Source organism: Stenella coeruleoalba (genome assembly GCF_951394435.1).
Source record: "Stenella coeruleoalba genome assembly, chromosome: 3".
NCBI lineage: Eukaryota > Metazoa > Chordata > Mammalia > Artiodactyla > Delphinidae > Stenella > Stenella coeruleoalba.
In genome coordinates this window covers 34,100,453-34,388,810 of record NC_137148.1, presented here as the reverse complement: position 1 = coordinate 34,388,810, position 288,358 = coordinate 34,100,453, and the positions used below count along the sequence as shown (strand labels likewise).

Genomic DNA, 288,358 nt, shown 5'->3' with positions numbered 1-288,358 from the left:
GAAGGAGCATGTCCCTTACCCCTCCGCCTGTCATCAGCATCCCTTTAGTTAGGGGAGCCCCTTTTGCCAGAACCAAACTGGGAGCCATCTAGCAAAGGTGAGATGTGTTCAGAGTCCCAGTGGCAGCAACTCAAAGTGGAGTGCAGAAAGGTGGGTTTGGAGCTGGGAGAAGTAGCTTAATAACAGGGAAATGCAACTTGCAGAACCAGTTTTCAGCTTTGAAAGACTAGTTAACACTGTACATTTGTTTATATACTGTGGTCCTTTTGAGACACATAAACCATTGTAATGTCTGAGAGTTCCCCTTCCCACACCCTGTAAGAACTAATATCACCCCCTTGAGGGAACATTGCCCCATTGAGAATTCAAGTTATAGTGGAGACTGTTGGTCTGCCACCAGATCTCCTTCACTGGTGGTGTACCTACCCCCCAGCTGCTGCGAGGATTGCCATAGGAGAATTCTCTAGAGGATTGCTCTATGTCAAAAGAAACTACCCCAGTGGAGGTTGTACTCTCCCTAACCACTTCTCCTCCACCAGAGCCAGTGGTCAATGACTGACAATGAGGTACCAAAGGCAGACCCTCTGTTCCTGAGAGCACCTCGGTAGACCTGCAGTTGTGTGTCAAACCAGAAGTCTACCCCTTGGGCTGAAGCTCCAAGGCAAGCAAATAGGCCTCTTTCACAGACAGACCAGAGGTACGTTTGTCTGCTATCTGTGCAGCGCCATGGGGTGGTGACCTGCCAAGAACTGACTCTCCAATGTTTACAGTCCCATGGGACCCAGGATCACAAGCTCCCCTGGCTTCCAGAGCCAGGAGATCAAGAGGTGACCCCTGGGCACAAGACATGCATAAAAGCTTCCCTCTAGGAGACAATGGTACTTCAGAATGGGCAGAGAGAGGGTGCAAAGTTGGCATCCACCAGCTGGAATGAGGCAGAAGGAGAGCATGTAGATGCCACCTGCAGAAAAAATGAAAAAAAAAAAAGCCAGTGTTAAAAAAAAATATGACCCCTGCTAGCTAGAACAAGGCAGAGGAAGCATCTACCTGCCAGCCAGCAGGACCCTAGATGTGTGCTGAGTTAGATGCCCACCCCTCAGACTGACACTTTAAGATTGCAAATGAGCCCCTTTCACTCAAAGTCTGGGTGCCTCTGCACTGGGCCCTGGGGGGGTGTGAATGCAAGTGTGTAGGCCTCTAAGAGCTGTTTCTCAGATCACTACAGTCTTGGGTCTCACGAACATGAGCCTCATTGATTCTCAAAGCTAGATGTTTTGGGGGCTCATCTCTTAGGTGCAGGTCTTAAAAGTTGCAATGCCTGATGTGGGGTTCAAACCCTTTGCTCCTCAGGGAGAAGCTCTGGGTTTTGAGTTCCCTCCCGATTGTGGGTCGCAGTACTGGGATGGGGTTTATGGCGATATTGTGTCCCAGCTTCTCCTACCCACTTCGATATGGACCTTCTGTCATTTGCCTGATATGTAGATGAGACAGTTTTTTAGGGTTTTTCGGTGGAAGTTGTTGCATATTTAGCCATAGATTCTGTGTGTCCATGTGAAGAGGTGAGCCCAGGATCCTCCTACATTGCCATCTTGAATGGAAACCCCAAGAAGCTCCATCTTAAAGTAAGAGTACAAGGTGGGTGAATAAGGAGGAGTGAATGAAGTATGTTTGTGGGTATCAAAATGAGCAAAATGTGAAGGGTTTTTGCAGATGGTGAAGAGGCTGGATATTCAAGTTAAAGAGTAAATCTAAGTGGGCTCATAGGATAGCTATTTCAGGGAATAGCTATCCTATCTATGCAGGGAGCTTAGGTAATTAGCAAGTGTTCTGAAGAAAACAAAGCAAGTCAATGTGTTAATGTCAGGGACTGACCTACTGAGCCTGCTTGCTTACGTAAGCACTTGGAGTGAGGGCAGGGAGACAGCAGAGGCAAGTACTTCTAGCACTTGATTAGATGGTAAGTTCAGACAGAAGCACACAGGGAGTAGTGCAAGGGTAATAGAGGGTAGTTTAGCAAAATGTGAGATTGTATGGTTCATCTATGGTGACCATCGAATTGTAGAGAGAGGAGTGATTGATGTGGTTGGTTGATTATGCAGATCCTGAGTAATAAAGCAGGGTAAAATAAAGAGAAAGCATATAATATAAAAGACATTATAAAAACATACAGTTATAAATGACATTACCTCATTTCAGGCTGTTGTGTTGTAGTGGAATTAGGAGTAAGTGAAAAGGAGATAAGTATTTGGAACAACCTTTTAAAGTGTTCTCTATCTTCAGAGATCTGACATTTCCAGAAAAAGCAAGGCCAGAGTTTGTCAGATGCTCTGCTTTTGGACAAATGAGCTTCCTGTTGAGTTTCATTCTTCTTCTTCTTGGCAGAAAAACCAAACTGTAGCTTATAGATTAAGAAAGAGCCAGTGAGGAAATTTCACTGAAGATCCCTATGGTGAATGGCCCTGAGCATCTGAGAAAATGCATCCATTAAAAAAAAATAGGAGAGGCTGAAAACAGGCTGTTAGGAATAGGAGTAATCAAAGCATAAAGATCGAAGAGAAGGGACTATAGGCATCTAGGAGGGATGGAGTGAAGGAAGTACAGGATTCAAAAGATAGACGAATACAGCTAGTGCAAATTCTGCAGTTTTTGCTGATTCTATCTTTTTACTGTTTCTTAGATGTGTCCCCATCTCTCCATACTCTCTTCCACTGCCCCTGTTCAGATCAAAATCATCATTCACCGGGCCTATTACAACACTCTCCCAGCTTGGCTCTGTGTTTCATGCCTTGCCACCCCCAAACCTACCCCTAAACATTTTCTACTTTGCTGTCAATGATCTTTCTAAAATATTCATCCATTCACTCCACAAATATTTGTGAAATACCTACTATGTGTGAGGTACTCTACTGGGTGCTGGTCAGACAATGATCAGCTAAGCATACATGGCCTCTGTCTTCAGCGAGCTTGGAGTCCTTAATAGACAGCGGCAAACAATGATTAGAATTTTGAAGGCCAAGTATATTCCACTCTCACCCACTTTGGTGAGAGCTTTTACAGTGAATGGATGTTGAATTTTATCAAATGCTTTTTCTGCAACTATTGAGATGATCACATGGGTTTTGTCTTTTCTTTTGCTGATGTGTTGTATCACATTAATTGATTCACATATGTTGGACCATCCTTGTGACCTTGGGATGAATCCAACTTGATCATGGTGTATGATCCTTTTTATGTGCTGTTGGATTTGGTTTGCTAATATGTTGCTGAGGATTTTTGCAACTGTATTCTGTACACATGAAACTAACATAACATTGTAAATCAACTATACTTCAATTAAAAAAAAAAAAGAGTCCAGTGTAGTGTTTCTCAAGGAATGCTCTTTGGAAATTTGAAACAGAATTACCTGAGTTGTTTGTTAATAGATGTGGATTCTCAGACTCCTCCCCAGACCTTTTGAACCAGGACATCTGAATGGATTGCTATTTTTATCAAGATCCTAAAGTGATTCTTATGCAAATTTAGTTTGAGAACTACTGGCTTAGCTGACATCAGCAACTTAAAATACATTATGTTTTCTTCACAACAACCTTTGAAATAGATATTATTAATTCCATTTTACAGATAGAGATACTGGAGCTTAGAGAGGCAAAGAGAATTGCCCAAAGGCACATAGATCATAAATGAAAGTATGAAGTTTCACACCTCCACTTGTCTGCGTTAAAGCCCACACTTCCACACTATGCTCTTCTGCCTCAAGCATCAATAGCAAAACAAGAATATGGATTAAATTCTTCTAGTGCTTTATCTAATTGGCACCATCTGTGAAAATATCTAAAATACTACTGAGGTTCAATTGGAAAACGAAATATCTTAGAATTGAATGGTTTTGCACTGAAACTTAAGAACTACGTGTTAAGGAGAAGCAGTCATATGATACTGCTGTAGTCACGGGGATCTATGATGAATTTGGAATAAGAAGGAGCTTTTCTGAAATGTAGCATATTTTTCTTTTCAACGACCTAGCACAAAAGAGATATACTAGAGATACTTTCTGTGGTTCTTGCTAGGATCAATCTGAAGCAAGCTCCTTTTACTTTGTAAATTGATAAACTAAAATGCACTCAAGATGTGAATGAGATCCAGATTGACTCCTTCTATGGTCATGTTGCATCTTATTGGAATGTGACATATGTAGTGCAACTATGTACGCCATTCCATTATTTCACAAAATTATGTGTATTATGTAGACAATGTTTCAGTTCAAATGAGGTTCACTTAACTGCCAATTGTTTCCAGCTATGTACTACCTGCACTTTGAACTAGGACTTCTGTGCTAACTTCTTGATACAGGCCATTCCTTGACCAGCAAGTCAAATGGAAGCAGCATAGGCATAACTATGATTATTCCTCCATCCAGTGAGAAACTCTAAGCCAGGACTTGGTGACATCCTTGAGCTGTATTCTCAGGGTAGAAGAAACTCCTGTGTATGTCTCCTGGAAAGGAGGCATATTTGGGGTCCTCATGCTCTCCCACTGATTGCTAGCTTATGTGTATCTGAAGTTGTACAATTTGTTGCTGGCTAATTTTATTCTAAGATTTATTCTAAGATTTAAATCTTAAGAAAAGTTTCTGTTTTTGTTCAACACCTGGAAATTCAAGCCAACTCTGAGAATTCAAGTGTTGGAATATAGTTTAGATTACCAGAAGAGTAGTAATCTATATTAAGTCTGCAAAAAAAAGTGCCTGTTCTGAACTTACTAAAAGTACATTCAAATCAAAAGTGTGAAACGTTGCCAAGATTTAAGAAATTTTAAGAATAGTTCTGACTATATGCAAATTTGGGTTTATAGGATGTTCTTTTGAAGGTAACTTTCCTGTATGATGTGACTACTCTTCTGAAACATTTGATGTACGCTAAATCACACTTTAATTCCCTTGTGTATTGTTGGTTTAAAAGCACTTTATAAACTATATGTGAATTTTTCACCACAAATTTAAAAATTGTAGCCTGACTTTTACTCAACGTCCTTTCCTCTCCCCATAAAACTGCTAGCAGTGGCTGTGTGCCCATTTAATACCAGTCTAGGCAAAGCATAGATAGAAAAAATTACATCTATTACAAAAAAGTCATCCATTATAATATGCTTGCCGATTATTATCCAAGTAGTATATTGTGCATTATCTATGCCAAGGCTCAGCTCCTTTTAGCATGGAAAATTGAGAAAGGACTAGACAGCCAAAATGATAGTGTTTACAAAGGACAACTTTATGAGCCAGAAAGAAGCTGCCCTAAATTCCTGCAAATAGCAGGAAAGAATGCCTTCCTCCAAAGCTCAGCCATAAAGTTCCATCTGCCAGGTGATATTGCAGTACCAAGGAACAGATGATTCCATGGTCTGCCCTGATTTCCCCACCCCACAGGGAGTCTAACATATAGGATATAACAGGAGGAAATGATGAGGACTCCTGTACTGAATAAAACCTGCATGTTCACAAAGATACCGCAGGGTCAATACCCTGCTGATAAATGTCCTCTGAAAGAAGTAAAAAATTTCACAGTACCTCTCTTAAGGGAAAACACAAAAGAACTGCCAGCGTTATAGGGAAGTGAAAACTCTGCTGAAAACAAGTCTTGAAACGCCTCTTGGACTCTTGTCTTTAAGAATACAGATCATCTCTGTCTTATGAACATCCAGTTTAGTGTCATTCCATGTATGTATTAGAACAGGTAGCTCATGTTGGGTAGGGACAGTGGGAAGGAGAATTGGTCTTGGCACTCAATTAGAAACAAAATGAACCAGATCATAACAGGGGCATAGACACAACAGACCCCAATCAAGTAGAGAAAGGAATATAGACAATTTTTAGCAGTGGGAAGTCAAGTACCACATCAATGATATTTTGTAAGAAGTAATGAGTTAGCATGACTAGGTACCATGCAGTATAAACTGGCATTTGGGCCAGAACTCCAGATTCCAGGAAAATTGTGGAGAGGAAGATAAAAATCTCAGTACCAAGAGAGTCGAGTTAGGGATTAGACACAGTGAAATAACACAATAATGTTTCCAAGGGCAGGAAGAATGTCTTTTGGGTTCCTTTTTCTAGCTCAGTGCCTGGTGCATGGGGATTGCATTTGAAACTACTGGTCACTCCACTCACTCTTTCTTGAACATTGACTCTTGTTGGTTTCTGTGTCATTACCCTTTTCTTTAACTCTGGCCATGCCCTTTTAGTCTCCTTTGAAGTGTTTCTTCTCACCACATACGGGACATCTCTATGTGGATGTCTCATTGGTACCTCAAATCAATGCAACCAAAATATACTCACTCCCATTTCTAAACCTGAGCCTTCTCCTGTGTCCTCTGCCTTGGTGAATTGGCACCATCAGTCTACCCCTTAATCACTAGTTGGATAGCAGCCTTTCCTCTTTCATCTCCTTCATCGTCTACAACCAATCACAAAGTCCAGTTGATATGACTTTCTGAATAGCTTTTAAAATTACTGTCCACTTTTTTCTATATGACTGCTATTTCTCTATTCAGGCCACATGAACTTTTACCAATATTTACCAATATTTACCAACTATTTACCAATATTTACCAATATTATTGCACAATCTGCTAAATAATCTCCTTGCCTCCAGCTTTGCTATCATCCAATGACTTCCTCTTACTGCAGCCAGGCAGTCTACTGGAAACAGAAATCTAGTTATGCCTTTTCTCTGCTTAAATCCTTCAGTTCTCCATCAGACTTGGGTTCCCACATTAAGAATAAAGTCCTGATTTCTTGAAGTGATTATAAGGTTCTCCTTGATTTGGCTCCTGATTGGTTCTCCAGACTTCTCTTTCCGCTACTTCTTTCTTTATATACTTTCTCTCCCTTTACCCCTTTTCAACTTTATTGGAGAAGCAGACTGACACCAGGCTGTCTATAAAAACTTCAGTCCTGGGCTTCCCTGGTGGCACAGTGGTTGGGAGTCCGTCTGCTGATACAGGGGACACGGGTTCGTGCTCCGGTCCGGGAGGATCCCACATGCCGCGGAGCGGCTGGCCCTGTGCATCCGGAGCCTGTGCTCCGCAACGGGAGAGGCCACAGAAGTGAGAGGCCTGCGTACTGAAAAAAACCCTACAAAAACCCAAAAACTTCAGTCCTTTGCAAATTTTTCTCTCTGCCTTGAATACTCTTCCCTTCTTGGTCTGGCTAGCTCTTACTCATCTTTTAGGTCACCCTTTAATATCACCTCTTCTAGAACAGGTTCCATGCTCAAGTACCCTATCGTAGAACTTGTCAAAGGATATGGTGATTGCCTTTTACTTTCTTATATTATCTATCAGAATGTAATATGCATAAGGGCAGAAATGATCTGTCTGCCTTGCTTATCATTATATTCCCAGGGCATGACACTGTTCCTGGCACATTATTCTCTCCCAGTGAGTAATGCATAAATAAAGGCTTATTGAACTCACATGAAGAAATCTGTAGCAGTGGATTTTAAAAGTAGTTTGAAGATGAAAACAACAAAAGGCCACAAAAGTTGAGGGTGTAGCCCTTTTAAGAGTCCTAGAAGAACACTGTGGTGGATTAAGAATGGCTGAAAATTCTTTGACATTCTTCCCATGAAAAGATGAAGGTCTGTCTCCTCTCCCTTTGAATCTGGGCTGGCCTGCGTCAATTTGGCAAATAGAATATGATAGAAGAGATGCTTTGCCAGTTTGGACTTAACATTTGAAATGATAGGCAGCTCCTACTTTATTCTCTTGGAGTCCTGAGATGCCATGTGAGAAGTCCAACTACGCTACTGGAAGGACTATAACGAGGGGCTCAGAGACTCCATGGAGAGGGAGAGGGGCCCAGCTGAGTCCAGTCTAGCAGCTATTCTTGCTGAGGTTTCAGACATGTGAGTGAAGCCCTTGGGGATCTTCCAGAATGTAAGGAACCAGACTACCAGCCACAAGTCATCCCAGTAGACTTCAAGTGAACAGAAGAATTGCACAGTAGAACCTTACCCTCATTCTGACCTCCAGAATCATGAGGTACAGTAGAGTGGTCTTTATTCCTATTCAACTTATGGTCACTAATTTTGGGAGTGGCTTGTTATATAGCAGTAGATAACCAGAACATTCAATGCTTTTCATTATTTTCATACTACTAGATGCCAAGTAGGGAAGGGATTATTCTGGATCTTGCCATGTTCTCTCTGCAATAGCTGTGGCTTTAGGCTTGAAGCTGGGGTGGGGAGATGTATGCTTGGAGTCTAGAGTCTCAGCTCAAAGTCCTTTTCCCATAACATCAATTTCCTTTGTGGTTGGGTTTCAGCCCTCAAAAGCCTACTAAAGCTCATATACATTCTGAAGAATTACTTTTCCAGCTCACACAAACAAATATTTGGAATCTGACCTATTTGGAATCTGGAAAGTGACTGGAGAGAAAGAGTCTCATATCTGTGAAGAAGTGGCAAAAATTACACTCAGGGGGTATAACTTAAAATTAAGCCTGCAAAAAGATATTGACAATTGAAGTGGTTCTGTGGAGGAGAGTGGTGGAGGCTATATGATACCTGTCCTTGCAACTTATTTCGTTCCAGCCCAGATTCTGGGGGCAATCAAACCCCTAGGTAGGGTGGATATAATGACTAAAGGAATCTGTATTAGTTGTTCTTTTGCTTGAGCCTACTAGGATTCTTGTGTACCAACTCCTAATTACTCATGGCTCATTTTCCTGTGCCAAATCATAACCTGGTGGCCCAGTTCCCAGTGATCAAATCCGAGATAACTGCTGCCACATGTCTCTTACCTGCCTGGGGCCTCTGCAGTTCCTCTGATTTGGAGACTGCTTGACCTACTTTTACTTACAACAACAACATCCGAGTTTTGGACTGGCCCCCTCTCATCCTTGCACTCTCTGTCCCTCTCCAGTTATTACCACTGCCTCACCAACCCTCCAAAAGGGTAAATCTCTGGTTGGTCCCACTTGACGGTGTGCCTAAGGCTTATGTTCAACTTTGTTCCCAGAATCTCACCCTTTTTATATTAGTCAAGATTATTTCAGTTGTAAGAGATAAACATACAACTAAATCCCATTTAGTCTAAAAGGGGAAATTTATTATTAGTTTTTTACTCAACAGAAGGAAGGGGACCATCCTCTAGGGGAACTGGATCATGGGAGTGATCCACAAGATTATCTTCTGATCCTGACTCAGTTTTTCCCATTTCCTTTTGCTATAAATGTGTGTCAGGAAACAAAGCTACAGAGTTCAGGGCTTATATTCTTTTAGCAGGAAACCAGAGAAGGAAAAAGAGTTTCCTTGCTAGTATCGTTGCATGTGCCCAGTTGAAGCAATCATTGCAGGGTAAAGGGCTATGGCTGCCTCAGCTTGGGCTCACTGCCCAGCCCTGTGATGAGAGAGGGGCCTGTTACCAAGCATAGTCTAGACATGTGCAACGTCTCCGAGGCAATGGGTTTGAACTAAGGAGACACCACAAGTTGCATCTGCAACCCTTGCCTGATTCTCTGAGTCAACTGAGATTGCCCGTTTACAAGTGACCTTGAGGAGGTACAGGTGAGAGAGATTGTGAAGTGCTGAGGAATGCACATGGGAGATCGGGAATAGAGCAAGGCAGGAGTTTGCCCATCTGGACACATGGCCAAGTTCAGAGAAAATGGGGCAAATGAGAAGAGCAATATGGACTCTTCTCAGATAGGCCCATATCTTGACCATATGGCCATTTATAGAGATCTGTTAAGAAAAAAATATTAAAAAATAAGCATTTGAAGACTGTATCAACTTGAAATTGAGTTGTTTGTTGCTGATATTAGAACAGTTATTTCCTGCAGGTAATTCTGTTTTATTTTTATTGTGTTTGTTTACTTATACTGTACCCCAAGTATAGTAGCGGGACTTGATTCAAGTTGTTAGCAGACTCAGGAAGGAGAGCTCTGACTGGAAATAGAGTATAAATGAAGGCGAATATGTTTTCTGTTTTTTAGACCAAAAGTAGTTAAAGAGATGAGAAGTGGTTTTAAAATAACTGTGAAGAAAACTATAAGACACTGCTGAAAGAAATTAAAGATGATACAAATAGATGGAGAGATATACCATGTTCTTGGCTTGAAAGAATCAACATTGTGAAAATGACTCTACTACCCAAAGCAATCTACAAATTCAATGCAATCCCTGTCAAACTACCACTGGCATTTTTCACAGAACTAGAACAAAAAATTTCACAATTTGTATGGAAACACAAAAGATCCTGAATAGCCAAAACAATCTTGAGAATGAAAAACGGAGGTGGAGGATTCAGGCTCCTGGATTTCAGACTATACTATAAAGCTACAGTAATCAAGAGAGTATGGTACTGGCACAAAAACTGAAATATAGATCAATGGAACAGGATAGAAAGCCCAGAGATAAACCCACACACATATGGTCACCTTATTTTTGATAAAGGAGGCAAGAATATACAATGGAGAAAAGACAGCCTCTTCAATAAGTGGTGCTGGGAAAACTGGACAGCTACATGTAAAAGAATGAAGTTAGAACACTCCTTAACAGCATCCACAAAAATAACTCAAAATGAATTAAAGACCTAAATGAAAGGCCAGACACTATAAAACTCTTAGAGGAAAATATAGGCAGAACACTCTATGACATAAATCACAGCAAGATCCTTTATGATCCACCTCCTAGAAAAATGGAAATAAAAACAAAAATAAACAAATGGGACCTAATGAAACTTCAAATCTTTTGCACAGCAAAGGAAACCATAAACAAGACCAAAAGACAACCCTCAGAATGGGAGAAAATATTTGCAAATGAAACAACGGACAAAGGATTAATCTCCAAAATATACAAGCAGCTCATGCAGCTCAATATCAAAAAACCAAACAACCCAATTCAAAAATGGTCAGAAGACCTAAATAGACATTTCTCCAAAGAAGATATACAGATTGCCCACAAACACATGAAAGGATGCTCAACATCACTAATCATTAGAGAAATGCAAATCAAAACTACAATGAGGTATCACCTCACACCAGTCAGAATGGCCATCATCAAAAAATCTAGAAACAATAAATGCTGGAGAGGGTGTGGAGAAAAGGGAACGCTCTTGCACTGTTGGTGGGAATGTAAATTGATACAGCCACTATGGAAAACAGTATGGAGGTTCCTTGAAAAACTAAAAATAGAACTACCATACGACCCAGCAATCCCACTACTGGGCATATACCTTGAGAAAACCATAATTCAAAAAGAATCATGTACCACAATGTTCATTGCAGCTCTATTTACAATAACCAGGAAATGGAAGCAACCTAAGTATCCATCGATAGATTAATGGATAAAGAAGATGTGGCACATATATACAATGGAATATTACCCAGCCATAAAAGGAGACGAAATTGAGTTATTTGTAGTGAGGTGGATCGACTTAGAGTCTGTCATACAGAGTGAAGTAAATCTGAAAGAGAAAAACAAATACCGTATGCTAACACATATATATGCAATCTAAAAAAAAAAAAAGGTCTGAAGAACCTAGGGGCAGGACAGGAATAAAGACGCAGATGTAGAGAATGGACTTGAGGATACGGGGATGGGGAAGGGTAAGCTGGGATGAAGTGAGAAAGTGACATGGACTTATACATATCACCAAATGTAAAATAGATAGCTAGTGGGGAGGCAGCCGCATAGCAGAAGGAGATTAGCTTGGTGCTTTGTGACCACCTAGAGGGGTGGTATCGGGAAGGTGGGAGGGAGACCCAAGAGGGAGGAGTTATGGGAATATATGTATATGTATAGCTGATTCACTTTGTTATAAAGCAGAAATTAACACACCATTGTAAAGCAATTATACTCCAATAAAGATTTTTTAAAAATGTGTATATATTTATAACTGTATCATCTTGCTGTACAGCAGAAATTAACACAACATTGTAAATCAGCTATACTTCAATAAAAAAATTGATTAAAAAAAAGAATAAAATAACTGTGAAATAAGGCAAACATTTTAAAAATTTCTTTTTACAAGAAATAGATTAAATATTGTGAATTGATAGCCTAATTACCTTATTCAAAAATATCATTTTTACTAAGACAATAAAATGAACATGTTTAAATGAATTAGGAGTTGAGAAGTTGCAAAATGGTTTTAAAAAACCAAAAATACTTAATTTTGCAATGAATTAGAATACTTCTATCTGCTTTGTTGGAGAATTTGCATAATGCATTACTAAACTGATTGTCTAGATTATCCTTACCACTGAAGCTTAAGAATCATATAGGCCTTCATTGGTAAGATGATTAAGTTTGGAACTCATCTATAGAGTCTTGGAATAGTGCTATGTTTGCACGTATTAAGACAAATACTTAGTTTGCACATATTCAGACAAATCTTGCTTTGTTGACAGATTATTCTAAAACTTAAGTGCCTTTTCTATTTCCTATCTTAATTTTGATTCTAAATCATGTAAACAAAGTTTGAGATTTGACATGAGAAAATATTCTTTTGTGGAAGTATTTTTGTCTTCACAGAAGGCAAGGGCATTATTGTTGTATGTTTTTCACAAAACCTGGCTTAGTATTCATTGAGGTCTTCTCTATTTATGACAAGCTGACTTTCCAGAGAAGTTTGGATTTCAAATCTGTAGTTGCAGTGAGTGCACTCATCCAGGTTAGACCACGTGTCTGGGCTTAGTGTTCCGAAAACATGGACATTACATGCAGACAGCAAGAGCGGTGTAGATTTTACCAATTTTCCAATTTTCACTTGGAAAGCTTAGTTCAAATTGGCTGGAATGGGAAAACTGTCACACAGTGAAAAATGACTTAAAGAACACCAGGAACATGTTTAAAATGGATACAACAGCTAGTACTGGAGCCACATCTAGAATTCAACTGATTAAAATGCAGATTGGACTAGGGAGAAATAATTGTAAACAGCAATTCTCAATGGGTGAGAAACTCACACATCAGTCATCCTGAAAGGGGCACAAGTCGAAAGATAATTTAAATTATCCATGAGTATGCTGGCCATCTCAAAAATAGACTCATGGAAACAGGTGATGAAAGGCAATAAGATGGTTGCATGTAAGGAGGCAGCCTCTTCTCAAGCTGTCAAGGGATAACAACCAGGGGAGAGGTAACTGCTGTGATGCAAAGCCACCTCCTGAGATAGGTAGATGAAAAAATAAGAAGCATTTCCCTGGAGGGTCAGGGAAGAATTTGCTTTCCTTTGCACTTCCTTCTCCCTTGCTTTGACCATGTAAAAGAATGTAGTGGGTTGAATAATGTCCCCACTTCACTCCCAATTCATGTCCAACCAGAACCTCAGAATGTGAACTTATTTAGAAATATGGTCTTTGCTGATGTAATTAGTTAAGGGTGTCGAGATAAAATCAGCCTGGATTTGGGGATTCAATGACTAGTGTCCTTATAAGAAGAAGAGAGGATGCACATAGACACAGGGAAGAAAGCCATGTGAAGACAAGGACAGAGATTGGAGTCATGCTGCCACACACCAAGGGATGTGTGGGAGCACCAAAGTCAGAAGCGGCAAGGAAGAATCTTCCCCAAGAGCTTTCAGCAAGTGTGACCCTCCTGACACCTTGATATCAGACTTCTGTCTTCCAGAACTGGGAGAAAAATAAATTTTTGTTGTTTTAAGCCACCAAGTTTGTACTAATTTGTATGACAGCTCTAGGAAACAAATACAAAGAGCAAACAACTGTATAAAACTGTCTGAGACAGAGGCAAATCCCCATGAGGCCACTGCATCTGACTACATACAGACGGACTTTCTCAGTCATTGAAAACACCGTATTTGTTAGTAGAGAGGGATCAAGAGCAGATAACTACAGCATGGGCGGGGCAAACCTAGCCAAGTGAATATCTCATTATATGCAGCCACGTTAAGAAAAATTGCATGTGTGTGAGGAGTGGTATATGGGAAAACATTAATACATGAACTGCGTATCCATTCTGTAGCTGGGATCTGGCACACAGGTAAATTTTGATGGAGATTAAAAGAATGTGCAATATGTCTGATGGCCTGAGTGTTGCGTGGAGGGTAGAGCTGGCATTGGGAGTCTCCCTCTACACACCTGGTGCAGCACGTACAGCTAATTGCAGCTGGAGGCTCCCAAGAGTGGGCAGTTTCAAAAGAAAGGTGAAGAAACCCAATATGAGTATTGAGAAACACATGTAAAATATCCAATAAAATGCCTGAAACAAGATAAATGTGATACGTATTTAATAAACATAAATTCTCATCCCGGTCCCCCTCTCATATTGCTAAGCATAGATCAACCCTGAAGAATTATATATGTTATAAATGAAATAATTTTGGAGCTATGCCCCATCTGACTCAAGGTCAAAGGAGGGTCATATGTAAACAAGTCAAGCCCAAACAGCTACTTTAAATTGTCCTATCTGCTTCTATGCCCCTCTACCTTAAAACTAGGAATCTCTTATTCTTTGACCTAAAAGAACATTGCCATCCACGTTATCCAATCCCTATCATCTTAGTTCTAAGACCAACTCTTTTGTGGATGCCATTTGTGACCCCAGGACATGTTCCTGATACTTCAGTTCCCCCAGATGTAGTCAGATTTCTGGGACTGTAGAAATCTCCCAGTATAGAATGTATACTGGGAGTATAGAAATCTTCCTTCTGCACTGGGTTCTCAAGGAACGATCCATGGGCAAAATTTCATCCTTTCTCTCCTTGAAGAAGAGGAAAAGAGGAAGTAAATAATCAGGCAAAAGAAGTCAGGAAACGACTGAGAAGCTCATAACAGTGAATTATTTTGTTCAGTTATATGCCATCTAGTAAAACTATCTGTATTTTACTTTCCTAAGTAACACCCTTCTGTCTCCGTTTCATGTCATTTAAATGAGTATGAAAACTTCATTCTCAATCTAGTAGCCAAAATTACCTGATGGTGTGTGGGAGGTGACATATGCTGTGGTTAGGGAAACAAGATTGAATGAAATGAAAAATTTTCCCAGAGAAGTATCACCAAGAGAAAATTGGATGTGTTGCTACATTTCCCTCTGCCCTGAAATACCATTGTTCTTGCTATACGTAATCACCTCATAGTGATTCTTTAAGGTCACGTTTGATATTGTACTTCTGCTTGGACTATTTTCTGGCTCCCAGAGAGATAACTACCTTATCATTTTGACCCTGTATCAGTTATTACACAGTTATTTCTGTGTTAATACTTGGTAAATTGTTGATGTATCTGAGTCCCCACAAGACTGTTGGTCCTTTATGAATGAGGATCGTTATCCTTAGAGTCAAGCGCACACCTAGTAGGTATTCTCTAAATAATGAATATAGTTAGAGTATTTCTATACTCAGTTCATCTATACTTCCCCATATACTTTCAACCTTTGATAACGAAGGCAACTGGGCCTACCTGATTCCCATAAGGGTAATATCTTAACTCACTGATTATAGATTTTGTCTTCAGTGGGTTCTGACATGTGACTTTTGATTAAATAGTATGATGGAGGAAGTATCCTTTGTGTGACTGTTTAATATCATGGTCCAAATGACTGGAGCTTTATTATTTTAGTAGGGATACCCTAGTACCTGCCAGCTGTGAATAAGTGACTTCTCCTAGGAGAAAAGAGGAGCTCAGAGGACATGAGGAGACTGCAGAGAGCATGAGCTCAATAAGAGGCCATGACAATAAACCCGAAATGTGGCCACTAGAAAAAGCCAACAACCTCTGGCCCCTTTACCCTCAGGCCTCCACCTTTTGCTTCTCAAGGATCATGCTCATCTAGACTGAGACCAGTTGTTTTGGACCAAGAGCTTATTTTGGTTGGCCTTCCAAAGTTCTTTTTTACCCCACAGGCTGGCTTTGTATAAAGTACACGATTAAAATTGGCTGAGATTTTTGCCCTAGAAGACCATGAGGCAGAGAAAGACAATACTGAAGTAGGAGTGACAGGAACTGAGAAAGTCTTCTTTGTGAACCTGATGAAGTGGGAGGATAAGCAAACTTTGAAACTGGAACACCATCCTCAAGACTCATAGGAACCTGGGAAAAGTGAGAACTCTGTAGAAGAACGTCCTGATTATTCCTGACCAAAATTGTCATTTGTTGTTAATGTACACAGTATAGACGTGGTCTCCTATTAGAAAAGTTGTAAGTTTGCTTCAGACTGTGCTCTCTTCTTTAACAAACACTTCCTAGGTTGCATGCCACTCTGTTATTAACATGGATGAGGGCTACCCATTGGCATGCAGGATTGAGTGGTCCAAAGTACTGACCTCTGAGGGACACACCCTGACTGTTGGCCAGAACAGTTAGTCTACAGATGTGTTCTCTTACCTAAAAAGATGATAGTGGGTTATTCAAGTTTTGATGTCCTCCACATGGCAGAATAAAAGTACAGATGCTATATTACTGTCATAATAATAATAGCAATTATTGTTTCTGTTAACAGCAATAACTCCAGAAAGCTAAAGAACTTGAAAAGTGAAATTTAGTGGAAGTTAAAACTGCTGGAAGAAAAATTAAGCACGTTATCATTTGTCTCCCCTTTAATCCTTCTCTGGAGGAAACAGAGGGGCAGAAATTTCAGGCCGAACTTCTTGTCAACAGTAGTTACACAGAAAGTGCATCAGATGACTTTTCCTTTCCCTTAAGCGAAAATCAGGGTGAAACTGTTTGAGACATTTTATCCCTTCCAAGAAGCAGACCCTCTACTGCCTGCTAAGAGCCTTTGGAATCCATAGCTTTGCAAAAGAGATTAGCTTAAAAGAAAACATTATTATCTGGCTTCACAGAGACTTTCAGCTTTGCTTCAAGTCATATGTTTTTTTCCCCCGAAAAAAATAAACACAAAAGGCAGAAAAGCAGATTTTTAGAAGGTCAAATGCATCGCTAAAGGCAGAATATGTGAACTTTCAATCTAACTTGAATATTTCCAATAGAAAACCAATTTGGATAGAACGTGTAGAGTGAAGATGAGAGCAACTAGATAACAGGGGTAAACAGACCTTGAAGGGACTTGGAAGGCATTCTAAGTGTTTTGGACTTTATTCTGTAGTAATAGAAAATGACTGATGAGAAATGATGATCAGATTTACAGTTTGAAAAGATTACCCCAACTTAGTAATTGATGCAGCCAATGATCATCAATGGGTGCTAAAACATTGAGTGAAACCTTGTTAGGGAACAAGATATTAGCATGGTGCCAGAGGGTCACCTGATAAATCGCTTTCTAATTGAAAAGGGAAAAATATATGGTTGTGATGAAGAGAGCAGAGAGCTGTTAGCACCTTCACCAAATGTTAAGACGTAACATCTCTATATAAGGAGGAAATAGACCAGCATACTCGGAATATGGGACACTCTACAATGCAACTATCTTGAACTTAACAAAAAGTTCATGTCATTAAAAAAAATGATTGGGGGTAATTCTAAACTAAAATGTAAAAGAGATATATAACAATGGAATGAATCCTGATTGAGGGTGGAGGGAGGAACAAGAGAAGAGATTCTTCGGGCAATTGGGAAATTGGGAATACGGACTGGATATTATGGGATATCATTGTTAATTCTCTTAGATATGGTATTGTGGTTATATAGGACATTCTCCATATTCTTAAGATATGTACACTGAAGTCATGGGGTGAAGTGTCATGTTATTTACAACTTACTTTCAAATAATACAGATAAAAATATGAATATTTTTATGTTCACAAAAGCATGATATAGAAAGAGTAAAATAAAGCAAATATAGTACAGTGTTAACAATTGTGGAATATAAGTGGAGAGCACATATATGCATGCTTGTTGTTCATTGTAAAACTTCTTTGAAGGTTTTGATGATTAAAAGTGGTAATAAAGAGGATTAAATATTATAACATAAGGATAAATGAAGAAAGAAAGAGTGAATGTGGGGCAGTTAAGAGGTTATTGCAGTAGTTCAGGGAAGACATGGAGCATAAACTAAGCATGTGGTGGAGAAGATAATTTGGCAAACTAGATCACTATTTAGATAACAGAATGAATTAAACAGAATAGATTAGAGGTGGCTGAAATCGAGCCTGGTACCTAGTAGGAACTCAACTGTCTCAATGAATAAAAGAATGAATGTATAAAGTGGGATTAAAGAAGAGGAAGGAACAAGGGTGCCTTCTAGATTTTTTTTCCTTAGCCACTGGGTGCATAATAAGACCATTAATTAAAATAAAAAATAAGAGAAAGAGCACATTTTGGAAGGAAAATGATATGAGCAGGTTGAATTTGAGGTTTCTTAAAGATCATAAAAATGAAGCCATCGGGTTGGTACTCATATGGAGCTCAGAAGCAAATGATTTCAGAACTATTGGCCACTAAAGTTACCGAAGCAGAAAACATTGCCCAGGAAGAGTTTATAGAGAAAAAGCTAAAGAAAAAGGTCCAGGATAAAGCCCCGAGGCACTCTAACATTGAATGTATGGGCAGAGATGGGCAGCTAGCCAAAAATACTGAGATGGAGTGACCAGAGAATTTGCAGCAAAACCAAGACAGAGTGACAGCAAGGAAGTCATGGAAGAGTATTTTAAGAGGGAAGTATTTGAACAGTATCAAATACTATTGAAAGATCAGACAAGATGTTTGAAAGGTGAATATAAAGACCTAGAAGACTTCAGTTGTTGGCCTGAGAGAGCACTTTTGGAAGCGTGGTAAGGATAGACACCAGACCACCAGAAGTCGAGTGAGAGGTGAGGAAGTGAGAAGAGTGAGTGCAGCTTGTGCCTTTGAGACCCTGGACTGTGAGAGAAGAGACATAGACTAGGAATTGGAGGGAGGTAGAGATGGAGAAAGGGATTTTTTTAAAAGGTGGGAAACATCTGTGCATATATAAATGCCAATTGGAAAGAACAAATTGTGAAGCAAAATGGCAGTTACAGAAGAGAGGGAATCCTTGATAGTGCAAGGTCTGTAAGAAGACTGAAGATGGTGGGATCCAGAGCAGATATGTAAGGTAGTTCTCATTATCTGACCATGTTGAGCTTCAAGTTTTTATTGGTAAGATGAAGGGCATTGACTGAAGATTCCCAAGGTTCTTTCTAACTCTAACCATTTATGTTTTGGGGTGTCTGGAGGAAGGGACAGGGTTTGGAGGATAGATCCTATTAGGCATCATGGGTGTATAAAGGCTGCAGGACACCATCAAACTGTAGGGTCAAGAATGATAGTTTTGGGGTAACTGTGTTCCTGGGATGTCACCTGTAGGGGGATGAAATGAATGAATGGAAACCTGTGAAAATTACTCTGAATCTTGAAGTGCTGACCATTGGTTCTATTCCCATCTAAGAAAGAATAGGAGGAAATGGAAATCAAAATTTATTGTGTAATTTTACCCAGGGTTAGTCTTTCAAATGTCAAAGCTTTAGAGTCACTTTAAAGATCTTTTGATCAACTGGAAGCTGAATTTAAAATAGTTTCTTTTTAAAATTGTTTTTATATGCAACTTTAGCAAAAGAGCTTGACCCTCCCAAACATTTTTTGGGCTTTTGTGATGACTAGCTCTGATGATATAAGGATGTTGGAGAGAATGCAGATCTGGAAAAGGGAAATAGTGAAGAATGGGACTGGACACCAAAGTGTGAAGGTGGGCCAGTGCAGTGGGGAGGAGAAAGGTAATGAGACAGGGAATGATAACCACAGATACTGGTTGTGACTCCTACAGGAGTTCGAGTCAATTTTTATTAATGTTACTGTGAATCACAACACTAATAAGGAACATTTATTGAGCACCTACTGTGTGCCAGGCACCATGTAGACTGTTTATTATCTAATGGAATTCTCAAAACAATCCTATGGGGTACTCATTATTCCTGTTATTGTTTTTTATTGTGGTAAATTATACATCACATAAAATTTACTATTTTAAGCATTTAAAAAAATTTTTTTAACATCTTTATTGGAGTATAATAGCTTTACAATGGTGTGTTAGTTTCTGCTTTAGAACAAAGTGAATCAGTTATACATATACATATGTCCCCATATCTCTTCCCTCTTGCGTCTCTCTCCCTCCCACCCTCCCTATCCCACCCCTCTAGGTGGTCACAAAGCACCAAGCTGATCTCCCTGTGCTATGCGGCTGCTTCCCACTAGCTATCTATTTTATGTTTGGTAGTGTATATATGTCCATGCCACTCTCTAACTTTATCCCAGCTTACCCTTCCCCCTCCCTGTATCCTCAAGTCCATTCTCTAGTAGGTCTGCATCTTTATTCCCGTCTTGCCCCTACGTTCTTCTGACCATTTTTTTTCTTATTTTCTTAAGATTCCATAGATATGTGTTAGCATACAGTATTTGTTTCTCTCTTTCTGACTTACTTCATTCTGTAGGACAGTCTCTAGGTCCATCCACCTCACTGCAAATAGCTCAATTTCATTTCTTTTTATGACTGAGTAATATTCCATTGTATATATTTGCCACATATTCTTTATCCATTCATTTGTTGATGGACACTTAGGTTGCTTCCATGTCCTGGCTATTGTAAATTGAGCTGCAATGAACATTGTGGTACATGACTCTTTTTGAATTATGGTTTTCTCAGGGTATATGCCCAGTAGTGGGATTGCTGGGTCATATGATAGTTCTATTTGTAGTTTTTTAAAGAACATCCAAACTGTTCTCCATAGTGGCTGTATCAATTTGCATTCCTACCAACAGTGAAAGAGGGTTCCCTTTTCTCCACACCCTCTCCAACATTTATTGTTTGTAGATTTTTTAATGATGACCATTGTGACCGGTGTGAGATGATATCTTATTGTAGTTTTGATTTGCATTTCTCTAATGATTAATGATGTTGAGCATTCTTTCATGTGTTTGTTGGCAATCTGTATATCTTCTTTGGAGAAATGTCCATTTAGGTCTTCTGCACATTTTTGGATTGGATTGTTTGTTTTTTTGATATTGAGCTGCATGAGTTGCTTGTATGTTTTGGAGATTAATCATTTGTCAGTTTCTTCATTTGCAAATATTTTCTCCCATTCTGAGGGTTGTCTTTTCATCTTATTTAAGGTTTCCTTTGCTCTGCAAAAGATTTTAAGTTTCATTAGGTCCCATTTGTTTATTTTTGTTTTTATTTCCATATCTCTAGGAGATGGATCAAAAAGGATCTTGCTGTGATTTATGTCATACAGTGTTCTGCCTAGGTTTTCCTCTAAGAATTTGATGGTGTCTGGCCTTACATTTAGGTCTTTAATCAATTTTGAGCTTATTTTTGTGTATGGTGTTAGGGAGTGTTCTAATTTCATTCTTCTACATGTGGCTGTACAGTTTTCCCAGCACCACTTATTGAAGAGACTGTCTTCTCTCCATTGTATATCCTTGCCTCCTTTCTCATAGATTAGTTGACCATAGGTGCGTGGGTTTATTTCTGGGCTTTCTATCCTGTTCCATTGATCTATATTTCTGTTTCTGTGAGTACTATACTGTCTTGATTACTGTAGCTTTGTAGTATAGTCTGAATTCAGGGAGTCTGATGCCTCCAGCTACATTTTTTCCCATCAAGACTGCTTTGGCTACTCAGGGTCTTTTGTGTCTCCATACAAATTCTAAGACTTTTTGTTCTAGTTCTGTAAAAAATGCCACTGGTAATTTGATATGGATTGCATTGAATCTGTAGATTGCTTTGGGTTGTATAGTCATTTTCACAATATTGATTCTTCCTATCCAAGAACATGGTATATCTCTGTATTTATTTGTATCATCTTCAATTTCTTTCATCAGTGTCTTTTTTTTTTTTTTCCCAGTACGCAGGCCTCTCACTGCTGCGGCCCCTCCTGTTGTGGATCAAAGGTTTTGGATGCATAGGCCCAGTGGCCATGGCTCATGGGCCCAGCCGCTCCACGGCAAGTGGGGTCCTCCCAGACCGGGACACGAACCCGTGTCCCCTGCATCGGCAGGCAGACTCTCAACCACTGTGCCACCAGGAAAGCCCCATCAGTGTCTTATAATTTTCTGCATACAGGTCTTTTGTCTCCTTACATAGGTTTATTCCTAGATATTTTATTCTTTTTGTTGTAGTGGTAAATGGGAGTGTTTTCTTAATTTGACTTTCAGATTTTTCATCATTAGTGTATAGGAATGCAAGAGATTTCTATGCATTAATTTTGTATCCTGCTACTTTACCAAATTCATTGCTTAGTTCTAGTAGTTTTCTGGTAGCATCTTTAGGATTCTCTATGTATAGTATCATGTCATCTGCAAACAGTGACAGCTTTGTTTCTTCTTTTCCAATTTGGATTCCTTTTATTTCTTTTTCTTCCCTGATTGCTGTGGCTAAAAATTCCAAAACTATGTTGAATAATAGTGGTGAGAGTGGGCAACCTTGTCTTGTTCCTGATCTTAGTGGAAATGCTTTCAGTTTTTCACCATTGATGACGATGCTGGCTGTGGGTTTGTCATATATGGCCTTTATTATGTTGAGGAAAGTTCCTTCTATGCCTACTTTCTGGAGCGTTTTTATCATAAATGGGTGTTGAATTTTGTTGAAAGTTTTCTCTACATCTATTTAGATGATCATATAGTTTTGCTCCTTCAATTTGTTAATATGGTGTATCACGTTGATTGATTTGTGTATATTGAAGAATCCTTGCATTCCTGGGATACACCCCACTTGTTCATAGTGGATGATCCTTTTAATGTGCTGTTGGATTCTGTTTGCTAGTATTTTCTTGAGGATTTTTGCATCTATGCTCAACAGTGATATTGGCGTGTAGTTTTCTTTCTTTGTGACATCTTTTTCTGGTTTTGGTATCAGGGTGATGGTGGCCTTGTAGAATGAGTTTGGGAGTGTTCCTCTCTCTGCTATATTTTGGAAGCGTTTGAGAAGGATAGGTGTTAGCTCTTCTCTAAGTGTTTGATAGAATTCGCCTGTGAAGCCATCTGGTCCTGGGCTTTGGTTTATTGGAAGATTTTAAATCACAGTTTCAATTTCAGTGCTTCTGATTGGTCTGTTCATATTTTCTATTTCTTTCTGGTTCAGTCTCAGAATGTTGTGCATTTCTAAGAATTTGTCCATTTCTTCCATGTTGTCCATTTTATTGGCATAGAGTTGCCTGTAGTAATCTCTCATGATCCTTTGTATTTCTGCAGTGTCAGTTGTTACTTCTCCTTTTTCATTTCTAATTCTATTGATTTGAGTCTTGTCCATTTTTTTCTTGATGAGTCTGGCTAATGGTTTATCAGGTCTGTTTATCTTCTTAAAGATCCAGCTTTTAGTTTTACTGATCTTTGGTATCATTTCCTTCATTTCTTTTTCATTTGTTTCTGATCTGATCTTTATGACTTCTTTCCTTCTGCTGACTCTGGGGTTTTTTGTTCTTGTTTCTCTAATTCCTTTAGGTGTAAGGTTAGATTGTTTACTTGAGATATTTCCTGTTTCTTAAGGTAGGCTTGTGTAGCTGTAAACTTCCCTCTTAGAACTGCTTTTGTTGCATCCCATAGGTTTAGGGTCATTGTGTTTTCATTGTCATTTGTTTCTAGGTATTTTTTTATTTTCTCTTTGAATTATCCAGTGATCTCTTGGTTATTAAGTAGTGTGTTGTTTAGCCTCCATGTGTTTTTATTTCTTACAGATATTTTCCTGTAATTGATATCTAGTCTCATAGTGTTGTGGTCGGAAAAGATACTTGATATGATTTCAATTTTCTTAAATTTACCAAGGCTTGATTTGTGACCCAGGATATGATCTATCCTGGAGAATGTTCCATGAGCACTTGAGAGGAATGTGTATTCTGTTGTTTTTGGATGGAATGTCCTATAAGTATCTATTAAGTCCATCTTGTTTAATGTATCATTTAAAGCTTGTGTTTCCTTATTGATTTTCATTTTGGATGATCTGTCCATTGGTGAAAGTGGGGTGTTAAAGTCGTCTACTATGATTGTGTTCCTGTCAGTTTCCCCTTTTATGGCTGTTAGTATTTTCCTTATGTATTGAGGTGCTCCTATGTTGGGTGCATAAATATTTACAATGATATATCTTCTTGGATCGATCCCTTCATCATTATGTAGTGTCCTTCTTTGTCTCTTGTAATAGTCTTTGTTTTAAAGTCTATTTTGTGTGATATGAGAATTGCTACTCCAGCTTTCTTTTGATTTCCATTTGCATGGAATATCTTTTTCTATCCCCTCACTTTCATTCTGTATGTGTCCCTAGGTCTGAAGTGAGTCTCTTGTAGACAGCATATATACGGGTCTTGTTTTTGTATCCATTCAGCCAGTCTATGTCTTTTGGTTGGAGCATTTAATCCCTTTACAGTTAAGGTAATTATCGATATGTATGTTCCTATTACCATTTTCTTAATTGTTTTGGGTTTATTATTGTAGATCTTTTCCTTCTGTTGTATTTTCCCTAGAGAAGTTCCTTTAACATTTCTTGTAAAGCTGGATTGGTGTTGCTGAATTCTCTTAGCTTTTGCTTGTCTGTTAAGCTTTTAATTTCTCTGTCAAATCTGCATGAGATCCTTGCTGGGTAGAGTAACCTTGGTTGTAGATTTTTCTCCTTCATCACTTTAAAATGTCTTGCCACTCCTTTCTGGCTTGCAGAGTTTCTGCTGAAAGTTCTGCTGTTAACCCTATGGGGGTTCCCTTATGTTTTATTTGTTATTTTTCCCTTGCTGCTTTTAATATTTGTTCTTTGTATTTAATTTTTGATAGTTTGATTAATATGTGTCTTGGAGTGTTTCTCCTTGGATTTATCATGTCTGGGACTCTCTGTGCTTCCTGGACTTGATTAACTATTTCCTTTCCCATATTAGGGAAGTTTTTAACTATAATCTCTTCAAATATTTTCTCAGTTCCTTTCTTTTTCTCTTCTTGTTCTGGGACCCCTATAATTCGAATGTTGGTGTGTTTAATGTTGTCCCAGAGGTCTCTGAGAGTGTCCTCAATTCTTTCCATTCTTTTTTCTTTATTCTGCTCTGCAGTAGTTATTTCCATTCTTTTATCTTCCTGGTCCATTTTAAGCATTTTAAGTTGTATTAGGTGCATTAACATTGTTGTAGAACCGTCACCCCAACCATCTCTAGATATTTTTCATTTTCCCAAACTGAAACTGTACCCAATAAAGAATAACTCCCTATTCCCCTCCCCTTTTTATTCATGCTTTGGAGATGAGTCAACATAGGCTTAAAGAAGGTGATAAATATTTCCCAAGTGCATAGAGTTGGTACGTGTCTTTAAGTTTAGAGTCTGGCATTTATGTGTCTAGAAGAGTTTAATCTGGAGTGAATATGGATTTCCAGGCAGAAATGCCAGTCCGTGCCTTAAGTTTCTGGATTCATTGAGGTAAGAAGGATTGTGCTAGGAATATAAGTAAGTCTGAGTTCTGGAATACAAGACACCAGTAAACTGTTAACATATTATCCTTAGAGTCCTGGCTGATGAGTTTCCTACTCCATAGTCTCTTTTAGTCACGATAAATGCTTTGGGCCTTTATGAGTCTTCTACTTGCCACGTAAGAAGGCCTTTTGATGACCACCGGGAAACTTTCTTGAATTATTTTTCAGGCTAGAATGTCTAGCTATAGAAGAATCCAGTAAGGTACATCATTTAATCCAAAACTATGAATTCCCCCAGAAATTAGTAACTTATTAAACAATAATAGCCCATCTTTTTTTTCAGATATAACAGAGAAATTTAAAAAAAAAAAGAAAACCAGTATTACTTTTCCTTGTGATTTTATTTTGCTTTTGTTTTTTATTCGTTTCTTTTCTCTCAACTTTTTTCTGTAAAGTCAAGCTTACCTACTGACTATACATACATCATCTGGCAGCACACTTTCATATGTTGCTTGGATACAGGTGTTTGGAAATATAGGAGCACAATTTATACCTGATTGTATTACTAGGGTAACCAGAGCAACTTTGGAATTTTCCTTTGGGAATCATGACCACAAACTGGAAAGAAAGCTATTAAGAGTTTTAGAAGAAGGAAAATATGTAAGACATGGTTTAATTGTATTTCTACACTGACAAGTAATATGTATAAGTTTCCATAGCCTTTTTCTGCCTCTGGTATAAATATTGCTACATAAGTCTTTTTCAGTAAGTTTGATCACATTATATGGAATGTGGGGGTGGCCAGGGTATTTAAATAAAAACACAAACCACACTTGTAAAACATTCCATAGAACAGCCTAAAAATAAAATCTTTGGTGCTTTAAAGAACAACACTGACAGGATTTTAGTTCTACAAATGCTCTTTCACAATCAGAGCACAGGATTTGCAGGAGCAAGTCTTTGTTTATGTCAACCCTCCTGGAAAATTACCTCCAAGAAAAACAAACAAGAAGTTAATTTGAGGAATCTATTTTGATCCTCTAGCTACAAGAAAACTTTATGCCTGTCTGAGATTTCCTTCCATTCCAACCCTGACAGACATCCTTAATATTATTGAGCCTGACAGTGTGAAAGGTAAGTTTAGAATAGCAGGAAAAATCCTGCCTGCCCAGACTAGCTGATAGAGCCTTTAATATGTATATGTAATCGTGTGCTGAAATACAGCTACTCACGAAAGAGAGAATGGTCTCTTCCAGATGAGTCTTCAACAAAGCACAGCGTTTTGTTATAGCTCAAATCATCTTCTAAAAACTGCTGTAACCCGACTGTAGGAAGTACCTCGTCTTTGAACACAGAGCCCAAACTGCTAAAAAGGGAAATGGAACATATGGTAATAAACTCTCGGAAGCTTTGATGCCAGGTTGTAATCAGCAGCCAGGGTGAGGGAGGCACTGGCAACCGTGAACTCTCCCACAAGGGCCTCATTAGCAGGGCCAACTGGGCCACCACGGAGGAAAACTTGAGGGAGATGGAAACCTTTCAGAGAGAACCGTAGATTTTCTTTGGCTGGAAGGAGCATTAATTGGAAGGAAAGAAAGCTTCAACAAGAGTCTAGAAGAAAACCACTGCCTGAGTGGCCCCTTTACCATAAGTGTCTTCATGTATTTGGAAATAATATTGGTGAGCTTTCTGACTACAAAGGATCAAAAAGTTTGCTACTTGGCTGCTCCTAGCACTGACCATAATGGTGGTGGGAAGTCATACTTTGCTTCAGTTTCTCCACAGGTGGCATGGGGCTGGGTGTGTGGGACATGCGGAGGGGATGTGTCTGGCCTGAGTGTTCTCCAGGCTCTTCTTACCATCCCCCTAAGATCCTCCTCTATGCAAAAGCACTGATGTTCAGATATTTTTTTCTGCAGGGATGAGAAGACCAATGGGTGATTTTACAGACACCAACAAGGTAGTGTGTCTGTATTTCCTTTTCAATTACAAAAGACTCCCTTATGTACTGTACAAGTAGTTCTGAGGGGCACATATGTCTCTATATACTGCGTATCTTCCATCACCTCCTATCCCTCCTTTCTCTTCCTCCTCCTCAGCTTCTTCTTCTAACTTATTCTTGTTAATGATAGATTTTCAAAATTCTTGGTACTATGTGCTAAAGATACTCATGAAAATAAGATATGAAAAGGTTCCAGGCTTGTAATATCACTGGTTCTGCCTACTGTTTTAATCACAGAAGCCTCTAGTTATTTATTCACTATCATATTTACTTACATAGTTGTGTATATTGTCTGCTCATTTGTTTTTTGTTTTTACCTAGCAGTTCATAACTCCATCCTACCTGTTTGTCAACTTGAGTGCACTTTACTTTGCAGCTTTCCTTTAATAACAGTAATTATTATTATTCAGCAGTTATTACTATTCTGTGCCTTGTTACAACCTTTAAATACCGTATTACAATTAATCATTAAGACAAGTCTTTGGCATAAATGTTATTGTCTTCATTGTGTAGTGAAGAAACTGAAGCTCCTAGAAGCTCTAAGTCACAGAGTTAGTGAATGACAGCCTGGGTTCATAGACAGCTGCCTGATTTCAAAATTGGCGGCCATTCCATTATATCAGGCAACCTTTTCCCTCAGAGTGTCTGGAAAGATTTTTAAGATCTTAAGAAGATTTGACTGTAATTTGCTTGGAGTGAGAGGACCATTGGAGATCCTTGCAGAGATGTAAGTTGATGCTGTATGTCTGCCAAATATTACAGATCCTGGCAGCCATACTATTTATGGTTAAATACTGAGTAGTGTATGAAAAAGTGGTCAAGAAATCAAGAGAGACTAGTATTCTACCCTTATTTCCATGGGTAACAAAGTGTAAGGCTTTGAGCAAGCCACGAGCCAGTTTGTCCTCCTATTCCTCCTCTGTAAAATTAGTAAATTTTTATAGACAGATTACATGACTTCTTCTAAAGAAGTAAAAGCCTTCCATTAATCTGCAGCATTAATTAAGAAGTTAACTAAGATTTGTGTAAAAATTTACATTTTCCTGCATCACTTAGAGCTTCACAGTGTCTCTTAACAACTCAGAATGTGTTCTGGAGGAGCTGTGTGTCCACACCATATGACTTCGCTGTGTCTGTGATGTAGAACCAGAGGTTGAATAGAGAGAAAAGGAACATAGCCATGGTTGAAAATACCTCTGGATCCCAGCTTTGGACCTCAAGGTCACGATACATTTCTATAGTGGCATCTTAGCCTGGAAGAGAAAAAATGAAAATATGGGAAGAAATCTGCAAATTGAAGCTTTTTCCTTGGGCTAAGTACTTGAATTTCAGCTCCACCTTACAAACCTACAAAAACACACTTTTTTGCCTCATTTCCTGGCAGAATGAGTCATGTGATCATCAGTCCTGCCTGGAGAACTTCCTGGAGTTCCTGGAATGCACTTCCTGGAGAGCATGAATTGGTAGGTGCATCTCCTCTTGTCAAAAGAGCTGCTCCCCAGGCAAAGTTGGAGAGAACACTTTCACTCTGTCCCAAACTGAGGATGGGTCCCACATGGGGCCTGGGTTGTGTGCTTTGTGGATCCTTCCCTCCCAGAGCCTATGGTAGCCCTCTTCTTTGGAAGGGTTAAAGATGAGCCTCCTGACACCACATAATGAAGGAGCATACATCCTCCCTCCTCCATGAATGTTTGGGCTTGTCTGTTTCTGTCTTCTGGCTAGATCATTTCTCTTATCTGTGGGGTATTTTACTAATAAGAGAGCAACCTATTTTATGTTAGATCTGCAAATTTGGTCTCTCACCTTTTGGAAGTCCTTGTAATATATAGTTCTAAAAACTGCCAAGCTATATAATGAATATATTTTTATTACATAAATGAATAAACTCTGAAGTTGTATCATGAGAAAACACTATAATTCCTCCACTTTTCCTCTGGGATATTTTTCCAAACAAACCACGGAGCTTTCTGTTCAGGCTCCTGCTCACACTATAGCATTGGCCAGTTTTGCCACAGCACCTGCCAAGGTGAGATGTGGAACAGGGAGGTTTTTTCTCACACATACAGACTCATAGTCAACTCTCCACTGGACATTTACATTTGGGTACCGACCCCCCCACCCAAATTTGAAACTTGGTATGTTCAATGATTTCTTGATTTTCCCTCTCATACAGCTCTTTTTTTAATTTTGGACATCTAAGTTATTTGCAACTGTCTTCTTTCAGTTACTCTAGCCAAAAATCTTGTGTTATCCTTGACCCTTCTCTTTCTTTCACACCCCACAACAAATCTGTCAGCAAATTTTGTTAGCTCCACCTTCAAAAAATATTCAGAAACTGACCATCTCCACTGTCAAACCACCATCATCTCTCAATAGCATTTTAAACTGGATCCCTGCTTCCACCTGCTCCCCTAGAGTCTACTTTTAACCATGGTCAGAAAAGTCCTGTTAAGATACAAATGAAATTATGTTATCTTTTGATCAAAATTTTTCAAGAGCTTCCATCTCACTTGGAATAAAAGCCAAAGTCTTTACAATCTGGCTCCCCTGTTACTTTTCAAAACTCCTCTCATTACTTTACCCCTTGTTCACTCTGCTTCAGCCACTCTGGCCTCCTTGCTGCTCTTTGAACATGTCTGCTACATTCCACAGAGCCTTTGCATGTGTTCTTGTTCAATCATCCATTAGCTGGTTCCCTCATCTTCGGATCTTTATGGAAAAATCTCCTTTTCAGTGAGACTTCTTTTGGCTACTCTATTTAATAATCATCTATTCCCTATTCCTTATTCCCCACCTACACACATGTCATAATGAGTTTCTCTGCTTAATTTTTCTCCTAGCATCTGTTATGCGTTGAATTGTGTCCCTAAAAGGATATATTGAAAGTCCACTGTACCTATGAATGTGATTTTATTTGGAAATAGTGTCTTTGTAGATTTCATCAAATTAAGATGAGGTCATTAGAATGGGCCCTAACCCAATATGACTTGTGTCTTTGTGAGAAGTGGAGAGCACCATAGGAAGACAGAGACACACAGGAAGAATGTTTTGTGATGACAGAAACAGAGATTGGAGTGATGCAGCTGCAAGCCAAGGAACACCTTGATTCTAGACTTGCAACCTCTAGACTATAAGAGAACACATTTCTGGTGGTTCTTAAAAGCCACACAGTTTCTGGTATGTTATTATGGCAGCCCCAGAAAATGAATACAGAATATTTCATGCCATCTGATATACTACATATTCTACATAGTTTTTTTGTTTATTGTTTGTCTCCCCAATGCTGTAATGCAAGCTCCAGGGAGGATATAGCAGTTCTGACTCTGTTCCACACTGCTCTGATCTCTGCTGGGTTCTACCCAATCTGACTTTGGTCTAAAGATTGATTGTTCCTTCATGTGTGAACCTGCAAAGGAATCTCATGAAAATAAGAACTAAAAACAAAAAGTGACACTCTAGTTCCAGCTAAAGATAGTAAAAGAGTAATTTGGCACTAGATAGAACTTGGAGACTCTATGAACTGTGGTGCTACCACATAGGAAATCATCCATTTGGACTCACATCTAATACTGATCACGTGCCCAGACTGAGTGGTGAACGGGGTTATGTAAGTGCTTGCATACTAGGTGAAGAAAATGCTGATCAGTTTGTTGAACATAGAAGGGCACATATCACAGAGAATTCCTGACAGTTATGAAAATATCTTGCCAAAAATTTACTTGCCTCTATTTTCTCCTCATTTTGTTAGTTTTAATAGCTTTTAATTTTTTTCACAAAAAAGTGTCTCAATAACACTATGCCCTAAAGGAAAATGTATTATCTTTGTAACATCATATTATATGCATTATTGAATTCTGAAACTAGCATGTTAGAAAAGCAATGTACAAAGCATTCTCTAGAATGTTTTAGAGCATTTAGAATGACACCAAAGAGAAATGTTGTCCATCACCCAGGATATGCCCTATATTTTGTCCCTGGTCTGATAAAAAATTTTATGGGGACAAAAAGTAAGGAATTGAAAAAGAAAAGGAGGACTCTTAGGGCAATATAGTACAGTGTTTGGGGGAATAGACTGTGGAGTTAGAGCTGGATTTATATTCTGTTTCCAAGACTCAATAGCTGTGGATGGTCACTACTAGTCCTAAATTTCCCAGGATACTACCTGCCTTAGAGTGTTGTTGTGGGTTATAAATGAAATACACATGGAAAATATTTAGTTCAGTCCTCAGAAAATGGTACCCATTGTTGTTATGTCTCCCAATGCAATTACTACCTGTAGGTGAGATTTATTTTAACACATTAAAAAACATCTATTGAGAAAGAGACTCAGCTCACTGCTGTAGAGCTGCTCAGAATCTCCTTTCAGGAAATAATCTGAATGTGCTTGTTGACAGTAACTGTTACTCTGGAAAAGGAATCATTCACAGTCTTCCTGATTAATTACTGTATCACTTCCCATCATTATCGTTTTCATCTTACTTGACTGTAAATATATAATCTAATGATCCTTTCACTTAAATCACTCCTTTGATGATGGGATTTTCAAAGTACTTTTTAGGCTCTCATTAATTAGACAAATCCACCCATTTTTGTAGAGCCTATCACTGAGACACTTGAAGAACTTTGGGGAATAGGAAATTCCCCCTGATTTTTCGAGAGAAGACAGAGAGACAGCCTCACAAATTTTAAAACATCACAATAGAGGAGGAGAAAAATTCTTCCACAATGATTTAACTTTATTACTATTGCCTTACTAATGTTTCTTTGCAAGTTCCCATGAAAAGCTTTTCTCAAATGCATGAATTGACCACAGTACATAGCATGACAATTCGACCCTCTTGGAAACTTTACCTCCGTATTTCAATTATCTTCCTCTTTAAGGCCTGGTATCATGGGGATTCTGGTTCCCCAGCATTACCTTCACTTTTCTTATTTCATACCATGAAAATAATGATCTAGCTGAGTGTTTCATTTTCCTCTTAACTAGGTGGAACTGGTTATTGGATAACTGTGAATTTAAAACTACCAGGCTAAAGGAAAACATCAATTTGAAAATGAACCAGGAATTGATTGGAGCTGAGCTTTGGCTGGCAATCTGAGCAGGGAACTTGGCTGTCAACAAATGAGGCATGTTTTAATTAAGAGTTTTTGTTACATCATCACAGAGAGTAAAGACATTGTGGTTCTGTAGATTTTATTTTCGACGCTTAAGGAGGCTCTCCTGCTATGAGACTTTCATCAGAATTTGACTTTTGCCATTCTGGAAGATGATGAGAAAGAAAATGTGCTATCTTCCTTGGCTTGTACAGTGGTTAAGAAAATAACCAGATTCTTTGAAATTATAGAAAAATTACCCCTCTTCAGAAATATTTTAGAAATGGAGTGTGAGATCATTGCTGTGCCCTCAGCAGGGAATTCACACGTCAATGTGTGGTATTATCCTCACTTTGCTTAGGTCTCTCTTCAAATGCCCCCTCATTTATCTTTCTTTATAGCACATATTCCAAACTTCTCATTGCATTTTATATTTGGGTAGGGTTATTTATAGTCTGTTTCCTCAACTGGAACATGAATTCTACAAGAGCAGGTACTTGAGATGATCACTGCTTCACCTCTAGTCAATAATGGCTGAATGAAAGTTGAATGAGTTGAAACACATGGTGGGAAAATGGAGTTAAAGACTCGTGGTGTAAAATGGTGAAATGAGCACAACTCCCAGCTGGGAGCTATTGGTCCTAATTGCAAAGAATTTTTATAAAAACCTAATTCTACTTGTAAGAGCTTCGAGCATCATTTTCCCTGACCCCAGGCAGAAGAGAGAAGAGTTGAGCTAGGTGAGCATCAGAGAGTGAGGGAAGGCTGTGTTGGGGCTGGCAAAGGCTAGGTGTGAGTGGCAGTGTCGAGGCTTTCTCTCAGGTGGCTGGTGACAATAGCCTGATGCATTGGCAACTGACTTGCTCCCCTGTTCTCCATGACTCCTACTTTCCTTTCTCACTCCTAAACCTCATTCAAGCCTTCCTTTGTTGCTTTTCTTCCATATTAGTATCTCTCTTTCCCTCTGCCTTTCTTAGTGGGATAGCAGATGACTCCCTCTGGTAGAAGTGAAATATAAGATTTGGAGCTAAGGGACAGGGACATTAAAATATAGTTTGTTCTTTTATTTACTGGATGAGCTGCCCATTATCTGTGGTTGAGAGTTTGGTTACAAATTTTTTTCCAGTTTGATTTTTTTCCAGACAGTATTAAGGATGGAAGAAATTTCAAATGCTGTAATGAACATGAAGAAAGCAAATTTATCAAACACAGGTCTAGGAAAAGTTCCCTGATGCCAAAGTTCTGAGCATACCTTGTCTTATTCTGTAACTGTAGAGATCCAGGGGATGGAGCCATATTTTGGAATGGCATATAATTTAAAACAAGCAAAGGTCTCAATAAAGCATGTCATCATTATCATGCAATCAGATTCTTGGAAGGGAACATAGATATTTTGAGGTTAGCAACACTTTGTTAACTGTACGACTTTGGACTATTCATTAACGTCACTGAAATTGGTTTGCTTGTCTGTTAAGTGGGTGTCAGAGAGGAGACTGGAGATTGAGGTCCCACCAGACTAGGTTGCAGTCATGGGTATAGTCCCTCCAGGACAGGAAGCTGTACCATCTGGTATTTTCATGGGGTAAGAAGATTGAAAATCTTTATTTATACCCATTCTAGACAGTGCTAAGACTCAGGAAAATAACTGAGTACTAAATATTAGGTAAAATAGAGCTTCAAGATGGTGGAAGAGTAAGACGCGGAGATCACCTTCCTCCCCACAAATACATCATAAATACATCTACATGTGGAACAATTCCTACAGAACACCTACTGAATGCTGGCAGAAGACCTCAGACCTCCCAAAAGGCAAGAAACTCCCCACGTACCTGGGTAGGGCAAAAGAAAAAAGAATAAACAGAGACAAAAGAATAGGAACGAGACCGGCACCAGTGGGAGGGAGCTGTGAAGGAGGAAAGGTTTCCACACACTAGGAAGCCCCTTCGCGGGCGGAGACTGCGGGTGGCGGAGGGGGGAAGCTTCACAGCCGCGGAGGAGAGCGCAGCAACAGGGCTGCGGAGGGCAAAGCAGAGAGATTCCTGCACAGAGGATCGGTGCCAACCGGCACTCACCAGTCCGAGAGGCTTGTCTGCTCACCCGCCGGGGTGGGCGGGGCTGGGAGCAGAGGCTTGGGCTTCTGGCGGATCCCAGGGAGAGGACTGGGGTTGGCTGCATGAACACAGCCTGAAGGGGGGTTAGTGCACCACGGCTAGCCGGGAGGGAGTCCGGGAAAAAGCCTGGAACTCCCTAAGAGGCAAGAGACTTTTTCTTCCCTGTTTTTTTCCTGGTGCGCGAGGAGAGGGGATTAAGAGCACTGCTTAAAGGAGCTCCAGAGACGGGCGCGAGCCGCGGCTATTAGCGCGGACCCCAGAGACGGGCATGAGACGCTAAGGCTGCTGCTGCCGCCACCAAGAAGCCTGTGTGCAAGCACAGGTCACTATCCACACCTCCCCTCCCGGGAGCCTGTGCAGCCTGCCACTGTCAGGGTCCCGTGATCCAGGGACAACTTCCCAGGGAGAACTCATGGTGGCCTCGGGCTAGTGCAATGTCATGCCAGCCTCTGCTGCCGCAGGCCCGCCCCGCACTCCATGCCCCTCCCTTCCCCCGGCCTGAGTGAGCCAGAGCCCCCGAATCAGCGGCTCCTTTAACCCCGTCCTCTCTGAGTGAAGAACAGACGTCCTCAGGCAACCTACACACAGAGGCGGGTCCAAATCCAAAAATGAACCCCGGGAGCTGTGCGAACAAAGAAGAGAAAGGGAAATGTCTCCCAGCAGCCTCAGGAGCAGCGGATTAAATCTCCACAGTCGACTTGATGTACCCTGCATCTGTGGAATGCCTGAATAGACAACGAATCATCACAAATTGAGGAGGTGGACTTTGGGAGCAACGATATATACATTTATTTTTCCCTTTTTCTCTTTTTGAGAGTTTGTAAGTGTATGCTCCTCTGTGTGGTTTTGTCTGTATAACTTTGCTTTTACCATTTGTCCTAGGGTTCTGTCTGTCCTTTTTTTTTTTCTTTTCTCACTTAAAATTTTTTTCTTAATATTTATTTTATATTTTAATAACTTTATTTTACTTTACTTTATTTTATTGTATTTCATTTTATCTTCTTCTTTTTTATTTCTTTTTTCCTCCCTTTTATTCTGAGCCGTGTGGAGAAAAGGCTCTTGGTGCTCAAGCCAGGCATCAGGGCTGTGCCACTGAGGTGGGAGAGCTAAGTTCAGCACACTGGTCCACAAGAGACCTCCCAGCTCCACGTAATATTAAATGGCAAAAATCTCCCAGAGATCTCCATCTCAACGCCAAAACCAAGCTCCACTCAACAACCAGCAAGCTACAGTGCAGCACACCCTATGCCAAACAACTAGCAAGACAGGAACACAACCCCACTCATTAGCAGAGAGGCTGCCTAAAATCATAATAAGGCCACAGACACCCCAAAACACACCACCAGACGTGGACGTGCCCACCAGAAAGTCAAGATATGGCCTCATCCACCAGAACACAGACACTAGTCCCCTCCACCAGTAAGCCTACACAACCCACTGAACCAACCTTAGCCACTAGGGGCAGACACCAACAACAACAGAAACTATGAACCTGCAGCCTGTGAAAAAGAGATCCCAAACACACTAAGTTAAACAAAATGAGAAGACAGAGAAACACAGCAGATGAAGGAGCAAGGCAGTAACCCACCAAGCATAACAAATGAAGAAGAAATAGGCAATCTACCTGAAAAAGAATTCAGAATAATGATAGTAAAGATGATCCAAAATCTTGGAAATAGAATGGAGAAAATACAAGAAACGTGTAACAAGGACCTAGAAGAACTAAAGAGAAAACAAACAGTGATGAACAGCACATTAAATGAACTTAAAAATTCTCTAGGAGGGATCAATAGCAGAATAACTGAGGCAGAAAAACGGATAAGTGACCTGGAAGATAAAATAGTGGAAATAACTACTGCAGAGCAGAATAAAGAAAAAAGAATGGAAAGAATTGAGGACACTCTCAGAGACCTCTGGGACAACATTAAATGCACCAATATTCGAATTACAGGGGTCCCAGAAGAAGATGAGAAAAAGAAAGGGACAGAGAAAATATTTGAAGATATTAGAGTTGAAAACTTCCCTAATATGGGAAAGGAAATATTTAATCAAGTCCAGGAAGCACAGAGAGTCCCATACAGGCTAAATCCAAGGAGAAACACGCCAAGACACATATTAATCAAACTATCAAAAATTAAATACAAAAAAAACAGATATTAAAAGCAGCAAGAGAAAAACAACAAATAACACATCAGGGAATCCCCATAGGGCTAACAGCTGATCTTTCAGCAGAAACTCTGCAAGCGCGAAGGGAGTGGCACGACATATTTAAAGTGATGAAGGAGAAAAATCTACAACCAAGATTACGCTATCCAGCAAGGATCTCATTCAGATTTGATGGAGAAATTAAAACCTTTATAGACAAGCAAAAGCTAAGAGAATTCAACAACACCAATCCAGCTTTACAACAAATGCTAAAGGAACTTCCCTAGGCAGGAAACACAAGAGAAGGAAAAGACCTACAATAACAAACACCAAACAATTAAGAAAATGGGAATAGGAACATACATATCAATAATTACCTTAAATGTAAATGGATTAAATGTTCCAACCAAAAGACATAGACTGGCTGAATGAAAACAAAAACAAGACCCATATATATGTTGTCTGCAAGAGACCTACTTCAGACCTAGGGACACATACAGAGTAAAAGTGAGGGGATGGAAAAAAATATTCCATGCAAATGGAAATCAAAAGAAAGCTGGAGTAGCAACTCTCATTTCAGACAAACAGACTTTAAAACAAAGACTATTACAGGAGACAAGGAAGGACACTACATAAGGATCAAGGGATCATTCCAAGAAGAAAATATAAAAATAGTAAATATTTATGCACCCAACATAGGAGCACCTCAATAAATAAGGCAAATACTAACAGCCATAAAAGGGGAAATTGACAGGGACACAATCATAGTAGGGGACTTTAACATCCCACTTTCACCAATGGACAGATCATCCAAAATGAAAATCAATAAGGAAACACAAGCTTTAAATGATACATTAAACAAGATGGACTTGATATTTATAGGACTTTCCATCCAAAAACAGCAGAACACATTTTTTTCTCCAGTGCTCATGGAACATTCTCCAGGATAGATCATATCTTGGGTCACAAAACAAGCCTTGGTAAGTTTAAGGAAATTGAAATTGTATCAAAAATCTTTTCTGACCACAATGCTATGAGAATAGATATCAGTTACAGGGGAAAATCTGTAAGAAATACAAACACATGGAGGTTATACAACACACTACTTAATAACCAAGAGATCACAGAATAGGAAATCAAAAAATACCTAGAAACAAATGACAATGAAAACACGACGATCCAAAACCTATGGGATGCATCAAAAGCAGTTCTAAGAGGGAAGTTTATAGCAATACAATACTACCTTAAGAAACTAGAAATATCTCAAATAAACAACCTAACCTTACACCTAAAGCAATTAGAGAAAGAAGAACAAAAAAACTCCAAAGTTAGCAAAAGGAAAGAAATCATAAAGATCAGATCAGAAATAAATGAAAAAGAAATGAAGGAAATGATAGCAAAGATCAATAAAAAAAATGCTCGTTCTTTGAGAAGATAAACAAAATTGATAAACCATAGGCAGACCTATCAGGAAAAAAAAGGGAGAGGACTCAAATCAATAGAATTAGAAATAAAAATGGAGAGTAACAACTGACACTGCAGAAATACAAAGGATCATGAGCGATTGCTACAAGCAACTCTATGCCAATAAAATGGACAACCTGGAAGAAATGGACAAATTCTTAGAAATGCACAACCTTCCAAGACTGAACCAGGAAGAAATAGAAAGTATAAACAGACCAATCAGAAGCACTGAAATTGAGACTGTGATTAAAAATCTTCCAAGAAACAAAAGCCCAGGACCAGATGGCTTCACAGATGAATTCTATCAAACATTTAGAGAAGAGTTAACACTTATCCTTCTTAAACTCTTCCAAAATATAGCAGAGGGAGGAACACTCCCAAACTCATTCTACGAGGCCACCATCACCCTGATACCAAAACCAGACAAGTATGTCACAAAGAAACAAAACTACAGGCCAATATCACTGATGAACATAGGTGCAAAAATCCTCAACAAAATACTAGCAAACAGAATCCAACAGCACATTAAAAGGATCATCCACTATGATCAAGTGGGGTTTATTCCAGGAATGCAAGGATTCTTCAATATACGTAAATCAATCAATGTGATACACCATATAAACAAATTGAAGGAGAAAAACCATATGGTCATCTCAATAGATGCAGAGAAAGCTTTCAACAAAATTCAACACCCATTTATGATAAAATCCCTGCAGAAAGTAGGCATAGAGGGAACTTTCCTCAACATAATAAAAGCCATATATGACAAACCCACAGCCAACATAGTCCTCAATGGTGAAAAACTGAAAGCATTTCCACTAAGATCAGGAACAAGACAAGGTTGCCCACTCTCACCACTCTTACGCAACATAGTTTTGGAAGTTTTAGCCACAGCAATCAGAGAAGAAAAGGAAATAAAAGCAATCCAAATCTGAAAAGAAGAAGTAAAGCTGTCACTGTTTGCAGATGACATGATACTATACATAGAGAATCCTAAAGATGCTACCAGAAAACTACTAGAGCTAATCAATGAATTTGGTAAAGTAGCAGGATACAAAATTAATGCACAGAAATCTCTGGCATTCCTATACACTAATGATGAAAAATCTGGAAATGAAGTCAAGAAAACACTCCCAGTTACCATTGCAACAAAAAGAATAAAATATCTAGGAATAAACCCACTGAAGGAGACAAAAGAACTGTATGCAGAAAATTATAAGACACTGATGAAAGAAATTAAAAATGATACAAATAGATGGAGAGATATACTTTTTTTTGAATTGCAAGAATCAACATTGTGAAAATGACTCTACTACCCAAAGCAACCTACAGATTTAATGCAATCCCTATCAAACTACCACTGGCATTTTTCAGAGAACTAGGACAAAAAATTTCACACTTTGTATGGAAACACAGAAGACCCTGAATACCCAAAGCTATCTTGAGAAAGAAAAATGGAGCTGGAGGAATCAGACTCCCAGACTTCAGACTATACTACAAAGCTACAGTAGTCAAGACAGTATGGTACTGGCACAAAAACAGAAATATAGATCAATGGAACAGGATAGAAAGCCCAGAGATAAACCCATGCACATATGGTCACCTTATCTTTGATAAAGGAGGCAAGAATGTACAATGGAGAAATGACAGCCTCTTCAATAAGTGGTACTGAGATAACTGGTCAGCTATATGTAAAAGAATGAAATTAGAACACTCCCTGACACCATACACAAAAATAAGCTCAAAATGGATTAAAGACCTAAATGTAAGGCCAGACACCATCAAACTGTTAGAGGAAAACATAGGCAGAACACTCTATGACATAAATCACAGCAAGATCCTTTTTGACCCACCTCCTAGAGAAAAGGAAATAAAACCAAAAATAAACAAATGGCACCTAATGAAACTTAAAAGCTTTTGTGCAGCAAAGGCAACCATCAACAAGACGAAAAGACAACCCTCAGAATGGGAGAAAATATTTGCAAATGAAGCAACTGACAAAGGATTAATATCCAATATTTACAAGCAGCTCATGCTCTCAATATTACAAAACAAACAACCGAATCCAAAAATGGGCAGACGACCTAAGTAGACATTTCTCCAAAGAAGATATACAGATTGCAGACAAACACATGAAAGAATGCTCAACATCATTAATCATTAGAGAAATGCAAATCAAAACTACAATGAGGTATCATCTCACAGCAGTCAGAATGGTCATCATCTAAAAATCTACAAACAATAAATGCTGGAAAGGGTGTGGCGAAAACGGAACCCTCCTGCACTGTTGTTGGCAATGTAAATTGATACAGCCACTATGGAGAACAGTATGGACGTTCCTTAGAAAACTACAAATAGAACTACCATATGACCCAGCAATCCCACTACTGGGCATATACCCTGAGAAAACCATAATTCAAATAGATTCATGTACCAAAATGTTCATTGCAGCTCTATTTACAATAGCCAAGACATGGATTCAAGCTATGTGTCCATCAACAGATAAATGGGTAAAGAAGATGTGGCCCATATATACAATGGAATATTACTCAGCCATAAAAAGAAACGAGATTGAGTTATTTGTAGTGAGGTGGATGGACCTAGAGTCTGTCATACAGAATGAAGTAAGCATGAGAAAAACAAATACTGTATGCTAACACATATATATGGAATCTAAAAAAATAAAGAAGAGAAGGTGTTCAGAAGAACCTAGGGGAAGACCTGAATAAAGACACAGACCTACTAGAGAATGGACTTGAGGATACGGGGAGGGGGAAGGGTAAGCTGTGACAAAGTGAGAGAGTGGCATTGGCATATATACACTACCGAACGTAAAATAGATAGCTAGTGGGAAGCAGTTGCATAGCACAGGGAGATCAGTTTTTGCTTTGTGACCACCTAGATGGGTGGGATAGAGAAGGTGGGAGGGAGGGAGATGCAAGAGGGAAGAGATATGGGAACATATGTATATGTATAACTGATTCAGTTTGTTATAAAGCAGAAACTAACACACCATTGTAAAGCAATTATACTCCAATAAAGATGTTAAAAAATAAATATATATATATATCAGTATAGTGTGAAAACGTTTGTAAAGCTGGCAATAAAATTAAAAAATGTGTATGTATTAGGTAAGTTATGCCTGCTAAGTCAAAGTTTGTTTCATTTAAATATAACCTCAGGTATATTTAGCCTAAAAATTCAGCACCATTCATAATTTTTAAAAATATGAATAAATTGCAAAAATAGAGAACTTAATGTGATAAAAGGCATCTACAAAAATCTAGAGCTGACATATTTAGTGGTGTAATATTGAACTCTTTCCCCCTAAGTCTGGGAATGTCCATTGCTACGTGTCTACTCAATGTAGTTTTGAAGGTTCAGTCAATAGGGAAAAAAGGAGTGAAAATTATAAACATATTTATAGCCTTAGGTATAGCCCCCCATAAACTTGTTTCTATGGTTTTGTGCTATGTTTTTTGTTAGTTTTCTTTCCCTTTATCTTTTCCTCTCTTCTTTCCTCCTTCTCTTTTTCCCCATTCTTCCAGTCTAAGATGTTGCACTTGCTGTACATGGTAGCTCTGGTCTTAGGGGACTCAACTCTGATATCTGCTTCCAAGATGAGGAAATCCACATCCCTAATAAGCCCTAAAGGTTTTCCCTACAGACAGTAAAATGATAATATGAATATTGTAAATAAATTTATGTGAAGAAGCTGACAATTTAGATGAAATAGAAAAATTCTTTAAAAGCACAACTTATCAAAGCTGACACAAAATAGAAGGTCTGAATAGGTCTATATCTGCCAAAGAAATCGCATCCATGATGAAAATCCTATGAAGAAAACTTCAAGCCAAAATGGCTTCACTGGCTAATCTCTCCAAAATTTAAGGAGGAAATAATGCTGTGTTTACACACAGTCTTTCAGAGAATAAAGAAAGGGAACACTTCCAATTCACGTTGTGAGGTCAGTATAACCCTGACACTGAAACATGATAAGGACATTATAGGTAAAAATTATATTCCTTTATCTTCTATGAACATAGGCTCACAATTCCGAAACATAATATTAATAAATAGAATACAACAATATAGAAATAGCATAATACGTCATGACCAAGTAAGGTTTATTTAATGAATACAATGACGTTTTAATCTTTAAAAATCAATTAGTCGGGGCTTCCCTGGTTGCGCAGTGGTTGGGAGTCCGCCTGCCGATGCAGGAGACGCGGGTTCGTGCCCCGGTTCGGGAGGATCCCACATGCCGCGGAGCGGCTGGGCCTGTGAGCCATGGCCGCTGAGCCTGCGTGTCCGGAGCCTGTGCTCCGCAGCGGGAGGGGCCGCAACGGTGAGAGGCCCGCGTACCGAAAAAAAAAAAAATCAATTAGTCGATACAATTTCAAAAATAACTGTAAAACAGAGAAAATCATATCTCAATGGATACAAAAATGGTCTTGGACAAAATTCAGCACCATTCATGATTTTTAAAAATATGAATAAATTGGGAAAATAGAGAACTTAATGTGATAAAAGGCATCTACAAAAATCTAGAGCTGACATATTTAGTGGTGTAATATTGAACTCTTTCCCCCTAAGTCTGGGAATGTCCATTGCTACCATGTCTACTCAATGTAGTTTTGAAGGTTCAGTCAATAGGGAAGAAAGGAGTGAAAATTATAAACATATTTAAGAATAAAAGAAATAAAATTGCCTGTATATACAAATGACATAATTAGCCACTTGAGAATTCCAAAAGAAGTTATGCACTATAGAATTAGTGAGTAATTTAGCAAATTTGCTGGATGGGAAATCAGTAGAGAAAAAGTACTTTTTTCTATACATCAGCTGAAAAAGAAAAGAAAAAAATTTAGAAAAACAATGCCCTTTAAAATCGCACCTTAAAACTGTATTTATGGGTTAAATTTAATGAAAGATGTATAAGACATCTATAATTAAAACTACAAAGTGTTGCTAAAAAAAATTAAAGAAGACAAGGAAATAAAGAGACACATCAATTTTGTGGACTGGAAGAGTTAGTAATTTTAAGGTATCATTTGTCCTAAATTGATCTATAAATTCAATGTGACCCCAATCAAAATTCTAGCACGTTTTTGTGTAGAAATTGACAAGCTGATTCTAAAATCTATATGGAAATGAAAGGACCTTAAAAAACTTAGATAATATTGAAGATGAACAAAGCTGGAGGGCTGACACTCTCAGATTTCAAGACTTACTATAAAGCTCCAGTAATTAAGGCAGTATGGGATTATGCAAGGAGAGACCAATAGACTAATTGGACAGAATTAAGAGTCCAGAAATAGACTTACATGTATACAGTCTCTTGATTTATCACAAAGGTGCCACTGCAGGTCAGTGGGAGAAGGGTTGTCTTTGCGTTAAATGGTGCTATAGTTTTAAATATCCATATGGAAAATGAACCTTGCCTCCTATATTACAGCATACAATAAAAGTAACTTAAGATGGAGTATAGGTCTATATGTGAAAGATAGAAAAATGAAGCTTCATGAAGAAAATAGAAGATATGTTTTTGACCTTAGGGTAGGCATAGATTTCTTAAACAAGATACATAAAACACTCACCAAAAACCCCAAACCAAAATCAAACCAAATTGTACCCCAAAACAAACAACCTGATTTAAAAATGGGCAGAGGAACTGAATAGACATTTTTCCTAAGAAGAAGGGCAGATGACCAACAGGTACATGAAAAGAGGCTCAATATCACTAATCATCAGGGAAATGCAAATCAAAACTACAATCAGATCTCACCTCACACCTGTTAGAATGGCTATCATCAAAAAGAACACAACAAATGTTGGCAAGGATGTGGAGAAAAGGGAACCCTTGTACACTGCTGGTGGGAACATAAATTGGTGCAGTGACTATGGAAAACAGTATGGAGTTTTTTCAAAAAAACAAAAATAGAATTGCCACATGACCCAGCAGTTCCACTCTTGAGTATATATCTGAAAAAACCAAAAACACTAATTCGAAAAGATACCTGCACCCCAATGTTCATAGCAACATTATTTACAATTGCCAACATATAGAAGCAACCTAAGTGTCCATCAAGAGATGAATGGATAAAGAAGATGTGGTACTAGCCACATGTGGCTATTGATCACTTGAACTGTGGCCAGAATTAACTGAGAGATGCTGAAAGTGTAAGATACACACCAGATTTTGAAGACTTCAAATGAGAAAAAGGAACATAAAATATACTGTTAATAATTTTTTATGTTGAAATACCATGTTTTATATGTACATTAAATAAAATGTATTATTAAAATTAAAAAAGGAAGATGTGGTATGTGTGCGTGTATATATATATATATATATATATATATACACACACACACACACATGCACACACACAATAGAATACTACTTAGTCATAAGCAAGAATGAAATTTTGCCATTTGCTGCAACATGGATGGACTTGGAGGGCATTATGCTAAGTGAAATAGGTCAGACAGAGAAAGACAAATACTGTATGATATCACTTATATGTGGAATCTAAAAAATACAACAAACTAATGAATATTACAAAAAAGAAGCAGACTCACAGAGATAGAGAACAAGCTAGTGGCTACCAGTGGGGAGAGGGGAGCAGGGAGGGGCAATATGGGGGTAGGAGAGTAAAGGGTACAAACTATTAGGTATAAAATAAGCTACAAGGGGCTTCCCTGGTGGAGCAGTGGTTGAGAGTCCACCTGCCAATGTAGGGGACACGGGTTCGTGCCCCGGTCCGGGAGGATCCCACATGCCGTGGAGCGACTGGGCTTGTGAGGCATGGCCGCTGAGCCTGCACGTCCGGAGCGTGCTCCACAATGGGAGAGGCCACAGCAGTGAGAGGCCCGCGTATCGCAAAAAAAAAAAAAAAAGAAAAAAACTACAAGGATATATTGTACAACATGGGGAATATAGCCAATGTTTTATAATAACTATAAATGGACTATAACCTTTCAAAATTGTGAATCATTATATTGTACACCTGTAACTTATATAGTATTGTACAGCAACTATACTTCAATAAAAATCCCTCAAACCCTCATACTCTGGACTTTAATAAAATCACAACAGCAGATTCATTGAAAGATATCAGTCGTTATAAGAATAAAATGACAAGTCACGTACTGGAAGAAGATATTTGTAATTTATATATCTGACAAAGGACTGGTATCCTGAATATATTGAGAGTTCATGTAAATTAATATGACACAAACAAACTATACAAATTTTTTAAAATTTCAGGCATTTCATGAAATAGTATATCCAAATAACCAATAAGCATATCAAAATCTAATCTATATTATTATTCACCAGAAAAATGTGAATTCAAACCACAATAAAATACCACTTTACATCCACTAAAATGGCAAAACGTTAAAGGATTTACAGTATGAAGTCTTATTGTCAAATACTGCTGGTGGGAGGGTAAACAAACATTTTGGAAAACTTACAGTTTCTATGAAATCTACATTCTTATAATTCAGGAATTTTTCTCTTAGTTACATAAGAAATAGAAATGTATACATATGTTCACCAAAACCTCTACAAGAATGTTAACAGAATTACTATTCATAATAGCTAAAAACAAGAAACCACAAAATGTCAGGAGAATGGATAGAAAACCATTGTGCATTCATACAATGGAATTAATACAGACAATAAAAAGCAATCAACTACTGTTGAATAACAGGGCTGAAAATCAAAATAATTATGCTCTAAGAAACCAGACAAAAAAAGTACATAGTTTTGATTTTATTTACATTTGGTTCAAAACAGGTAAAACCAATGTATTTGTGACAGAGGTCAGAATAGTGTTTATCTTGGGGGAGCGCCATTATTGGGAGACCATGAGAGAAATTCCTCCAATGCTGGTACTGCTCTTTGCCTTGATTCAGTAGTGGTTACCCAGGTGGATACATACGTAAAAACACATCCGGCTGTACTGTTAAGATGGATGCACTCTATGTATGTTATAGTACAAATTCAAAAGTAAGCAAAATTAAAAATTAGATTTTGGTGAAAGTAAAAGGCATCAGTTAAAAGAACATAATCAAATAGGATAAAATAATAAGAGATAAGGCAACCCCTAGAAGAACACAGGTCCCAAATTCTCACATCTCTGGAGCAGACCACCAGGTTACAGCTCCCTGCAGTGAAACAGCAGGCAGTGTATACTGAGGTCTGTGCAGAATTTAGGTTCACTAGAGGTCAGCTAATTCTCTGAGCATCAGGCTTCAGAGATACCGGCCCTTTGGCTCCTGTGGATGGGTCAACTGGTACCAAACAGGCATTAACACCTCAAAGAGAGCAGGGCTCTAGGCAGCCTCAGGCAGCCAGCTGAACTGTCTGCAGTCCAGTAGCCTGTGGCAACCAGAAGAGAATTGTTGGCATTTAGACCTTCTTTTTCTCACCAGCAGACCCCTGGAGTACAGCCACCATCCTTTGCCTTTTGTCCATTATCCACAAAAAAAGTAGTTCCATCCTTGTTTCTCATGATGGGCTTTTAGGCACTGTCAGTAGACTACCACTAGGTAATCTATTTTAGGACATTGGAAAACGACTTGTAATCCATTCTGATGGAAAAATGTGTTCAATAACTGAAAGACTATTTCAATCCTGATGTTTGGAATTCTTATCACATTCTCAAACTTTTCTGTGTAAATAGTTGAGATTAACAAAGAGCTCTGTCAATATCATTGTTTTCTGTTGCCCTAAGCTTGCTCTGTGTAGATGCTGGCCCAGATGCTGAGCTGAACCAAAAACTTCTAGTCTTTGGTTTCATAAAGTATAATGACTAAAGTAAGAGCTCTGTTTGATAGTGACCATCTCAGCCTTTTATTCATCACAAGCTGTAAAGGGAGGCACAGTTAGTATTTGTGGCCATATGTTGACCAACTGAAATCTCATAGATTGTTTTCAAAAGTAAGTAAAAAATGATTTTTAGAGATGAGGTACTGGAAAGAGTAATATAGCATTGTAATAGGTAGCTCTTTTGCCCAGCATACATTCGTACTTACTAATATTATCTTTATTTATGTAAGACATTAAAATTTCAACATGCTTCTGTACAGATTGTCTCATTTGATCTTCATAAATTTCTATAAAGTAGGTACCATATCCACTGGGGATCCACTCAAGGTCACCAAGTGAGTGGAGGAGATGAAATTAGAATGCATATATTTTAGTTGCTCTACTGCAATTTCTGTGATTGGTAAGGCTGGACTTTCACAAGTGAGGTCTTTTGCTCTTGAGCTCTCAAACTTGAGAGGTTGATCTAGCAAGTGTTCTTTTCCCTTTTTTTTTTTCTCATATTAGCACAAAAGTTTTCAATTCTTGACATTTATGCAGGAGATGTTCAACACACCATTCTCTGAAGTAGGTCATGCAAGGGGCATGGACCACACGGAGGTCTTGTTATATTTTCCCGAACAAATAGACACCTGTGATGAAAGTAGGGAGCTTGTAAAAAAAAGATGAACAAAGCTTCACATTTTGCTTTAGGTTTAGAGAGTGTCAGACAAACTTTTATTAAATCATTAGAGCAGGGAGACAAATGCAGAGCTGCCATCTCAAACACCTAAGTGTCCCTAATTTCTTTTACAAAGTGTAACATATAGGACTTAACTCTAAGAAGAAGGCTAATTAGAAAAATTAAGCTCTCTGTAAGTTCATTCAGCATGTGAAATGACTAAAAATACAATTCATGAACTGTCACTATTTCCTACACTATCCACGTTACTTTTCTCCATTGTTTTAGTGAGGTATAATTTTATATTTAGCAAAATTCCTCCTTTTTTTAGTGTTCAGTTCTGCAAATTTTGGCTAACGCATGCAATTTATAACAACCACCCGATCAAGATATAGAATAATGCTATCACCCCCTAAAGTCCTATATCATGTATGTTTTATGACTTTCTACAATTACCTAAAATGTGTTGACAAACCATGAAATCCAGTAACAGAAGTTAAGCTCTGTGTGCATATGCTAAATATGTAAATAATTTCCCTAAGTGGTGTGGAGCTATGTCTCTCAGACTCTGTAACTCTTACCATTATTCCAGGGTACACATGGTTGAGGTCTGGAGCTATAAAGCTAAGGAATACCCTAACCTATATAGAGAGAACTAAGAAAGACCCTTTGTCAGGAAAGTGGAACCTGCTGGAGGTGGACTCCAGGTCCCTGGCTGTAAAGAAATAATATATTGCTCTTCTTTTCTTTGACAACAACACAAACCCTTCATCAATAATTTTTGACTTAGCCCAGTGTGAGATTTTTCTCCCCTGTATGAATACTGCTCTGATTTTACAGGAGAAATCTGTTAGAGAACAGAATTTACAGAACTGTGCTGTACTTGTAGAAATGCTTAATTCCACAATTCTATGATTCTAGCTGCAACTTGGCCATAAAGTAAGGGATGTGAATTTTATCAATGAGCAAGCTATCCTGGACTGAAACCCCATGAAGAAGAAGGGATGATTAATCGGACAAGTAAGAATCTGCTGCTTCTGGCATCCTCCAACTGTGTGTAGAGCAAGCATCATTATATTTTAACATGCTGGGAACACTCGTCTTGATTGAACGTTAGTCAATAAAAATTCCCCTTTAAAGGGATGATGCTGTGGGGTCCGCTCTTGTTTCCTGAATCTGCAGTGACACACTGAGAATTCAAAGAAAAGCATACCGCACAATACTTAATAAAGTGTTAATAAAGTAGCCAAGAGGCACCGTCCCTTGTCCATAAAAAATACAGTAAATTTTTCTGAAAGTTAGATTTAATGTCATTTTTTCCTCCTTGGAACCATAGATTACATAAATATTTCCATTAGATCCAAGACAGAGTTACATGATAACAATGATGAAATGAAAATTATAGTTATCCATTGGTTAGCAGAAGAAAAAGGAGATAGAAATTTATAGTGAAAGTAAAACTCAAAGGAATTCAATTCCATTTGCAATTAAAGCACACACTTAAGTATGAGGTTATGCAGACTTAGCTGATGAGCTGAGCTAATTTATAGGTATTTAATTAACTCCACAGGGTAGAGTCCCCTGTTGTTGCTTTGTGAATGTAATATTTATATTGATAATTATAAAACTAATTTAAAATATTAAAGGAGACCACCTACGTGAATGCAGTAAAGCCCAATCTCTCTCAGACTCCAGATGGTCCATATCAGATTGTGAAAATTGACCCAATATTCATTGGGAGCTTTACTTGGGACTTCAGTGGTAGGGGAACAGGACGAAAAGAGAGAAAAGGAATATAGAGCAAGATTCCTTCCTTTTGTTTTCTTTGGGTGGAGGAATCTAGAGTATCCTGTTTTCTTTTTGCCATCTTGGCTGAAAGTAACATAGTGCCAACAACATGAAATAACATCTCCTGTAAAAGACATAGACTGCGGACAAACCAGTCAACTCCTCAATTAGAATTAATTCAATGTAACTTTTTTTTTTTTTTTTTTTTACTTCTCTTGCATTTCTCCTACTTCCTATACAGGCACATTTTTTCAAAGTTAAAAGCCATCACATGACTGTTTACTCCTTTCTCTTTAAGAACTGACTCTAGAGTTGGTTCAAGGATCAGCCCACACACAAGCGACAGAACTGAAGGATTATGATGGATATGTTTCTGTTCTCCCAGCAGCAGGGAACAATGTTACTGAGTTTAGTGAGCAGAACTCTCCTGAAAAAAAAAAATCCATTAAACTCAACCTTCTTAGAGGAAGTAATGGCAATGTAAAAAGTGGTATTATTTAGTTGACAATATTTACTGAGCACTTGATGCACAGTGTCTGTACAATTTTCTCTAAGCTTCATACTGCCTGTCTTTGAAGAGGAGAATGGAAAGTATTATTTTCTAAATTGTCTTGGGTTAAAACTCTGATTGATTACAAAATATTAGAGAAATTGTTAGTAGAGCAAATATGCTTTTAAAAGAATGAAAACTTTATTCACTACTCATAAGTGTATACTTAAAATCCAACACTAGGGACTTCCTTGGTGGTCCAGTGGTTAAGACTTCGCCTTCCAATGCAGGAGGTGCGGGTTCGATCCCTGGTTGGGGAGGTAGGATCCCACATGCCTTGCGGCCAAAAAACCAAAACATAAAACAGAAGTAATATTGTAACAAATGCAATAAAGACCTTAAAAATGGTCCACATCAGAAAAAAAAAAACTTAAAAAAAATCCAACACTATATCTATTACTGTACATCATATTTAAGTAGCTCTCTCTGTCCTCTGCTTCTGTCTTCCTATCTCCTTCCCTGACTCTGATGCTCCTGTACTCCTGCCTCCCTCTTGTAAGGACCCTCATAATTCCATTGAGCCTGCTCAGATAAATCAAGGTAATCTCCTCATCTCAAGGTCCTTAACATATTTACATCTGCAAAGTCCCTTTTGCCATATAAGGTAGTACACACACAGGTTTCAGGGATTAGGGTGTGGATAACCTCGCGGGAGCCATTAGTCTGTCTACCCGATATGCCAGGTGCTAAGCTTTTTCCTTGGTGACAAACCCACTTTTCTATATCGCCGATTTGAGATAATGGACTTTACACACGATATTTCTGCTTTAGTAGCTGGTTCTCTGTTAGGTTATGCCAATAGGGGGCATTAAAAGATATCGGAAGGCAAGAAGAAGAAGGGACTGAATTCTTTCTGTATAGCTTGATGCTCTTACTGGCATTGCTCCAGCAATGGTCCTTACAGGGAGCAGCAGATGGTGAGGATCACAGCCTTTTTCCACATTCCCAGAATGGCCACACTTTCAGAATCAGTCTCATTACCCTCAGACTACCCACAGAAGCTGGGCAATGGACCTCTTCATAGATTCAAATCTCAACTCATCAGAGCCACTGCTCCAAGCATCTGGGCTCCCTGATAACCTCAAATTATTTTCTTTGTTTCTCCAACCCTAGAGATGACAGTACTTCTTGCAATAATTACTACAGTGTTCATTTTTAGACTTTTTAGTTCTCCAACATCTGTTTAACCATTTCCCTACATTAAAATCTCTTGGTTGGAATACCCAGTACACTTTTGGTTCCCTGACATATTTGCACTGTGATCAGTTTTTCAAATCTCCTAACAAATGGGTGTGAAATTAAAGAGTGATAATAGCCTTTGAAGAAATGAATAGGAATAGCTGTGAGGGAAGACAAATGATATCAAGCCTGTCTGATGCTGGCTGTTTTGTAGGAAATATTATGGTATGGAAAGAAAAATCTATTTTCCCAACAAAATCATTTCACAGGATTATAAGGTTAAATTTTTCTTCTTAATGTGAAGCAACCAAAACCCAAAAGACATTCACACCGGTTTTGATTTTTTTTTTTGAAACAGAAAAATCATTTAAAGGAATAAGATACTGGATTACTAGAAAATCTTAATCCATCTTAAAGTTAAAAATATGCAAAAAATGGTTTAGTTTGGCCAGATTTAATTCAATATTTATGTTTTTTTTTTTTTTTCAGTACCCGGGCCTCTCACCACTGTGGCCTCTCCTGTTGCGGAGCACAGGCACCGGACGCACAGGCTCAGCGGCCACGGCTCATGGGCCCAGCCGCTCCACAGCATGTGGGATCTTCCCGGACCGGGGCACGAACCCGCGTCCCCTGCATCGGCAGGCGGACTCTCAACTATGTAATTTTTAATACCAGTAGTTTAATAGTCCATCTCAGTGAAGATCTTAATAAAATTTCATAGGCACATGTGTGCGCATGCACACGTGTATGAGAGAGAGAGGGGAAGATTTATGTCATAAAACCTTACAGTCTTCAAATAAGCCGCCCAGAGAAGCAATCCATCTGAATTTCTAGATGTGTGTGCTGTAGTAAAACCACACTCACAATTTGTGACCTCATTTGTTACGTGTTTGAACATCCTCTCGATTACACTCTTGCCAGAGTGTAAATGCACTCGACCTAAAATAGTAATGTTTCAATCATGGAAATGTGATCTTAATCCTGTTTAAGTCTGCTTTTTATACTCTGACATTAATTAGCAACCCAGAGCCCCTTCTAAACCTCCACACCCAGTCTTTGAAGAGGTTTTTCATCAGATAGGAATGATGTTTGTTTAGGAGTGCACTTCTCTTAATGGACTTAATATAATTATTTTACAAATGTCCAGATCCTGACCACAACCCCCTTCTTCCCCACACCCCTGCTCACCCTCAATGGCCTGTAGAGCTCTTTAAGCTCATCAAGACACTGGGAGGAGGTGATGTGATATCAGTCTACCAGAAGTCAAAACAATCAAGTGTACATGCAGTAAAAAAACAACACCTTGGGGGTTGGGTAGAAGGAGTTTGCAACCTAGAGCAAGTCACACTGAAAGTTACCATATATCTAAAGATGGGTTACATGAACAATGGAGTTTAAAGGGAAAAATATTTCCCGGAAGGAAAAACTGAAGTGATGTGTGTGTGTGTGTGTGTGTGTGTGTGTGTGTGTGTGTGTATGTGGTGTAGAAGGTGGATAATATTCTTGCATTCCAATCTGATGTCTAGTGCTAGTAGTAAGAAGCCCAGGGACTGTAATAGAGGTTCAGATGTATAGATTCTTTCCCACTGGCTGCTGAGTGAGTCATTGCCCATCCTTCTGCTGTACCCTCCTTCTTAAAGCACAGAGCCTCAGGGTTAACAGAGAGCTCTCCTTACCCTGAGAAAGGCTTGTTTACTGAGAACTTAATGGGCTCTTATGATAAAATTAATTATGCCATTGTCCAATACATTGACCCACCATAGAAATTATTTTAACAGTCTGAATTATCGTGCAATATAAGAGATTCAAATATATGCTAGTTAGAAAAGAGAAATTCTATGAAAAAATAGTAATTTTAACTTGAAAATCTAGAAGTAAGAACAAGAATTGTCCTTGGAGTTTAAATTCTGGAGGAATAATATCAAACTTAAAGATATCTGGATTAAAAGGAGGAATCAAATGACAGAAGAGCAAAACCCATTAGAAATTAATTTTAAGTTTATAAACCAGATTCACGATTCAAATTTATGGACAAAGGTCTAACTGGCAACCTTTGTGCTGGGCCCAGACTCCAATAAGTCCTTCACCTTAATGTCACAGGACAGTGAGCATGGGAAAAGTGGAATTATTGGAATAACATATATTAAGGGATATAAAAAGGCTATGGTTGTGGAGAGAAGATCTGAGGATACTTAGTACATCAGCAGAAGAAAGACATAGAATATGGCTACAGTGAGCCAAATGACAAATCAATTTGAATGGATATATATTTATTCATTGGAACCTTTGCATTTCTCTGATGACTCAACTGAAAGTTCAGACCTAAAGAGGGGTCCTTGGGCATTAATGCGTTAATGCATCTTAATCCTCATGTGAGGATCTAATAGAATCATATACATAATGTGTTGCTTATCCCAGTGCCTACAGTATGTACTTACGACTCAGCAACTGTACCTAATATTATTACTGTGCCTGCTCTCTTCTTTGGGAGTGATTTTCAGGGAATAGATGGTAGGGAGTCTGAGTCACTGAGAGAAATGTGGCTGATTAATTTCTCTTTTTTTTTTTTTTTTTTTTGGTACGCGGGCCTCGTTGCGGAACACAGGCTCCGGACGCGCAGGCTCAGCGGCCATGGCTCACGGGCCCAGCCGCTCTGCGGCATGTGGGATCCTCCCGTACCGGGGCACGAACCCGTGTCCCCTGCATCAGCAGGCAGACTCTCAACTACTGCACCACCAGGGAAGCCCGAATTTCTCTTTTAATTTTTGTCAGATGAAGATGTGTTTTCCAACACTATTTTAAAAAATTTTTAAATTATTTTTTAAATGTTATTTTTCATTATCTTTTGGCCTGGCTTATGTCCCTGGGGATTAAACAAAAATTTACCACTTGGGTGTAATTTCTATTGAAATGATGTACACTGCAAAAATAGTTAAATGAAAAAAGAAAAAAATCAAACCTTGCTAATATAGACAAAACATCTGAATAATTGAATAAATCACCTCGTATTCATCTGGTGTTGTATTAGAGGGTAGCTTTAGGCACAACTACGCAATAGAAAGTGAAGTGAAGAGGAACAAGCTAATTAGTATTGTCAAATAAACAAGAGTCTAGATGTGCCAATTTTGGTATCTTCATCCAAATTAATCAGTCAAATTTTCTACAGTAATTGTATTAACTGGATAATTTCCAAATTTCATCTAACTTTTGTTTTTGTTTCTCTTCTTAGCTTTCCCTACTTTCAGCCCATGATGGTTTCTGCTTTTCTTCTCCTTCTTTGTTCATTGCTTGCAGAATAGATTATACAGACTTGTCTATAGCCTAATCTTCAAATGGTTAATACTTATCAGTGACGGATACTTAAAATTATCCTTTGTTAGTCTGAAACCATTTTTCCATGTGACCAATTAGCTGACCTGCCAATATTTGCCTCACATGGAATCTGTCTGCATAATTTTTAAATTGTTTATATTTCAATTACTCCTATAACTATTAACTTCAGCAAATGTCCTACCATCAAATCAAACCACTAAATACATTACAGGTGAAAATGTGTTTATTTCATATTACCTTACTATCGTTTCCAACAGCTATTTTGTATAGTTTATTTTAAAATCATTTTTAACTAGGTGAAGGCCTCCTAATCTCCTTTACAGCCATTGTAATAAACTTCAGTCAATTCAAACCCATTCTTTTCAAATGCTGAATTTTCCAAATCCTGGGTTTCTTAGGCATAAGCCAGGAGCCACATCTCAGCTTTTTAAAATATTGGTGAAACAAAATAAGAAAGGCATGAATAATCGTAATGGATGTATTCTTTTTAATCTCACTAATCAAATTTAATAATGAGGAATAATGAATAATATCTTATGGAAAATTATACAAACAATTGTCATGTATGAAGAATTTAAGTTTTATAACTACAAAGAGTATAAGATTATGCTGGGTAATAATTTCCGTGCTATAAATAATTTTAAATAGAAAGTAACTTACTTCCCTGTTATTAGCCAGCGCATACTGGGACATTCTTCCTTAACAGCCTGCAGGTGGCCACATTACTTAGCCATAACTTTATTTATTTATTTTTATTGAAGTATAGTTGATTTACAACGTTGTGTTAGTTTCTGGTATACAGCAAAGTGATTCAGTTGTATATATACTCTTTTTCATACTTTTTTCCATTATAGTTTATTACAAGATACTGAATATACTTCCCTGTGCTATACAGTAAAACCTTGTTGTTTATTTTATATATAGTAGTTTACATCTGATAATCCCAAACTCCTAATTTATCCTTCCCCCATTTTTCTTTCCTCTTAGGTAACCATACATTTGTTTTCTATGTCTATGAGTCTGTTTCTGTTTTGTAAATAAGTTCATTTGTATCATTTTTTAGATTCCACATATAAGTGATATCATATGATATTTGTGTTTCTCTGTCTGACTTACTTCACTTGTATGATAATCTCTAGGTCCACCCACGTCGCTGCAAATGGCATTCTTTCTTTTTTATGAATGAGTGATATTCCATTGTATATGAATACAACATCTTCTTTATCCATTCATCTGTTGATGGACATTTAGGTTGCTTCCATGTCTTGGCTATTGTAAATAGTGCTGCTATGAACACTGAGGTGCATGTAGCTTTTTGAATTAGAGTTTTTTCCAGATATATGCCCAGGAGTGTGGTAACTCTATTTTTAGTTTTTTAAGGAACATCCATACTGTTTTCCATGGTAGCTGTGCCAATTTACATTCCCACCAACAATACAGGAGGGTTCCCTTTTCTCTACACCCTCTTCAACATTTATTATTTGTAGACTTTTTGATGATGGCCATTCTGACTGGTGTGAGGTGATACCTCATTGTAGTCTTTATTTATATTTCTCTAATAATTAACGATGTTGAGCATATTTTCATGTGCCTTCTGGCCATCTGTATGTCTTCTTTGTAGAAATGTCTATTTAGGTCTTCTGCACATTTTTTATTGGGTTATTTATTTAGTTAGTTGTTTTGTTATTGAGTTGTATAGCTGTTTTTTTTTTTTTTTTTTTTTTTTTTTTTGCGGTATGCGGGCCTCTCACTGTTGTGGCCTCTCCCATTGCAGAGCACAGGCTACGGACGCGCAGGCTCAGCGGCCATGGCTCACGGGCCCAGCCGCTCCGCGGCATGTGGGATCTTCCCGGACCGGGGCACAAACCCGCGTCCCCTGCATCGGCAGACGGACTCTCAACCACTGCACCACCAGGGAAGCCCTATAGCTGTTTTTATATTTTGAAAATTAATTCCTTGTCAGTCACATTGTTTGCAAATATTTTCTTCCAGTCCCTAGGTTGTCTGTTCGTTTCATTTATGATTTCCTTTGCTGTGCAAAAGCTTATAAGCTTGATTAGGTCCCATTTGTTTATTTTTGTTTTTATTTCAATTGTCTTCGGAGACTGACCTAAGAAAACATTGCTATGATTTCAGAGAATGTTTCACCTATATTCTCTTCTAGGAGTTTTATGGTGCCATGTCTTATATTTAAGTCTTTAAGCCATTTTGAGTTTATTTTTTGTATATGGTGTGAGGGAGTGTTCTAACTTCATTGATTTACATATGGCTGTCCTGTTTTCCCAGTACAACTTGCTGAAGAGACTGTCTTTTCTCTATAGTATATTCATTATATATTCAATCAAATGTGTGTTCCCTCTGGTAGCTCAGCTGGTAAAGCGAAGGACTGTAGATGCCTGTCTGTGGCCATCCTTGGGTCGCTGGTTTGATTCTGGCTCAAAGGAGAGAGGTTTTAAATTTATCGGTGGAACAGAATAGAGAACCCACACAGCACCGGTCAATTAATCTTTGACAAAGGAGGCAAGAGTATACAATGGAGGACTTCCCTGGTGGCGCAGTGGTTGAGAATCTACCTGCTAATGCAGGGGACACGGGTTTGAGCCCTGGTCTGGGAGGATCCCACATGCCGCAGAGCAACTAGGCCCGTGAGCCACAACTACTGAGCCTGCACGTCTGGAGCCTGTGCTCCGCAACAAGAGAGGCCGCGATAGTGAGAGGCCCGCGCACCACGATGAAGAGTGGCCCCCACTTGCCACAACTAGAGAAAGCCCTTGCACAGAAATGAAGACCCAACAGAGCAAAAATAAATAAATAAATTACTAAACTCCTACCCCCAACATCTTAAAAAAAAAAAAGAATATACAATGGAGCCATAACTTTTAATATTGCATTTTTGAATTTCCACACAAAATCAAAATTAGTCTTGTGACTCTTTGTGTCTGCAAACCAGTATTATTTACTTTGAGAACTGGACCATTTTTCAGTGTCCTGACCACATAGGTTTTCTGCCAAGTCCATTAATTTGGAGATTGCATGCTTACTAATTTTTCTATTTTAGGAAGGTAGCACTATAATTTCTCATTCCCCAGTGATATTTACGTGTGGGTGTCCTCTTGGATTATATTTCCTTAGCTCTTATTCTCTTCCATGTGTTTTACAAATTAGAATCACTCAGCCTGGGAAATAAGGCATTTAGGCATTTGCAGTCTCCTTCCAGAAATTTTTATCAGTTGTTATGTGACTTATTATAGATTTTGGCATTCATCTCTTCCAGGTCCACAATTGTCTTTGCTGGGCCAGGAAAGCTGCTCCTTAGCCATTTTGTATTAATGATAATTTGTCCTTATTTTATGTAGCGTAAATTTTGTAACACTTTCTCCAGCGCTTGTAAAGGCAAGTTTATTTACAAGCTCTCTATACAAGCTTTCAAAGATACTCTGACTCATGCATAGCCATTTAGCACTCAGTGCAAATATTAGATAATTATTAAATAGAATGAATTCTTATATCTTAGAATTATGTTATTTCTCAATAGTTGCTGTAAAAGTCTTTATATGTATTTGCAGGGACATCTGAAAGTGTTCTTAGTATTTTTGTCAAATGGTATTTTCAAACTATATGTAATAATTAAATGAAATTATATTATTGTATTGCCTCTATGGGAAGGTAAAAAAATATGTCTTATATAAATGTGGTACATAATAAAATAATTTAGTAGTCATTTGGGTTACTTTGTGTGTAGTGGACAAAATGAGGCCTAGGTCTTAGGCTTGACTTTTTTATTAGAGATGTATGCATTTTCTTTAGCTTTTTCAAAATAAAAGAGTAACATTTTGATAAAAAAATACACAAACTTCAATCATTAAAAAAGATAAAGTCTTTAGACTATAAAGAATAAATGCAGTGATTACAGCACATATAGTTTCAAGGAAATTAATTCTCTCTTCAACAGTATATTCACATAGTAATTATACAACCAGAGGGTGTGGTTACCTTTAACTTAAGGTAGTCTATGTTTGTAAAGTTTTAATTTTACTTTTTACAATTTCCCTACAAGTTGTATAAACATCCCTACATACAACTTGAGTTAAATAACACAATTTAAAGCATCCAATTTATATTGTATCTAGGCTACTAATCAGTGAGTTGAGAAAAATCTCAGTTAATTCGTTCATTAATTGGTGACTTTTAAAATCCGAATTGAGTGGTTGATTGACTATATTAGATAATAACATATCAAAATATTATGGATTAAATATTATCACATATGGAATTTACTTAAAATCATTCAATTTGAAGGAGCAGTGTGTAAAACATAAAAGTTCCCCATTAGCAGATAATTATTGAGTCTGAGGAATGAGTATGTGAAGGTTTATTAATTGTTCTCTCCAATTTTGCAAGTGTGTGAAATTTTTTATGATGAAATGTTTTAAAAGAAACCAAGTGAGAAGATAGCTGTGGCTGTAAACTACCAAAAAATATTTGTTATTTACCACCAGAACAGTATAGTCACAGGTTTACAAGAGCTAGCCATCATAAACATACACTCAGAGCAAATGATGAATCTGTTCATGTTCAGCACTAAAGTTATGGACAGCTACTCTGAGCGAACGCAGTTTATGGCTTAGATGCAGGATCCCCTAAGTTTATTATTCATTGACTAAGACAAATGCAGGATTTGGACAAAGGTGTAGTCTTAAATGATGCTAGAATGGTAGTCAGAAAGATGAATAAGCACAAATAGTCATTGTATCTAATTCTTTGTTTTTCTGTGCTGAGCATTGCTCAAAGCTCCCTGAACAGTCAGATACTTGTCCTGCCTCACACACTGTGTCCAGATTTCTGACACTATCTTCCACAGCTGATCTGCAGTTCTAGGGCTAGAGCTAGACTGAGAGCTCATTATTTGACTTTTCTTCTCAGAATCTCTTTCTCTAAGGTGTTAGTGGTGTACCACAGCATTATCTTTGCCTGTCAGACAGCCCTAGTTACAGATGATTGCCTTTGGGGTTTGCAAGAAGAGACTGAAAAGAAATGCAGATTGAGTGAGTTATTCTGCAACAAGGATTATCATTGTTTCTGTGTACCTTGGGAACTATTCGAGAATGGCAGGAGGACACAAATGGTTTTTCAGGGCATAACTGTGCATGAACACTCATGAGGTGGCACATGCAGGTGTATCATTTGCTTTATTGCATCAATCTGTTCATGCCATAAAATGTAAGTGAAAATCTTATTGATGGGGAGTACATATCAAAGTTGCCAATGACATTTATCATTTGCAAAGGTCTACAAGGCTAGGACCCTTGGAGCTCCAGAAAACTTAGGTTGGGCTGTGTCCTTCTACTTATTGGTGGGAAAGTGAAAAATAGCCCCTGACATCTAGAATTTCTGGTATTATCAGCCAGGACTTGGTGTTCATCTGTTGAACATAAACACATCCATGGAACATCAACATTATACAAGGCCACCCCAAGACGTTGAGCAACAACAACAAAAAAGAACATGAGCCCTCTGTAATCATGGCTGAAAATGGACAAAACATCAGTATTGTCCATGCCACAAAAATGATCTTATATACCCCACTCTAATGAGTGACTCCTGCTTCTTTACTTCTTATAGCTCTAGCATTAGTATAGTCTCTCCTCATTCTAGATAAGATTTATGAAGATACTCATTGAATTACCCCCTACACCACTTCCTAACAGCATCCAAATCAGAGCAAAGCCCCACTTCCTTAAATCCTCCCCAAATCACAAAACATAGGGGAAAATCCTATAATAATTTCTTGCTAACATCTTCTTACTGATATGGCCCAGGGTTCCCATGATTTGTATTCTCTCTTGCTACAAAAAGTGATAAATCCAATTTGTATAATTTCAGGTGTGTTCCTGGCAATCACTGGTTGGAGGATAAACTAGTACTAAAGGGTTACAATGGGAGCCTTATAATTGATAAAACAAGTATGATTCTTCTGTCCAATCGAGTCATTAGTTTTTAAAATTGTGACGAAATACACATAACATAAAACTTACCATCTTATTTTTAAGTGTACAGTTCAGTGACACTGAATAATGTTTACATTATTGTACAACTACTACCACTATCTATCCATCTCCAGAATTTTTATGATCCTAAACTGAAACTCTGCATCAATTAAAATGTCATTCTTCACTCTCCCAACCCTTCATAATGCTGTTCTATTTTCTGTCCTTATGAATTTGATTATTTTAGGTACTTTACATAAGTGGAATCATAGAATATTTGTCCTTTTATGTCTGGCTCATTTCATTTAGCACAATGTTTTCAGAGTTTATCCATGTTGTAGCAGGTATCGGAATTTCCTTCCTTTTTAAGGCTGAATAATATTCCATTGTATGATTATACCACATTATATTTATCCATTTTTCTGTCAATGGATATTTGGGTTGTTTCCACCTTTTTGCCATTGTGAATAATGCTCCTATGAGCACTGGTATAATTATGGTCATAGTTTTTTTTTTTTTTGCTGTACGTGGGCCTCTCACTGCTGTGGCCTCTCCCGCTGCGGAGCATAGGCTCCAGACGCGCAGCCCCAGCGGCCATGCCCACGGGCCCAGCTGCTCAGCGGCACGTGGGATCCTCCCAGACCGGGACATGAACCTGTGTCCCCTGCATTGGCAGGCGGACTCTCAACCACTGCGCCACCAGGGAAGCCCTTGTCATAATTTTTTTAGCAATGAGAAGTAGAATAGTTCCAGGATTTTTCTGATTCTACAAGTAAACCTAAAACATTCTCCTTCTTCCTTCCCTGGCTAACCTCCACCCACAGGAATCCCCATGCTCTGAGAAATCAAACAGTTTGCTAGTGATGACCTCTGGAAATCTGGAAGAGTACACCATGTTATTTCCAAGTGTGATCACTGACTTTACCAAGATAGCAATAGGATGGAAAGAATTAGAAAAGCCAGTATAGATAGGCAAAACAATTCTGAAACAATTTTTCTTTCAAAATATATTTTCAAAATTAAGTTATAAGTTGTTTGCTACATAGTGAAGTACGAAAAATCAAGCATGCTAAAGGAGGGCTTTTGACATTGAGGTGAGAGATACAGCCAAGTCATTTATTTATTCAGACATTAAGCTATCATTTGCCACTTTCTGCCTGAAACATAAACTCAGTGAGTTCAGGGACTTGTGCTCTATCTTCCCTCTCTAGGACAGAGCACATAATAGACACTCAATAAATACTTATGAAATAAGTAAATGAATGATTATAATGAGTCCTTATTATGTCTTAGGCACTGTGAGAGGCATGACTGGGTATCAAATATCACCATCACTGTCCACATAATGCTTTAAGGCTAACTAGGGAATTAGAAACACACTACAAGACAGCTATAAACAAACTGTAATGAGTGTTCAGAAAAAGGAAAAATTACTTCTGCTTATGAATAATGACAGAAGTTGCAAAGATGAATTAGAATGGAAAGTGTTTTTACAGGTGAAAGCATGAAAGTGTATTCCATGTGGAGTTAATAGCATGAGCAAAGGCGTGGTGGTTGCAAGAGCATAAGGATGAACTATAGTTTATAGTTTATAAAGCTTCCATTCTGTTCAATAAACTTTAAATTCTCACTTGACTTAAGCTTCATAGCACCTTCCGTTTTCCTACCCCTCAGGAGGGAATAATCATTCTTCATGCTTCAGTTAAGGAAATCAAAAAACACATAGTTAACTGGGGAAACCTGAATTTGAATCCAGGCCTTCAGATTCCATAGCTTATGATTCCGACCACTAGATTGTATTTAGTGAGTATTAATTAGCTTATTTTGGACTTGTATATAAGATGTAGACGTAGAGGAAGAGAGAGGGGTACAACCAAAATCTCTGCAGGGTTAAAATGGTGGAGGGAAGTGGAAGTTGTCACTTTTTTCTACTTTGAATTTAAGTGTAAAAAGCATTTTTATATGCTTAAAATACAATAATTCCATCTTATGATGGAATATCTGGGTAGAGGTTGCAGAGAATGATCAGAAAGCATTGATTATTAGTAGTTAGTTTTTACAAAGATTCTTTATTCCCCTTTTGTATGTGTTTTCTTTAAGTTTGACTCTATAAATACATATTTATGAACACCATGTTTTTTAATGATTTGGCCGAGTTGTTTTAAACAGAGCTCCTCTTTAAAAATATTATTCAGCTGAAATGTGTTCTAAAGTTTTCTGAGCTGTAAGAATCCTTGTTTTTCGGAACATAATTCAACATCAATTTAATATAAAAAATAAAAAGTATATAAAAAATAAAAGTATATATCTCCAACAATTGAGAAATATTATGAACTAATGAAAGAAAACACGTAGTAAAGAGCCATGTATTTCTGAGTGGAGGAGGATATGAAGTAAGGAAATGTTCCAAATAAATAGCATGTTTATAAACTGTGTATAGTTTCGTTTTGATAAACAGCTGAGGATTACATGAGTAAGTTTTAATAGGAGCAGGAAACCACTGCAATAAGTCATTCTCCTCTTTCCATTTATGCTTAAAAATTTTTTAAGGATAAGTTTTTTTAAGTTTTTCTCAACAGCACAATTAAAAATCATTAGTATTTTTTCATCTCTGTTGTAATGATAAAAATGTTGACCCATACCTTGAATTCTCTGAATAGAGTAAAACAACTAAATATTTTCATTCCTCCTCCTGCTATTGCCAGCAGCTATATGTTAAGAAATAATCATAAAGGAAACAGAAAGGTAGAATAATAGTGTGATGGTTAATTTTATGTGTCAACTTGGCTAGGCTATGATACCCAGTAGTTTTGTCAAACACTAGTCTAGATGTTGCTGTGAGGGTATTTGTGGATGTGATTAGCATATGTAATTATGTGACTTTGAATAAAGCAGATATTACTTTCTATAATGTGGGTGGGTCTCATCCAATCAGTTGAAGGTCTTAAGAGCAGAGGCTGAGGTTTCCCGAAGAAGAATTTTGTTTCAAGGCTGCAACACAGAAATCCTACCTGAGTTCCCAGCCTGCTGGCCTGCCTTTCAGATTTGCCTGCTCTCATGATTATATGAGCCAATTCCTTAAAATAAATCTCTCTATATGTCTATATTTATATCCATATTACTGTGTCTCTGGGAAACCCTGACTAATACAGTGGGCAAACTAAAGCCCATAGAAATTATATGATTTTTCTAATATCATTTAGTAAATGGTGACCAAGCTATAATAGAAAGACGGGGAAACTGGGTCATAAATTGCCTTAAAATATTGATTATAATTCTGGGAAAGAAATTCATAAACTATCCACTTTCAGCACCGTCCTTTTTAGTGGCTCGCATGCAGAGAAATGTAAAGTTTCATGAAAAACCACTACAGTAAAAAATCTGAAGTTCAAAGCAGATAAAACAGGGGAGGGATTGTTTGTTTGCTTCACCAAAAGATAAAGGGTACTATTCTTTAGAGAGGCATATTTCCTCAACATTTAAGGTGGTTTCATTTTTTAAAAATGCTTTGTAAACTTTCAGGGACACATAGGTTCAATACAATTGAATAGGGCATGTTTTTAAAGTGCATCTTACTAAAAAACAAAATCCCAAGATTCAATAATTATTTCATTCTCTTGAAAATGAATATTTTATAAAGATAGAAGTGACAAAGAGAGGGAAATACACATTTTTATCTTAATAAACATAGGTCTCACATTTTGTCTGACGCTTTGCTGATAACAAAGCTCTTTCATTACACTCTTTTCTGGAAGCTTCACCACAAATCTCTGAGTTACTCTCACCATTTTATGATGGAGACAACCAGGGCTGACAGAGACTAGAAGACTTGCCTAAATGACTCAGAGACAGAGCAGCCAGTTCCCAGATCTGAGCTCTCCTCATTGCCCTGCAATGATGCCCACAGAGCACCAGCATTAGCCAGAGGGTGGTGTTTGTAGGTCTCTTGACCAGCAATCCTATAGTGAGCTGAATTCTCACCCTAATCAAAAGGATATGTGGGGCTTCCCTGGTGGCGCGGTGGTCGGGAGTCCGCCTGCCGATGTAGTGGACACGGGTTCGTGCCCCGGTCCGGGAGGATCCCGCATGCCGCGGAGCGGCTGGGCCCGTGAGCCATGGCCGCTGAGCCTGTGCGTCCGGAGCCTGTGCTCCGCAATGGGAGAGGCCACGGCAGTTAGAGGCCCGCGTACTACAAAAAAAAAAAAAAAAAAAAAAAAAAAAAAAAAAGCATATGTGAGTTCTACTGTGCTAACAGAAATATTAAGATTTACCTTGGGAAAAAAATCCCGGTACATCCTTTCTCATTCTTAAAGATAACCCTACCATGTTCTTTTGCAATTATGAATTGATTCTATGGGAGAACAGAAAATTTGATCACATGGATAAGGTATTCTCTCTCCTCTCTCCACCTTTCCCACAGTGCTCCCTATTTGGAGTGAATATTCTTTGAGTTCTGCATCCTTGTACAATAAGCAGGCTTTAGCTGTGGTTGTTTTTAAAAAATGCTATATGGTTTACTGAATTGAAAAAAAATATCCCCACATTTTACAGCTCTCTCTCCTACCTTGGTTTTCATTTTCCCAACTTAACAGCATTTACTTTAGGAAAAGGATTTTACATCACTGGCGCAAAGAACAGAGGCACCTTTATTGCATCTACATTCACTGGGCTGCAAGGACCCCGCACATTTTCAGTCCGTTGCTTATCATTCCTATTCAGGCCATCCCTGGACTCATCACATTTGTGAGATTTGATTTTTCTCCTCTTTCTCATCTGAGAGCAGGTGGACCAAGACAGTTCTTTGGAGGCTCGACAAGTGATTTCTCTTGAGAGAGGCACACCTCTCTAGTCTGCCAAGGAATGAAAATTCAGACAATCACATAGATCATTTTGAATGCTGCCAAATAAATTCCACCAAATGCTACTGGCAATAATTACAACATGTCACTGGGAAATGTGGTGATTTTCTTCTAGCGTCAGGCTTCAGCCTTGTCCTGAGTGCCACGAAAATGACACAGAGAGGACATAAACAGCTTTCTCCATAGATATAGCATACATTTCTCATAATCAGGGAAATGAAGGGGTTGATGTGCTTCTTTACCTTGAAATGTCTAGAACAGGGTGCCAGGGATTAAGTAGGAACCACCTGGAACTTACTGTTCTTTGCTGACAGCACACTTGTCAACTACTCCAAAAATTAGGCAAAGTGGTGAAGAAAGACCACCATTTTGTTATAAGCAGGGCTCTGGGCCCCGACTGAGGAAAGAAAATAACCTGTTGTAGCTTACAAAAAGAAAAGCTCTTCTGTAAGAATGGAAAGTCCTGAAAGCCAGTAGGAGAGTCAGCTCCCCAGGAGGTGATAGCATCCCAAAGTCTACTAGGATTTTAGGGTCAGCCACAAGATTGTCTTTTATACAAGCAGGGCTAGGAAGTCTCATCAGAGGACCGAGCAAGGTCATGGGCAAAGCAGCTGTGTGACCCAAGTTAAAAAAAGAAAAAGGAAAAAAAAAATAGTAAGAAGCCAAGGAACGCTGCAGAAATGGCGAGAAAAGACAGAGACGCATAGGAGGGATAAGACAGGAGGAGGGAGTCGGGGAGGGCGGGGAGAGAGGAGAAAGCTGAGCGCGGACGTCAGGAACAAAAGCTCCAGCGGAGTCTGGCGGAGGCACTAAGGGAGCATGGGGTGTTTTGAATAATTATTAAAATTAGCATGTGTCTGCGCCATCCTGTGGGTGTGGCGCGCAGCGGAGTGTAAACTCTAGCGGGGCTGGAGCAAACATTCGATTAGCGGCAGCAGCCTGCCAGCCTGCCCGAGGAGCGTGAGGACCAGCGCGCGGCACAGCGACCGCACGATGGCCTCGTCTCAAGGGAAGAACGAGCTGAAATTCGCCGACTGGATGGCCACTCTGCCCGAGAGCATCCACAGCATCCCCCTCACCAATTTAGCCATCCCAGGTAGGCGCGCTGAGGCTGCCGACGGGGCGCTCGGCGTCCGCTCCACCTGCCCCGCCCTGCTTTATCTGCCACGAAGTGGTAACTTGCCACGATGCCCGCGGGAGGGAAACTCGTCTCCAGGGGTGGGTCTCGGCCAGGAGAGTGCGTGCCTGGGAGCCTCCGGGCTCCTGGCGTTTTCCAAACGTCTGGGGACCGCGGCGCGGGGAGTCAAGGTGACTGATTTCCCATGGGTTTTTGAAGCAGGTTGTGTGAGAAGGCTGGGGCAAGGGAAAGGCTTGGCTCCAGGACGGCCCCTCGTGGCCCCCTGCCACGTTTTCCCCGAAGACTTGGGGCTGGGGGCGATTTCTGGGGCTGTGGGGTGATAGTGACCGGCGAGAGCGAGCTGCTGTCCTAAGGGCTCGGCTCCGGCCCGTGGACCTCCCACTCCATCCCTGTCACGGAATCAAGCGGATCTGGTGGATTTCTCTGTTAGAACCTTACCCGAGTCATTAATATTCGTCCCTAGTCTCCTTTAAAGAGACAAAGCGCTTCCCGAAGAGTGATGAAAGTTCAGGGACCCGCGGCGGCGGCGTGATCGCTGCCCTTGACCGGGAGCTGAAGGGGGAGAGGAGAGGAGGCAGCAGTTTCCTGATCTGCGTGGACCTAGAGGGCCTGGCCGGGTGGCCGCCGTCTGGATTTTGGTCCAAGGGCTGTTAGCAGCCTACAGCGCGCGGGTCAGGAAAGCAAACCCTCGTGGACCGTGCATTTGTTGTTCGGGACAGAAGCTGGGCAGGGGAACCTGCGTGAGCTGCGGTGGAGGGGTGGGGTTAATAGGCAAATCTTAGGGAAAAGATGATTGCGGTGGTGTCCGGACAGGCTAGCAGGACAGAAGCCTGGGCAAAGCGAGGAAGAGACTGGAGGCATCCAGAGGCTTCAGCATAGCGCGCACGACTGGGACCAGAGGACGAGGCAGGTTATTGGGACGGGAGCGCAGCAGACCCTAGTTCGGATGTGCAGGAGGGAGGGTCGTTTCAGGACGGTGTACCACGGTGACAGCTGGGGACACAGCCATACTTCGTTGACTTTTCGCTTGGGCTGAGGGTGCAGATGCCTGACCCTTCCAGGACTCAGCTTAGAGGGCAAAATACCCTGCCCCAGGCTGTGCCGTGTTATCAAGTTCAACCTTCTGGTCTGCCTTCTCTAGATCTGCCCTATCCGGCGCCCCCTCTCAGCCAGTGGGGGAAATCATACTTAAAAAAAAAAAAAAAAGAGGAAAAGATGGGTTTTCTTGAAAATCCCAAGAGTCTTTAACCAGTAGCCCTGGAATTCATCAGTAACTCAAATCAATGGTCGTTCATCAAGTGGATGTTTGGCAGTTATGATAGGCACAGGCTACACTCTGAGAGCCAACCCTGGAAGGGAAGGGTTCTTCTACTTTTGTCCTTCTTCAAGAGGTAGCTTCCCAAGAGCCCAGGTGTCTCCAAGGAAAAGAACAAGACAGCTTCTCCACTCTGCACTTACCCTGCTCCCTGCGTGAGCCTGGGGATCGCTCTTTTGAAGGAGACCATAGAAAGCACAGAACTTTGTTGGCAAAATTCCACTCTCACTTCCACAGGCATTCCTATCCTCTTTTCTTCCTTCCTTTTTATTTTTTGGTTTTTAGAAGGTTACTTTTACATGGTCTCACCTGAGAATTTATGTTCACATAAAAGGTAAGAAGGGCAAGGACCCTGTTGCCAGCCTCCTGATAGGTGACTCTCCAGAGACACAGGGAGGTTAAAAGCGCAAGTTCACATTGCAAGTTCTGAGGGACGGTGTGATACCATGTCTGAATCTAAGTTACTTTTTTATAATACTTCACTTTTCAAAGCCCTAGCATGTAACCCAGATCACATAATCCTTCCCCACACCTTGTGAAGCAGTCGATGCTGATAAGTATTAACTCCATTTCACAGATGTGAAAATTGCACCTCAGTGAAGGGAAATGACCTACAATCAGTTCAGTGATATAACCCTTAAAATGGTCCTTAGGAAAAAATCTCCTAGGAATTTTGGAGGGAAATCTTTGGGGTTTGTATCTGGATGATTCAGCAACAACAAGTACTGATCAGGGTGAGAGGACAAGGGAATAGGCATTAGCAGGAACAGGATGAATTTTCTTTCCACAGGACAAAGTGAAAACCTGAGGTCAGAGGCTTTGATATTCTGATAGTCCTACAGCAGAGACATACTGATGATGGCATTGGACGCAGTGGGAATTTCCACTACTTTCCCGACTCCTCTTAGCTGTATACTCAAAGTGGATCCCCTGCAAAGCCTTCCATTCTCACCCTCAATACTTCTGAGAAAAAATAAACCCCTATTTCACCAATCTACACGCCTGAATTTCTCCATGATTCTGTAATGTACATTTGGCAGATCCGCACATATAAATCCAGGTTTAAAAATGGGCTTGATACCTTTCCGCATCACTCAACTTGTGAGAATTTTTGGAGGAAAAAAGACGTTCAAACTTCGATAGTCAGGGAAGACTAATTGGAGACTATTAAACACTAATGGAATAATTGCCTTAAAATCATGCTAATAGCTTCCTGGCTGCTGCTTGTTTACTTGGCCAGTTGCTACAGCTTGAATTAAGTAATTATCTCCACCATTTAAAACCACTCCTGATGTACCACACAAGTGTTTTTCTGTAGAAGGGAACGGCTGCTCGGTCATCCTCAAAGCTTCAGGTTTTCCTAGGTGGAGCAACTGGAGAGTGAAGAGCTGTCTAATTATGAAGCCATCCACCTGGGGCAGCTGATCTGGATCACCCAGAGCTAGTGCAAAGAACAATCTGCAGGTGTGTGATATTCCCCACCAGGTGTGCAGTTCTGGCATCTTTAAATGTTTCTCAAGTGTCTGCATCTTGATTGCTTTCATAACCAAATTTCTCAGCGGCTGTTTTGCATTGAAATGGCCTCACGATTCGGTATTGACTGGCCTAAGGAATTAAATTAGTAATCGGTGTTAGTAGTTTTACTTTCACTTTATTTTTCAAAGGAATGGTAGTGTCGTAACACACTGACAGTTACTCGGATTTCGGTCTCATTTGTCTTTTCTTCCTATCTCTGATGACACCAAGCTAAGTTTTCATTCATACATGTTTGCTTAACAATATCCTGGCATTTTGGTTTATGAATAATGTGTCCTGTCACCACAAACAGTTGAGAGAGGATAAACAGGGATGGAAGCAGGGAGACAAAGTATCAAATTCAGGTGAGGTCTGATGAATTTCTGGCATCTTTGAAGCCGAGTTCTAACTCTATAATCGTAGTGCTGCCAGAACCATTGTAAAAAGATCCGTCATGGGAGCAAGCAAGCTATTGCTTGTAATTTGTTGGTGATCTGGATCTATGACAGGGAGTCATTCTGTCCAAAATCTAAAAGATCAGGAAGGGTTTTTACTCCATAAGAGGGGTCCGTTATGCATTTTCTGATATGTGATGAAAGTCTTCTTCACATAGTACAGTAAATTGACCATGTAATAATGAAAGATTGGCTAAAATGTTGTGGGACTAGAATCTCAGAAAGAGTGTATGTTTCCTTGGTGTCAGAGTTGATTACTGAGTTGACCACCAGTTGGCCTTCGAGCTGGACCCGGGCAGAGTTTGCTTCCCCCATCCCCTGTCTTTGGAATGTACTTTCTGCCCACTGTTCACACAGTGGGAACCATTTTCAAGGATGCAGCCTTGAGAGAGCAATGTGTTACTGAGACCATCTGGACAGTGTAAGTGGCTGAACCTCTTTAAGGCCTCTATATAAACTTTTAAGATTCTGGCGGGTAGGTGCGGAGATCCAGTCATCTTGCAGCTGCCTTAAAACAAGCTTCTTAGGTAAGTTCCCTGCTTATTAAACTTGCCACCTATCAATCTGGAAGTGATATGCCTTTCTTTGGTCTCTCCCTTGCCAGTTTTCAAATCAAAACTTGAACAGGAATTGTTAATTGTACTTTAGATAAGGAACACAGAAATGCCTTAGAAATCGATCACTGTTCTTGTAGATTCTGTACACTCTTCCAGAAAATGCTAACACCAATGAAAAAGAACCGTCTTACTTAGGGAAACTAGATGTTTATATAGCTCCAGTTTCTGTGTTCTTGTGTTGGCTTTTATTAGTTTTAAATGTCTTCCCTCACAGTGATCTCTTCTTGTTGTTCCTGGAGCCAACTGTCTTCCTTTTCCTTATAATTTACTATTTCTATTTTGATTGGGATGAGACAATCTACAGAGCAAATCTGGGACTGGGTCTAATTGTACAAGTTTCTTTTAAAACACAGGGCATTTTTTTTCATCATTTTAGTTCTGATAGTGATATGGAAGTTCATTTTTCAAAGCAATCAAAAAACAACAAAATTGTTTAGAATGACTATCTTTCTTGTGTTGCCTTTCCAATTCCCAGTTTTGGTTTTGGTTTTGCTAAAAAGAAAAAAATTGAATATCTGGAACATAATTTATCGTACTGGGGCTCGCTCTTGATGAACTGAACTGAATCACCAACTATTACTAATCAATATAAAATGATACTTCCGTCATTTTACAATTTACAAAGTGTTTTCTCATGAACACACATGCTTTTCACATGTTCTATCAATAGTCTCCTAAGGCCTTGCTACTCAACGTTGATCCAGGGACCAGCGGCATCAGCATACATGGGTGCTTGATAGAAATGCAGCGTCTTGGACCCCAGCCCTCAGGCCGATTTAATCACAATCTGCATTTTAACAAGGTCCCCAGGTGATTTATATACCCATTTAGTTTGAGAAACACTGCTTAGGGTATCTCTAAGAGGAACCTTTCTGTAAGTGGCAGAACCAAATTTAAATATACATCTTTGACTAAGTTCTTTCTAATGGACCATGCAGTCTATCTGTGAGTGTTAAAATTTACAATCAGGCTTAGAGCCAGAGCCCCCATATCTGACTCAAGGCTAATGGCCCAGGTTGGAAACATTTCTGATAACTGACATTACAGTTCAATAAAATCACAATAAAAGTGATTTAATTGCTACCTAAGTGTGCAAATTAGGTCACTGTGATAAATGTAAAATCTTCCCCCTCATTTCCTTAAAGTCCTGATGCTCATTGATACCAGCCGTCAATAGCACTTAAAATCAGACCATCTGGTGATGCTACTGGTCACTAATGACAATTTAGGAGACACTCCATATTGGTTCTTGTCCATTTAATCCCACTTTTTTGTGCGTGTTACAGGACCAGCTACTTTTGTTATATTTATAGGTCACAGATTTGTTCACCTTATCTATAAACTAAAACTTTTCAATATTGCTCTGAAGTAATAGTGGCATCATAAATGCAAACTGTAGTAATAATCAGCATCAGAAAGATCTCAGACACAAAAGTCAACAGTAACTTGAGTTTTGATGGAAAGAAGATCAATCTTCGTATTTGCAAACCATACCTCATTTATTTTAATCATGGTTTATATGGAATAGAAACATGCATAAATGTGGTTATAACTCACTTGCTTGAATTTTAGTTATTTTAGCATAATCAGTGTGCTAAAAGAGTTAAAATTTTATTCTTATTTATTTATTTTTGGCTCAGTAGTTGTGGCATGTGGGCTTAGTCGCTCCACAGCATGTGGGATCTTCCTGGACCAGGGCTCAAACCCATGTCCCCTGCGTTGGCAGGTGGAGTCTTAACCACTGCGCCATCAGGGAAGCCCCTAAAAGAGTTAAAATTTTAAAAAGAACCTTCAAGTTGTTAAAATAGATACGTTTATATGTTAAGGCTCACACACTTTACTCATATGAAGATTTCTCATATCATTACTTAGTTTCTTGTATCCTATTTAATTCCAACCCTACCTAATGAAAATAGAAAGAATAAGTTACAAAGAAGAGGAGTAAAACTGTTGAGTGACATACATCAGCAATAAAAATAGGAAATATTTATGAGGAAAGACTAATAAATGAGGACACAGGGACACAAAATGTAATGTTCCCTAAACTCTATCAGCCCCAAAGTAAAATCGGAGTCATGTTCATTGTCAGTTTTGACCGCTCTCAAGTACCTCCTTCATGGACTTCCAAATAGTTCTAGAGGGCTTCCCTGATGGCGCAGTGGTTAAGAATCAGCCTGCCAATGCAGGGGATACGGATTTGAACCCTGGTCCGGGAAGATCCCACATGCCGCGGAGCAACTAAGCCCGTGGGCCACAAATACTGAGCCTGCTCTTTAGAACGACTAATAAGCCCGCACACCACAACGACTGAAGCCCTTGTGCCTAGAGCCTGTGCTCCACAGCAAGAAAAGCCACTGCAATGAGAAACCCACGCACCGCAATAAAGAGTAGACCCGCTCACCGCAACTAGAGAAAGCCAGTGAGCAGCAATGAAGACGCAACGCGGCCATAAATAAATATATAAATAAAATAATTTAAAAAACCCAAATAGTTCTAGAAATCTCTGGAAAAATTCTTAAATATGTTTTATAAACCGATTTTGTGGGCTAACACACGTAGTATCAGCGATTTTCCTTCTTTCCTGTTTTGGGGAAACCTATGGGGAGTTGTCATGTTTGCTGCTTTGACATGTAGAGGAACTGTACTTCCATAGTTTTATACCCAAAACACCACTGCTGCTGGCAGACCCACCAGGGCTTGTGCTAAGTCTGCAGAGGCCCAACACTGAGGATGTTAATGAGTAACAAGGACCTTGGATTCCGCTATGGTCAAAGGCTCTCAGAACTGGGTTTCCCCCATTGTGGAAGGTGCTGATGCCAATTCTACTGCTTACGCTGTCACTGCTGAAGCCATAAGTGCCAACACTGCCAGATCCTTTCAATCCTTTTGCTTTTTGTGTGGATGCCAACAAAAGAGCTCTTTGAATTTATGTTGATTCTTTTGGTGTTGCCACCTTGCCCTAGGACTCAGGTATGAGTTTATGAGGGCCGGGCAGAGGACAATAGGCTTTATTCTGTACTCTGCATTATTTTCAATGTTCATTCATTCTCTGCATGCACATGTGCATGTGCATGTGTATGTGTGCATGCCCATAGGTGTATCAACTTTCTCTTAAGATAACTTCTTTTCCAAGAAGCTTCTTGATATTTCCTATAAGTAGACCTCTGGTGCTACCTAATTAATCATTCCTCCAGACAGGTCCAAAGTAGGAACAGAAGCTGGGGTCCATACTGTTCCCAGTGAACAGCCTGGGACAATGTAAATAGAGCCAAATAATCTGATAGACCTAAGGTAGTTATTAACACCTTCATTGTTTTAAAGCACATTAATAGAGTAATTGATGTGTCCTGAGCCTTCAAGAGAAGGTTAAATCTCATACACACATATGCACACATTTTAACTATCGTTGGTTAAAGGGGTCAGCTCTGTTAATCTGGAAATTTTACCTATTACCACCAATGAGGTTTATCCATAACCATTACCCATGGGCACTCAAGGAACTTCTAGGTACAATCATGGAGTTTGTTATCCTCAAGAAGCTTATAGATTCTCTTAGTTCTCTTTCTCTGTGTAGGGTTAGGATCAGTCTCAGAAGATTGGGGACCAGAAAATTATAAAAATCATATATTCTAGAAGGCAGGGGAAAGTGAGAGAGAAAATTACCATGGTTCAAATGAAATTCGGCAACCAGAAGGTTTCTATAGCACCATATGCTTTTATTATGCTCTATTAAGAGAGGAAGATGGGTCAGAAGGAGACGGTTAAACATGCTTGAGAAGCTGCCAGGATTAGTCACCTCCGGAGATCAGTACTGAAATGGATGGTCCATTGATTTGTTAGATGTGCTCTTGTTATGTTCCTATATTTCATTATAGATCCTGGGAGTGGACAACTCTTACACCACTCTATCTTAAATGTCAGCTAATATTACGTTTCACATAGAAGAATTCTTCTTGTGAATTAATTTTTATGAAGCAGCCATGTTTATCCTTGGTCAACGTTATAAATGATGGTTGTGTTCCTTGATTCACTTGGAGAATTTTTCTTCATGAAGGTAAGTGGACTCTGATGAATGAATGACAATCTTAGTTGCCTTGTAGGCGTCCCTGGAGGTCCCCTCTGTCTTGTTGGCTGGTGAAGAGGAAGATGTACTTGAAGGGGTCTTCATGGGCAAATGGGAACCTATTTCAATACAGAACTCTGACTATACTCCTCTGTTGCCATGTGGAGGAGGAGGAAGATGAGAAGAAGGAGGAACAGGGCTGTCTCAGCACAGAATTAGCTCTAAACACACTCCTGCCATGACCTGCTCTGGGCTTTTCTCAGGAAAAATAAATTGGTCAAGGGGATATAAAGGTGTCACCTTGAAAGTTGCTAGAAAGGAAGGCTGCAGAACTGTCACCCCTCATGTCCTCATTTCTCTTTGCATCAGTTCAAATTCCTTGGGTCTAGCATTAGAGTTTCACTCTTGAAAATGTCCTTAATTCTCATCTTACTCTTTCTTGTTCTGCTTACTTGGAAGAAACTCCAACTCAGTTAAACTCGTTTTTCTACATTTTCCAATCCCAGAAAACTTCAGTGGCTAAATATTTTTGAAGAAAGAGTACACAGCCTGGATGGCTCCACTAACTAGACATTTTTGACCATGAATCTTACTGCACATCCTTAGTAATCTTACTGCATATCCCTAGTAATCTGACTGCATATCCCTAGTAAATTCATTTTCCTATTCTCTGAGACAATAACTTCATACTCTTCTTGCTTCTCAAATCAATATATCCCTCCCACCTCACTCTAAACTTACGACCTCACCTCTTATTTTACAGGAAAAAAATAGATGCAAACAGATAAGAACTTTCTCAGTTTCCCACAATTAACCCATCACCCCCCTGCATCTATTTCTGCATATTCTGTATTTTCTTTAGGTAAGAAGAAGTCATGACCTGATCCTACCTAAGTCTAGCTCTCTACTCATGGGCTGGATCTCATTCACTCAAATCTCCTACGTTTGATCTCAAATTTATCCCCTCTCTTTCCTGCCACTACCGGATCATTTCAGTCGCTACACAAACATATATTACTATCAATATTACCTCTCTTAAAGAAATAAAAATCCCCCTTGACTCCACACCTGTGTCTCTATCCACTGCACTATTTCTCTGATATTTGTAAAAATATCCCCTCTGTCTTCAGGTTATTTCCTTTCCTCTGCCTACTGCATACTAATCTCATTATTTCCCCACCACTGCACTAAAATTGTTCTTATCTAGGTTGCCAATGATTTTTTTTTTTTTTGCTAAAGTTAATGGATAATTCTCTATCATCTTATTTGACTTTTCAGCATCATTTGATGTGACTGACCACACTCCTCTTCTTGAAACATATTCTTCCTTTGGTTTCTTAAGACACTTTTTGTGTGTGTGTGTGTGGTTAAAAAACACATGACATAAGATTTACTCTGTTAATTGTTTTTTAAGTGTTCAGTATTCTTAATTATAAGCACAAAAGTGTATAGAAGATCCCTATAACTTTTTCATCTTGCATGACTGAAACTTTATCCCCATTAAATAGCAACTCATTATTTTCCCTTCCCACTAGGCCCTGCAACCACCATTCTACTTTCTACTTTGATGAAGTAGATACCTACTTCATGTAAGTAGAATAATGTAGTATTTGTTCTTCTGTGACTGGATTATTTCACTTAGCATAACATACTCAAGGTTCATTCATGTTGTAGCATATGTCAAGATTTCCTTCCTTCTTCACAGCTGAGTAATATTCCATTGCATGTATATACCAATTTCGTTTATATATTCATCTGTCAGTGGACATTTAGGTTGTTTCTGTATCTTGACTATTGGGAATAATGGTGCAATGAACATGGGAGGGCTAATATCTCTTTAATAGCCTTTTTCAATTATTTTGATTAAATACCTAGAAGTGGGATTGCTGGGTCATATAGTAGTTATATTTTTAACTTTTTGAGGAAATGCCATATTGTTTTCTGTAGCAGCTGCGTCATTTTACATTCCTACCAACAGTGAACAAGGGTTCCAATTTCTCCATCTCTTCACCAACATTTGTTATTTCTGGGGTTTTTTTTTTGATAATTACTATCCTAACAGGTGTGGGTTGATATCTCATTGTGGTTTTGATTTTAATTTCCCTGATGATTAGTGATGCTGAACTTCCATTCATGTACCTGTTAGCCATTTGTATGTCTTTTTAGGAGAAATGCCTATTTAAGTCTTTTGACATTTTTTAGTCAGGTTATTTGGTATTTGGTTGTAGGAGTTGATATATTTTGGAAATTAATTCCTTACAGATATATGATTTGTAAATGTTTTCTCCCATTTCATAGGTTGCATTTTCACTCTGTTGATTGCTTCCCTTGCTAACCAGAAGTTCTTTAGTTTCATATAGCTCCACTTGTCTATTTTTTCTTTTGTTGTCTGTGCTTTTCATGTCGTAACCAAGAAATCATTGCCAAGGTCAATGTCCAGAAGATTTCCCCTCATGTTTTCTTCTAGAACTTTTACAATTTTAGGTCTTACATTTAGATCTTTAGTTCATTCTGAGCTTATTTGTGTATGATGTATGGTCCAGTTTCATTCTTCTGCATGTAGATATCCATTTTCCCAACACATTTGTTGAAGAGACTAAACATTCATCGTTGTGTATTATTGACACCCTTGTCGAAGATCAGGTGACTGTATATGTGTGGGTTTATTTCTGTGTTCTACATTTTGTTCTGTTGGTCTATACGTTTGTCTTTGTGCTAGTACCGTACTGCTTTGATTGCTTTAGCTTTGTAATATGTTTTGAAACACAAAGGTTTATGCCTCCAGCTTTGTTCTTCTGTCTTAAGATTGTTTTGTTTATTTGGAGTCCTTAGTGGTTCCATATGAATTTTAGCATTGTTTTTTCTATTTCTGTAAAAAAAAATGCCATTGAGATTTTGACAGGGATTGCTTTGAATCTGATTACTTTAGGTAGTTTGGGTGTTTTAACAACACTAAGTCTTCCATCCACAAACAGGGGATGTGTTCCCTTTTATTTGAGTCTTCTTTAATTTTTCACAAATGTTTTTCAGTTTTCTGAGTACAAGTCTTTTACATCCTTGGTTAAGTTTTGTTTGTTTGTTTGTTTTTGGCCATGCCATGCGGCATGTGGGATCTTAGTTTCCCAACCAGGGATCAAACCCGTGTCCCCTGCTGTGGAAGTGTGGAATCTTAACCATTGGACCACCAGGGAAGTCCCCTTTGGTCAAGTTTATTCTTAAATATTTTTTTCTTTTTGATGCTGTTATATATAAGATTGTTTTCTTAAATTCGCTTTTGGATTGTTGATTTTTAGTATATAGAAATAAAACTGATTTTTGTATGTTGATTTTGATCCTGCAACTTTACTAAAAGCATTTATTCTAACAGGTTTTTGTTGATTTTGTTGTTGTTGTTGTGTGTATGTGTGTAATCTTTAGGGTTTTCTACATATAGAATCATGTCATCTATAAATGGAGAAAATATTAGTTTTTTCTTTCCTATTTGGATGTCCTTCATATCTTTTTCTTGCTTAATTGCTCTGGCTAGATTTCCAGTACTATGCTGAATAGAAGTGGTAACAGTGGGTATACTTGCTTTGTCCTGATCTTAGCAGAATCATTTTCAGCTTTAACTATGATGTTAGCTGTGGGCATTTCATTTTTTATGTTAAGGTAAATATCCTTCTGGTCCCAGTTTGTTGAGTATTTTTATCATAAAAGAGTGTTGAATTTTGTCAAATGCTTTTTCTGCATCTATAAAGATGATCATGTGATTTTCACCCTTTATTCTGTTAATGATGTGTCACATTGATTGATTTTCATATGTTGAATGTTCCTTGCACTCTTGGATTAAATCCCACTTCGTCATAGTGTGCGATTCTTTTAATGTGCTATTGAATTTGGTTTGCTAGTATTTTGTAGAGGAATTTTGCCTTTATATTCATCAGGGAGATTGGACTATAGTTTTCTTGTAGTGTCTTTGGCTAGCTTTGGTATCAGCGTAATGCTGGCCTCAAAAATGAGTTTGGAAGTGTTCCCTCCTCTTTAACATTTTAGAAGAGTTTAAGAAAGATTGTCATTAACCCTTTAAATATTTGTTAGAATTTAGCACTAAAGCTGCCTGGTCCTGGGCTTTGCTTAGAGATTTTTAATTACTGATTCAATTGCCTTATTAGTTATGGGTCTGTTCAGATTTTCTATTTCTTCATGATTCAGTCTTGGTAGAGTGTATGTTTCAAGAAATTTATCCATTTATTCCAGGCTATACAGTTCATTGGCATAAAATTGTTCTTAGTAGTCTCTATTAATCCTTTTTGTTTATGTGGCCTCAGTTGTAATGTCTCTTTTTCATTTCTGATTTCATTTATTTGAGTCTTCTCTTTTTTTCTTAGTCTTACTATAGGTTTGTCAACTGTGTCTATCTTTTCAAAATACCAACTCTTAGTTTTGATGATTTGTTAAAGCTATTTTTCTATTCTCAGTTTTATGTATTTCCTCTCTAATCTTTATTATTTCCTTTCTTCTATTAACATTCGTCTTAATCTGTTCTTTTATTTTCTAACTTCTTGAGGTATAGAATTAGGTTGTTTATTTAAGATTTTTTTTAATGTTTTAAATCAGAAAAGACATACTGTACTTGTTTGAAATTTTTTGCCTTAAAAGAGATCTTTCTTCTTTTTTTAATGAAGGTGTTTATTGCTATACACTTTGTTCTTACTAATGCATTTGATGCATCTCATAAGTTTTGGTATGGCATGTTTTCATTTCCTTTGTCTCAAGATATTATCTAATTTCCATTTTGATTTCTTACTTGACCTATTTGTTATTAAAGAGTATATTGTTTAATATCCATATATTAAAGAAATTTTCAGCTTTATTCTTCTATTGATTTCTAGTTCAATTTTATTGTGGTCAGAAAAGACACTTGGGGCTTCCCTGGTGGCGCAGTGGTTGAGAGTCTGCCTGCCGATGCAGGGGACACGGGTTCGTGCCCCGATCCGGGAAGATCCCATATGCCACAGAGCGGCTGGGCCTGTGAGTGATGGCCGCTGAGCCTGCATGTCCGGAGCCTGTTCTCCGCAACGGGAGAGGCCACAACAGTGAGAGGCCCACGTAACACACACACAAAAAAAAAGAAAGAAAGAAAGAAAAAAAGATAAAGAGAAGACACTTGGTATGATTTCAATCTTTTAAATTTATTTAATCCTTTTGTTTTGTGACCTAACATGTGATTTATCCAGGAGAATGTTCTGTGTGTGCTGGATAAGAATGTGTATTCTGCTGCTGTTGGATGGAATGTTCTGTGTAATTTGGTCTATAATGTTGTGTTCAAGTTCTCTGTTTCCTTGATCTTCTGTTTGAACCTTCTATCCATTATGAAAGGTGGAGTATTGAAATCTCCTATTATTATAGAGTTACTGTCTATTTATCCCTTCAGTTTTGTCAATGTATGCTTTATATATTTATATACTCTGATGTTGGGTGTCTATATTTATTTATAATTTATATATCTCCATTGTTATGTGACCCTTATATGACAGTTTTGTGACAGTTTTTGACTCTTGGACAGTTTTTTGACTTAAAGTCTATTGTGTCTGATATAAACATAACTGCTCCTACTCGCTTTTAGTTTCCATTTGCATGAAATATATTTTTCTATCCTTTCATTTTCAGTCTATGTGTGTCCTTAAATCTAAAGTGAGTATCCTATTTCAACAGCACATTAAAAAGATCATGAACAATGATCAAGTGGGTTTTATCCTTAGGATGCAAAGATTGTTCAACATACACAAATTAATAAATGTTATACATAGCATTAATATAGTAAAAAATAAAAATCACATGATTTCTCAATAGATGCAGTGAAAACATTTGACAAAATTCAATGCCATTTCATAATTAAATCTTTCAACAAATTAGGTATAGAGGGAATATATCTCAATGTAATAAAAGCCATATAGGACACATTCACAGCTAACATCATACTCATATGTAAAAAGCTGAAAAGAGTTTCCTCTAAAAACAGGAACAAGATAAGGATGCCCACTCTCACGACTCCTATTCAATCTAGTACTGGAAGACCTAGCCATAACAATTCGATAAGGAAAGAAATAACAGTCATCCAAATAAGAAAGGAAGAAGTAAATTTTCTCAGTTTACAGAAGACATGATCTTATATATAGAAAACCCTAAAGGCTCCACCAAAAAACCTGCTAGAACTAATAAACAAATTCAATAAAGTTGCTAGGTACAAAATCAATATACAAAAATTAGTTGCCTTTCTATACACTAAAAACAAAATATCTGAAAGAGAAAAAAGGAAAACAATCCAATTTACAATAGTAAATTGAAACAATAAAATAATTAGGACTATAGGTACCCTTCACTTTTTGAAAGTTCACTTTATGCCATTTTGCTTTTATGGAAGACCTACATTAGTACTTATTTTTCTAACCAAAAAAAAATCTGAAGATTTTCACTTTTACGAAAAAAAGCAAAAGGCAAAAAGTGTTCAAATTTGTTTTGCAGTGAGTCATTACAAAGGCAGCACTCACCCTGAGCTGCCAGAGTGGCACTTCTAAGCTCCATCCCTGGGAGCTATGCTCAGTGTCTCAGCATCAAGCCACCATACATTGAACTGTGTCTGTGAGCATCTTTGCATTATCTTGATTTATTTTATACATCAATTAACAACATCTGTCCTAATTACTTCTTTGATTTATGCCATTTACATTTACAAAAGGTTTCATAGGAACACTCTACTTTCAGAGAGTGAGGGAAACCTGTAAACTTAACCAAGGAGGTGAAATATCTGTACACTGAAAATTATGAGATGTTGATGAAAGAAATTGAAGAAGACAGAAATTAATGAAAGATATTCTATGTTGTGGGATCAGAATAATTAATATTGTTAAAATGCCCATACTACCCAAAGCCATCTATAAATTCAATGCAATCCCTATAAAAATTCCAATGGCATTTTTCACAGAAATAGAAAAAAAAATCCTAAAAGTCATATGGAACTACAAAAGACTTGAATAGCCAGAGCAATCTTGAGAAAGAAGAACAAAGCTGAAGCATCACAGTTCCTGATTTCAAACTATACTACAAAGCTATAGTAATCAAAACAGTTTTCTACTGGCATAAAAACAGACATGTTGACGAATGGAATAGAATCAAGAGTCCAGAAATAAACCCATGAATATGTGGTCAACTATTATTTGACAAGGGAGTCAATAATACTCAATGGGAAAAAGATAATCTTTTCAATAAATGGTGTTGGGAAAACTGGCAAGAGAATGAAATTGGACCCCTTTCTTATACCATACACAGAAATTATCTCAAAATGGATTAAAAACTTAAACATAAGGGCTGAAACTATAAAACTTCTCAAAGAAAACATAGGGAAAAGCTCCTTGACTTTGGTCTTGGCAATGATTTTTTGGATATGACACAAAAAACACAAGCAGCAAAACTGAGAATGAATAGGTAGGACTACAACAAACTACAAAGCTTCTGCACGGCAGAAGAAACAATCAACAAAATGAAGAGGCATCCTAAAGAATGGTAGGAAATATTTGGAAACCATATATTTAATAATGGGTTAATTTTCAAAATATGTAAGGAATTCCTACAACTCAATAGCAAAAAACAAATAATCTGATAAAAACTGGCAGAGGACCTGAATAGACATTTTCCAAAGAAGACATACAAATGACCAACAGGTACATTAAAAGATGCACAAAATCACTAATCATTATTAGTTACTAGTCATCTAGTTACTGTCATCTCCCACATGAATTACTCCAAAGGCCTCCTAACCAGGTTCCCTGACCTCTTTTTGCCTTTCTACACAGAGTATCTTTTAAAAGTATAAATCAGGTACATCATTAACTTGTTTAAGACCCTCTGCATTTATACTAAAATTACTGTCCCTATCTCTCTGACCTCGACTCTTTCTACCCTTTGCTTACTCACTAATCCCAGCTATTCTTTCTGGCCCTCATACCTCCAGATTCCTCCCTGTCTTAGAGCTTTGCTTGGAATCTTCCTCCAGATTATCAACAGCCTGCCTTCTTCTCCTTATGGCCTCAAGTATGATGCCTTCTGCTCAGGAGATATTCCCTGACTGTGTTAACCAATGCAGTTCACCTCCACCCTCATCATTTTTTCTAACAATTGATTGGCTTATCTTCTTCATAGTGCTTGGGTAACAATAATTAATTTATTTATATCTTATTGTCTGTCAACTGGGTAGAATATAAGCACCTTGAAGGCAAGACCTTATTTGAATCTTTTCTAGTGCCCCAAATATGCCTGGCCTATAGTTGTGTGGTATATATATGTTGACAAATGAAAAAGCCAGTATAGAGGGACTCTGATCTTGCACAAAAGATTCTGCTCTGTTGATCTGAGAACAAGCCAACCTAAAGAAATTATTCAAGTCAGCTCCATTATTCAAAATTTTTAACAAGTCTGGATCCAAAATGGGTTAATTTCAGTAAAGGGATGATCTCACTGAACTTTAATAAAGACTATATATTAAATAGACTATTTATTAAATGGGCTCAATGTTTTTTGAATGAGACATGATAATTGAACAAAATGAAATAGAAATTTGTTTTATACAGCAGTTTTTAGCCATTATGGCACTGAGTGTTCAACCAATTTCTTATAATTTATATGTTTATATACTTAATAATTGTTATAATAAAGACTTTGAAGAAATATTAGATTGGCCTATGCCTTCAAGGAAAAAAAACTTTGCTATCTTTAATACTGCTTTGATTTTAAAGTTTTGTATTTCAGTTATCTATAAGTTGGTAATTCAAGTATGATCTGTATAGTGACTTATTGAACCAAAATATAGTAATAATATTCAACTCCACAATTATTTTGAATAATGTTTTTATTAGCCTCTGTAAAGGAATATGAGGAATTCTATTAAAATACAACAAAAGTATACATGATAGCCACAAGGCAAAAAAGAGGATCCATCTACAAAACCAATATAATGGATTTAAAATGTCACATACAAAAGATGTAAGAGCTGGCACTAAATTGCAGAAATGTGTTAATATGGGTGAAGTCAAGAAAGGGTTGAGATTAAAACAATGAAGACAATACCAAGATCTCTCTTTGCTATACTTGGAACTAGAAGTAGTATAAGGAAAGGTTAGAACATTGTTTAGGGCAGATGGTGTGAAATGAACAAATGATAAAAAGAAATAAGGACTATGTAATTCAGGCAGAGGAGATATAGTTTAAAAATGCTGGCTCTGGTTTCAAACACCTGGGGTTTGTAGCGTGGCTTTGCCATTTATTAGCGCTGTGCTTCAGTTTTCTCAACTAAAATGTGGGGATAATAATAATACTTCATAGACTGTTATGAGTACTTCATAGGTATAATACTTCTTAGGTTGTTGTAAGGATTAAATGAGGATGCGTGTAAAGTGTCTAAGAAGGCCTGGTGTACACGATATTACCTACTCATGTTTGACTTGTGATTTTCAATCAGGATGAATAATCTTCAGAAGAAAAGTGAGAGGATTGTAAGAAAAAATGTTTTCAAATGTGTTCAAGCTTTTGTGCCAAGGCAATGTATATCTCTGGGTACTAAGGGGGAAAAATGATAAAATACTATAGAATCAAGGAATCATTTCTAGAGATTGTGAAAACTGAGGTATAAAGGTATGCAAATGTCACAATGTCCAAAAGAGGAAAAATAAATCCCAGCGACTTCATATGGTAATACCTGAATGATTTGTAAGTGATTAAAAAAGGAAGTGATGGTAAAGGATCACTTTGTACTGTGAAAAGTGAATCAGTTGGTTGACATGGGGCCCTGATGGCAGTCCTGGATCTGCAGCCAAGTGTTGGGCAAGTCACTTAACTCAACTAGGTCTGTGGTGTTACATCTGTAAAACTGCTTGGCAGTTAATGTTGTGGACAAACTTTGTTCAAACCATGACTCTGCTATTTACCAGCTGACTCAGGGGAGTCACTAAAAACCCTCTGAGTTACAATTTCCTCAGCTCCCAAATGGAGATAATGACAGTACCAAACTCACATCCTTTATGGTGAGGATTCAATAAAATAAAGTATCTAGCATACCTGTCACAGAATAAATGGTCAATAAATGTAACTGTTTTTCTCATTCCATCATGTCTAATTAAGCTCATTTACTTTGCTAACAGGGTCCCTTGTGGGACCTACCTGGCTCTTTGCTTTTGTAGCTCCTTTTCCCTTGTCTCCCCTCAGTCAAAGCCTGTTGACTTTTCTCTTTTCCCTTTGCAGGCTCAGCCCTGCCATAGGCTCCAGAACCCGTCCCACCATAAACAAGGGAATGTAAAGAGGGCCATTTCACCAGTTTCCTTACTGCATCTAGTACTCAGCTTCTAATGCAGCTGCATAGAGAACAATGAACTGTTGTAGGAGGGGCACACATGAGTAGCTCAGAGAGGGGAACGGAGCTTCCCATTGGTGATAAAGGTATTGGCCAGGTAGACCCAGTTGCAAGTGATTAGAAGAATATCCATATCCAGAGAGGACAGGGTCCAGCAATAGTTCTGGTCCAGCACAGAGAACAGAGTCCAATACATGGACAGAGATAATAAGAAACCTACAAGCAGATTTCCCAGAAACACAGGGAAACTTCAGCCAGGTTGAACTTGCTCACATGAAGTTTACTTGTCCAAGTCTGAGCTTTGGACACCACCTTAGATGGTTAAACTTTTCTCTTTAAGTTCTTCAGCCCCAGGCTGTACCCATATCCTAGGATGATAAAAGTTCTGTATGATTCTTCCCAGTCCCACCCAGTCCCAGAATACCTTGTGCCAGCCGGAGGTCTCTTTCACTGTGATTTATGAGAAAACTCCTGATTGTTACATGTTGATACATTAGGTAACAGAGGCTAAATTTTAAAATGATTTATAAACTTGAAGATTAATTGGAGCTATTTTGACAAGCTTTAACAATAGTCAAACAAATAAATCAAAATATAAAATATGTAAAATCAGGTCGACAGAAACTTGATTTAACTGTGGTTTGTGAGAAAAGGATCTAGGGCACATAGCCAACTGGGAGCTGGCTGTAAGTCAGTAGGGTGACATGGCAGCAATAATGTGTATGCACACGTGGGCTGCAGCACCAGATATAGTTAGCAGAGCAACGGGTATAATAGCCTGGCTGACCCTGTGCTGGGCAGAGCCATCTGCAACATGGTGCTCTGTTCTGGGCTTCAAACTTTCACGGAGATTTTGGAAAGCTGCAGGGTGTAGGGGGAACAAGGGATTGTGGATTGTGGGGAAGGCTTTACCGAGTCATTGACTCTGATGTTTCTGGAAGCCAACTTTCATGGGAATATAGCCACCTCTCTTCAGACACATGAAGGAGAAGTCTATGAAGTTCTAAATTAAAGCAATAAAAAAAAAAGAATTTAAAAGGATGAAGATTTTGGCAAGCTGAAAACAAGGAAGAACCTTTTATCAATGTGATTTTTACCCTCTCTAGTAGAAATGTGTAAAGAGAGCTGAATGGTTATCTTCAAAACATCTGCATTTACACAGAATTTGATCCAGATGACCTCTAAGGTCTTTTCTGCTTCTAAGACACTGTGATTTTGGATATATTACTTATTGTCTCATAACATCAGTTTCTTATATTAAAATGGGGGTAGAAATAGTACCCATCTTCATATGATTGTTGTATAAATCAACTCACTGATCACTCTTTCTGCCTTAACCTGTCCTCCATCTGTAGCATGGTTTTGTTCTTTTCCCTTCGTTTTTATAGTTTTACTTATTGTTTAATTGCCTGGAAGAATTTAGCAATCTCTTCTAGCAGGAAGGATATGAACGGAAAATTGAGTACCCCAGGAACAAAGCCCATTTTAATTTAAGTCCTGAATATTATTTCCAGGGCTATTAGATTAAGAATAATATTTTGGTGTATCAGTAGGCAGAATTTATTTTTCTCTGTCAATGTAATTATTGAAACTGACCACCTGTGATAGAAGATATGCAGCTTCCCAGCTGCAATCATTCCATTACCCACACACAAATTGGGATTCCCTGGGCCTTTCCTGAAGTCAAGATGCCAGAATGACCCTAAGGACCTGACTTCAAGCAAAGTTCTTGAAAGAGAAAACAACAACTATGAGTTCAAAATGTTTTTCTCCTTAAAGCCAGCTTACTCTCCAGACATCTCATTATGTTAATGTGCAGTTCATCCAAGGATCATTTCAACAATTTAATGGGGGTACACTATAGAATTTGGCAACAATAAATATCAAAGAGTAGAATGATGGTTACCAGGAGGTGGTGGAGAGGAGGGGGAACTGGAGAATTGTTTAGTGTGATTAGAATTTCAGTTTTGCTGAAGATCGCCTCGGTTTTACTGGAGATCTCTTGTACAACAATGTGAATATGCTTAACACTACTGAAATGTACACTTAAAAGTGGTTAAGATGGTAAGTTTTATGTTATAGTTTTTATTTTTTACATCTTTATTGGAGTATAATTGCTTTACAATGGTGTGTTAGTTTCTGCTTTATAACAAAGTGAATCAGTTATACATATACATATGTTCCCATATCTCTTCCCTCTTACATCTCCCTCCCTCCAACCCTCCCTATCCCAACCCTCCAGGCAGTCACAAAGCACCGAGCTGATATCCCTGTGCTATGCGGCTGCTTCCCACTAGCTATCTACCTTACGTTTCGTAGTGTATATATGTCCATGCCTCTCTTTCGCTTTGTCACAGTTTACCCTTCCCGCTCCCCATATCCTCAAGTCCATTCTCTAGTAGGTGTGTATCTTTATTCCTCTCTTACCCCCAGGTTCTTCATGACATTTTTTTTCTTAAATTCCATATATATGTGTTAGCATATGGTATTTGCCTTGCTCTTTCTGACTTACTTCACTCTGTATGACAGACTCTAGGTCTATCCACCTCATTACAAACAGCTCAATTTCGTTTCTTTTTATGGCTGAGTAATATTCCATTGTGTATATGTGCTACATCTTCTTTATCCATCATCCGATGATGGACACTTAGGTTGCTTCCATCTCCTGGCTATGGTAAATAGAGCTGCAATGAACATTTTGGTACATGACTCTTCTTGAATTATGGTTTTCTCAGGGTATATGCCCAGTAGTGGGATTGCTGGGTCATATGGTAGGTCTATTTGTAGTTTTTTAAGGAACCTCCATACTGTTCTCCATAGTGGCTGTACCAATTCACATTCCCACCAGCAGTGCAAGAGTGTTCCCTTTTCACCACACCCTCTCTAGCATTTATTGTTTCTAGATTTTTTGATGATGGCCATTCTGACTGGTGTGAGATGATATCTCATTGTAGTTTTGATTTGCATTTCTCTAATGATTATTGATGTTGAGCATTCTTTCATGTGTTTGTTGGCAGTCTGTATATCTTCTTTGGAGAAACGTCTATTTAGCTCTTCTGCCCATTTTTGGATTGGGTTGTTTGTTTTTCTGTTATTGAGCTGCATGAGCTGCTTATAAACTTTGGAGATTAATCCTTTGTCAGTTGCTTCATTTGCATATATTTTCTCCCATTCTGAGAGTTGTCTTTTGGTCTTGTTTATGGTTTCCTTTGCTGTGCAAAAGCTTTGAAGTTTCATTAGGTCCCATTTGTTTATTTTTGTTTTTATTTCCATTTCTCTAGGAAGTGGGTCAAAAAGGATCTTGCTGTGACTTATGTCATAGAGTGTTCTGCCTATGTTTTCCTCTAAGAGTTTGATAGTTTCTGGCCTTATGTTTAGGTCTTTAATCCATTTTGAGCTTATTTTTGTGTATGGTGTTAGGGAGTGATATAATATACTTTTACATGTACCTGTCCAGTTTTCCCAGCAACATCTATTGAAGAGGCTGTCCTTTCTCCACTGTACATTCCTGCCTCCTTTGTCAAAGATAAGGTGACTATATGTGCATGGGTTTATCTCTGGGCTTTCTATCCTGTTGGATTGATATAAATTTCTGTTTTTGTGCCAGTACCATACTGTCTTGTTTACTGTTGCTTTGTAGTATAGTCTGAAGCCAGGGAGCCTGATACCTCCAGCTCCGTTTTTCTTTCTCAAGATTTCTTTGGCTATATGGGGTCTTTTTTGTTTCCATACAAATTGTGAAATTTTTTGTTCTAGTTCTGTGAAAATTGCCAGTGGTAGTTTGATAGGGATTGCATTGAATCTGTAGTTTGCTTTGGGTAGTAGAGTCTTTTTCACAATGTTGATTCTTCCAATCCAAGAACATGGTATATCTCTCCATCTATTTGTATCATCTTTAATTTCTTTCAGCAGTGTCTTCTTATTTTCTGCATACAGGTCTTTTGTCTCCTTAGGTAGGTTTATTCCTAGATAGTCTATTCTTTTTGTTGCAATGGTAAATGGGAGTGTTTTCTTCATTTCACTTTCAGATTTTTCATCATTAGTGTATAGGAATGCCAGAGATTTCTGTGCATTAATTTTTTATCCTGATACTTTACCAAATTCATTGATTAGCTCTAGTAGTTTTCTGGTAGCATCTTTAGGATCCTCTACGTATAGTATCATGTCATCTGCAAAGAGTGACAGCTTTCCTTCTTCTTTTCCGATATGGATTCCTTTTATTTCCCTTTCTTCTCTCATTGCTATTGCTAAAACTTCCAAAACTATGTTGAATAATAGTGGTGAGAGTGGGCAACCTTGTCTTGTTCCTCATCTTAGTGGAAATGCTTTCAGTTTTTCACCATTGAAGATGATGTTGGCTATGGATTTGTCATACATGGCCTTTATTATGTTGAGGAAAGTTCCCTCTATGCCTACTTTCTGCAGGGTTTTTATCATAAGTGGGTGTTGAATTTTGTCGAAAGCTTTCTCTGCATCCATTGAGATGATCATATGATTTTTCTCCTTCAATTTGTTAATTTGGTGTATCACGTTGATTGATTTGCATATACTGAAGAATCCTTGCATTCTTGGAATAAACCCCACTTGATCATGGTGTATGATCCTTTTAATATGCTGTTGGATTCTGTTTGCTTGTATTTTCTTGAGGATTTTTGCATCTATGTTCATCAGTGATATTGGCGTGTAGTTTTCTTTCTTTGTGACATCTTTGTCTGGTTTTGGTATCAGGGTGATGGTGGCCTTGTAGAATGAGTTTGGGAGTGTTCCTCTCTCTGCTATATTTTGGAAGAGTTTGAGAAGGATAGGTGTTAGCTCTTCTCTAAATGTTTGATAGAATTCACCTGTGAAGCCATCTGGTCCTGGGCTTTTGTTTGTTGGAAGATTTTTAATCACAGTTTCAATTTCAGTGCTTGTGATTGGTCTGTTCATATTTTCTATTTCTTCGTGATTCAGTCTTGGCAGGTTGTAGATTACTAAGAATTTGTCCATTTCTTCCAAGTTATCCATTGTATTGGCATAGAGTTGCTTGTAGTAATCTCTCATGACCTTTTGTATTTCTGCAGTGTCAGTTGTTACTTCTCCTTTTTCATTTCTAATTCTATTGATTTGAGTCTTCTCCCTTTTTTTCTTGATGAGTCTGGCTAATGGTTTATCAATTTTGTTTATCTTCTCAAAGAACCACCTTTTAGTTTTATTGATCTTTGCTATCGTTTCCTTCATTTCTTTTTCACTTATTTCTGATCTGATTTTTATGATTTCTTTCCTTCGGCTAACTTTGGGTTTTTTTTGTTCTTCTTTCTCTAATTGCTTTAGGTGCAATGTTAGGTTGTTTATTCAAGATGTTTCCTGTTTCTTAAGGTAGGATTGTATCGCTATAAACTTCCCTCTTAGAACTGCTTTTGCTGCACCCTATGGGGTTTGGGCCATCGTGTTCTCATTGTCATTTGTTTCTTGGTATTTTTTGATTTTCTCTTTTATTTCATCAGTCATCTCTTGGTTATTAAGTAGTGTATTGTTTAGCCTCCATGTGTTTGTATTTTTTACAGATATTTTCCTGTAATTGATATCTAGTCTCCTAGCATTGTGATCGGAAAAATACTTGATACAATTTCAATTTCCTTAAATTTACCAAGGCTTGATATGTGACACAAGATATGATCTATCCTGGAGAATGTTCCATGAGCACTTGAGAAATATGTGTATTCTATTGTTTCTGGATGGAATGTCCTATAAATATCAATTAAGTCTATCTTGTTTAATGTATCATTTAAAGCTTGTGTTTCCTTATTTAGTTTCATTTTGGATGATGTGTCCATTGATGAAAGTGGGGTGTTAAAGTCCCCTACTATGAATGTGTTACTGTCGATTTCCCCTTTTATGGCTGTTAGTATTTGCCTTATGTATTGAGGTGCTCCTATGTTGGGTGCATAAATATTTACAATTGTTAAATCTTCTTCTTGGATCAATCCCTTGATCATTATGTAGTGTCCTTCTTTGTCTCTTGTAATAGTCTTTATTTTAAAGTCTATTTTTGTCAGATATGAGAATTGCTACTCCAGCTTTCTTTTGGTTTCCATTTGCATGGAATATCTTTTTCCATCCCCTTACTTTCAGTCTGTATGTGTCTCTAGGTCTGAAGTGGGTCTCTTGTAGACAGCATATATATGGGTCTTGTTTCTCTATCCATTCAGCCAATGTGTCTTTTGGTGGGAGCATTTAGTCCATTTACATTTAAGGTAATTGTCGATATGTATGCTCCTATTCCCATTTTCTTAATTGTTTTGGGTTTGTTATTGTAGGTCTTTTCCTTCTCTTGTGTTTCTTGCCTAGAGAAGTTCCATTAGCATTTGTTGTAAGGCTGGTTTGGTGGTGCTGAACTCTCTCAGCTTTTGCTTGTCTGTAAAGGTTTTAATTTCTCCATCAAATCTGAATGAGATCCTTGCTGGGTAGAGTAATCTTGGTTGCAGGTTTTTCTTCTTCCTCACTTTAAATATGTCCTGCCAGTCCCTTTTGGCTTGCAGTGTTTCTGCTGAAAGATCAGCTGTTAACCTTATGGGGATTCCTTTGTGTGTTATTTTCCATTGTTGCTTTTAATATGTTTTCTTTGCATTTAATTTTTGACAGTTTGATTAATATGTGTCTTGGCATTTTTCTCCTTGGATTTATCCTGTAAAGGACTCTCTGTGCTTCCTGGACTTGATTAACTATTTCTTGTCCCATATTAGGGATGTTTTCAACTATAATCTCTTCAAATATTTTCTCAGTCCCTTTCTTTTTCTCTTCTTCTTCTGGAACCCCTATAATTTGAATGTTGGTGTGTTTAATGTTGTCCCAGAGGTCTCTGAGACTGTCCTCAGTTCTTTTCATTCTTTTTTCTTTATTCTGCTCTGCCGTAGTTATTTCCACTATTTTATATTCCAGGTCACTTATCCGTTCTTCTGCCTCTGTTATTCTGCTGTTCATCCCATCTAGAGTATTTTTAATTTCATTTATTGTGTTGTTCATCATTGCTTGTTTCATTTTTAGTTCTTCTAGGTCCTTGTTAAATGTTTCTTGCATTTTGTCTATTCTATTTCCAAGATTTTGGATCATCTTTACTATCATTATTCTGAATTCTTTTTCAGGTACACTGCCTATTTCTTCTTCATTTGTTAGGTCTGGTGGGTTTTTATCTTGCTCCTTCAACTGCTGTGTGTTTTTCTGTCTTCTCATTTTGCTTATCTTACTGTGTTTGGGGTCTCCTTTTTGCAGGCTGCAGGTTCGTAGTTCCCGTTGTTTTTGGTGTCTGTCCCCAGTGGCTAAAGTTGGTTCAGTGGGTTGTGTAGGCTTCCTGGTGGGGGGGACTAGTGCCTGTGTTCTGGTGGATGAGGCTGGATCTTGTCTTTCTGGTGGGCAGGTCCACGTCTGGTGGCGTGTTTTGTGGTGTCTGTGGCCTTATTATGATTTTAGGCAGCCTCTCTGCTAATGGGTGGGGTTGTGCTTCTGTCTTGCTCGTTGTTTGGCCTAGGGTGTCCAGCACTGTAGCTTGCTGGTCATTGAGTGAAGCTGAGTGCTTGTGTTGAGATGGAGATCTCTGGGAGTTTTTCGCCGTTTGATATTATGTGGAGCTGGGAGGTCTCTTGTGGACCAATGTCCTGAAGTTGGCTCTCCCACCTCAGAGGCGCAGCACTGACTCCTGGCTGTAGCACCAAGAGCCTTTCATCCACATGGCTCAGAATAAAAGGGAGAAAAAGTAGAAAGAAAGAATTAGTAGACGTAGAAAGAAAGAAAAAAAGAAAGAAAGAACTAAAGAAAGAAAGAAAGGGGCAAGGGAGGGAGGAAGGAAGGAAGGAGGGAAGGAAGGAAGGAAAAAAGAAAGAAAGAAAGAAGATAAAGTAAAATAAAGTAAGATAAAATAAAATAGTTATTAAAATAAAAATAATTATTAAGAAAAAATTTTTTTTAAAAAATGGACACATAGAACCTTAGGACAAATGGTGGAAGCAAAGCTATACAGACAAAATCTCACACAGAAGCAACACATACACACTCTCAAAAAGAGGAAAAGGGGAAAAAAATCATAAATCTTGCTCTCAAAGTCCCCTTCCTCAACTTGGGATGATTAGTTGTCTAAAGGAGGGAAGGAAAGAAGGAAGGAAGGAAGGAAAGAAAGAAAGAAGGAAGGAAGGAAGGAAGGAAAGAAAGAAAGAAAGAAAGATGAAGTAAAATAAACTTATTACAATAAAAAATAATTATTAAGAAAAAAATTTAAAAAACAAACAAACAAAAAAAACGGACAGATAGAACGCTAGGACAAATGGTGGAAGCAAAGCTATACAGACAAAATCTCACCCAGAAGCATACGCATACACACTCACAAAAAGAGGAAAAGGGAAAAAATCATAAATCTTGCTCTCCAAGTCCACCTCCTCAATTTGGGATGATTGTCTATTCATGTATTCCACAGATGCAGGGTACATCAAGTGGATTGTGGAGCTTTAATCCGCTGCTTCTGAGGCTGCTGGGCGAGATTTCCCTTTCTCTTCTTTGTTCTCTCACCTCCTGGGGCTCAGCTTTGGATCTGGCCCCGTCTCTGCGTGTAGGTCGCCGGAAGGCGTCTGTTCTTCGCTCAGAGAGGACGGGGTTAAAGGAGCCGCTGATTCGGGGGCTCTGGCTCACTCAGGCCGGTGGGAGGGAGGGGCACGGAGTGCGGGGCGAGCCTGTGGCAGCAGACGCCGGCGTGACTTTGCACCAGCCTGAGGCGCGCCGTGCGTTCTCCCGGGGAAGTTGTCCCTGGATCACTGGACCCTGGCAGTGGCAGGCTGCACAGGCTCCCGGGAGGGGAGGTGTGGATAGTGACCTGTGCTTGCACACAGGCTTCTTGGTGGCGGCAGCAGCAGCCTTAGCGTCTCATGCCCGTCTCTGGGGTCCGCGCTTTTAGCCGCGGCTCGCGCCCGTCTCTGGAACTCCTTTAAGCAGCGCTCTTAATCCCCTCTCCTCGAGCACCAGGAAACAAAGAGGGAAGAAAAAGTCTCTTGCCTCTTCGGCAGCTCCTGACTTTTCCCCGGACTCCTTCCCGGCTAGCCATGGTGCACTAACGCCCTGCAGGCTGCGTTCACGCCGCCAACCCCAGTCCTCTCCCTGCGCTCCGCTCCGACCGAAGCCCGAGCCGCAGCTCGCAGCCCCGCCCGCCCCAGCGGGTGAGCAGACAAGCTTCTCGGGCTGGTGAGTGCCGGTCGGCACCGATCCTCTGTGCGGGAATCTCACCGCTTTGCCTTCCGCACCCCTGTTGCTGTGTTCTCCTCCGCGTATCGAAGCACCCCCCCTCCGCCACCCGCAGTCTCCACCCGCGAAGGGGCTTCTAGTGTGTGGAAACCTTTCCTCCTTCACAGCTCCCTCCCACTGGTGCAGGTCCCGTCCCTATTCTTTTGTCTCTGTTTATTCTTTTTCTTTTGCCCTACCCAGGTACGTGGGGAGTTTCTTGCCTTTTGGGAGGTCTGAGGTCTTCTGCCAGCGTTCAGTGGGTGTTCTGTAGGAGTTGTTCCACATGTAGATGTATTTCTGGTCTATCTGTGGGGAGGAAGATGATCTCTGCGTCTTACTCTTCCGCCATCTTCCCCTCGTCCTCCCAGAATCTTAACACCAGGTACAAGGTGGCCATCCCTGGTTTCACATCAATATGATCTCAGGCACAAACCTCCTTGTTTTTCCATTTTGTCTTTAAGTTGCTTGTGGAAACAACCGGCCCACCGTCCCCACGACTGTCGCGGCTTCGGCCGCCGTGGCCCCTCGAGAGCCGGGAGCCTCAGTGAGTCCGACCTCCCCTCGGGCTCCGGGGCAGTTCCGTGACGGCGGAGGGAACTATAGTTTTTTTTTTTTAACCACAAGTGGGAAGAAAAAATTTTCCCAGTCAGATCAAATTTTATGAGTTTTGAAATAAGCTCCTGGAGGCTTGCTATACAGTTTTCTGCAGTGTTTGTAATTCTTTGAGGCTCTAACACCAAGCAAAGGCATCTTCTTCAGCATTGCTTCTGGCTATGAGGCTAATAATCTTGCTTTTCCCTCTTCTTATTTCATTCATGATTTCACTGATTGTAGATGGCCAAATTACATTACCTTCTTAGGTCTCTGTTTCTTTAGTGTGCTATCAGACTAATGTAGTTTGTCCTCTTAAGTACCGTGCTGGTAAGGGTTAATGAAATAATATAGGGACGCTTTCAAATTCCTTGTATTGGAAACATATTCCTGGGTTTGTGAACATTTAGGATTCACATCACCCAGAGTTACCTCCCAAGGACAATTTCTCTTCTTGGGTGAAGTTGGTGACACCATATTATAACTTGGACAAGATCAGTATTCATTCATTCAGAAATTACATACTAAACATGTTCCAGGCTGTTCTAGGGACTGGAAATGGAGGTAGACAAGCTAGATTAAGTAATTCCATTTTAGTAGTAGCAAGGAGACCATAAACAACTACAGAGAAAAAGACTCTTTGGAAGAATTCACCTAAACCAGAGGAATCACGTTGATTTTTGTTAAAATATCTGAGCTCCAGGTCCTAACAATTTCTTCTGGAGGACTTCACTTTTTGTTTTCACTTTAAAATGAAGAAAATGAGCACAATGGCTGGGACCCGTCACATGCTCCCATGAGTACTCTTAGATTATTGTTCACATGGCTTGGCCCTGCATAGCCAATTAAATAGTGAAAATTTCAGGCTTTATTTTAGATAGTTGCAATATCTAGGTGAAGGCTTGACCTTTCCATCTTTCACAGGGATGTTTTTGTGAGCTCATTCCTTTCTCTTTATGCCAAAACTCAGGAGAAGGGCAGGCTGTGACTGAGGCGCTCATCCTAGAAGCTGTTCTCTCTTTCTTTAACCTTGTCCCACATGCACAATCTCAGTTTCTTTTACAGCCTCCTTCCAGCCACATTTGCTTGCAATCATCATATTACACTATTTGCCTGCATCCTCAATTTCAGGCACTGACCAGGGTAGTAATAAAGTACTATCTCTCCTTTTGCCTGGCCCTTTTGGAAGCTGTTGTTCTAGTTGGAGAGCATTTGCTGAGTTTTAGGGGCACCCTGCATCCCAAGAGTCTGAAGGAAGTTGTTTTAGAGGTTAAAGACAGTTGTTGGTTTTTCTTCTTATATGTGATTCCAAAAGTATAAACTGATTCATTTTCAGTAGGCTGGAAAGCTCTCCCACAGGCAGAAGTACAGTTTCAGGAGATCCAGCTAAAAGTACTATTGCAGCAATATCATAGGAAAAGATCATAGTAATAACTGCCATTTATCAAGGGCCTGCCTTCTGACAATCACTCACACATATTAACTCTAACCCTTGTAATAACCCTGTGCAGTCAATACTATTCCCATTTCACAGATGTGCAAACAGAGAGATTGAATACTTGTACTCAAAGAGGTATCAGGTGATGAAGACAGAGAGCTGTCAGGTTTCAAAGTCTAAGTTTTGTTTTTTTTTTAAAATTAGGTCTTATATCCAGAATAAAGCTCCTAGGTCTTGAGTAGCAGTCTTCACCATTTTTCCAGGATTCTCTTCATTGACAATTATAAATGATCTTTTTCTGTGTTGTTTTAAGTGCATATTTATTTAAGCCCTTTCAAAAACAATCAGTATTTATGTATTTTAATGTTTTAACCTACTTTTCCATTATGCTATCACTTTAAAAATGTACTCAGATATTTTCTTAAATACTTAAACTAGTAAAACACCAAAGCTAATGGAATTAAATTCAGCAAGAGTGAGATTAAAAGTTTGCTTTATGCCTTAAACCCCAAGTTGTGTTTTCCCTTCACACCCTACCCCCTGCAAAATGCCATCATACCATCTTCTATGATGAGAAAAAAGCAAATGTTATAAATGAAAAAAATGATGAGAGCAGCTACATTAGCCTCACAAAGCCCTAATGGAACTTTGAATCCCAATGTTATATTCAGAAGGACACTACTGAGAGTCTCCCAATGGTTGACACATTGGTCTTTGACCCTAGGAGATGGCATTTTGATTTTGATTGCTTTTCTATTGAGAATTTAGAGCCATTCCCAGAATATTGTTTTCAAGGGATTTTTCTTGGCTAATGTCTTGGCAAAAACCATTTTTATTCCTGCTGAAAACCTCTTTTCTACCAAAGTTCAGGATAGAATATGACAAAGCTTTGGCTCCAGTCTCTCTAAAATGATTTGATTGCACTGTGACATTTGCTGACAGTCATAACACATGCACTTTCCTAAACTTTGACAATATTTTAATAGGAAATTAAATGAAACAAATACATTTTACTAGATTTTTTTTTTCTTCACTAAAAAGAAGTAGCATGTGGAAACAACTTTAACAATTGCTTTCTATAATTCTAGGGAGTTTGTTAGATATTTTGGTAAATATTAGCTAGCATTTATATGTAATGCACTCATAGGGTCACTTTTTTAAGTTATAGAATTTGCCCTTTTCAAGATAATACCATGCTTGGCTCTGCACGCCACTGAAGAAGTTCTGTCTCAGGCACTGCCAGAGCTTGGGCTGGGATGCCAGGGTCACTGTCTCTGCTGACAGGAGCGGAGTTTTCTTTGGACTCACTGGGGTTTGGGCTTCAGGACAACACGGGGCTGTGTCCATGCTGACAGGAGCTGGGGTCCTGATGACCCAGGATACGCCAGGAGGAAAAGCCGTGTGGCTGACAGGGTCTTGGTGCTCCGGCCAGGTGTCAGGCCTGTTCTTCTGAGGTGGGAGAGCCAAGTTTAGGACGTTGGTCCCCCAGAGACCTCCCGGATCCACGTATTATCAAATGGTGAAAGCTCTCTGAGATATCTCCATCTCAACTCTAAGACCCAGCTCCACTCAATGACCAGCAAGCTACAGTGCTGGACACGCTATGCTAAAAAACTAGCAAGAGAGGAACGCCTCCCCATGCATTAGCAGAGAGGCTGCCTAAAATCATAAGAAGGTCACAGACACCCCAAAACACACCACTGGACGTGGTCCTTCCCACCAGAAAGACAAGATGCAGGCTCATACCCCAGAACACAGGCACCAGTCTGCTCCATGAGGAAGCCTACACAAACCACTGAACCAACCTTCGCCACTGCGGGCACACACCAAAAACAGCGGGAACTATGGACTGCGCAGCCTGTGAAAAGGAGACCCCAAACACGGTCAGTTAAGCAAAAGGAGAAGACAGAGAAAGACACAACAGATGAAGGAGCAAGGTAAAAACCCACAAGCCCAAACAAATGAAGAAAGAGGCAGTCTACCTGAAAAAGAATTCAGAGTAATGATAGTAAAGGTATCCAAAATCTTGGAAATAGAATGGAGAAAATACAAGAAACGTGTAACAAGGACCTAAAAGAACTAAAGAGCAAACAAACAATGATGGATAACACAATAAATGAAATTTAAAGTTTTCTAGAAGGAATCAATGGCAGAATAACTGAGGCAGAAGAACGGGTAAGTGACCTGGAAGATAAAATAGTGGAAATAACTACCACAGAGCAGAATAAAGAAAAAATAATGAAAAGAATTTAGGACAGTCTCAGAGACCTTTGGGACAAAACTAAATGCACCAATATTCTAATTATAGGGGTCCCAGAACAAGAAGAGAAAAACAAAGGGACTGAGAAAATATTTGAAGAGATTATAGTTGAAAACTTCCATAATATGGGAAAGGAAATAGTTAATCAAGTCCAGGAAGTACAGAGAGTCCCATACAGGATAAATCCAAGGAGAAACACACCAAGACATGTATTAATCAAACTATCAAAAATTTAATACAAAGAAAAAATATTTTTAAAAAGCAAGGGAAAAACAACAAATAACATACAAGGGTATCCCCATAAGGTTAACAACTGATGTTTCAGCAGAAACTCTGCAAGCCAGAAGGGAGTGGCAGGACATATTTAAAGTGATGAAAGGGAAAAACCTACAAGCAAGATTACTCTACCCAGCAAGGATCTCACTCAGATTCGATGGAGAAATTAAAAACTTTACAGACAAGCAAAAGCTAAGAGATTTCAGCATCACAAGACCAGCTTTACAACAAATGTGAAAGGAACTTTTCTAGGCAGGAAACACAAGAGAAGGAAAAGACCTACAATAACAAACCCAAAACAATTAAGAAAATGGTAATAGGAACATACATATCGATAATTACCTTAAATGTAAATGGATTAAATGCTCCCAGCAAAAGACATAGACTGGCTGAATGGATACAAAAATAAGACCCATATATATGCTGCCTACAAGAGACTACTTCAGACCTAGGGACACATACAGACTGAAATTGAGGGAATGGAAAAAGATATTCCATGCAAATGGAAACCAAAAGAAAGCTGGACTAGCAATTCTCATATCAGACAAAAGAGACTTTAAAATAAAGACTATTACAAGAGACAATGAAGGACACTACATAATGATCAAGAGATCAATCCCAGAAGAAGATAAAACAATTGTAAATATATATGCAGCCAACCTAGAAGCACCTCAGTACATAAGGCAAATGCTAACAGCCATAAAATTGGAAATCAACAGTAACACAATCAGAGTAGGGGACATTAACACCCCACTTTCACCAATGGACAGATCATCCAAAATGAAAATAAATAAGGAAACACAAGCTTTAAATGACACATTAAAAAAGATGGATTTAATTGATATTTATAGCACATTCCATCCAAAAACAATGGAATACACTTTCTTCTCAAGTGCTCATGGAACATTCTCCAGGATAGATCTTATCTTGGGTCACAAATCAAGCCTTGGTAAACTTAAGAAAATTGATACCATATCAAGTAGCTTTTCCAACCACAACGCTATGAGACTAGATATCAATTACAGGGAAAATATCTATAAAAAATACAAACACATGGAGGCTAAACAATACACTACTTAATAACCAAGAGATGACTGATGAAATAAAAGAGGAAATCAAAAAATACCAAGAAACAAATGACAATGAGAACACGATGGCCCAAACCCCATAGGGTGCAGCAAAAGCAGTTCTAAGAGGGAAGTTTAGAGCAATACAATCCTACCTCAAGAAACAAGAAACATACCAAATAAACAACCTAACCTTACACCTAAAGCAATTAGAGAGAGAAGAACAAAAAACAGTTGACAGAAGGAAAGAAATCATAAAGATCAGATCAGAAATAAATGAAAAAGAAATGAAGGAAATGATAGCAAAGATCAATAAAACTAAAAGGTGGTTCTTTGAGAAGATAAACAAAATTGATAAACCATTAGCCAGACTCATCAAGAAAAAAAGGGAGAAAACTCAAATCAATAAAATTAGAAATAAAAAAGGAGAAGTAACAACTGACACTACAGAAATACAAAGGATCATGAGAGATTACTACAAGCAACTCTATTCCAATAAAATGGACAACCTGAAAGAAATAGTCAAACTCTTAGAAAAGCACAACCTTCCAAGACAGAACCAGGAGGAAACAGAAAACATAAACAGACCAATCACAAGCACTGAAATTGAAACTGTGATTAAAAATCTTCCAACAAACAAAAGCTCAGAACAAGATGCCTTCACAGGCGAATTCTATCAGACATTTAGAGCAGAGCTAACATGTATCCTTTTCAAACTCTTGCAAAATATAGCAGAGGGAGGAACACTCCCAAACTCATTCTACGAGACCATCATCACCCTGATACCAAAAGCAGACAAAGATGTCACAAAGAAAGGAAACTACAGGCCAATGACACTGATGAACATAGGTGCAAAAATCCTCAACAAAATGCTAGCAAACAGAATCCAACAGCACATTAAAAGGATCATACACCATGATCAAGTGAGATTTATTCCAGGAATGCAAGGATTCTTCAATATATGCAAGTTAATCAATGTGATACACCATATTAACAAATTGAAGGATAAAAACCATATGATCATCTCAATAGATGCAGAAAAAGCTTTTGACAAAATTCTACACGGATTTATGACAAAAACCCTGCAGAAAGTAGGCATAGAGGTAACTTACCTCAACAAAATAAAGGCCAGATATGACAAACCCACAGCCAACATCGTCCTCAGTGGTGAAAAATTGAAAGCATTTCCAGTAAGATCAGGAACAAGACAAGGTTGCCCACTCTCACCACTCTTATTCAACATAGTTTTGGAAATTTTAGCCACAGCAATCAGAGAACAAAAAGAAACAAAGGGAATCCAAATCAGAAAAGAAGAAGTAAAGCTGTCACTGTTTGCTGATGACATGATACTATACATAGAGAAACCTAGAGATGCTACCAGAAAACTACTACAGCTAATCAATGAATTTGGTAAAGTAGCACAATAAAAAAATAATGCACAGAAATCTCTGGCATTCCTATACACTAATGATGAAAAATCTGAAGGACAAATTAAAGAAACACTCCCAATTACCATTGTAAAGAAAAGAATAAAATACCTAGGAATCAACCTACCTAAGGAGACAAAAGGCCTGTATGCAGAAAACTATAAGACATCAATGAAAGAAATTAAAGACGATACAAACAGATGGAGAGATATACCATGTTCTTAGATTGGAAGAATCAACATTGTGAAAATGACTATACTACCCAAAGCAATCTACAGGTTCAATGCAATCCCTATCAAACTACCATTGGAATTTTTCACACAACTAGAACAAAAAATTTCACAATTTGTATGGAAACACAAAAGACTCTGAATAGCCAAAGCAATCTTGAGAAAGTAAAACAGAGCTGCAAGAATCAAGCTCCCTGGCTTCAGACTATACTACAAAGCTATAGTAATCAAGACAGTATGGTACTGGCACAAAAACAGAAATATAAATCAATTTAACAGTATAGAAAGCCCAGAGATAAACCCACGCACATATGGTGACCTTATTTTTGATAAATGAGGCAAGAATATACAATGGAGAAAAGACTGCCTCTTCAAAAATTGGTTCTGGGAAAACTGCACAGCTGCATGTAAAAGAATGAAATTAGAACACTCCCTAACAGCATACACAAAAATAAACTCTAAGTCGATTAAAGGCCTAAATGCAAGGCCAGAAACTATAAAACTCTTAGAGGAAATTATAGGGAGAATACTTTATGACATAAATTACAGCAAGATCCTTTTTGACCCATCTCCTACCGAAATGGAAACAAAAACAAAAATAAACAAATGGGACCTAATGAAACTTCAAAGCTTTTGTACAGCAAAGGAAACCATAAACAAGAGCAAAAGACAACTCTCAGAATGGGAGAAAATATTTGCAAATGAAGCAACTGACAAAGGATTAATCTCCAAAATACACAAGCAGCTCATGTAGCTCAGTATAAAAAAAACAGACAACCCAATCCAAAAATGAGCAGAAAACCTAAATAGACATTTCTCCAAAGAAGGTATACAGATTGCCAACAAACACATGAAAGAATGCTCAACATCATTAATCATTAGTGAAATGCAAATCAAAACTACAATGATGTATCACCTCACACCAGTCTGAATGTCCATCATCAAAATATCTACAAACAATAGATACTGGAGAGGGTGTGGAGAAAAGGGAGCCCTCTTACACTGTTGGTGGGAATGTAAATTGGTACAGCCACTATGGAGAACAGTATGGAGGTTCCTTAAAAAACTACAAATAGAACTACCATATGACCCAGCAATCCCACTACTGGGCATATACCCTGAGAAACCATAATTCAAAAAGAGTCATGTACCACAATGTTCATTGCAGCTCTATTTACAATAGCCAGGTCATGGAAGCAACCTAAGTATCCATCGACAGATGAATGGATAAAGGTGATGTGACACATATATACAATGGAATTTTATTCAGCCATAAAAAGAAACAAAATTGAGTTATTTGTAGTGAGGTGGATGGACCTAGAGTTTGTCATACAGAGTGAAGTAAGTCAGAAAGAGGAAAACAAATACTGTATGCTAACACATACATATGGAATCTATAAAAAACAAAAAATGGTTATGAAGAACCTAGGGGCAGAACAGGAATAAAGACACGACGTAGAGTATGGACTTAAGGACACGGGAAGGGGGAAGGGTAAGGTGGGACGAAGTGAGAGAGTGGCACAGTCTTATATATACCACCAAATGTAAAATAGAGAGCTAGTGGGAAGCAGCCATATAGCACAGGGAGATCACGTCTGTGCTTTGTGACCACCTAGAGGGGTGGGATACAGAGGGGGGGAGGGAGATGCAAGAGGGAGGAGATATGTGTATATGTATAGATGATTCACTTTGTTATAAAGCAGAAACTAACACACAATTGTAAAGCAATTATACTCCAATAAAGATGTTACAAAAAATAAAAAATAAGGATAATACCATGATTAATTTCAAGTATTTTGCATAATTTTTTAAGGACCATATTTTCTCTCTCGCTCCCTCCCTCTCTCTCTCTCTCTCTCTCCTTTTTCAGAGTACTAAGGACCAATATAATTTAACCATTTTATTATACAGGATTATAATTATTAGTATCATGAATTATTAAACTATATATCATGAAGAGATATTTGGAAAAGCATTGATATGTTCACAGCTGTTTGTACGTATACTTGCTGGACCAGATATCTATGTTTCTAAGTTCTTGTGTTTTATTGCTAGTGTTTTTTAATGTGGTAAAATACACACAACATAAAATTTACCATTTTAACCATTTTTAAGTATATAGTCTGTTGCATTAAGTATATTCACATTGTTTTGAAAACTATCACCACCATTCATCTCCAGAACTTTTCTATCTTCCTCTAATGAAACCCATTAAACACTAACTCTCCCTTCCTCCCTCCTCCCATTCCCTGGAAACCACCATTCATCTTACTGTCTCTATGAATTTGACCACTCTAGGTATTTCATATAGGTGGACTCATATAATATTTTTCCTCTTTTGAATAGCTTATTTCAGTTAGCATGATGTTTTTAAGGTTCATCCGTGTTGTAGTACATGTCAGAATTTCTTTCCTTTTAAAGGCTGAATCATATTGCTTTGGATGTATATATCACATTTTTTTATCCATTCATTTGTTGATGGATACCTGTGTTGCTTCCACCTTTAGCTATTGTAAATAATTTGCTATGAATATTGTTCCACAAATATCTGTTCATGTCCCTGCTTTTACTTCTTTTGAGTCTATTCACAGAGTGGAATTGCTAATTTATATGGTTAGTTCTATGTTTAATTTTTTGAGGAATCTTATTCTTGTAGTTTGATCTCTCTTGCTGTCTTTTCATTACGCCTATTTTCAAGAAACTTTCCCTACCTAGTTATACCTCTTTCTACTTTGCTGTTTATTTTCTCTTAGCTGAAGAGGGATTTAGCTAATTTGATTACAGTTGTGTTTAGAATAGAAGTAGGGAGGGACATTTAATTAAATAAAGTAGGGAGGGACATTTAAATAAATAAAGTTCATCAGCTTTAGTATATAAATTTTATATTTATTTTATCACTGAAATGTTCTTTTATTTTATGTACTTTCAGAGTATATAATTGAAAGTGTTATTGATGGTATTTTAGATAATTAAGTTCATAGGAGTAGTGACTTCTAGATAAGTAAAATATTATAGTTATTTGAACTCAGATTTCTTAATCTAGATATTAACTGTGTGTGATTATGTTCTGGTAATGGACCAAACATTGGATGATATTCAGAGCAGAACTATTTTTTGGAAATTCATGAATTATTATTAGTTATAGATGCTTATTATCTATCTGTGTCAGTCCCTAAGCACAAGTCTGGATTAGCGTGAGGAAATACTTAGTCCAGATGTTGAGTATAAAATGCAAATATAAGGCTTTGTGCACCTGCCAAAAACCAGAACAAAACATCATTGACTGGTGGTACAAATGGCCTTAATAATAGCCAGTGATCTCACTCAAAATAAATAACTACCAATAAATGACATGGCCACATGGAAAGGGGATATAATAATAATCAGTTTGTCATGATTATTAAATATTGTCTTTAGCCATGATATATGCAAGTCATCCTAAGATAATTTCTCAATGGTGTGGTCTTTTGTTTTTGTTTTTGTTTTTTTTTAGTAATAAAAACTAACATGTATTGAGCCCCTATTATGTACTAGACGCTGTGCTAAGTAGTTGATAGACTTTACTGTTAGGGCCCAGGGCAGGTGCCCCCAAAATATGCCTCAGTGGCATATATTTCTCCCATGTGAAAGCTGCCCTCCCTGTACTAGGAGGTAGAAAGACATCCTTGTTACAAGCAAACCTTGTTGATTCTTCACTAATTTATTACCCAAGCCCAAACTTTGCTTAAATTCTTTACTAATAAATCACCTAATTAAGCACCAAAACCTCAATTTCTTTGTCCTGTCAGTTCCTCTCAAATTTATTGTTTCTTTGTCTAAAAAGTATAAAAGCTGCCTGCTTTGGCCACTTCTTTTTTTTTTTAATTTTTTAATTGTGGTAAAAGTCACATAACATAAAACATACTATTTAACCATATTTAACTGTACAGTTCAGTGGCACTAGGTACATTCACATTGTTGTGCAACTCTCACCATCATCCATCACCTGAATTTTTCACCTTCTCAAACTGAAACTCTGTCCCTTTTAAACACTAACTCCCCATTCCTCTTCCCTACCCCACCGCCTCCCCGCCCCTTGGCATCTACCACTGTACTTTTTGACTCTATAAATTTGACTATTCTAGGTACCTCATATAAGTGGAATCAACCAGTATTTGTCTGCACCTGATGCATATTGGAATGAAGTTTTTTTACTTTTTTTAAAAAATTCAAACAGAAAGTCACAAAAATTATAATCATCCTCATCAGTTCACTCAGTCCCATGTAATTAATTTTGTTTTCATCTTGATCTTTTGTTAGGACTTTTATGAATTCATCAGTTTTCCATTAGAGTTCTGAAAATGCTCATTCATTCAGTTCAGCAGTATAGTCAGTTACCAGAAACCTGTACTTGTCAGAGTCTTTTCCATGAATTCCTTGAAGATGAAACCCTCTTATAGGAACATTTTTGCAAAACATCAGAGTACACCCAGAACTGTCTGTAAATGACAAAAGACTTAAAAATGACCACGGTTAAAGATTTGATGGAAGTTCATAATAATGCAATTGACAAGGAAATTTAGTTATTTCTGAGATATACATTTTAAAGTAATAACTAGAATTATGACATAACATTACCCTCAGACTTTTGAGGGATTACCATTTCTAACTACTGCAGCATTTCAGCAAATTATCTTCCCTGAATCCTTGCCTTTTCTAGGCCAGCCAAACCACCCAGCCACTACTAGGTCCCTCATATTCCAATTCAGGTGAGGACATTTATCTTGGCTCCTGGTTATTTTCCTACACTCCCACTTGTGCTCTGGGTCCATGTTTCTATCCAAAGTCTACTTGGATTTTGACCCATTTGGCTTTATCTCCCATTTCCACTTGCCTTTCATACTGGATGACAGAGAGAAAAATAGACCTCTGCAAACTAAAATAGGAAATATCTTCATTAGAAACTTCAAAGAAAGCAAAACCAAAATGGAAAAGACTTCCTTCTCCTGAAATGGAGAAGCTACTGGTTTTGAGGATTAGTCATAAGAAATCAGTATGTCCTCCCTCCTTATACTCATTCAATGACTATTTACCTTATAGAATTTACTAGACACTGCTAGGTTCTGTGCCCACAAAAAATAAGATAGTCTCTATCCTTAAGTAGTTCATAGTTTCCTGGAGAAAGCACAAATATTTAAAACAATAATAATACAGTATGAACAAAACCAAAGTAGAGATATGCTTACCTTCTGTGGAATGTATAAGTAGTGAGGGGAGTAGACAGGGAAGATTTACCATAGAGGTAATGCTGAAATTGAGTCTCAAAGGATTAGTTTTCTTATCAGGAAAGGAAGTTCAAGGCAATTCCAGGCAGAAGGGTTAATACATGCAAAAAGCATCACATTGTCAAGTAATATGGCACAATCAAGGAATCATTAGTTGTTTGACACAAAGCAACATATTTGGAGATGAGATAGAGCAGTGAATAAGAGCTCTAGGAGAATGAGAGTTTCAGCTGGAGCCATCTTTTCACCTATGCCTAGTGAACAATGATAAGGTGAATGTAAAATATCACATGGTGAGAAGAACTGCCAAGTAAGACTTCATACTGGAGTAGCAATAAGTCTGGGGAATCCCATATCACTGCATTCCTTGATCTTCAGAACTGGGACCTCTCAGGTTTCCCTTTATAGGGTCCCCAGCTCCAGGCACTTCATAAAAGGCTGACTCTGAGCAATGGCTTAGTTACTTAGTATTAATTTAGCTTCATTTTCTTGTGTACTAAATTTTTAATGTAAGAGTGGCTTTGGATTAGCTTCTCAATCCAATTGGTGGTCTTACTCCAACTTTTTATATGAGGTACAAATGAGCTTCTTAATACAAAATCCCAGAATTAAACTGGCTTAACCTCAGGGACTCTAACTGCCACCACCTGGCAGAGAGGGAAACATAACACATTCTCTGGTAGGGCAGGGTGTCTACTGAGAGATGGGCAAGCTAAATGTGATAGTCCTTCCTGCACCCTTCATGGGGAGGACTGCAGAAGTATGTGGAGATAGACCAGAAACATCAGAAGTGAGGGAGGAAGTTCTCTCCCCTCAAATACTCTCTGCTCAAGTGTCTATAGGACTTGAGCTTTTATCTTTCCCCATAATCCTCCAAAGGACTTAAGTTATGCCTTGAATCATAGTTCCTATGATCCATCCTGCTATCCAGTTGGACACCAGGATACTGCCTCTGTCTCAGCTTTCTTTCCTTGTTTTCTATTTAAACTTCCCCCAGTTGCCTTCTGGGTTTGTCTCAGCTACCTAACCTGCCAACAAGGCCTAAGAGCCAAGTATTGTTTATGATGGGTGATTTCAATCAATCGTTCTAAGCTCTTATTCCTTTAGAGGGCAGATCGTGGTATGTATGATTCACCATGGTACAAAAAAATTGTTTCCTTGGGCTAGCTGTAATTGAACTTTTCTTATGTTCAGAGTTCTTGTCTTTGAAATTTCAGGGTTGGACTAGATGCTTCCCAGGATCCTGGAGACTGTTTTATCTTATGACTCTGTAGCAGCTTGAAATGTTGAAATACCTTCATCCCTCCTGTATCTACTTGGCATAGCCTCATTATGAGCAGAGGATATTTCTCTACCTCTTGATTTCAGAATTGGCCATATGACTTGCCGAGAATAGGGGCAGAAGTTACAGTATGCCAGTTCTGAGTCTTAAAGAGGTCTCCCTCTTTCATTTCTGCCATTGTTGTGGTAGTAGCTTTCTCTGGGTAGCCTGCCAGCCCCAAGAGGAAGCCAAGAGATATGTGGAGTAGAACAACACAAGCCATTGCTGTCTGAAGTCAAGCCTTCTCAGCCACTTGAAATTTGTGAAGAAGTAAAGGCTTATTGTTGTGTGCCACTGAGATTTTGAAGTCATTTGTTATGCAGTATTATTATGGGAGTACCTAACTGATTCAGCCTCCATGGTTGCAATGTTTTGCACATAGCAGACTTGATAAATATTGATTGAATGATGCTGTAATTGAGAATTGTTTTATTGTACCTGTTTTGCATGAAGCACAAGGGTCAAAATAAAATGTCTCTGAATCACAGCTATCATCAATCCAAAGTGCAGTGGCCAGGGATTCTTAAAACTTTTCTGTAAGGGAAAGTGGAGTAGTAGTGACCCAGTGCTATATTTTGCCAGACATTTCTTAAAGTGCTGTTAATCCTGCAACTACACCCAACCCCACTTCTAGCCAGTGCATGTCTGTCACCAGTCCTTAGAGACCCCACTCCTTGCAAGCTCCCTTCAGAAGGTTCTCAAGTGACTTTGTAATTTTCCCAGCTGGTTGTATTGGGCCATTTTGTCCTAGATCATTTGGGGGAGAAAAGAGAGACTGCTAAAGAGATGAAGGCTTTTAATGAGACTCTTTTCACTGGAGTCTTTATAAATTAGGTCAGTTACAATCTGATAAAAGCAAGGGATAGTCTGTAGTGGATAATTAGGAAACTGCACTGAGATATAGGACAGCCTCTTCAAAATGACTTCTAATACCTACATGAGTTTTTTTTGAGCAAGCGGCAATGCTGAGAAATCCAGAATTTGGAAGTTGCTGTGGTACAAGGAGGCTGGATCTTAGGGATCATGGAAGAGACATCTTGATCCTGAGTACTATTTCAGGCCAAAGATCTGAGAAAAGATGTACCTGATTCTTTGAAGTGTGCTTCAGAAAGAATCGGGTAATGCCACAGGTGTATTTAGCAACAAGGATGCCGAAACTCAGAGTAGATAACTGGCCCAAATTCTCTCTACTACCCAGTGCATCCTTGTTACTTTCTATAATGTCATGCTAATGAAGTATGTTGTTGATTTTTTATTAATCAGCTATAACAAGCACTGTACTGTACTAAGAGATAAAAGGATTATTGCCTATTATAGAAACTCCAACTAATACCAGTAACAAGTACCATTTCTTGAGTTCTTACTTTGAACTAAATGATTTTTTAATCTATACTATTTCATTTAATTTTCATAATTTTACTGTAAGGATAATAACATTATTCCCATTTTTCAGATGAGGAAATTGAATCCCAGAGAAAAAAAGTGATTTTTCTCCAAGTTCACGGGACCAGAAATATAAAACATGGGCTCTGGCTTTTAGAAAAGGGAGTTTTCTCAGGATGACAGGTATAGAAAAGTGATATGTGGGAGATGAGAACAGTACAAGCGGCATAAGTTTGGTTAGGAGAGGGAGGCCTTGAACATGATGGGTCTAGAGGAGGGATCTCAAACTTCTTCTGTAAAGGGCTTTGAGGGCCATATGATCTCCGATGCAACTACTCAACTCTGCCATGTAGCACAAAAGCAGCCACAAAAAATATGTAATCAAATGGGCATGGATGTGTTGTATTAAAACATCATATATGGACACCCAAATTTGAATTTCTCAAAATTTTAATATCACAAAATATTATTATTTTGTCTTTTTAAACTATTTAAAAATACAAAGCCATTCTTAGGATGCAGGATGCACAAAAACAGGTAGCAGGATAAATTTGTCTTGTGGTTTGTAGTTTGCTGATTCCTGGTCTAGTGTCTAGTAGTACATTTGTATACATATGCATATGTTTAATGAATTAATTAAATTTTTGTAGCAGGAAATGAAAAGAACATTGTCACTGAATACTGGTTAAATAGGAAAATCTATAGAAATTATATTTTGTATCCATGTCAGAATCAGTGGAAGATTGAGGTATTATGCATTGTTACGTCCTGCAGAATAATTTTTGACCTTTACTAAAAGCCTTGATGAGAACTTTGAGATTTCCTTAATCTTTCTGTACTTTAGTTTTCTCCTCTGTATAATGTGGATAATAATAATACTTATTCTCTGTGTCAGGTTCCCTGAGACTAACCCCAGGTTCAATGCCTCACTAGGAAGAATCACAGGACACAGGATATGGTGATACTCACAGCTACGATTTACTACAGTGAAAGGATACAAACTAAAAATCATAACAGGAAAAGGCACATAGAGCAAAGTCTAGGAAAACCAGGCACAAGCTTCCAATAGTCCTCTTCTACTGGAGTCACACAGGACACGCTCAATTCTCTCAGCAAGTCATGACAGCACGTGTGAGATGTTGCCAATCGGGGCAGTATATAAGAGACTCAGTACCTAGGGTTTTGATTAGAGGCTGATCATGTAAGTGTCCTCTGCCTGGCATGTATCAAGCTCTAGACACCCAGAAGGAAAGCAGGTGTTCAACATAAACCGTATTGTTTATACAAACAATTTAGGCACAGGGAGCTACTCTTATCAATTCTGGAAATGGTGGGAACCCTCCTGAAATCCAAGTTCCTAGATACCAGACAAGTGTGAAATTTGTAGGTAGGCCTTTCAAAGAATAAAACTCAAGATGCCTGGTTAACTCTTTTCTGCATGCTCTCCCAAAGTGGGGAGGATTAAAATGAGATAATGTATTAGGCTTACATAATTCTTGGCAGAGAATGAGCCCACAAAACAGTATATTTTACTCTCAGCAGATTAACCAGGAGGCAAAGAGGGATAAAGAGAAAGTTTCAGAGGGTTGCAGAAATGGCATGATCTTTTGTGGATATATTTGTGTGTTATGAATCATTACACACCCATATAACCACATGGGAAAATGTCATTAATTCCATCTGTCAAGCTGTAGCAATTAAGAATATGATCTTCCCAGAAATCTCTTGAGTGTTATGCCTTATTGGCCAAAGAGATACTTAGGGAGGTCCACACACAAGAGACAATGTCATCCTGATGTACAGAATTCCCATGATAGTGGAGGATACTCATACTCATGTACTTGTAAAACTTTGCAGATTTGTTTGAAATTAACAAAGAAGAAGGGACCTTTTGCTCCAAGTTTCCACTGAAGGTGACATCCAAATTATTGTACAGTAGTAGTTGACAAGTTTACTTCTGTGGACTCTTTCATTATGTGCCTTTCTCCCTACTAAGGAAAGCTGGATATGGAATGGATCTACTACCAGTTCCGTCATTGTATTGCTCACAACTGACACCAAGAAAGGATGATAAATTTACTATCACACATTTATTGTGCTTTGTATGAGGGAGTAAGTCATTACTTTGTTTTGTGCTGTAGAAACCCCAGTGTCTCTAAATTGATTCATTAAAGACCCAAGATGTCAAAATTCCTCTTTTATTCTGTTGCAATATTGTTAATCTTCAATTACCCGCCAATGCATTTTCCACTTTATGGCTACTTTAGATGCTAATTTTTAATACCAGGCAGATTTTCTCCAGCCATCCGGAATATTTTCCTTCATGTGCAGATTTTTTTAGACAATAGAAAATGCTTTAGAAAGTAAAACATTTAAAAATAAATTTTTGGCATAAAATATCGTACAAATCGTTAAGGAGATAGAAGAGGCTTATAGTTTCATTTATTTTTTTGGATTTTCCACAATCTTGATGCTGATATTTGGGTCAATCATGAGCTTTTTCTAAACACATGTGTTCTTAAAGGAAAACAAAAAAATTATTCTGTTCTTTACACTTAATAAACCAATTATCTCTTAATAATAGAGATGTAACTTATGAATACATTAGTATCTGCAATGAACAGTTTTTCCTTCTTTGGTCAGCTAATGAATCTCCTGAGTATTGAGAAATTGGTACCAAGCTAAAGATCATCAACTCTCTAATAATGCGGTGATTTTCTGACAAAATTATAACCTCCAAACCTTCACTGCTTCTTAAAAGGCAGAGCTTTAGGCCATTGCAATGTCATCTCTCAGAAAGAGAGTGACACGGCCTGCCTATCTTGGAATGAGATTCATGTTATTTTACTATATAGCAATTATGGTCTAGATTGTTTAATTATTTTCTTTTTAAGAATCTGCTTTAATTATTTGAGGACTTTAAAGAAATCCACTTGGGTGAAAACTCAATAATATAGCCATTTCCAATTCTATCATGTACAATTTAACATAGTTTATACGCTTCTTCATGATCTTAAATCTCTTACTCAGTTTTGTAGGCAAGGAAATCTTAGGTCATAAGAAAAATGGTATTTAATTAGACAATGAAGAGAATAAATGCTTTATTCAATTCTTAGACCGCACTCTACTTACCAAATGGTTCAGAAACCAGTCAGGGCAGCTTGGATGCAGTCAGTGGTGCTTACAGAATTAACTGCCTGTTCCTAAACTGTACAGAATGGCAGAAGCATTGAGTTTGAAAAAGTAAGAAACAAACTGCTTCAACAGTAAATCTTTTGTAACCAGATGAGGCATCCTTTATGCAGGGGCCTGCTTAAGTATATCATTTGATTTGAAACTTTCAGTTGTGAGCTCATTATATTTAGCAACTTACATTTTAAGTGAGAAGTAGATCCAGGCTTTAATTTTGTGACATTGTTCTGAGATTAGCCCGGGGGCTTGGAGTCTTGGTTGTCACGTGAATAGTGAAGGAGATGGGATAATCATTCAAACACAGCTATATAGAGAGGGCAACAAGAAGTAAAGCAATGTGAAAGGGAAGTGCCCTACCTCATTTTGGTTTTGCTGACAAATATTTCTATATGTAGTAATAGGAAAGACCATGTTTAGGTCTGACACATAATCATATTGGTATTTAACCTGGGTTATAACTGAGAGATTAAATCCCGTGGGCAAGTTGAAGGTCAATCTCAATATCAAAACCTTGGTTAGTGCAATAGAGATGGGTTTCATTTATCTTCAAAGATGTGCTTTACGAAATGTTCCTACCTTATTGATTCAACTAGATTCAAGATCAAACTCATTTTATTGAAGTCCATGTAGGTTTGTTGCAGGTGTTCACTTAAGTTATCCAATTAAAATCTGACATTAGGTTAACTGTCACTCTCAGTATGAACTCACTTTGAGATTTGCTTTTACCTAGGAAGTCCACTTCTAGGAATGTATCCTACTGATATGCTTGTACATTTGCAAAGTGATATATGTATTGATACTAAGATGTTTCAGCATTGTTTGCAGTAGTAAAACATTGGAAATGACTTAAATATCTATCAGGAGGGGTCTGTTTAAATAGTTTATGTTACAATGAAATACTCTGCAAGCATTAAAAAAATACTAAGACAGCTCTATATGTCCAATGTGGAATGATCTTCACAGTATTTTAAATGAAAACTACCGTGAAGAAATCTATATTATGTGCAGCCATTTGTGTTCAAGAATATTTTTAATGCTTATGTATGAATATATATTTATATATATGCTCAGAATGCATAGTTATCTTTGGAAAAATACACAGTAATTGGTAACAATCATTAGCCCTTGGGAGGTGAAAATTTGTTGGAGACCAGGGATGAGAGGGAGATTTAAATTTTACCATTTATGTCATTTTAGATATTTCAACTTTTGTAAGGTGTGTGTATTATCTATTCAAAACATGGTTTTAAAAAATTCACCTGCCTGGGAAGAGCAAATGGACTTGTCACCTATCCTCTGGAATACTTTATTCATTTCCTATCATCACATTTATCAAATGGTCTCCTGTTAAGGATTTTCTGTTGAATCTCCTTGCTAGTGTGTGAGCTTCTTAAGCCTAGGATCATTTTATGCATTTTAACACACTCAGGATCTAAAGTGTCTGGCCTGTGGTAGGGGTTCAATAATGTTTGAATGAATGTATGCATTTTTATATGCCATTATTCCCTTCATTTATTGTTTTCAATTTTTACTTTATCGTTTTATGATAATTTTGTAAACAAAGTAATAGCTAAAAATTATATAGTACAAAAGCTTATACTGAAAAGTGGAAGTCTCCTGTCCCCACCCTGTCACTTTTTTTAGAGAAAAACCACTCTTAACTTCTTTTAAGCTACACTTTATGATATTTACCTTCTTATCTCTAAATAATAACCTTATATTGATACTTACTGATTTGTCAGTTTTAGTCACCATCTTTTGACTTTTTTGGTATAGTATACTTGAGGACTACTTACTCACTGACTCCTACTGACTCCCATCTCCACCCCTTTTTCTCTCATTATAACTACATTACCATTTTTGGTTAAATCGATTAGCTGCTATTTACATTCCTATGACTAGGTAACTATTTTTTACTACTAAGCCAAGTAATGATATGATTATATTTCATAAAGATTTTTTTTGTTTTACTAAAGTTAAAGGTTGCATTTTTTAAAGTTTTTGTTTTCTTTATGCTTATGGTTATTGTGTTCCAAATACAAAGATTTGTCACTTGCTTATAATATTTTTTCTAAATGCTCACAGTTCCAAACAGTGCATCAGGTCCAGTTTTACCTGGACACCTCATTCCTGAGCCCTCCAACCTCATGCCCTAGTATGGATTACTCTGTAGATTTGATGTGCAGCTGTTATCTGGACTTACCATTTCTGAACCTGTGTAAAAAATATATATATATATAAAAATATATATAATATATATATAAATATATATTATATATATAGATGATAGATATATAGATAGATAAACTTCCTATATTCTGTGTACTAAGTCCATATCTTCCATGATATTATAAAGATAATAATGTTACTATGTAGCATTTATTTTTTGCCAGGCACTGTTTACATGCAAGGACTCACTGAATGCTCATGAGTTAGGTATTATTATTATCTCCATTTTACAGATGAGGAAATTGAGGTAAGTAGCAGTTAGTTTTCTTAATGGCACACAGCTAGAAAGTGGAAGAGTCAATATTCAAACCCAGGATTCTGATTCCAGGATCTGTGCCTTAATCATTTTAATATACTGCCTCTTTTTCTCAAGATATGTCTTCATTACATATTAAAGAGTTATTTAGAGGGTAAAGCTTTGAATCCTTGCATGTCAGAAAATGTCGTTATATTATGTTCATGATTGATTGATATATTAGCTAGGTATGGAATTTTGTTTTAACTCAGAATTTTGGAAGCATTATCTTTTAGCATCAATGTTACTTTTAAGAAATAAAATGTCATTTGACTTCCTGTCAAATGACCTGTTTGTAAATAACCTCTGTAACCTCTTAGGAACTCCTCTTTATCTCTAGAGTTTTGAGCTCTGATGATGATTTCCTTTTATTCATTCATTTTGTTGGGTAATTGGTGGTCCTTTCAATCTATAAACTTTATGTTTTTAGGACTCCAAAATTTTCCTTTTTGCTTTTTTACTAGTTTCCTTCCTGTTTTTTTGTTTGTTTGTTTATCTGTTTCTTTACAATATAAAGTCTTATTAGTCTGTGTCCTTAGAGATTCCTTTTCTCATTTGTTTTGAGTTCCTCTCTTTCATGCTGGAGGCTTCATTCAAATATCTGGTGATCTTGGATGTCCACTCATATTTACAAATGAAAGAGCAAAGAGATTTATTATAAGTTCGATGATGATAATGATGATGATATATGTTGGAGGCTTAGGGATGAAGTTCATTTATCAACTCTTAGGATTCACTCCAAGGTGATCAGATGGTAGCACGTCTGTTCACCGAGGTAGACATCTTCCCTGCTCATTTTGTGGAAGAATTTATTGTTTTTTTTTCTCAGAAGCTCTGCAGGTTATCCAGAAAAGAATATTCTAGTCTTTTGTCTGTTTAGGCTTCTAACATTAGGGGAACTAGACCAGTAAGGGAGCTGGGATTCCCACTGTTGAGTGACATTTTCCCACCTTCAGTTTCCACCATACGCATGCCCCTCCTAGATCCATTCCTCCTGAGCAGTCTTTGTTCTTCCTCCACTGTGGGGTGGAAACCTTGCCCAGCTGTATCGGAGGAAGGAAGAGACCTAACTACTCTGATTCATAGAGTTTTGACTAATGTTACCTTCATTTCCAGCTTGTCTCCTCATTGCATCTTCCATGATACTTGTGCTTCTGAACCTTATGCTTTTTCAGGGTTCTGTGGAATGACTGTCTTTCTTTTTTTGTTTGTTTGTTTTTTACATCTTTACTGGAGTATAATTGCTTTACAATGGTGTGTTAGTTTCTGCTTTATAAAAAAGTGAATCAGTTATACTAATACATACGTTCCCATATCTCCTCCCTCTTGCGTCTCCCTCCCTCCCACCCTCCCTATCCCACCCATCCAGGTGGTCACAAAGCACCAAGCTGATCTCCCTGTGCTGTGCGGCTGCTTCCCACTAGCTATCTATTTTACGTAGTGTATATATGTCCCTGCCACTCTCTCACTTTGTCACAGCTTACCCTTCCCCCTCCCCATATCCTCAAGTCCATTCTCTAGTAGGTCTGTGTCTTTATTCCCATCTTACCCCTAGGTACTTCATGACATTTTTCTTTTCTTAGATTTCATATATATGTGTTAGCATACGGTATTTGTCTTTCTCTTTCTGACTTACTTCACTCTGTATGACAGACTCTAGGTCCATCCACCTCACTACAAATAACTCGATTTCATTTCTTTTTATGGCTGAGTAATATTCCATTGTATATATGTGCCACATCTTCTTTATCCATTCATCCAATGATGGACACTTAGGTTGTTTCCATCTCCTGGCTATGGTAAATAGAGCTGCAATGAACATTTTGGTACATGACTCTTTTTGAATTATGGTTTTCTCAGGGTATATGCCCAGTAGTGGGATTGCTGGGTCATATGGTAGGTCTATTTGTAGTTTTTAAAGGAACCTCCATACTGTTCTCCATAGTGGCTGTCCAATTCACATTCCCACCAGCAGTGCAAGAGTGTTCCCTTTTCTCCACACCCTCTCCAGCATTTATTGTTTCTAGATTTTTTAATGATGACCATTCTGACTGGTGTGAGATGATATCTCATTGTAGTTTTGATTTGCATTTCTCTAATGATTAATGATGTTGAGCATTCTTTCATGTGTTTGTTGGCAATCTGTATATCTTCTCTGGAGAAATGTCTATGTCGGTCTTCTGCCCATTTTTGGATTGGGTTGTTTGTTTTTTTGTTATTGAGCTTCATGAGCTGCTTATAAATTTGGGAGATTAATCTTTTGTCAGTTGTTTCATTTGCAAATATTTTCTCCCATTCTGAGAGTTGTCTTTTGGTCTTGTTTATGGTTTCCTTTGCTGTGCAAAAGCTTTGAAGTTTCATTAGGTCCCATTTGTTTATTTTTGTTTTTATTTCCATTTCTCTGGGAAGTGTGTCAAAAAGGATCTTGCTGTGATTTATGTCACAGAGTGTTCTGCCTATGTTTTCCTCTAAGAGTTTGATAGTTTCTGGCCTTACATTTAGGTCTTTAATCCATTTTGATCTTATTTTTGTGTATGGTGTTAGGGAGTGATCTAATCTCATACTTTTACATGTACCTGTCTAGTTTTCCCAGGACCATTTATGGAAGAAGCTGTCCTTCCTCCACTGTACATTCCTGCCTCCTTTATCAAAGATAAGGTGACCATATGTGCATGGGATTATCTCTGGGCTTTCTATCCTGTTCCATTGATCTATCTTTCTGTTTTTGTGCCAGTACCATACTGTCTTGATTACTGTAGCTTTGTAGTATAGTCTGAAGTCAGGGAGACTGACTCCTCCAGCTCCGTTTTTCACTCTCAAGATTGATTTGGTTATATGGGATCTTTTGTGTTTCCATACAAATTGTGAAATTTTTTGTCCTAGTTCTGTGAAAAATGCCAGTGGTAATTTGATAGGGATTGCATTGAATCTGTAGATTGCTTTGGGTAATAGAGTCATTTTCACAATGTTGATTCTTCCAATCCAAGAACATGGTATAGCTCTCCATCTATTTGTATCATCTTTAATTTCTTTCAGCAGTGTCTTCTTATTTTCTGCATACAGGTCTTTTGTCTCCTTAGGTAGGTTTATTCCTAGATATTTTATTCTTTTTATTGCAATGGTAAATGGGAGTGTTTTCTTCATTTCACTTTCAGATTTTTCATCATTAGTGTATAGGAATGCCAGAGATTTCTGTGCATTAATTTTGTGTCCTGCTACTTTACCAAATTCATTGATTAGCTCTAGTAGTTTTCTGGTAGCATCTTTAGGATTCTCTGTGTATAGTATCATATCATCTGCAAACAGTGACATCTTTACTTCTTCTTTTCTGATTTGGATTCCTTTTATTTCCTTTTCTTCTCTGATTGCTGTGGCTAAAACTTCCAAAACTATGTTGAATAATAGTGGTGAGAGTGGGCAACCTTGTCTTTTTCCTGATCTTAGTGGAAATGCTTTCAGTTTTTCACCATTGAGGATGATGTTGGCTATGGGTTTGTCATATATGGCCTTTATTATGTTGAAGAAAGTTCCCTCTGTGCCTACTTTCTGCACAGTTTTAATCATAAATGGGTGTTGAATTTTGTCAAAAGCTTTCTCTGCATCTATTGAGATGATCATGTGGTTTCTGTCCTTCAGTTTGTTAATATGGTGTATCACGTTGTTTGATTTGCATATATTGAAGAATCCTTGCATTCCTGGAAAAACCCCACTTGATCATGGTGTATAATCCTTTTAATGTGCTGTTGGATTCTGTTTGCTAGCATTTTGTTGAGGATTTTTGCATCTATGTTCATCAGTGATATTGGCCTGTAGCTTTCTTTCTTTGTGGCATCCTTGTCTGGTTTTGGTATCAGGGTGATGGTGGCCTCATAGAATAAGTTTGGGAGTGTTCCTCTCTCTGCTATATTTTCGAAGAATTTGAGAAGGATAGGTGTTAGCTCTTCTCTAAATGTTTGATAGAATTCGCCTGAGAAGCCATCTGGTCCTGGGCTTTTGTTTGTTGGAAGAATTTTAATCACAGTTTCAATTTCAGTGCTTGTGATTGGTCTGTTCATATTTTCTATTTCTTCCTGGTTCAGTCTCGGAAGGTTATGCATTTCTAAGAATTTGTCCATTTCTTCCAGGTTGTCCATTTTATTGGCATAGAGTTACTTGTAGTAATCTCTCATGATCTTTTGTATTTCTGCATTGTCAGTTGTTACTTCTCCTTTTTCATTTCTAATTATATTGATTTGAGTCTTCTCCCTATATTTCGTGATGAGTCTGGCTAATGGTTTATCAATTTTGTTTATCTTCTCAAAGAACCAGATTTTAGTTTTATTGATCTTTGCTATCATTTCCTTCATTTCTTTTTCATTTATTTCTGATCTGATCTTTATGATTTCTTTCGTTCTGCTGACTTTGGGGTTTTTTTGTTCTTGTTTCTCTAATTCCTTTAGGTGCAAGGTTTGGTTGTTTATTCGAGATGTTTCCTTTTTCTTAAGGTAGGATTGCATTGTTATAAACTTCCCTCTTAGAACTGCTTTTGCTTCATCCCATAGGTTTTGGGTCATCTTGTCTCCATTGTCATTTGTTTCTAGGTAATTTTTGATTTCCTCTTTGATTTCTTCAGCCATCACTTGGTTATTAAGTAGTGTATTGTTTAGCTTCCATGTGTTTGTATTTTTTAAAGATCTTCTCCTGTAATTGATATCTAGTCTCATAGCGTTGTGGTTGGAAAAGATACTTGATACAATTTCAATTTTCTTAAACTTACCAAGGCTTCATTTGTGACCCAAGATATGATCTATCCTAGAGAATGTTCCATGTGCACTTGAGAAAAATGTGTATTCTGTTGTTTTGGGGTGGAATGTCCTATAAATATCAATTAAGTCCATCTTGTTTAATGTATCATTTAAAGCTTGTGTTTCCTTATTTAGTTTCATTTTGGATGATCTGTCCATTGGTGAAAGTGGGATGTTAAAGTCCCCTACTATGAATGTGTTACTGTCGATTTTCCCTTTTATGGCTGTTAGCATTTGCCTTATGTACTGAGGTGCTTCTAGGTTGGCTGCATATATATTTACAATTGTTTTATCTTCTTCTTGGATTGATCCCTTGATCATTATGTAGTGTTCTTCTTTGTCTCTTCTAAGTCTTTATTTTAAAGTCTATTTTGTCTGATATAAGAATTGCTACTCCAGCTTTCTTTTGGTTTCCATTTGCATGGAATATCATTTTCCGTCCCCTTACTTTCAGTCTGTATGTGTCTCTAGGTCTGAAGTTCGTCTCTTGTAGACAGCATATATATGGGTCTTGTTTTTGTATCCATTCAGCCAGTCTGTGTCTTTTGGTGGGAGCATTTAATCCATTTACATTTAAGGTATTTATCAATATGTATGTTCCTATTCCCATTTTCTTAATTGTTTTGGGTTTGTTATTGTAGGTCTTTTCCTCCTCTTGTGTTTCTTGACTAGAGAAGGTCCTTTAGCATTTGTTGTAAAGCTGGTTTGGTGGTGCTGAACTCTCTCAGCTTTTGCTTGTCTGTAAAGATTTTAATTTCTCCATGAAATCTGAATGAGGGCTTCCCTGGTGGCGCAGTGGTTGAGAGTCCACATGCCGATGCAGGGGATACGGGTTCGTGCCCTGGTCCGGGAAGATCCCACATGCCGTGGCGCAGCTGGGCCCGTGAGCCATGGCCACTGAGCCTGTGCATCCGGAGCCTATGCCCCGTAGCAGGAGAGGCCACAGCAGTGAGAGGCCGGCGTACGGAAAAAAAAAAAAAAATCTGAATGAGATCCTTTCTGGGTAGAGTAATCTTGGTTGTAGGTTTTTCTCCTTCATCACTTTAAATATGTCCTGCCAGTCCCTTCTGGCTTGCAGAGTTTCTGCTGAAAGATCAGCTGTTAACCTTATGCGGATTCCCTTGTGTGTTATTTGTTGTTTTTCCTTGCTGCTTTTAATATGGTTTCTTTGTATTTGCGTTTTGAGGGTTTTTTTTTTTTTGGATTAAGGTTTTATTTATTTTTTTAATAAGTCTCAATTAGATGGAGAACAGAAATGAAATTCTTCTCAAACATAAAAATGTGAATTGAGTTGCTTCTTTTTGGATGGATCTTTAACATTGACTTGACCATATGGACAGTGTCTGCAGGTAGACCTGCAGCATCTGCCTCTCTGCAAGTGGGCCAGCCGGGTGAGCACCATGTAGCCGGTAGCTGGGTCCACGAAGTTCAGCCGGCCAGCCGCGGAGGCGGCTGCGTGAAGCTCCGAGACCCTCCGCTCTGCCGCTGTTAACTCTTTGCTCGCCGGACGCCTTGCTGCTCCCTCTGGTCCGCCCTGTGAGTCGGGCCCAGAGCCGCCGCAGTCTCCCTGCGAAGAGGAGCAGAAGGTGAAGCTGAGGCGCTGTCGGAACACTTCTCTGACCCGGGGCAGTTCTGGCGGTGGGGCAGGAGACGGCTGCCTCCCGAGCGTAGCGCCCGCGGACCCCGGGACCTGCCAGGCCGCCATGGCTGCCACCTGTGGGAGGCGGGGCCAGTTTTGACAGTTTGATTAATATGTGTCTTGGCATGTTTCTCCTAGGATTTATCCTGTATGGGACTCTCTGTGCTTCCTGGACTTGATTAACTATTTCCTTTCCCATATTAAGGAAGTTTTCAACTATAATCTTCAAATATTTTCTCAGTTCCTTTCTTTTTCTCTTCTTCTGGAACCCCTATAATTCGAATGTTGGTGTGTTTAATGTTGTCCCAGAGGTCTCTCAGACTGCCCTCAGTTCTTTTCATTCTTTTTTCTTTATTCTGCTCTGCAGTAGTTATTTCCACTATTTTATCTCCCAGTTCACTTATCCGTTCTTCTGCCTCAGTTACTCTGCTATTGATCTCATCTAGAGTATTTTTAATTTCATTTATTATGTTGTTCATCGTTGCTTGTTTCATCTTTAGTTCTTCTAGGTCCTTGTTAAATGTTTCTTGTATTTTCTATATTCTATTTCCAAGATTTTGGATCATCCTTACTATCATTATTCTGAATTCCTTTTCTGGTAGACTGCCTATTTCCTCTTCATTTGTTAAGTCTGGTGGGTTTTTGTCTTGCTCTTTCATCTGCTGTGTGTTTTTGTCTTCTCATTTTGCTTATCTTACTGTGTTTGGGGTCTCCGTTTTGCAGGTGCAGGTTCGTAGTTCCCATTGTTTTTCCTGTCTGTCCCCAGTGGCTTAAGTTTGTTCAGTGGGTTGTGTAGGCTTCCTGGTGGGGGGGACTAGTGCCTGTGTTCTTGTGGATGAGGCTGGATCTTGTCTTTCTGGTGGGCAGGTCCACATCTGGTGGTGTGTTTTGGGGTGTCTGTGGCCTTATTATGATTTTAGGCAGCCTCTCTGCTAATGGGTGTGGCTGTGTTCCTGTCTTGCTAGTTGTTTGGCATAGGGTGTCCAGCACTATAGCTTGCTGATCGTTGAGTGAAGCTCAGTGCTGGTGTTGAGATGGAGATCTCTGGGAGACTTTTGCCATTTTGATATTATGTGGAGCTGGGAGGTCTCTTGTGGACCAGTGTCCTGAAGTTGGCTCTCCCACCTCAGAGGCACAGCACTGACTCCTGGCTGTAGCACCAAGAGCCTTTCATCCACACAGCTCAGAATAAAAGGGAGAAAAATTAGAAAGAAAGGGAGAAAGAAAGAAAGAGGATAAAATGAAATAAAATAAAGAAAAAATAAAGTTATTAAAATAATTATTAAGAAAAAAACATTTTTTTAAAGAAAAAAAAAAAACACGGACTGATAGAACCCTAGGACAAATGGTGAAAGCAAGCTATACAGACAAATCTCACACAGAAGCATACACATACACACTCACAAAAAGAGGAAAAGGGGAAAAAAATCACAAATTTTGCTCTCAAAGTCCACCTCCTTAATTTGGGATGTTTTGTTGTCTATTCAGGTATTCCACAGATGCAGGGTACATCAAGTTGACTGCGGAGCTTTAATCCACTGCTTCTGAGGCTTCTGGGAGAGATTTCCCTTTCTCTTCTTTGTTCGCACAGCTCGAGGGGCTCAGCTTTGGATTTGGCCCCGCCTCTGCGTTTAGGTCGCCTGAGGGCGTCTGTTTTTCCGCTCAGACAGGACGGGGTTAAAGGAGCAGCTGACTCTGGGGCTCTGGCTCACTCAGGCCTGGGGGGGAGGGAGGGATGCGGAGTGCCGGGCGAGCCTGCAGTGGCAGAGGCCGCTGTGACGTTGCACCAGCCTGAGTGGTGCCATGCGTTCTTACTGGGAAGTTGTCCCTGGACCACGAGACCCTGGCAGTGGCAGGCTGCACAGGCTCCCCGGAAAGGAGGTGTGGATAGTGACCTGTGCTCTCACACAGGCTTCTTGGTGGCGGCAGCAGCAGCCTTAGCATCTCATGCCCGTCTCTGGGGTCCGCGCTGTTAGCCGCGGCTCACACCCATCTCTGGAGCTCCTTTAAGCAGCGCTCTTAATCCCCTCTCCTCGCGCACCAGGAAACAAAGAGGGAAGAAAAAGTCTCTTGCCTCTTTGGCAGGTCCAGACCTTTCCCCAGACTCCCTCCCGGCTAGCCATGGTGCACTAACCCCCTGCAGGCTGTGTTCACGCCGCCAACCCCAGTCCTCTCCCTGCGCTCCGACCGAAGCCCGAGCCTCAGTTCCCAGCCCCGCCCGCCCTGGCAGGTGAGCAGACAAGCCCCTCAGGCACGGATCCTCTGTGAGGAAATCTCCCCGCTTTGCCCTCCGCACCCCTGTGGCTGCGCTCTCCTCCGCGGCTCCGAAGCTTTCCCCCTCCGCCACCCGCAGTCTCAGCCCGCGAAGGGGCTTCCTAGTGTGTGGAAAACTTTCCTCCTTCACAGCTCCCTCCCACTGGTGCAGGTCCCGTCCCTATTCTTTTGTCTCTGTTTTTTCTTTTTTCTTTTGCCCTACCCAGGTACGTGGAGAGTTTCTTGCCTTTTGGGAGGTCTGAGGTCTTCTGCCAGCGTTCAGTAGGTGTTCTGTAGGAGTTGTTCCACGTGTAGATGTATTTCTGGTGTATCTGTGGGGAGGAAGGTGATCTCTGCGTCTTACTCTTTCGCCATCTTCCCCCTCTGTCATCTTTCTTTTTATCAGTATATTCTCTTCAGGCCCTTGGGTTTCAGCTCCCTCTGCTCTTCTAAATTATTTATAATTAATTCATCTACTTTTCATTTTCCAGATATTTGTTGATATCTCCGTTTCCTTTCATATTCTCATTATTCTTATAATTTTTACATATCTTTTTTTTTTTAGTTTGGATTGGGAATAGAGATAAACACACATATTTAATCTAAATTCATTCCTCATCATGTATCTTTAAGTGCCTTGGCTAGTGATATCATTGGACAGAGCTGCCTGTCTTGATCACACCAAAGAGGCCATTGTTGAGATCTTTCCAAACTAGCTCTTATCAGCCCATTATCACTTTTTGTCCTACCATTCTCATTCTTCATCTCACCCAAGAGAAGCAAGGCATTTAAAAAAATAGAAACTCTGGATAAACTGTTGGCACCTAAGACCTTTCAATTGAGTAAAAGAATATGGTAAGTGAATTTATGACTCACATCACCAAGAAAAGTAATGAAAACAACATATGATACAGAAAGAACATTTTCCTACCAAAATGATATATTAATATGGCACAGATGAAAATATACCCTAATTTCTTCTCACTTGTTATTTAATCGATAGTAAGTTTTTTAAAAAAAAATTATTATTGCAGTTTTATAAAAATGAAACTATAATAATTTTTTTCTAGTACGTGTAATTTTTTTCCCATATTGCTAGATTTAATTATGAACTTTATAAGCATTTTTTAGATGTGCTTTTTCTGTCCAGTGCTCAACTTTCTTACACATTTGAAAATACTTTTCTGTGAAATTTTTAAAAACAATTTTCTGACCCTTAAATTCTATACATAGTATTTTAAGATCATATTCTTTTTAAAATTTTCATTCTATTTGGAGACTACAACACTTGAGAAGATTAGAAAAAGAGGGCATGAAAGAGAGCAATATTGTTTTAAGTGTCAGTTAATGAGATCGAAGGAGAAACATGAAAATAATGGGTTTCCTTTTGTGTCTGTAGAAGGATAAGGGGAGAAAAGGAAGGAAAAACTTAATTGGGTAGTTTGTTTTTTTTTAATTCAAGATCTTGTTTTTGTTGGATAGGAAAATTTGGGGCTTAAAAACTCTTAGCCAATTTCATAGCAGAGATATATTTTCAAATTGAATTGAGGGGAATGTTCTTTTGAGGTTAGTAAGAAACATCAATAAGGGAGCTGAGACAGCAGCTTTTACCCCAAACTATTCCAAACGTCAAGAGCAGAGCTAAGAATAGAGGTTTGTAATGGCCAGTCCAGTTTTCAGACCACAGACAAATGCTCCCTTGTCCCCACGCCTGCTTAGAGCATCATTTTAGAATATGCAGTGATTGAATATCTCTAAAGAGACTGTGAGTCACTTTCCTACTCAACCTCAATTTTCTTTTTTATTTCCCTGGTTGATTATTGGGTTGAAAGCAAAGCTGAGGCAAAGACCAAGCACAAGGTTTCTGATTCAAAGGGTGAACTGAGAATTGAGCACATGTCAAATCCTCTCCTATCTGGTCCAAACTCATAAAAAAATACTGGATAAAGACTTATAAAAATTTAGAAAACACATAAATATTTCAAACTCTGGGAAAGGGAAGTCTCTGGAGACCACAAGTAGAAATACTTTTTTGAAAAAAGAGAGAAACCCATGGACATAAGTAGGAACTGAAGTTTAGGAACATTACATCGTCTGAGTTTCCCTAACAGGGCCTGAATGCTGAGCACTACACCACCAATGCTGGGGCCTCCATGAAATTACTTTGGATTTGCATAAAAGATGACCTCCCTGGGTCCTGAGAATGTGAATATGATGAAAAACATGCAATAAGTTTAGCAGGCTTAGGAATCTATTTACATCCCCCAACTTAGGAAACATTGAAGAATCTGAAAAAAAAATAAAATAAATACTTTTAATATCTTTTAAAACATAAAGAATTGAATGGGAACACCAGAAAATTACAGGGGATAATAAAACAAGAATAAGAGATAATGAAACAAAAAAGCAGATGTATTGAAAATTACAGTTAGAATTCTTAGAACTTAGTAGTTATTGAAATAAAGAGAAACACAATTACATGCATTGAGTAGAAGACTGGAAATAGTTGAGGGGAGACTAATGAACTAGAAGAACGTAGCCCAAAGATATAGAAAAGAAAAATGTGAAAAAAGAACTAGGAGACATAGAAGATTCAGAAAGTCCAACATACATGTACTACAAATTCAGAAAGGAGGAAATACAGAGAATGGAAGAGGAATAGAGTTTAAAAAGATTATGGTTGAGAATTCTCCCAAACATAAGACATAAATCTAAGACTGGGAACACCTTCTGGGTACTGAGCTAGAAAAATGATGACCAGTGGAAGCTAAAGAGAAACTTTTGAAAGTGGAGACTGGAAGTAAATATAATTTTTACCCAAACATTTTATTTCGTCATCTCACAGCTATTTTTAGTATGTCTAGAGCAAGGCCTGTAGCAAAATTGCTAATAAAAATTTTACATTAAAAAGTGTTGTCGCTGATTTTGTTGCATTTCCAAGGATTTAGAAAGCTTAATTCTCTTTGACAGGACAAGTATCCAAAGAGGAAGGTAGCTCTGAAAGTGAATGCTATGATGGGTGGAAAAGAAGGAAGCCCAAGGAAAACCAAGCCTAATAGTGGTTAATGCCAATGCACAATTCAGAGAAGCTTACAGCTAATAGTGCTACAGCAGTACAGGGACACCTGCCATGGTCAGGAATATAAGCCTTGTGTTATGGTTATTTAAATTCTGGGGAAAACATGGAGCCTTGACATCCAGAAAGCAAGCCCTGGAAAGATTCCTAAAAAGTTGCAAACACGTATTAGAGATAGAAAGGTAACACTAAGACAAATATCAGAAATGTGACTCTCATAGCAGCAGAAGCAAGTACAATATGACAAGTTCTTTTTTAGGTGGGACTGGTGTTTAGATGAGACCACAACTGTTTTATACAATTGGTTATAAGATACACAATATATAAACCTTCCTCAAAGCCAAGTTTGCTCAGAGTTCTATGCATGTTGTTTCCAGTTTCTCACTTTCCATTCTTTTTCCTACTCTAATCAGTTGGCTGCTGCCCTCACTGTTCTGCTAAAAATGCTCATTCTAGTTCACCATAAATTTTAAAATCAGCATCTCAGCATTATTTCACAAAGTTGAGCACATCACCTTTCTTTAAGAAGACAGTTTATTCTGCAGCCTTCTGCTACATGATACTGTCGTGGATTTTTCTCCTACCTCTTGAGCAATTCTTCCTCAGCCCTCCTCTACTCTGATTTCTAAATATTAGATTTAGGCTTTGTCTTGTACCCTCTTCTCCTTTCACTCTATATGCTCACTCTAGACGAGACACTACCTATATACAAATAACTCCCAAATTTATATTTCCAGTCAAGATCTTTCATCTGCGTTCCAGGACTATCCAACTGCCAATATGCCATTAGATTGTCTCACAGGTGTTGCAAATATGTTCAAAACCGCACTTCTGCTCATACCCCATTTCCTTTGCCATGTCAGATCTGCCCTTTGGTTAACTTGACTGCTTTTTTCCCCGCAAACCTGAGCAGGGTAAAATGTCAACCATGTTTTTAAGCAGAATTGCTTACGATAAAATGACCCTGGATTTCTAAACTGGATCTTGCTAGTGGAAACTCTACATACCTGATGTGGACATCAAATCTTCGGGCTTTCCTGAATATGGTGATTCTTGTAACTGGATGTGTCTCCTGCAGGGTGTGACACCTACTGCCTGGAGTCACCATATGTGACCCTGAGGCTCTCTTAGGCTCCTGGGAGTTTCTCAGGGCTGTGGATGGAACAAAGTTATCAAATATGAGGTACCTACTTCTTCAGTGGATTTGATACCTAAATTAAAATTGATTCTGTTAATGGAAAACAGAAATATGGGAGACTAAATTATCACGACTCAACTTCTAAAGAATTGTCCCTGTGATGGGAGAGGGATGCTGATGTGTTGGTGTGAACCTAATTGGGTGTTGGTGTGAAGCCAGTTGGGTTCTGACCATGACACTGAATTGGTCGCTATGATTTGGGAGCAGAAGCTGCTTCGTTCTCCCACATTCAAGGAACCGCTGTGACTGGTGTCAATGTCCCTTTCTCTCTCTCTCGATTGTCTTATCACTTAATCATTTGAAAGATGATCAGACACCCCTGAAATACTATAAAAATAATCATGAAAGTAGAAATATCAGTGTAGTTTAACAAGTGAGGCAGTGATGAAAAATGCTCCTGTAACCCAGTGTCTTAGAAAGAAACTTCCATGGTTTTGCTGCACATTTTATGGAGGAGAGAAAATTAATCCTCAAATGTATGTGAAACAGATTGCAGTGATTTAATGGAGAGTTATTACTTTTAAAAAATCACATTATTCCTCCTCCTCTTTTACAGGTTTTTGAGGTAGGAGTGATAATTTCCTGATCTTTTGTAGGATACAGAAAAAAAAGGAAATTATTTCAGTCGTGTGTTACACAGTTCCTCCAGGCTTCTCTAACAGAATCCTAATCTCTTCATTCTCAATGCATAACACACTAATGTATTCTTTCTGGTTTTGTCTGTTGAGTCAATTTATGGATTATATAGCAAAGTCTGTTCCAATATCTGGAAGGAATATTTTGCTTAGTTTATTTACCAATAAACGAATATAATACCAAACTGTATTATACAATTTGACTTTCCATTTCAAATGGATAATGTAGGTGTAGTTCAGACAACTTTTGGTCCTTTCAGAAAATAACAAACCAATTGTTAGGGGACACAGATTTGATACCACTGAGAATATTTTAAGTGCATTTGCTGATAAAATATTAAAAAATTAATCATATACTGAAAATGGAACCCAGAACTTGTTATAATCCCTTTGATCAAAGACAAAATATTTAGGCAGTGACAATAGCAACAAGGAAAAAACTTGACAATTCCTAAACAATCAAAGAATAGTTTCAATAATTTTACACAGGGCTTCCCTGGTGACGCAGTGGTTGAGAATCCGCCTGCCAATGCAGGGGACACGGGTTTGAGCCCTGGTCCGGGAAGGGTTGCCTCCCCCCATCCCACACCCCTTTGACCTCATCTCCTATTCTTCCATTCTGTATCGTTCTCCCCCTTGCTCACTCCACTAGACCACCCTGGCCTGCTTGCCACTCCTTGAATATGACAAGCATGCTCCTGCTGTAACTGAAAGTGAGGTCTGGCTGCTCGCCGCTCAAAAGCCAATAAAGAGGCAAGTTGGTGGAAAGGAAAATTTGCTTTATTTTGGATGCCAGCACTGTAAGCCACTTGTTAATGATAATACATAAAATCTAATTATCAAAGATTTCAAATGAAACTTTATAAATACATAAAATTTTATAAATACATTATATAATTTTATCTTATAAGTCTGTCATAAATATAGCAGTGAATCTTTCAATTGTTGCAGAGTAATGAGGACTCACTAGGTAGAATTATTTGTGTGGAAACATTCAATTTCTTGGTTACCCAGAGTACAATGGCATTAAAGTAGAAGCATACATAAACTGCTTGGTTTTTTTCAATGTGTGGGAGGCATTTTGTTCTAAATGTTGATGAGTTGGAATAAACCCTGGAATTTCCATGCTGGGATTTCATAGCCATCACTCCAAAGTTTCTTTAAGTTAAAAAAAAAGTAAGTCTAATGATCTATGTGTCTTAATCCATTAGGGGCACTATAACAAAATATTGTTTATAGGCTGGGTGGCTTAGAACAATAGAAATTTATTTCTCACAGTTCTGGAGGCTGAGAAGTCCAAGATCAAGGTGTTGATCTGATGTCTGGTGAGAAGCCACTTCCTGGTTCTTACATGATGGTTGTTTTTTCACTGTGTCCTCACGGTGGAACTCTCTGGGGCCTCTTTATAAGAGCACTAATTCCACTCATGAGGGCTCTGTCGTCATGATCTAATCACCCCCTAAAACTCCACCTCCAATCACATTGGGGATTAGTTTTCAACATACAAATTTTGTGGGGGCACAAACATTCAGTCTATAGCATATATACTAACAGAAGATGAAAGACACATGTGACACATTTGTCCACATTTTCAATGTTTCAAGTACAGTTCATCAGGAGCAAATGTGTAGTATATTAAAATTCAGCCAACAGTATTGAGGACTAACAACGTGGTCATCACTGTGGTAGGCATTGGAGTGCTAAAAATGAGAATTTTATCTCTGAAAAATTTACAACACAAATGGGAAGATAAAGCACCCATAAAAGCACCGTTTAGAGGAGACTGGGGACCATTATATTTTATATAGACATATCTTGTTGGAAAATATAAGCTAATTAAGTCTTCAAAATTGTAGTTCCTTTTCTTTTTGCATTGCATAATTAAGCTCTTTCTTACATATGACCTTGACCTGGGATTGTTGCGGTACGTGGACTTCTCACTGTTGTGGCCTCTCCCGTTGCGGAGCACAGGCTCCGGACGCGCAGGCTCAGCGGCCATGGCTCACGGGCCCAGCCACTCCGTGGCATGTGGGATCTTCCCGGACCGGGGCACGAACCCGTGTCCCTTGCTTCGGCAGGCTGACTCTCAACCACTGGGCCACCAGGGAAGCCCTGGGAGTATCTGATTGAATGCAGTGGAATGTGTTAGGAAGCAGTAAGAGACAAGGCCATCTAATCAGTTGGCAGTCTTGAAGACAGGGCTATGAGATTTTGTTATTGACCTTACAAATGTGGTATTTTAGGAATATTAACTTGACATTGGTGTGCTAAAAGGGCTTGAGTTGTAATGCTAATTGGACATGCTCCATTCATTTAAATGAATTTACCATTCTTTCAAAATTATTGATATCAAGCTAGACTTATAGTATTTATTCATTGTGACATTATTTCTGGTCCCAGGTTGTGGTGATTGATTTCTCACCTCCATTTATAGCAATGGAATCTAATTGAAGGGCTTTTAAGCAAGCTACTCTGCCACATTGATGTGGGTGATTTTTTACAGCATTTCTGAAATCCTGGAGACTATTTTTTTCTTCCTTTTGTCTAGTCTGAATGCCATTTACATTTGGAAGAATCAAGACACAAAATCCTCCTAACCTGTTCAAACATGAAAGTGGCTGCAAATGTATTTTTGTCATTTGTCTTCTTAAGCCATATTTTCTTTATGGTCTTGAACCTAAGTGAAGAGACTCAGAAAGAGAAGAGAACATTTAATCAATAACTTTACTGTTCTTCTATTTAACCATTTGAAAAAGTACTTGGCATTTAAGGGAAATATTTTTCTTAGGAAAAAATAATATAAAAGAAAAAAAATCAAGCAATACTCCATGGAAACGTCTAAGCAAAAGATGCTTTTCATAAGGAAATAAGTTGTAGGACAGACACTGAAAAAATATAAATATACCTTTTTTTGTGAACAGCTAAAATGTGGTATATGTTGCATATGTGTGCATAATACCACCCAATGTTTCTGTGTAAATTATCTTACAGGGTCTGATAGGGTACTTTCCCTGTGAAATGTTTGTGTAGCTCCTGAAATAAATGCAATTTATGTAGATGCCTTTGCATGTTCTTCCTCGGAACCCTGGTTTTTTGCTTGAGCCCATTCTTCCAACTTTAGCTTTTTCTGGCCTCACAGTACAAAGAAAAGCATTCTGATTTTGGGGGGAGTTCAGCATTACTCTGAAATGACCTGACCCTCGGCCCTGACGATTTGCTTTATATCCACTGTTTTGTCCACCACTTATTTCCAGAAATTAGCTCAGTGCCTGGCACAGGATTGGCATTCAGTTAATATTTACTAAGTGAAAATTATTAGACCTCATAATATTTGCTCCAACTTTCCTTGCCACTGAAAAATTTTTACTCTTCCAGGTAAATAACTGTTTATATTTCTTATTCATCCTGGTCACATTGCTTCTTCTCTCTTACTACCCAGAATTACATTTTCATTACTTCCGGTTTTATTTTCAACTTTAGTTTCAGTTTCTAACCTGTAATTTCCACTGGAGATTCTCAGGCTGTTCACTATGGTTTTTATCCTTCTATATTCAGTTCTTTAAAGACTAAATCCCTAAAGCTTCATCTACTTGGGTCGTATCTGAATCTGTTTTCTAAAATATGACACTGACCACCCTCTACCCTGTCACCTCTGACAAAGCTTATCTTTACCACCATGGATGTTATGTAGAATGGGGAGAGGCAGGAGGAAAAACAATTTAAGCATGCTGGTTAAACATCATTCCAGTGACAATTCACACTTGTTCTCTCCCTTTTAAAATCATTGTTGTGTCTCAAACACATTGTATATAATGATGGTTGATTCTTTCCTAAGTTAAATTTGCTGCTTCTGTTGGTTCTTTCCACTCATATAGATACACAGTTTTCCTTAGCATCCATATACAAGGAGCCTTATATTTCTGTGGTTTTTGAACTGTTTTCTTTCTTAGAACTACAGAACATCATGGCAGGCGGGGAGAGGGAGCTGAAACACAATGGTCCACGGAGGATGGGGGTGACCCAGTCTTCTTGCATTTCCTTTCCCTCCATTGCCCTGTCCCAAGGTGTAACCTGTTATATTATGAGCTTTCATGTGCCTCCTAAGAGACCTTGTCCCATGAGAGTGTTCTGAAACAAAAATAAGCAAAAGGAATTTATGTGACTTACTTGAAAGGGCACCATTTTGAATATAGTCATACTTTTCTGGGATCAAAGTTTATTTGAACACAGTCAGCTTGGGTATCAGTGTCCTGCCTGTACTATACCCAGGAACAAATACAAGTTCCCCAGGAATAGGCTGTACCAGAGAAGGTACCCTCCTGGTTTCCAGTCATCTGAGAGGAGACTGGGCACTCCCTTGACCAAGACTAAACCCTCATGTCTGTTTATCTGAGTGACTTGCCAACTCCCAGGAGCATGAGCTTCACATAGATAGCTGACTACATCCACCATAGTCACTTAAATATATAAATATCTCCCTCTATTATTAGTAGGCTATTGTCATAGTTACATTTAATTTCCTTATCATTAAAAAAAAGCCTGGTGTTCTCAGACAGAGTTTCATGCCATTCACTTTCTAATGGCTGTCTGATGGGGCAGACAAGGGTGGTTACCAGGATATACAAGTGTCAGTAGGCCCTTAAGTTGGTAATCCAATGAAATTGAATTATATATTTCAAGTATTTATATTGGCTTGACTTACTTTCATGCTTCTCAAATGGCAAAAGCATTCCCCAAATGTATTTTTGCAGAAAGTTCTTCTGTCCTATTGATTTGTATGTGCTGGGTATGTGCATTTTCTCATTAGTGCTGATGTGCTCTCATAATACACCATCCAGTCTAAAAAGTGTAAGAAGACAACAAAAAAGTGATCTTCCTTAATAAAATGGATAACTGCAGAGTTTGAGAACTTCTTTTTTCAACATGAATGGCCATTTTATTTTTCAATTTTCCTTATGAGGGTCTTTCCATCCTGAACTTATCTCTTTTAGAAAACAATCAGCAATTGCATACTGTATTTCATACTTAGAAGCACATAGAATGTTTCGGAACAATGGGTTTTAATGGATAGCTATGTTTTTGTTTGCTATGTAGCTATGTACAAATATCATACACAGAATTCAGACAGCTTCCACAAAACTAGACAGAACCTAGGATGCCAGGAGAATTCTAGAATTATTGAGAATAATAAACAACTGGCTGTTATCTAGCTACAGGGATAAATCCCATAGTTCCTTCAGATCTCTGCTCAAATATTACTTTCCTTATGAGACTTACCCTGACCATCCCATATAAAATTGAACCACTCTCCCTCAGCACTTACCAATTCCATTTATGCCACTCTACATAGCTTAATAAGTGTACAGTAGGATTTGAATCTCTATTTCCCTGACTCTAGACTCCATGTACCATGTACCATGATGCCTAGTTACCTAGGAATAAAGGACTGGGCAGTAGCAGTAGTAATATCTTATATTTTAAATGTTTTTATAGTTTGCAACAAATTTTCACATGTATTATTTTTAAAATGATGATATGGAACAGTAACCGTATGTGTTTCTCTTTCTCTCAGGACCTGCATTGCCATACTTGAAAATGTGGTAGAGACAATATAGTTCCTGAAATTCCCCTTGTGAGCTTATTACAGGATTGATAATGATTCAAAAGGTTTTTGAGAATCTGCTAAAAACAAATATTCTAAAAATATTAGCAGATAGTTTAAGATAGGCATTGTATCTTTTTAGAATGCATGAACTCTCATATGGCAGGATTATGTCCTTTTGTACTTTGTTTGATTTTCTGGAGTCTGTGTTCCTGTACTTCAATCCACATGGCTCTACATCTAACTTTTCTCCTTCCCATTTCCTCTTTCCATCAGAGTTCTATTTCTTTTCTCTTCTGTTTTCAGCTTCTCCAGTGCTGTTCAGCCATTGCGTTTGTGGTTAAGGCTTGTCCCCTTACTCCTGCCTGACATCTGATCTCATTGTCCTTCTGGAAGAGCCCAACTGGGCATCCTTATTTGATGTCCCTTGCAGTTTTCAGTCATATTCAAACTGAGAAACTGATGGTTTAGGCTGTGGATATTGGGAAAGAGAGAGTCAAGTCAATGGAAAAATGAAGAAAGGTGAAAGACTTCATGTATTAGATTCCTAGGGCTGCTGTAAAAAATTACCACAAACTGAGTGGCTTAAAACAACAGAAATTTGTTCTTTCCCAGTTATGGAGGCTAGAAACCTGAAACCAAGGTGTGGGTAGGTTTGGTTCCTTCTGGAGGTTCTGAGGGAGAATCTTTTCCATATCTTTCTCCTATATTCTGGTGGTTGTTGAAGATCCTTGGTGTTCCTTGACTTGTAGACACATCACTCGAATCTCTGAGTCCATCATCGCATAAACTTCTTCCCTTTGTGTGTGTCTCTGTGTCTTCATATAAGGACACCAGTCATGGATTTAAGTTCACTCTAATCCAGTGTGATGTCACCTTAATTTAATGATTTACATCTGCAAACACCCTACTTTCAAATAAGGTCATATTCTGAGGTTCAGAGTAAACATGAATTTGGGAGAGTACATTACCTAACCCAGTATACCTTGTGATCTGTTTCTAGTTTTCAAAGGAGTGCTGGTATTATGAGGTGTTCTTGTATGTGATTGAGCAGATGCCTGGAAAGTCTAAACCCATTCCAATAAAGATATTTTTCTCTTGTCAATGGAAATAACTTGTGCAGAGTTAGTTATTTGGAATATGGAACATAGAAGCCTAAAAGTCATTGATCATTGTTTTGGATAAAATCTAAAAGGCCACATAATCAAATCAAGCCCTGCGTGTTATAATTGAATTTTCCCATTGCCAACATCAGCACATAGAGTGAGTCAGGAAATGTGATGCTAGCCTCTAGAAACCAGAGACCAGCTGAATGACTCTGGGCAATTCAGTGGATGTGCCTCTCTGAGGAAAAGTGACTGAGACAAAAATTTCCTACACGTGAACATATTTTCCTGTCCTTAGAACCTGGGGTTATACAATTCTGTGCAGAAAAGCATCTGTGTTCCATTGAAGAAATATATTTAGCACCTACCACATGCTGGGTGCTATGATGGATTCTCTGTTAAACATAAGTAACTCATTTATTTCTCAACACTGCAGTGTAAGATACTTATTAGCCCCATTTTACACACGAGGCAAAGATATTAAGAAAGTTAAAAAATCTGCCCAAGATACATAGTTCTAATGAGTCATTGAGCCAGAATTTGCATTGTCTATGCTTATGTCATACAACAGAAGCAAAACCAAATGGACACACCCCAGGTGAGTGGCTGGATGAGGGGACATGCTTATGAAAGAATAAGGATATCTAGTAGACTAGTTCCCATGTGGCGGAGAAAAGAAAATAGAAAATAGTGAGCATAGTAGCAAAGTATCCAGCCAAGAATCTGTGACACTTGTATCGGTTCTTTGGCATAAGAATATTGATAGACTCTCTGGCAAAAAAGAATGGAATGGCCCAGGGTTTTTGAGACTGGAGTTAGCTATGGGAGCCTGAGAAGTGTGTTCCTTTAACAGCAAATGCTTTTAAATTTCTGTTACTAGCTGGGCTTGCCAGCATTGTTCAAGAAAATCATTAACCATTGTTTAAATAAATATGTCTCTGCCCACACTGACCTTGAAGTAGACTACACAGAGATGCTCTGTGTGGGGCGCAGCTTGAGTGTGTATCACTGCCTTGTATGTCTGCTCTTGAGGGTTTTCATTTGGAGGTCATATTTGACACTATTTTTGTTGTTGTTTGTTCTGTTTGCTCTGTAATTTATGGCATGTCTCCTTATCAGCAGTTACCCAGGACTCTTGGACTTGGTTTCACCTGGTCTGGGAGATCATTGCCTATTTATTTTAGGTGCTGCCCTGCATGAAAACCTTATAGCCTCCATTTATAAAGTTTAGACCATTGCAAGCATGCCTTCTAAATATGGTGAAAATCTAATCAGCTACATTTTATGTAGATAGACTTTTTTCTTAAATCATTTCCCATTTTCTCTTCCTTAGTATTTAGTAAAATTCTGCACTTTTGAAATCTTGGTGGTATAGTGCTAAAGAGAACCAAAGGAAGGTGGTCGTGTCCAAACTCGGACAAACGATTTAGCAGGAGACAACAGCTGCAAAATTAGAAAGAAGAGAACACCAAGGGAAGGACAAACTTGGGAGATAAACTTGGCAGCTCAGTTTGATCTTCCCATCAAAATCCTCCTTCAGGCACCAGTACCTGGGGTATTGGTTATATTTCAATAAGGAACATAATCCCCGTGAGAGGTAAGCAAGATTTGGCTGACAGTGTGGCAATCAAGATATCACTGTTGCTCAGCATAGCCACAAAATTGTCTTCATTGGAAAACTGGGTAAATATTATACTCCAAGTGTCCAAGTGTCAGGCAGGTGTTGGGAAGCCTCCAAACCAACAAGATGATATTTTATCTCACTGTTCAGTGAATCAGTTGATTACATTGTTTAAAGAAATTTGCTATCTGAAGGCTCTAGAATAAAGTGACAAATGTGAATAAAGGAAGAAACCCCATGGAGAGCCAGTTCCTAGGGCACAGACTCCCTCCAATGTCTTTTGTTAGGTGAGTTCATCTGGTCCTTTGTTGAAAACAAGGATTTGGGGTTGACACCCAGTGGAAAGTAAGCAGAGCCCAGGTCTACCTGACAAAATAATCACTCTATTCCTCTTCTGAGGTGTTTCTCTCAAATGTCTTTGGCAAAGCAGTGCTTTTTCCTCCCTGCATAAGTATTTGGGGCATGCCACCTTTATTATCTCAGCAGTCTATACTCATCTTTTCTGCTAGACTCTGATCTTGCTGGCATCAGTGATGGTTTTGTGCTCACTTTTGCAATAATAGGTACATGGAGGTCTATCAAATTGAGTTGTAAATACAATCCCACCATCTTCCCCCTCAAGCAGAGATCTTTATAACATTCTCCAAAGATCATCATAGGGCAAATATTCTATACATACCTTTCTTCTATCAAGCAATTCACTAGCTTTCAAAATATTCTACATGGGTATCTCAGGAGCCAAAAAATAATAAAACAAATTTAGATTTACATTTCTGCTTTTAACTGAGATGTCTCAGGATACCTTAAGGTGTTTGGAATCCTTGAGCCTTCAGTATCTTATGAAGTCCCCCCAGAGGAAGACTCTTTGTTCAAAATGTACCAAAAGAATGGTGTTTTTCCAGATTCCGTTTATCTCATCAGAAGTGTGCACACAGAGAATCTTCTCCTGATGTGGAGGCCTCCTCTAGACCAGAGATGAGGACACAGAGTTGACTGCAGGGTCTCATTAATTTGGCATAGAGGCAGCAGGAGACTCCAGCTCCAGCTTTGCTAGTTGACCTTATTCCTCTTCCTCCATTTTTCTGCTTGCATCCTCCCCACAGTCTGTGCTGCAACCCATCTCCTTTCCTCTCTTCCTACTGCCCCTCTTCTCTCTGTCCTTCTCCATCTGGTGAATCCCATGAACAAAGAGGAGGGAATCAATTGTGGCCACCCCCCTCTACTTTTCTCATAGAGGCGGATCTGTGTGTAGGCATTAGAGGCAGCCCAAAGTTTCAAGAGACCTGCATATAGGAAATGTGTCACTGATAAGGAACTTCTATAGAAAATCTTAGCAAGTAAAGCATTCTTAGGAAGACGAGAGTTAAATGGGAAAACGGTAAATTAGCCTCTCTCTTTACTGCTGGAGAGACCCGAAGTTTCTTTCTTTGCAAGAAACTTGCATCCTGCTTCGACAGTGTTGTCGGTGAGGTATGTGTAAACTACCAGCCCCTCTCCTGACAGCCACCTTTCCTAAGCACTGCCCAAAGGAACTTCATCTTTAAATTATTGATGAATAGGTTAAATTTTAATTCTCTGTCAATTGAAACTTGCTAATTAAAATTCCACATTCTTCTATCTTAGAGACCTTTGAAAAATGGAGTGTAGAAGCTTGTCTAGAGATAACATAACCACCACCTGGCTTGAAGCTTTTGTGCCTAAGATGCTATAAATGTTAATTTCCTATCAATTGCAACTTGCAAAGAAAATCAGCAGGTTTTCTGCTCTCCTTGCATCAGTTTTTTTATATGGAGTCTTTCCAGGCTGTCCTTTGTCCCTGCTTTCACCAGGCTCCTCAACATCTTGATCCTGGGGCAATCAAGCTAAGACCAAGGGCAGATTTGAAGTTGGAAGAAAGGATGGGGTGCCATAGGGCAGAATCATTTTCTTTTCTTTCAGTTTGTTTTCAGGGTACCATTTCCGTATGTAGACATACTTACTACATTGTTGCTCTCTTGCGTAGTTCTCCAAAGAATGCCAATGACATCTCTTTTAGGATTAAAATTATAAAAGTATTTGGTGTCAATACCATTTCTCTGGTTAGGCTTATAATTATGCTTTGAGATATATGGTATAGCAGACACCGTTGGTGTCCTTGGCACTCCCCATTCCTGTGCTTACCAATGGCTTCTAAATGCAAGGCTTTTTAATAAAAGGTTGATTGAGGGGTGAAGTGCAGGCAGAGGCTTAACCAGTAACAAAAAGAAGTTGATAAATAAATATCCCAGCCTCCTAAACCCCTGGTGAAACAACTCTGAGACATATTCAATATTATATCCCAGATGTTCTCAGTGGGATAGAGCCCCAAGTCTCACAATGATATCCTGCTCATCAAGCCTTGCATAGGTTTCTTTCCCTTCCCTGTGTCACTTGCCCAATATCCTACTGGTGCTTCAAGGATCACCTCTCAAATAAACTACTTGCATTAAAATCTTAGGTTCAGCATCTGCTTTTGGGCAAGCCAAACTAAGCCACAAACAGAAATAATATATTTTATTCTTTGAACATGAAAATCTATGGTGTCACTGATAATAATAGAAAAATCTGCATGTAGTTTAGAAAATTAGAAAGTTATCTTGAAATTAGACCAGGGCCTATGCTCTAAGATTTCTGCTTTATAATCTCAGCACAATCTTGTTTAGTCACTCATTTAAAAAAATTTTTCTGAGCTCTGATATGTAAGGCATTAATGCAAATTGCTATGAGGATATCAGTAAATGTAATATCTTTTTCTATTTATAAGAATATTAGCACATTTGAGGAGAATAGGGGAAAACATAAAAAGTTAAAAGATAATAGATAAAATAATATGCAGGATGCCAAGGAGTCAATGTCAAAATATAACATGAAAATGGAGACGATACATATTGGAGGCGTTCAGAGAGGAAGACATGTGTATGGAAAGTGTCCTGGAAAATCTCATGAAATAGGATCCCTGATGTGCTAGAGGAGTTTTACAGGAACAGAGAGGATAAAGTGTGTATGTGTGGCATTCTGGATCTGGCTGAAATGGAAGATTCTTTTAGGGAAGCATTAAAGTTAAAAATATGAGGTTAAAACGAATCTGAATGTCAGGCTAAGGAGTTTGGAAGGTAAATATAATTTTTCTTTTTCTGTGTTTGAACAAAGTACTAGCATTCATTCATTCTTTCATTCATCTGTTTCATTAAACACATACTGAGATTCTGCTCTATTTAAAGGTATACACTGGGTTTTGTTACCTGGTGAAAAGAAGACAAAGAAAAGGAGATGAGGATGACTCAGACCTTGGATGATTGAAAGGTTAGGAAAATTAAGGGAGAATGAGTTTGGTTTTAGACAAATTATGTATTTAGTTATTCACTAACTTCTCTAGAAAGATTTAAGGCAGGCCACACACAGAACCCATATACCAGCCCTGAATAGTTTTACAATGTGAGACGTTACAGATTTTATCTTGCTCTCTGATTCTAACCATTTTCTCAGTTACTTTTGGAAAACCTAATTGGTACCAATTCTCAAGGCATTTTTCAAAGGATTAATGTACTGACTAGTGGCCAGTTTGGGATGTGGGAAGTAAGAAGACTCCAGCCCAGTTGGTAAATGTGCCCCAAGCTTGGCCCCAGACCTCCTCTATTCAAGGGCAGGTGGTCTTTTCATCCTTCTTGGCTCATAGAAGTCAAAAGTGTTCCTGGCTTGGACCAGCTCTGCAGGCTCCAGGAGTGATGGGAGAAATGGGCTCCAGGTGCCAGCCAAGAGCACCTTGTCAGATGCATTGATTTCATGAAGCCTTTTATGTCTGTTTTGGTCCTGGAGATCCAGAGAAATATGATCTATAGAGTTGATGTTCCAACTCTGTATGGCATTTTAAGAACTGTTTATGAGGCTTTCAGTTACAGTTGTACCAGTGTCTGAGTGTCTGAGGCCAGTTTTTCTCTTTCCTCCTCCTTTCTGCACCATCATTTCTGTATGTGAATGATCGGTTGTGTCCGTGCTATTATATTGCATGTCAACCAGAAACAGCCAGAATGTTTCTGAATCCATGTTTAATTTATTCACAGCACAGTGTTCATCCGGATGATGATAGCAAGTTAATGGGCTTTGCCTTAATTAGATAACTGTTTGCCACCCAGTTTTGAAGGTTTATGCTAGTTTTATTTGTCAGTCTTACCTAAGTGGGTAGAAGAAAAAATTGTAGCTTTATGCTGACGTATTGTCAGGTCCATTTGCAGAGAAAGACAGATGTTATGACCTCCTCCTGCTGCTATGTTCGTTGGGCCATTTCGACTTTTCTTCTTCTCTATTCTTGGCAATTAAATACAACATTCCCTCATGCTCACCCATGTGTTAGATGAAGAGGCAACTCAAGTCACATAATTCATGGAGTTGCATCTTCATTCTGATATGTTGTTATCAAACAGGGTCTGCAAGTGTACTGGCTCTGTCTCTCTCTTTCCTCCTTGTCCTCTTTGTTCCCTCCTTTCCTCTCTCTTTTAATGCAGCAGGATTTAGGATCCTGGAAATAATATGACATGAAAACCTAAACCTCCCAAAGAAAGAGAAATTAACACGATGCTTCAGCTTTTCAAATACTTTGGGCTTGTCCTTTTTTTTTTTTTTTTTTTTTGCGATACGCGGGCCTCTCACTGTTGTGGCCTCTCCCGTTGCGGAGCACAGGCTCCGGACGCGCAGGCTCAGCAGCCATGGCTCACGGGTCCAGCCGCTCCGCGGCACGTGGGATCTTCCCAGACCGGGGCATGAACCCGTGTCCCCTGCATCGGCAGGCGGACTCTCAACCACTGCGCCACCAGGGAAGCCCTGGGCTTGTCCTTTTTCTCTCAAATTCTTTTTCTCCATTCACTTCAATTACCACTGAATCTTTAACCCTGGCTAACAACCACCTCTTTCCCAGTCTTCCTTTCTGGTAACTTACTAATGCTTAGCAATGAGAAGAAAAGGGCAACAGGTCTATTAACACAATCAAATTGATTCATAATTAGTCATGAACCAGGAACTGGGTAAGAGTTTTACAAGCACTAAAGGTTAATAGAATCATTCTCCAGCCCATTTTCCAAACCAAACTTCATGAGGTTTTCTGACCTCCACCCCACACACACAACCATTGTATAAGAGCTTTTGGCATGGGTGGCATGTAGGTGGAAGTTATTTATGAACATTAATAGCTTTTTCAACTATTGAGCAATTATTAGAGTACCCCTACATGTAGCTCCAGCTAAGTTCAGAATAAAGTAATTTTACAGTTAATTTAGCATTTATTTGGAAGACTGGCTTTCAAATTAAAAAGCTTGTTCAGTTGAAACTAGCATTTATTCATCCCATGGGGATTTTTACACAGGCTCCATTTGCCAGTATGAAACACCCATGTGAAGTTCTTTTTCAGAATTGACTAGTTGAGTCAGATCACAGTCCAATAAATTTTAGAATGAACAGCCAGCTGGATAGAAGCCATACTTTACATTACTGGTTAATTGCTTTGGTATGAATGTGATTGGCTAATCCAGCCTCTAAAGCCAAGGAGACCTTAAAATAGCTTGTAGGTGCTAATTCACTGGTAGGAAGGAACCAAACAATAGTACTGTCCCCCCTGCCATACACCATTCTCTGACTGTTCTGAAAAATAGTTTCACCTTCCTCCCTCTCCCCCAAAATATACTTTTTCTTGCATTTAACTTTTTGGAGAAATTATTTCATTGATCTTTTCCCCAGAGAAGACTCTGCTAATCAGTTTCAGAGAGGGATTCAAGGAAGTCTTACCTCATTGAACTGAAGCCTCATTTCCTAGTGAGAATTCATGACATCATTGCCATATTCCCATAGAAGGAGACTTGAAGACTTTAATAATTCTTCCCATCTGAATGACTTGCTTGTTGAAATTCTGTCATGCATTTGAGGTGTGATATTAGTTTTCCTTTGACTCACTGGGTAAAAGGTGGCATAATAAGGATGTCCCAATCAGCATAATTCCTAGGTTGGGAGCCACGATATGCCCTTCCTTAATGAGAGACCCTGAACGCTGGATATAAATGAATTGGTACTTGAAAATAGTCTGTCACCAGGAATTACTCCCCACGATGCAATAAACCAGCCTTGTTATGAATTCAGTTGGCAGGAGCCTCAAAGTCACAAATCGAAATTGACCTTCCCCCTTGTCGACTATGCTCAGCACATTAAAGAAACAGGTTTCTCTTCAGGGACATGGGAGTCTCATCAGTGGAGAATTATTTCTGGAGCTACATCCAGGGAGAGCATATTACATATTTACACGTTGTTACAAGCTGTCTATGTGACAAAAGCTTGTTGAACAAGCTCTTTCTTTTCTGTTCACTTCAAGAATATGAACCAATTTTTACTTCCCTCTCTCCCTTTTTTAAAAAATATAATATCCCAAAGTACTCTACTAATTTTATTCATTAATTAATGCCAAAATTAATATCCATATTAATAGCAAACCCTTATATATGCTACCATAATCAGAACGTCTACCAGGTGTTAATAAAATAACTTTGGCACACCTTTGCTATGAGTAATTTGCTTCTGTCTGTTTGCTTTGATGCACACTTAGTGGTCTTCAGCCTATGATACCTACTTAAAATGGAACTGGACATTTGATTATTCATTTTTATTAATATCATTATCTGCAGCTATGAAATCGCTGCTTAAAATGTGTCCTCTTTTATTAATTCATGTATTGTTAACCTATCAGCATGTATTGCAGCTTAACTGATATTATAGGACCTGAGTTATTTGTTTAAGTGATTAAGACAGAACAAGAATTGGGCTTACATTTCAGCAGCAGGAACTTAGTTCAATTATAGACAAACAGGCTATTCTTGGCAAAGTTGACACTACTGCTCAGGTGGAAGATATTGGCTGATGCTCTCTGAGAAGCATTGAATGAGCTCCTCTAACCCAACCAAAATTGTGACTCTATCTGTTACTCCTGGCACCTGAAGTGCTATCCTTAGGATTTCTTCTCTTTGACTCTAACTTTGCTATCCTCAGAGAGAATGGGTACAATATTGATATTCCTAAAAAACCTTGAGGAATCTTGGGGATTTGTAGGAAGAAACTCTAACCTGAGGGTGATACCCATGGGTAGACTTGAGGATATAACATTAAAATACCAAATCACCAAATAACTGTTATGTGAGAAATTCGGTCATCATCACTGTTCACTTCAAATTAAGGCCACTGATTATAGGGCAAAACTTAATTAAAGATACTGGCCTAGAGATGAGTAACAAAACCTGAGAAGAAAATATATCTACAGACTGATTTGTACTTCATTAATCTTCTCATCTAAAAGAATGACCACAGGCACAAGCCTCTTAGATAGCCTCATCCACCAGAGGGCAGACAGCAGAAGAAAGAAGAACTACAATCCTGCAGCCTGTGGAACACAAATCACATTCACAGAAAGATAGACAAGATGAGAAGGCAGAGGGTGATGTACCAGATGAAGGAACAAGATAAAACCCCAGAAAAACAGCTAAATGAAGTGAAGATAGGAAACCTTCCAGAAAAAGAATTCAGAATAATGATAGTGAAGGTGATCCAGGAATTCGGAAAAAGAATGGAGACAGGGCTTCCCTGGTGGTGCAGTGGTTGAGAGTCCACCTGCCAATGCAGGGGACACGGGTTCGTGCCCCGGTCCGGGAGGATCCCACATGCCGCAGAGCAGCTAGGCCCGTGAGCCATGACCGCTGAGCCTGCGCGTCTGGGGCCTGTGCTCCACAACGGGAGAGGCCACAACAGTGAGAGGCCCGTGTACCATAAAAAAAAAAAAAAAAAAAAAAAGGAATGGAGGCAAAGATGGAGAAGATGCAAGAAATGTTTAACAAAGACCTAGAAAAATTAAAGAACAAACAGAGATGAACAATACAATAACTGAAATGAAAAACACACTAGAAGGAATCAATATCAGAATAACTGAGTCAGAAGAACGGATAAGTGAACTGGAAGACAGAATGGTGGAATTCACTACCACAGAACAAAATAAAGATAAAAGAATGAAAAGAAATGAAGACAGCCTAGGGGACATCTGGGACAACATTAAATGCAAAACCATTCGCATTATAGAGGTCCCAGAAGGAGAAGAGAGAGAGATAGGACCCGAGAAAATTTTGAAGAGATTAGAGTCAAAAACTTCCCTAACATGGGAAAGGAAATAACCACCCAAGTCCAGGAAGGGCAGAGAGTCCCAGGCAGGATAAACCCATGGAGAAACATGCCAAGACACATAGTAATCAAATTGGCAAAACTTAAAGACAAAGAAAAATTATTGAAAGCAAAAAGGGAGAAATGACAAATAACATACAAGGGAACTTCTATAAGGTTAACAGCTGATTTCTCAGCAGAAACTCTACATGCCAGAAGGGAGTGACATGAGATATTTAAAGTGATGAAAGGGAAAAACCTACAATCAAGATTACTCCAGCCAGCAAGGATCTCATTCAGATTCGACAGAGAAATCAAAAACTTTACAGACAAGCAAAAGCTAACAGAACTCAGCACCACAAAACCAGCTTGAGAACAAATGCTAAAGGAACTTCTCTAAGTGGGAAACACAAGAGAAGAAAAGGACCTACAAAAACAAACCCATAACAATTAAGAAAATGGTAATAGGAACATACATATTGATAATTACCTTAAATGTGAATGGATTAAATGCTCCAACCAAAAGACACAGGCTGCCTAAATGGATACAAAAACAAGACCCATATATATGCTAAAATCTGGAGTAGCAATACTCATATCAGATAAAATAGACTTTAAAATAAAGAATGTTACAAGAGACAAGGAAGGACACTACATAATGATCAAGGGACCAATCCAAGAAGAAGATATAACAATTATGAATATATATGCACCCAACATAGGAGCACCTCAATACATAAGGAAACAGCTAACAGCTATAAAAGAGGAAATCGACAGTAACACAGTAGTAGTGGGGGATTTTAACAGCTCACTGACACCAATGGACAGATCATCCAAACAGAAAATTAATAAGGAAAGACAAACTTTAAATGACACAGTAGACCAGCTAGATTTAACTGATATTTATAGTACATTCCATCCAAAAACAGCAGATTACACTTTCTTCTCAAGTGCACACAGAACATTTTCCAGGATAGATCACATTGTGGGTCACAAATCAAGCCTCAGTAAATTTAAGAAAATTGAAATCATATCAGGCATCTTTTCTGAGCACAATGCTATGAGACTAAAAACCAATTACAGGGAAAAATAAGTAAAAAACACAAATACATAGAGGCTAAACAATACATTACTAAATAACAAAGAGATCACTGAAGAAATCAAAGAGGAAATCAAAAAATACCTAGAGACAAATTACAATGAAAACACGACAATCCAAAACCTATGGGATGCAGCAAAAGCAGTTCTAAGACAGAACTTTATAGCAATACAAGCCTACCTCAAGAAACAAGAAAAATCTCAAATAAACAATCTAACCTTACACCTAAAGGAACTAGAGAAAGAAGAACAAACAAAACCCAAAGTTAGTAGAAGGAAAGAAATCATAAAGATCAGAGCAGAAATAAATGAAATAGAAACAAAGAAAAAATAGCAAAGATCAATAAAATTAAAAGCTGGTTCTTTGAGAAGATAAACAAAATTGAGAAACAATTAGCCAGGCTCATCAAGAAAAAGAGGGAGAGGACTCAAGTCAATAAAATTAGAAATGAAAAGTAAAAGTTTCAACAGACACCGCAGAAATACAAAGCATCCTAAGAGACTACTACAAGCAACTCTATGCTAATAAAGTGGACAACCTGGAAGAAATGGACAAATTCTTAGAAAGGTATAACCTTCCAAAACTTGAACTGGAAGAAATAGAAAATATGAACAGACCAGTCACAAACACTGAAATTGAGACTGTGATTAAAAATCTTCCAACAAACCAAAGGCCAGGACTGGATGGCTTCACAGGTGAATTCTATCAAACATTTAGAGACGAGCTAACACCCATCCTTCTCAAATTCTTCCAAAAAATTGCAGAGGAAGGAACACTCCCAAACTCCTTCTATGAGGCCACCAGCACCCTGATACCAAAACCAGACAAAGATACTACAAGAAAAGAAAATTACAGACCAATATCACTGATGAATATAGATGCAAAAACCCTCAACAAAATACTAGCAAACAGAATCCAACAACACATTAAAAGGATCATACACCATGATCAAGTGGGATTTATCCCAGGGATGCAAAGATTTTTCAATATATGCAAATCAATCAAAGTGATACACCATATTAACAAATTGAACAAGAAAAACCATATGATCATCTCAATAGATGCAGAAAAATTTTTGACAAAATTCAACACCAATTTATGATAAAAACTCTCCAGAAAGTGGGCATAAAGGGAACCTACCTCAACATAATAAAGGCCATTTATGACAAACCCACAGCAAACATCATTCTCAATGGTGAAAAACTGAAAGCATTTCCTCTAAGATCAGGAACAAAGCAAGGATGTCCACTCTTGCCACTATTATTCAACATAGTTTTGGAAGCCCTAGGCACAGCAATCAGAAAAGAAAAAGAAATTAAAGGAATACAAATTGGAAAAGAAGAAGTAAAACTGTTACTGTTTGCAGATGACATGATATTATACATAGAGAATCCTAAAGATGCCACCAGGTAACTACTAGAGCTAATCAATGAATTTGGTAAAGTTGCAGGATACAAAATTAATGCACAGAAATCTCTGTCATTCCTATGCACTAATGAAAAATCAGAAAGAGAAATTAAAGAAACATTCCCATTTACCATTACAACCAAAAGAATAAAATACCTAGGAATAAATCTACCTAGGGAGACAAAAAACCTGTATTCAGAAAACTATAAGTCACTGATGAAAGAAATTAAAGATGATACAAACAGATGGAGAGATATAGCGTATTCTTGGATTTGAAGAATCAATATTGTGAAAATGACTATACTACCCAAAGCAATCTACAGATTCAATGCAATCCCTGTCAAATTACCAATGGCATTTTTTACAGAACTAGAAAAAAAAATCTTAAAATTTGTATGGAGACATAAAAGACCCTGAATAGCCAAAGCAATCTTGAGGGAAGAAAACGGACCTGGAGGAATTGGCATCCGTGACTTCAGACTATACTACAAAGCTACAGTATCAAGACAATATGGTACTGACACAAAAACAGAAACATAGATCAATGGAACAGGATAGAAAAACCAGAGATAAACCCACACACCTCTGGTCAACTAATCTATGACAAGGAGGCAAGGATATACAATGGAGAAAAGACAGCCTCTTCAATAAGTGGTACTGGGAAAACTGGACAGCTACATGTAAAAGAATGAAATTAGAACACTCCCTAACACCATACACAAAAATAAACTCAAAATGGATTAAAGACCTAAATGTAAGACCGGACACTATAAAACTCTTCGAGGAAAACATAGGAAGAACACTCTTTGACATAAATCACAGCAAGATCTTTTTTGATCCACCTCCTAGAGTAATGGAAGAAAACCAAAAATAAACAAATGGGACCTAATGAAACTTCAAAGCTTTTGCACAGCAAAGTAAACTACAAACAAAACAAAAAGACAACCCTCAGAATGGGAGAAAATATTTGCAAATGAATCAACGGACAAAGGATTAATCTCCAAATATATATAAACAGCTCATGCAGCTCAATATTTAAAAAACAAACAACCCAATCAAAAAATGGAAAGAAGACCTAAATAGACATGTCTCCAAAGAAGACATACAGATGGCCAAGAAGCATATGAAAAGCTGCTCAACATCGCTAATTATTAGAGAAATGCAAATTATAACTACAATGAGGTATCACCTCATACCAGTTAGAATGGGCATCATTAGAAAATCTACAAACAACAAATGCTGGAGAGGGTGTGGAGCAAAGGGAACCCTCTTGCACTGTTGGTGGGAATACAAATTGATAAAGCCACTATGGAGAACAGCATGGAGGTTCCTTAAAAATCTAAAAGCAGAATTACCATATGACCCAGCAATAACCATAATTCAAGAAGACACATGCACCCCAATGTTCATTGCAGCAGTATTTACAATAGCCAGGTCATGGAAGCAACCTAAATGTCCATCAACAGATGAATGAATAGAGAAGATGTGGTACATATATAGAATGGAATATTACTCAGCCAAAAAAAATGACTGAAATTGGGTCATTTGTAGAGACATGGATGGATCTAGAGACTGTCATACAGAGTAAAGTAAGTCAGAATGAGAAAACATATATTAACGCATATATGTGGAACCTAGAAAAATCGTACAGATGAACCGGTTTACAGGGCAGAAATAGAGACACAGATAGAGAACAAACGTATGGACACCAAGGGGGGTAAGTGGTGGGGGGTGGTGATGGTGAGATGAATTGGGAGATTGGGATTGACATGTATACACTGATGTGTATAAAATTTATGACTAATAAGAACCTGCAGTATAAAAAAAAAGAGTGACCACAATAATTTAACTAGAAAAAAAGCAGACTCCAGCTTCTTACCAAAAAATAACTCTGTATCAAGACAGAACAGGGTTAAAAAAACCCAATAGCTGAGGAATAGTATACATGGATTCTCAGATGAATTTCTTATTTTTTAGCAACTCACAGGTTGTCCTTATACTTATAGCTAAGTCTGGTCTGTCTGTACTTCACCCAGCTTGCCCTGAAATGTTTCTCAAAAATGGCAATCATTTTGTTTTAACAATGCATCCCAAGTTTCTTAAAGGGGAGACTCAGTTCAGATTTCTTCCCTTAGACTGCTACGCTTCTCGGCATTCTTGCCAACAACTGGCCCATTTCTTCCATGCTCTAGGCTGTGCCTCCCATCATCATCATCATCATCATCATCATCGTAATGACAATATATTGAATGTTTACTAAATCCTAGGTCCTGTAATGACTGATTTTATCTATCTACTTACTTATGTATCATCTCTCTACTGGGCAAATATTAATGTGTGGGGATCCCTGGATCTACTCCTTCTCTTCCTCCTCACAATAAGGAGAATTCTGAATTTGCTGTCTTCATTTTTTGTGACTTGTGTGGGTTGGAGTGAAGGGTGAAGGGAAGGACTAAAACAAACCATGACAAGTTGACTGAGTCACATTAGAAGATACAGATAGAGAAGGTGAGAGGAAGGATAAGGAAGACAAGTGTCATCCAATCAGATTTGATTTGAGGTGTTTGTGTAAGGGAAGGTGGATTAGGAGCAGCTCATGAGGTGGGGAAAGCAGACTGTGAAATTTCTCCTGTGTAGTGAGTGGCACTCTCCTTTGGCATTGTTTTGCCACTGCAACACACTTTATTTGAGCTTGCTTAGTTTAATTATTTTTGGATGTTGGAAAAGTGTCACTGCTCAGTGTGACTCTGCTCAGGCAAACCATAAAATACTTCCATGATATATTATGTGTGGTGTAACACATTCGTGATCTCATTTAATCCTCACAGTGGTGACTTTTATTTTTCTTCCACTCATAAATAAGAAAACGGTGGTTTAGAAACAAGGTGATTTGGGCAAGGTGGCAGTAGCCTAGTCCTCATATATATTTAGCATTATTTTAAGGTGTGCCATGACATGTAAAGGGTTGGGATGCACCAATATACCAGAACACATTAAAGAAGCTCTTTGGCACTGGAAACTTTCCAGTGAACTTGGAAGAGTGTAGAATATTGTCAGCTAAGTCATACAGCATGCCTACTTTGTGCACTCACCTGTCAGTTAACACCTGTCTTGAGTTTTTTATTCATTATTACATATGGATTTAGAAAAGAAGTTCATTATTATCCTGGAATATGAAAAGTTTGCTCTTTTTAATAGTAATTATTTTCTTTCCATAGGATGGAATGATTTCTTTCCATGGGATGATTAAAATTTCAATATGATCATATAATAAGACTCTGGAATCCTTTGCTGATCTACATACTGTTCTTTAATGGACAGCAACACTTGAGTCGACTTAGGGGAGAATCTAAAATGGTCTGTTACTCAAAATCTAAATTTTGCTTTCCAAACATAGTAATACTTTTAAAAAGAATGATTTAAATCCAGACACAAAGACTTCCACAAAAATTAGCCCTCATATAGATTTAAACTTTTTTTCTGAGTGTTTAGAGGTGATCAAAGCAAGCATCTGTGACCTATGTGTGGAGACACTCTAGATATTTGCATTTATAGCATGGACCATGTTATTATTTTCATCTACAGGCAGGGAACTTGAAATATAAGGAGGTGAGATGATCCCTTCATGTTCATTTGGCAAATTGAGATTATCCTTAAGACTTGGCCTGGACTTCTCCTGCAGGTGATATGAAAGACACCCAGGGAAACAAAAGAATCAAGAAACTACCTTAAAAGTGCATGATGAGGTCCAGAATATGTAAATCTACCTAAAGAAGTGGTGGTGCATGTGGACAAATGAGAGGCTCTGGAGAAATCTCTTGGGTCCACCTTGAACTCCTCCCTGGAGAGAGGTTTCTCCATGAGGATGCTTAGAGGAGCTATCGCAGGTGAGGAACTTCTATTGGCCATAAAAAGAGAAACTGACTTCTCATGAGATTGAGGAGAAGGGTGAAAATCAGAGCAATACTTATGGGTTTGGATGTATTTGTACTCTTCCCTGTGAGAAGTAATGATCTTGCAAATGGTGGCAGAAGGGATGCCTTGTTTCTGCTAGAGTTGCAGCACATTTAGTGAGTAATGACACTGACATGGCATAAGTGAGTTTTCTAATCCAGTTCTCTTCTGTGTCTTGGCTAGTGCTGTTCCTTTTTGCCAGGTATCCACTCCCCTTTCACTGTACTTCTCTTTAAGACTGTATTTTTGGGGTCTGTCATCTTTTCAGGTACCCAAATCCCAGCTTGAACTATTTTAAGCAAAAATTAAATAAATAAATGAATGAATGAGTAGACAAATGGACAGAAATTAGTGGCATGATATTTGGGTAGTTCACAAAATTAAAGGAAGGGCTGCAGTAATCAGACAGCTCTGATTCTCTGGACCTGGAATACCATCAGAACTGTCTCCGTTTTTTTTTTCTGCATCTCTCTATACACTGGCTTTCAGGGTCACTCCTAGGCATCCTGTTCTGACAGCCCAATCCCTCAATCTCCTCAGTCAATATCCTGTGAAAGAAATACCACACTGGGCAGAAGGAATATAAAATCAGGGTTTGGGCATGGGGTCTTGCGATGACCATATAGGCAAAAACCCCAGAGTTCCTCAGAGCATCTGGTCAACGCTATGTGCAGGAATAGTGGGCCTGAGAGCATGCCAAAGAGAAGAAACAGGGACTAGGGACACAGAGGCCCTCATCTAGGCTCAGAGGCCACACAGATGTCACTGCCAAACCCAGCTTGTCCCAGATACCAGAGGGGGCTTTAACATATTCAAGGAAGGCCCTTCAAAGTGTAGAGCCCTGCTCACTCAGGACTAGTGATTTCTTCTTAAACCAGTTTCTTCTGTGAGTTTGGACCCATAGTTTGTAGGTCTATCTCTTTCCAGTCTCCCTAAAAGGGGAGAATCCCTCTTCCTCAGCTTCGGTTCTAAAGATTCTAGGGAACATTCTGCCTGTCTTATATTAGGGCACATGTCAACTTCCTGGAATAATCAAAGTGGCCCGTGGGTGAGTTACTCTTTGGCCTAATTTGGGCCCTTTTGTTCACCTGTGAGATGGTGGGGGAGAGGAGTGCCATGATTATAATGAAGTATGAGCAAGAGTTCCCAAAGTGAAGAGAGTGTGTTACCAGAAAGAGTCTGAATCGGAATCATAATCATAACAGCTAAATTCTAGAGAGCACTTATTATATGTCACACACTCCTCTGTGTACTTACATATATATCAACAAATAGACTCGTTGCAATAACTCTATAAAGTAGATATTATTTCCTATACTTTATGGATTATAAAACTGAGGCATGAGAGATTATATAATATGCTCAAGGACAGCAGTGGAAAGAGGATCTGAACCCAGATGGTCTGGTCCTGAATCCATAGACTTAATCACTATCCTCTACTACTCTATAAATGGCCATCATATAAACCAAGCCCACATCCCACCTGTCTATGAATCCTCCCCCTTCTACACATGCTGTAGACTTCTTTCCACTTTTTAAAATTCACAGTCACTTCTATCCAATTTAGCACAGTTGTTATTGTTTTCACTTTTTATTCTGCCTGCCCAACTAGCGTAAGGAAATGTTTAAAGAGAGACAATGTTTTATGGTTCTTTTGTGTCTCTGGAGAATCTAGTACTTGATAAGGGACCAATATACAAGTCAATGGAAACTTGAGATACTGAAGGTTTTAGATATTAGGTTTAAATATATGAGATACTGTCAATTTAGAAATGAGTTTCTACAGTGTGGTATCACCTCACACCGGTCAGAATGGCCATCATCAAAAAATCTACAAACAGTAAATGCTGGAGAGGGTATGGAGAAAAGGAAACTCTCTTGCACTGTTGGTGGGAATGTAAATTGATACAGCCACTATGGAGAACAGCATGGAGGTTCCTTAAAAAACTAAAAATAGAACTACCATACGACCCAGCAATCCCACTACTGGGCATATACCCTGAGAAAACCATAATTCAAAAAGAGTCATGTACCAAAATGTTCATTGCAATACTATTTACAATAGCCAGGAGATGGAAGCAACCTAAGTGTCCATTGACAGATGAATGGATAAAGAAGATGTGGCACATATATACAATGGAATATTACTCAGCCATAAAATTGAGTTATTTGTAGTGAGGTAGATGGACCTAGAGTCTGTCATACAGAGTGAAGTAAGTCAGAAAGAGAAAAACAAATACTGTATGCTATCACATATATGTGGAACCTAAAAAAGAAAAAGAAAAGAAAGAAAAAAATGGTCAGAAGAACCTAGGGGCAAGATGGGAATAAAGATGCAGACCTACTAGAGAATGGACTTGAGGATATGGGGAGGGGGAAGGGTAAGCTGGGACAAAGTTAGAGAGTGGCATAGACATATATACACCACCAAGCGTAAAATAGATAGCTAGTGGGAAGCAGCCACATAGCACAGGGAGATCAGCTCGGTGCTTTGTGACCACCTAGAGGGGTGGGATAGGGAGGGTGGGAGGGAGGGAGATGCAAGAGGGAAGAGATATGGGAACATATGAGTATGTATAACTGATTCAGTTTGTTCTAAAGCAGAAACTAACACACCATTGTAAAGCAATTATACTCCAATAAAGATGTTAAAAAAAAGTGAGCTTCATTGTATATAACAGAATACAAATAATAGTAGCTTAAATAAGATGATTTTTTTTTCCTCTCACCTGAAGGAAGTTTGGAAGATGTTAGTCTAGGGTTGAAATGGTAGTTTTATGATATCTTCATCATAAAGATGAAGGCGCTTATCTTTGTGCTCTGACATCCTTAGTTCTCAGCATCCACCCTTAAGGTCATCTCAGTCAGATACTATATCTGCATTACAGTCAGCAGAGAAGAGGAAGTGCACTCCTCAATGGGAAACCTTCTTTTAAGGAGAATTCCTGGAGTTCTCAAATAATACGTTAGCTTACATTTCATTGGATGGAACTTTTCATACAACTACTCCTGGCTGCAAGGGTGGCTGGGAAATGTAGTCCTTTATTTAGCACATCAATGTACCCACCTAAAAATCAAGGTTTTAGTAGTAAGTTGGAAGGGAAGATGACATGTTAGATAAGCAGATAGTAAGTTTTGCCACATAAAGAATGGAAATAATCTATTAGTTTCTTCTCACAACCTTTAATTTTTCATGGACAAATTTTCCATTCATTATCCATGCAAGAAATTAAAATGTGCTCTGGGTGGCTCCTGGGAGGTTCAGGACACCTGGAGAACAGCCTGGTCTCCTTTTTATGAAAATAGTATATCAGGACACATCCTTGAGCACCATTGTAAATCACCAATGATGCTGTTATCCTTTGCTTAGATTGTTAAAAATGGGGGCTCTCCTGCATCAAAACAAACAAAAAGCCTTGAAATTTACCTGGATAAATGTAATTTTATGGTTAAAGAAATAAACACATATAAAGCTTTGCTTTCCTTGGCTCTTTTTCAAGGAGAAAAACATTTGACTGATCACTTAGATTTTTTTTATGCTCTGATTTTAGTTGATATAAATAATTTGTAAAGTTGCTTTTCTAACCATAGTCTCAATACTAAATAAGTTCCGAAGGACACTGCCCAGATTGAAACCTTGGACGTTTCTAATGGAGAGACTTTCACATGTGTTAGCATGCTGCTCTTATTGCCTTGTGCATTAATTAAGGTAAAATGATTAAGTCACTGAAATAAAAGACCCAGGGTTAGGGGTTTCTTTCCAAACAAATGAGAATGAAATTTCACACATTATTTTCCTCACATTCCAATGATAAGCCTTACACATGGCTACAAGAGAAACTGGGGAATAGCCTTGTGTCCAGGAAGAAGGAAAAATTGGATTTGGATGACCAGCTAGCAGCATTTATCACCCATTAATGGACAATAGTTAGTCTCCCTTCTATCACGCTCTGTACCTCATAATCTAGTCTCCACCAATGCCAAAGAGGTCTTTTTAAAAAGTAAATTATATCATACTACTCTTCTGATCCAATCTCCCCAATGGCTGCCCCTAATACTTGAATAAGTCCCAAGTTTTTACCAGTATCTACCAGACATGACATTATCTGGCCAGTGACTCTTGTTGACACCACCCCCTCCATTCTTGCATCAGTTGGGTTCAGCCACAGTGGCTTCTTTCTATTTATTGACCTCACCGAGCTCGTTGCTACTCTCAAGTGTGTGAATGTGCTATGTCCTGGGTCTGGAAGGAGCACCCTGAGATGTTCACATTTCTGCTTCCTTTTCATCAGCCCACTTTCTCCTCAAACGTCACCTCTGAAAGCAGGCTTTCCCCAAACACTTCCCATTGCCACCAGTTACTATCACAAGGCTGTCATTATGGTCTTCTTTAATAAGTAGTTTCTGGAATATCCTTACTTTATGCATTTACTTATTTACAGTGGTTGTTTATTCGCTAAGTGTTTATCACCACTTAATAGAATGAAGGTTTATTGTGGCCAGAGCCTCTATCAGACTGGCTCATAATTCTTTCCAGTGGTCCCAATGTCTCAATATTTCATATTTCCATTAATTTTATGTAAGTTGTCACCATGTTTAGATTATAAGCTCCACAAAGACAGGGGTGATGTCTTCTAATTTAATTGTATCTTTACATTCCCACTAGGGTGAGTCTATTAAATGAAAGATAAAAGGGAAAAAATACAGAAGGTTTCTAAGGGCAAAATCAGAAGGTCAGATTTTTACACCACTCCCCTTTCTAACCTCATGAGATTCTATGACAAGACTTGTCCATATGCTGCTTAAGTAAAAGAGCTTCCAGGAAGAATTAAGGTGACACTTGAAGCTCATACTTTTTCCTTGACTATACTAAATACCCCAAAGTACAGAATCAGTGAAATCAAATAGCAGAACTTTAGTTGAATTCTATAAATAAATTATTTTGGATTTTAATACACTAAGTTTGGTTTTTAAAAATCTATTCTCAGGTAGGTTTCTATCTTTTGTCCAACACAGCCCACAGAAATGTGTAGTAGCTGTCTGTTTTCTGCAAGCTCTGATTTGGCCCTCTGTACCCGTACCCTCTTATTGTGCACCTGCTAAGCAAGTGCCTAGTAAGGGGCTGTAGTATTGAATTGAAAGATTTCATGGCTGTGTGTTATGCTAGGTAGTATTGGACGGTCACAACCTTCTACTTTTGGGATTTCTTAGTAGAATGCTTGCTGATGCTATTACAAGGAGATGCCAATAACTTTTCAAATAATTCAGCAAGAATAATAGTTAACATTTATTGAACATGTTAAGTAGAAAACTCTGTACTTGTGGGTGTAATTTAACTATTTAACCAAGCCTCTGGTTGGAGCTGAGTCAACCAAGGCTTAGAGACATTAAGTAACTTACAAATGGTATACAGCTGGTAAGAGACAAAACCAGGATTTGAACCCAATTTAGTAACATAACAGGTCCCATTCTCTGAAACAACACATTATCCAGTGTTTTGAAATGTATTCTGCAGCAGAACCATTATGTTTACCAAAGAACAGCTATTAATTTTGCTCAGAATTAGAGTTTTGCGAAGTGTTTTGTGATCTAACATGCCCTTGTCTCCCCCAACCCCTCACCCCCACCCCAATCAATCCCCCACTCTCGTCTACATATGAGGAAATTCAGATTCAGAGAGGCCAGGTGACTGTTCTAAGATTTCTCAGGCAAGAGCTGAGATGGTAGGTTTTCAACATCTTTACCATCTCGCCCAGCGCACTTTCCACAACATTCCTCTCTGTCAGATGATAAAGCTAGACAGTAATCTTGGGTTTCAAAGGCAGGCTGGCATTTTTTTTGGCATACTCTGGCTTCTCAAAGGATGTTTATCAGAAGGTGACTTACGATAGTCCAAACTTGGAAAATAATATCCATCACCATGGGGCTAATTATATAAGTTGTGGTGCAGCCATATAGTGGCATCTACCATTTTTATAGAAATGATGAAAAAGTCGTACACTTGTTGAATTGGAGAAATGCCCAGGGAATATCAAAAAGTGATAAAGGCAGCTTACAAAGTAATATTCTCAGTACGGCATCATTTAAAACCATATGTGCCCTTGTGCGTGTGGATGTATGTCTGTATGTAAAGAAAAATATCTAAAATCCTATATGCCAAAATACTAATAGACAGTTCTTTGAATAGAGGCATTATATATAAATTCTGTTGTCTTCATATACAGTACTTTTTATACTGCTGAAAATGTTTTGCAAGGTGTGTGTACTACAGTTAAAATAAGAGGAAAAAGCTATGAAGCTGTTTTCATTTAGAAAAACAAAACATTAGACCCCCTTTTCCCCGGTTTACCAATTCTAATCCTACCTACTTTCTCCAAGTCCTCCAAAATACCTGTAACACCAGCTATAGGCACAACCCTAAGGGCTCTCTAGGGACAGCCCCTCTTGCCCACACTCTTACCAGCCTCACTTTCACCCAGGTCCTTGATAATCACTTTCCTACTTTTGAACACGATGCCACCTCTTCTCTTTTCACCATATTACTTCCATCCACCAAAATTCTATCCAACTTTCAAGGCCCATTCCAAGATTCATCCTGGATAACTCAGACTCTTGATGCCTCTGAAATCATCCTATCGGTTGTGTTCCTATTCTGCTTTTACAAGACTGCTCCCTGACCTCCTTAACTAGGTCACGTCCTTCTGTTATTAGTCATTGTCCCAGTTGCATATGGATAATGTACCACTGGATAATCATACATTATCCATACCCATCTCTTCATAACCCAATGAGGAGAGGGTCCAGATCTGCTTTTGCTTACCATTGTATCCCCAGCCCCTATACAGTGTCTGGCACACAGAAGGTACTCAATAAATATTCATCGGATGAATTAATAAATGAATGAAAGGTCAAGTGACTTGGCCAAGATCACACACAGAAATCAAACCGGGGGTGCTTTGTACTATAGCAATGTGGGTAGCAGCCACCGGGGCAAATGGAGGTAAGCAAAGTCATGTGGAAGAACCATAGGGTTCACTGTTTTGGGCAAGCAGCCCTGTGATTTTTCTGCAGTGGCTGTGAGAGCATCTCCTGCTGTTTTCCTGTGCAGTAGGAGAGGAGTGAATGGCTCAGGCGCTGCTGCTGAATGTGTTTGCCATGCATGCATACATCACCCGTGCTGAAATGCTGCATCCCATTGGCTCCAATCAGATCATATCACATCGCAGCTACTCAAGTGATCCATTCATTTCCCCTTTCCACCTCCAGGCTTTTGATGGAAGGAGATTAGAGGAGAGGGAAAAATCATATCACCTCAATGGAGAGGGGTCATTTTATATTTTTGTTTCTGTGCATTAAGAATTGATTCACGAAGTTTTAACTTAATATTGCAACAACTTTCTCTCCCTACTGTGACGGTGCTGATTAGAATGCAGGGCTGTGTTCACACCACTTTAATCATTCCTAGGATGAGCATTTTATTTGCTAATTTTTACTGTCATCTTTTCGTGTCAGTAATAGAAAAACCACTTTGGCACCAAGAGCTCAGGTCTTGTTTCTTCTGTGCCTGAGCAAACATGGAAAAATCTATAAAACTGCTCTCAGAGGTCACTGAGCAATTAATCTAGCCACCTCGAACTTGAGACTGAGGAAAGGTGTTTTGGCAATGATTGAGTGGGATTTTTTACAATAGGGAGGTTTGGGGGAGCCAACCTCAGGCCATTTTTCTGACTTTCTCTTTAGCATCATTTAGGTACATAATAGGTGGGAAAGGGGGCAAAAGGGAAAGAGATAAGTATCACTTAACAAAAACTGGGCATATTCCAGGTTATGAGCATTAGGGATTTACTATCATATAATCTTCAAACAGGGCAATGAGATTGGTTTGATTATTTTCACTTAGGGTGTGGATTCTGAGGCTCAGAGAAGCAAAGATTTACCCAAGGTTACCTGGTTGGTAAGTAGCAGAGTCCAAATTCTCATCCCAATCTGACTCCAGCAGAGGAGAGCGGCCACAAAGGCAGAGAGCAGGCTGGTGTTGTGCAGGTTACCTCCGAGTTCCTCTTTCATAAAATAGTGAGAGCACTGCTCTCAGGCTGATTGAATAGAGCAGGCTGCGCTCTGCAAGGATGATTGCACAGAGCTTCAGGAGTGCAATATTCTGACCTCAACGTCAGCACTAGCTTGCTGCTCCAGGACCTTGAAAATAAGGTCAAGTTCCTTGTGACATAAGAAAATGGTTCTGGCCCAAAAGAAAACTACAGAGTGAGATGTGGACAGAGTAGACAGCCCTTTTGGTCCTTTTACGGGAAAAGATACAGCAGTCAATTCAACCTATAAACAGGTCACTTCAACAAAAATGTCGAGAGAGCCACTGGAGCACGGCTATTTATTTAAGACACAACAACTGATTGATTACATGTTTCTCTTTTCATCGGTGAGTTGAGTTATTATATGAAAATAAGCAGCATCTTCTTGCTCCCATTTATTTGCTCAACCAATGCCCTTCATGCACTGACTGTGGCAGATTGCGCTGGGTGCTCAGACACCACTGACAGCATCTCTTTCCTCTTGGAACTTGGTTCTCTCACTTGTTTTTCTCTGGCAAGGTGTGCTTTGGAAAGGACAGTTTTAAAGTAATTACTGGGGGAGTAGACATTGAAAAAATGGCATGCCGTTTACCCCTGAAAATTTTAAGACCTTATAAGATAAATAAAGAATTAATTATTATAATAAGGAATTAATGACCTTATTTCAGTACAACTTCTCCCTCTTCTTTCCTTCATTCCTTCCCCTTTCCTTCTCTTCCCTTCTTACTTTCCTTTACCTTTTGAATTAACTGATACTGGCCACAAGAAAAGCAGTGGTAGCCAAAGAAATTAGAGTTTTTCAGCTTTGATAAACTTACCCAAATTTCACAATTGGAACACTTAGAAAGAAACTCCTCTACTTTTATTACCAGTATGAGAATTGCACTTTCTGCATTCAATTGTTAAAGTTGTTTTTATTTTAAATTACAAAGTAAGGGAACGGGGCCTTGTAATATTCAGTCTGGATTATATTCAACAGGTATTCATATCCTCTCTGGATTCTAAAGTCAATTTAAACAATTTCACAGCATCCGAGGGCAGGAAACCAGGGAAAGCTGTGTCTTTTTTGGGTGGACACTGGGTAGTTGGAAGTCCCTCTCATGTTGCAGACAGAGGGATCTCTCACCTCTGCTTCATCTTACTTGCTCCAACTTTCTGGCTTCTCTCTTGCTCATCTTGTTTGAGGTCCCATGTGGCTGCCCTGGGCTCTTGGCATAAAACAAGCCTCATGGGCCTGGCACCCATCATGGACCATTTGTAAGAGAGTTACTTGAAATTGGAGGTAATCACATTACTATTCCCCTCCTAAATTTCTAAAAGCAAAGTGTCATCTGAAATCTGAAATTATCTGCTTCTTACCTTCAAAAATCTTGTTTCTACTGGAGATCTGTTAATAATGGGTCAGCAAGACAGCCAGGTCAATGAGACCTCCCTCTGTGGGCTTTAATGTGAAATACTCCCATTTAGTCAGAAAACAAACAAAAAGGATGATTGGATTTTGTTCTGCTAGTTTTATTTTTAAGTGAAGAACAGAAAAGTGAAATACACAGACAGGCAACCAGCCCTTTAATGTAAAATCTAGTGAGTATTTCCCTCCCAATTCATGTTGTATAATTTCTAGAACATCTCTACGAAATTATCTACCTTGGCAAGAAAATTTGGATACATTTATTACTAAAGTGATTATATTACATGAATAAATCTATAACCTAATACAAATGTCACCACCAAGTAATGTGCAAAAATTTATAAGTCTAAATATCAAGAATTTTATGGATACATTTATGACATAGATTGTGGTGATGGTTTCACAGATGTATACTAATCTCTAAACTCATCAACATGTAGACGTTAAATATGTATAGCTTTTTGTATGTCAATCATACCTCAATAGAGTGGTTTAAAAAAGAAAGATCATAGAAAAGAAGTATATTTTATATACTTGGTGTACTTTTTACCTTTACAAACTCTTAGCACAGTCTGTCATATACTGAGAAGAATATACTTAAATAAGTATTTTTCTCATTCCTATTCAGACCAGAGAATAGGCCAGGAGTTGTATCTATGACTCTTCTTTAATTAAATAAAATTTTAGGTAGTAATCCCAAATCTCGTGCTTGGAATTCAGGACATTATCAATGAGAGATTAAATCCCTACATGGAAATAGATGATTTCCAGTCCAGGGTGTTGGCATGAATCTCCTCTAATTCTGATGTTTCGTGCATCTGTTCCGTGACTCTTGCCCGTGGTACAATTAGCTCCTCAGTAGAGAATTCCTTTCTGGCATATTTCCAAGTGAAGGCAATTTGGTCAAATATCCATTAGAGGACAACCAGTTGGCCAGCCAAAGCTGGGGGAAAATAGTTGTTCTTAGAGCCAGCTTGGATAAGCAGAAGATGGAAGCATTGTGATAGGCTGAGGGGACAGATATCTGATGTGCCAAAATTTTCCCCTCTCTTTCATGGAAACATTTCTATTTTCTTTACACTTGATAGTACATTTTTAAGGATGATTTTATAATTTAAGTATTTCATTCTCCCTCACAAAGACTTTGGGTAATTAATATCTTCAAATTATGTTAGCCCCAGGGACAACTCTGGCCCCCTTGAAGGTGTCCTGGAGAGAAACCAGCGAAGGTCACTGAACAGATAAGTGAGTACTGTCCCTCAGCATACGGCACACACCATCCAGGTCAGAGAATTCTCTTGCAGGCTTGCTGAGTTAATTTTGGACAGGTAAAGGCTGAGAAGAGAAGGCAAGTGAAAACCCAACCATGCTTGTGGAGCATTTTATGTCTTTCCTATATTTTCTTGCCTCATGAAGCCCCATTACTGATGGAAGATGTAGAAAATTTTGCTGCTTCAAGATACAGCATTTTCAACAAACTGAATTCATGCTTTTTCCATATTTAACTTTGGAAAACTATAGACAGGCCAATTCTTTATGAGTTCACTATTTTGGTTCTGTAATCTAAAACTATCAGAGTTCTAAGCAACTATTCATTTCAATTCAGCAAACCTTTTTTGGGTTCGTTGCTCTCTCATGGAAAACAAATTAATTAAATATGTGTATTTACTTTATTGACAAACATTTCTATAGCATTCATTATATTCCAGGAACTGTTAAAGGTGCTTTACAACGATTAACTGATTTAATTTATAACAACCTCATGAGGTAAATACTATTATTAGTCATATGATATAAGTGAGGCAACTAAGGCACAGAGAAGTTAAGTAACTTGCTCAAGGCTGCACAGTGGCAAACTAGGATTCAAACTCTGACAGTCTTGCTCTAGAGTCTTCTCTCTTGATTTAGATCACTGGGAGATGCCTTACCAACTTGGCATTGGGCCCCATCTTTGACATTTGCCTTCCTCTGATATTGGCATCAAGGTTGATGAGACACTGCATATTTTTCTACCTTTATGACACTTGTAATTAATTGGTCCTAAATAAGAATATTAAACATAAGTTAAAACTTTAACTTATCTGACTCCTCAAATGAATTTTGGATCAATTTGGATGTGAATAGATGTTAACTCTTACAGAAAAGTCTCAGATCTGACTTCCTTCTCATTCCTTTTTCTCTTTTTTTCTCATCTTCCTTCCTTATCATATTTCCTTGTTTCTCTTTTTCATGGGCATTTATTTCCCAAAGCACCCACATATTCACAGCATCCATTCCCAATAAATTTGACTGTGACTTTTTTATTATTTGAAATCATATGAACATATTCATGTTCAAGAAGATTGGGGGTCCAAATTCAGTGATATTAGAAATCCCAGTCCTATAAGACAAAAATCCACAGAATTTTCCTTAAATCATCTGGTATATACTCTTGTTTAATCAATCCTTGCAATTCAGTTTGACCAGGTAGTTGCTAAGGTAACAAGAGATAACATCATTAGTGTTCTCTCTTTTTCTCCCTTCCTCCTTTCCTCCCTCCATCCCTCCATGCTTCCGCGCAAACCCCTGCAGTGGATTATCTCCAGATATTCAATGTGTCCATTCCCCCCACCCACAGTAGTGGTGTTTTCTTTGTCCTGTTTCATTTATTTACTTTTCAGTCTTATCCATTCCTAACTTCACTCAAGGATCACTTGGTCTTTCCTAAGCAAGCCCTAGTAGAAAACTGATCATGAGTCCAATGGCTTCTTTGAGTGGTGAAAGTTTTCATTAGGTAATATTGCATATGTGTTTTGGTGTTTGACAGTATGCCTAGCATGACAGATAGAATGAGTCATTTTCCTTTTGAATGAAATCCCAAAGTTTGGACTGCTTGGGTAGCCTGAGTAATATGGATATAGAGAGACTTTCTAGGAAGCTGGAATAATTCTGTACTTCCCCAGAGAAGAAACACTGTCTTCCAGCTCTCCCAAGTCTGTCCATAGTCTGTCTATTCCAAGTTTCTGGAAATAGCCTGAACTCAGGGAGTCTTTGAAATATTGTATCAATAAAACCAGCATTTGTTTTACCGCATCTTATTTATCTTACTGTGGCACCAATTTTTAAAAACTACCTTTCCTCATCAACTGTTTGTTTTTAAATAATGTAAGAAACCTCTATAAAGCATTTTCCTTGTGTAGAAAAGTGCACTAACTTTTATGAGGTGGAAGTAGGGAAGGTGATGGTAATAATTTTAAAAATTAAACAATTTCTGAAAAAAATATCAGAGTAGACAAGGATGAAGACTCTTGTGCTAAGACACTATATTAGTTTGTTAGCTGCCATAACAAACTACCTCAGACTGATGGCTTAAAGAACAGAAATTTATTTTCTCCCAGTTCTGAAGGCTGGGAGTGTAAGATCGAGGTTTCATCAGATTTGGTTCCTTCAGAGGTCTCTCTCCTTGGCTTACAGATGGCCACCTTCTCGCTGTGTCCTCACTTGACCTTTTCTCTGTGTGTTCACACCCCTGGTGTCTCTTTTTGTTAATCCAAATTTCTTCTTCTTATAAGGACACCAATCAGATTGAATTAATGGCCCTAATAGCCTCATTTTAACTTAATCACCTCTTTAAAGGCTCTGTGTCCAAACAGTCACATTCTAAGGTTAGAGTTTAGGGGGTTCAAGCTTCAACACATGTATTCTGTGGGGGACAAAATTCAGTCCATAACAAACATCTAGGAATGCTGGTTGAAATATAATTTTTTAAATATATGTCTAAGCTTAGAAGAAAGATACAGAAATTCCTGTGAGCCAGAGATGGAGAGGGAGATAAAGGCTAGAGGAACTATCTTCCATTTAAACCATGACAGATTGGGGTACAAGGTGTGGGGGGGAGGGATAAATCTTAAGTTTGAACATCTTCCCAGAGATAGAAGACTAAATATATGATCCAAAGAGATCCCATAGAAGGGGAAAATAGATACTGAGGCTTCTGATGAGAGATGAAAATATCGAAGGACTACTATTCCAAGGAAACCCGATTAAGTGGACTCACTTAGTTTGGGAAAAGTGCAAGATGTTTGTTTCTTTTCTGGTTTTGAGTGGATCAGAAAATGTTTCCCATATTCCCTTAATGGGATTGGAGCCCAAATTTATCCTACCTAAGTGCTACTTCAAACCCTAGGCTGAGGAAATTGGCATAAAAGTTGTTCCCATGTGAATTATACTTGTGGGGTGAATGGAGGAAGAAAACGCCAAACTGTTTGAGAGCAACACTTCAACAAGCCAGACTCCCCGAAGAAAGAGAGTCAAGATCCCCTTAGGAAAAACAATACTTGCTTAAAATGATCTACCAAAAAAGTTCCTAAACACACCTGTAAATTATCTACCATAAACATGAGACAGCAAATAATTAATTTGTAAGGCTGGCTGGAGGACTGACATCCAGAAAACTTGAGATAATAGACAAATCACCTGAAAGAAAAATTCATGTAAGTATAGCTAAAATTATTAAAGATAAGATTTGGAATAATTATTTGGATTATTAAAATAAGATTTGGAAGCCAAAAGGAAAGTGGAAGGTGTCATTTATAAGAATAAGAGAAATACGAAAAATATAACAAAACTTCTGTGTATATAAGATTCTTCACTTAATTTAAAGCACAGGATATTGGGTAATAGCAGATTATGAACAGCTGAAGAAATTTGATGAACTAGAAAACAGAGCTGAGAAAATTAACAAGATTGCAACACCACAGGAAAGAAATGGAAATATGAATGATAGGGTAAGAGTCATGGAGGATAGAACAAGAAAATCCAAAGATGGAAAACAACAAGGGTTGGTAAGGAGAAAGGTGCAGCTGCCTTGGAAAATAGTTTGGTAGTTCCTTAGATAGCTAAACATAAAGTTCCATATAAACCAAAATTTCACTCCTAGGTATATTCAAAAGAAATGAAACATATGTCCACACAAGAATTTGTATGTGATTGTTCACAGCAGCATTATTCATAACAGCCAAAATGTGGAAATAGCCCAAATGTTCATCAACTGGTGAGTGAGTAAACAAAATTGGTATATCTATCCACGTAATAAAATATTATCTGACAGTAATGAAGTACTGATACAAGCTACAACAAGGATAAACCTTGAAAACATTATGCTAGCTGAAATAAGCCAGTTACAAAAGACAACATGTTGCAAGACTGCATTTTTATGAAATATCCAGAAGAGGAAAATCCGTAGAGACAGAAAAGAGATCAGTAGCTGCTTAGAGCTGAAGATAGGGGAATAAGAATTGTGGGAGAAAATGGCGGATGACAGCTAATGGCTATGGTGTTTCTTTTATGAGGGATGCAATTGCTTTAATATTGTGATGGCTGCACAATTTTGGGGATATACTAAACACCATTGAATCATACACTTTAAACTGGGTGAATTGTATGGTATTAAGTGTATCTCACTAAAGCTGTTTAAAGAGTAAAAAGTAAAACTAATAGAATTTCTGACAGAAGTAAAGAGAGTAGAGAATGGGCAATATTCAAAGAAATCAGGGCTAAAAATTTTCCAGATTTGATTAGCAACATGAATCCCCATATTTAAAAAAACCCATGCATCCTGAATAGGAAAACAAACAAAAAAAGAAATCTACATGCAAGCATATGTAGTATAGTTGCAAAACAACAAAGACAAAGTTCTTAATAGCAACAAGACAGGAAAGATTAATATGTTACAAAGAATAAAATCTATTAGGAGAATTCTCAATAATATCATTAGTGATCAGAAAAGAGTGAAGTAATACCTTCAAAATACTGGTACCAAAATAGTCATTCTAGAATTCTCTTTTAAGATAAATTATTTAAATGAGAACGAAATTAAAGACATTCTCAGAAAAGCAAAAACTGAGAGTTCTCTCAGTTCTCTCACAAAACACATCCCGCCAAAATCTACAGGTAGCCTGCTGTCAAGACGAGAACCAGTTCGGGGACTTCTGACTGTGAGGGGCCCTAGAGCACCGGGACACCTGGCTCTGGCATCCTGCCTTCTCCTTGCAGCTGGAGTTGCAGAGATGCCCACCTAAAAGTGGCTGCAGCACCAAGCTGCCCAGCTCATTGTACCCCTGCGGCTCACTCGCTCCCTCCCACCCACAACTGATTACTCAAAGACCCTCATCAGTGAACTACCTTAAAAAGAAAGAAACTTTAAGGACAACGATGCCAGAAGTAAATCTAAATGAACATTAAATGCAAAACAATAATAACAATGATTATTAATTTGGGCAGAGGATTAAAATCAAGGTAGAAATAAGATTTTTGACAATAATGACATATAACGTGGGAAGGAATACTCAGTTTTCTAATATTATGTTTTTCAAGAGAAGGATAGAAACATCAATGCTAGGCTGTAGAGTAAGTATGTTTGTTAAAATTTTAAGGATGAAGAATAAAATAGAAATCAAATGCATAACTCCCAAACCAGTAGAGGAAAAAGAGGGAAATAAAGCAAATTTGATTAATACAAAAGAAGACAGAAAACAATAAAATAAGACAGAAAGAAAAAGTTTAGCAAATAGAAGGCACAAATAAGATGGCAAGAACAAACCCAGATCCATTGAAACAACAGATAGAAACAAAAGATAATTAAGAAACAACTTTATTAGAAAGTACATCAAAGACCCTAACAGATACCTTACCAAAGAAGATATACACATAACAAATAAGCATATGAAAAGATGCTCCACATCATATGTCACTAGGGAAATGCAATTAAAACAACGAGATATCTATTAGGATGGCCAAAATCCTGAATGTTGGTGAGGATGTGGAGCAACAGGAACTCTCATTCATTGGTAGTGGAAATGCAAAATGGCACATCCACTTTGGAAAAGAGTTTGGCAGTTTCTTATAAAACTAAATATACTCTTACCATGTGACCCAGTAATTGTGCTCCTTGGTATTTACCCAGAGGAATTTAAAACTTATGTCCATACAAAAAAAACTGCACATGGATATTTATAGCAGCTTCATTTATAATTTCCCAAACTTGGAGGCAACCAAAATGTTACTTTCAGGTGAATAGATAAATATACTGTGATGTATCCAGACAGTGGAATATTATTCAGTACTAGAAAGAAATGAGCTATCAAGCCATAAAGAGACATGAAAGAAGTTAAGATGCATATTAATGAAAGAAGTCAATCTGAAAAGGTTTTAATCCATTTTGAGTTTATTTTTGTGTATGGTGTTAGAGAATGTTCTTATTTCAATCTTTTACATGTAGCTGTCCAGTTTTCCAGCACCACTTATTGAAGAGACTGTCTTTTCTCTATTGTATATTCTTGCCTAGTTTGTCATAGATTAATTAACTATAGGTGTGTGAGTTTATTTCTGGGCTTTCTATCCTGTTCTATTGATCTATATTTCTGTCTTTGTGCCAATACCATACTGTTTTGGTTACTGTAGCTGTGTTGTAGTATAGTCTGAAGTCAGGGAGCCTGATTCCTCCAGCTCCGCTTTTGTTTCTCAAGATTGCTTTGGCTATTCAGGGTCTTTTGTGTTTCCATAAACATTTAAAATTTTTTTGTTCTTGTTCTGTGAAAAATGCCATTGGTAATTTGATGGGGATTGCATTGAATCTGTAGATTGCCTTGGGTAGTATAGTCATTCTGACAATATTGATTCTTCCAATCCAAGAACATGGTATATCTTTCCATTTGTTTGTGTCATCTTCAATTTCTTTCATCAGGGTCTTATAGTTTCCAGAGTATAAGTCTTTTGCCTCCTTAGACAGAATTACTCCTAAGTATTTTATTCTTTTTGATGTGATGGTAAATGGGATTATTTCCTTAATTTCTCTTTCTGATATTTCATTGTTAGTGCAAAGAAATTCCACAAATTTCTGTGTATTAAGTTTGTATCCTGCAACTTTACTGAATCCATTGCTGAGCTCTAGTAGTTTTCTGGTAGCGTCTTTAGGATTTTCTACATATAGTATCATGTCATCTGCAAACAGTGACAGTTTACTTCTTCTTTTCCAATTTGGATTCCTTTTATTTTTTTTTCTTCTCTCATTGCTGTGGCTAGGACTTCCAAAACTATGTTGAATAAAACTGGCGAGAGTAGGGCTTCCCTGGTGACGCAGTTGTTGAGAGTCTGCCTGCCGATGCAGGGGACACAAGTTCATGCCCCGGTCTGGGAATATCCCACATGCCGTGGAGCGGCTAGGCCCGTGATCCATGGCCACTGAGCCTGCACGTCCGGAGCCTGTGCTCCGCAACGGGAGAGGCCACAACAGTGAGAGGCCCGCATACCGCAAAAAAAAAAAAAAAAAAAAAAAACTGGCGAGAGTGGATATCCGTGTCTTGTTCCTGAAGTAATGCTTTCAGCTTTTCACCACTGAGTATGATGTTAGTTGTGGGTCTGTCATATATGGCCTTTATTATGTTGAGGTGGGTTCCCCCTATGCCCACTTTCTGGAGAGTTGTGTTTGGTTGTTTTTTTTTACCATAAATGATGTTGGATTTTATCAAAAGCTTTTTCTGCATCTATTGAGATGATCATATGATTTTTATTCTTCAGTTTTGTAATGTGGTGTATCACATTGATTTGTAGTTATTGAAAAATCCTTACCTCCCTAGCATAAATTCCACTTGACCGTGGTGTATGGTCCTTTTAAAGTGTTGTTGGATTTGGTTTGCTAGTAATTTGTTGAGGATTTTTGCGTCTATGTTCATCAGTGATATTGGCCTATAATTTTCTTTTTTTGTGGTATCTTTGTCTGGCATGGTCTTAATTTTTTATTTGTAATTTATACCCCACATACTTTTTGAAAATATTCGAGTGTATTATGGCAATAACACATCTGACACAGAGGAATTAAAATAAAAATAAAGGGAGTTAGCAATTTAGATAAAGAGAAAAAAGGAAGTACCATGTACCTCTAACATGGAATTATCTGGCTACTAAAGGAGCTTGTGAAGGAAGCTCAGAGAAATAATTTTCTGACAGTAATCATAATTATAACAGTTAATTCTTTGCCATGTAAGTACTGTGCTAAGTGCTTTACATGCATTACCTCACTTAATTCTCATAACAGCCCACTGAGTGAAGTTAGTCTGGTATTTTCCCCATTTCACAGCTAAGGAAACTGAAGCACAATGAGATTACCTCATCTAACCTGTAACCAAGTAGCTAAGAAGAAGAGTTACTTCATGGTGAATGTAGAGCAAAATGCTACCTCCTATTTTCCTGAAACTCCAACTATGTCTTGGCATCATGGAAATTTGCCTGACTTGCCATATATGTTGTCTATTGGAAAGAAAATATCATATCCTAAGAAATCTCTTAAATCTTCCTCTAGCTCTGATTCTAATATTCTGGGAAATTATTCTAGATAATGAATGCATTGTACAGGACATAGGTCCTCTTTTTTTTGTGATGTTATCTTTATTATCATGAAACCTGAGGGTAGGGAGTATTATCTGATTTGGGGGAGACTTGTGGCTGTAAAATCTTGAGCCACAATATTGAACTGGGAAGGGAGGGACTCTTGCTACTAGTTGCATTTTCCAATTTCCTTCTCACTGGAAACCCCATTAGAGGGCATTTTCTTTCAAAATGCTTACTCCCCAATGCCTATCCTTCCAAACTTCCAACTTTCATGTTTCTAATTACAAAGAAGGAGAAGAGGGAACTAATATTGATGTAAAGCAAGACCCACTTCCATCAGTCAAGGGCTGTGGCCTCAGTCACTCCTCCAAGATGACAGAACCCAGAACTCTGTTGCCTGCAGCTCAGTCTTGGCCCTCTCTGACTCTACTGCTTTCCACTGACAAGGTGACTTTATGGTGAACAATGTAACCTTTTGGAGTGTAATGGTTCATCATTTCATTGTGAATATAAGAAATGAAAAAATATTTGAGGGTCATAGTCTTCCAAAAAATTATGAGTGATTCAGTGTCACTGTTGGAATAACAAATGATTCAGATAGTTTATGAGTGAATGTGTTTTCAGCTGGAAACTGGGGTGAAAGATGTGCGGAGGGGGTGTGGCAGGAAGAAGAGAGGGAACAAGAAGATATTACGTCCACTTTAGGAGCCCCTGATCTAGTTTAAGTCATAACCTGGAGGACTTCAGTATATTGCCTAGGATATCACCAGGCACATGTTAAATATTGTTTACCAAAAATTTAATATAACTCATTTTTTGTCTTCAACTTCTAGGTTTATAAAAGATTTTAAGGGCTTTTTCCACTGCCTGTCCCTCTGCTACCATGTAGGGCTTTACATCCGTAGAATTCCTTGGAATTTTCCATCCAAATACTTCTAATGGCTGTATATGAACAGCAGCCCTCAGACAGGGGTGTGTGGGGCTGTGCGTTGTTCAGAGTAGCTTGCCACAAAGAAGAAAGTCCTCTTCTCCTTCATGTTTATGTATGTGTGTATGTGTTTGATGAAAATAATCTATTCCTTCTTCAAATATCAGGAAAAAATGATGTTTTAGAAATAGATACCATGCTTATGCATTGGCTTCTAGAACACTATGTTGCTATGTGTCTATATTCATTTGAATTCTGAAAAACAATACATAGATAATTCCAAACTGTTAGTAAGTAGTGAGATGAAACAACATATAAGGCTATTTTCTTTTCTCTATCCCATATATCCTAATCTCCGAAAACCTGCCCAGTCTGTTCAGCCAGTCTGAGGTGCGCCAGATCAGCCTCCACTGTAGGCAAATTTCCTTGGCCACCCTCCCCTAGTAACCAGAGTCACCTTGCCCGAGTATCTGTGGTTTCCTCACAGAAGTCCAGTCATCAAAGGTTTGTACAATACAGATCTGTGCCATAGCTTGACAGCTTTGTGGTGGTCACACTTTCCTAATAGTCAGGGAAAAGATTGGTAAACTCATTTGCAACAATTAACTACTAATCAGGGAGTAGTTAATATGAATGTGTTATTCCATTCCAGGATTTTTTTTTCTTCCCTTGGGATTTCTCCAAGGATTTCTCAGAGACCTGATTGCCCCTCCTCTATTGAGTCTTCAGTCACCAGGTGTGTTTTTGCCTTGCTAGTTAGAACAAGAAGCAAGGGAATACTTTTTCATGGTCTCATCAAACAGCACCCTGAGCCCCTGTCTTGGTATTGAGCTAAGAGTTATCATCTGCTTCTAGCTACTAGTTCCTGGGGTGAGAAGGAGGAAGCTGACCCAGGAATTCAGCTGGGGCCCCTGAGAAGGCAGATTTCATCACCTTATCCACCTAGCTACAATGGGAAAACTCTCTTTGTAATGCAGGTATCAGCAATGGAACCATCTTTCAGGATAATAGCCATCATAAGGAGTAGAAATAGGTATTCCTTCCTGGGATGCTTAGACAGCCCACAATGGGTAATAATAACAATTGTGTTATGTATAAAGTTCTATAATTTACAAAGTGCTATTTCAATCTTTCCCTTGATTATCATAATACCCCAATGAGATATGTGTACAAAGGAATAATGGACACCATTATTATTAAATACAGATTCAAGAAGGAAAGAGAGAGGTCTAGTAAGATATCTAGTATATCATCCTAAAATGGCCCCACCATTGTTCTTGTCATGCCCACACATGTCAGTGCTCCCAGTCTCATGACTGGTCCTGGGAAGTGTCTTTTATTCATATAAGATTAATTGTTATTTCTGGGATTCTGCTGTAGTGGAGGTTTAGGAGAGCTGCCTTTATTATTTTTTTTTTAAATTGAAGTATAGTTGAATTACAATGTTGTGTTAATTACTGCTGTACAGTGACTCAGTCACTTTGATATATTCTTTTTCATTATGGTTTATCACAGGATGTTGAATATAGCTCCCTGTGCTGTACAGTAAGACCTTGTCCTTTATCTATTCTATATATACCAGTTTGCATCTACTAATTCCAAACTCCCAATCCAACCCTCTTCCACATCCTTCCCCCTTGGCAACCAGCAGTCTATTCTCTATGTCCCTGACTCTGTTTCTGTTTCATAGATAGGTTCATTTGTGTCATAGTTTAGATTCCACATATAAGTGATATCATATGGTATTTGTTTTTCTCTTTCTGACTTACTTAACTTAGTATGATAATCTCTAATTGCATCCATGTTACTGCAAATGACATTATTTCATTCTTTTTTATGGTTGAGTAGTATTCCATTGTATATATGTACCACATCTTCTTTATCCATTTACCTGTCAATGGACATTTAGATTCTTTCCATGTCTTGGCCATTGTGAATAGTGCTGCTATGAACATAGACGTGCATGCATCTTTTTGAATTATAGTTTTGTCTGGATATATTCCTAGGAGTGGAATTGCTGGGTCATATGATATTTCTATTTTTAGTTTCTCTGAAGAACCTCCATACTGTTTTCCACAGTGGCTGCACCAATTTACATTCCCACCAACAGTGTAGGAGGATTCTTTTTTCTAAGAGAGCTGCCTTTAAACCCACAAAGAGATGTGCATCTACTCCTGTCTTCTGGAGTTCACTTCCACCTCTGACTAGAGCAGGGGTCTTAGATGTGTGCAAAGGACCAATGGTTCTTAAACTTTTTCATCCTGCCAGATCTCTTCTCACATGGAAAGACACTTCACAGAGTTAACTCGCAAATTCTGAAAACTACCATGTCTCTTTTAAGCCAAACCAGATCTGTCTTTGGCAATGGTCCCACACTTCACACAGTGTCTGGCCTGTCACATGCTGAGTTGTGTCACTGTTTAGCAAAAGAGGATACTGAATGGATCTGGTCGTTTGGAACATTCTACTCACTTGGCCCTGGGCACTACACTGGCTTCCCATCTGCTTCCGAGTACAGCTCTTTGATCTGATTCCAATTCTAAAAGTAGGAGATGGTCTGAGACCCACCCTCATTGGGTCCTGACTCAACATTACATGCCCAGTGCTTCCTTCCTGTTGGGAAGTTATGGTTCAATTCAGTAACTCAACTCAATTCATTAAGCATCTTGAGTAATATGAGAAGAATTATGTTCTAGTTGACAGTGGACTTAGAGTTAGGAGAACTCTACTACAACCAAAGCTATATGCCCAGATACTGTTTCTTTTCCCCTCCAGATCTCTCCACTGTTCTTCACCTTGCCCTTGGTTTCAGAAGGCTCACTACTATGGAATTAATTAATGGGTTTCTGTGTTCTCAGGTTTACAATTCAGTTTAACCAGTGGAGGTACCTCAAGTGGCTATAGGAAAGTGATGTTGGGGCATTTATTGCTCTGCATCCCTCTCTGAGCTTGCTTTGAGACAGGTGAGTCCCTTCACTGAAGTTCCTTGTCCCTCTCAAGGCAGCCTTCATTACAGCCCTCTTCTACCAGTTTCTGGTAACACTCCTTATCCTTATTCTTTGCAGCCTAGAAGTGGCAACAGTTCTTCAGCTGTTACTAGCCTTGAGATTATACATTACCCCGTCCACATGTTCCCTTTGTAAATAAACTCTCCTTGAATTATCCTAATTGGATTTTTCCATATGTTTTCTGTTGATACTCTGACAGATACACTGTGTGATTTGGGGCAAGTCACTCCATAGGACTAGTAACCTCAAATGTATTGAGAAAAATTTTCATGACCAAGAAGCTAATTCAGCGAATTCAAATATGCTGCAATTCAAGTACACTGATAGTGAGAAATGAATAGTGGAAAGTAAAATAATAGCCTTCTTGGCAGTATTCTATAGAATTTTTAATTTAAAATTCCTTAAAGGTAAGGACCATTCTTTTTTTTTTTTTTTTTTTTTGCGGTATGCGGGCCTCTAACTGTTGTGGCCTCTCCCATTGCGGAGCACAGGCTCCGGATGCGCAGGCTCAGCGGCCATGGCTCACGGGCCCAGCCGCTCTGCGGCATGTGGGATCTTCCTGGACCGGGACACGAACCCGCGTCCCCTGCATCAGCAGGCAGACTCTCAACCACTGCGCCACCAGGGAAGCCCAGGACCATTCTTTTAAAGACATTCATTTGAGTTTATTGGAGCTAGAACTTGTCCATATCCCTCATGGTGTTTAGCATGTTTCCTTTTACATTGCAGGTGTTCAAAATATATTTGCTGATTTGAATTGACTCTTCCAAGTCCAATGCAAAACAAACTGGCCGTAATAGTTCCTCTTGTTCTGCCTGTTCTGACACAGAAATAGAGCCAGCTCACAGCAATCCCTTCCTTATGTTTGCACAGAGTTTCTGACTTTCATGATCTAATCTTGGGCTTATTCACTTACAAAGTATTTGCTTGGCTTGTATAAAATAAGTAACTTCTAATTAGGGAGTTGTTTTTTTAATTATTTGCAATCTTGTGTGATCGAGTGTTAACTCCCTAAGTAAATTTAAGCTCTAACAAGTGTAATACAGTAAATAACAGGGTTTATTGTTGTTACTTTTTGTTTTGTTTTGTTTTGTTTTTATATCAACCTGGGATCACTAGAAAATGACTGGTTACCACGGGAGATCCTTCTAACTTTCGTTCACCAAAAGTGAATAAGAACATGGAGTACATACTTGACCACAATTTAAATCCAATCCGAACAGTTCCTATCAGAAGACAATACAAATAGTCTGGCTCAATAAAAAAGATTTTTCAAATAAAAGAATTTCCTTAAGAAGTAAAACAGCTGTTTGGGATGTATTTGTTTCTGTGTGTGCTCTAAATAGTGTGCCTCCAGGTCCAGATAATATCTAGGCTTTTGGGCATGGGGAATTCTTTGAGGTACGGTCTTGGGTGGCTAGACACTTTAAGGACTGGCAAAAAAGAATATACTTGAGGAAATAGAGGTGTGAGGTGTGAGGCATCAAAACTGAAACAAGAAACGCCTGTGTCTTGTGGGGAGCTGACTGAGAAAAGTATGGGATTAGAAGAGGGTCATTATCAGAAGTGAGTGGAAAAGGAGTTCATTGTCACTGTAATTTTCCCCACTCATAACTGCCATGACTTCCACAGCCAGCTTTTAGTGTCCTTTACTTCTCTTAAGGTAGTTACACAACTCTGAGAGGATGCAGGAAGAAGTGATAGAGGAAGAAAGATTGTTAAATCATTCCAAAAATGTGTCTACTGAATTTCTGACAATTTTTTGTAAAAAAAAAGAAAGGAAGAACTTTTCTTTATATAATTTATATGAGAGGAAATTCAAAAATGCATACTAATAGAGGAATTGTTAAAGTATGTATTAGCATGTGCAATATGATGCAATCATTTAAACAATATTTGAAGACTATGTAATACTATCGAAAAACATTGATGATACAATCCAATGTGCTTGGTACACACCAATCAAACTATGTAAAATATGAATGCATGTGAACACAGACTAAAAGGATATATGGGTAAATGGATAGTTTTCTCTAGGGAAGCTCTCTTAAAGGTAGGAAAATTGCATATCTTCTTTATTTTTTAATCTATCCCTTAATGTTACCACATTTGCTTTGCAGCCAATAAAATCAACATATGTATGTTGGGATGTGGAAGAGGCAGGAGGGTGAAGCTGGTGGATCACCAGGCCCTAGATGAGACTGTTGGTGTCATTTTTCCCAAGTTTCCATTGTTGGCTTATTTTTTTACCATGAGAGATTAAGAAAGAGCTTGATGGCAGAGAACGGCTGTCTATTTTTCTATTGACTGCTAGCCTGGTACAGGGTACATACTAGGTGTTTGTGAAATACTAAGTTAGTTTTCAGCTAATACATTTTGAGTGTCATTGCAATATTTTCATTTCACAAATAGCAACATCCATTACCCATTTTAGATACAATGTAGAGTCATGGGCTTTTCATTTGAAAGTAAGACAATACTGTATATCCCTGATCAATACTCTATATAACCAATACTATTGCAAGAAATAATGCTTTATAACAAATATGTACTTTGAGTTAAGTGGTTTGGGAATGTTTATATAGCATGTAATACGTATGTGTGTTCTTGGATTTATGGAACAAAATATCATGTAACATTAAGGTGATGCTATTCAGAATCTTCTTAGGTCTAATAATGGTACCTATGTTCTAGTTTTTATAAACCAGTGTGTATGTGTGCACCAGATCTACAGACATTGCTTATTATTTTAGTTTTGCCATGAGTTTGGAAAGTAAGATGAGGTATGCTTTTCTCTACACATACAGATCTCAGATCTCAAGTCTGGATGAAGAGGAAGGGAGATTGGAAGGAAGACAGGAGGAATAAATAATCCCCATGCCTCAAACACTTCTTTGATAAAAGAAAAAAAGATCCAGCTCTTGGCAAGTGGTGTTTTGTGAGGGCATCGTAGAATCAAAGGCTTGTATTTCAAGGAGATGTTATTTCTGTGGCACAAACATGATTAAGGGTAATGTTGTGTTATTTCAGATTTTCGTTATTCATAAAAGGAAAACCAATAGTGTCAGACGTGCAAGAACAAAGCTAAATAGGCTTCAGAGACCTTCTGGCTCTCAAATCTAAGAGAATATAATAATTGGACTGTTTATTTGCCATGGTTCATATTTGATTTCTTAGAGGGAAAAACACAGTAGATATTCTTCATTCAGAATAGTTGCTTTTAGTGATGGGGATTTGGTTTTATCTACTCTGGCCCCTCCCTTTCCCCAGTACATTTCTTCTGTCTGTCCAGGTAACCAGAGCTGCTCCTGTGCTTACAAATATTCAAAGCTGCCCCAAATTCTGGAGTCTGACACTACAGGGAGGTTTTAGTGGAGAATCCAGGGAAGGAGGTAGAATCCAGGGAAGGAAGTGACATTAAAAAGACATCAGCATCTTAAACAATCAGTTCCTAAAGAGGAGTGGGAAGACAGGGCTGATTGTGTGACAACCACATCTGCCTTCGCAACTTTTTTCTTTTCACTTATGATGCATACTCCCTGAATATGACTGAATCTTCTTTGCGTCTCTTTCAATGCCTGCCGTGCACGGTTAGATTTAGGTACCTGTCCCAAGGATAAAACTACGGGGTGAAGAGATGGTCATGGAGTAAGTTACCCTGCAGTTGAGCCCCCTACAGGTGGGTTCTGGCTCTGGATTTCAGGAGAACCTATACTTGTGGTAAGAATCTGGAATGGCATGTCGGTAAGGAACAGAGCCTTCTAGAGATGGTGGCTCTTGCCATTGCTGCATCTGGTACAGGAAAGGGAACTCATGGTCCAGGGAATCAATAAGGGAGAGGACTTTAAAACACATTTATCTATCTTAGGCACTCCTGGATGCTGTGACAATATTTCCATTGAGTAGTACTAAGAATTTTTGGCAGCCATAGTATTTATAACTTTTCGGTGCAGTTCTCATTCGTTTGCTAAGCCAGTATTTGGTGAGAACCTACTATGTGCCAGGCACTTAGTGCTCAGAGTTAATAATGCAGAAATAATAATTAATAGTGATGATAAAAGCTAATATTTGTGGAGTATTTTATGTGATCCATGTCTAGTGCTTATCATTTATTTTACTTTATACTTTTATATGTAGATCGCATCATCTGTCCATTTATAGATTAAGATATTGAGGTGTACAGAGATGGAAAGATATTATTTCATACAACAAATATTTGAGTGTCTTTTATGTGTCAATTGCTGTGCCTTTTGCTAGAGATACAATAGTGAGTAAGACAGATTAGATACTTACTCTCATTGAATTTAGATTCTAGTGGGTGGGAAGCAGACAATAAGCAAATAAGCAATTAAATAGTATGAAGCTTGAAGTTGGTGATAAATATAATACTATGAAGAAAATCAAACTTGATCATGGGCTGAAGACTAACAGGGAGGGTGGGTTGAGTTAGATACTTTAGATACAGGAAGGTCAACTTAAGAAGATGACATTTAAGCTAAGACTTGAATGAAAAGGGTGTCAGCCATGCAAACAACAAGGGGCAGAGCAGAAGGATGCACACAAGGGCTAAATTGGAATGAGCTTAGGTATTTGGTTAGCAGAAAGAAGGCTGGTGTAGCTGGGGTGCAGCAAGCAAAGGGAGTCCCATCTTGAGGGGCCTTAGGACCCTGAGCTACATGTTACTAAAGGCTCCTGGGAGTCTGATTTCTTTCGACTTCATGGAGCATCTTTGGGGGCAGTGAATGGAGGAAGAACCAGACAGTGCTGTGCAAAACAGATTTTCTTGTTTCCTCTTAGGTAAAGTATATCTCTCTCTTAGGTACAGACTGTCTTGTCTTTCTTGGGCTGTCCAGGACCTTTGGGCGTTGAAGCAGAGCAGAATACCAGAGAAAGTGTGGTTTTCTTCTGGTTCTTTCCCACATTGTTTAGGAACAAAGATCCCTTTGGAGTTCTTCTCTAGGTTCTGCTAAAGTAGCCAAGGCCAACATTGTCAACAAAATATGCCGTTTTCTCCCTGATCTTTGCCACATTTCTTTCATAACCCACAACACAGTGTTTATGACATCTCTCCAAACTTGGAAATCACACAAGCAGAAATATGTGAATCAATGTGTATGTATGTATTCATGTGTGTGTCTATGTGTGTGTGTGTGTGTGTGTGTGTGAGAAGAGGGGAACTGGGAGTGGAGAAGCATAGGAAACTGAGGAGAGAAGATGGTGTAATGGGTATGTAGTTTATGAGCAAGAGATGCCAATATTACCTTAATTCCTCGTTATTCAAAGTGTGGTCCTTCAAACAACAGCATTGATAATACCTGAGAGCTTACTGGAAATGCAGAATCTCATGCCCCATCCCGGATTTTAACAAGGTCCTCAAGTGATCCATATGCACATTAACATTGAAAAAGTATAGCCTTAATGATTGCATATGCTTGGGTATTATTCTCACACTTTATCTTTTGTCATCAAGGATCTCTAGAAGATCATGGACTGAACAACTATTTTATCAAAGAGTATCACATACAGTTTATTACAGCATTTATCATACTTTATAATAATGGTGAATTTTTTTCTTGCCTAATTCACCCCACTATGATATGAATTCCACAAGGATGAACAACATGGGTTTGAACTACTTGGGTCCACTTATATGTAAATTTTTTCAATAGTAAACACTACAGCATAGCGTGATTCATGGTTGATTGAGTAGGCAGATGCAGAACCGCGAATATAGAGGAACCAAGTATACAGGGAGCCACCTATAAATTATACGCAGATTTTTGGCTGCACAGAGTGTGGGCACCCCTAGACCATGTGCATTGTTCAAGGATCAACCGTGTACTCTTTGATTTCCATATCCCTGACCCAATGCATGGCATGTAATAGATACTCAATAAATGTCTACCAAATGCTCGATAGTCCAGAGCAGGACATGAGGCATAAGGGATGCTTAATAGAAGGAACCACCTTCCCTTCCTTTACTTGATAAGTGCTGTTATTTTAATCTCCCAACTGCCCACCTCTTCTCAGCCACACACAGAACTCCTATCACAGTGTCTTGCACACAACAGGCACTTTATTTATTAAATAAGTTAAATAAGAACTAGACAAATCTAGTCCCTGCAAAACTCGTGCCACACAGAAGTTCCTGGAGTGGAGATGGAGATCAATGAATAAAAGGTACTTATCTGCATGGTTTAATTTTAGCCTGAAAAATTTACTGATTATCTTGAGAATTGTCAGAACAATTGAAAGAAATTTTGAGGTAAAAATCAAGAGATTGGTAGAAATACGTGTCTAAGCCACATATTCTGTTGGGTTTCAAACAAACCCAAAAACAATGCCTTGGCTGGACCTTCAAGATGGCAGAGGAGTAAGACACGGAGATCGCCTTCCTCCCCACAGATAAATCAAAAATACATCTACAAGTGGAACAACTCCTACAGAACACCTGCTGAACGCTGGCAGAAAACTTCAGACTTCCCAAAAGTCAAGAAACTCCCCACGTACCTGGGTAACTCAAAAGAAAAAAGAAAAAACAGAGAAAAAAGAATAGGGACGGGACCCACACCAGTGGGAGGGAGCCATGAAGGAGGAAAGGTTTCCACACACTAGGAAGACCCTTCACAGGTGGAGACTGCGGGTGGTGGAGGGCGGAAGCTTCGGAGCTGCGGAGGACAGCACAGCAACAGGGGTGCGGAGGGCAAAGTGGAGAGATTCCCACACAGAGGATCAGTGCCGACCAACACTCACCAGCCCGAGAGGCTTGTCTGCTCACCCGCCAGGGCGGGCGGGGGCTGAGAGCTGAGGCTCTGGCTTCGGAGGTCGGAGCGCAGGGAGAGGACTGGGGTTGGTGGCGTGAACACAGCCTGAAGGGGGCTAGTGCACCACGGCTAGCCGGGAGGGAGTCCGGGAAAAGTCTGGAGCTGCCGAAGAGACAAGAGACCATTGTTTCGGGGTGCACAAGGAGAGGGGATTCCTTCCCCGTCTGCCCACAGAAGGCAGAGCACCACCTAAACAAGCTCCAGAGACAGGCGCAAGCTGCGGCTATCATCACGGACCCCAGAGACGGGCATGAAATGCTAAGGCTGCTGCTGCAACCACCAAGAATCCTGTGTGCAAGCACAGGTCATTATCCACACCTCCCCTCCCAGGAGCCTGTGCAGCCCGCCACTGCCAGGGTCCCGGGATCCAGGGACAACTTCCCTGGGAGAATGCACGGCGCCACAGACAGTTGCAACGTCATGCCAGCCTCTGCAACCTCAGGCTCAGCCTGCATCCATACCCCTCCCCCCCCCCTGGCCTGAGTGAGCCAGAAACCCCTAATCAGCCGTTCCTTTAATCCCCTCCTGTCTGGGTGAAGAACAGATGCCAGAGGGTGACCTACATGCAGAGATGGGACCAAATCCAAAGCTGAACCCCAGGAGCTGTGCAAACAAAGAAGAGAAAGGGAAATTTCTCTGTGCAGCTTCAGGAGCAGCGGATTAAATCTCCACAGTCAACTTGATGTATCCTGCATCTGTGGAATACCTGAATAGACAAAGAATCATCCCAAAATTGAGGCAGTAGACTTTGGGAGCAACTGTAGACTTGGGGTTTGCTGTATGCGACAGACTAGTTACTGATTTTTATGTGTATATTAGTATAGCTTTTAGCACTTGTTATCATTGGTGGATTTATTTACTGGTTTGGCTGCTTCTTCTTTATTTTTTATTACTTAATTTTTTTAATTTTAATAATTTTTAAACATTTTTTATTTGAATAACATTTTATTTTATTTTATTTTATTTTATTTTTCTTTCTTTCTTTTCTCCCTTCTCTTCTGAGCTGTGTGGCTGACAGGGTCTTGGAACTCCAGCCAGGTGTCAGGCCTGAGCCTCTGAGGTGCGAGAGCCAAATTCAGGACACTGGACCGCCACAGATCTCCTGGCCCCACGTGATATCACTCAGCAAGAGCTCTCCGAGAGATCTCCATCTCAACGTTAAGACCCAACTCCACTCAACGACGAGCAAGGTCCAGGGCGGAAACCCACGCCAAACAAATAGCAAGACAGGAACACAACCCCACCCATTAGCAGAGAGGCTGCCTAAAATCTTAATAAGTTCATAGATGCCCCAAAACACACCACCAGACATGGTCCTGCCCACCAGAAAGATAAAATCCAGCCTCATACACTAGAACACAGGCACCAGTCCTCTCCACCAGGAAGCCTACACAAGCCACTGAACCAACTTTACCCACAGAGGGCAGACACCAAAACCAACAGGAACTACGAAACTGGAGCCTGCAAAAAGGAGACCACAAACAGAGCCAATCAAGCCAATCACAAGTCAATCAATAGTCAATCAAGTCCAGGAAGCACAGAGAGTCCCATAGAGGGTAAATCCAAGGAGAAACCAGCCAAGACACATATTAATTAAACTATCAAAAATTAAATACAATGAAAAAATATTAAAGCAGCAAGGGAAAAGCAACATACAAGAGAATCTCCATAAGGTTAACAGCTGACCTTTCAGCAGAAACACTGCAAGCCAGAAGGAAGTGGCAGGAGGTATTTAAAGTGATGAAAGGGAAAAACCTACCAACCAACATTACTCTACCCAGCAAGGATTGCAGTCAGATTCGATGGAGTAAATAAAAACTTTACAGACAAGCAAAATCTAAGAGAATGCAGCACCACCACAGCAGCTTTACAACAAATGCTAAAGGAATTTCTCTAGGCAGGAAACACAAGAGAAGGAAAAGACCTACAATAACAAACCCAAAACAATTAAGAAAATGGGAATAGGAACATACATATCGATAATTACCTTAAATGTAAATGGATAAAATGTTTCAACCAAAAGACATAGACTGGCTGAATGGATACAAAACAAGACCCATATATATGCTGTCTACAAGAGACCCACTTCAGACCTAGGGACACATACAGACTGAAAGTGAGGGGATGGAAAAAAATATTCCATACAAATGGAAATCAAAAGAAAGCTGGAGTAGCAATTCTCATATCAGACAAAATAGACTTTAAAATAAAGATTATTACAAGAGACAAAGAAGGACACTATATAACGATCAAGGGATCAATCCAAGAAAAAGATATAACAATTGTAATATTTATGCACCTCAATACATAAGGCAAATGTTAACAGCCATAAAGGGAGAAACTGAGAGTAACACAATAAGAATAGGGGACTTTAACACCCCAATTTCACCAATGGACAGATCATCCAAAATGAAAATAAATAAGGAAACACAAGCTTTAAACGACACATTAAACAAGATGGACTTAATTGATATTTATAGGACATTCCATCTAACAACAACAGAATACACTTTCTTCTCTAGTGCTCATGGAACATTCTCCAGGATAGATCTTACCTTGGGTCACAAATCAAGCCTTGGTAAACTTAAGAAACTTGAAATCATATCAAGTATCTTTTCTGACCATAACACTATAAGACTAGATATCAATTACTATATATCAATTACAGGGGAAAAAATGTAAAATATACAAACACATGGAGGCTAAACAATACACTACTAAATAACCAAGATATCACTGAAGAAATCAAAAAAGAAATTAAAAAATACCTGGAAACAAATGACAATGAAAACACAACGACCCAAATCCTATGGGATAGAGCAAAAACAGTTCTAAGAGGGAAGTTTATAGCAATACAATCCTACCTCAAGAAACAATAAACATCTCAAATAAACAACCTAACCTTACAGCAAAAGCAATTACAGAAAGAAGAACATAAAAAACCCAAAGTTACCAGAAGGAAGGAAATCATAAAAATCAGATTTGAAATAAATGAAAAAGATATGAAGGAAACAATACCAAAGATCAATAAAACCAAAAACAGGTTCTTCAAGAAGATAAAAAAATTGATAAACCATTAACCAGACTCATCAAGAAAAAAAGGGAAAAGACTGTAATCAACAGAATTAGAAATGAAAAAGGAGAAGTAACAACAGATACTGCAGAAATACAAAGGATCATGAGAGATTACTACAAGCAACACTATGCCAATAAAATGGACAACCTGGAAGAAATGGACAAATTCTTAGAAATGCACAACCTTCCGAGACTGAACCAGGAAGAAAAAAAATATGAACAGACCAATCACAAGCCCTGAAATTGAGACTGTGATTAAATATCTTCCAACAAACAAAAGCCCAGGAGAAGATGGCTTCACAGGTGAATTCTATCAAACATTTAGAGAAGAGCTAACACCTATCCTTCTCAAACTTTTCCAAAATATAGCAGAGAGAGGAACACTCCCAAATTCATTCTAGGAGGCCACCATCACCCTGATACCAAAACCAGACAAAGATGTCACAAAGAAAGAAAACTACAGGCCAATATCACTGATGAAACTAGATGCAAAAATCCTCAACAAAATACTATCAAACAGAAACCAACAACACATTAAAAGGATCATACACCATGATCAAGTGGGGTTTATCCCAGGAATGCAAGGATTCTTCAATGTATGCAAATCAAACAGTGTGATACACCATATTAACAAATTGAAGGAGAAAAACCATATGATCATTTCAATTGATGCAGAAAAAACTTTTGACAAAATTCAACACCCATTTATGATAAAAACCCTCCAGAAAGTAGGCATTGAGGGAACCTACATCAACAAAATAAAGGCCATATATGACAAACCCACAGTCAACATTATCATCAATGGTGAAAAACTGAAACCATTTCCACTAAGATCAGGAACAAGACAAGGTTGCCCACTCTCACCACTATTATTCAACATAGTTTGGAAGTTTTAGCCACAGCAGTCAGAGAAGAAAAAGAAAGAAAAGTAATCCAAATTGGAAAAGAAGAAGTAAAGCTGTCACTGTTTGCAGCTGACATGATACTATACATAGAGAATCCTAGAGATGCTACCAGAAATCTACTAGAGCTAATGAATTAATTTGGTAAAGTAGCAGGATACAAAATTAATGCACAGCAATGTCTTGCATCCTGTACACTAATGATGAAAAATCTGAGAGAGAAATTAAGGAAACACTCCCAATTACCATTGCAACAAAAAGAATAAAATACCTAAGAATAAACCTACCTAAGGAGATAAAAGGCCTGTATGCAGAAAACTATAAGACATTGATGAAAGAAATTAAAGATCATACAAATAGATGGAGAGATCTACCATTATCTTGGATTGGAAGAATCAACATTGTGAAAATGACTCTACCACCCAAAGCAATCTACAGGTTCAATGCAATCCCTATCAAACTACCACTGGCATTTTTCACAGAACTAGAACAAAAAAATTCACAATTTGTATGGAAACACAGAAGACCCCGAATAGCCAAAGCAATCTTGAGAAAGAAAAATGGAGGTGGAGGAATCAGGCTCTCTGACTTCAGGCTATATGACAAAGCTACAGTAATCAAGACAGTATGGTACTGGCACAAACAGAAAGATAGATCAATGTAACAGGATAGAAAGCCCAGAGATACACCCACGCACATATGGTCACCTTATCTTTGATAAAGGAGGCAAGAATATACAATGGATAATAGACAGCCTCTTCAATAAGTGGTGCTGGGAAAACTGGATAGCTACATGTTAAAGAATGAAATTAGAGCCCTCCCTAATACCATATACAAAAATAAACTTAAAATGGATTAGATACCTAAATGTGAGGACAGACACTATAAAACTCTTAGAGGAAAACATGGGCAGAACACTCTTTGACATAAATCACAGCAAGATTCTTTTTGAGCCACCTCCTAGAGAAATGGAAATAAAAACAAAAATAAACAAATGGGACTTAATGAAACTTAAAAGCTTTTGCATAGCAACAGAAACCATAAACAAGATGAAAAGACAACCATCAGAATGGGAGAAAATATTTGCCAATGAAGCAACCGACAAAGGATTAATGTCCAAAATATACAAGCAGCTCATGCAGCCCAATATCAAAAAAACAGACAAGCCAATCCCAAAATGGGTAGAAGACCTAAGGAGACATTTCTCTAAAGAAGATATACAGATTGCCAACAAACACATGAAAGGATGCTCAACATCACTAATCATTAGAGAAATGCAAATCAAAACTTCAATGAGGTATCACCTCACACCAGTCAGAATGGCCATCATCAAAGAATCCACAAACAATAAATGCTGGAGAGGATGGAACCCTCTTGCACTGTTGGTGGGAATGTAAATTGATACAGCCACTATGGAGAACAGTATGGAAGTTCCTTAAAAAACTAAAAATAGAACTACCGTACAACCCGGCAATCCCACTACTGGGCATATACCCTGAGAAAACCATAATTCAAAAAGTGTCATATACCACAATGTTCATTGCAGCTCTATTTATAATAGCCAGGACATGGAAGCAACCTAAGTGTACATCGACAGATGAATGGATAAAGGAGTTGTGGCACATATATACAATGGAATATTACTCAGCCATAAAAACAAATGAAAATGAGTTATTTGTAGTGAGGTGGATGGACCTAGAGTCTGTCATACAGAGTAAAGTAAGTCAGAAAGAGAAAAACATATACCGTATACTGACACATATATATGGAATCTTAAAAAAAAAATGGTTCTGAAGAACCTTGTGACAGGACAGGAATAAAGACCAAATGTAGAGAGTGAACTTGAGGACATGGGGAGGGGGATGGGCAAGCTGGGAAGAAGTGAGAGAGTGGCATGTACACTACCAAATGTAAAATAGGTAGCTAGTGGGAAGCAGCTGCATAGCACAGGGAGATCAGCTCCGTGCTTTGTGATCACCTAGAGGGGTGGATAGGGAGACACAAACAGGAGGGCATATAGGGATATACGTATGCATATAGCTGATTCACTCTATCATACAGCAGAAACTAACACAATTGTACTTATACTCCAATAAAGATGTTAAAAAAAAAAAAAAAAGCAGGGCTTCCCTGGTGGCGCAGTGGTTGAGAGTCCACCTGTCGATGCAGGGGACACGGGTTCGTTCCCTGGTCCGGGAGGATCCCACGGAGCGGCTGGGCCCGTGAACCATGGCCTCTGAGCCTGCGCGTCTGGAGCCTGTGCTCCACAACGGGAGAGGCCGCAACAGTGAGAGGCCCACATACCGAAAAAAAAAAAAAAATGCAGTGTTTCATATGTGATAGTTTTAGTTGCTGTAAGTATTCAGAATATCTTAAAAGTAAAATGACACCATGAGAAGCATGTGAGAGATGAGTTTTACTGTGGGAAAATGTGTGTGTGGGTGGAGGGAGACAATTCCATGTTTGGTTTATACTTCTGGAAATTACTTTATCTGCCTGTACAGTTTCAACTAGAGCAAGCTTTCTCAACCTTGTTAGTACAGTCGTCCCCCCTTATTCGATGTTCTGCTTTTTGAGGTTTCAGTTATCCGGGTCATCTCTGGCCCAAAAATATTACATGGAAAATTCCAGAAATGAACAATTCATAAGTTTTAAGTTGCTCACTGTTTAAGTAGTGTGATGAAACCTCATGCTGACCACTCTGTCCCACCTTGGCAGTGAATCATCCCTTTGAGCAGGGTATCCCGCCCATTGGTCACTTAGCCATCTTGGTTATCACATAGACTGCCATGGTATCTCAGTGCTTGTGTTCCAAGTAACACTTATTTTACTTAATAATGGCCCGAAAGTGCAAGAGTAGTGATGCTGGCAATTCAGATAGTTTCTTACTGTGCCTAATTTATAAGTTAAACTTTATCATATGTATGTCCGTATAGGAAAAAACATAGTATATATAGGATTTGGTACTATTCATGGTTTCAGGCATCCACTGGGTGTCTTGGAACATATCCCCTGCAGATGAGGGGAACTACTGTACAGACATTTTGGGCTGGTTCATTCTTTGTTGTGGAAGCTGTCCAGTGCATTGCAGGCTGGTCAGCTGCATCTCTGGCCCTCTACCCACTCAATGCCAGTAGCACTGCCCCCTTCACTTATAACAACACAAAACATCTCCAGGTGTTGTCAAATATTTCCTGGATCAAAATCAACCCTGGTTAAATACCACTTCTCTAGGGAAACAGATGGGTCTATTGGTCTTTCTGATTACCTAACAGTATTGCTGCTCTATTGATTTTCCTCTTAAATCTTTGTATTTCATATATAGATTCTTCCTGGTCTCAGGACCTTCCCATTTAGGAAGCTGCCCTCACCAATGCTATGCTGGCAGATTTAGAAGTTTGGGGTACTGTTATCCCTGGCTTAGCAGCTCCTGAGAATGGTCCAGGCAGATGCTGCAGTGGGGAGGGGGAATGTATAGCTGAGCTGGTTTATGGGAAGTTAGCGGTAATTTAGGGATTCTTTATTTCTTGGGGTGTCTTTTAATTATTTTTCAGACAACCCTATTGATAGTCCTTAAAAGGACATCTATATGAAAAAGAGGTTTAATAAGTTTCACCAAGGGTGGCAGTTGGAGCAGGCTTTCTTTTCTGCCCCTTGACTGAAACGCTGCTGCTCTAAACTATTCACTGTCAGCTCCTCTACTGGTTTAAAGAAACGACCCAACAAGTTTAAAGAAATTGTGATGAATATTGAGCTTCTCTACTGGGAGGCATTAATGTAATAAGGCTTCTCAAATTTAGCATCTGGGATCCTGGATCAAAAGACTTAAAAGTAAAGAAACCAACCTCCTTTACTTCAGCTTACTGTCTCTGAGACGTGCTGAGTGTGGCTTTACACAATACGAAAGATACAGATTTATCCAAGGAGAAAACACAGCATGGTCATTTTGATTTTTCCTTTACAAAAGGATTAATCTCAGTGTTCTACAAGATGTGTCAGGTTTAATTTAATATTAAAAATTGTATTTCCTATACATTTATGTCAAGTGAAGTACAAATATTAAATTACAAGCATGTAGTTTTTAATTATCTGTTCAGTTTTAGAAGTGTCTTAGTTTGTATTACATATTGTGCATTATCTCTGATGACACAAAATCACTTGTATTGTCCACAAAGCCCTATCGTGTGCTAGAGGACTGAAGCAAGATTACATGACAGGAATAAGGAGTGATCCTTATTCCTCAAGGTTTGGCCTTTGTCTCTGAAAAATCCAAATAACCGATCACTTTAATCAACAGGGGAAAAAATTAATGAGATTAATTGTAGGTTGTCAAATAATAACCAAATAATTGATTTTGACATTTTTTTCTGTCAGATTGAGCATTGTATAGTTACAATTGGAGATAATTGACTGACTTCCAAATCAAGTAAAAATGATTTGAGAATTAATATTTTTTCATAATCTGTGTATGTTCCCTACTCTATTGCAATCAGAAACCAATAGGAGGTTTTGTTTATTAAGTACTACCGGGAATGGGGCAGTACAGATCTACCTGCAGAGATGATCACGTGCTGAGGTCAGAGTCCTATATGCCATCAATCTGGTTTGTACCCTCTCAAGGCCAGAGTCCACACAGAGTTGTGTTTAGGGATTTTAGTACAACGTAACAGGGAATGGAGCTGACTAATTAGTACTCTGGAGTCGACAATATTGAAGGAACACCAACAGGCAGAGAGACTCAACACATAACTAAGTTCTACTTACCAGCCTAACATTTAGTGGTGAAATTTCAGTATCCTAAGGGTGGGATGGAGTCATAAGAGAAAATAATTTCCTTAGAAGACTTAAATACTGGATAAGTTACCAAGGCCAGATTCCTGTTAATGAAAGTGAGACAGAGAGCAAGAGGAATTTGATGAGACGTGCCACTCTATTGTCTGAAATCAATTCTATAGCTTTTTTTCTAAGATTAAGTCCATTCTAGAGGCTGAGGCAGGATAATGCCTGAAGAGGAAGGTTACATGGTAGTAGCTAGTATAAAGGGAACATTACCTAAAAGCTATGTCAGTGGTCCCAACCGGAAACCAGGCCATTGGCAATGGAATGGAAAAGAAGAGGCCATATCTGACAGAGGATTTGGAGGTCAGTACAACGGGACTTTAAGGCTGACTGAATGTGAGGTTTGAGGGGCAGGTAAGAATTCAAGATGAATCCAAGGATGAGATGGAAGGAATATGAGATAAGTATGATAGGGACACATATAAAGGAGCAGGTTTGAAGGGGAAGATACTATGCTTCATCTAAAACATTTTAAGTTTAAGTTTCCCATGGAGCAATGAAATTTAGTTACCTGATAGGCAGACAGGGAATCTGTAACGGAGGTCAGATTAGATGGGATCAATTTATTATGCATCTATTATAAGGCATGAGGCCAAAGAAATGAATGAGATCACCCTAGGAAGAAGCATGGAGCAAGTTGAAGTCTTGAATAGAACTTTGGATAACACTCTCATTTAGGAATTGGAAGAGCAGCAAGAGGTGGCAAAAGGAGACTGAGAAAGGACAGTTACAAGAAAGTAGAAAAACTAGGAAAGAGTCATGGCTAAAAAGCCAAAGGAGGAAAATATTTCAAGAAGGAAGTATAGCAGTATCAAATGTTCCAGCAAGGCTGAGCAGGATTCACTCATTCCTTTACTCAACAATGTTAACGTAAATGCCTGCTAAGCTCTGTGCTAGGATTTAGGAATGAGATCACAGAAGGCTGGTGAGTTTCTTTAGTAGTCACTGAGGATATTTCACAGAGGTTTTATATGAGTTACAATCATGATAGTGTGATTACAGCAGTTAAAGATGGAACCAAAGTTAGGGAGAGAGAGCCAGGCTGTGTAGACTAATTTTCTGAGAAATCTAAAAGGAAATAGTAAAGAAAAAGGGGGTCAACAATGGCCTAATCTGTAAAAATGGTTATTAGTAGAAGTAGTGATTTTGCTTTTATAGCATATCCCATGTGAACAATTTTGACCCACTGACTTGAACCAAATGTTTTTATATTTATAAAGCTGGATACAGTAGTGGGCACAGGAGATTATAAGGCATAGTTTTTTCTTTTGGGGAAGCTTACAATCTAGATTAAAATCAATATGTATGTTGGGGGATTGCAGGTGGAAAGCAAGATATAAAGACTGAATAAAAATTCAATGAACATAATGAGCATTAGTTACAACATCTAATAACTGGTACTGGTTGATGAGAAGGAGCTGCAGACTAGACGAACTGTGAATTCAGGGGAAAGGAAGACCACCATGAGTGAACAAAGGCTTTGCCACAGAGAAGGGAATACATGTAAGTTGCAGAAGAAGACTAGGACTGAGACTTTCATGAAGGGAAGGCCAGTGCGTAAACTTCACTCCAGAACTCTGTCTCTTCCCATGGAAAGTAGAGATACTACCACCTGCTTATCTTCTACCCTAGAAAAGGGCGTCAAAAGCTAAATATACTCTTTCACCCCTTCATCCAGCAGTCTTCTTTCGGTTCACAGATTGCAGGTACGTATGCTTCCCTACTCCTGTGGTGTTGGCCTTATAATCACAAAAGGTACCAAGATATCAAATACACAGGAAACCTGTTCCCAGAAAGCAGGAATCTTAAAAACCTTGGCGCTGTGCTAAATGAAACAGGAATAAAACAGGCAAGGAAAGGGAAATACAGAGTGCCATGCATAAACTTTTGCAAGCAAGCTTAGTGCCCTGCAGAGACCAGGAGAGGAGCAGTTCTTACATTGATGGAGTCAGAGCCTGAATTCTAAGATCAGGATATAGATATCAGAATTGCACACTCATGAGCATGTCAAACCTTAGCCTCCTGGGCCTTCTTGCTCTGAAGGTTCACAGATGAAATGAACTTGATGCATTTTCTTTGATGTTTATTAAACCCATAATTTTGCAGAATTTGAAATGGAACTGTGACCAAACTGAGAGACCAACCAGAACTCCATCTCAAAGAGCTTTTATAAATAATGCTGGAAAGATATTGAATGGAAGAGAGGTAGTACTTAGTATACATAACAGATCAATTTTCTTAACATGGCAGAATGTAAATATTTAGCTGCTGTTCAAAGCAACAAGAAATGTGGTAATGTTGATTGTCCTACATTTGCTAAATCTTAGACAAGTGATGGGTAAGAATCTGATTTTCAAAAACTATTTACAAAAATCTAAATCCTGCAACTTAAATCATTTCCGTTCCTGCTTGCACAGATGTCCCAATGTGTGTTGTCTAGGTAATGTTTTTCTTAGCCACAAGTGAATAGATGTTTTGTGACTAGGTATATCACCATATGAAAATAATTGTAATTTAAGTTTTATAGTTCTTTTATGGAACCTTCATGAACATGGGTTCATTTCTTCCTTGTAAGAATCATATGAAGTAGGTGTGGAGAGTATCTTAATTGAACAAATTGGAAAATCCAAAACCAGAAGAGTTAACAATCCGATGACGCTCCAGTGTTAAACTTTGAGTTAGTAACTGAGCTCGAATTCGAGCCTAGTCTTCCAACACATTCAATGCTGTTTTCAAAGTACTGTATTGCCTAATTTAATATGAAGACCAGGCTGCATCAGTCTGAAATCAAAGTATTGGCCAAGGCTGTAATTTCATTTGCGGCTAAGGATCCTTTTGAAAGCTTGCTGATTGTTGGCAGAATGTAGTTCTTTGAGTTGTAGCACTGTGGCCCTCAGCTCCTAGACGCTGCCAACTCTTCACTTCATAAGAAGGAAATCTTTTCCTCTTCCAACTTGGGTCCAGTGATTGGTGGTCTAAAAATTAATCAACAATAGATAGATTAACAGGAGAAAAGACAATGTTTATTTATGCATGCACAGTGTACATGCAGAAGCACTCAGAGACTAGTCACTTACTGGAATAACCAGAAAGAAAAGGCTTATATACTAAACTTAACAAAAGAGGGGTAGATAGAGCTTCAATGGGAGAGTATGGAAGGTTCTTTTTTTTTTTTAATTCTAACAAGCAGCTGAATTCACACTTCTGGTGCTAAGTGTCGTTTTTTGTTTTTGTTTTTGTTTTTGTTTTTGTTTTTCCCCAATCAAGTAACTCCCTGGGAGGGAAGTCAATGGTAACTATATTTTCAGAGGTTCTATTTAAATTTAGATAATGTTTCTGTATGTGGCTGCTGATTGTTCAGATATATTCAGCTCAAAGTAATTTTCATATCATTTTGGTAGGCTATTAATCACTTCAACTGCCACACGATCCTCTCTACCACATTGCATTTTGTTTCTTAAGGACAACAGAACATCTGCTGCTGCTTGTTGTCTCTGTTTGATGGGCTTACCTGCTTAGGTTAGGTCCACTCAGGATAATCTCTCTTTAGTTAACACAAAGCCAACTGATTAGGGACCTTAATTACATCTGAAAAAAAAAAAACTCTTCCATATACTGGAACATAATCATGAGAATGATATCCCTCATATTTACCATGTTCAAGTGGAGGGGATTATATAGGACAACTATAACAGGGGATGGAAGTTTGGGGGGCCATCCTAGAAGTCTTCCTACCACAGCAAATTATAGGATGAGATGTTAAGTTCAGTACTACAAGAGACCATAAAAATGAGATGATCACGCAGATCCCTTACACTGTTGAGTTAATAAAATGGATGCTGCATTTTAGCTGATTAGACTATATGACATCTAAGGTCATCCATACCAGAATGCAGAATGGAGTAACTCCTCCATTCAAGAAAACTTTTTAAACCAACTTGATTTCTTTCACTCTTTCTCTTAGCTGATACATAGTTTACAAGCATAAAGAGGTGCGTATGAACATTTTAAATTTAATTTCCCTTCATTAACATTTCAAGTTCTTATATTAGGCGCTTGGGTTTGTAGACCTCAAATGCCCTCGTTAACCCCAAAGGGTTGTTATAGCTTTCATTAGTTAACTATTGCTATGTAACAAATTATCCCCAAACTTAGTCACTTAAAACAAGACACAGTTTCTGTGGGTCAGGAGTCTAGGCAAATATTAACTGAATCCTCTGCTTCAAGATCTCTCACAAGGCTGCAGTCAAGATCCCACTGGGGCAGGATGTACTTCCAAGGTTACTCAGTGGCTATTGAAGGATTCGGATCTTTGAGGGCTGTTAGACTGAGGGGCTCTGTTCCTAACTTGCTGCTGGCTGGAGGCCATTCCCAGGTCTTTGTTACATGGACCTCTGCAACACAGCAGTTTGCTTCATCAAAACCAGCATGAGAAAGAGTAGCATGATGGAAGTCACAGTCTTTTGCAGCATAATCTCAGAAGTGGTATCCCATCATGTTTGTGTTATTTAATTTATTAGAAAAAAGTCACTAGATTGGGCCTACACTCAACAGAGAGATGTAAATGTCAGGATGACAGGGAATGTTAAGGTCTGTCTTAGAAGTATGCCTACTGTCTGAATGAGGGAATGATGTAGCCGACTGAGGAGAAACTAATAAAAGTGGCTGTTTCTAAGAAATGAAAGACAATAACCTCTTCCATTCCATTCACTTATTCAGAGCCAGAGCAAAGGAACTTGACTGGCCTGGGTTCATAATGGGAGTGGCCAGCTCTTGTCTAAGTAGAGAGGACAAATCAAAGCCAAAATTGAAAAGCTAAGTTCAGAATCAAAGGAGCAACTTTAAGTATCATGTCCAAGGTACGAGTTTGGGCAGTAGATAAAATAAGAATAAGAGGACAAGAGGACAGGAACACTGAACCAGTGTAGAAGCAAAATATTAGACCAGATAAGGCACACAGGTTGTGGATTTAGAACAAAGAAATAGTGTTTAGCACTGTTTTGCTCATGGGCAGGCTCCCTGATTTTAAAGACACAGGGCTGGGCCAGAGGCTTTCTCTGTTATTGAAAGTCATAAAGTAGTAGTGCTGTATTTTTGTTTTAAGTTCAAACAAATAGAAAGCTTCATGGTTTAGAGGAAATTTTGAAATTTGGGAGGAACTACTATTCCAAATGAAATTAAAAGTCTTGAAAATATTCTTTCTTGGCCAATGTTAGATTATGTATTTTCTCCCAAAATGCATAGTGTTTTATGTTGATTGATAATTTAATTCTCTTCAAATAAAATTTGCATCTGGTGAATAATTCTGTTCATCAAGCTTAGAACAAATACTGGTGGGGGTATCAGTGGTTTCTCCTTCTGTGTGTTATCTGTTTTTAATTTTTATTTTTAATATTACCTTATTTTGGCCTTAATAACAAATTAATATTTCTAGTAACGTGTCAAAAACAAGGAGCAACTCATTTCTGAAAGAAGTCTAGTCATATTTAATTCCCTTTCTGTGTGCTTCCAATTATGTCTTCTATTAGATTACAGAAGTAACTAATTACTTTCATCCACCTTTTCTTCACGTGCCTGTAAATTAATTTAAAATTTTATAAATTAACCCTTATTTTGAGGGTTTATTTACTTATTTATACTTATTTTAATCCAATCCTAGATCATTTCATTATAACTGTTTTTTTTTTTTTTTTTTTTTTTTTTTTTGGTACGCGGGCCTCTCACTGTTGTGGCCTCTCCCGTTGCGGAGCACAGGCTCCGGACGCGCAGGCTCAGCGGCCATGGCTCACGGGCCCAGCCGCTCCGCGGCATGTGGGATCCTCCCGGACCGGGGCACGAACCTGTGTCCCCTGCATCGGCAGGCGGACTCTCAACCCCTGCGCCACCAGGGAAGCCCATTATAACTCTTCTTAAGCTCACTTTTTTATTTCTTTCTTTAAACATAATCTTGCTGTATATTAAACCATAGTACAGTTTAGTTTCTTCATTTATATTAGCCATTCACTGAACAGCAACTAATAAATCAACATGCAGCAATTTAAATCCCTATTAAAATTTGCCAATGTCAGATCCAAACTGACAGTTTTCCTTATCCAGAAAGTGCTGACATTTTCTTCCCATACCATCTACTAAAGATAAATAGATCAGATAGTTCCGGATGAAAGTAAATGTGGTATTTCTATATTTTGGGGTTACCTTTCATTGTTTGAAAAATTCCAATAATTCTGAGGAATTATCTGTTCCAAGTCTTGAAAGGTTATGATTTACAAGGTATCAAAGTATGTTTCAAACTATTTTTTCTAACAACCCACCATGGTGTCTAATATCCATACTCTTGTAATTACTGTAGTCTGTTTACTGCTAGACATAGATAAATAGATATATCTCTATAGGCATAGAGATATAGATTGACATAGATATGGAATATAGACAAAGATAAATATTGCATCACTAAAAAATTTTGCTTCAAATAGCTTAACAGTTAAAGGCCCTGAGGTGATAATAAACTTACAAGGGTGTGTGTGTGTGTGTGTGTGCATGCACGTGCACAAGTACACATCTTGGGTTGGAAGACTGAAAAATCTAGAAAAAACTGTACTTCAATGGATGTAAATCAGGAGTGAGCAACAAGGTGTAAGGAAGCCTGAGTAACAGATGGGGAATAATGACATCTGCCTTTTCTAATGTGTGAAAAATCCAGAATATGTTAATTTAATTTTACCAAGAAGTAAAGGAGGCTTTTTTTTTTCCAAAGTCAAAAGAACTTTATTTTGATCTGGTAATCTTACATTTACCTTTAAAAATTATTTAAAAGAACTTTTAAGTGAAGATTCTCTGTAATGTTTCTGAATATTTTTTTAATTTTTTAATGTAATTTAATTTATTTTTTATACAGCAGGTTCTTATTAGTTATCCATTTTATACATATTAGTGTATATATGTCAATCCCAATCTCCCAATTCATCCCACCACCACCACACCCCACCACTTTCCCCCCTTGGTGTCCATACATTTGTTCTCTACATCTGTGTCTCTAAAATTAAAATGAAATAATTTTCCTTTATTGTGTCCAATGATATTTTAAATGGCACTCTGTACTTACAGGCAAATCATACACATGTTCATTGCTACATTTCTGGAGGTTTGATATTTGTAACTGCCAAAAATAAATAATTAAACAGGTTCTCCCTAGGAAGAAATTCTTCTAAATTTGGAAGCAACTCCAAAGAGAGCATTCACTGTAGAGAGGAAATATCTGTGAAGAAAATAGTCTACTAGTTAATTTTTAAATACCGTCAGTTGTGTTAATTTGCAAGAAAAAAATAATTGTTTATTCAATATGTAAAAAGTACCTGACTTCATCTACATTCACAATTGCCCAAATGCAGGACAAGAATGATGTTAAAATATCAGAAATTGTACCGTCCTCTTGCCTTATCTCTCCCCTCCTTTATTCCCGTGACCTCTTGTGCTTTCCAAAGTGCAGGAAGTAACACTGATCATCTACCTGTGAAAAGGTCTTCTTTATTCATTGAAACAAGCCCTCTAGGCTTACAATCAACCCAAAATAGAGGGAAAGGGCAAGATTGTAGACAAAGTATTTGAGAACTGGTGAGTTCCTATAAATTCTACTTTATGAATGGTCACTTACGCCACCTATATGGAAAACCAACCCTAATGAATATGTTAAATTCTTGGTTTACAGAAGTAGAAGATGATCTTTTGAATTTTAAAAAATTGATTAGTTGGGATTTTTTTCTTATCATTTTACAAACCATTTGGTCAGTTGAAGTCCTCCATGTACTATACTAGGTTATAAAATAAGACCCTTCTAAGACATTCGAATGTACTAGGTAAATATTCCTTAGTATTTCCTTTGGCTCATTTGAGGGAGAGATATGGACATGGCAAGACGGAAAGAAGTTGGGAAGGACAAAGGACTGAAATGTAATCACATTGTGCCTTGTTATTCTTCTAGGATCTCATGATTCCTTCAGCTTCTACATTGATGAAGCCTCTCCAGTGGGGCCTGAACAGCCAGAAACTGTCCAGAATTTTGTCTCTGTGTTTGGAACTGTGGCGAAAAAGCTGATGCGGAAATGGCTAGCCACTCAAACCATGAACTTTACTGGTCAGCTAGGAGCTGGGATCCGTTATTTTGATCTTCGAATTTCCACCAAGCCTAGAGACCCCGACAATGAACTCTACTTTGCTCATGGTTTGTTCAGTGCCAAAGTCAATGAAGGCCTTGAGGAGATCAATGCATTCCTCACAGATCACCATAAGGAGGTAGTATTCTTGGACTTCAACCACTTTTATGGGATGCAGAAGTATCACCATGAAAAACTCGTCCAAATGCTGAAAGACATCTATGGAAATAAAATGTGCCCAGCGATTTTTGCCCAGGAAGTGAGTCTAAAGTACCTGTGGGAGAAGGACTACCAAGTGCTGGTCTTCTACCACAGTCCAGTGGCTCTGGAAGTACCCTTTCTCTGGCCTGGGCAGATGATGCCAGCACCTTGGGCCAACACCACAGACCCGGAAAAACTGATCCAGTTTCTTCAGGCATCCATCACTGAGAGAAGGAAGAAGGGATCATTTTTTATATCTCAGGTGGTGCTGACCCCCAAAGCTAGCACCGTGGTCAAAGGGGTGGCCAGTGGTCTCAGAGAAACAATCACAGAAAGGTAAGTGTCCTTAAGTTATCAGGGGAAATTTTTAAATAATTAAACCCAAATTCAAATAGTTAATTAGTGATGGAGTTAATTCACACCCATGTGAGTTAGTTTCCTAGGGCTGCCACAACAAAGTATCACAGGCTGCTGGGTAGCTTAAAAACAAAAGAAATTTACCATCCTTCAGTTCCAGAGGCTAGAAGTCTGAAATCAAGGTGTCAGCAGGACTCGCTCCTTCTGAGAGCTTTGAGGGAGAATCTTTTCCATGCCTCTGCATTAACTTCTGGCAATGGTTGGCATCCATTGTGGTTCTTAGCTTACAGATGCATCACTCCAGTCTCTGCACCCACCTTTACATGGCATTCTTCCCTGCTTCTCTGTCTTCTCTTCTTATAATGACACTAGTCATATTGGATTAGGGCCCACCCTAGTGATCTCATCTTAATTTAATTACATCTGCAAATGCCCTATTTCTAAATAAGGTCACACTTACAGGTACTGGGGATTAGGACTTGAATATGTCATTTTGTAAGACACAGGTCAACCCACAGCACCATGATTTTTGTTTGTTTGTGTTTGTTTTTGTTTTGTTTTTACCACACCATGCAGCTTGCAGGATCTTAGTTCCCCAACCAGGGGTCGAACCTGGGCCCCCTGCAGTGGAAGCACAGATGGAGTCCTAACCACTGGACTGCCAGGGAATCCCTGCACCATGCATTTTGACGCCATGTCCGGTTATCTTTTCATAGCACTCCTTTTCACATTTGCATAGCATTTTATAGATTACAAAGCCCTTTCTCTACTTTTTTCAGAGTATTTTCACATACTTGATTCCATTTGATCTGCATAACAATCCTGGGAAGTAGATACTGTATAACAGATAAAAATTAAAGTTCAGAGAAGTGAAATGTTTTGCCTAAAGCCACTTGGACAATGAATAATGAAACAAAAACTCAAGCACCATTTTTCTCAAGCTGTATTCTATGCCTTTACACTACATTTTTAGCAAGAATCAATCGTTAGCAAGAATCAGTCTCCAGAGAGCAGGCATTCCATTGGTCAAGCCCAGACATACATGTAGGGTAGTGGTCACCTCTGAGGTGTAATTAGCAATCACCAAAGATCTTTGTAACTCATTCCCCTGATACAACATGTAGCATTGTACATATTATTTATTCTTTTGAGTTAAAGTATTAAACAAGGCAAACATTGAAGAACAAACACAATTCCTATCACACCTTTTATTTTTAACTTTAACTGATATTTTGAATTATGGTAAAGAGGCAGAGAATGAATGTTTTGCACAAGGTCTTGTAGGGAAAGACAAGAAAAGGAGAAGAAAAGATTCAGAGGTGAAAATGCTGTGGGTGGCCTTTAGAGGTGAAAATGCTATATGGTGGAGAATGGCAGATGAAATTTGTAGTGGGGCAGGAACGCATTTGCAAGAAGGCTAAAAGCCTTCTTGCACAGTCTAGAGGATATAGTTAATGAATTGTACAACTTAAAGTGATGAGAGATTAAATTACAATGAATCTAAATGTTACCACATTAAATATAATAAATCATAGCATCTAAAAGAGAAAAAAATGTCGCCATCACAGGTGAGGTGGAGGAGGGCTCTGGGGTTGTAGCCGGCACTGGTCGGAGCTTAGGAACTGGCACTGAGGATGGCTAAAAGCCAGGCTACAGGGAACATCATCCTATGAGCAATGGGGAGCTAGAAAATGATATTTAGTGGTGGAGTGACTTGACCAGATGTGCATTTTGGGTAGATAATTGGTGAAGCATGGAGGGTAGATGGAGTGGAGAAAGTAAGCAGTTAAGAGGTGCTTGGAACCATTTTAGCAAGGATATGCAAGCTAAACTGAAGAAGTGAGAAAATGTAGAAGGGGACAGTATGCGACAGCAAAAGTTGGATGACTATTTAGCTATGTGGTGTGAATGAAAGAAAAGAGGGGAGAATAAAGTTTCTTCTTGAGAAGTAGAATGAGTGATGGATGCATTCAAAGAAGCAAGAAACAAAGATACAGGAACTTGGGGAGGACAGCGGGGAGACACAATCAGGATTATGCTAAATTTAAAGTGCTAGAAAGGCATCCAAGCAGATCCAGTTGATCATTAGGAATATAGGTTAGCTCGTTTGGGGGATACTGCATTTTTTGGCAATGAAAGCCCCAGGTCCTTGGAGAGGAAGTATTCCTCCACGCAAAAGTATAACTTCCTTCTGTTATTCAGGTATTTGCTGGGATCTCCCTGTTCTTTCAACTGAAGTAAGATCCCCAGCCCTTACTGGGGATCCTCACTGTACGCTCTATGCAAGTGTAAAGCCTTCCCTAAGATTTCTGCTGAGGTCTAGATTTCTTACATTCTTATGGAACGAGCCCTTGTTGCTTCTGGATTACGTAATTTTATGGGTTGATTGTTCCATGTGGCCTATCCATGTCCCACCCTCTATAACCTGAGACATGAAACTTGCTTCTTGCTCAATTTCTATATAGTGGTTTATTTGGACTTTACTGAAGATCTGAGCATAAAAGGGAGGTTTTATAATCATAATAATGTAGATGCCTTAAAGTTGAATTTTAGACTCATCTGGAATTACAAATCTCCTGACCTGGAATATCTTCTGAGACATCTGTACCACTTTTCACCCTAGACTCTAGTCCTCTGACTGACTCCTCTCCTCCACCCCCTTCCTGTCATTTTCTCATCTGTTTTCTTCCCCCAACCCCATGTTGCGGTGGAGACGCTACACTCTCCTCTAGATTATTGCACCAAACTATTCACCTCTCTCCCTGGCCCTAAGCCTACATTCAGTTAGTCCCATCAACGTATTCATCAGAACAAGAAGACTTTTTCTTTAATAGAACCACTTTCTATAAAAATTAATTGTTCTCATAAATAACAACTTACCTTACATACTTAAAAATGAGGGAGTTATATACACATAAGAATGTGTTGTTTTCAAACCTACCCCATAGATCCTCCAGATTTTGAGGAATCCCCAGTAGAGGTGGGAAGGGGACAGGAGGGGCCTGGGGAATGGCTGACTCTAATTCTGTTCATTCTTGCTACACCTTTAATTTAAAAAGCTTTACTTCGAACATTTACATATTGGGCATGAAAGGAGTCTTCCCTTCCAGCTTTACCTTCTGTTGTATAGTTCTATGCTTAGGAAAACACTTTTCTGTACAATTTGCCTACTTTGCATTTGGCCAAGAACCATATCCTGACTCCATACCTGTGTAGGGAATAGCCTTTGGGAAGTCAAGAAGGAAAATCTACTCAAGGAATAAATGACTTTCATTTTTCTCTCATGCAATTTCATGCAATAGGACTTTGCAAGTTATACGTTGAACTGCTTTTTGGTTACTTATGCTTTAGTACAGCATTACCAAAGTAGGATTTGTAGAATAACGATCAGATAAGTTAGGAGAGTGTTGAAAATGATAATATATATCTACACAACTCTCCCAAAAGATTCACAATGCACATTAGCATATAAAAGGCACTAACAAGTATTTAAGTGAAGAATCCTATTTAATTATAACTAATACAATGTTTTCCAAGCACTTGATTTTTTTTTTAAGATAACACTTATTAACAGCCCATGGCATTAATTTTGACAAAATGTCCTCAGCCAGTTGCTCTAATTCAGAATGTTTCACTTGCCTCTGGCTTATATATCTGGAAAAGTAGAGTTTTACCAGTGAAAAGAGAGAGTGGGAAAAGAATTTAAAAAGTAGAAATGAAGACCCTATAGGTAGAGTCAACTATTTTCTCTCCAGGATTATGCAAATGACTTGCAAATATATCTGAACCTGGCCATGATACTTGTGCTATAAACATTCTCAATGGAGTTTGTCTCAGTACTAGAAAGCCCCTTTTTAAACCAATTACAAAACTGTATTCTGTGTATGGTGTTAATGCGAAATCCAGAGGTTTGCTTTGGTTTGGTTTGGACATATTTCAGCTTTCTGGGTGAGACCTATAGGGAAAGGTCATTGTCAATCCTTGGATAATGCCTTGCAGAGGTAACTTATTACTCCTGACACAGGTAGTGAAAAAACACTTGACTCCCCCAAAATATATTTTTCTCTTCTCACCAAGTGATAAAGCCCACAAAAAAGACTTTTACTGTCACTTTCCTTTTGCTGTTGTGCCAAAGCTGCTCACTGAGAAAGTCCTTTGCCACCAAAGGAGAAGTCACTAGGCAATGTTAAGACTTCTCTGGACCTTTAGTATATTTTCATTTGCAAAATTTAGAGTTTGAATTCAATTATCTCCAAGATCCTTTCCAGTTCTAAAATCCTACAATCCTGGATTTGACTAGTTTCACTATAATTTTTCATTATGTCTATATTTGGGTTAACAAAACTCTAAGCACACGAATTTAGAAAACAGTGTTTGAAGATGTGGGTGGCTTTCAGGGAACTAAATCCAGCCTGGATTTAGGTACCGTAACTTTCAATCTGGCCACCGGTTCTAAATACTGCAGATGCGTTCTCTACATTTTAGCAATGCCAAAAGACACAGATTTTAGTTTCTTAAAGACCTATTTTTAATTTATTTTTCAAACACCAGCTTTTGCACCTCACCCCCACGGAATTCACACGTTCTTAAAAAGAAGGTGTGTAACTTGAGTCAAGTCCTTCCCTAATTTGTGGAAGTTTATTAAATTATAGTGTTTTTTACTTAAAAAAAATTCAGCTAGACCACCTGTCAGAATATTTAAGGAGCAGAGTGCATCTCTGTAAGTAAATTGATGCCGAATTAATTTAGAAAATGTTTATACAAGTCAACAATTTATATCACGATGATGATGATAATGGTAATAGTAATGATGATTTATTAAATGCTCTCTTTTTAATACTATGCTAACTGCCCTGCCCATTTATTCTCATGATCACAGTCATTGCCTTGAGGGTAAGGAAGAAGGATGTGGTTGGTTTTTAATAAGCACCAATTTTATCCAACTGGGGAAAGGGAGGCAACTACATTTGTTGAGCCCACTTTCTGTGCCAGGCACTGTGCTAAGTGCTTTACATGAATTGTATCCATTTAATCCTCCCTGCAGCCTTGCAAAGTAGGCATTACATCCATTAGAGATGGAAAATGGAGGCTGAGAAATGTCTAGTACCTTGCTCAAAAGTCCCAGATTAGTTTAGCAAAGGCAGGATTGTTATTTGGGTCTGACTCCGAGTCCCATGCTTACTCTTGCAAATTAGGTGAAATTCACCTTTCTTAGCAGTGGGTGCATGTAATGCATTATTTGTCATCTTGGAGGGCAAAGTCAGGTCTAGGCATTGGGAAGGTAAAGTATACTGGAGGTGGGGTGGGAAAGGCTATGAAAGAGCAGATCTGAAGTGTATGGCTTTGCCTCAAGATAGAACGCTGGCAGGGGTCCCCTAGGGAAGCACTGCTGTTGGATAATAAAAAGGAAGGGAACTTAGAGGTGACCTGACTCAGTCCCCCTTGCCTTGTTCCTGTTTCCCATGTCACTGTTTTCCATTTAGTAAGGAAACTGAGGCCAGAGGACTGCTAAAATGTTGCCCAAGGTCACAGAGCTAACTGGCAGCAAAGGTGGAATCATAATCAGGTCTCCCGGCTTGCAGGCAGATTCTGCCCTCCATACGTCAGGGAGGGATGAGGACCGAAAAGGGACAGGAAGATCAGTGGGGCCAGGGAACATCAGGCTGCAGGGAACAACGTGGAAGGGCGAACCAGCTGTCAGACTGCACTGTGCGCAACATAACATGGTGCCCTGTAACCTTGACTAGAGTGGTCAGAAGTTGGGCCTGGGATGGACCACAGATTTTGTTCAGGGCAGACTTCCCTGGGTCCTATCTCTTTGTGCTTCACAAGCACAATAGACTATTTTTTCCTTTCAGTGGGGACACATCCTAGCTCACAGCAACTCCCCAAACAACACTTGTGCTGCCGATTTACCCTGTCAGTGCACTGACCCAGCTGGTGGGGGGCTGGGCTCTGGGAAGTTGTTCCCCTGCAGCACCAGTCATCCTAGCATCTTTGAGGAGCCAAGAAACACCACACTGAGGGAGTGAGACTCAGAATGGTTCAAAGACAGCTACAGGTGACATCAATCTTCATGATGGACAGCTTTCTGGCTCCGCCCCCGAGACTACATCCCCAAGTAGGTCAGCGCATTAGCTGGTCTGCTATCATTCTATTCAGTAAAAGGGAAAGCTGCTTCTTTGGGCTACATATGCCTAGGGAGAAAGAATATCAAGGACATTATGGAAAACCAGCATTAGAATAATCATTGTTTACAAGATGCTTTCATTGTAAGATTCTTTTTTTCAGCATATATATTAGAGGCTTCATTTGTTCAACAGATGTTATTCCCAATTTGCAATTTAGAAAATCAACGGACAATAAGGCTAAATAATTTGTTCAGGTGGTGGTGTGAGCCAGTGCTGCTATCAAATCAGAATCTAGATCTTTCACGAAAACTCTAATTGGAAAACATACATACATGTTCATAGTAGCACTATTTACAATAGCCAAGACATGGAAACACCCAAGTGCTCATCAACAGATGAATGGTTCAAGAAGATATGATACACACACACACACACACACACACACACACACACACACACACTGGAATATTACTCAACCATAAAAAAGAATGAAATATTGATACTGCCATTTGCAGTAACATGGATGGACCTAGAGATTAACATACTAACTGAAGAAAGTCCAACAGAGAAAGACAAATATTGTATGACATTACTTATATGTGGAATCTAAAAAGTAATACAAATGAATCTATATACAAAACAGACTCACGGAAAACAAACTTATGGTTACCAAAGGAGAAATGGAGGGAAGGAGGGATAAATTGGGAGTATGGGATTAATACATACAAACTACTATATATAAAACAGATAAGCAACAAGGATTTACTGTATAGCACAGCGAACTATATTCAATATCTTATAATAACCTATAATGGAAAATAACCTGAAAAAAATGTATATATATAACTGAATCCCTTTCCTGTACACCTGAAGCTAACACAATATTGTAAGTCAACTATACTTCAATTAAAAAAAAAGAGTCTAGGTCTTTTGAACCGCTAGAACAAGGAGTCTCGCTTGTAAATCAGAAGGAACTCCAGAAAGCATTCTTTTCCCTAGCCCAGGGCTTGGCAAACTGGGCAGTGCTTATGTCACCCTCAGAGGTTATGATTCATGAATCGATGCTCAAAGAGTTTCACTTCTAACGTACCCCAGGTGAGGCTCACTTTGAGCAGCACTGCTCTTGTCTGCCAACAAGCTGTGCCTGAATCGCCCCCACCAACAGATGAAGTTGGTTTTAAAAAATCTGGAAAGAGAGTCAACCCCAAGATTTATCAGTCCCCTCCCCACCCCAGGTTCAGATAGTTCTTCCTTAAATCTAAACCATGACTCCTCTACCCACAGGACCTGCCAGATTTAAGTTCAAATTTGCTTGTCCTATCACTAAGGTAGAGCTGCCCATTATCGATTTCCAAATAATGGTCCTCTGCTATTCTCTCCCATGTATCTTCTCTCCCATGTCACATAGCTCGATCCTTGGATTACTGTGCTTCAGAAGCACAGGGAAATGCTCCTGGGAGGGATTCTTTGTTCCCCTGGGCTCTAAAGCACACCCCATGGAAGAAGCCTTAGTAACTTCCAGACTCAGTGTCTTCCACCAAAACCAATAAACATTTCAGCACCAATTAACATCACAGCTCTTTGCAACCCAATGGCCTCCCAGCCCCGATTTTAAGCAGTAAAAAAAAAAAAAGATTCTGTAATAGCTTGCAACCCTGAGGCTGTGTGACAGAAGGGTGATTTTAGCCTGGGTCATGCTGGGGTATGGAAGGAGGGAGGGTTGTCTTGTAACTCTCTCTTAACAACTTCTGACCTAAGAATTTTTGAAGCAGGCATGCGCATAAAAGCTCTTGCTCTCCTTCATTCTGCTAATGTTGTAAGATTAAAGTACAGGCAAATGCGGATAGGAGCCTTTCATTATCTGTAGCAAGAGAGTCAAAGACTGGAGAGAATTGCCAAGCTATTGAGAGGTCAGATACCCATTCAGTGCCTGGTGAGTGTGTGTGTGTGTGCGTGTGTGTGTGTGTGTGAGAGAGAGAGAGAGAGAGAGAGAGAATACATATACTTTTCTAAAAATCATGGAAGCATGGTTTAGGATAGAGGTTTACTCACTTTAGTAAATCTCTCTGGATCTCAATTTTCTTATATGGAATTGCTGGAGCTTAATATCTGAAGAGGAACTAACCTAGTATGTAGCTGGCGATGGGGGTAGAGGGAATAAAGATGAAGTGTCTAGGCAGCAGGGTTATTTAGTCAACCAGGTCATGGCACAAGAGTGTGGGGACTTCAGCCAGCAACTTAGGGAATGGGGGGTTTGTTTGGATTGAAAAGAACTGTGGCATGAACTGTCAAGTAGATGAACAAGTAAGAGTTTTCTGATTCAAGAAGTAAAATGGACTAGATGTGGACAGCCCAGACCACGTTCTGAGGCTGTGAGAGGAGGCCTTTGGGAGGACACACACAATGGGAACCACGAGATATCCCAGTGAGAGAGGGTAGAAAGGACTTCTTATAGAATCAAGGTTTAGGTTGGTGACTTGGGGGAAGGTTTAAAGGAAGCAGAGGTCCTCTTTAGATCGGATGCTGTCAGGGCAAGTCTATAATTGGGTATCTCAATATGTCTTATCTATAGGACTAGAGCGATGATAAACTAATTGGCAAAGAAATCAAAGTTGTTCATTTTAGTCTAGAGAGGTCAGTGTTTTGTATTTTGTAGGTGATACGGTTTCTGTGCTCAGACAAAATTACAAAGTATCCTTTTTTATCTCACTTTCTCATGATCTCAAGTAATCTTGTCTGAGGTTGGTATTCTGGGAGATTATGCCCAACAGGAGGAGAACTTGGCCTAGTTGTGAGAGTCCGGCCAGCTTCCAGATGTCAGGACTTGCTTTCAAATTTCTTTTCATTCACCCCTTTTCAGTGCACGTATTTCCATTTGGTTTGAAAATTTCTGATGTGAATTAGGCTTTACATGTTCTTTTTCTTTGTTGTTCTTTTTCTCATTAAAACAATTGAGGCTGTATCTATGCAGAAGCCCAGATCATGTTGACAATGAGGCAAATCAAAGAGTTGGTGAAAACCTAGCCCAGGGCTTATCTATTAAAATGCAAACTCTTCAGATTGAGTCATATAGACAATCAACTTTCTCTGTGGTCTTAAGTTTCTGCCCATCTCATTGGGCAAGGTTGGAATTGACTGACAAGTATCAAGAATCCTGGGTGGTGGAGACCAAAGGAGTTGGGGGGGGGGGAAATGTGTAAACAAAACATTGTGTAAAGGGAATTGCTGATTCTTTAATATTGGTAAACATTCCAACTTCCTTCCCCAAGGTTTTACAACTCATTCCAGGCAGAAAGGAGCAGGAGGTGAGATGGCCAGATATCATATTTTCAACCAATTTTTTTTCTTGCCCTTTTTGGCAGCAGGAGACGTATTTTTCTTGGCCTTGTTTGAATGAGTGTCCCTGAAAACTTGTTTGTGCTGGGTGTACTTGCAAGACACAGCTTTGGGTGACTGATCTATTAATTATCAAGGGTTATTCCAATAAGTATAAGTGCTTATTTAAGTGAGGTGATATAAGCCAACATTTCTCTGTCAAAAGGGTGCCCCACCTGGGCTTCCTTGGTGGCGCAGTAGTTGAGAGTCCGCCTGCTGATGCAGGGGACACGGGTTCATGCCCTGGTCTGGGAAGATCCCACATGCCGCGGAGTGGCTGGGCTCGTGAGCCATGGCCGCTGAGCATGCGCTTCCGGAGCCTGTGCTCCACAACGGGAGAGGCCACAACAGTGAGAGGCCCGCATACCACAAAAAAAAAAAAAAAGTGTGCCCCACCTAACAAAATTGTTGCATAAATCTCAAATAACTTTCTAACACCACTCTATGCAATGACATTTCAGCTTCTAATGTATCACGTTCAGTTGATAACATGTTTTCTTTCATAATCTTTTCAATGTAAGAACAACAATAAAAAAAATGCTGGGTATATGAAAATTTCTCAGAATATCTGGCCTTGGAGGACTTCAGAAGAAAATTCTGCATGTATCAACTGAAGACACTAATATTTGGCTTTATTATATGAAGTACAAATCTTCTAGCTCTTGCTCTGTATGTCTGGGATTGTAGCCTATTGCTGATTAACTTATTTCAAAGTACTAAAAGTAATTCAACAAGAATAGCTAGAGACTTGTTTGTCATAATTGACATTTTTTTTCAGAAATCACAAGTATAGTTTGAATTTTGCCTTTAAAATATTCCTCCCTCCTACCCCCTGATCACTTATTTCCCTGTGGCCTCAGCTATTAGAAGAAGCTTACAAGTTGTTTCTAGAGCTGTGACATCCTGTCTTGAAGGAGCGGTATGTGGCAGTGAGATTGTAACGTGTGATTTCATTAGTGAATGCTAAAAGCACAGACTGCCCTTTGGAAATATATGTGAGATTTGGCCAATGTAAAACTGAGCGAATTCACCATGTAGCTGCTGCTTATCTAGAATACTAAACAGAAAAGCCTATATGATTTAGCTCAGGTTCAAAAATGACCCAGTCATGAAAATAAATAACACCATAATGTTATAAAAAGTTATTCATGAAAATACGTCTTTCAGATTTTATTAGATTCATTTTGAAAGGGTTAATTTATATTGCCTGTTTCTCCAAAAAAAATACTTGTAATAAGTAGCTTGTCATGAATAGATTGTAGGGAAACTTGGTTGAGTGCAAGGTTCAGTCTAAGTTCAATCTGTTAACAGAGACCATATGTGGATTCAGGAAAGTCATGATGGATCTGTTGCTAGAAAATAGCCAGGAAAATTAGTTTTATTCCCACCTCAGTTTTCAATTTATTGGTTAGCAGTTAAGGGGGTTATGCAATGAACTTGAATCTTACTGCCATTCACAAGCAGAGCAGGCTGCCATGTGCATGCCTACATGCTTCTACGAGACATAGGAGAATTTCACACCTTTCAGGCACACGCAACTCATTGCCACTGTGTGTTTGCACTTCTCCCATGTGTCCAGGCAGCCTCCAAACCAGATATGGCCAATGACTCTTGTATCATAAAGAAAGGCTCCTTAAAGCAGTGAACCATGGGCAGGGACATTTTGATGTTTCCATGCCATGGGCTGCGCATACAAAGGCTGTTTCAGTGAGCCACCATTTTCTGCTCCAACTAGCACGAGGTAGGCAGCTTTAGGCTTTAAGTGTGTGTGTGTGTGTGTTGAAAAGGGTGAGAGAAGTAATTAAAATAAGTAGAAATCTAGTCTTCTCTCAACACCTGTGAGAGTACATTGCTTTACTCCTGCTCATGCAGGAAGGGTTTTTTTTTTATTGAAGTATAGTTGATTTACAATGTTGTGTTAATTTCTGCTGTACAGCAAAGTGATTCAGTTATACGTATATATACATTCTTTTTTTAATATTCTTTTCCATTATGGTTTATCAGAAGATATTGAATAAAGTTCCCTGTGCTATTCAGTAGGACCTTGTTGTTTATCCATCCTACATATAATAGTTTGCACCTGCTAATCCCAAACTCCCTGTCCACACGTCCTCCAGCCCCTTCCCCCTTGGCAGCCACAAGTCTGTTCTCTATGTCTGTGAGTCTGTTTCTGTTTTATAGATATGTTCATTTGTGTCATATTTTGGATTCCACATATAAGTGATATCTTATGGCATTTGTCTTTTTCTTTCTGACTTACTTCACTTAGTATGATAATCTCTAGTTCTATCCATGTTGCTGTGAATGGCATTATTTCGTTCTTTTTATGGCTGAGTAGTATTCCATTGTATATATGTACAACGTCTCAGGAAGGAAGAGTTTTACATCCAGTGTTTCCTTATCTTCCCATTGAGGGTAGAGGAAAAAATGCTCAAATACCTAACATAGAACTTTCTCATCTAGTTTCATAATTGTCCTGGAACGAGCATTTACAGTCTTTAAGCTTGCTCTAGACCTCATTTCTTCTTTAGTGTTTTTCTTGAGGGGTTTCTTTGGTGGTTGTACTCGGGAAAACTTTTTTCTTCCCCAACAGTGCATGATTTATCTCTGTGATATTTGGGGGGCTTTTTCTTCTCTAATCCTTGCTAAAAATTCAGACAGAACTTAGATATGGTGAGGTGGAGAGGGGAAAGAAAGTAATATCACCAGTTGGTGACTAGGATGTTATTTATTCTATGTCATTAAAGAATTTTAATTTCTCTTTTTCAAAATGAACCAAAGCATTTTTTCCCAGGGTCCCAGCATAAGAATCCATCCATTTATTGAGTCAGCCAGTTCTTCGACAACAACATAATAAGACCCTGCAGTGCGCTGGACATGCAGACAAGAGAGGCATGGTGTAGAGTCATAAAATTTTGCCTCATGATCTTTGCCCTTGGTTTGCAGGGCAATCTCCTTGGCGTGTGAGATTTACATAAGACACAATTCCAGAATGGTATAAGACAGAGTGCAGCTGCATACTAACATTTCGACCTGTAGCTTTCATATGCCAGAGGGGCTCAAAGAAAGGAAAGATGACAAAAGTGACTTCTCTAATATCTCAGGACAATAATACCCTGACCTTTCCTGCCATTTACCTTTCCTCAAACGATTGTAATATTTTGCTCAAATATCAAGAGCACGTCTATTTTCTCTACTTAAATGTGATCTACCTTTGTGGTTGTCCAATCATTGACCATTGAAAATAGTAAAAAGCGTCCTTTCTAAGGTAGAAAATTATGCTTGGTTTGGGGACTATTTCCAGACAATAAGGTTCAGATTAGGCCAACAAGTGAGAGTTTCATGGAGTTTGAAAGACCCAGCCACAGACATTCAACACTTTGTGTCCTCACTGGTGTCAGTGACAATTGTTTGTGAGAGAGAGGGGGAAGGCAAAAGCATGATGTAATTACTTTTGACCACAAAATTCAGCAAATTCTCTGAGAAAATTTGGTAACTACATGTTACATGTTTTAATTTACAAACCTGAGGTGGAAAAGAATGCTTTTAGGCTTGACATTCTGTCCTATACAATGTATAGGCCAAAATGCATGCTTTATTTTCAAAGTTACGTACCAAGCCAAGTACATTCCTTCACTTATTGAATTGACAACAGGGGAACCGCCTTTGGGACACCTGAAAGACAGTTGAGAAGCAACCTTTTGACACGTGTGGTTGGCCTCTGCCCTGTTTTTTTCCTCTCTTCTCAGTTTTTCAGTGAGGGGGACAATTTTATAGCAACTTGACAAAACAGCAGAGCAGGAAGTCCCAGCTGTTCTCGCTCCAGCTGCCTCTGAGAGCTAATAATATAGGGTGGGAATAGCACATCTCTCTAAAGAGCACACACATTTTAAGTTGCTTTAATTTTCCTGCCAATTAGAGTTTTAAGATGCCAAATACATCTCCAGCAACCTCTGTGACAATTTAGTACTCTTTGGTAAAGGAGCCTAAGGCCGAGGGAAATGTTCAAGTGGCAAAATAGCATGGAACAAATTTACTCTTTCATCACCAAAGAAGAATTCATGCGCATCCTTTCACTTATGGAAACAGGGGGACATGGGGATATTAACAGTGATACTAGTGAAGGCCACCAAAGAGCCTGGGAGTCAGAATTCTCAGCCTAGAGCAGGGTTTTTCTCAGCCTCAGCAGAACTGACATTTTGGAGAGGATAATTCTTTGTGGTGGGGGGCTGTTCTGTGCACTGTAGGGTGCTCAGCACCATCACTGGCCTCATCTGCTGGATGCCAGTAGCACTTCCTCCCCTCCCCCAGTCATGGCAGTCGAAAATGTCTCCAGACATTGCCAAATATTCACCCTTCAGGGATGTATGTGAGAAAAAAAAATCCCCCCCTCCCCCTGGTTGAAAACCACTGGCCTAGGGCAGCCACCAACACGAAACATCTTGTGATAATCACTTCTGAAGCTCAGTTTCTTTACTTGTTAGATAGATGGTACCAACTTCCCAGGGATTAAGGAAACATAAAATATTTAGTTATATAGCTTGCTTTTTGTGTAAATGGATTTATGCCAAAACGTATCCGTTTTCAGTGCCTGCTGCCTTCAGATTAGTCACCCTGGGAATGTATTCATCCATCCAAGTGATACTGAAGAAATTTAAGAATAATTTTAGCGAGGGGTAAATCTTGATCCTTTCAAGGTGAATTGGTTTTTGAAACAGCCTGACTCATTCAGAGCCAAGTAAATAAGGTGGGTGAGCAAAGCTGATGAGGAATGCTGTTTGGAGACAAATCCAACTGGAACAACAATGAGGTTGATTTTTCTTATGTGCCTTGTGAACATATTCTGAAGGCAAGTTCAATAGAAGGGTCATAAAAAGATTTTGAGTCTCCTACCATTGACGGGTTGAGTGAACAATCATCTCCACAGGTAACAATTCTGAATGACAGCTCACTTTCAGCTTGTAAGTTTGGGGGTGTTTGTTATAAAAAGAAAATCTCACTACGTTGGAGTCATACTTCATAGAATAAGATTAAGAGAAAATGTTCTTGATTTTTGAAAAAAAAAGTCTTTCCTTAAATATATTTATTATTATTTGTATTACTTAGATAAAATGATAGATATTTACAAAATTTTACTGAGTCTGTGCTAAGTTCCTGTACTTCAGATTGACTGTGACGCACACCCTGGTTCTCAAGGAGGTTACTTTCTAGTAGGGAGACATATTCATGAACAGTTTATTCCAACAGTGTAGTAAGTGCTAAGATAAATCAGAAGCAGGTGTTTACCTGGTTTCTCAACCCAGACTGCCTCTTCCTAACTAACTGAGTAAACTGGAGGAAGTCAGTTAATTTTACTTGCCTTCAGTTTCCTGATCCTGTACAGAGAAGGCATTGCTAACCTTTGTTCTCTCTTCTAGCATCAATATTCTGAGCCTATGGCAACAGTGACAATTCCCAAGTGCATATGTATTACAGTGTTTTGTAAGGGAAATCTAATCATATCGTATCTAAATATTAACCATTAGTTCCATTTGAATCATTACCAAAACTGGACAAAATGCCCCATTAGATGTTCATGAGCAAGTGTTGAGAGATGTGACCTGTTACTGATAGTTCATTATTAAAGAATGATCATAAACCAAGTGAATTATCCTGACTTTCATCTTCCTGGACTAGGCAGGGTTATAATGAGCTATATGTAGCTTTGGTGGACCACAAGTTGCTGTATCCAAGGAAAATGGCAAGCAGTGGGAAGTGAAGTATATAAACAATAAAATGTCTATATTTAAAATAATTCACAAATTCTTTGTTAAATTAATGTATTATTGGAAAACAAAGTATGTTACATCCATCAACCTCGGTTCAAGTTTGTATGACTTTCAGGCCATCGGTTTCTGACCTCAACAGAATTCTCCATTCTCAACTGTAAAATGAACGGCTTGGAATGAGAAATAATATATTCTAAGTGACTACTATAGACACATAATACATGTTCTCATTTTAGACCTCCTAACAAATGAATGATGAAGATATTTTCACTTCTATTTTATATGTGGGGGAAAAAATGAGGCTCAGCAAAGTAAACCAACTCGCCTAACCTCATACAGTGTCTGTGGCAGAGCTGGGAGTCAAACGTATGTCTGTCTGATTTCAGGGTCTGTGTTTCTTTTCTTTACCCCCATATATCCCTCCACCTTTGGAGTTGTCTGTGATTAAGTTCTGAAATTATATAATTCTTTTCACAAGTAACCCATAGTGATAGTGTGAAAGTATCACATATTTACTAACAACTGCAAAATAAAAGAGAAGAAAATGTTTATATCTACTTCCAAATTCAGGGATTTTAAATGACCAACAACTTAAAAGTCCTGTCGGGAGAGTAGCTTTCCCCAATATGTGAAAATGACTTCCAAGGAGTGTCATTAGTTCTTATCCAGAATATTTTAAAATCTCAGTGCTTCAGGGAGAGGGGAAAAGGCAATCCAATCTGCAGGTTATCCCTTCAGTCGGTGTACTACCAGACATGCTAACATGAAAATAAGTGTGCTGTTCTGTTTGGTGACTTGCCCAAAGAGCAGCCACCTCTATCTCTAGCTTTTAACTTCTGTCTGTGAGAGACTTATTTATATTAAAATCATGATAATTAGTTCAAGATTAAAATAGTCAATTAAGTGAAATATCCATTTTAACCATATTACGTTTGGGTCATATTGTGGTATGTAAAATTGTAGAGAATTATAAGGCAAGAAATTAACTGACAGCCTTGAGATGTGGCTGCCAACAAAGAGCAAACATCTGTCCATTCATTTCTTCATCCCTTTATTTGTTCTCCCTCCTGGGAATGAGTGAGGCAGAGTCTCATGTTCATTCCATTAGGGAATCTCATTCATGTTTCCAGTAGAGATGAAGTAGCTCAGAGCGTTCACTCTGGACACAGTGCTGGGCTTGTCCTGACTCTGCCACTTGGCCATTGTGTGACCTTTGGCGAGTTCCTTAAACTCTCCGAGCCCAGTTCCTTCTCCATAAAATGGAAAAAAAATACACCCGTCTCATAGGGCTATTGTGAAGCATACAGGAGACAATCACCCAAGGTGTTTACCTCAGTGCCTGGCACAGCGTGAGTGATCAATAAATGTTGACTTTCATTATTATTATTAACAATAAGAGTTTTGTAAGGACACTCAATGATGCTCTGATAAATTAAAACAGTAAATACTCCTCTTTGAGAACCTGATTTCCTAGGAAGAGATTTCGTTATAAGACTAATTAAGTGTACTTTAAATAGAACTGCATTGAAGTAGAGTTTATCATGATGATTTGGACTTTTCCATACATGTGGGCACACATAACAATTCCATACACTAATTGTCAGATGTTTTGTGGCCGTCTTGTGACAGATATCTTGGGGTTTTGTTTCTAATACTAATATTATAGATTTCTATTATATTTATCATTATTTTTATTTTGCTATAATCATTTTCAGAACTAAGCTGAAGTGTGTTACAGTGATTTTGTGCATCAGAATTACCAGTGGGACTTTACAATCTACACGTGTCCTTGACGAAATGGACCACCACCTCTTCAGTTTTGTACCCCTAAAATGGCTTAAAATATATATTATGTATTTTGTGAGTAGTTTTGGAAGTCAGATACCATAGAAGATAATAAAAGAGAACTTGAGTTATGTATTCCGAACAAAAACAAGGTTTTCATGTTTTAAGAAATGAACTAATATCTGACAAATTCATAATTGGCCAATGCTACCTTAAATTATGACAATAATAATTTTTTAATTGACAACACTGTTTTCTAAAATCTCAGTCTCTAGTATTTTTCTGACATCTATTGATATATCAATTTATACCAAGGAGCAAAGACTAGCCACCATGAATGAATAGTTTAAATACTTGTTCTTCAGGGATCTGTTGACAGGTTGGGCTGGCTGGATAATGTTGACAAAGCACTGTTCTGAGAAAGACATGTTTTTGTCATTAATCACATTGCCATTATTTAAATACATAAAACAACCCAGCAGATTCTGTTGCAAGTAAGCATATGTCCATCTCGGGGTGAGGCCAAGCGTGTCGGCATACGTACTGTTGTGATAGTAAAACTGAAAATGGTTCATTAAGTTGATTCTAGGATCTCTGTCACCCTTGGTGACAACTTGGTGTGACTGGAGTAATTGTGCAGCTAATTCTGGGAGCTCATGTGGAGCCCTGGGATGTATGAATTTTCCACACTCCCATGCAGCTCTCCCTGTTTGCCATGTACCTTACAGTAACACCATATGACCCTCCAGATGGCATGGCCTACTGAGCCTTTCCCATTTTGTCCCCATCAGCAGAAAGATGAGAAGGGAGGATGATTCCTCCTATCACTGGAGGCGTGTCCCCAAGAGGTTTTGATAAAGCTTCATAGCATGTGTTTCAAAATACATTAATAGCAGAAAGCTTTGTCCAGATATGATACTCTGTAAACTAGGTTATATGTAAACTGGGTTAAAGTGAGATGCCATTTTCATTCTTAAAAACAGGGATCCACATAATTTGGCAATTATTGATATGCCTAATAATAAGAAACTTAACCTTATGTTAATGAAGGGACAGTTAAAAGGAGTGACCCCAAAGTCAGTCAATAGTAGTAGTATCTCAGTAATTGCTGATGCCTGTGCTTTTAGATCCACACACATGAAAAGACTTACCCAAAGTCATTTACTAATTTTTGCCTAGATCAACATCTTCTATAATCATGCCGAGTTTTCTCCCCACTACCACAAGAGCATCTTTTGGTAATAATGCCCATTATTGTAGTAAATCTGTCAAGGACATCAAGATGCTCAGTTTTTTGGAGAAGAAGTGATTGGGTAGTAAAGATAAACAACCCAGTTTTGCAAACAATCATTTCATATAAGTTAAAAATTGAAGCCAAAGGAAACCATTTTATGTGCAAAGAAAAAAGATACAGTAGTTGGAAAATAAATAAGCCCTGAGGTAGAGTGAGCAGAAGTTATTTTCTTCTCCTGATATCATCACCTGTCCCAATCCAAGCTCAAGTCTGAGCAACACTCCCCCCTGCTGACTCTCCATGTCTTATATGCAGCCCTCTCTTGTGAGTAGGGCAGTGTAGATGGGGAGCAAGACATCATTTAGTGAATAAAAACAATGCAAAGATACACATTTCCTTTCAATGTGTCAAAGGGATTCAAGAAAAATCCCTAGGCAGTCTTCCAGCTCCCCTAGCTGACATTGACATCCTCTCCAGGCATCGCAGGGAGAGTTTGGACAGTGTCAATGAACACTGACAGTCCATGGCATGACTCTGTTAAGAGTTCAAAAAAAGCTGGAGCTTCAGGCTTAAGCAGGAGCATGGAGGTTGCAGTAGATGTGGATTGTGATGTTATTATTTTAGATAAGTGCGTTATTGCCTAGAGAGATCCTTATGCAAGCTGAAGAGTGTTCTAGAGTACATCATCCCTGTTCTGGCTGGAAAGGTGTTTCCCCAGGTGCTGTGTGGCTCTTTGTAGCTCTGTGTATTTTAAAATACAATCTCCAAAGAAAGAAGAATCATTTACATCACACAATCAAATGTTGGGTTAGGAGTTGCGATATCTAGCACTCTAAGGGTATTTTCTGTCTGTCATAAGTCTAAGAGACTGCCTACTTCTGTACTCTTAGTAGACTGATACCTGGAATCAGGCCAGTGTTAGGGGAAGGAAGAGATGGGGGTACAGTCAGGTCTGTCTTGGAGTAAGCATGGACAGAGTTGGGGTATCAGAAGCTTGGTGTATATCTGTCTTTACTCTGCTAGGAGTTTTTTTCTTTAGATATATGAACCTACAATGTATCTGGAGGTAAGAGAAAGCACACAGTGCATTAGGGAAATAGAGAGGGGTTCTGTGTATTGTAATATAGCATTTGAGATTAAAGCAAGAGATACGTTTAGAGGAAAAAGCAGTGCACATTATGAAGGGCTTTCCTTTTATTTCATGCTAAGAAATTTGAGGATTTTCTTGAGAACTAATTGAAGTGTTTTACTCAGGGAAGTAATAGTATCAGATTTGGATTTAGTGGAGGGAATGAATTTGAGTCGGAAAATACTACAGCCCTGGAGACCAGAGAGAATTACCAGACCAAAATCCCCAACGAAGCAGGGACTTTGTCTATTTTTGCTCCTCAGGATCTAGGTACATAACAGATAGTCAATAAATGTTTGTTGTTGAATGAGGCTATGATAGTAATTTAGATATCCTATGATGATGGACTAAGCTAATGCGATGACAGTAGGGATTGAAAGAGGAGAGGTGGGCAGAGATTCTAAAGATGTTATGAGGTAGAATCTATAGGAGTTGAACACCTGACTTGTTATAGGGAGAGGGGAGGATTTGGTGGAATCAAAATAAAAACAGAGTTTTCTGGCTTGGATCACTCATGATGCCATTCGCTGAGGTCGGAAACATTGGATGTAGAGCAGGTTGAGGGAGGGAAGATGATACTTTGTTTCAGCTATGTGGATTTTGAATGGTATGTAGGACATCCATATCCTGAGGAGCATTAGGCAACCTGGATAGAAAGGTCTAGAGTTCTGGAGAGAGGTCTGGGCTGCAAAAGTATTTGGAGGGGTTACATCACACAGATGGGAATTAAACTATGGGAATCATGAGATTGTTGAGAGAGGGAATGAAAATCCCAAAAGAAGTAGACAGAAATCTGACAATCACCAACATTTTAGTTTGGGGCAGAAGAAAAGTGGTTGCAGAAAAACTGAGAAGGGGCCAAAGGTTGGAAGAAAGTACCTCAAGGAGTAGGGCTTCCTAGAAGCCAAGGGAGAAGATCTCAAGAAGGGACCCATATTTTATACACTGAAGATATAAAGATAAAAGAAATATTGTTCATCCATGGAGAAGTTCAAAGTCTGCTGAGATGGGAGACAAGTGGATAATACAGAGCCACCAACACTCAGAGTAGAGAAATGAAGTATTGCTGGAGCCCAGAGGAAAAGTGCTTCTACCTGTCCCTCTATGCCTAAGTTTCCAACTAAAGAAGTAGAAGAATCCTGAGCAATTGCTTACTTAAGGAGTGGTTTCATAGCACAGCATAACTTTGTATTTTACCTGATAGTTTGTTTACTATCTGTCTCCCTTTGATAAAATTGAAACTCCAAAAGGCATAGAGTTTTGTCTCTTTTGATCACATTTGTGTCCCCAGTGCCTAGCATGGTGCCTGGCATATAGCAGATGCTCAAAAAACATTTGATGTGTGAATAAAATGTCAATCATACATCTGGACTGGTTGTGTACTAACCTCAAACCATATCTAGGAAATCCTGCTTGTATAAAACTACTAATGTGAATTCATTTTCTTGTGTTTGGCTTCTTCTCTTGAAAGCTGAATGCTTAAAATATTGGTTTTGACTGAAGTTTCCAGTGTGCTGACTTTAGTTAAGCAAGAGTTCACTGTGTCATGAGGATTATTCAGTGCCTCTAGTAAAACTTCTTAGCATGATGGGCACCGTCTTTAAATCATATGGGAAAATCTTCATATTATCTTGCTCTTTAAAGTGTTCATTAAGAGGATTCTCCTTCAGATAGGTTCAACTCTGGGAAGAATTCCGTAGCCAGTGACGACACTATGGGTCTTTTTTCAAGTTAATTCCACTCGTGTAGAACTCTCCTAGAAGATTACCTGAAACTTAAAAAAAAAAGTCCACAACTCCAAAAGAATGACTGGTTAAAAAACATTTGTTTCATTTTAAGCTCTCTAAACAAAGCATTTTTCAGCTGTCGAGAATTGTTCAGAGGTATGTTTGTTATTTGCTTGAATAAATCAGACAGTTGGGTCTTCAACATTTCAGACTTACTAGTACAGAATTCTGAATAGAAAAGGTGGCTTGTATAATGGATTACACCTTTATTCTAATCAAGTACATTAGAAAATTAAGAAAAATAGGCATTTAATACTGGGTTAATTATCATTCATTCATATCTCAAGCACCTGCTTTTCCAGAATTTGCTAGATGTTGTCCATTTAAAGTTAAATAAGACACTGTCTCTGCCTTCATGAACCCAGAGGTTTTCAGGAAAACTTCACAGAGAAAGTGATTTTTGATCTGAGAGTTTCCCAGATGAATCTGAGGAAAAAGAATTTTTGAGGCAGAAGGACTACTATATATAAATTGTAGGAGGTGTGAAATAGGCAAGAATGTTCATATTCAAGACACACAGGTATTTAATGGGTCTTGAACCTAAGTTCATGTGGGAGGGACCAGATGAAGTAACAAGAAGTTTAAAAGAGGTCAGACAATGGGGTGTTTCCCTTGTGTGCCGAGCCTTTTAATTGACAAGAAGACACGGTTCTGTATTTTATAATTTTAAATACATATATGCATAGGGAGAATGTATCTGTGGCCACAGTCCATACTGTGGCCAGTTTTATCATCAGTCAAGTTCATTGCTTAAAATTCTCAGAATCTGGACATTTTTGGAAGAGGCCATTTCTGGCCTCATTAAGCCCACATAACTTAATGTTGCAGTAGATAAATTAGGTAAAAATGCCTTAGTTCTGAAATCTAATAGTCACCATGAAATTTAATATTCACCATGCCAGAATACTGCAATCATTTTTCTTTTTTTTCCCAAATGTCTCCTCAAAAAAAAAAAGGCATATTTCTGACATGTTTCAAAGCAGTAAAGTGATGCATGGAAGTTGAGTGTTATGAGTTAATTGAAAAATAATATAGACTCAACATCTTGAGACCAAGATCTGATTGGTCCTTAAAGTGTAATGGGCAGTAGTAATATCATTAACATTGCTTATTCACTGAATGAATGAAGAAACAATTTACTACACTGGCAGCAGAAAGAGCCCTGGAATTTGAAAACAGGAAGACATCTCAACCATTCTCCTTATTGCAACTTCATTTTAAATATATGAAAACTGATGACCACAAATCAAAGAGAAATTTAGCAGAGTTGGTCCTAAAATTCAGGCCTTTGGACTCCTGTTCCAGTGGCTTCTTTCCACTCTATGTCTCCTGTCATCACTGAGATAATGTTTGAACGGCCTCTGTTCTGCAAGGAGCCCAAATAGGAAGTTGGAGGGAGATCCTCATTTCCCTTGTATTCATTGAAGCCTACTGTGTGCTCAGACCTCCTGCCAGGTTCTGGGGATACAATGATGGAAAAAGGAAACAGCATCCCTACTAGCCTTCAACAGGAATAGATATTAGCATGGTACTAATGAAGTCACATTGATGTGAAACGGCAAGCTGCAAGGCGTGCTACGTGGAAAGATGTATGGCCCAATGGAAACACTTGTCAGAGGGACCTAGTGAGTCAGATTACTTACCTGATTTTGTTGTTGTTGTTTTCTTAGACGTCCAAGCCATCTGAAGATTAGAGCAAGTTTGCTTCAAAAAAAGTATTTGCTCTGATTTCTTGGGATTTCTTTGATAGTTCATGAAACATATCATCACCTAATTTAAAGTTTTTCCAATCCTTTCCACAAATGATAGTATAAAGTATGGTTTGGTGAATTTTGCCCACTGTAAGAGTAGGAATCAGTTCTTTGTAGAGCTTTTCATTTCAAGATGGTGGTAAAGGCATAAATAAAGTTGCCAAAAATAGATACTAGTCCCATATTCCACAATTTTAAAAAAGATAAGATCTAAAAAGGAATTCAACTATTGAGATTTTTATTAGTTTATGCAAATTTTTTTTGTTTTTCATCATACTTTAAGAGGTAATTTTCTGGGAAAAATTCTATTGTTTATAATTGCCCTACTTCATGGATTTCTGGGACTTTTCCATATTGAGTATTTTAGAATGGCTACCCAGAGAAATTTTATTGACCTCCTCTTTGGACAGGATTGCACCTGATTTTTCTGATACAATATGCTCAGGTAGCTCTTATTGTATTCCTTTAAGTGTGATTCAGGAAAGATGAACTTTCTATTTAGTTACCCAGTTCTCCATTGCCTTAATAGTTTTTCTAATGGAATGTATCTAAACCCTAAGAAGAAAGAATCCCGTGAAAATTCATAGTATCCTCTGCATAATGGAGATAGGACCTAATATCCTAAGATTAATTCCCTTACTTAAGCTTCAGGTGGAGAGAAAGGAAAAAATGGAGGAAAAGAGCAAGTGGAGAGAGTTTTAAAAAGAGCTGGGGTGTGCAGCAGACGTGGGGTCAGATGGTGAGAACTGTAGCAAAAAGACCTCTCCCAGGACCTCCCTTATGGGGTCTGCTGTAGAATTGCCTAAAATCAAATATGCCTCATGCATCTTCAATGAATAAACAGAGAGGAGAAACTAAAAGAGTAAGAGAACTGGGCTCTTAAAGGGAGGGAAGCGGAGAAGAGGCGAAGCCAGGAGTAAGGTGTTTCAAGCTCGGTCATTTCTAGGATTCTCACTGTGGAAATGACCTTGAGTATTTTATTTTATTTTTTTTTCGTGGTACGCAGGCCTCTCACTGTTGTGGCCTCTCCCGTTGCGGAGCACAGGCTCCGGACGCGCAGGCTCAGCGGCCATGGCTCACGGGCCCAGCCGCTCCGCGGCATGTGGGATCTTCCCGGACCGGGGCACGAACCCGTGTCCGCTGCATAGGCAGGTGGACTCTCAACCACTGCGCCACCAGGGAAGCCCATCCTTGAGTATTTTAAAGCAAGGGTACTCAAGCAGCATGTTGCAAAACTGCATGCTGAGCTGTCAAATTTTGATCAATGTGTAGAATTTATTTAGACTTTGTTGTGAAAATAAAGCAGACTGCAAACTGCTCCCGATGTTTAGTACATGAAGAAGAAGAGACTTAGCAGATACTCAGCACAGAGGAGAATGATTTGGCTTTCCAAACTCCTCGGTACCTTGAAGTTAAAAATGTTCTATGCAGAACTACTTAAAAAATTGAGCAAACAGGAGATGTGTGAGGATTATGGTATCTTGTGACACAAGGGACAGTGGAAACTTCTGGCATGGGAAGTGAGTGGGGTCTTCATCAACCTCAGGCCATCATGGAGTCATCTGAAAACAGATATTAGCTCAACTGCACAGCTTAGGCAGCACAGGATAGAGCTGGATACAGTTCTCTGCAACAAGATGGTGCAGAGCAGTAAAAAATAAAAATAAAACCTGTGTTTTACGAGGACGTTCCAACTTTGCTTTGGGAGTTCACGGGTACAGTCAGGGCTGTAAAAAGAATAAGCATAGTACTAAAGGACCACCAAGGGACTAGTGCTATGTAACCCTAGGTGATATATAGGCACTGTGTTACATGTGACTGTGTAGTAATATTACTCACCTGCTTATTGCTTTTTTGTCTTTTACTCTCCTCAAGTGTGCAGCAAAAAAATTCTAGCATTTTAAAGTGTCATTTAAATCTCCAAAGGACAAGAACCACTGCTTTAAACCCTTGGACCATTTCATGTGGGAAAAGTATGAGATGTTTTTGACAACCCCTCACCTCCAACTCCACACCCACCATGGAGTGGGATATGCCCTGGTTGCTGCTGCTTAAAAGAATATTGATTTCTCCAGGATAATGTCCTTTTATCACACTGTGTGACAGAATTTTAGTACAACAAAATGTTAAAGAATTCCATACACTTTTCCTAACAAGAGGACTTGACATTTCTGAATGTGGGAAAAGTTATTTCCCTGAGAATGACAGCCCTCCTTAGGAGCTGTTTGATTCTCAAAACATTTTTTCACCCAGACATAACACTTTGACCTTCTGATTGCTCCTTTTTTCCTAAAGTCATGTTTAGTGTTCTAACAGCCTCGAATGAGCCCCGCTATCCTTTTAAAAAATAAAGCTTGCTTTGGAAACACTGGCCAATTAAACAACTATTGGATAACATTAGGAGTCTTCTTGCAGATGCAGAACTGGTAAAATATAAGTATCTAGACTCTCTCTATACTTTTGCATTGATAGTCACTATCTGTTGATGCATATTGTCAATAAATCATAGGAAAGATTAGCAAATCACATTACAGTCATCTAAGGATTTTGAATTATATGTTTTAGATCCAGTTACTGGATAAGTGGAGCAAGTACTTGGATGTGTGGTTACTAGTTGACCTTGTTAAACCCTACCACTTTTCACTACCCTTGGCAGACTTTTCAAAGCTCAGTGTTTCTACGTTTTCTCTGAAAGTGAAGGCTTGTTCTCATTCTCAGGCAGTTTAAAGTCTTTCTTCTGTACCATTTTTGTAACCCAAAAAATGGTACAAATGAACTTATTTACAAAACAGAAATAGAGTTACAGATGTAAGAAACAATCTTATGGTTACCAGGGGGAAAGAGAGGGAGGGATAAAGTGGGAGACTGGGATTGACATAGACACACTACTATATATAAAATAAATAACTAGTAAGGACCTACTGTATAGCACAGGGAACTCTACTCAATACTCTGTAATGACCTATATTGGAAAAGAATCTTAAAAAAGAGTGAATATATGTATATGTATACCTGATTCACTTTGCTGTACACCTGAAACTAACACAACATTGTAAATCAATTATGCTCCAATAAAAGTTAAAAAAAAAAAAAAGAACCAATCAGATCCTTGGAAAAAAGAGTCCAAAAGTGCTTGGGCATCACGTGGTCAAACAGCAAATTAATAATTTGTTACATAATTTATAATCACAAAAGTATCATACAAAATTACAAAAGAATTTTGCAATTTGTCATTTTACAAGTGTAATTTTGAGTAAAGATCTCCACAAGAACACTAAAAAAAAGTCTCTCTTTTTCCTTACCTATTACTCATGGGGAAACTGCAGGTCTCGTTCCCAATGCCTTTCTAGTTAGTGAGCCTGCATTGTAGAGACTGCCAATCACCTACTGTATTCAACATCATCTCTGGCCCAATGGCTTTGGGATCTAACCAAATCAAAGAAAAACCCCCTGGTAATTTGCTCTATTTGCAAGTCATCGTTTTATATGATGGTTATGACGTTTCTGGAAAAAAAATCTGTTTCAGAGTTGGAAGATGTTTTGTTATTATATTTGCAAAAGATACTTTGTCTTGTTAATTAACTAGTTAAGCTAGAGTAGTAGATATTGACATTGTACCTGGAGAGGTGGGGAAGCAAAGGGAAAGACTGATAAAGCCATCAACTTTCATTGTTAATGGACTAGTTACCCCTTGGGGACTATTTTGTTTTTTCTCTCTCAGTCTTTTCTTTCTTGTCCCTACTTGTTGATTTTTTGAGTAACAGTGCCTCTACTTGATCTAGTTTTAGAACAGGGAAAGGCCAAAACTGCAACTTAGGGCAAAAGTGTTAGAGAGAAGATAGGGAGACTGAGGCCAGGATGAATGTGAGCTGGGCTCACACGTCCTCTACTAATGTCTGTCATAATCAGGAACAACTCTAAGATGATGACCATCACATATAGACATTGTGCTCAGCACAGGGCCACAGTCTCACATACATCAAGCTTTCTGCCTTTAGAACCTCAGAGTTCAGTGAGAAAGTCTGGCATTGCAGTAGATGGTTACAGTGCAGTGTGATAAGCAAGTAATACAAGTATGAACAATGTGCTATGAGAGCTCAGAAAAAAGATCAATCATTTCATCTTGGAGTGAAAGGTTGCTAAAGACCTAGAAACTGATCTAGTAAATATCCAGAGTGGACCAACTCTACAGAGTGTCCAGCTTTGCCAATAATGGACCAGAGATCGTTTAAATAAGTGAAGCATTTTCTTTTACTGTGCTGAGGACTCTCTTCAATATTGTAATTTGGAAAGTTCTAAAATGTCCATTTATTAAAGCAGTGAGATACCACTACACATCTATTAGAATGGCTGAGATCCAAAATGCTGACAATATCAAATGCGCCACCAAATGTGGAGCAACAGGAACTCTCATTCTTTCCTGGGGGGAATACAAAATGGAGCAGCTATTTGAAAGACCGTTCGGCAACCGTTCAGCAGTCTCTTAAAAAGCTAAACGTAGTCTTACCATGTGATCCAGAAATCTCATACCTAGGTATCGATCAAAATGAGTTGAAGATATGTCTACACAAAAACCTGCACATGGATGTTTACAGCAGCTTTATTCATAATTGCCACAACTTGGTAGCAGCCAAGATGTCCTACAATAGGCGAATGGGTAAACAAACTGTGATACATCCATACAACAGAATAATATCAATATGAAAAGAAATGAGCCACAAAGAGGCATGGAGGAAACTTCAATGATTTTGATAAGTGAAAGAAGCCAGTCTAAAAGGCTACATGTTGTCCAATTCCAACAACATGACATTTTGGGAAAGGAAAAACTATAGAGACAGTTGGATGGTGGTTGATGGTTGCACAATGTGAATGTACTTAGTGCCCACTGAACTGTACACTTAACAATGGTTGAAATTGTAAATTTTATGTTATGTACACATACACAAAACTATATAGACAGTAAAAGATCAGTGGTTGCCAAGGGTTTGGGGAAGGGAGGATAGGTTGAATAGGTGGAGCACAGAGGATTTTTAGGGCAGTGAAACTGTATGACACAGTAATGGTGGATTCGGGACATGTTTCATTTGTTAAAACCTATAGAACTGACAGCACAAAGAATGAATTCTAAAGTAAACTATGGACTTCAGTTAACAATAATGTATCAGTATTGGTTCATTGATTGTAACACATGTGCCATACTTATGTAATATATTAATAATATGAGAAACTATGTGGGGAAGCAGGATAGAGGGTACATGTGGAAATTCTCCATACTTCCTGTGTATTTTCTGTAAATTTAAAACTTCTCTAAAAACTAGAGTCTATTAAAAATATCCATTTGGATAAAGTCAAATAAGTATACAGGAAAAATGAAATATAAAATTGAGCATGAATTAATTTCAGTTTTGATTTGAGCAAAAGAGTAAAAATCTATAAAAGTTAGTGGCTCTAAACCTGAAAATATACATGCACACACACACACATACACACAATTTAGGGAAAAGGATTAAACATGATAAGTAATTGGAAACTTACAAGATATCCGGTTGTATGCATAGCTATATTTTTCTTTCAGCAGTGGCTTGAGCTGAGTGATAGGTTGTGTTCAGAAAACAATTGTTCCTTCATGAATATTCTCATTTTCTTGGCTTTCTTACCACATTGCTATTCCAGTTATTGCCTTAGTGCATTAGATAACATTAGATGAACCAGACATAGAGTGGTACAGATGAAAGGGATTCACTCTGGACAGGATTTTAGCATAATGGGGTTCTAATTTCATCTCTACCACTGAGTGGAAACAATGCAAAGCAAGCTACTCACTCTTCCTCACGCATAATTTCCACATCTATCCAATAAGAGGGTTGGACTACATGCTCTCTGAACTACACTTTTGCTCTCAAGTTCTTTTGTCTTGTCTGGTTAAATTTAGCCAAGACATAATTTGGAGAATCTCAAAGAAAAGCCATGTCTGCAGAGACAATTTCATTTTGAGGCAAATCAAATGTTGACTTACTTCATCAATTACTATTTGGACTTTGAAAAAAAAATATCCAAGTCAGTATCCTGACTACCCTGACTGGGTCAAAGTCACCCTGTTATATGCACTTATAGAGCCATTTAACCTCCTTACATATCTCTTACCACAGTTTGTAATTACATCCTTATTTTTATGATTACATTGTTAATGCTTGTACACACACACACACACACATACCAGTAAATTGTGAGTTATGTGAGAGTAGAGAATGAATTTATTTTTTTCACCATTAATTACCCAGTCCCTGGAGCCCAGAGTAGGTAGGCAATACATATGTAAGTAAATGAATGAATGGATAAATATATTAGTTTAATGCAATACAAATATAATTTTCAATTATGTGAAGTAAAATAAAATTATGAGTTTTTTTTTTTTTTGCGGTACGCGGGCCTCTCACTGTTGTGGCCTCTCCCGCTGTGTAGCACAGGCTCCGGACGCGCAGGCTCAGCGGCCATGGCTCACGGGCCCAGCCGCTCCGTGGCATGTGGGATCTTCCCGGACCGGGGCACGAACCCGTGTCCCCTGCATCGGCAGGCGGACTCTCAACCACTGCGCCACCAGGGAAGCCCTAAAATTATGATTTTTAACACATGCTTTATTCTGAATGAATTAGGAAGCTTTTCCTAAATGGTATCTAACATAGGTTGCAATCTTAAGCTGAAAATTTTCCAACAGGAACTTAGGAATTTTAATTTTTAGGAATCAATAGTAATTTCCTTTACATTAATGATTTACTGTTAATTGATGTGAGTCATGGGCATCAGTTACATTTATATATTTTTCATCTAAAATAATTTCTAGGCAAACTGATGAGTTAAAATTAAGTCATAAGAGAAAATTAATGAGAGGTATGCTGAGTATAAAACTTAAAACAAAAATATTTTAAGTGACAAAGTGGAAATAGATTTTTCATTTTAGATTCAAATATTTCTTCAATTGATGATTTGGTCATTTAGAGTTTATATTTTCATTTTGCTGTGGAAAAAGTAACTGACAAATATAAAAAGTCCTACTTTTTCTTGAATAAGAGCTGAAGCAATCTGAAATCTTAATTTCAGATTTAATTCTACCCTTTCTAAAAATAAGTTGCACTTCTGGATGGTTGACTTGGCACTTATTCTTTCGGTCAAATATGTCAATAAGCTTTTGGACAGACTACCTTTTGCCTTCTTCTATCCTGTGTTCATGGAGATGATTCTAAATGCCAGCTGAATTCTTGCCCTTTATGACCAATTTATTATTCATGTTTTAGAAGTCCATCTGAAATCATTCCTTTTCAACATGCCCATTAATTCAAATTATCAATTTAGAAAGATTATTTCTTCACTCCAAGATAATGTTCTATGGCAAATGGAGAACCACAGATGCCATTTAAAACTTAGAACAAATACAAGATAGTAAAAAAGCAATACAGCTTTTTGTTACTCATCTGAAATTGAAATAGATGCCTGAGGTGTAAAAAAGAATTTTTCAAACAAAAGAATCATGCAGTTCAGCTCAAGCAAGTAAATAACACAATTAAAATGTTTGCCTTGTGTATAACATATATAAGTTTGGGCTTTAGGGAAAAATGCTTTAATATGACTGTGACTTGACCTTGAAAAACATTTTCATTAAGATCAGAAAAATGTCAGAATACACTATTAGCTAAAGTCATTATTTTCTCCAGGTTTAAGCATATTGGATTTTCATTGTGAATAAAAATATACTCTGTCTAGACATGTGTTATGGTCTTAAATTATGTCAATCCAATGGTCAGGCTGTAGCTACACACTGAGTTTAGTGATTTTTGCGGTAGTCCAACATAGAACCACCTACTGGGGTTAGATATTTTGACTTTGGAACTGAATTGACCATTTATTTTAGCCAAAAGGAAGGCACTTTGTATATAAACAAAGTTAATTTTCCTTTGCCTAATGGTAATTCATTTTCAAAATATTCATTTGGATACTTGGAGATATTTTGTTTTGGCTTTGGATTTTTTTTCTGTTTATATAAAAGATTTTTGAAGCAAAGCAATAGATTTCAAATAAACACAGTCTTCAGATTGCATAATAAAAGATAGTCCCTCTGTTCGAAGGAAAGAACAATTTCCCTGTATCATTGTGGTGTATTGGGTAGTCTCCATGTACCATACCCTTAGAAGCTCAGTATATGAAGGACCCAGGGCAGAAAAAGATAGAGCCACCTGGTTTAACTCTAAGGATCCTACAGCGTGTGTGAAGTTGAAGCAGCTTTGATAGCACAGCGTGTTGATGGTAATGAGTTACCATTAAACTTTTACGTGCTTCTAATGAAAAGAATATCCGTTTTCACTCTATACTCACATTCAGATAAGTATAGGTCTTTGAAGCTGTCAAATGTTCAGTTCTAAGGACATGACGACTTCTAGGACCCACCCAGTCATTCACCACTATTCTTAGCTTTGTCCGGATGTTATACTTCTTTAGTAAAATGCAGAAAACGCCAAAAGGGGGGAACACCATTGCTCATATTTTCTGTATTTGAAGCAAGGATATCAGCTTATTGAAATAACTAAGTAGATTACAAAATCTTATATATGTGAATTTTGGACTGAATCAGTTCCTTCTTTCCTGTTGTTTTACATTTTTGCTGCACTAGGGTGTTTTGCTTCTGTTTTGAAATTTTTCCTAACACAGTTGCTGGTGACTGTTGATATATTAAACAGAGACAAGAATGAGATGCTGAAGTTGATAATAGAATATTGGCATTAAATTTGCAAAGCATTCTGGACATTTTATTTTGTATGTTCAATAAAATATAGTTTGTGAACCTTCGTCTTAAATCTTCAAGCTGCCTTTCGGCTCAAACTCTTGGAGTTTTACCAAATCTTTTACCAAACTTTCTGTACCATCATTAAGGAGTTTGGTGGACAGAGTTAGTAACATCTAACTACTGCACAGATGGTGAAACTAGGGCCATTTCCTGAGTTGATGTTCTAGTGTTTGGTTTAAACTAGAAACTTTAAGGTCTCATCTTGACATACTCTTCTGAGCTCACTCTTCAACACCTGGAGCAGTGCCTCCATTGCCTAGCACAGTGCCTGGAGGGCAGTAGTATTTGGTTTAACAGGAGCAAATAGAAAACTATGGCATCATTAGCCAGAATGATGCTAAAGTGAAATACTCTGCTCAAGCTGATGTTACCATGGCTTGATCAACTGGAGGATATATGGATTACCCTGTAAAGGATGGTGACCTCAAAATCACATCTGCTTGCTGCTGTGCTCATTTACAAAATGGACAGATCTCTTCCAGGCTACCTAGATTTAGTCTTGAGTAGATAGATGAGAAGACAGGAGACCTCAGTCCCATAATCAAGTCTCATTTATTACAATTGGAAGAAAACCTTCTTGTGGATGGTAGAAACTCCAATTGAGAGGAGCTGTGGACTACCTTGAGCAAGAAAACATGACTAAAAATGTGCTCCTTTGCCACCCAGTTGAGTTGTTTGGTCCCAAAGCAGCAAGCTGGAATTTCAGTTTATAACCTATAGGTACATAGAACTAGATGACTCCAACTTTGTTTTAGATTCAAGTCATTTGAGATTAGCAACATGGGGAAGACTCCAAGAAATGTAAAAATACAGAGTGATAGAAACTCACTTTCTGCCATGACCTTGACTATTTTCCACCACTCTTTATGACCTCTAATAAGGTAAAAAGGATGCTGTATAGCCAAGGCAGGTTGGATGAATAAACATGGAAAACCCAATGGTAATCCAACCTTTTTACAAGTGAAAAGTTCAGATGAGGGCACGAGGATTTCCAGTTTACACAATTCCACATAATTCGTTTAATTGGAACAACTTAAACTTGTAAGGCACGTTGCAATTTTCAAGGGTGTTCACAGTCATAATTTTATCTGAGCTTCCCAATACCCCTGAGTTGGAGTGATATATTTCCATTCTGTATCTTGCACAGAGAGGGTCAGTGACTTGCACACATGGTTTAAGTAGGGTTGCAGTCTTGGTTTCAAGAATGACTTTTTCACAATCAGGAAGAATGATGTCCATGTGGACACTGATGTAGCAGTCTAGAGATGTGAAATTGATGCTGTTGTCTTCCATGGGTAGCCCTTAGTAGTAGAACCAGGTTTAGAATCAAAGTTTCACAATTCTCAAGTCAATCTTACTGATTTTCTTTTCCACTCAGTTCTACTAGATATAATAACATAATGTAGCTGAGAAAAGTAAATCATCATCATGGACCATTATGGAAATAGTAATGAGTGTCATTCAAAAATGGAAAGTATTTTAGGAGCAGCATCTTTTACATTTATGTGAAATGTCGTACTTCAGTAGGATATTATCAAAGGTTTCTATTTGTTTTTTAAATATCAGACCCTTTTCATCCCCTAAAATAGAACTGAATACCAGGAATAAAACCTGTTATAAAATATGTTCTATTATTAGTAGTTTCAAAAGCCACACATTTGAAGATATTTTCAACTGATTTCTACTTAATGACTTCCAGTGGGACATGAGTTCCTAATAAAATTAGAAGCAACATTCTTTAGGTTCTTTCCTGCTGATTTTAGCTTTTAGTTGAAAAGTATTCATTAATTTTTTTCTCTTGAAAATAGCGCTGACCCTCTGAAACAGTTCCCTATCAGAGAGAATTTTACACCTTGGGAGAAGATTCTACTGTGTCCTTGCCTCTCCCTCGTAAAGCTGTTGAGAAACTGGCCCATACAGCCGTCAGAGACAGTGCCCATCACAGGGGCTGCCATCTAGTTCTCCACCGACTTCCCTTTGTGGGTTCCTTTTCAAATTTGGACTCAAGTTGTTTGAAAGAAAAGCTTCCAGTCTAGAGTGAAAAAGAATACATGGCATTTCTTTTATCATTGTACTTCTGGTCTAGAACAGAGAAACTGAGAACACTTGGCATTCACATTATTTTATGACTTTCAGGTAATTGATATATAATATCAATTATATATCATATGTTTTGTTGCCTCTAGGGTAATTTTGATATTTTAGTATATTAGTTATTTAATTAAATTGTTTTATAAGATCATGTTATTTGTTTTCAGGACACTGTGTGCAGTCAATTTCAAAATTCAGTTGTAGGCAAATACCCTGACGTAAGGCTGACTGTGGTGTCTGCTGGCCAGCGTGTTCCCTGAATGAGACTGCTTCTTAGTATCTCACAGAGGTGCTGCTAACAGATGTCAAGAGAGCAGCATCTATATAAAAACATGCAGTTAATGCAATTGTAGGTGTGACTCTATAGAATTTTGGAAGTTAATTGAGATCCCAGAAAACGCACGCACACACACACACACACACACACACACACACACACACACACACACACACACACACACACACACACACACCCCAGAGCCTCTTTTCTGAATTTTCAACAGGTCTTCATGTGCCCACCTGAAGGCTCCTCTGACCTTCTTTATGGCCAGGGATTTTTCTTCTATTCCAACCAGAATAAATCCTACAACAACTTTTAAAGACCTATCCCTGCAAACCTCCCCTGAGATAATCCAGGACTGGATAGGGTCTGCCATGAGGGAGCATTTTATTTCACCTTTCTAGGAGTCATTTTTATTGCATTCTAGATGAATGTGAGGGAGATTTTAATTAAGAAAAAGAAGGGTAGCAAGTGTCTTTTTAGGACCACATTTTCAAACACTGCCCTAAAACATAACCAGACACAGCTGCAAATAATGCTTCTCCTTCATAGGGCACATTATATGCTCAATGACTCTTAGAATCAATAGCTAGTTAATTAATGACTTAATTAAAACTACAGTGAGCACCAGCCCTGAGGAAGGGCAGCATTATTGTCATCATGTCACTTTGCCAAACCCTGCTTCTGTAGTCGCTAAGTGCAGACTCAATCAGGCAGGCAGATAATTTACATGGCCAACTATTCACATGCATATATGATTCCAAGTTTTGAAAAACATGAGATTTCTCTGTATTCATTGCTATCTTTACTCTAAAACAACCCAGTGGAGACTCACCTGGATGTTTAACATCCCCTGACAATACCGTTGCTGCTGCCAGCTGGGGCTACTTCCTAGAGGAACCAAACTTCCGTATTTCTCATCTGCTGCTGCTTCTTAGTCTCCAGCAACTATCCAGCCTCAGATCACTCTTGAAGGCTCTTCTTAAATTTCTGGTGGGACCTCGCCTCCTGCATGCTTGGTACCTTTTTTGGTGACAGAGAGGAGATTCCCTGAACTCAAGAGGAAGAAGAATGTGTAAGGTAACAAGCTAGTGTTGACGCTTCTAGAAGGAGAGCTGCTTCCCCTCCATTGGTAACCTAATACCTTCCTACTTCCTTCAGAAGAGGCTGTTAAAGAATTCCAAGGAAAAGATGGCAATGGAATGGCTGGGAAACATGAATAGAGAAATAGTCAGAATCTTTGGCCATAATAAGAGAAGCATAGTACCCAGAATGAGGGTGGAGATACTCTATTATACTCCATACCTAAGTTAGAAAATTGCATGGTTTTCCAAAGGTAACTCTTTTGTAGGGAATATACACCAAGTGGAGTGTTCAGAAGGGAGTGGCAAGGACAATAAAAATGTTCCAAATGGGATGTTTAAGATGGAGAAGGGCAGGTACAGATGGTGGGGTAGGAGAATCCCAATCATTTTCAAATATTTAAAGGAATATCATGTTGAAGAGGGGCAAACTTGTTCTGGGGGAACCTAAGAAACTTCTAACAGTGGAAGCAGTCTTAAGATGGGAGGGTCTGACTCAGGAGGCTGTGAGAATTTTCAGTCCTTGAAACATATGATAGAGTTGAGTCTGAAAAAGATGCTTTCTAACAATAATTCCGGAACAGTGTTCTGTAGAACATTAGGTCCACTAGATGTCTGTTGGTTGTTTGTAGGAAGAAATTTAAAAGATGTATTTGTGTGTGCATGCCCATGTGTTAATAGTTTGAGGACTATTCTTGGGTCAAATAAGTTTGGAAAACACCAGTTTGAGGACAAGGGAATAAGTTCTTGACCTATCTCAATGTCCTTAATATGACAATATGTTTAATATGCTATTATGTGTATTGTGAACATCAAAGAGGCTTCACTATTACTAAATTTATTCAACCAATATTCAAAGGAATATTTATTTGTTTTAGGAATATCTTTCAATAGCTCATGAAACATTGTAACATGGAACTCTGTTTAGGTAACATTTTTTAGAGAATATGGTCTCAGATTATAAACATCTTAGAGACATTTTCAAACCTGATAGCCTCTGGTGCTTTTCTAAATGTGGCAAGGAGGAAATATACAAGGAAGAGGGAGGATGCATTAGCAAATAAGACACATATATGGCACCAATATGGTTTGGCAATATTTATTGTACGTTTTTAAGTTCCTAGGAATTTTCCATGTTGTCAAAGAATGCTAAAGTGGAATATTTTTAAAGTGTCAGGTAACACGATTTCCCAAAAATATAACCAACAGAGAACACAACGGAAAGCACTCTTCTCATACTAACTGACTTAAAATTTTGCACTCTTTCAGTACTATTAAAACACTCTGACTTTGTAAGACCATTGTCAGGAGGAAATTATAGAATTAACAGCATAATGAATCTTATTCTCTTGCAGAACAAATGACATGTTCCTCTGCCCTTTGCACCTGCAGTTGTCACCGATTAAAGGGGAAAAGGCCAAAGAAATCACCCCCTGATAATTATGCATGATTGCAGGGGCCCAGAGACACACAGACACATTAGCACCTGGGAAATTATGATCAAATTAAATTCTGTTTGTATTCATTCTGCATGTTAACATTTTCTCTAAGGAATGGGAAATCTCTGAATTTGACTTTTTAAAACAATTGAACATCTGAAATGGATGCTATAACAACATTTAGCTTTGAAAGAGCATGTCAGGGACATGGAGTTGCACAAAGTACTATACAGAAAAGGCTGTGATGATGGAATAAATACCACCTCGCCACCCCCACCCCCACCCCCAGCTTCTGCTGGGCAATTTGGACTGGAAAAGTCTCCCATCAGAGTGACCATGACAATTGTTTCCTTTAGAAGTAGGTTTAGATGTTCTGAGCTTCTGATACATTATTCATAGCATAATGGTGTCCAGAGGGAAATCCTAACAGATGACCAATGTAAGACTATGTGGTCACTATTTCTAAGTAGTCTAGACTTGGTAGCCTTTCTACCAAGAGTAAGTGGAGGTACCCACATGATTCTGCATAGTGCACGGCACTAAGCATAAAGGAGGTTTTTCTCAGGTGATCTTCTCCCACTCTCCCTCTTGAAAAACAACCCTCAAACCACCATAGGACCTACCCCATTTGCATTTAGGAAATGGAAATGTAGTTTTAATTTCTCTATCTCATTAAGGTTACCAAAGGCTACCCTTGATTCCTACTTGGGTGAAAGTCCACTGATCACAGAATTTCTTGCCATCTAAATTGAACACTTGTAGGTTGGGTTTCCCAAGAAATAGACTCTAAGGCTCTGAGATTTGTGGGCAGTTTTATTCCAGAGTTCACTTGGGATCCACGCCTATGGGAGAGTGACAGGAACAGGATTGAGTAGAGGGAGGAGTCAGCTGTGATGCAGTCACAACAAAGGTCTTAGCCAAGCCTATAGGAAGCTCTGGAGCTGGGATGAACCTTCCGAGTTGTCCCACCTTGAGGCAAGTGCCTGTATACACTCCTTCCCAAAGATCAGTCATTGAATGCAGGTTGTCCCCAGAGAGGGTGTGTGACCTTGAGTGGTGTGACTAACTCTTTAGCTGAGGGCAATTCTCAGACAGAAACTCAGCTGACAGCTGACAGCCAACAACATTCCTAGCACTCATTGAGATGAGTGCTCTCAATCTGGAAGGGAAAATCTGGTCAGCTCTTCACAGCAGGCACTACACATCAATATAGAGAGTAACTTTTTCATAGAGTTACTTGCCTTCAAGTAATCTGAAAGTAGGAAAAATGAAGGTAGCTAACATTTATTTACTGTCTATTATGTACTAGGTACTTCAAGCATGAACACTAAGAATGGAGTAACAGCTATCATTTATTGAGTTATCACCACTCAAGTATTATGTTAAAATTTTATGCATGTTATTTCATTTAATCTCCACATTAATTCACTCTTTTTATTCTCTTTCACAAGTGAGGAAACTGAAGCTCGAAAAGTTTAAGTGACTTGCCTAAAGTTACATGAGTATTAGTGAGAGTGCTGCCAGGATTTGAACTCAGTCTGCTGCAAAGTCCTCTTTCTTAATCTCTATGTTACACCACCTATCCATCTTGTATTGTTTTGTTTTAGTCTTGCAGAAACCCTAGGATTTACATATCATTATTATCCCCATTTTACAGAGAAAAACAACCTTCCCCAAAGTCACACATTACTAATAACTCAAATAAGGCTCTGTCTAATTCTAAAGCTCTTATTCTTTCTAGTGCCCCTGTATCAATTGTAGGCAGTCCATTAAAACTTAATAAATACTCACTTAACTTATGAGTACTTAGAGAGTAGTCTTTATTTAGCCTCACAAATATATAACATTCCATGGAATATTTCCACTTGGAATTGGAATGTGTGCCAAGAAAGAGGCCAGCAGCTAGTTCATGAGGCCAAAAGAGGCTTCATGGACATCACTGTCAAATGTTTTCATGCAACTCTATTCAGAGCAATTAAACAATTTCTATTTGTAACAATTCAAGTATTTCCAGAATTAGTCCTATAATTAAGGCAAGGGCCATGTCTGACTCATCCCTGTACCTACCCCAACAATTGCTACATGATTAGTACTCAATAAAATCTATTGAAAGTGAGAGAGAATATATGAACATGATGGGGACAAATAGTTCCCGGGATTTCACCATCAAGAATCTCTACAGATGGATGGATAAAGAAGATGTGGTATATACACAATGGAATACTACTAAGCCATAAAAAAGAATGAAATTTTTGCCATTTGCAACAACATGGATGGACTTGGAGGGTATTGTGCTAAGTGAGATAAGTCAGACAGAGAAAGACAAATAATGTATGATTTCACTTACATGTGGAACCTAAAATATTCGACAAACTAGTGAATAAAACAAAAAAGAAGCAGATTCACAGATATAGAGAACAAACTAGTGGTTACCAGTGGGGAGAGGTAAGGGGAGAGGGGAAATATAGGGGTAGGGGAGTAAGAGGTACAAACTACTGTGTATAAAATAAGTACAAGGATATATAGTACAACACAGGGAATGTAACCAATATTTTATAATAACTATAAGTATAGTATAAGCTTTAAAAACTGTGAATCACTTTATTGTACACCTGTAACTTATATAATATTGTACAGAAACTATAATTCAGTTTAAACAAAGAATCTCTTACACCATTTTTCCTCACAGAGACCATCTTCTCTTAATACATGTATATTTTATAGGTAATAATTTATCTCTCCATCATTAAAATTAAAAGCATGCAGATTTCCACTAGAATTTCAAATAAGCAACAGATGGTCAATACTAAACCTGAACTGATAAAATGATTCTGCCCATTGTTAAGAAGAGCAGCATTTCAGTTAAGCTGTGTGACCACAGTTCATGGGTGACTGATTTCTTTTGTGACTTTCAACATTCTTACCACTGCTATCCCGAGATCCAGGATCCCCAAGTCAGGAACAATTGAGAGTGAAGGGATAAACCTAGATAGTCCTTGACATGTTTGTTCCAGGCAAAACCAGAAATGTTAAAACTTCTTTTCTGCACAGGTGAGCAGCAGCTCTTTCTCTGCAAATGGAAATCTTTCCAAAGAGGAGAAAGGACAGGCAGGTGCCAGCAGATAGAAACTGTATGCTTTGAGTAAAGTAAATTGCTTCTGAGCTTTGAGTCCCCAGATTCCCGGAGCATTTGTTCTGAGTGAGCGGCTATTTGGTACTGAGGAAGAGACTGTGAGGTGAGAACACTTGATCCCACACATTTGTGTTCATCATATTGAGACTCTACCCTTGAAAGAAAGCCCACTGTCTGCCTCTTTGGCAGTCTAAATCTTAATACACTGAAGGGTCTCTTTATTTAGAATGTACGAAGCTTTCTTTCTTCCTTCTCTCCCTTAGAAAATCAGCAGACAGAATAGTGCAGAGGCCCCATCGAGGGCTGGCTGTGCTCATATTCTGTCTCCTGGCAGGGTTTATGGCTTATTCTGAAACAGGGGCTAAAGGGAGTGATGGGCCTGAGGACACAGCACATCTTATGAACTCTAAACACCATTCTTCTTGCAGTTTATATGATCTTATTTTAATTGAAAATGGATTTTTGACGGTTTTCTTCCTTGCCACAATAAAAAGGGCTACTTTTGCCATCATCAAAGGAAACAGATGGCGTCTTTTGCTTTGATGTGACTGCATTACTTTTTGTCAAACAAACACAAAGCTAAACTAAACTAACAAACTTCCAGGCATGAGAGGGAGGTGGGATTGTTCCCATGTCTTCTTGAGAACTTGGAATCTGTCCCTTTGAAAACTGAAGGCGGCTAGGATAGTTAGGGTGAAGGCGAGGGTCAGTCAGTCCCCCGATATTCCTGGTGTGACAGTGGCTCTTGTGTCCTTATCTTGTGGCCCCCGGAGCATGTCAGCCCTCATGGCTGTGGCCAAGGTGTTATGAACAACCCCGACCTTACATCTGAATAGTACCCACATAGAGATCATCACCTGGTGCGGAAGTGTCTACCCCAAGTGTTGTCACACCTAATTTTCCAAATAGGAAAAATTGGGACTCACAGGGTTAATATAATTTATGCAAGATTATAAAACACAATAAAAGACATTACTATAGTCAGGACCAGAACTGAAATTTCTCTCAACACCAATCCAGTTGACTTGACAGTTTTTGTTTGTTCATTTTTTTGTTTTTACTTTACATAGTCTTTATTTTTTTTCTAACATCTTTATTGGAGTATAATTGCTTTACAATGGTGTGTTAGTTTCTGCTTTATAACAAAGTGAATCAACTATATGTATACATATGTCCCCATATCCTCTCCCTCTTGTGTCTCCCCCCGACCCTCCCTATCCCACTTCGCTAGGTGGTCACAAAGCACTGAGCTGATCTCCCTGTGCTATGTGGCTGCTTCCCACTAGCTATCTATTTTATATTTGGTAGTGTATATATGTCAATCCCACTCTCTCACTTTGTCCCAGCTTACCCTTCCCCCTCCCCGTGTCCTCAAGTCCATTCTCTATGTCTGCATCTTTATTCCTGTCCTGCCCCTACGTTCTTCAGAACCATTTTTTTTTTTTAGATCCCATATATATGTGTTAGCATACGATATTTGTTTTTCTCTTTCTGACTTACTTCACTCTGTATGACAGACTCTAAGTCCATCCACCTCACTACAAATAACTCAATTTTGTTTCTTTTTATGGCTGAGTAATATTCCATTGTATACTGTGCCATGTCTTCTTTATCCATATATCTGTCAATGGACACTTAGGGTGCTTCCATGTTCTGGCTATTGTAAATAGTACTGCAATGAACATTGTGGTACATGACTCTTTTTGAATTATGGTTTTCTCAGGGTATTTGTATGGAAACACAAAAGACCCTGAATAGCCAAAGCAATCTTGAGAAAGAAAAACGGAGCTGGAGGAATCAGACTCCCTGAATTCAGACTATACTACAAAGCTACAGTAATCAAGACAGTATGGTACTGGTACAAAAACAGAAATATAGATCAATGGAACAGGATAGAAAGCCCAGAAATAAACCCATGCACCTATGGTCACCTTATCTTTGATAAAGGAGGCAAGAATATACAATGCAGAAAAGACAGCCTCTTCAATAAATGGTGCTTGTTGTTTGTTTTTAATAAATCTCTCTCTCCCCAACTAGAAGGTATACACCAAGAGGGCAAGGGTTGGGTCTCTTTCTGAGCACCCTGGCATCCTCAGCACACAGAATAATATGTAGCACATAAGAGGTGCTTTATAAATATGCATTGAACAGATGTCTTTATCAAGCTGCAGATGGAGTTTGAACTTGATTTGAGCAGAGAATCTGGGAAGGTTAAGGAGAGAGGGATTTCTTCCTTTCGTGGCCACAGAGGGATAAATTCAAACCAGCTATATGTTTAGTTGTAACTTCCATTATTTTCTGTTTTACACCTAAATAGTTGTGGGGATTTAGTTCTGAAAGTACATAGTGCTTGTCATAGGAAGACTTGGGAGGACTTTAGTCTCCTATTCAAGAAAGCCTAAGTCCTCTAAAATCTCTAGAGTTGATTTTAGGGCATTTTTTTTGCAGATCATTCACATGACTTCATTCTTTCTCTGAATGCAATATCAGGGGAAAAAGGTTTTTTTTCCAAAAATGAGTTATTTTTATCAGGCATAAATCAGATATGCTCCTTTCTAAACAGAAACAGGTTTAGCAAAAAATGCTAAGCCTTGTCTTCATGCAAGTTACAATCTCTGAGATACATCCATCTGTCTACCTGAAGTTATTCTGAAGCCCTTTCTGGGGTTTAAAACTACAGATGCAAAGGCCCTGCCTTTTATCAATCACTGTATGATTCAGTGCATGAAATGCCAACCTTTTGGGAGTTTCTTTTTGTTTCATCTTTCTCTCCTTTACATTTTCAAGTGAAATTTCTAAGCCTTCAGAAATGGCTAGATTGACAGGAAATCACATTTTAAATATGTCAGACTTGAGTTGAATTAGTTGGTCCTGAGTGACTCAGTTGCCCAAGGGAAGAAAGACCTGTGATCGTTATTTGAAATTTTGCAGACCAATGAAGCCTCCATTTCTCAGGAGAGGCTGGGTTTAAGAAAGGCAGTAACAAGGCTCTGACATTTCATTGTAATCTTTATTTCCAAGGGCATCAGAGAGTTCTGTAAAAATTAATTTAATTTAAAGATTCTATTTCGTTCAACAAAAGAAACATTTCATTGAAAATTAAATATATTCAAATAAAATTCACTGAAAGATTCAAGTGTTTTATTATCCACATTGTTCCTTCATAACCACAAAATACAACAGTTTAGAGAATTTAGAGAAGTAGCATGTATAAAATGCATTTTTTGTAAAAGTACTAGGTATACACACACACTTGAATATGAATTTGACATGGGTTCCTAATAAATTTAATTCTAATTAAATGATAGGTAATTATAATTAACAATAAATTGATAGTAAATAAAGAAATCTGTTTAATTAAGTTTAATGCTAATAAACTTTATTCTTAGAGAGATGATGACTACTATTGTCGTTATGAACACAGACTCTCGGGACACTTTACGTATAATGCAGGAAAGGCATTTTGCAAATTGACTGTTCAATTTGGAAATTTGCCAGTAAGACCTGCCAAGTACAGAAAAGTTAAAATCCTTCAAGTTAATTTTTAAAAGACTTTTGTTTAGCAAAATAGCAGTGAATTCACAAACTAAAATCTGGCAATAGCCACGGTGAGGAAAACTGAGCAGTCTTTCCATGAATTATGTTACTGCATGCACTTTTGTTCTAAAACTCAACCTTTTGTTTCTAAAAATAAAATCTATTCATTCAATACAAATTTATTGAGTACTCAGTCTATGCCAAGTGCTATGCTGAGCCTTTGGGCTCCAACAATGAGAAAACAGACAGTCTTTGTCCTCAAAGCCACTGCTGTCTAGATAGGGGGCAGGTGTTGATCAAACATGTAAATATAATTACAATTCTGACTAGTGTTTTGAAGAAGTGACATTTAAACTATCACCTGAAAGAAAAGTGAGTGAGTTGGTCAAGTGAAGGGGCAGGGAAGATGAGGTATTCTTGGTGAAGGGAAAAAAAAAAAAAGTGAACAAACAACAGCCCTTACAATGTTCCCTGAGGAAAATTAGGTTGGTCAAGATGAGTAAGACTGTGGATGTGGCTAGAATTCAGTGAGGGAGAGAGGGACCAGAGATGAAACTGGAGGAGCAGCTAGTAGCTGCTGTTCAGAGCCTATAGACCAGTTAAGAATTTTTATCTTCATGCTAAAAGCAGTGAGGGGTGATTGAAGCATCCTAAGTAGGAGACTGACATGAATTAATAAGTCAGGGTCAACACACTGAGGGTTACTGAACTCAGCACTTCCAATTCCTAAATCTTTTCCTTTAAATCTTTTCAAAATTGTTTCTCAAAGCTAGAACATCAGAAGACCTGGCTCCCACATCGCTGCTCTCCTGTCGCTTCCTTGGAGGAAGGTTTTCTGATTCCTGTAGACTTGCCTGTTTCTTCTCCAAGAAGCCTGCAAACTGTTTGAAGATGCCTTTCCTCAGGAGAGCTCCATATTCTGGAGAAGGGCTTTTAGGTTTCATGTACCAAATTTTGGTTCTGGACCTGGTCTTTTGCTAACTTAAGTTAGAATCTATGATATGAAAAGCATATTTGGACGTTTGCCCCAATTATGTGCCCCCCCAAAAAAACCCTTCCAAGGATACTTCCCTAAAGCTTCATTGCCAGTCTTGCCCTTATACACAAGGACATCCCCCCCACCCACTTTCTATCATTGATAGGAAATTGTGAAGGTTGGAAAGAAATCCCGCAGGCTCATTTTTATATCACAACTGTATTATGGCTGGGTGTTGCCCTCAGAATTCCCTGCTGCCTTCCTTCTTTGAGACTCTGGGGCAGGGCATTGCCTGGGCTGTCACTCAGTGGATATTCAATACATTACCACTCACAGAGAGCCAGGCACTCATCTAAGCACTTTAATCCTCATTAATATGCTAATGTAATAGATGATAAAACTGAGGCTTAGAGTGTTAACTAACTTGCTCAAAATTAATGCCAGTGCTGAGACTTGAGCAGAAACAGTCTGGCTCCAGATTTGACACTAGTGCTAGGATTTTATTTAAATTTTTCTTTATCTTGAAATGATTCTCCTGGTAGTCAGTGAGGTCTTGCGAATAAACAGTCTAAATCCACACTGTAAATCCATCATCTAATGAAAATGAGAGATTAAGAAAAAGAGGGGCATTTAAAAGACAACATTGCAGTATCTATTTAGTCACATCTTTCTATGTGATTATAGGAGACCAAAGGAGACTATTCCATAAATAGATACTAAAATATTAATATACAAATTCAAAGAGAATTTAGTAATCTCTTCAGACTACATAATTTCACTAAGAAATATTTTCCTTCATAATATTAGTGAATGCTCTTCAAATTTCTGCTAGCAACTTTTTGGTTATAAAGGTGGAACTAATATGAAAAAATGAATGAATGAATGAGCAAATGAGGGCTTTTTAGGATCTCGTAGCAATCTGAGAACTTCCAAAGGGAACTTCCTAAGCTCTTTATTTATAAGTGAAGAGAATACAAGTTTCAGTGCCATTAGATGATAGACTTTGTATGGAATTAATATTAGATTCTTCATTGCATAGGAAAATCAAAGAACTCTTCTTTAGACGAAATCAACAGCAAACCTAAGTGCATATAAAGGGAAGCTCTGACTTCACAGGTTGTCAAAGGAGGCGTTAACCATCTGGCCCAACACATTCCTGTTCCTCCCCTATTCCAGTCAGTCCCCCTAGTGTCCCCACACCTCCATGGCGCCTACTCTCTGGTCACCTTGTCTTTCCTAATCATGTCCTCTCTTTCATGCCCATATGCTTTTTAAAAAAAAATACTTCCTTGAGGTCTGGCATATAAAATGCTGTACATTTTTAATGTATACAACTCGATGAGTTTGGAGATAGGTACATACCCATGAAACCATCACCATCAAGGCTATAAATATATCCATCACCTCCCAAAGTTTCCTCCTGACCCCTTTATTATTTTTTTATGCATGTGTGTGGTAAGAGCACTTAACATAGGATCTACCCTCTTAGCAAATCTTAGCATACAGTACAGTTTTGTTAGGAGGGCATTATGCTAAGTGAAATAAGCCAGACAGAGAAATACAAATACTATGTGATCTCAGTTATATGTGTAATCAAAAACTGTCAAACTCGTGGAAGCAGAGAATAGAATGGTGTTCACAGGTGCTGGAGAGAGGGAGAAATGGGGAGGTGATGATTAACGTGTACAAAGTTTCTGTTATGAGAGATAAGTTCTGGAGATCTACCATATAGCCCATATTCTATTGGATGTGCTGTTCCCTTTTCTTGAAATGCTTTCTTCTTCTTTATCTAAAAAGTCTTGACCAAGCTCATATGTCACCTATTTTGTGACATGCTCCTTAAATTTCTCCATAATTTCTCCCAAGTGAAATAAATTATTTTACCTACATGCTCCCACAGGATCCTATGCCTATGTCTGTTGTGCCATATTGTATTGTCATGGTTGGTTCACATCCATTTTTCTTGTTAAACTTTGAGACAGCTGAGACCAGGATTTCTAGGTAACATTTGAGTTCAATTAATGTGCTATTTTCCTTTTGGGTCCCAGGGATTGTGGCAAGTACAGGGGATATTTTGATGACTATGATATGATTTTTGTTTTTTGAAAAGTGTGCAGGTGCTGATAGAAATAGGCATGGAAGTGGAAAATCTGAACGCCATGTGCAGTGTGTAGTTACAGAACTGTGCTTATGGAGATAAAGCATCAAGAAAAGAGTTCTTCACCCAGATTTGGACTTGAGGGATGGAGATGCTGCCTGGGCCAAGTCTTGAAGGGCAAGCAGAAATTAGACCGAGAAGGGTACTGAAAGAAAGAATGGTATTTCATATAGAGAGAAGCCCTGAAAAAAAAAAATAAAAAAGAGGCATGAAACCACAGGGTGTGTTTGGGAGAAAACATAAGCATTTCAGTATTACTAGAGAAAAAATGAGCATGTAGGAAGTAGCAACAAATGCAGCTGAAGAGAGGTGTGTGTGGTGGATGCGTGAGGGAGGATGGAGGGACTCATATATACTGATCAAGAGCCTATGTATCTTGTAGGTGACAGAAGACTTTGCAGTGTTCATGTAGAAGAATAATGCATTTGGTTGAGAGAAAGAGTGTTGTGACTGTAGTGTAGAAAAGGCACGAAAAAACAATTTGGTGGCAGGGCTGTGGCAACGTTTCTTGGAGAGAGGTAAGGAAGGTCTGAACCCCAAAATGGCTCTAGGGAGCTACACCTAGAATGCTGTCTTCCACAGATACAGTATATCTTTGTTGAATGAGTGATTTTTTTAAATTAAAGTTAAACCAGTTTTTCTTTTTAATTTTTTAAAAATTAAAAAAAATTTATATTGGAGTATGGTTGATTAACAATGTTGTGCTAGTTTCAGGTGTACAGAAAAGTGATTCAGTTATACGTGTACATATATCCACTCAATTTTAGATTCTTTTCCCATATAGGTCATTACAGAATATTGAGTAGAGCTCCCTGTGCTATACAGTAGGTCTTTGTTAACCAGTTTGTCTTATACCATGAAAATTATTACACTGAGACAATATTTTATTACCACCAGAGTAGGCTTTTCAATTTACTCTAATTACCTAATATAAAAATTGATTCTCAGGAGGGCAAATAAAAAATTTACTCTTTTTATGTAAAAAGCACAGGTATATACAAACAACTTATAAGCATATTTAGAGTCTATCTGTGGTATTAAAATTTTATTGAGAAGGAGGGTGAGGAGGGAAAAAATATTTTAAAAGGCTCCATAAGGGGGGAATAATTTTAAAAGTTTAAGAAATGCCACTCTAAATAATCATCATAACTTCAGTAGCATTTGCTAGTTTTAATCCAGTATACTGAGTCTTTTTCTTTAACATAATTCTACTTAAGTCTGTCTGAGTATTTCATATTCAGCTTGATGTTATTGCTTGTTTTGTCTTTGGTATCATACTGACTTTATAAAACTATATCTGAACAGAAAAAGAGAAATATTCCCATGACTCAGAGAAACAGCATTTAAATGTAAAACTCCTATTTCACCTGAGGCCTAAAAGCTATTCCAAGATGATATTTCATCAATCCTCAAAGCAATCTATTTTATAGAGAAACAGAGAAGGGCACTCATATTCTCCTAACATAGCTCCATGGGGATAACGATTAGTTGTTCTAAATACAGGCCCAGGAATTTCAGTCTTAGAGCAGTAGTGGGTATCTGAGTATCTCTTTCTGTGATGGTCATGGTTCTAAAATGGGGGTTCTGTTGCTCAGGAGCCTCCCAAAACCTAGTACCCTAGGGATCTGGTAAGCCAGCTACTTGGTTAAACTTAATACATCAGCATCACGCTTCTCTACCCCACCTCTCACGTCTCAAAGTGAGTATATCTGCTAGAGAACTATTCTTCCCAGGAAATGCACTCGTTCTGATACTTTTTCCAAAGAGTGTCTGCTTTTTCTAAAATGCCAAGGTGATACTATATTCACAACAGAGATATAACCATCTGCCCTAGCAAGTGCAGAAGAGAAAGTAATGGAATTCAAACCCAAGTGGCTGCACACACATTGCCACGGCATCTGTCTTTCTAACGAACTTGAATACACTTGAGTCTGTGCTCTAGGGATCCAGATTTTTCATTTCAAGATAGAATTCTCTTCTGAAGCTGTTGTTGTGAAGACAAAATTTCTCCACCTGCCAGTCTATTTTCTGAAGGCAATGGACCTTTTATTTATTTATTTATTTATTTTTGGTAATGGACCTTTTAAATCAATGTTATGCTCTTTTAGAAGCACTTGTATCCTCCTCTATCTGTATGCTGAAAAATGTGGATCTGAATTTTTAAGGTATTACCCACAGGATGAATGTAGTCCAAGGCAGTTGATTCAGTTTTGCCTGGATGGGTCAAGTTTGACTAGATACACTTTCTGAGGTCTGGAGAAAGACACACATATTACATTCTATGCTTCAACCTCACAAACCAAAAGAAGCATGGATTTCTTTTCTCCTTTATTTTCATGACACTACCTGCTCCTAATTTTCATCTTACTTCTATGCCTACTTCTCTCTTTTTTTAATTGAATCAACTTTTCTGCCCATGTTGTTGATTTTCAAATTTTCTCTTCTCGTCCTTCTTTATACTGTCTTCCCAGGTCATTTTATCCACTCTCATAGCTCTAACTATTCTTTCTATGTGATGACTCTTGACCAGCTCTATGTCCTGAATATCAGAACTGTACTTAACTGTGAATTAAGATCTCAACTCATATGTCCCAAAGTCACCTCAAAGTCAACATGTCTCAGATTGAACTTAGCACATCCACTGGAAAGCCTTCAGTGCTGTCTTTCCAAGATTAGCGAATGATGCTCACCTGCCAGAATACCGCTAGAAATCTAGGCATCATCATGGCTTCTTTCTCCCTCTCCATCTACATCCAATCCCACACCAGTCAAATGTTGTCATTTTATCTCCTCAGTTCCTTTCAAATATATCTATTGTGGCCACTGAGATGTAAGCTACCATTATCTCTGGTCTGGCTTCCTTCCATAGCTCCCTAATTGTTAGCCCTGATCCCAGTCTTACTTTCTTCCATTCATTTGTTCACAATGAAGGCAGACCACTCTCTCTGAATCAAAAGTCTAAGCATATTATTTCCCTGGTTAACGGCTTTCAGTTGGTCTACATTTCTGAAAGCCCTCTATCATCCGGTTCCTTCTTATTTCTCCAACATTTTTAAGACTTCCTTAAATTTTGTAACTTCTCTGAGATTCTTAATCTCATCATTGTCTCTCTACCCACTCACTTCTCTCTCTCCCTCCATCTCATCCAGGAAATTAATGTCCACATGTATTTCCTCACTCTTTCATTGTTATTGCACTACCATCTCTCAGACCTCAGTTCATTTATCCCTTTTTCATGTCAACCTCCCTTCCTGCTCCCTTAGGTCATAGTGGTTTCTCTTCAATATGCTGTCATAGGATATTGCATCTTTCCTAACATCTCCTGGATCTGTCTGCACGCCCTACTCCTAAGCACGCCCTATTCCTGTCAATGAATGAAGGAATGCTATTTCTTCTGTCTGAAAATGCACTGCATCACCCTGTTCCCACCTTTACCCGGCTAAATCTTCCTAATCCCTCAACATTCAGGGAGCACTCTTCTGAAAAGTTTTTCCTGACTTTGCAAGCTAGGCTAGGTGACTCTCCACTATGCTGTCATGGTAATGAATCATCTTTTATAATTAAGTCAGATCATAACACTCTTCTGCTCAAGGTCCTCCAAAGACTCCCCATTTCGCTCAGAGTAAACCTCAAAACCCTTACAATAGTCTACAGTGCTCTACAGCATCTGCCTCCCTTTCCTTATTATTTCTCTAACTTCATCTTTTAATACTTTCTTCTTTCTTTTGCCACATTTAGGCATGCTACCATTTCAGGGCCATGGCAGGAACTGAAACGCTTTCCCTAGCTTTCTATATGACAACTCCCTTGTCTTCTTCAAACCCTCGCACAAATGTCCTCTTGTCAATGGACCTGCGTAAGCACCTATTTTAAGTTGCAATCTGCTCCACACCTCTCTGTCTATGCACTCCAAATCCTCCTTTTTTGCTGCGTTTTAATAGCACTTATTCCTTCCTATCAAATGATATAATTAATTTATGATTATTAGTCATCGTTTGTCTTTCCTTATTAGACTGTAAGCTCCACACAGGTGGATATTTGTATCTGCTTTGTTCACTCAAGTATTCCAAGTGCCTTCAAGGGTGTCTGGAACAGAAGAGGTGATCAGTAAATATGGTTAAAGGATGAGCATTGATTGTGCTATACAGTATTAAAATTTTCTTCCTTGTCCACCTGCCCACCACCAAACCATGCACTTGTCAAATGCAGGGAGTTTTGCCCTTAAATCTATTTACAATATCCAGCATATTTGCTGAAAATAGTGGGTTCATAATAAATGTTTGCTAAGTGCATGTATGCATCTCTGACCTCACTACCCCATAGCTTTGCAGGGTTTGCAATCACACTATACCAAACTAGAATATGAGTGCAAGAATGTTGTTTCCTTAGTGGAGAAGCTTCTCTATAAATTCTCATGGCATCTGAGATCTCCAAAGATGGAGTCCAATGTGGACCAAAGTAGTGAATATAGCCAAGCCATCCTTCCATATCCTAGGGTTCCGTATGCATAAAATTGATCCCGGGTTGGTTGAATTCACGGATGCAGAAACCGCAGATGAGAAAGGATGACTTTACTACTTCATTTTATATAAGACACTTGAACATCCACAGACTTTGGTATCTGTGGGGATTCCTGGAACCAATCCCTCGTGGATTCCAGCGATGGCTGTATTTCTCCTGCAGAGTCACTTCAGAGGTTAAGAATTTGCCATTGTCCATTTAGCTTTTTTCTCCATTCTGTGTCTGTAATAGGGGCATTTATTTTAATAAGTTAAAAAACTAAAGGAAGTCCTGGGAATCATGAGCTCAAAAAATAATATCTTTCCTTCTGTGACTTCTCTTTTTTCTTCTTTTCTCAGAGCTCTTCCTGCCATGATGCAGTGGGTCCGCACGCAGAAGCCAGGAGAGAGTGGCATCAATATTGTCACTGCCGATTTCGTAGAACTTGGTGATTTCATCAGCACTGTCATAAAGCTCAACTATGTCTTTGATGAAGGGGAAGCCAACACTTGATAGTACCATTTGGAGTGCCAGTGAATAAGATAGAGAAAACTCACTGTATTAGGCATATTATCTATAAACACTCTGATCTTCCTATTCCACTGAGTCTCTGAGGGAATAAGGGCTGAAAGTGGGTGGGAAAAGGGGGAAACCATTTCTTCAGTGATTATTATCATACTCTACATTACTATAAATATTTCATTTCCCATTTGATGAGCAAAACCTACTTCTAGTGTTAGGAATAAAAAAAGACTAGTACATTTCGTTTCTCAGAATTAGTTTTTGTAACTTATGAGTGTTTACTTGATTGTGTTTCTGATTTCAACCTAGGGCTCCTACACTGTGTATCCTCTAAATGAACCTTTCTGCTCCCTCTCTAGCTCGCTCTTTTTAATCAGCTGTTGTATGGGACTTAAAAATAATTAAATGCCCAACATAACGTGTATTACCAATACATTGTTGTGCTGAAATGTACTTGTTTTGTGGGACCTGGTATAATATTCTGTAGTCTGCAATCTCACTAACTTTGGGTCGTAAACAATATGCATCAAATCTGTTTCCCTGCATAAGTAATGTTGGTGGCCATAATCAGTAATTTTTGTGTTATATAAAAACAATAGTGTTTCACAGTATTTCTATTTAAGGCAGCTATAAATATAGAGTAAAAACTTTTGTGGAAGAACTATTAGTGCCAACTCCATAGTGAAAAATGGGGGTGGGGGAAGAGATGGATATCATTTTAATTCAGAAATCTCTTAACTAATATTGTCCTACAAATGCTCAGTAAATGAAAAATTATGACAAGAGTTGTTAAAATCAGAAAACTCTGAAAAGAACTCTTACAAAAGTTCTTCTAATAATTATCTTGACTGAAGAAATAAAAAGAAGAAAAGAAAGAAATGAAAGATTGAGCAAGCTTTCCTAACAAATTGAGATTTCCAAATATGTCATTCTAAATCCCAGATTTTGAGGAATATATTCTGAGAAGGTTCAATGTGAGTTTTTTTACTTGAAGTTGAGGAAAATGGAAGGGTGGCAGAGTGAATTAGAGCAATGTTTTTGAAACTATGACCGTGAACTCTCAAGGATCGGTGAAACATTTTTAGGAGATTCTTAAATACATGTGATTTGGGCAGACTTATTGAAAATCACTTCTGTGTCCCACCCCAGGGTCAAGTTTGAGGCAGAGGCCAAAGTTTCACAGAAAGTTTCTGCCATCCACCATTTGATAGTCCAGGTGTATGAGGAAGAAAAATGGTAATGCAACTTTGAGCACTGCTTCTGCCTTGGTGTCTTTGTGATGCTTGACAGCTCTAAACAATCTTAAAAGAGCATGATAGCCCTTACCAATATGCCTCACAGGAATATTGTGAGGCATTTATAAAAATCTATAAAATTTGCTGAATTTGTACAATTCTGAATTATTTTATCTTCATGTTTAGAAATAATCTCACCTCAATAGTTTCCTGGGAAAACACAGTCCATGTAAAATGGGGCCATAGAGAAATAAAAGCATGCTCTCAGCTTTCAGTTAATTTAGATGTATGACATGTGGTTTAATCTCTGAGTCCTAGGTAAGGGATTTAATTCCAAGGTTACATACATCAAAATTATAAATAATCAAGAGTTGATTAAAAGATTATAAATACTCACTATGAGAAAATAGTGCTTATTAGCAGCTGTGGGGAAGGAAGAGAAATTGTTTATACTGAAGAGAACATTTATGAAAAGGGTGCAGGTGTGTGTGGTTGACCAAGTAGCATGCATATACACACAACAGATATGATCTCCATTCCAATTGTGTGTATATGTCTCAACAGACAAAATATATCAATATATACCCACTCTTGTGCAGGCAGACAGACACAAATACACACAAACACACACAGTCATGGACAGACACAGTGAAATTCTCCTTTTCAAGTGAAAACTTAGGTAATAGTAAGTAATTTAATTTTAGGACCAAAACCCTTAACAATGTATGAAAAAGAGTTGATGAGATTTTTGAAAGTAGAGTAGCTGATCATGTTCAAATATTTTTGTAAAAATCGATATTAATTATCTACAAATATAATTTTCTTTCTGCTTTCCCTCCCCCTTGCAGTTTTATTGTCTTTCTATCTCTCTCACCTGCTCTTTATATGCAATTGAATATGAATCCTTTCTAAAGGACTATAGCTTATTGAAATTTATGTCCTGTGAAGTTGTTTTTTGGGGAGGTTTTCTCTGACTATTCATTATTCATCCCTCAGGAGGATCTTTAGCGAAGCACACTTGCAATGACACAAGGATTTAACTTATAAATGTATGAGAAAACAGATCTTTCAACATATTCAATACAAATGAAAAATGAATAAAATATAGAGGTACATATGTTGTGTTTTCTTGAACTTAGATGCTTTCTTATGTTTGCTTAGAATTAGCTTTGTCATACCTGTCATTTGGGTGCTGGAAAAAAACAAACATGCTGAAGCATTAGATTAATTTTCCGGTTTCTGAGTTAGAGAAAGCTTTTAATTGCTATTAATGATATGCACATAGAATCCTTGTTTGACAAAAGATACTTCCAAGCCAATGTTTGGTGTCCACGTGGATGTACAGCATCTAAGTAACAGGCACTGGGAGTAAATGGACTTGCCTTAATTTCTAAAGGAGGGAACAGATAGAAGTGAACCATGCATCCTCCACTAGAGGAAGAGTTCACTAGGAGGGATTCCTTTGCAAGGGGAATGGAGAGAAAATGCCTTTGGCTGTCTTCTGCCCATTACCCCTGCTCTGGGACACACTTAGGGAGCAGGCTGTGGGCCTTAAATAAAGAGGTAGGGGGTGAGGACTAGTGGTATGCAATCAGAGCTTACCATCAGCCTAAGCTCCTTTGTCTTAGCTGGGCATTGAGTTTCCAGAGAGTTAGAGCACAAGGGCTGCAAATAGACCCCCAAATGGTAGGAGATACATCTTGGTGCATTTTTTGTTTTGCTTATTTCTTAAGACTTTTCCATCTCAAGTCCTGCAAGGCAAAGAAAACAGAAACAAAATCCAACTTTTACCCAATCTACAGCAGGAAATCAAAGGAGTGAGTGGCTGAGATGAGGGAAAATATACAAAGAGTATCATTTTTGGGTTTGCTTTCCTGTCTGTAATTTCGAAGGACGAATATTTAGATACTCCTGCCATTATTCTTATGTCTCCCTTATTACTACACAATCATATGAATGCAGAGAATGAGGAGGCATCTTTTAAAAGCCTTAGGATATTCTATATGATGACCTCAATATTCACTTTCAGCCATACTGGGAAAACTCACGTTTCATGGAGTGCCACCTAACAATGAATGTATTAGAGCATAAAGTATTTGGTATGTATGCACCTGTGTGTGTACACACGTCCTCACACACACACACACACATACACACACACACACAGACACACACACACACACACACACACACACAACATGCACATCTCACACACTATTCAAGCTGAAACTGCACTCTAATCACTCAACCTGATTCTATTGTCATTTTAACTCTTAAAATTAGTATCTCCTACGTAAGTAGGAACAAACATAATTCAAATATTTAAGAGGAGAAAAATCACTAGAAAACCAATGAAAAATGAGATCTTCATAAATAAGAAATGCCTAGCAGTAATAATCTAACTACACTGTCAATTACACTTCAAGCTAGAGAATCAAGGATGGACTTAAATATAAATCACAAACAGACAGACATGCATCTTCGCTTAATGTTGTTTTAAGTTCTTTGAGTTCTAACATGTTTTAGCCAAGGTTACCCATTCAGGATCTCCCCTGTTAGGATTCCAGACTGGAAGTTTGGAAGTCTCAGGAAATGTATGTGTTCATGACTTTTTCAGTTCTACAATTTTAATGATCCAATGACACAATCTTCTGACCTTTGGTTGCTAGTCCAAATGAGAGCTCCACGGTAGAGTGCTCGCTTTTTGAATTGCTAATAGAAAATAATGCGTAGTGTCCCTCAGGATATGCTAAACAAGGTTTTTAAAAGTATTTTATTTTATAGCACTTTAGTTTTTTCAACTAGATTTCAGTGACACAATGGTGTAAATGCTGTATTTGCCATAACTTATTGGTGGCTCCTGTGTTACATACAGTTTTAAATAATGCTCTAAATTATTTGTTTTCCCAATGACAGCGATAAAATGTTCTGTAGAATTTGTAAAACGTGTTGATTAAGTCAGTTGAAAATTGTGCAATTTTTATTTCATTTGTGATACTCTTTTGTAGGTATTAGTCCTAAATGTGTATTTGTATGAGTCAGAAGTATGTGCTTGTATGTGGTATGTGTGTATTAAGTATACTGTATCTTATACAAAATCAAACTTATCCTAAAGAAAAAGGCACATTATGACCAGCCTTAATTCATTGACATTTTTGTTATTGTTTCAATTTGGGATTAAAATTTTAAAAGAAATTATATTTTTGTTAAAAATGGCCTTTTTTTTAAAATCACATGAGAAATGTGCTTTAGCACTCATTTGAGTTCCCACAAGCAAATAGTCCAGCCTGTGGAACACCCAATGCTCTTTAAGTTTCAAACATCAATTAATTTATTAACATCAATAACATGCAAAGAAACTAAATTCAGATTCATTTCCATCAACAACAGAACCAGTGCATTCCTAAAGCTGTTCTTCCAAATATGGAACCCATTTTGCTTAAAGGATAAGTTTTCCATAAAAAACTGTTTCTCCAAACCATTACTTTTTAAAAAATTGGATCTTCTCAAGTGAGATGAACTGCCTTGGCCCTGTGAGAGTCAGTAAGGACCCATCAACATTAGGTGGTACCCTTTGAAAAAAAACAGGGTGCGACACTCTTAAATTTTTGCTATCTGCCTATATGCAGTTTAGCAATAAAAAACTAAGTACTAATTTGAGGATCTGCACAGGTGGCCATGTTCAAAGCAAAACTCTGTAATCTTTGGGCCTGGGATCTTGGTATGGAATATTAATCAATCTTCTTTCCTCTCTTTCTCCATCTTCAATTATTTTTGTCCCATATTTAAGGTTGCTAGGTAGAATACAGGACACCCAGTGAAATTCGAATTTCAGATACATATGAATATTTTTAGTATAAGTATTTTCCCAATATTTCATGAGATGTACTTATATAAAAAAATGACTCATTGTTAATCTGAAATTCACATTTAACTGGTTGTGTTTGTATTTTTTTCTAATCTGGCATCCCTATCCATCCTGACTTTCTACTTTTTTCATCAGGGCTACCTACCTATAGGGGGTAAAATCCTACCTCTTTCTACACTCCTGTGTTAAAATACTTTACGAAAATCCATAGTCCTAATACCCTTCATGAAGGAAAATATTGGCCCATGCCAAGTCCTACAAATGCATTATGAAGGACCCACTCAAATCTAGGAGGAATAATCAGATAAGAACTTTTATAAGATTAATGCCACATTCACTGGCCTGTTGTGAGATCCAAGTCTCGCTCCACCTGCCCCCCTTAATCCCTTAAGTAACATTTCTCAATAATTGGGACAACCAGTAACACACCCAGACATTTAAAATGACCCTGGAGTATATATAGTAGCACCTTCCAACCCATACCAGGATCTCTTTTAAAATTTATTATTTTTTTCTTTCAGAGAGGTAACAAACTAATCCATTACTTTTCTCATTAACATCTTACCACAGATTATTTTTATCAGATTAGAACTGGTCTCCTACAGAACAGTAGAAAATTTGACATAGGAACTCTCTTGACTGCCTGAGGAAGAGAGGAGTCTGAGGTCTGAACACAGCTCTGTCGGTGCAGCAGGTGGGAGATAGAATGTAGCGCCTGACAATGAAGCCAGCACCTGACAGAGGCGCTCGCCAAAGCAGATTATCACAACCAGCACTTTTTCTGAGGAAACCCAACACGTCCCAGAGTAAGAACAGTGGTATCTAAGGCCAGTTTCTAGAACACTTTTCAGAGAGTAGAACCATGTCGGCATTCCTAAAATAGAGTTTTCAAATACTGTTGTATCCAATGGTGAATCCTTGACAGAGTCCGAATGTGGATGGAGTTTGAGAACATTTGGATAGCTACCTCCTCTCTTGAAATTTGTGTAAGTGATAAGAAAATCCAAATCCCTTAATGTAACATTTCCATCTCATGGCCCCTGCTGTCACACATTTGTGTTGATTTGCTTCATGTCTATAGGATGGGAATTTGCAGAGCTGGTGACATTTCCTTCATTGGACACTAGAAATTCACCAGAGGGAGACAGATCTGTGCCTTCTCTTTTTAGGATCTGGTCATTGATACTTTAATAAATGTGGTGTAAAGAAAATACATGCCTACAGTTCTGTTTAGCAAATGTGAAATTTTTTTTTATAAGATCGTGTTCTTAATGTTTAAAAATATTTCTTTGTATCCAGTGAAAAGCTTAATAAAGTCCTGATACCAGTTGTCTTAATATTTTTATTTCATATTCATCAGTGCTGCATGATAGCCCCAAAGTGGATCTCTTAAATAGGACACGACTCAGAGCAACAGGAAATATCATTCTTTTTTAAAAACATAAATCACCATATTAGGATTTCCTCTGTGAAAGAATATAGTATTCTCCACCAATAAAGGCAATGCCATGAGTGCTTCCATTACATCAAAGTTAGGTATCTCCGAAGTCTGATGCTTTTAGCTTCTGATATTGCCACAAAGGCCAATATCAGTATAGCAATACTATGTTAATATAGTATATTAATATTATAAAACAGCGTCTTGAGTTAAAAGCTTAATGTGAAATCTACTTTTGCTGAACCTCCACTATGTCCAATGCGTGAAATATTATGTCAGAAGTGAAATTGTATTTCACCAAATAAACCCTACTTGTTGGGTTCAAATCAGTCTTAAAACAAAACTTAAGCATTGTAATAGTATTATAAAAACCCAGCAAAAAACTGTGGTCCAAGATTATTTTTGAGGTTGAATTTGGACATAAATCCCCCAAAACGCTCTGCTTGTTATGAACACTGGTAGGTTCATGACATTAGAGGATTTCTATTTATAAAGCTGTAATGATTTCTACATTTATGAAATCATATATATCTGCAAATAATATTCCACATAAGTATATCTTGGACCTTAACATAACACTGCTATAGTTTTATCACGGCCATTATTTATTTATTCAGTAATTCAGCAATTATTTGCCAAATGCCTACTATACAGCAGGTCCCCTGCTAAGCACTACAAAGCATTTCTAAGATGTTCTTTAGGACAGTGGATAAGTACATCTCAGGTAGTTTATCATTAGAAATAACAGGTGGCATTATTTTGTCCTCTAAACAAACAAATATAAATTCATTCTCAATGATCTTTTCAAAGAAATATCCCCAGATAGTAAAACTGTTTGAACACAGTTGTTCCTGAAAGCCTGAGAAGAAAGGGACAATTTCTACAGTAAGTATAATGGGAAATAGGTTGGTCTTACCATGAAGAGTGGATCCCCCCCCTCCCCCGCCACGATCCCTGTCACCATGCATAGGATGCTGTGTGTGAACTTGGGTGCCATATTCTATCCATAGTTCCAAAACAGCAAAAACAGAGGCTCCGGGCTTCCCTGGTGGCGCAGTGGTTGAGAGTCCGCCTGCCGATGCAGGGGACGCGGGTTCGTGCCCCGGTCTGGGAGGATTCCACATGCCGCGGAGCGGCTGGGCCCGTGAGCCACGGCCGCTGAGCCTGCGCGTCCGGAGCCTGTGCTCCGCAATAGGAGAGGCCACAGCAGTGAGAGGCCCGCGTACCGCAAAAAAAAAAAAAAACAAAAAAACAGAGGCTCCATCCCTTTTCTTTGCTCCCCACTTCCAGAGCTTCAGATGAAACTTCTTTTTCTCGCCAGCAGAGGCTGATCTCCTAAAGTAAAGCAGACCCCATAAAGAAGTGTCTCCCTCCCATGGGGTAAAGACGGTGATACCTCCTAGACCAAAGGAGTCCACATATCAGCTGGCTTTGGACGAAATATTTCTTTCTTAGTGGAAAGTAATATTGTGGTACGATGGAGCATTTCAACATTGAATGTCAACAGGTGGTTTAATATGTGTCCGTCATAATAACCGCACTGAATTAAGTGGCAAGACATGAACCTAAATGTAACTGGGCATCTTCTACCATATTCATCTTTCAGTCCTGTGGATAGAAATATTCCTGGGAGCAACTGGAGCTTTAGGCAACAGTGAACCACATTAAATTCTAGAAAGTGGGATGTAGTACCCTGAGTGAGAAGCAGAGGAGGGCGGTGGAGAACTCCAGTGCTGGCAGCTCCAAGCTTTCCTTGGCAGAATGTTTATCCTCTACTCACACTTTTTCCCTCAGAGGAACATGTAAGCTTGACCCCTTGGGGTTCTACTGAGAAACAATGAAGGAAAAAAATCTCTTGCATCAACACAACTGCTCAGCTATTATTAAATTGTACTCTTTCATTATGGAAAAAGAAAAATGTGCCTACAGACTGGTTTCTATTTGGGCATGGGGAAAAGGCAGACAATATTAATTTCGAACCAATAATTCTTTTCTCATTGGACTAAAAGGTTATGAATCTTTGATTTAAGCTTTAAAGTTAGAGGCACATCTTTGCTGTTTTTGTATTCCCAGGGCATAGCAGTTATTAAAAGAGTTTGGAAACAATGAAATGAAATTGTGACAGGTTATGACCCAATCGAGTGGTAGACAAGTGCTTGATCAGGGCTGTGCACATGCGGAGCACAGTCGGATGTTGATGAGTGTTCCGAAAAGTACCAGCAGTATCCTCCACTTCTTGCATTCCTTGGAGAAATATTGACAATATTGGGAGAATTTAGGGGAAAATACACTGCGTGGTGTTCTCTTCAAACACTAAGGCCTCTTCTCTTAGCTGTAAAGTCAACTCTAAATCTTTGTGAAGAATACGCACCCAGGGGAACTTGCGTTAAGATGCATCGATTTAAAAGGAGCTGAGAAAGGGTACGAGAGGGGATTCCATTTTGAGCTTCAACAAATCTCTTGTTAAATTTTCCCATCCCTCATCCTTTTGCAGATACAAGTGGGGTTGCGTGAATACATTAACTAAAATTCCACAGGCTTCTGTTTCCACACAAGAGCTCTGCTCACACACCCTTTGGAAAGACTGTCCCCTTCACCACACTTTCCTGCATCCCCAGAAGATGTTTTCTGTGCCGAGTAAAACTCCATGACCTCTGGCTACTGGCTGCTGCTGCACTCTCATCTCAATGCCCCCTGTGGTCTCCAGTCATTGCCATTTCTCCACCAGAACCAGCAACCTGCCCAATTGGCACTGCTTACACCCAGCTGAGCATCACTCCAGAGGTAAAGTCCTCAGGTGCCAAAGGGATGAGTGGTCTAGTGCCAAGTGAATAGAAGTGAGGAAATACTTCTCTCTTTATGTTATATCCTTGTGTCCCAAAATAATTAATTAAGCAAGATCAGAGGCAAAGAGCTTATCCAACTCCCTCCCCCCCCACCTCTCTTTCTCTCCCCGTTATGGGCTTGGGACAGATATCAATTCCAGTGACAGCCACCATGTCATTCTGAAAAATCACTGCTCCCCTCTGAGGACCAAGGCTTTTTTGCTGGTCAAATTTATCTTCCTGGTTTTTCCTTCTCTCAAGAAATTATCTTAGGGATTTCCTTAGTTCTTATACAATAGGCCTCTGATAGACCCACCCTCCCAATTCTGTTATTTAGTTTCATTCTACATTCCACAGATGCATGTGGCCTAAAAGGACCAGCAGCTCCTGCCCATAGCCATCTCCACAAGATGGGCAAATGAGCAAACTGGGTAAGGGACTTGGTGTACAGGTACCTAGCTTCTCCTTACTGGGATTCCTCCTTCCCCTGTCCACCACAAAGAAAACTTATTCCCTCACAAACAATCTGATGAACTTATTCACAATGAAGTATTGATATTACCAGGGCTTAAAATAGTGGTTTTCAAACATTTTTTACTTTAAAGACACATTTACAGAAAGGTTAAACTCACAAAACAGCATATTACAGATGGGAAAGGCCAATGGCTCTGTGTCCCCCTTCTATGAGTTCTCCTGGGTATTCCTGTAGAAATTCCTAGGACTCCCCTGAGCTGCACTTCTCAAACTTTATTATGCCTACAATTACCAGAATCTTAATAAAATGCAGATTCTGATTCAGGAAAATGAGGATGGAGCCCCAGATTCTGACTTTCAAACAAGCTCCTAAATGATGCTGATCCTGTTATGGCAGGCATCCCACTTTGAGTAGCCAGGCTATGGAGCCCAACGTTAGAACAACTGCTAAGTCTTGACTTTTCCATGAGATTTACTTGGTGGGGGGGTGGGGAGGGTAAATGACCAAATCTTTAACTATAAAACAAACAGTTTGAGTGGAGGAATTATTATAGGAAAGAAGAAAACCAAGCCTCGTCAACCGAAAGCCACCAGTAACTACTTGTGGTCTTATGAAGTCAGGTTTATTTACCCATCGCAGTAAGAGAGACCAGGAAGATGAAACATGGATTATCTCAATAACTAAGGAAAACAGAGTTGTTACAGAGTTCTGTGCAGGGGTGGGCTTTAGATGAAATTTAAGTCTATTATGATAGGCTCAAAGCAAAGTAAGGCTGTGTAAAGGGTCTGGGCTGCAAAACAGGCCTAATGTCTTGGCCCTTCAAAGTTAATATAGCTGAGGAAGGCTGTGTGCAGAAACCCTGGATGTGAACTTCTGCCCCCAGGTTGTGAATTGAAGCTGATTTCCTGTATCAAAGTGACTTAGATCCTGCATGCGTGAGTGAGATGTTTCATTCTTACTGATAGAATTTCCAATAGCCTTCATTACTCAAGAAGGGGGTTATTATGACACTTTAGAGCTGCAGTGTGTCCTTGAGAGAAGTATTTCCTGTTAACTTTGAAGAGCCGACTTTATCTATGCCTGTTATTCCAGCCTAATGAATGGCCAGGCAGATTTTACTTTCTTAGTCCAAGCTATTTTTTTAATTTCTCAGTTCGTAAGTGACAGAAATACAACCCAAATTAATTTAAGCCAAAAGAAAAAAAAAAGCGGGAACTTTTCAGGCTAATTGAAACTGAAAAAGAAGTAGCTTTGGGGATAACTGTATCTGTGCTCTCATAAAATATCATTAGGGCTTGATTTTTCTCCATCTCTCAGTTTTACTTGCCTCTGCATTGACTATATTTAAGTTGGGTTTTTTCACACTAAGGCAAGATGATCAAAGAGAATTTCTTTTTCTCAATAATTTGAACTGAAAGAAAATTTTGAGTCTCATTGGTCTGAGTTGGGCTTCACGTCAAGTTCCCAATTGTGAGAATGGATGGAGAATGGGGAAATGGCGGCTTACAAGGAAAATTGAAGTTCTGGACTAGAAGATGTGAGAAGTTGCTCTAGCCAAGTACAAACACAGATGTTCTTTACAGACTTTCCCAATACCCTGAAATCATGTCCTGTAGGGGGCACTGCTTTCCTTTATTCAAAATGTTGGCCTTTATTGCTTTCAGTCTGAATTCCAGAGATGAGAGAGTAACAATTAATGCTAAGTATATTTTTAACTTTTATGTTTTGGGGTCTTTTTAAAAATCTTTTTTATCGTAAATAATTTCAAACTTACAGAAAAGTTGCCAAAATAATGGAGAAAACTTCCATGTACACTTTCCTCAGAGTCATTTGTCGATTAATATTTTTTCAATGTTCTAAAACTAGTGTGTTTTAAAGTATTATTCACATTCCAGAAGCAATTAAGATGTCATAACTGAAAACTTTAAAAATCTATATCCTTGGGAGGACCTTCAAGATGGCGGAGAAGTAAGACATGGAGATCACCTTCCTCCCCATGAATACATCAAAAATACACCTACATGTGCAACAACTCCTACAGAACACCTACTGAACGCTGGCAGAAGACCTCAGACGTCCCATAAGGCAAGAAACTCTCCACGTACCTGGGTAGGGCAAAAGAAAAAAGAAAAAACAGAGACAAAAGAATAGGGAGGGGACCTGCACCAGTGGGAGGGAGCTGTGAAGGAGGAAAAGTTTCCACACAATAGGAAGCCCATTTGCGGGCAGAGACTTCGGGTGGCGGAGGGGGGAAGCTTCAGAGCCACGGAGGAGAGCGCAGCCACAGAGGTGCGGAGGGCAAAGCAGAGAGATTCCCGCACAGAGGATTGGTGCCGACCGGCACTCACCAGCCCGAGAGGCTCGTCTACTCACCCGCCGGGACGGGCAGGGGCTGGGAGCTGAGGCTCGGGCTTCGGAGGTCGGATCCCAGGGAGAGGACTGGGCTTGGCTGCGTGAACACAGCCTGAAGGGGGCTAGTGCACCACAGCTAGCCAGGAGGGAGTCCAGGAAAAAGTCTGGACCTGTGTAAGAGGCAAGAGACCATTGTTTTGGGGTACACAAGGAGAGGGGATTCAGAACACGGCCTAAATGAGCTTCAGATATGGGCACAAGCCACGGCTATCAGCACGGACACCAGAGATGGGCATGAAACGCTAAGGCTGCTGTTGCAGCCTCCAATAAGCCTGTGTGCAAGCACAGGTCACTATCCACACCTCCCTTCCTGGAGCCTATGCAGCCCGCCACTGCCAGCGTCCCATGATCGAGGGACAACTTCCCCGGGAGAACACACAGCACACCTCAGGCTGTTGCAACGTCATGCCAGCCTCTGCCTCTGCAGGCTCACCCCGCAATCCATACCCCTCCCGCCCCCCAGCCTAAGCGAACCAGAGCCCCCTAATCAGTGACTTCTTTAACCCTGTCCTGTCGGGGGGAAGAAAAGACGTCAGAGGGTGACCTACATGAAGAGGTGGGGCCAAATCTAAAGCTGAACCCTGGGACCAGTGTGAACAAAGAAGAAAAAGGGAAATCTCTCCCAGAGCCTCAAGAGCAGCAGATTAAGTCTCCACAGTCAACTTGATGTACCCTGCATCTGTGGAATACCTGCATAGACAACAAATCATCCCAAATTGAGGTGGTGGACTTTGGGAGCAACAGTAGACTTGGGGTTTGCCATAAGTGACTGACTAGTTTCTGATTTTTATGTGTATCTTAGAATAGTTTTTAGCACTTATTATTCGTGGATTTGTTTATTGGTTTGGTTGCTCACTTCTTTTATTTTTATTACTTTATTTTTTTGTTTTAATAATATTTTCTTAATTTTTTTATTTTAATAACTTTATTTTATTTTTTCTTTCTTTTTATTCTCCCAGTTCTTCTGAGCCGTGTGGCTGACAGGGTGTTGGGGCTCCAGCCAGCTGTCAGGCCTGAGCCTTTGAGGTTGGAGAGCCGAGTTCAGGACACTGGACCACCAGAACCTCCTGGCCCCATGTAATATCAATGGGCAAGAGCTCTCCCAGAGATCTCCAGCTAATGCTAAGACCCAGCTCCATGCAAGAACCAGCAAGCTCCAGTGCTGGACACCCCACTGAAAAGATCCAGCCTCATCCACTAAAAACAGGCACCAGTCCCCTCCACCAGGACGCCTACACAAGCCACTGAACCAACCTTAGCCACTGGGGGCAGACACCAAAAACAACAGGAACTACAAAACTGGAGCCTGCTAAAAGGAGACCCCAAACACAGTAAGTTAAGCAAAATGACAACACAGAGAAATACGCAGCAGGTGAAGGAGCAAGGTAAAAATCCACCACACAAAACAGATGAAGAAAAAAATAGGCAGTCTACCTGAAAAAGAATTCAGAGTAATGATAGTAGAGATATTCCAAAATCTTGGAAATAGAATAGAGAAAATACAAGAAGTGTTTAACAAGGACCCAGAAGAACTAAAGAGCAAACAAAAAATGATGAACAACACAATAAATTAAATTAAAAATTCTCTAGAAGGAATCAATAGCAGAAAAACTGTGGCAGAAGAACGGATAAGTGACCTGGAAGACAAAATAGAGGAAATAACTACTACAGAGCAAAATAAAGAAAAAAGAATGAAAAGAATTGAGGACAGTCTTAGAGACTTCTGGGACAACATTAAGTGCACCCACATTTGAATTATAGGGGTCCCAGAAGAAGAAGAGAAAAAGAAATGGACTGAGAAAATATTTGAAGACTTTATAGATGAAACCTTCCCTAAAATGGGAAAGGAAATAGTTAATGAAGCCCAGGAAGTAGAGTCCCATACAGGATAAATCCAAGGAGAAACCCACCAAGACACATATTAATCAAACTATCAAAAATTAAATACAAAGAAAAAATATTAAAGCAGCAAGGGAAAAGCAACATACAAGGGAATCCCCATAACGTTAACAGCTGACCTTTCAGCAGAAACTCTGCAAGCCAGAAGGGAGTGGCAGAATATATTTAAAGTGATGAAAGGGAATAAACTACAACCAAGATTACTCTACCCAGCAAGGATCTCATTCAGATATGATGGAGAAATTAAAACCTTTACAGACAAGCAAAAGCTAAGGGAATTCAGCACCACCAAACCAGCTTTACAACAAATGCTAAAGGAACTTCTGAGGCAGGAAACACAAGAGAAGTAACAAACCCAAAACAATTAAGAAAATGGTAATAGGAACACACATATTGATGATTACCTAAAATGTAAATGGATTAAATGTTCCAACCAAATACATAGACTGGCTGAATGGATACAAAACAAGACCTGTATATATGCTGTCTACAAGAGACCCACTTCAGATCTAGGGAAACATACAGACTGAAAGTGAAGGGATAGAAAAAGATATTCCTGGCAAATGGAAATCAAAAGACAGTTGGAGTAGGAATTCTCATATCAGACAAAATAGACTTTAAAATAAAGACTATAACAAGAGACAAAAAAGGACACTACATAATGATCAAGGGATCAATCCAAGGAGAAGATATAACAATTGTAAATATTTATGCATGCAACATAGGAGCACCACAATACATAAGGCAAATGCTAACGGCCATAAAAGTGGAAATCAACAGTAACACAACTATACTAGGGGCCTAACACCCCACTTTTACCAATGGACAAATCATCCAGACAGAAAATTATTAAGGAAACACAACCTTTAAATGACACATTAAAGAAGATGGACTTAATTGATATTTATAGGACATTCCATTCAAAAAAAACAGAATACAATTTATTCTCAAGCATCTTTTCTGACCACAACGCTATGAGACTAGGTATCAATTACACGAAAAAAAAACCTGTAAAAAATATAAACACATGGAGGCTAAACAATACACTACTAAATAACCAAGAGATCACTGAAGAAATCAAAGAGGAAATCAAAAAATACCTAGAAACAAATGACAATGAAAACACGATGACCCAAAACCTATGGGATGCAGGAAAAGCAGTTCTAAGATGGAAGTTTATAGCAATACAATCCTACCTCAAGAAACAAGAAAAATCTCAAATAAACAACCTAACCTTACACCTAAAGCAACTACAGAAAGAAGAACAACAAAAAAAAAAAAAACCCAAAGTTAGCCGAATGAAAGAAATTATAAAAATCAGATCAGAAATAAATGAAAAAGAAATGAAGGAAACAATAGCAAAGATCAAAAAAACCAAAAGCAGGCTCTTCGAGAAGATAAACAAAAGTGATAAACCAATAGACAGACCAATCAAGAAAAAAAGGGAGAAGACTCAAATCAACAGAATTAGACATGAAAAAGGAGAAGTAACAACTGATGCTGCAGAAATACAAATGATCATGAGAGATTACAAGAAACTCTATGCAAAAAAATGGACAACATGGAAGAAATGGACAAATTCTTTGAAAAGTACAACCTTCCGAGACTGAACCAGGAAGAAATAGAAATTTTAAACAGACCAATCACAAGCACTGAAATTGAAACTGTGATTAAAAATCTTCCAACAAACAAAAGCCCAGGACCAGATGGCTTCACAGGTTAATTCTATCAAATATTTAGAGAAGAGCTAACACCTATCCTTCAGAAACTCTTCCAAAATATAACAGAGGGAGGAAAACTCTCAAACTCATTCTACAAGGCCACCATCACCCTGACACGAAAACCAGACAAAGATGTCACACACACACACACAAAACTACAGACCAATATTACTGATGGACATAGATGCAAAAATCCTCAACAAAATACTAGCAAACAGAATCCAACAGAACATTGAAAGGATCATACACCATGATCAAGTGGGGTTTATCCCAGGAATGCAAGGATTCTTCAATATATGCAAATCAATTACTGTGATAGACTATATTAACAAATTGAAGGATAAAAACCATATGATCATCTCAATAGTTGCAGAAAAAGCTTTTGACAAAGTTCAATACCCATTAATGATAAAAACTGGCATAGAGGGAACCTTTCTCAACATAATAAAGGCCATATATGACAAACTCACAGCACACATCATTCTCAATGGTGAAAAATCCTCTAAGATCAGGAACAAGACAAGGATGGCCACTCTTACCCTTTTATTCAACATAGTTTTGGAAGTTCTAGCCACAGCAAACAGAGAAGAAAAAGAAATAAAAGGAATACAAATTGGAAAAGAAGAAGTAAAACTGTCACTGTTTGCAGATGACACGATACTATACACAGAGAATCCTAAAGGTGCCAACAAAAAACTACTAGAGCTAATCAATGAAATTGTTTAAGTTGCAGAATACAAAATTAATGCACAGAAATCTCTGGCATTCCTATACACTAGTGTTGAAAAATCTGAAAGAGAAAGTAAGGAAACACTCCCATTTACCAATGCAACAAAAAGAATAAAATACCTAGGAATAAACCTACCTAGGGAGACAAAAGACCTGTATACAGAAAACTATAAGACATTGATGAAAGAAATTAAAGATGATACAAACAGATGGAGAGGTATACCATGTTATTGGATTGGAAGAATCAATATAGTGAACATGAATATACTACCCAAAGCAATTTACAGATACAATGCAATCCTTATCAAATTATCAATGGCAATTTTTACAAAACTAGAACAAAAAATTTCACAATTCGTATGGAAACACAAAAGACCCTGAATAGCCAAAGCAGTCTTGAGGGAAAAAATGGAGCTGGAGGAATCAGACTTCCTGACTTCAGACTATACTACAAAGCTACAGTAATCAAGACAATATGGTACTGGCACAAAAACAGAACTATCAATCAATGGAACAGATTGAAAGCCCAGAGATAAACCCATACATCTATGGTCAACTAATCTATGACAAAGGAGGCAAGGATATACAATGGAGAAAAGAAGTCTCTTCAATAAGTGGTGCTGGGAAAACTGGACAGCTACATGTAAAAGAATGAATTTAGAACACTCCCTAACACCATACACAAAAATAAACTCAAAATGGATTACAGACCTAAATGTAAGGCCAGACACCATCAAACTCTTAGAGGAAAACATAGGCAGAACACTCTATGATATAAATCACAGCACGATCCTTTGTGACCCACCTCCTAGAGAAATGGAAATAAAAACAAAAATAAACAAATGGGACCTAATGAAACTTAAAAGCTTTTGCACAGCAAAGGAAACCATAAACAAGATGAGAAGACAGCACTCAGAAAGGGAGAAAACATTTGCAAGTGGAGCAACTGACAAGGGATTAATCTCCAAAATATAAAAGCAGCTCATGCAGCTCAACATCAAAAAAACAAACAAGCCAATCGAAAAATGGGCAGAAGATCTAAATAAACATTTCTCCAAAGAAGACATGCAGATGGCCAAAAAGCACATGAAAAGCTGCTCAACATCTCTAATTATTAGAGAAATGCAAATCAAAACTACAATAAGGTATCACCTCACACCAGTTAGAATGGGCATCATCAGAAAATCTACAAACAGCAAATGCTGGAGAGGGTTTGGAGAAAAGTGAACCATCTTGCACTGTTGGTGGGAATATAAATTGATACAACCACTTTGGAGAACAGTATGGATGTTCCTTAAAAAACTAAAGAGAGAATCATCATATGACCCAACAATCCCACTACTGGGCATATACCCAGAGAAAACCATAATACAAAAAGACACATGCACCCCAATGTTCATTGCAGCACTATTTACAAGAGCCAGGTCATGGAAGCAACCTAAATGCCCATCGACAGATGAATGGATAAAGATGTGGTATATATATACAATGGAATATTACTCAACCATAAAAAGGAACGAAATTGGTTTATTTGTAGAGACATGGATGAATCTAGAGACTGTCATACAGAGTGAAGTAAGTCAGAAAGAGAAAAAAAATATCGTATATTGACAAATATATTTGGAACCTAGAAAAATGGTACAGATGAACTGGTTTGCAGGGCAGAAATAGAGACACAGATGTAGAGAACAAACGTACGGACACCAAGGGGGGAAAGAGGTGGGGAGGGTGTGGTGTGATGAAATGGGAGATTGGGATTGACATATATAGACTAGTATGTATAAAATGGATGTCTAATAAGAACCTGCTGTATAAAAAATATAAGTAAAATAAAATTCAAAAAAAAGAAAAAAAGAATGGTAGAAAATATTTGCAAGGGAAGCAACTGACAAAGGATTTATCTCCAAAATATAGAAGCAGCTCATGTAGCTCAATATCAAAAAAAACAAACAACACAATCCAAAAGTGGGCAGAAGACCTAAACAGACATTTCTTCAAAGAAGATATACAGATTGCCAACAAACACATGAAAAGATGCTCAACGTTGTTAATCATTAGAGAAATGCAAATCAAAACTACCAAGAGGTATCACTTCTCACCACTCAGAATACCCATCATCAAAAAATCTACAAACAACAAATGCTGGAGAAGGTGTGGAGAAAAGGGAGCCCTCTTGCACTGTTGGTGGGAATATAAATTGATACAGCCACTATGGAGAACAGTATTGGAGGTTCCTTAAAAAACTAAAAATAGAACTACCATATGACCCAGCAATCCCATTACTGGGCATATACCCAGAGAAAACCATAATTCAAAAAGAGTCATGTACCACAATGTTCATTGCAGCACTATTTACAATAGCCAGGATATGGTAGCAACCTTAGTGTCCATCGACAGATGAATGGATAAAAAAGATGTGGCACATATATACAATGGAGTATTACTCAGCCATAAAAAGACATGAAATTTAGTTATTTGTAATGAGGTGGATGGACATAGAGTCTGTCATACATAGTGAAGTAAGTCAGAAAGAGAAAAACAAATACCATATGCTAACACATATATATGTAATCTAAAAAAAGAAAATGCTTCTGACGAACCTAGGGACAGGACAGGAATAAAGATGCAGATGTAGAGAATGGACTTGAGGACTCAGGAAGGGGGAAGGGTAAGCTGGGACGAAGTTAGAGATTGGCATAGACATATATACACTACCAAATGTAAAATGGCTAGCTAGTGGGAAGCAGCTGCATAGCACAGGGAGATCAGCTCAGTGCTTTGTGACCACCTAGAGGGGTGGGATAGGGAGAGTGGGAGGGAGATGCAAGAGGGAGGAGATATGAGATATATGTATACGTATAGCTGATTCACTTTTTTATACAGCAGAAAGTAACACACCATTGTAAAGCAATTATACTCCAATAAAGATGTTTAAAAAATCTGTATCATTGAAAACATTCATATAATAAAGTAGGTCTTCATTCAAAATGCACGATATTCCAAAGCACCACATGGAATATAAAAATAAAGCCAATGGCTCATATAAAAAGAAGAGGAAGAAAAATGTGAAAATGTATAAATTGTACATCTCTAAAATGTATAATATATTGCAGGATGTTAAGTATGCTGTTTTGTCTGGATAAGACGTGGAGTTTTTACTGTGGGGGAAGTGACAGGCAATTCTTCTGAAAGAGACTATTTTCAGAACAAGGGGGCAACATAGTCAAATTAATTCAATATTGGGAGAAATTTATAGCCTTGGTAGCACCAAATCATTTCTCCCTAATCAATGCTAATCACAGGAGATCCGGAAGTCATCAGCTCATTCCTGGGGTAACAGTTAAAACCATTAGCTAAACCTAATCTACCTGATTCCTGAGATAAAGCATTTCTGAATTAAGGAATTGGATAAAGTGGTGTGTGTGCCTGTTTGTGTGTGTGTGTTAATATTTAGGTGCTCCATTGGATTTTCTGCAGAATATCATCTTAAAACTTTTATTAATAATTGAGTTGAAAACTTATTAGATATCCACATGTAATAAGATCCTCCACAAGGCCATATTTCCAAATTTTAGCCGCCATTTTCGCAGGTGCAATTTCTTATGACGCTGTAAGAAGAAAAAGCCCTTCCAAGTTGAAAATACCATGTAAAAATAAGTTTTTAAGCTAACACTGAAAATATCAAAAATAATTAGCAGCCCGTGGGGACAAAAGTGATTTTTGTCTTATTACCAGTGAATTACCAACACCTGCCATTACAAATGCAATAGCTTAAAACAACAGATGTTTATCCTCTCACAGTTCTTCCAGAGGCTGTAAGTCTGAAATGAAGGTGTCGGCAGGGTTGGTTAATTCCTGGAGGCTACAAGGAAAAAATGTTTCATGCTTCTCTCTTAGATCACGGTAGTTGCAGGAAATTCTCTCGCATTCCTTGGCTAATGGGTGAATAATTCCAATCTCTTCTTCCTAGCTCACATTGCCTTCTCTATATTTATGTCTGTGCTGTCCTCTTCTTGTAAGGACACCAATCATTAGACATAGGTCCCACCTTAATCCAGTATGACTTCATCTTAAATAATTACAACTGCAAAGACCCTATTTCCAAACTAGATCACATTCTGAGATTCTAGCAGACACTATTCAACCACTACCAATCAGTACATATCTTAAAGAAATGCTGGATTAGCCACTGTGTGTTAAAAAATATTAGCATATCATCCATCTTTCTTTTGAAAGATTCCTCTATAATTCAGTGGGCTAGCTGTTCAGTAAATATAACTTATATCAAAACAGTGTAAAATAAAATTCAAATTACTAGTATGTAAAAACCCATTTGGAACACTTTTTTCTCATATACTGACAATATAACAAAGAACTACATGACCTGGACTCCAAAAATCGACCTTTTTACATTGTTATGTAACTAGAAAAATGTTCTAGCACACTCTGCTCAACTAGTGTGTCTTTTTTCTATAACTCTCCTATTACAGGTCTCTGTAGACTTCTTCTCAAGTAGAATGATTACATGACCAATAATCCTGTTTTCCTTTTTTATCTACCATTTTTTGAAATGTTTCACTTCAAGAGATATAGTAGACTGAGCCCTGTATTAACAGGCTTATAGAATGATATCCAAATAGAACAGGTTTATTGTATTGTGGTCCCATATAGATAATAATAAACCCTGGTGCATCCATCAGGATCAAACAAGGGGACAGAAACCACACAATAATTTGAACAGAGAAATCATTAACTAATACAGGGGATTGAAGTAATGAAGTATTGGCTACCAATACTAGCAATGTTGAATGGTAACCAGAATAAACCAGAGTAGAAGTATTCAGGGAGGGGTATCATAGAGAGCAGAACTTGGTGAGGTAACTAACTCTGCCCAATCAATTCCTCTATTTTCTATAGGCTACTGGGATGGGGCTAAAAGTGCGTTCTGTTTCTATCACTTAAAATGTTTTTAGCATCAACTCATCCATCTTTATGTCCAATTCCAGTGAAACAATAGATATCAGATCAATTCTGTGGGTTAGGGGTCGGGCATACCGTTTTTCCTTGCTTGGAATGCCTGCCTGAGAAAAAGATGAAGCAATTTTTCTCTGGTAGACATTCAGGGGATACTGGATATTTTGATGATGCAGGATTAATCCTAAGTTTTCTTCCTTCCCTCCAGGGCATCTACCAGAGAAGTATGAGCTAGAATGGCTATGCCCCAGGAAATTTTAAACTGATTAACTGCAGACATATAGCATACAGAAGAAAGATCCTAAACTCTTCAGTCAATGGAAACAGACGCTTCATCGGTTAAAAACAGAGAAGAAGAATTTTTCACTAGTTACTAATGTGCTTAAGGAAGCCTTAAATTTTTCTAAGGTATAGAATTCTGGAGAATCTGCAAGTCAGTATACTAGCCAGCCAACATCCTAGGAATTAAAGACAGTCACCCAGAGCCTCACAGACCAGGAAGACCAAGACAAAGGAATTGAAGTAAAGAAAAAGAAAGAGAGAAATAAGGGATGGAGTGTGGGAAGAGAAAATTAACATTTATCCAACTTCTATTACCTGCCAGCTTTTTCATACATGTTATTTTTAACCTTGGCAGCTGTGAAGTTGAAGAATCAGGACCTCTCAAAGGATAATAATGTTGAAAGCCTTGCAAAATTTGTAAATAGGATTTCAACCCAGGGCTGCCTGACACCAAAGTTCATGTTCTTTGCAGTAAAATAGAAGGTGTAAGAGAGAAAGTAGAAAGTGTATTCTATTCCCAAGAGTCCTGAAATACTTGCTAATAACAACATGGTTACAATAAATATATGTAAGTTAAAAACACATTCCACGTGCCCTGAAACAGGCCAGACAATATGAAGTCTAACTATGGTACCTCTTCATGCAATTTCTCTTAGCCATCCTTATTGAATTTGTTTGATTGTCTTGCATTTTCCATTGGCAGCTGCCTAGTGGTGTCTCTGTGATTAGCTATAACCTGTGTCTGCCCAACAAGTTATAAACACATATTTATTGAAGCACTCAAACAAAAGGACAAGGTCTGACTCGCCAGTGATGTGCCAACCTAGACAATTAACGAACACAAGTTTAGAATCACAAGATGTCTTCCTGTCTTGAGAAAAGCCCAGTAGAGACTGCTGTCTTCCTGTATGTGCTGTTTTCAAGTGTGAAGAACTTCTTACCAAGGCAGTTAAAAGGAAGGCAATTTTGCCAAAAAGAATAATGTGTAGTCCAATGCAAAGAATAATGTGTAGTCCAATGTTTCACCTGTTTTCATCAGTTTAGCCATAGAGATGTCAATCATACACCCACGCCTAAATTAAAAATTCAGAATCTCAAGAAATAGCTGAACTCTCAAAGAGAAGAGACAGTCATACATTCATGGAATTAATCTTTTAATTGAACACTCCTCTTTTCCAGGTACTCCCCTATATCCTATAGATATAGAGGTGAACCAGATATAAACATGCTTGTCCTCCCAGAAAAAAACTTACATTATAGCAAGGAAAAGTAAAACTAATTATTACACAAATAGTTACATAATCACAAATGTGATATGATATACAAAGTGAAAGTCATGATTTTAAATGAATGTACATACAAAAGAATTACCTGACTTAATCTGGGCATCATAGCAGGCTCCTAGAAGAAGTGATACTTTAATTGAGTTCTAAAGGATAGGTAGGTGCTGGCTAGGTAAAGAGGGAGGAAGGTTCAGGGAGAGCTTGGGGAGCAGCATTAAGTGGAAGCATGGAATGCTTGGGTATCAGAAAGAATTCCAGTGAGGCTCATGAAGACTGAGGAGGAAGGCGGTTGAGATGGAGCTGAAGAGGTTATACAAGACCTTGTGGACTGTGAGAAGCATCCCAGACTGTATTTTAAAGGCAGTCTCATGCCATTAAAGGATTTTAAGCATGAGAGGCAAGTAATCATAATTTTTTGTTAAAAGATTTCCCTGGATGCCATATGGAGAATATATTGGAAGATCCAAATAAAAATATTTTGCAAAAATTCAGGAAAGAGATGATGATGGTTTGGACTAGAATAAAGGCAGTGGAGGTGGAGATAAGTAAGTGGGTTTAAAACACAGAATTTACGTGTCCAGAGCCTGTGATCCGCAGCGGGAGAGGCCACAACAGTGAAAGGCCCGCGTACCGCAAAAAAAAACAAAAAAACAAAAAACACGGAATTTAGTCTTTGACTCAATAGGAGGGTCAGGAAGAAAGAAGTCTAAGATTATTCACATGTTTGTAACTTGAGAAAATCAAGAAATTGTTGTGCTAACTATGAAAATGGAAGAGATTCCAAGATGCACACATTTGGAAAAATGGATCATTGGTTCAAACTTTGGGTATAATGAATTTTATTTTTTTTACATCTTTATTGGAGTATAATTGCTTTACAGTGTTATTTTCTGCTTTATAACAAAGTGAATCAGCTATAAATATACATATATCCCCATTTTTCCTCCCTCTTGCACCTCCCTCCCACCCTCCCTATCTCACCCCTCTAGGTGGTCACAAAGCATGGAGCTGATCTCCCTGTGCTATGCAGCTGCTTCCCACTAGCTATCTATTTTATATTTGGTAGTGTATATATGTCCATGCCACTCTCTCACTTCGTCCCAGCTTCCCCTTCCCCTCCCCCATGTCCTCAAGTCCATACTCTACGTTGACATCTTTATTCCTGTTGTGTCCCTAGGTTAATCAGAACCATTTTTTTTTAAGATTCCATATATATGTGTTAGTACACAGTATTTGTTTTTCTCTTTCTGATTTACTTCACTCTGTATGGCAGACTCTAGGTCCATCCACCTCACTACAAATAACTCAATTTCGTTTCTTTTTATGGCTGAGTAATATTCCATTGTATATATGTGTCACATCTTCTTTATCCATTCATCTGTTGATGGACACTTCGGTTTCTTCCATGTCCTGGCTACTGTACCCTGAGAAAACCATAATTCTAAAAGAGACATGTACCACAATGTTCATTGCAGCACTATTTACATAATGAATTTTAGATACTCTGTGATGGGGTGGGTAGCTCTTGAGTAGGCAGCTGGGTGAACTGGCTGAAGACAAAAATTGAAGAACAAAGTGACCTTCTCTAGATGTATTTAGGAAGAGAACCTGGATTGAAACAAGGCCCCCTCTCAATTATTAAGGCTATATAGGATGATGACAGCAGGACACAGATATGAGCAAATGAGATACCATTAATGGATATCCTTTGTGAAAAGTATTCTCCTCCTATGTGGGACCTCAAGTTAACTTTTATCTTTTGTGACAAGTATTCTCCTCCTATGTGGGACCTCAAGTTAACTTTCCTGGCCAACTTTAATCCACCCTCATGTAAGTGGCTTCCTTGTGTTTCAGTTCTATTAGGATAGGATTTGAGCCATCAACAAATGGGAGTGAAGAAGTGAAGGAACATTGTCAAGAACTTTATTCCCCTAAGAAATGGTAAAGGCTAAAATTTCAAGTATAAAAGAATATATTCATAGATGAAAATTTCACAATATAGATTAAACAGAAACCAGAGGCTAATATCAAGAAAGAGAACATAGTTCCTCAAGTATAAATTCTCAACACTGACCTAGCAGTAAATAGGGTATTTTTAAAATACTTGCTATACATCATGTTTATTATTAATCAAAGGTAATTAAACATAGATGAAAGATATTTAAGTATTAAATGGTATAGATTTAAAAATCAGGCTATGCTCAAACATATGGTGTATTTTATTTGTTCAATTAATACTTGCTGAGTAACCATTTGACAGACTCTGTATTGTATCTATATCTGAGGATACAAAGATGAATAAAATATTAGTTTCATTATGGAAAGCCAAGTTTTGGGGGGAAAACAGATGAATATCAAATAATTTCAAGCATAATAAATACACATTTCCATGGGAACATGTAGATAGAATCAAATTAGTGGGGGAAGGGATATCGATTGAGGTTAATATTAAAAGGTAAATATGCCAAATGGAAAATGGTGGAGAAGTTTGACAAATGTAAGACATAGCATGACAAAAGAATGGAAGAATCGAAGAATGAAAGACTGTGGTGGGTTCAGTGACCGATATACAGGTGTATGGTGGAAACTGGTAGAAGAAGAGTCTGGAATGATGGATTGGAGTTTTGTGTACTGTGCCATGGGGTTTATCTTGCAGGTAATGAGGGAGGATATGACCTATTCCCAAGAGGGAGATGAGCCATATTCCATCAGGAGACCTAGGTCTGGATACTGGTTGAACAGAATGTTACCTGAGTAGTCATAGGAGTATAACAAATTATGTTCAAAAGAGAACACAACTGCTACAAAGGCAAATCTGTCAAGTGTGAGGGGTAAGTACTCTAAATGAAGTCAAGAGTACCATAAGTCAAGTGGTTGCAGGAACAGGTGAATAACAAAAAGCAGGGGTTCTGGCTAGGACATGGATGAGTTGCCTTGGTTAAAAGGAATCCCGATGAGGGAGCTCTCACACAGGGAGACACTGATGGTTGTTGAGCAAGGGCCTAGCATAATTAGAAGGTATTTCAGAAGGATTGCACTGGGGCATGGTGAAATACAGAGTGGAGATATAGTAAACAGGGGTCAGCAAAGCATTCTTTCGTGACAGTGAAAGAGAGTTTGATGAAGGTCTGAGCTAGGGCAATGTCCATGAGCAGGAGTAGTTTGATCAGCAAGGGGAAAGATAATGTGATGCCAGGGTGGTTGCTCAAACTTCAAGGTCATTTGCAAGGTGGGTAGAGTTTAGCTTGACAGTGAAGAATGGAGAAGGGACTCCGTACAGGAGGGAAGGACAGGAGAACTTTTTCCAGAAGAGCAGATTTGGCAGACTCAAGCCTGACCCCGTCCGGCATTTTGATATTCATATCTGGTTCCTGGTATGAGCTCCATCTCTTGGAAAGGATTTGTAAGTGGGCCTCAGCACCATACTGACTATTGTCCAGTGGCCTCCTGCATCAGTCACCTTTAGTTTTAGTACAACAGCCTACAGTTGGAAACCAATATAAAAAGAGCTTAGTTGTGGGCTCAAGTTTATTTAGGAACCTAAAAAGATATTTCCTGAGGTTCTCACTATCCATTCTCTCCATCTCCACAGGATATGAACTCTTCTCAAATGTAGCTGAACTTTAACACAGGATTATGCACCATGGTGTAGTGGAAAGAACTTGAGCTTTGACCACATATTTAGCTAAGTGATTGATGAAAATTACCTTACAACAGAGGATGACTGTCTGTCAAAAGAAAAAATGATATGGCGTAAGTATCTGCACATCGAGTTGCAGTGGCTTCCGTGGAGACGTTCTTCAGACTGGTCACTGCTTTTTAATGATTCCACTGACGTCAGATGGTGTCTAGTGCAACCAGCTATTTTTATGTATCAACTGAAAATGCAGCAGCTATCTCTGCTCTGAATTAGATCACAGAGCAGCAATGAAACACATGCCTCCATCATAAGGTAGATGAACAGGCACTTCTGGGTTATGTTAGAGAGAATATGACTTTTTCTCCATCTGCCCTGAAGCAGTGGTTGCAGTTGTCAATTGTACAAATCACCGGGTGCTTTTTCTTGAAGTATTTGTAAGGAAAGAAGAAAGGGAATATATTGCTCTGTTGATCTAAGCGTAGTTGCAGGAAAGCCGAGCACAGTACACAGAGCAAACCAATCTTAAGGAGAGAGTGCAGCAAGACTGTCAATGCCAGACAAGGAAAGGAGTGAGCATAAAATGGTTCATGTCCTTCTCTCGATCCTAATGCTGTTTCCCTTGATGAAAAGGAAACTAGATGATCAGGTTCTGGGCCCAAGAACTCCGAGGGGCACCTTCTGTGACTTGAGACTATGGTTTCCAAAGCTGAACTGAATATATCCAACTGGATGTATTCTGATGCCGACATTACTGAAAATACCTTCTGCTGTTACCGTACAGTAATCTCTGGACTAGGAAATCTTACTCATAATCACACAGCAGCAGCACAACTACCATTGGTATTCTAAGCAGAATTCCCAGAGTAGCTTTGAACATATTTTCATGTGCTTCATATTTTGAGCAGAAATAAAGCAAACGATGATCAACAAACATCACATGATGCATATTCAAGAAAAGTTTCTTAACCATAATAACAGAGACCATGTAGTAGATGTTTAAATTTCCCTATATAAAATTAGTTTCTTGTACATAGAAGTTTGTTGGTTGCAGAAGGTAGAAGTTCATTATTTTCTAAAATTGAGGAGTGAGGTGGGGAGGAATAAATATTCAAATTCAAAACCATCAACTTTTTGTGATTATGTTGCTTTCCCAGATAAGTACAGACATTTCAGCAAGACCCTTTGTTTGCTGGGCTGTATTATACGACGGCACTTTATAAATTCTGAATTTTAAATTGCAGACAATAATATCAGCTCTCAAATGTCAGACATCATGATGAAGTGGCTTTTCAACTTCTCAGGCCATTCACTTTCTTTGTTTCCAAAATGTCAAGTGTAAAGCCTCCTGATAACAAAGCTGTGCAAAGCATGTTTTTTGTTTGTTTATTTGTTTGTTTTGTTTGGTTTTTTTTTTTTTTTGCAGCAATCATAGTACTTAATGGACAATCCTTCCAAAGCTTGTTTCTTATACGCAAAAGCCTGTGTCCTTTGCCTGATATTCTAATTGTTCAGACTGAGTCAGCTTTTAAGTAAATTAATCAATAAAATCCAACCCCCCTCAATCTAGCACATTTGAAATGATTGATTTCCCCCACTTCTATAGTACTAAAATTTGTGTGAAAACATGTCTATCCAATCCTTAACTAAGCTCTTATTTTTAATTTGTCTTTTGTTCCAGGCACACAGATGTTCATTTGCCCTTTTGGAAAGTGAAGGTAGGGCAGCTAAAAAAGGAATTTCAAGGCTCATGAATTTTTCTTCATTAACATCTGAATTTAGCAAAACTGACATAAGAATTGCACCTTATACTTCATGGAATGTTCCTATAAAGAAGTATTAAAAACTGGACAGTTATACCTTTTTTTTCTATTTTCATCAAAGCTCAAACATAAATACTCATTGTTGAAAAGTGCAGAAATTAAACATAGATTGTTTGATGGGTGGTTGATTTAGTTATAAATGTACTCGTCTATTCACTCATTCAACACATATTTATACAGTAGCTACCAAGTTCTAAGCATTAGACTAGGTAAGAAATACAAGGATAAATAAAGCACAGTTTCTGGCTTTGAGGAGTGGAATTTAAGGTGGGAACAGGCTATACCATAGCCATAGCCATATTGAGCGAGAGCTCAGTAGGTCCAAGGCTACTCATTTCTTCCTTCCAGACATGACTTTGAAATTAAGTTCCTGAATTTCTGAAAATGAATATTACACAATAATTCTTGAAAAATGTACCTAAATTATAATCTAACATAGCTCTGAAGGTCCCTCTTTGCTTAGGTCACATTACCTTTCCACTTTTACCCCTGTATTCAGTGATGTCTCCCCTATAACACGAGGCAAGGCACAGTGCCCTTATACTTTCCATAATATAGACAAATACAGATTCCTAACAGTGATCCTCAGGAAAAAATAATTGCACGTATTGCTACATTTTCAGCAAATTACTTCTCCATTTTCTGTTTTATCTCTCAGGAAAATGAGTTGGCATTCTAGTCAATTCTTATAACGGTCCTGAGCTTGCTTTTTATTACAGAGGGCGCACATAACTTTCAGATGGCTTAACTGGTAAGCAAAATCATCAACACAGTAGACTCAAAAACCCTTCCTCCATATTGGCAACAGAAGAAAATAAATATAGTCATATTATATATGCATCAAATATCTCTAGAAATATACACAGGAAACTGGTAACATCAATTTCCTCCAAGATTGGGACCTGGATGGCTTAGAGGCAGTGACTGTAGGAGCATTTTCACTATGTATCTTTGTAAGCCTTTCAAACATTTGAAATGTGCGTGTATTACATATTTAAACACACATACACAACACACACACAGAAATGCTAGAGATTAGAAACTTCTCAGGCCCACTAAACAATATTCTCACTTAGTTTCAGGACCCATCATTGATGTGGCTCTCTAAACCAGAGGTCCTGAAATTCTATGATTTCCTCTCCCCGGTCAAGCCAGCATTCTCTTCTTCATTCCATTTTCCTTTTCTGCACCATCTTGTTCAGCATCTTAAATGCCGACAATTTCTAACTTTCTATTTGCCACTACCCTCTACCCCTACCCCCTCTCTCCTCATGCCCAAGGTAGTTCAAAGTCTCTGAGAAACTGCCTTTGTTAACTAAGTCAGGGGAACAATATTTTTGAGGACTGCAGGTGATATATGAACACTGACTTCTCCTACCCTGTATTCCTGTCCCTGCTCTCCATATAGAAATATATATTTCTAATAAAATAAGTTAAAATTCAAGTGGCTATATGAAAAATATATGTAAGTTTGTCAATTCTTGTCTGACTATCTCCACAATGACCTGTGATCTCAGAGGAGGTCACAGATCTGTGAGCCTCCCAGGTGCAAAGGTGACAAAAACATACATTGTCTTGAGAAGTGAGGTCGGCCTTGCTCACCTGTCCCCAAGATGTCAGAAAGGAAAGATGCTGTCTTCTTCCTGGTTAAGGACTTTCTGAGGCCATGTAATTTATTCCCGATTTCCAACAACCAGAGAGTAACCTAAGAAAGTATTTTTTTCCTTCCTACATTCAAAAAAGTACCTACGTTTCTCTTCATTAAGTTCCTTTTATAAAGAATACTGCTATCTTTGCCTGACTGAGTTCAGGTTCTTAACTGTTACATCTAAAATGACATTTTATATGAAATATTAGTCATATATTTCAAGAAAGAATTACTTTTCTTTTAAGTGATACTCTATTTTGAGTGAGTGCCAGAGATAGCAAATCTAGAATACAGAGTAAATCTGTTATAATAATCCATGACTGTGACACCTTTTCAGATCTTGTTCTATACTTGTTGCTTTCCTTTGAAAGAGCGTTGGTTGGTGTCTTTTGTTAGAATTTAGTCTGTTGCTAGGAAATTAAGGACAATATAATTTATCACTAAACTGGGTCTGTTGTATTTAAGTGTTAAAACTCTTAACAGGACATACCATAGGACATTTTTATAGAATGTCTTGAACTCTTACTTAAAATATGTATTGTGTGTTTTTATATCTTGTGTCTCAAAATATGCTACATGCCAAATCTTATTTAATCCATGGCATCTGCCTCAGTGTCTTCAAGAAATGGTTGAATAATAAATAACTTGAAAATAAATAATAAATAACTAGAGTCAAGAAGCCACAGGGAGGGAGAAAGATACAGCCTGGAGGAGAAACATTTGGGCCAGTACGAATAAACCATTTTCTTAAGGATTAGTATCCTCAATGGAAAATCACTTGACTGTAAAAAATAACTTAAGAAGTTTCACTTTATTTACAGAGGAAAATAGTCTAGCTACTTTGACAAGTGAAACTGATTATTTATTAAATATGCATAATTAGTTCAAAGGAAAAGTAAACTACTGTAGTTCTCAACTCATAATCAATTAAAGCAATGGATCTAAGGAGGCAGAAGAATTTTTAGAAAGTAAAAATAAGGGGGAAAAAAGCAGGACAGATTAAGGGAGAAAATTAATGAAGGGAGTAAGAGGCAAGAGTGTGAAGGACAGAAGTGAAGATTCAAAGGGGTGTGATTTCTAGGATGTTGGTTGGTTGTACGTTTTTATTGTTTATTTTGGGTTGTGAAGCTCAGGGTAAATTATTATTAATCAGCTTAGGAAGCTCTTTGATACTTTAAATGATAGATTTTACATTTCCTTAGTGATGAATTAGTTCTTTGACTGATATTCAGTGCTCATGTGCTTGACTATTGCATGGTTAGCTGTGACATTCCACCACTGAAATATGGTAACGGAGAAACACAGCTGGCATTCCTGTGAAATCACCCCAAGAATCAACCTATCCTGAGAACTAGCTGTCCATGTCCCCTAACAGGCTCCTTCACCAAATCCAGATTCTGGAGGCTTCTATGTTCGAATTAAGACTATTCTGAACTAGAAGAATGGAAAAACTCAACATTTTTCTCAATGAGAGAAGCAGTATCAATTGAAGATTGTTACTCTAATAATAATAATAATACCTAACACTTATTAAATGACTACCATGTATTCACTTATAGATGCTGTGATTTGCCTTTTACATTCATCATCTCATTTTCACTGCTACAATCCTAAAAACAGACCATGGGCCAAAGGTAGCCCAATGCAGGTATGATGCCTACAAAACCTGCTACATGCAATCACAACTGCCATCCAGCTGTGCTGTTCAGTGGAACTTGAATATGCAAGTTCACCTTGAATATGCAAGGGTAACTTTGGGAATAAGGACCAAAGAGAGCTTTACCTCTCTGTATTTGAGAGCCAAGAAGCCAGCAATATTGTATGGGGCTGAGAAAGGATTAGATGAAGTAGACATGAGAATGAGGCTGCCAAGAAACTGTCCCCAGTGGCATGGTGGCTTAAGGACTTTTATCCCAAAGATGTCTACAGTTTAATGTGAACTTGTTTATTGTATGTGATGTATACTCTGATATAATTCAGGAAAGTCTTCTACACAAAATTACCTTGTATGGGAGTCTGCTTATTTTTGTTGGTTCATTTTGTGAAGTGGGGGGTTGCATTTTTTTGTGTATGTGGAAAATAAGGGAAATATCCATGTCCTACCTCAGAGTCGACACAGTAGGAGAGGAACAACATGAGAAAGACAGCAATCCAATTCATAAAATCAGGGCCAACAGTGGAAGCACATGTCCAAAGCCAGAAGTGACCATGAGAGCACAAGTCCCTCGGGGGCTCATGACTATCTTGGAAAGGGCTTTGGTCATCCACAGTCCAGGGAATGGGGCCCAAATCAATCCTTTTAGATCTAAAAGGATAGGAAGAACTCCAGATACAGACTACATAAATATTTACTTTGAACAAAGCACTTTCCCTACAATTAAGTTATTACACAGACCGCAGGCAAAAGTTTTGTGTGTCTATTGCCTGTTAGAAGGCTATGTATTGATTACGTCTCCTGAATAAAAACTAGATTTCTGTTTTCCCTATAAAAACTTCATTTTTTTTTAAAGTAGGTTGGTCCCTAGAGAACTGATCACTTGAACTAGAGTAACACATTATATATGTAATTATTTCTCTGGAGCTTCAGCATTCATTTCTCCTAAACTCCCAGAGACATGGGCTAAGGGGGTGTACCTGCACCAATATTTTGGGGTCAAAGGATTATGTTCTTTGTCTCTGGTGACATATTTCTATAGAAACCCTATTTGAATTTTCTGTAAAATGGTCGTTGAAGACATTGTGCATTTTGTTATTCTCTGTCTGTGGCAGAGACGACTAGTTGCTTATCAGATATTTTTAGTGGTATTCATTACTACCCAGAAGAAGACTGCATTTCACAGCCAACCCTACCTTCCTATGTGATGTGGCATGTGACTAAATTCTAGCCAATAAAATAGATGAGGAAGTGTTTGGTGAGAATTCCAGAAAGCTTTAGTAAATGGGAAGAGACAAATGAGTTTTCTGCCTTACTCCTTCTTGCTGACAGCCTGAAACTCAGATGTGATGGTTGGTGCTCCAGCAGCTATCTTGGACCAAAAGATGAAAACCACACATCTTGAGGATGATGGATCAGAAAATAGGAATCTGAGTCCTTGGTGACACCATAAAAATTCTCCAAGTAAGCCTGGGATTCACTATGTCTGACCTTACTTTACATAAGAGAGAAATAGCTGCTAATTTGTTTAAACCATTTTTATTTGAGTTTCTCCTGTTTTATACAGCAAATCTAACTGCCTATCTCTTATATTAGGATATGTATCATAAGTTTCTGTAGCATTATTAACAAGAAAGACTACCTCTTCCCTAATAGGTTTACTTCATATTTCACTGTCTTTGCTCTTTTTGGCCTGGTCTACTAGGATAAGCAGAGATGGATTTAGTGGTTGTTTACAGTAATGACACTTGTCCTGGGCTGCTGGTATAATGATTGCCATCCCCTCCCTCCACCCCCAGCCTGACCCATTCCCACACCTCTGGTAGTTTACCTCCATTTGAATAGTCCAGTTGCATATCTTTATAAACTTCTTGAAAAGTGTTTTTAAAAAAACATAATCAGAGGATTTAGTATAGTCTGCTGATTAGGTGACAATGCATTTAAAAAAGGAATAATATAGGAAAGGGCAACTGTGACTTAAATCATTGATATTTAAATCCTAAAACTACTTAGTTGTTCTTATTTGAAACAAATCAAAGCCAAACAAAAACTAAAAACTCTCTCTCTCTCTCTCTCTCTCTATATATATATATATATAAAAACATTTATGTAGTAAATATATATATACTTACAATATATACTTACAATATGTATATATTTACAAAAATAATACAGATTATAAATAAATATAGTTCTTATGCCATTGCTTCCTTTGCACACATAGAACTCAGGAACCTGATACATGGCTACTTACAGGTACTAAATTAATTGGTGTTGGATATGAACTTTTACAGCAATAGTTGGTAAGTGGCAGAGCCAGGATCTAAACCCAAGACTGTGTACATCTCAAGCCTCTGCTCTCTGTTCATACTGATTCCTACATGTGGAAATATTATTATTTATAAGGCACAGTCTCAAAAAAAAAAAAAAGCTAATCTGCTAAGCCATCTCCTCCCCTCTCCAAAGATTTTTTTTTTTAATTAGAAGAACAGATAACAGAAAATAAGGTGACACAAATCCCACAGTTGCACCTTTGCCTCCTGTCTGAGGTATGGGCATCTTGAAATCAGTAACTTTATTTCCTCCTGCCCCTCCTCTACCTGTTCTCCTGCTTCCTCCAAGATGTGGTGGAAACTTCTCAGATCTCAGGGACTTGCTACAGGTATAAATACATAAGAGAGAAGTGCGGGGTGATTTTCAACTACATTATACAAATATGTGCAAAAAAATAGAAGCCTTATTTTTACTGAAACATAGTTCTGACTGCAGTCTCTTTTGTGGGTGGATAAAGTTGTGCTCACAGTAGATGATTTTGCTAAACCTGCTGTCAATAGGAGAAGAAAGTTCTATTTCCTCCCAGCAATCTCTTACTTAAACACAAAGATTTTCTTAAGCAAATTATTTGGAAAACATAACTCAATAGATCAGTGTAAGGGTACATGTTTCCCTAAGAAATATCCTGAAATAACCTTTTAAAAGCCCAGAGAGAGAACTGGCTCAACTGCTCCTGGACATAGGTCCTAGTTTCCAGAATTATATTGACCCCCTCTATTCACTCCTTGGTCAGTACTTGCCTTAGGATAGTGATGCCGTGTCTGTATCCATCGGTCCCCACTGTTGACTCTTCTAGGGCAGGTACTGTAGCACAGTGCCAGGAATCCATACAGTGGTGGCTCCACAAATGCCAAAATGAAGTGAGTTGCTAATTTAAGTCCCTCTTGCCAGTTCCCTGTTCTTCACAGAGAGATCTGTTCACACCCACACTTAATCTATTCTTTTATTTGAAGATTTGCAATCACCTCTACATTCTGCTCTCCAAGCCATTCGTGTTTGTTTAATTATGTTATTCTTTCCTAGTTTGATGTGGTTCTTGGTCTTTTGACTGCTCCCCTCCTTTTATGAGTGGGCAACTAACTCTCTCCTTCACTGATAAACCAGAAGTAGTTGCAACAGCAATGACACTAGGGCATACTAACTAGAATATCAAAGATTCAGCAGGCTGGCATAGACGGCTCTCTCCCATGAGACCTGGTCTCATCGCTGAGCTCTAGAGCCTAAACACTGGCTCCTTGATGCACTTGACATCCTGCTACATGGCGAGTGTATGGCATGAGTTTTGTTATTAGTCAATTATTCTAATTAAGAAAGATTAGTCTAATTAGTCCTTAAATGAACTGCCAATTTCCAAAGAATTTAAATACAACAAAATATAATAAATAGAAAAAAACATGTTGTACAAATATTTTTTTCAAGATCCAAAAAGTATGTCAAGATTGCTCATAGATCATTTTGCCCAGTCCCTGGAACGTAATAAGTTCTCATAACTGGAATCAGTTTTATATTAAATGGAGATTATTGTGCTCAGACATGTCAGTAAACAAAGTATAGATAAAATATAAAAGCGAAGTTATAGGAACTGCCACACAGGTTCTTATAGGTCCAAGGCAGGAGAGGGTTTCTTCTAATAGCACAACTCACAGGCCACTTAGGAAGCTAAAGGTTTATCAGAGTCAGTCTGTCCGCTGCCTTGTGCTCCACTTCCCACCCCCATCTGCAAACCAATCTTACCCCCTTGTCATTCTCATAAAACAAATCATATTTAATCTCCCAAGTATACCTTCCAGAACTCACTGGATAACAATGAAGCAAATTCACATCTAAGACAAAATTTCCAGCCTAGTAATAGAAAGCTTGTGTTGCAGAATCTGCAACGAAGTTGCAGGAAGGAAGTTTATTAGGGAGTATTCCTGGGATCAACAGTGGGGAGAGAAAAGGGACCAGTATTGGACAGAGGGAGAATTGGGGCTTTGATGCATTCAAATCAAGGCCTCAACCAACCCCCCTGAAAGCTGCAAATAGAGCCGGGAGTCTTTAAGAGTTGTTTCACGTTGGGTCAATAGGCCCAGGCTGTTACTTCCCCAAGTCAACCAGTCAGTGGAGCAAGCTGCCCTGCGAAAGAGTTGTGACCTCAGGCAAGATTGGCGCTCTTCAGTCAAGGCAATATCCAGACAGGCAGACAGCTCTCCCCAGCTGGAGAATAAATCTTTCATCCTGGAGGGGGGATCAGAGTGGCACAAACCAGCATCCACATAGGGTACACATTTTCTCCATTTAAGTTTTCTAAAGTCGCTTGATATTTTTAGAATTTACTTTACTTGCTTTATGCATGTATGCAATACGTTGATGTCTCCTGATTAGTATTATAATTACCAATTCTAAGTAATAAAGACACTATAACTTTGTGGATGATAAAACTTAAAAGCACTGAATTGGTTGTTATGTTCATACCTCCATTTTCAAATAGAATAGCTTGCCCTTCTCTCTTGCCCAGCTGTTGCTAAGTAATTTACAACTCAGGAAAGGCTAATGGAGGTATAAACAATGCACAGATGTCTCTCTGATTTCCTTTATTTTGTTCTTCCGGGAGGTGTTATGGAAATCATTCCTCCACTTTGCCAGAGTTCGATGAGGAGGTTGATCATAATGGAAATGAACAAGAGCAGGAGAACAAAGAGCAGTTCTGCTCTTTTCATCAGAGAAAGTGATTGGAGGTGCTAAAGTCAAGATGCCAGCAGAAGGTGGACTTTGGGAGAATTGTTTCATAGAGGATTTAATTATGGTACATAAGCAGCCATTTTCATTCTAGACTATGCAGAAATGTGATATTAGCTGGTTCTAATATTAGCTTCTATTAGCTTAATTACTAATAGAAGAGATATTAGCTTCTCACTTAATTACTTTATTCATTCACCAACAAATTTCTGAGGGCTCACTAAGAACCTTGGAGATACAGTAGTGAGTACAAAAGATACAGCTGGAGAAGCTTCAAGATGGTGGAAGAGTAAGACGTGTTGATACCTTCCTCCCCACAAATACATCAGAAATACATCTACATGTGGAACAGCTCCTACAGAACACCTACTGAACGCTGGCAGAAGACCTCAGACCTCCAAAAAGGCAAGAAACTTTCCACGTACCTGGGTAGGGCAATAGAAAAAAGAAAAAACAGAGACAAAGAATAGGGACGGGACCTGCACCAGTGGGAGGGAGCTGTGAAGGAGGAAAGGTTTCCACACACTAGGAAGCCCCTTCGCGGGCGGAGACTGCGGGTGGCAGAGGGGGGAAGCTTCGGAGCCATGGAGGAGAGTGCAGCAAAAGGGGTGCGGAGGGCAAAGCGGAAAGATTCCCACACAGAGGATTGGCGCCAACCAGCACTCACCAGCCCGAGAGGCTTGTCTGCTCACCCGCCAGGGCGTGCGGGGCTGGGATCTGAGGCTCGGGCTTCGGAGGTCGGATCGCAGGGAGAGGACTGGGGTTGGCGGCGTGAACACAGCCTCAAGGGGGCTAGTGCACCACAGCTAGCTGGGAGGGAGTTCGGGAAAAAGTCTGGACCTGCCGAAGAGACAAGAGACTTTTTCTTGCCTCTCTGTTTCCTGGGATGCGAGGAGAGGGGATTAAGAGCGCTGCTTAAAGGAGCTCCAGAGATGGGCACGAGCCGCGGCTAACAGCACGAACCCCAGAGACGGGCATGAGACGCTAAGGCTGCTGCTGCCACCACCAAGAAGCCTGTGTGTGAGCACAGGTCACTGTCCACACCTCCCCTCCCGGGAGCCTGTGCAGCCCACCACCGCCAGGGTCCCATGATCCAGGGACAACTTCACCGGGAGAATGCACAGCGCGCCTCAGGCTGGTGCAACGTCATGCCG

General features: G+C 38.5%; 2 protein-coding genes across 2 annotated transcripts; one reads left to right on the top strand and one right to left on the bottom strand.

Moving 5' to 3' along the window:
• Window positions 1–66,310: 66,310 nt before the first annotated feature.
• PLCXD3 (phosphatidylinositol specific phospholipase C X domain containing 3) lies at window positions 66,311–250,772 on the top strand (the record flags this gene model as incomplete). The annotated part of the gene is made up of 3 exons (XM_079917527.1): window positions 66,311–66,413; window positions 198,006–198,714; window positions 250,087–250,772. 3 exons carry the CDS (start codon window positions 66,311–66,313, stop codon window positions 250,238–250,240), a joined length of 966 nt encoding a protein of 321 aa, XP_079773653.1. The 3' UTR covers window positions 250,241–250,772.
• LOC307184646 (uncharacterized protein C1orf53-like) lies at window positions 120,756–121,509 on the bottom strand (the record flags this gene model as incomplete). Its single annotated transcript, XM_079918274.1, has 1 exon — window positions 120,756–121,509. One exon carries the CDS (start codon window positions 121,507–121,509, stop codon window positions 121,072–121,074), a length of 438 nt encoding a protein of 145 aa, XP_079774400.1. The 3' UTR covers window positions 120,756–121,071.
• Window positions 250,773–288,358: the final 37,586 nt, after the last annotated feature.